Source organism: Malaclemys terrapin, chromosome 8 (assembly GCF_027887155.1).
Source record: "Malaclemys terrapin pileata isolate rMalTer1 chromosome 8, rMalTer1.hap1, whole genome shotgun sequence".
NCBI classification, from domain to species: Eukaryota; Metazoa; Chordata; order Testudines; family Emydidae; genus Malaclemys; species Malaclemys terrapin.
Genome location: NC_071512.1, coordinates 43,902,516 through 44,176,590, shown reverse-complemented (window position 1 = coordinate 44,176,590; position 274,075 = coordinate 43,902,516). Strand labels below are relative to the sequence as shown.

General features: G+C 46.1%; 1 protein-coding gene across 2 annotated transcripts; it reads left to right on the top strand.

Annotated features, from left to right (window-relative positions):
- The first annotated feature begins 47,497 nt into the window (after positions 1-47,497).
- Positions 47,498-253,125, top strand: TEDC1 (tubulin epsilon and delta complex 1). Of its 2 annotated transcripts, XM_054038538.1 has the most exons (8): positions 47,498-47,661; positions 49,800-49,878; positions 60,743-60,945; positions 94,668-94,838; positions 100,816-100,914; positions 174,199-174,285; positions 187,278-187,490; positions 251,704-253,125. In XM_054038538.1, exons 1-8 carry the CDS (start codon positions 47,539-47,541, stop codon positions 252,073-252,075), a joined length of 1,347 nt encoding a protein of 448 aa, XP_053894513.1. In that variant the 5' UTR covers positions 47,498-47,538; the 3' UTR covers positions 252,076-253,125. The 2 variants fall into 2 exon arrangements, with proteins under 2 accessions (XP_053894513.1, XP_053894514.1); XM_054038539.1 differs by lacking the exon at positions 187,278-187,490.
- Positions 253,126-274,075: the final 20,950 nt, after the last annotated feature.

The following is a 274,075-nucleotide window of genomic DNA, read 5'->3' as shown; positions in this document are numbered from 1 at the left end:
GTAGATGACCCTTGAGGTCCCTTCTAATCCAATGGCTCTATAAGGAGGCAGTGCTTTGCACACACTTGGTCTCTGAGTGCACGGTTTGTAGCTAATACTTGTCCCATTACAATACTTGTTTCTGAAGCAAAATTGTTGCTCATCTTGAAAACACCAGCAAGCTCGTGAGGAAGCTTTTTACTCATCTCCTAACACCATCAGCTCACACAGCTCCAGGCACAGCCCCGGTGCTCAGTGTTATCTGAGTGAACATAAAACAGACATGGAGCAAAGCAGCGCTTGCCGGAAATTGCTCTGAGCTCATTCTGATAAGCAGGACTTCCTTACCGAATTCTGCAGAAGCAAGAAAACAGGGGAACCACCTGTTACACTTGTAGAGAAAATTCTGAAAGCAGCATCTTAACTAGCTGCAGGTTTTGAGTCAAGGATCTTTCTTTATTGTAGAGGAACAACCCCCCCCCCCAGCAGATATTCAAGCTGCTTGCAACTCCCTGTTTCCCTCTGCCCCTGCAAAGGACTGGGTTCTCCAGTCTATCGCTGCACCATGAGGGGTAGGATGGAGATGTTGGTAGATGGGGCATGGTCTGTGTAGGGGAGAATCTCCAGGACAATTCTAGTTCATGGTCCTGACAGAGTGACTGGGTTTTATGGCTCTCGGGGTGTTTCCCAGTGCTGCTCCAGGAATTAAGGCTAAAATGGACAGGGTTTTTTTCTGAATCTCTACTTCTGTCACCTCACTCTGTCACTAAATGACATTAGGGGCTGCAGGTTCTCCAGCTGGGGATCAGCTGAGAAGCAAACCGTTCTGGTGATTGCTTCATAAAACCCAGTTGTCTTACTTCTAGCTGAGCCTGGGAAACAAATGCATTTTTCAGGGGTTAGGAAAGTTTTCAGATCCTTTTTGCACTCATGTAAGATCTACAGAGTGATCTGGGTCACTTGGTGAAATGTATATTAATCCAGCTAAATGCAAGCGCACACCCCTGGGAAACAATGTAGGTCACAGTTACAGGCCCCCATCCTATATCCTGGAAAATGGTGACTCTGAAAAGGACTTAGGGGTCATGGAGGAAACCACTGAACATGAGATCGCTATGCGATCCTGTGGCTAAGAGAGCACATGTGATTCTTAAATGCATAATCAGGGATATATGGAGCAGAAGTAGGGAGGTGGTGTTATCTCTGCATATAGTATTGTTGAAGCCGTTACTGGAATACTGTGTCCAGTTCTGGTATCAACATTTTAAAATGGAGGTTGGCAAACTGGAAAGGGTTCAGAAAAGAGCCCCGAGAATGAAGTGAAGCCTAGAAAACCGGCTTTCCACGTGAGACTAAAGATTGTTCTGCTTAGCGTAGAAAAGTGAAAGTTAGGAGGTGACGTGATCATGATCTGTAAGTACCCATGGAGAGAAGTTTTCTGTTAATAGAGGGCTCTTTAATCTAGCAGATGAAAGCATAACAAGTTCCAATTTTTGGAGACTGAATTTAGCCAAACTTAGACTCGAAACAAGGTGCACATTTGTAACAGTGCCTATTGGAATGCCTTACCTAGGGATGTGCTGGATTCTCCACCACTTGAAGTATGTAATAAATTTGTTAGTCTCTAAGGTGCCACAAGTACTCCTGTTCTTCTTTTTTCAGGGAAGTTGGGTGTCTTTTAGGGGGAAAAAATGCTCAAGTTCACCCAGAAGTTATGGACTAAATGCAGGAATCAGTGGATACAAATAGATAAAAATGTCATTGAAAGAGTGGGGGCAGTTTGCACTACAGGGGGCAGGTCCTCGGTGTAAATTGTCACAGCTCCACCTGCGTCTCTTTCCAATCAGGAGTTTCCCATCTGCACAGTTCCCTGCCTACACTGTGTTAATCCAGCAAACCAGGCTGTCTAAACAGGCCCATGTCTGCACTTTGCTTTCCCTTCAGAGGTTATGAACAGTGTAATGACCTACCGTTATAAATTACCACACAGCTCTTTAAACAAGAACATTTATTCTTATGGTGAAAGCCTGATAGAGAAAACACCATGCTAAAAAGCTTACCAGAGGTCACGCCAATTCCAGCTTTGGACAGTCCTTCAAAACTCACAACCCACAAGTTTATAACCGTCTCAGATTCAGAACCAGAACAACCCTGAATGGCTCAATCTTTCCTTCATGCAGTTTGGGCCTTTGATCTTGGCCTCATGTAACTGATCAGCAGACAAAGGATTTCCTTGCTGCAGTATGCTACATACCTCAGGCTCTGCTGAGACTGCTTCACTCCAGCAATCCTCGATCAATTTCTAAAGGCCTTTCACATCTTCTCATGGTGTGCATACGTGTACGCTGGGCCTGATCAGCTTGTGTGTTGTGAAAGTGGCTTTCCCCACCTCCGCTCACGGAGGACCGTGAAGAAGGCCTGTTATGGGTAGTCACTCTGGTTCTTGTTTCTATATCTGACTTCAAGGGGAAACAGGTGGGGTGACATGGACATAGCTGTATGTTCATTAGTGCAGCTACTTTTCTACAAACCATGCCGGCCTGCATGCCAAGGGCAGTTCATAACTCCCTGAGATAAAATGCCTGTTTCTTTTCTCACGTATACTGGTGTAATTCTAGAGTGCCCCATTCACTTCAAAGAAGCATCTCTGGATTGCTACTGCTGTAGTCCCAAACTCCCCATGGTCTCCTTCTCTGGGGAAACTGAATGCACTAGCAATTGTATAATCAGATGTCTTGGAGCTAAAGAAAAGATCTGTTTCCACTGTATCAGCATAAACAGTGATTGCAAAATCATTGCTCAATTGCAAAATATTCCTGTTATATTCAGGGTAAAAATATTCCGGATGTTATTCAGGGGGCAGTAATGTATGAGAAATCCCTTTATTGCGAGCTTATCTGCTCCTTCCTGCAAATCTGTAAATAATTAGTGCCTGTCTTAAGCACCAAGGATTATGCCCAGGAAACATTCTGATCATACATAATGCTGCATATGACCTGTCCAACATTATTGTATTAAAGACAAAATTGTGGCTTTCAAACTACTGGACGAATATTGGCTAATTCAAGAGCACGAAATGAAATCACTGTGGGTTATAAATGTGAGGAGGAATCTGAAAAGTAACTTGTTTGTGTTGCTTCCTGAGGATAGTACAGGAAGCAGCTATCTTCAAAGAGCCTGTAAAACACAATGGGTAAATTCCTGGCTGTGTTGAAGTTAATGGCAAAACTCACATGGTTCCTTGGATTTTTTTTTTTTTTTTTTTTTTTTTTTTTTTAAAAGGCCAAGAGGGACCATTGTATCATTTAGGTTGACTTGCAGTATAACACAAGCCAGAGAATTTCATCCAGTTACTCCTGTATTGAGCCCAATAACTTGTGTCTGACTAAAGCTTATCTTCCATGGACTCATCCTGTCTGGATTTATTCTTTATTGTATTACCAAAGCACCTTGAAGCCCTAGGCATAGATCAGGACCCCACTGTGCTAGGTGCTGTACAGACACAGGGGAAAAAAAGATGGCCTTTGCCCCAAAAATCTTATGATCCAAGTACAGGCTAAAAGATGGATATAGACAGGCAGAGGGAGTACAAGGAAACAAAGTTGAAGACTTCAAGAGATGGCGACTCCACCACTCTTCTTGATAGTTTGTTCCAGTGATTCATTGCCCTTAAACAAAAAATTGTGCCTAATTTTCTAATTGGAATTTGTCTGGAATTAACTTCCAGCCACTGGTTCTTGTTGTGATGAAAGGCATAACCAGATAAAAGAGCTCTTTAATACTGGTACCTTCTCCCCATGAAGGTACTTGCACACTATAATCAAATCACCTCTTGATCTTCTTTTTAATAAGCTAACCAGACTGGGATCTTTCAAACTCTCTCTGTAAGGTATTTTTTTCCTAGCCCTCAAAGATATTTTCCCTCCAGCCATTGACTTCAATGTGGCCAGGATTTCTTCTAACATCATACATAGGGCCCTACCAAATTCACAGCCGTGAAAAACCCGTCACGGACCATGAAATCTGGTCTTTTGTGTGCTTTTATCCTATACTACACAGATTTCATGGGGAGACCAGCGTTTCTCAAATTGGGGGTCCTGACCCAAAAGGGAGTTGCAAGAGGGTCACGAGGTTATTTTAGGGGGGGGTCATGGTATCGTCTCCTTTACTTCTGCGCTGCCTTCAGAGTTGGGCACTCGGCCAATAGCCACCACTCTCCAGCTGCCCAGCTCTGAAGCAGTGCCCCGCCAGCAGCAGTACAGAAGTAAGGGTAGCAGTACCACAATCCCCACCAACAATACCCTTGTGACACCCACCCAAAAAAACCTTCCTTTTTGGGTCAGGACCTGTACAATTGCAACACTGTGAAATTTTAGATTTAAATAGCTGAAATCATGAAATTTACTATTTTAAAAATCTTATGAAAGTGACTAAAATGGACCATGAATTTGGTAGGGCCCTAGTCATACAGAACAGTCACCAGACCCACAACCTACTCCCTGCATCTGCTCCTCTAGTCCTCCAACCTTCTGGAAAAGAATTGACACTGAGCCAAACTCTTTTTTCATGCCATGAACAAATGCAAACAAAATTCTAACAGCCACAGGATAAGCAGTAGCGTAGCTAGCGCGATTCAGGGGAAGCAGCCACTTCCCCTGACCCCACATTCCCCAAAAGTGGCACTCCGGCCGGCTGGCGGAACGGGGCCGCGGGCTGGCCGGCCGGTGGAACGAGGCCGTGGGCTGGCCGGCTCCCGGCGTGCTGGCCGGGACTTCGGCCCTGAGAGCATTGCCGGGGCTCTCGGTGCCCCGGACAGCACTCTGGATGGGGAAGTGGGGCAGCCCTGCGCATGTGCCACTCCATCTTTCGGCGGCATTTTGGCACATGTGCAGGGCCGCCGAAATGCCACCGAAGGAGTGGCGCCTTTTTTTGCCGCCGCTCCTCCTCGGCTGCAACCTTGGCTACGCCACTGAGGATAAGTCAGAAATGTTCATGACGCCCTGTGGATTTCCAGGGTTGATGGATTTTCCAGATCCATCCCATGGAGTGCAGGCTTTTAGCATCTCTACTCCCTGAAGCCAGGAGATGAACATTTGTTTCACAGCCATTTTCATGGCCACCCCATAGCCGGTGAAGGAGAGAGACCATGACAGGGAAGGGTAAGGTGCTGAATGATGGAGAATCCTTAGGTACTCATCTAATAGCTGTAGTGCTTCTCAAAACCTCCTTAGTCTGTGAATGGCCTTGGTTTCTGAATTCAGAAAACCCGAATCTGCCACAGAAGCTATTCTCATCAATCTGGGGTATTTCCACTTGTAGCTGAAAACAGGAAGTGAGGGAGGGTGTATAACTGGAGTGAATATCCTACAGCCTCAGGCAAGGTTTGGGTCTGGAGTGAACCTGCGCTGATTCTGATTTTTATTCAAGCCCCTGTGCCTTTTGCTAAGAGTGACTCTGAACTGGGTTTCTTTCTGCGTCACTGATGCAGTTGCTTACAGAAGTGGGGGGAGGAGGGAAAATCCACAGAATCTCATCTGGGTTTGAACATTTAAAAACATTTCCTACCAGCTCTAGAGTTGTGTGTGTTTCATAGATTCCAAGGCCCAAAGGGACCAGTTTGATCATAGAGTCTGATGTCCTGCGTAACACAGGCCAGAGAAGTTCCCTAATGAATTCCTGTTTGAACTAGAGCAGATTTTTTTTAAAACAGAATAAAATAAAATCCCATTTTGATTGAAAAATTGCCAGTGATGGAGAATGCACCATGACCCTTGGTAAGCTGTTGTAATGTTTTATTACGCTCACTGATTAAAATGTATGCCGTATTTCCAGTCTGAATTTGTCTGGCTTCAACTTCCAACCATTGGATCTTAGTAGACGTTTGTCTGCTAAATCGAGCACTCTATCAACTTCCTGTTACCCATACAGGTATTTTGTAGACTGTGATCAAGTCCTTCTCTTCAACCTCATTTGTAAGATCCAAAAGAGCTCAATCTATTTAGCTTATCTCTACAAAGCAGGTTTTCTAATCCTTCAGTCAGTCTTATGGCTCTTCTCTGAACTCTCTCCAATTTATCAACATCCTTCCCGAACTGTGGACACCATAACCGGTTACACTATTCCAGCAGCAGTCACATCAGCAGGGCCGACTCCAGTTTTTTTGCCGCCCCAAACGGCGAAGGGGAAAAAAAAGAAAGCCACGATCGGCGGCACTACGGTGGCTGCTCTACCGCGCTGCTTCATTTTTCGGCTGTAATTCGGTGGCCGGTCCTTCCCTCCGAGAGGGACTGAGGGACCCGCCGCCAAATTGCCGCTGAAGACCTGGACGTGCCGCCCCTTTCCATTGGCCGCCCCAAGCACCTGCTTCCTGCACTGGTGCCTGGAGCTGGCCCTGCACATCAGTGCCAAATACGGAGGTAAAACAACTCCAGAATAGAACCTTGGTCTCCTGCCTCTGTCTAGTGCCCTGTCTCTGTCAGCATCTGATGTATCTGTTGGGGAAGAGCAGTAGAGCGTCTCTGACTAGGGGTCCTGTAAAGGTAGAGAGCCAGTCGGGCAGCAGCATAGACAGCTGCAGCGGCATAGGAGCCAGCAAACAGAGCTGTAAACAGGAGTTTGAGTGGGAGTTTTTACAGGGGGAGTTTGGGGGAAGACTAAGAGAGGCAGGCAGAGGAACACACAGGCTACTGAAGGGAGTGTGCGGTGTTCTAGCAGTGATTTGGTGCTTGTTGGGGGTTCGTTTTGCTGTGGGTGGCGGTGGTTTGGGTTTGTTTGTGTTTGCCAGATTGACAGGATTTAGGTGGGAAGCCTATGACAGATACAGAGGCAGCAGTTGTAGTGACCCAAGCAGTGGAAGACACAACGAAGATGACTGGATGTGGAAGCTGCGGCATGTACATGATCCTGGAGAGGGTACCTGAAAAGAGTTTTGTCTGCATGAAGTGCCGCCTGATAGAGCTGATGGAAGAAAAGATCCGAGGATTGGAGATGCAGGTGGAAACTCTGGTCAAGTTTAGAAGGGGGTTTGAGCGGATGATGGAGCAAAGACATGAGGAGGCCTGTACAAGGGTTAGCCGGGGCTTGACCCTCTCCGGGTGGCGGGGAGCCACACTGGCTCACTACATACAGTTGTCGTTTGGGGGCATTAGTCTGTCCTCGGGGGGTCTCCCTCGGCAGCTCTTGTGGTAACTGAAAGACACACCGTAAGCCCAGGCCCTCAGGCAGGGTTGAGTAGTGACAGTACAAACAGTTGGGAGCCCAGGCCCTGGGTCCAGGCGGGGCAACAATGAGTCGTGGGCTCAGGCCCTCAGGCAGGGCTAAGCAGTAGCCATACAAACAGTTGGGAGCCCAGGTCGTAGGTCAAGGTGGGGCAATACAGGGCCAGGAGCTCAGGCCCTCAGGCAGGGCTGAGCAATAACAATAGGCCCAAGCCTCCTCAGGTCTGGGGGAGGGGGAGACTGCCACCCATGAATTGGGTGGCAGGGTGAACGCAGGCCCTCCCACTACATTGGGTCCCAGCCCGGGGCCCTAGCAGTGGCAGAAGACCTGCTGCTTAATCAGTGGGGATCCTGACCACAACATACTGACATGGGCTCTGGCAGTGCTGCAGCCAGACTAGGGTCGGCTGCCCCTGGGCTACTTCCAAACTCCCCCTTGGGTCGTACCTGGGTCCAGGTGTTGTTCTCGGGGGGATCCAGCACCTAGGTTCCTCGGCGAGCGGCAGGCCCGGCAACTCCTCTGAGTAGCGGGCGCAGGGCAGAGCCGGCCAGTCCTGGCGGCCTCCTTGGGCTGCAGTGTTTTCCCAGTTGCAGGCTAGGCTGGAGGCGTCTGGCCTCTTCGGTGGCTGGGGCCTTACTGAGCTCTGAGGGCGAGCCTTTATACTTCCAGGTTGCTGCCTGACCCTCTGAGGGGCGGGCTCAGCGCTCCCTAGCTCCGCCCACTCCAGCCTCCGGACGGGCTCTTCCCTCTCCAGGCGGCAGGGAGCCACACCACCTCACCACAAGGCTGAAGGGAAAAGCTCAAACTTGCAGATGGAAGCAGGACCGAAGAAGTCTGAGGGGAGACTGCTGGGTGAGGAAAGTGGATGGTGGAAGCATGTGACTAAGAGAACCAGGCAGAGGAAAAGACGGGCTAGTGAAGGAGCAATAGAGCTCAGGAACAGGTTTGTGGAGTTGGAAAATGAAGAAGGGGCACAGCAGGTGGTCGCTGAAGGTGAGAGGACAAGGAAGAAGAGAAGACCAGCTAGCCCTATAAGAAGAAGGGAAAAGTCAATGGAGATAACACCAAACATGAGCCCCAGGAAGATACAGGATGGGTTGCAGAGGATTGCAAGGGTGAACAGGAATTGAGAGGACTTGCAACCAGAGGGAACAGGGGATAGACCAGAGAATCGCACCATCACCAGGAAAAGGCAGGTCTATGTGATTGGGGACTCCTTACTGAGAAGAATAGAGAGGCCTGTAACTAGAGCTGATCCAGAGAACAGAAGGGTGTGCTGTCTGCTGGGTGCTAAGATAAGTAAGGCTAAGATGTGGACCTGAGGCTGAAGAGGATCCTAACGGGAGCAGGAAAGAATCCGCTGATTGTCCTTCATGTGGGAATGAATGATACGGCTAGATTCTCGCTGGAACGTATCAAGGGAAACTATGCCAGGCTGGGGAAGACACTTAAGGAAATCGAGGCTCAGGTGATCTTCAGTGGGATTCTGCCTGTTCCTAGAGAAGGGCAACAAAGGTGTGACAAGATTATGGCAATCAACAGATGGCTCAGGCAGTGGTGCTATAAGGAGGGTTTTGGGATGTATGGTCACTGGGAGGAATTCATGGACAGAGGACTGTTCTCTTGGGATGGACTTCACCTGAGTAGGGAAGAAAATAGACTTCTAGGATGGAGGCTGGCACAATTGATTAAGAGAGCTTTAAACTAGGAATTGTGGGGAGATGGTTGGGAGATGTGCAGGTAATCTCCATGCTGGATTTTAACATTGAGAGTGAAGAAAACAAAGCAAGAAAGGATACTGTCGCGGCTCGGAGAATGGACATACGGAGGAAGGGTACTGTAGATACAATTCTAATAGGTGATACTGGCAATAGAATGTCTGGGCCTAATCGGGTAAAGAATGTGAGTGAAGCCAAACAGCAAGAATTAAGATGTTTGTACACCAATGCGAGGAGCCTAGGTAGTAAAATGGAAGAACTAGAGTTACTGGTGCAGGAAGTGAAACTGGATATTATAGGTGTAAAAAGGTTGGGACTCACCACCGCACTGCCTCCTACTGGTTACTCCGGGAATTAGCTCAGTCCAGTGGAGCGTCCCCTCTCGGTGGTATCCCGCCCGTTGTCTTGCCCTCAGTTGGCTTCTGAGCCCATGTTGCTCACCAACTCGCGGCATCCTCTTCAGGACCACTGCCCTCCGGCAGTGCCCCTTAGTCCTTCCACACCCTCTTCTGGGGGGGGGGTGTCAATCAGCAGTCTCTATGTTCAGTCACTGTGGTCAACCACATACCCCAAAGTCTAATCCCTCCTGTCAGGGATCTGGCGTGGTCTATAATGGCCACTCCCTACGGCCAATGGCTGGGTGTACTGCAAGGGGTGACCCAGGCCCACCCTCTACTCTGGGTCCCGACCCAGGGACCCTCTGGCAGCAGCCTTGCTGTCCTCCTTCTCTCCCCTTGTCTGTCCACTCCCCTGGGCCGCTTCCCCTACAGCCCTTTGCACCCGCTAGGCCCTTCTCCTCAGGGCCTGCAGCCTGGCAGACACCGGGCTGGAGTTACCTTCTGCTCCCCCAGGCCTGCCCAGCACTGCACTGTCCCAGGTGCTAGTCTTCCCCTGTCAAAGGCCTGGGACAGACTGACTGCTCTCTCCCTAAGCAGCCTTTTTATAGGGCTGAGCCTGGCCCTGATTGGCTGCTCCAATCTGGGCCCTGATTGGCTCCCAGTAAGCCCTTCTCCCATTGGCTCCCTGTCTGCGCAGGCCCACTGGCCTGCCGCAGCCCATACTCTCAGGGAGTGGGGCAGCCTCCCCACTACATAGGGATAACAGCAACATGGTGGAATAGCAGTCATGACTGGAGTACAGGTATTGAAGGGTATGTGCTGTTTAGGAAAGACAGAAATAAAGGCAAAGGTGGTGGAGAAGCATTGTATATCCATGATGAGGTAGACTGTAAAGAAATAAGAAGGGATGGAATGGATAAGACAGAGTCTGTCTGGGCAAAAATCACATTGGGGAAGAAAGCTACTAGAGCCCCCCCTAAGATAGTGCTTGAGATGTGTTATAGACCGCCGGGATCTGATTTGGATATGGATAGAGACCTTTTTAATGTTTTTAATGAAGTAAATACTAATGGGAATTGTATGATCATGGGAGACTTTAACTTCCCAGATATAGACTGGAGGACAAGTGCTAGTAATAATAGAGCTCAGATTTTCCTAGATGCGATAGCTGATGGATTCCTTCACCAACTAGTTGCTGAACCAACAAGAGGGGATGCCATTTTAGATTTGGTTTTGGTGAGTAGTGAGGACCTCATAGAAGAAATGGTTGTAGGGGACAACCTTGGTTCGAGCGATCATGAGCTAATTCAGTTTCAACTAAATGGAAGGATAAACAAAAATAGATCTGTGACTAGGGCTTTTGATTTTAAAAGGGCTAACTTTAAAGAATTAAGGAAATTAGTTAGGGAAGTGGATTGGACTGAAGAACTTGGGGATCTAAAGGTGGAGGAAGCCTGGAATTACTTCAAGTCAAAGTTGCAGAAACTATCAGAAGCCTGCATCCCAAGAAAGGGGAAAAAATTCATAGGCGGGAGTTGTAGACCAAGCTGGATGAGCAAGCATCTCAGAGAGGTGATTAAGAAAAAGCAGAAAGCCTACAAGGAGTGGAAGATGGGAGTGATCAGCAAGGAAAGCTACCTTATTGAGGTCCGAACATGTAGGGATAAAGTTAGAAAGGCCAAAAGCCATGTAGAGTTGGACCTTGCAAAAGGAATTAAAACCAATAGTAAAAAGTTCTATAGCCATATAAATAAGAAGAAAACAAAGAAAGAAGAAGTGGGACCTCTAAACACTGAGGATGGAGTGGAGGTTAAGGATAATCTAGGCATGGCCCAATAGCTAAACAAATACTTTGCCTCAGTTTTTAATGAGGCTAATGAAGAGCTAATGGTAGGATGACAAATGGGAATGAGGATATGGAGGTAGATATTACCACATCCGAGGTAAAAGCCAAACTCAAACAGCTTAATGGGACTAAATCGGGTGGGCCCAGATAATCTTCATCCAAGAATATTAAAGGGACTGGCACATGAAATTGCAAGCCCATTAGCAAGAATTTTTAATGAATCTGTAAACTCAGGGGTTGTACTGTATGACTGGAAAATTGCTAACATAGTTCCTATCTTTAAGAAAGGGGAAAAAGGTGATCCTGGCAACTACAGGCCTGTCAATTTGACATCTGTAGTATGCAATGTCTTGGAAAAAAATTTGAAGGAAAAAGTAGTCAAGAACATTGAGGTCAATGGTAATTGGGACAAAATACAACATGGTTTTACAAAAGGTAGATCGTGCCAAACCAATCCGATCTCCTTCTTTGAGAAGGTAACAGATTTTTTAGACAAAGGAAATGCAGTGGATCTAATTTACTTCAATTTCAGTAAGGCATTTGATACGGTTCCACATGGTGAATTATTAGCTAAACTGGAAAAGATGGGGATCAATATGAAAACTGAAAGGTGGACAAGGAACTAGTTAAAGGGGAGACTACAACGGGTCGTACTGAAAGGTGAATTGTCAGGCTGGAGGGAAGTTACTAGTGGAATTCCTCAGGGATCGGTTTTGGGACCAATCTTATTTAATCTTTTTATTACTGACCTTGGCACAAAAAATGGAAGTGTGCTAATAAAGTTTGCAGATGATACAAAGCTGGGAGGTATTGCCAATACAGAGAAGGACTGGGATATCATACAGAAAGATCTGGATGACCTTGTAAACTGGAGTAATAGTAATAGGATGAAATTTAATAGTGAAAAGTGCAAGGTCATGCATTTAGGGATTAATAACAAGAACTATTGTTATAAGCTGGGGACGCATCAGTTGGAAGTAACAGAGGAGGAGAAGGACCTCGGAGTATTGGTTGATCACAGGATGACTATGAGCCGCCAATGTGATATGGCCGTTAAAAAAGCTAATGTGGTCTTGGGATGCATCAGATGAGGTATTTCCAGTAGAGATAAGGAGGTGTTAGTACCGTTATACAAGACACGGGTGAGACCTCACCCGGAATACTGTGTGCAGTTCTGGTCTCCCCTGTTTAAGAAGGATGAATTCAAACTGGAACAGGTTCAGAGAAGGGCTACTAGGATGATCCGAGGAATAGAAAACCTGTCTTATGAAAGGAGACTCAAAGAGCTTGGCTTGTTTAGCCTAACCAAAAGAAAGCTGAGGGGAGATATGATTGCTCTCTATAAATATATCAGAGGAATAAATACTAGGGAGGGAGAGGAATTATTTAAGCTCAGTACCAATGTGGACACAAGAACAAATGGATATAAACTGGCTATCAGGAAGTTTAGACTTGAAATTAGACGAAGGTTTCTAACCATCAGAGGAGTGAAGTTCTGGAACAGCCTTCCAAGGGGAGTAGTGGGGGCAAAAGACATATCTGGCTTCAAGACTAAGCTTGATAAGTTTATGGAGGGGATGGTATGATGGGATAGCCTAATTTTGGCAATTAATTAGTCTTTGACTACTAGTGGTAAATATGCCCAATGGCTTGTGATGGGATGTTAGAGGGGTGGGATCTGAGTTACTACAGAGAATTCTTTCCTGAGTGTCTGGCTGGTGAGTCTTGCCCACATGTTCAGGGTTTAGCTGATTGCCATATTTGGGGTTGGGAAGGAATTTTCCTCCAGGGCAGATTGGCAGAAGCCCTGGGGGGTTTTCGCCTTCCTCTGCAGCGTGGGGCACGGGTCACTTGCTGGAAGATTCTCTGCACCTTGAAGTCTTTAAACCATGATTTGAGGACTTTGATGGCTCATGTTTGATACAGGAGTGGGTGGGTGAGATTCTGTGGCCTGCATTGTGCAGGAGGTCAGACTAGATGATCATAATGGTCCCTTCTGACCTTAAAGTCTATGATTCTAAAGCAGTCTGGTTCAAACACTCCTCCTGTTGAGGGGCTAAGGAAAGAAGAGTGGAATTATAGCTACGAGACAGAAGGAAAAACCACTTGAAAATACATATATCCAAAGCAGGCCTGTCCTTTTCTCTCTAAGGGTTGCCAGAGGGTTCTCTGGGTTAACTATTCTTCTGCTCCCAGGCATGGGATTTTGCAGGATTCCATTCTGATCCTCCTCCTGATCCACAGGCCCATGTGGCTAGGGAGATAGAAAGGCAGCAGGGGCTGCGGTGCCAACATGTTGATGACATTCAACTTCACACTTCTTTCATTGTGCATTCTTTGTTTCCCCTCTGTGCAGAGGGCTGGGTGAGGATTAGCTCGGTGGAATGTGTCCCGAGAAGGCAGAGATGGTGCTTCGCGGGGAAGGGGGAAAATCCAGAGCAAATGGTGAGGGATAAAATGTCCGTCTGCCTTTTTGTAACTCAAGTGAAGGATCAAGATACCTTATTGGACCCTTGACTGATCAAGCAGCACCTGTGTCTGGCTGGGTGGCTGGGACTTCTTAGCAGATGTGGCTCTCGCTGTCATTCTCAATTGATCTGTCGCCTCCAGCCTGCAATACGCTCTGCAGGGGCTGTAACTGAAGATCATCCAGAAATGTCACCTTGTGCCGAACGCGTCTCTCTGCTGACTCTGCAGTGCTTGTGGCAGGAAGCATATGGTACCCTGTGCTCCAGGGTCCGCGCTGGCTTCCACCTGGATTGGAGGCAAAGTAAGGGGTGTGTTTGTTCTGTCGAGACTTCTCTGGTTGGGGCACTTACTTCGGTAGAGATCACTTCCAACTCCTGCATTTCTCTAACAGCTGAGCTCAGCTGGGCCATGTGAGCTGGCAACCCCCAGATTAAAACAGCATGGGGCAGCCAGTGTGGAGCTCTCACAGGAGAGATTTTGGCTCCAGAAGTACATTCTTCCCTCCATCAGTCTATCAGAACTTGCTAAGGCTTCAAAATACTAAGGCTATTCAGGCTGTTCTAGCTTTGCCATAACACTCCTCCACCGCCACCTAGCAAGCCAGAACCCACCTTCTCTCAAGCACCACTGCTGGTCTTGTCCAGGACGTTGGTGACACTGAATCAATTAACCCAGATACAGCACACCTCCCTGTGTGGCAAATGCTGTGAGGTTGTCACACAGATACTATGGTGATGGGCTCTATGGAAAGATCTAGGTATTTCCAGATTCTGCAGCTCCTAGCTTCTGTGCCTTCTGACACATTATGTCTCCAGTAAAGCAACAATGCCCCAAGCACTAGCTGCACTGCCTCTGGAAGGAGGAAAGAAATCCTGCCTGGTGGTTGCAGGGTGGCTAATGAAGCATTTCCTCTCAAGCAGATTCATAAAGAAAGGAAACAAATTAAAAGCTCCAGTCTGCGAAGAGCAAGGCAAGAAGATTCCACAGAGCTCCTGGAGGTGGAGGCAGAGAAATGGAAAACTGGGGCCTGGCCCCATGATTCCTTGCTGAAGTTGGAGGGAAGGGCCAGCAGACTTATGCAGATACATTGGTAGAGCTGAGCTGGAACTAATTAGATCCTTGTTTAATGGATTGCTTTTGGCCTGTGCCTGGGAAGCAGCAACCTGGGATGGTCAGTGACACAGCGTGGAAATGATGGGAAAGAGCCAATAAGAGCAGGCTGAGTGAGCTTGACAAAGGGGAGTGAGTTGTGTTGCATTTGGGGCTATTCACTAAACCTGTTTTCTTTTTCACATCCTTCCTCACTTCCTGTTTTGAGCCAGGAGTGGAAATGCCCCTAGAGCGCTTAGATGGAGCCAGGCAGCAGGGGAAGGCCCAGAAGCAAACTCAAAATGGCAGCTGGCCTCAAAAAAAGTCCCAGTTTGCTGAGCTGGCCAGCTGGAGTCCTCTATACATTAGCCAGGTGCAAAGGCTAATCAGCTCTTCTGCTGAGGCTGAAGCAGTTGTTGAGCAAGCTAGAGGTCAGCATCCGGGCACGTGTGTGCATGTGGGGGCGATGCAGCATGAATGAAGGAATTGAGTGACCAAGTGTTTGAGAGACCTAGAACAGGAACCGGAAAAGCCTGCAGTCTGAGGGCTCAGTGTATGTGTAACTCCAGCATTGGCCCGGTAGAGAATCAAATCTCCTCAAGGAGTGGCATCCTACTGCCACCTATGTTCATGGCTTACCAAACAGGAAGCCACAGCCACATCCTGGGGTGTATTTTGCCTGTGTTGGGGGCAGCGGACTGGCAGGAGAGAGGCTGGCTCTTGGGGAAGGTGCTAGTTCATACTTGACTTGCAAAGATGGAAACTTGGAGTGTGCACTAGGCTAGCTGGGCTGGGGAAGGCAGAGAGGGCAATTTAGGAAACCTCCTTGACTGGGAAGCTAGGTTGGCCCAGCAGAGGGGCCTTTGACAGGGTAATAAATCTGGGATGCTCTCCCCGAATGAAAGGCTAATGCTGTTCCGTGGGTGTGGGCTCAATCCTGGGTCAGGATGATGAGACATCAGGGAGTCCCGTCACTACTGCTGGTGTGTTCACAGGGCAATTATTATCACATACAATCAGCATGAGACCATGGGCTACATCCGTCATCCCTGGAAACAGACAGCAAACAGTGCGGTGAGGGGTGTAACGAATGTGGTTGGCTACCATGGCACCGGTGTAAACAAACAACTTGTCATCAGATGAGTCACACTTTGAGGAAATGGTTGTTAGTTTAAAATTAAGAGGAGAACCACACCGCAACAACCATATTCTTTAAAATCTAGCCTACTGTTACCTGGGTGGGTGACTCACCTCTTGCCTCGAGAGAGATGGGTTCAGTTCTTCCCACTGTTCCAAGTAGAAATGAGTTAAACACACCTCAACACTGCCCCTCTCTATGTGATGACTGGTCTCTCAGGGTATGTCCACACAGCAACTAGCTCCCATGGCTGGCCCTTGCCAGCTGACTCGGGCTCAGGCTGTGGGGCTGTTTCATTGCTATATAGACTTCTGGGCTTGGGCTGGTGCCTTGGCTCTAGGACCCTGTGAAGTAGGATGGTCCCAGAGCTCTGGCTTGAGCTCGCAAATCTATACAGCAATAAAAAAGCCCTGCAGCCTGAGTCAGCTGGCACAGGCCATTTGCGGGGGCTAGTTGTCTGAATGGGCCTCTGCTCAGTAGGGGCTGGAATAGCAGTGGATGTTGTAGGTAGGGTGGCCACTGCACCCCCGAATACTGGCCATCCAGGTACTTCTGGAACAGCATGGGCCTGACTCCATCCTGGCTGCCATGACCTGTGTGCACGGTCATGCTGGCGGGGGCAGGGTGGCATGCTCTGATACCAGACAGAGCCATAGCTGGAACAGGACAGGGGCAAACGTTACCAAAGCCAGGAGTGCAGAATGGCCTGTCTAGCTGCTGGGACAAAGGCCACGGGTCCCAGACTGTTAGCATGTTGGTCCCAGAGAAGAAAGAAAAAAGTGTGTTTTGAACTTCAGGGAAGTGGCAGTGATGGGTCTAGGACCCCAGGGGGAGAGCCTACTACCAGGAATCTATCATGAAGGAATAGGGCACTAGGGCCAAAGCAGTGAGAAAGCCCAGGCAGCAGAGAGACAGGGCTCAGAGCCGTGGGAGCCAGAGAGAGTGAATGGTCCCAGTGGCAAGGGAGAGAGTCACAGTGAGTTCAACACAGTGTAGGTCCTATGCCCAGTGAAAGAGCAGAGGGAGGGGCTCAGCCCCAGGGAGGAGTAAGGATTTTCATGGATTCTTAGATTCCAAGGCCAGAAGGGACCATTGTGATCATCTAGGCTGACCTCCCACATAGAACAGGCCAGAGACCCTCACCCTTTGATTCCTGCATCAGTTGCAATAACTTCTGGTTGAGCTAGCGAAGATTTCTGGGAAGGAGACTTGCAATCTGGATTTAAAGACTCAGAGTGATGGCAAATCCACCACATCCCCATGTTCCAATGGTTAATTATCCTCCCTGTTAACAATATGCACTTTATTTCTAGTCTGAGTTTGTCTGGCTTTGGCTTCCGCCCATTGAATCCTCTCATGTCTTTGTCTGCTCCATCAGAGAGTCCTCCACTATCAGAAATCTCTTCCCCTTGTTGGTACACATGAACTATGATCAAGTCACCTCTTCACCATCTCTTGGATATACTAAATAGATTGAGCTTCCTCAGTCTTCTTGGTCTTACGAATGCTATGTCCAGAAGGTTAAGGTATAAGAGCTGAGGCAAAGAGGTAGGGCCTGCTTTGAGGAATCATAAAACCAGACATTTCCCTCCTAGTTAAACTACCCCAAACCTGTCCCTGGGGTTCTGTCTTCCATTGGAAAACCACATTTTCAATGAGGACAATGATACATCACCTGCAGCATCGTTGGTGAACCCAAACAGCTGGCAGACTCTAGAAGTGTCCCCTCTCGGCATGGGCCATCACTCTGTCTGATTATTGAAGGTGCTTACCTGGCACCCATCACTGTACTGTCTGAGCACCTCAAACTCTTTGTATTTTATTCTCACAACCCCGCAGTGGGGTGGGGCAGTGCGATTAGCTCTGTAGGCCCTGTGGCCTGAAGCCCATGGGAGAAGAAAGATAACTGAGTGAGTTCTATAATGGCATCTACTGGAGAGCAAGGGAGTCGACTGAGCAAGGCAGGGCCTCGTTTACGTAGTAACTGCAGTTGAGTTTACCCTGTTGGGAACCTACCTGGGCAAAGTCCGGACAATGACTGGGTATGGTGTCACCCTAATGGAAGCTGATATTTGCCAAGGTGCAGTAAGAGACCCTGGCTAGAGCCGTAAAACAAAGAGAGAAATTGCATGTTTCTGGTTTGATGCTGTGAATACTTTTCTGTGTGCTAAAGACTCTGAGGTGCTCTTAAAACTACTGATTCTCACTTATCTACAAAAGCTGAGTTAAGAGCTGGAATTGTTTTATGTGAGCAGAGCTAACCAGAGGCTCCTGTTGTTTAGCTAGTGGCAAGCAGAGGTCAGAACCCAGCAGTAGGTAACTCAAAGCAGCAGCTGGATTCACCCAGAAACCACAGCTCCCAGCAGGAGAGCAGCAGCCAGAGCAGCTGAGTGAGAGCAGTTGCATGCATTACAGCGGGAACAGAAGGATTCACAGCAACCGTCTGCATCAGTCTGGTGATTCTGGGGAGGCCTCCTTGTCCTAGTTGCTGAAATCAGTATTGCAGGACAGGCGGGAGAGCCCCAGAGCTGCCTACCAACCAGAGACCCTAGTTTTCCTGGACTCTTGGGACCACAGGCTGTGAGTGAGGAAGCTGGGAACCTACAAACTGAGAGTGAGAGGCGGGGGGGCAGAACAAACTGCATCAGCCATTCAGGGTCCAATTGTTTGGGACTGTGACTTGTGCTCCCTGAGGTCACTAGGGGTGGAAGGTGTTAAATTGTAACACCTTGTCCCACTCAAGCTGGCCTTTCCCTTTTCTCTCCCGCCCACCATAAAGTTAGTTGGTTTAAACCTCTGTGCTTGTGAGTGGGCACAGATTTGCTAGCAAAGGTGCCCAGAGTGGTTATAGGTTCTCAGATTATTCAGTGGGGGCTCAAGCCCAAAATTAACAAATTGTAGAAAATCCCCTAAAATAAGGACCTAGCCCTTGTTGCTGCCGATGCTATTGGCAGTAGGGTTACAGCCCCACTGTACAGAGGGAACTTGAGGCACAGAGACTAAGTGATTTGCCTAGAGTCACATAGGAACTCTGTGGCAGAGCAAGAAACTCAACTGGGTCTCCCAACTTGGAGTTGCAGCTAGCAAGGGAAGTTAAGATTAACAAGAAGGGTTTCTTCAGGTATGTTAGCAACAAGAAGAAAGTCAAGGAAAGTGTGGGTCCCTTTTACTGAATGAGGGAGGCAACCTAGTGACAGAGGATGTGGAAAAAGCTAATGTACTCAATGCTTTTTTTTGCCTCTGTCTTCATGAACAAGGTCAGCTCCCAGACTGCTGCACTGGGCAGCACAGTATGGAGAGGAGGTGACCAGCCCTCTGTGGAGAAAGAAGTGGTTCGGGACTATTTAGAAAAACTGGACGAGCACAAGTCCATGGGGCTGGATGCACTGCATCTGAGGGTGCTAAAGGAGTTGGCGGATGTGATTGCAGAGCCATTGGCCATTATCTTTGAAAACTCATGGCGATCGGGGGAGGTCCCGGATGACTGGAAAAAGGCTAATGTAGTGCCCATCTTTAAAAAAGGGAAGAAGGAGGATCCGGGGAACTACAGGCCAGTCAGCCTCAACTCCGTCCCTGGAAAAATCATGGAGCAGGTTCTTAAGGAATCAATTCTGAAGCACTTAGAGGAGGAGAAAGTGATCAGGAATAGTCAGCATGGATTCACCAAGGGCAAGTCATGCCTGACTAACCTAATTGCCTTCTATGAGGAGATAACTAGGTCTGTGGATGAGGGGAAAACAGTGGATGTATTATTCCTTGACTTTAGCAAAGCTTTTGATACTGTCTGTCAAGGCTGCTTCCCCACTTTGAACTTTAGGGTACAAATGTGGGGGCCTGCATGAAGACTTCTAAGCTTAACTACCAGCTTAGATCTGGTCTGCTGCCACCATTCCCAAATGAATTCCCTTCCTGGGAAGCCTTGAGAAACCTTTCACCAATTCCCTGGTGAATACAGATCCAAACCCCTTGGATCTTAAACCAAGGAGAAATTAACCATCCCCCCTCCTTCCTTTCACCAACTCCTGGTGAATACAGATCCAACCCTCTTGGATCTAAAAACAAGGAAAAATCAATCAGGTTCTTAAAAAGAAGGCTTTTAATTAAAGAAAAAGGTAAAAATCATCTTTGTAAAATCAGTATGGAAAATAACTTTACAGGATAATCAAACTTAAAGAGCTCAGAGGACCCCCCTCTAGTCTCGGGTTTAAAGTACAGCAAACAGAGATAAACACTCTAGTAAAAGGTACATTTACAAGTTGAGAAAACAAAGGAAAACTAACACGCCTTGCCTGGCTATTTACTTACAAGTTTGAAATAGGAGAGACTTGTTTAGAAAGATGTGGAGAACCTGGATTGATGTTTGGTTCCTCTCAGTCCCAAGAGTGAACGAACTCCCAAACAAAGAGCACAAACAAAAGCCTCCCTCCTCCCCCCCCAAGATTTGAAAGTATCTTGCCCCCTTATTGGTCCTTTGGGTCAGATGCCAGCCAGATTACCTGAGCTTCTTAACCCTTTACAGGGAAAAGGATTTTGGAGTCTCTGGCCAGGAGGGATTTTATAGTACTGTACACAGGACAGCTGTTACCCTTCCCTTTATAGTTATGACACTGTCTCTCACAGTATTCTTGCCAGCAAGTTAAAGAAGTATGGGCTGGATGAATGGACTATAAGGTGGATAGAAAGCTGGCTAGATTGTCGGGCTCAACGGATTGTGATCAATGGCTCCATGTCTAGTTGGCAGCCGGTTTCAAGCGGAGTGCCCCAAGGGTTGGTCCTGGGGCTGGTTTTGTTCAATATCTTCATTAATGATCTGGAGGATGGTGTGGATTGCACCCTCAGCAAGTTTTCAGATGACACTAAACTGGGAGGAGTGGTAGATACGCTGGAGGGTAAGGATAGGATACAGAGGGACCTAGACAAATTAGAGGATTGGGCCAAAAGAAATCTGATGAGGTTCAACAGGGACAAGTGCAGAGTCCTGCACTTAAGACGGAAGAATCCCATTCACTGTTACAGACTAGGGAACAGGACCTAGGGATTACAGTGGACGAAAAGCTGGATATGCGTCAACAGTGTGCCCTTGTTGCCAAGAAGGCTAACGGCATTTTGGGCTGTATAAGTAGGGGCATTGCCAGCAGATCGAGGGACATGATTGTTCCCCTCTATTCGACATTGGTGAGGCCTCATCTGGAGTACTGTGTCCAGTTTTGGGCCCCACACTACAAGAAGGATGTGGAAAAATTGGAAAGAGTCCAGCGGAGAGCAACAAAAATGATTAGGGGGCTGGAGCACATGAGTTATGAGGAGAGGCTGAGGGAACTGGGATTGTTTAGTCTCCAGAAGAGAAGAATAAGGGGGGATTTGATAGCTGCTTTTAACTACCTGAAAGGGGGTTCCAAAGAGGATGGATCTAGACTGTTCTCAGTGGTACCAGATGACAGAACAAGGAGTAATGGTCTCAAGTTGCAGTGGGGGCGGTTTAGGTTGGATATTAGGAAAAATTTGTTCACTAGGAGGGTGGTGAAGCACTGGAATGGGTTTCCTAGGGAGGTGGTGGAATCTCCTTCCTTAGAGGTTTTTAAGGTCTGGCTTGACAAAACCCTGGCTGGGATGATTTAGTTGGGAATTGGTCCTGCTTTGAGCAGGGGGTTGGATTAGATGACCTCCTGAGGTCCCTTCCAACCCTGATATTCTATGATTCTATGCTTCTATGAGGGCTCTTACCACAAGGCTAGCATTTCCTGCCCCCATCCTGTTCTGTTCCATAGCCCTCTCACTGCTGTGGAACCCTGGCACTCCTCCTACAAAAGCACTGCAGTTCCTTGAGAAGCCCTAAGGACTGGAGATCCTGAGGTTAGGCAGGTGTAGGTAGAGCCCAGGGAGGACGGCCAGAGACAGAGATGGGGTAGGTCTGAGCTGGCAGGTGAGATCACTGTTGATTATAATTAGGTCCCTAATGTCCCATCTCTGACATGTGGTGTTTGGCAGCTTAAGTGGCAAGACTGGACTGAACTGGGGCTCTCAAAGCCTTAGCTCCAATTTGCACAATGTTTGCATTGTATTATTATCTGTCTGTATTACCATGGCACCTCAGTGCCTTGGCCATGGATGAGGACTTACTGACTTGCAAAATCTGACCTACTCCCAGGGCGCTGGCAACGGAAGCATCTCTTAATGTCCAGGCAGATGGCATCTTGCCCTGCTGCGTGGCAGCACTAGGGGCCACTCCACTTTATTTCTCTGCGGGGGACGGGGGAATGAGCCATCCCTTCTCTCTTTTTCAGCACTTCCCATCAGCCTTGCTACACTGTGGGGAATCCTCCGCATATTTTCTCTGATCTTGCACCCCAGAACTCTTCTCTCCTGCCCAGCCTTGGCCCCCCTATGGGATCTTGGAACTCCTCAGGGCTCTCCCCCATTCCTGACCAGCCCATAGGTCACTCATTCTCTGCAGAGGGGCTGGTCCATGGAAGGGAGTGAATGACTCTTACAGCTGCCTCCAGCATTTGGGATAGAGAGTGCGTCTCGTGGTAGCTGGGAGGAAAACTTGCCCCCCACCCTCCAAATATCTGATGGCCAACAAAAAAGCCAGAGGCTGCAGTGGGCAGGCTGGGGAGCAGCGCATAAAGCCTCTGGTTCCAGCTAAGCTTGTTTCCTAGTGCTCCACATGTGTGGGTTGGGTGGTAGCCAGACTCCTTCAGGGTGTGTTAACCTGACACTGACAGGTTGGGTTACACGGCTATGTAGTCAGCCTGCAAATATGTGGGGACAATACTGCCACTTTCAGCCCATATCTGTTGCAAAACACACCTCTATTACTGCAGTGTGAAGGTCACAATGTTAAGCCTTTTTATTTTTTGTGTACATCTAGTGTGGGTTTTGTGACAATTGGAAAACTGAGCACTGGAAAACTGGATTTCCACACTGCCCAAGTGGTGCTGCCTGGAGGTGAGCATTGTGACTTCAGAGGTAAATCAGCCTATCATCACTCCCTCCCGCTAGTTCATTTGCATACTTCAATCTCATTGGCTTAATCAATTCAGCCAATGAAACAGCAAGTCAGGAGTTTTGCCAGAGGTGTGTGTCTGTGTGTGTGGGGGGGTGCGTAGGGTCAGTACTGGGACAAACAGAGTACTGGTCAGTACTGGAATAGCTGCTGGTCAGGAGATGTATAGGCTGAGTAGGAGGCGAGATGGAGGTCTGGTCTAAACTAGAAAATTAAGTTGGCTTAGCTATGTCACTCAGGGCTGTGAAAAATCCACACCCCTGAGTGGCATAGTTAAGCCAGCCTAACATCCAATGGAAGAATACTTTCATCAACCTAGCTACCACCTCTCATGGAGATAGATTACCTATGTTGATGGGAGAATCCCTCCTGTAGATAGTACCTGCCTTTGCTGAAGCGCTACAGTGGCACCAATTTCATGTGTAGACTAGCCCTGAGAGAAAGCTGCCCCAGAAGACACCTGTGGTTGGGGGGCCTCTCTTAGGAGGTGGGAAACCCAAATTCAGTCATGTTTCTACATCAGGCAGAGGGGGGAATTGAACCTGAATCTGCTATATGGTGGAGGAGAGGCCTAACCACAGGGCTAAAGGCAGACACTATCTCATCTGACTACTAGGCCTGCAAAGATGCTCAGAAATAAGATGTTTCAGGTTGAACAAAATGTTTCATTTGACCTGAAATGGACATTGTTTACACAGTGAAAATTTCAGAATTTTTCACTTCCAGTTTTGACCTGAACAGACTGTTTTTCCAGAATTGCCAGTGCACCAAAATAGTTATTTTCCCATCTCTAAACAGCCACACTCCCATGTAATGAATTGCTCCTTCTGTTGTTTCCAGTGGGCTGAGAATGAAGGCGAATGTACGATAAAGAGTTCAGACAAAACCCTTTTGATTGCAATGTGCCAAGTAAGCGAGTGCATTGTTCTGAGAACAGCTCCCCTGAACGTGCTGTGCCCATACATGTGCAGCCCTGCGCTGCAGACTGCCAGTTGGCACTGGACCCTGGGGCAGAGCAGACACATCACATGTATTGACTCTTATGCAGCTCTGTTTGCCTCCATCCCAATGTTTTGAGAGGCAAGTGCCTCCTTTATGCTGCATTTGTGGAGGAGTGTCTGTTGCTCTGGAGCCGTGCAGAGCTGTTTGTCCCAGCTGGCCCTCGGTCCCTGGCAGCTTCCCAGAGGGGTCAGCATGGGGAGGAGTGTGGGAGGTGCGACTGTAGGAGAGAACATGCCCAGGGATCACACAGCAGCACTAGCCCCAGCTGTGCCCTGTAATCTGTGTTGGGGAGGGTGTGACTAGTGCCAACTTGGCCCTACGGACTGAAGTCCTCTCTCTACCCCAAGCGCTGGTATAGCACAGGGAGTGGCAGTACAAGCTACCCCTCCCTCCCTGTGAGTGTCAGAGCACAGCGTGCAAAGGGCTCAGAACACTGCACAGGGGCACATGCTCAGCACCAAGGGTGGGGAGTGACAACTCAGTGAACCCTCTGTTTCCACAAGCACTTTTCCTTCCCAAGTACAGTGGGGGAATTATGGGGAGAAGGGAGTAGGGGGAAGCATTTCTCTCTGAGCATTAGGGCTGGGATTTGCCGTACAGTGTTAATCTCAGGGTATGAGCACCTTCTTACTTGCAGTTCCTACAACACTGTTTTGCTTTGCAGTATCAGCTTGCCCTAGCTTTTCAAAGCCCAGCTGAAAGAATCTTTTTCTGCTGCTTCGGCCTCTAAATCTCACTCTCCTACTGCTGATGTGTATTATTCAGGTGCTTTGGTGCAGGTGCTGATATCTCCAGGCAGGCCTGTCCCTCTGCTCTGGATCACCAATTCCTGTGGCCACCATATAGTGAGAAGACTTCTCTTGGGAGAATTGGCCCTTGGTGGGTGACATGGGTAGGAACAGAGGAGGGGCAGGACTCCCAGGAGAAGCCACTCAAATCACTGGGTGGGATTGCTGTAACATGGCCAGACCCAAGCACTGAAAAGCATGAGATTGATTGTCTTAAAAATCATGAGTGGTTTTTTGTTTTTTTTAAAATGTGGTGGTCTTGTTCTCTGGCTTCTGACAAAGTCTTTTGTGTGCATTACGTCACATTTTCAGTCTTTTCTCCCCAATCAGGCCTGGTTTAAACTGTATTGTGTTTGTACACAAAAGCCAAGATTCTCATTCACAGGAGCTGTGACTTTAAGAAAATCTCTAAATAGGGTGAGAGCCGGCAACACTGAAGTTGCACAAGGCAGTGAGGGGAGGGAGAGGGATTAGAAACAGGCAAAGAGAGTTACTATAAATACATGGAACCGTCCAGGGCAATTATTAAAATATATTTTAAAAAATAAGAAAGCCGTTGAAAGTAACACTAAGACATAGGAGACCATAGCCATGAGAGAGCTCCAGTTTCTCTTTGTATTTTTCTCTTTCTTTTATTTGCTCACACACCAGGTTTATGTCAGTGCCCCACTCATTCTGCTTAGATGGTAAAAAGAGCCATTTCTCCCCAGCCTTTGTTCTTGTCTATTTAGCCTGTAAGCTCTTGAAGACAAGGACCCTCTCTTATAAGGGCCTATTCTACACTAGAAAAAGTTTGCCAGTGTAGCTATCCCAGCAAACCCTCCTAGTGTTGCTGCAGTTGGTCCAGCTGATGTTGGTTTGGTGAGTGATAGAAGCTAGATCAGCAAAAGGACTTTTATGCCAGCATAACTGGGCGGGTGCCAGGATAGAAATGTCACAAAAAAAATACACCCCTGACCTGACACTGCTATATTGACCAAAGTTCTCATTGTAGACCTGTCTTAGGTGTATGTACAGCATCTAGTGCTCTGGGACCCTGATCCTGGCTGGGACCTGGGGGTACTTTGAAAATACTACTCGTAATTCACAGCAGTTGTTGGAGGAGCTTCAGCTATCAGATGACATAACACAGCTGGTCTTTTAGCACCTGATCGTGCAACAAACTCCGTAGGAGCAGCCTCTTGGCTCTCAGGAAAAGCCTGCCTGAATTCAGGATGCCCCCCTGTGAGCATGGAGTCCTACCCATGTAGATTCTTGTAGAATCGGGACTGTATTTTGGTATAATTCCTCGATGGAAATGCAAGGTTTTCTTTTAAAAAGACCAGTCGTAATTTCACTCCTCTTTCATGTGCTGTTACCTGTGAATTGATATTAGTTACATTCATTAGCTGTTTGATAAATGAGTAGGAGTGGATCCCATTCAAAACTAAAGTAAGGCCTGATCCTGCATACTATACCCCGCACCCCCAGAGACAGTCAGTTTGAACCCAGGATTTTTAAATACATACACACACAAAATCCTCTGCCCCTTGAGCTAAAGGAGTAAATGGCAGCAGAGATGGACAGTTAGTCTCTGTGTGGACAAACCACTGGAGGAGGACACCACACACAATGCACAACTGTTTGCTAGACAGCAGAAGAATGCTGACTATCAGGATTCCTCATCTTCTGTGTGTGGCTCTGGGTAGATACTAGTCTCCTGGGTAGAGCAGTAGTTAGGTAGGGTTACCATACGTCCGGATTTTCCCGGACATGTCCGGCTTTTGGGGGCTCAAATCCCCGTCCGGGGGGAAATCCCCCAAAAGCCGGGCATGTCCGGGAAAATCGGGAGGGAGGGCTGGGCCGGGGTCGCGGGGCCGGGCGCGCGGTGCCGGGCCGGGAGCCGGGCCGGGGCCGCGGGGTCGGGCCGCCGAGGGGGTGCGCGGGGCCGGGGGGTCGGGCCGGGAGCCGGGCCGCCGGGGGGGTGCGCTGGGCCGCGGGGCCGGGAGCCAGGGGGTCGGGCCGGGAGCCGGGCCGCCGGGGGGGTGCGCGGGGCCGGGAGCCGGGCCGCCGGGGGGGTGCGCTGGGCAGCGGGGCCGGGAGGTCGGGCCGGGAGCCGGGCCGCCGGGGGGGTGCGTTGAGCCGGGGAGTCGGGCCGGGAGCCGGGCCGCCGGGGGGGTGCGTTGGGCTGCGGGGCCGGGAGCCGGGGGGTCGGGCCGGGAGCCGGGCCGCCGGGGGGGGGGGTGCGTTGGGCCGCGGGGCCGGGAGCCGGGGGGTCGGGCCGGGAGCCGGGCCGCCGGGGGGGTGCGCTGGGCCGCGGGGCCGGGAGCCGGGGGGTCGGGCCGGGAGCCGGGCCGCCGGGGGGGTGCGCTGGGCCGCGGGGCCGGGATCCGGGGGGTGCGCTGGGCCGCCGGGGCCGGGAGCCGGGGGGTGCGCTGGGCCGCCGGGGCCGGGAGCCGGGGGGGTGCGCTGGGCCGCCGGGGCCGGGAGCCGGGGGGTGCGCTGGGCCGCCGGGGCCGGGAGCCGGGGGGGTGCGCTGGGCCGCCGGGGCCGGGAGCCGGGGGGGTGTGCTGGGCCGCCAGGGGCCGGCTGGCAGTGCTGGGTGGGCCGGGGGTGGTCGGCCGGGGGCCGGGGCCGGCACCCCAGGGCCGCAGCCGACCCAGGCTGGAGCCGCTGGGGGGCCAGCCTGGGCCGCCCCTCCTCCCCCCACACCGCCCCTTACCTGCCCAGGCTTCCCGCGAATTAAATGTTCGCGGGAAGCAGGGGAGGGGGCGGAGACTTTGGGGAGGGGGCGGAGTTGGGGCGGGGGAGGGGGCGGGGCTGGGGGGCGGGGCCAGGGCCCCGTGGAGTGTCCTCCTTTTGGAGGCACAAAATATGGTAACCCTAAGTTAGGGACATAGATTTGGCAGATTCTTTCCAAAAGGCAGTGTGCCCGAAACTTGGATTTCAGGGTATGAGCACCTTCTTACTTGCAGTTCCTACAACACTGTTTTGCTTTGCAGTATCAGCTTGCCCTAGCTTTTCAAAGCTCAGCTGAAAGAATCTTTTTCTGCTGCTTTGGCCTCTAAATCTCACTCTCCTACTGCTGATGTGTATTATTCATAGCTGCAATTGCCTTATTTAAGAATATAAAATGTCTTGGGACATGAAAGGCACTATATCAGATAAACGTATTGTGTCTCTTTAGGTACACATGTACTTGGAAAGACAAGGATCTGCGATTGTCCCATTAAACTCTCCAGAAACAATTGCCCAGGGTCCCCTCAGCCTAACATTTCCCCCATCTCCAGTCAGCATCAGGATGCAATTCCCTTTCCTGATTGCAGAATAAAGTCACTAAAGAAACAGATCCCTGGCTTACAACAATTATTTCAGGTGACTTTCCATTGGGTAGCTGTCTTTTTTGGAGCTATTGCAGTTTTTAATGTTGTCAGCCCTGTAGATGGCAGCTCTCTAATGATCCACAGAGCTGGTCCAACACAGGCAGCAGAAGTGTGAGCCCCTGAAACTGTGGCTCAACTCTGCCCAGGAGGGTCTACGGCCTATTTGGCTCTTGTCTCCTCTAGTGACACTGCCAACAATGGGCCAGTAAGTGCCAGTTGTCATGATGGCACCTGTCCACTTAGCTGGAAAGAGCTTCATTGGTTAGTGAGATGAATGTGAATGACACCATGCCCCAGTTCCATACCCCAAGCCACTGTCGTGTTTTAATGGACTGAGTTATGAGAGTGAAAAGTAAAAATATTACTCCTCCCCCATCCCTGGCCCCAGTAAGCTATTAAAAGCTAGAGAAAAAAGGTGACTGTCAGGGTTGGGAGTATTGGAGTCAGCCCAGATTCCACTGATAGTTGGGATTTCCTACTTGAGAAGCAGGGAACATTAACAACTTACATTTTTGTCCTGACACTCAGGGGCCTGGGAAATGCACTGAGTTGTTATTAACATGACACAAAGCTTTGGAGAATGCTGGGGTTTGGGGTCAGAGGCATTCGAGGCTGGACTAAATTAGAAACTGAGTTCCCAAGATTACAGACAGTTTTATGATTCTGGAATAAAAAAATATCATGGACTCAATCCAGGCCAGGCACAAAATATACCCCAAGAGCTGAGGAATGAGAGAAATTCTAGCTGTCCTCTTGGGTTCTGGGGCCCACTAATTCTTATTGCAATCCACAACAAACACTGCCTAGTGGACATCTGGAAGTGTTCATGGCTAAGCACAGTTCTAAATCTGATTGGCTGGAGGTAGAGTCTTTGTCGCTCATTGAACAAAACTATGGAGGAGCAGTGGGAGATAATGTGAAAAACTGGGTGGGATAAGGTTGGGAGGGGCAGGTGCAGGAGGAGGCAGGATAGTGATGGGGTGAGGGATAGAAAGAACACAAAAGCAGTTCCTCCACTCCAGGGACTAGGAGAGGACATGTGGAATTGCCCCGCTGAGCAGCCAAAATGGGGGGTTACATGTTTGTGCATCGAAGCTAGTGGTTTGAACAGGCAGTGATCCCACAAAGGGCAGCCTCCCCCAGCTCCAAAATCAGAATTCAGACACACGTGTGGGGAAGGGGGAGTTAAAAATCTCATGATTTTCATGCCAGTCTCACAGGGAGAAAGCTTGGACCATAGGACACAATCTCTCTCCTTATAACTAATTGTATTTTTGCATCTTACATTTATCAAAAAATTAATACCCAGAACAGTTTGGTTATGAAAGAGCTACAGCTGCACATGCACAGCAAACCTGGCAGACATCCAGTAACGACAAGCCCGCAACAGTACAAATCCTCTACTCCTCCCCCCATCACTGACACACTCCTTACCACTGCCACAAGTATGTTCACTACAGGCTCAACCTTAGCTCTGCCTCATATGGAAGCCAGCCTTCCAGCAGTACCTTCCCCAGACTGACCCATGCACACCACGCCCCTCCATTAAACTCCATAAGCAATAGCACTGGGAGGGGCAGAGATGAAAGGTGGTTCCAGAAAAGAAGGTTGAGGGAATTCCGGTGCTGGAAAACAACAATGGGAACAAATGGACCAGTGATCTTCGTCCTCTGGACATTATGCACCTGCTCCAGGGAGCTGGAGTGAGCTGTGTGGAACGTACTGACTCTGCACTGCTGGATAGAGCTGGGCAGTTGCACTGGGAATGCCTGGAACAGGACGCATACCGTGTATGCCCTGGTTCTCATGGGAGACTTCAATCACCCTGATATCTGCTGGGAGAGCAATAAAGCGGAGCACACACAATCCAGGAAGTTTTTGGAAAGTGTAGGGGACAATTTGGAAAGTGTAGGGGACAATTTCCATGTATGCCCTGGTTCTCCTGGGAGACTTCAATCACCCTGATATCTGCTGGGAGAGCAATGAAGCGGAGCACACAATCCAGCAAGTGCTGGAGGAACCAACTAGGGGCAGAGCTCTTCTTGACCTGCTGCTCACAAACAGGGAAGAATTAGTAGGGGAAGCAAAAGTGGATGGGAACCTGGGAGGCAGTGACCATGAGATGGTCGAGTTCAGAATCCTGACACAAGGAAGAAAGTAGAGCAGGAGAATACGGACCCTGGACTTTAGAAAAGCAGACTTTGACTCCCTCAGGGAACTGATGGGCAGGATCCCTTGGGAAAATAACATGAGGGGGAAAGGAGTCCAGGAGAGCTGGCTGTATTTTATAGAATCCTTATTGAGGTTGCAGGAACAAACCATCCCGATGTGTAGAAAGAATAGTAAATATGGCAGGCAACCAGCTTGGCTTAACAGTGGAATCCTTGCTGATCTTAACCACAAAAAAGAAGCTTACAAGAAGTGGAAGATTGGACAAATGACCAGGGAGGAGTATAAAAATATTGCTCAGGCATGCAGGAGTGAAATCAGGGAGGCCAAATCACACTTGGAGTTGCAGCTAGCAAGAGATGTTAAGAGGAACAAGAATATCTTCATTAATGATCTGGAGGATGGCGTGGACTACACCCTCAGCAAGTTTGCAGATGACACTAAACTGGGAGGAGTGGTAGATACGCTGGAGGGTAGGGATAGCATATGGATGGACCTAGACAAATTAGAGGATTGGGCCAAAAGAAATCCGATGAGGTTCAACAAGGACAAGTGCAGAGTCCTGCACTTAGGATGGAAGAATCCCATGTACTGCTACAGACTAGGGACCGAATGGCTAGGCAGCAGTTCTGCAGAAAAGGACGTAGGGGTTATAGTGGATGAGAAGCTGGATATGAGTCGACAGTGTACCCTTGTTGCCAAGAAGGCTAACGGCATTTTGGGCTGTATAAGTAGGGGCATTGCCAGCAGATTGAGGGACGTGATAATTCCCCTGTATTCGACATTGGTGAGGCCTCATCTGGAGTACTGTGTCCAGTTTTGGGCCCCACACTACAAGAAGGATGTGGAAAAATTGGAAAGAGTCCAGTGGAGGGCAACAAAAATGATTAGGGGGCTGGAGCACATGAATTATGAGGAAAGGCTGAGGAAACTGAGATTGTTTAGTCTGCAGAAGAGAGGAACAAGGGGGGATTTGATAGCTGCTTTCAACTACCTGAAAGGGGGCTCCAAAGAGGATGGATCTAGACCAGGAGTCGGCAACCTACGGCACGCGTGCCAGAGGTAGCATGCGAGCCGATTTTTGATGGCATGCGGTGGCAGGCTAAGCGGCTCAGCCCACCACCGCTCTGGGGTTCCGGCTGCTGCCCCATTGCCAGACGGGGTCCTGGCCACTGGCCCCACTCAGTGCCCGCTGCTGGCCTGGGGACCCCCAAGGAACCCCAGGCCGGCAGCGGCTGAGCAGGCCGGCCGCTGAGACTCTGGCTGGCAGGAACCGGTGGCCGGAACCCCAGAGTGGCGGCAGGCTGAGCCACTTAGCCCGCTACCAGTCTGGAGTCCTGGCCGCCGGCCGTGCTCAGCCTGGGGTTCCATTCACTCATCCGGCAGTGGGCTGAGTGGCTCAGTCTGCTGCCAGTCTGGGGTACTGGCAGCACTCAGCCTGCTGCTGGTCTGGGGTTCCGGCTGCGGCCCCTTCCCAGTCGGGATCCCAGCCGCTGGCCCCGCTCAGCCTCCTGCCAGCCTGGGTGAGCAGAACCCCAGGCTGGTAGTGGGCTGAGGGGGGCCGGCAACCAGGATCCCGGCTGGCAGGAGCTGCCAGCCCACTGCCGGTCTGGGGTCCCGGCCGCCAGCCCCACTCAGTACGCAGCCGGTCTGGGTGAATGGAACCCCAGACTGGCAGCGGGCTGAGCAGGGCCTGGGATCCTTGTCTGGGGTTCCAGCTACCAGCCCCTCTCAGCCCGCTGCCGTTCTGGGGTTCCATTCCCTCAGCTGGCAGCGGGCTGGGCAGGGCCGGTGGCCGGAACCCCAGACCTGCAGCAGCTGGGACCCTCAGCTGGCAAGGGGCCAGCAGCCAGAACCTCAGACCGGCAGCAGGCTGAGTGCTGCCGGCACCCCAGACCGGCAGTGGGCTGAGCAGGCCTAGTGGTTGGAACCCCAGACAAGGATTCCAGGCAAGGATCACACTAAATTGATAAGATTTGCATTTTTATTTTATTTTAAATGAAGCTTCTTAAATATTTTAAAAACCTTATTTACTTTAAATACAACAATAGTTTATTTATATAATATAGACATAGAAAGAGACCTTCTACAAAACGTTAAAATGTATTACCGGCACGCGAAACCTTAAATTACAGTGAACTTGGCATACCACTTCTGAAAGGTTGCCGACCCCTGATCTAGACTGTTCTCAGTGGTAGCAGATGACAGAACAAGGAGTAATGGTCTCAAGTTGCAGTGGGGGAGGTTTAGGTTGGATATTAGGAAAAACTTTTTCACTAGGAGGGTGATGAAGCACTGGAATGGGTTACCTAGGGAGGTGGTGGAATCTCCTTCCCAGGGCTGGCTTCAGGCACCAGCCTGGCAAGCAGGTACTTGGGGCAGCCGCTCCGGAGAGGGGCGGCACGTCCAGCTATTCGGCGGCAATTCGGCGGACGGTCCCTCACTCCCACTCGGAGTGAAGGACCTCCCGCCGCAGATCGCGATCGTGGCTTTTTTTTTTTTGGCTGCTTGGGGCGGCCAAAACCCTGAAGCTGGCCCTGCTCCTTCCTTATAGGTTTTTACGGTCAGGCTTGACAAAGACCTGGCTGGGATGATTTAGTTGGTGTTGGTCCTGCTTTGAGCAGGGGGTTGGCCTAGATGACCTCCTGAGGTCCCTTCCAACCCTGATATTCTATGATTCTGTGATTCTTTGTTGCAGCTTGCATGGCTCCTCAGACCAGTGCAAGTTTCAGTGGCCCAGTTCTTTAGCATGACTCCAGCACAGTGCCTCAGCAGACAGGCAGTGGCAGGAGGATGTGGTGTGGGCAGGAAGAGGAACGTAATTTCATTCTTTTCTCAGTCATTTCTTCTGTACTGTTTTTTTGCATTAAATTTCATATCCTTTGTTGCTTTTCTTGCAGTTTGTGCTGAAATAGATGGCTTCCCTTTAAGTGTCCATCTAGGAGCTCAGGACAGAAGTAGTCTGTGCCAGAGTTCAGGCAAAAAGGACATCTCTTCAGGTTGTTCAGTGCAGAACTAGCAAGTTCCCTCTGCCCCCTACCTACTGCAATGGAGTCAGAAGGGTCTGATTTGCTCCGCAGGTGAATGGCAATGGGAACCAGTGAGCACCACGAAGTACGTGGTAAGGGCTGTACTTGGGGGTGTGGAGTAGGGGTCCCTTTGCTGTGTTGACTCCCTGTTCTATTTTCAGATCTCAGGAGGGACCCAGGAATCCTAAAACAATTTCTTCAAATGCAGCTAGTGTGAGAGATTCTAGTGAGTTTCAGCTACCTGGGAAGTTTGAAGAGTCTGTTGTGTCCCCTTACTGAGATCATTTGGGACCAAAGGCTGGCAGCTATCGTCCCCAAAGGATCCATTTATAAATTAATTTTAAACTAAATTACTAACCTGAAACTAATTATAAACCAATTAATGGATTGACACAGAAATTCCCAGGAAATTCATTCTGTGTTCAGAGAGCAGGAGCTGTGACGTGCAGGCAGACACAGCACAATCCTCAAATAGAACACAGAGGGTGAATCCCTGCTTCAAAACTTAGCCTTAACTCTACAGGTGTGACTGGTGCCACCATAATAATGATGTTATCTGGCAGCTTGGACAGACAGCTGCAGAGACTTGGCTTGCCACCTATCTGCAGTAACAGGAGGGGCTGCAGGTCAGGATTGAGGGGTACGAGTAGAGTTGACTTGGGAAACTAGAAGCAGGAGCAGAGAATGAGACTCAGGTTGGAATGATGCAGCTAATGGCATAGGGGCCAAGAACATCTGAGAAAACAGCTGTTTGGGGAGAAGATTAAAAAATTGGTAGGAAAAGTCTGTGAGGGTTATGGTGAAATTAATGCTGGAGTCATAGTGGGCAGCACATCTGAGAGGCATTTGCTGCAAGGAAGGGCTGGTGGTAATAATCCCTTTCAGTAAAGCTGTGGTCAGATCACACCTGGAATTTAGGATCTGCTCCTGCAGTCTGGCAAAGCTCCCATTGACTTCAGAAGTGCAGGTTCTAGCTGTCCGATCTGGGCATCACCTCACCATACCTTAACTTATACCCATGACTAACAGGGCAAGTAATGCAAGGAAATTAAGAAAGGGAAAATTGAGACTGATGAGCAGGAGGTACGTTCCAGCAGGGAGATGACTGAGGATGCAGAATAGTCTGCAATTAAGTGACAAAATTTCCTTACTTGGAACCTTTTTGACCTGACTGTGCAAAGCACCAAAATAATATTTCTGTAGGGTAGGGTTACCATATTTCAACAAGCAAATAAGAGGACGGGAGGAGCCCCTCCCACTTCCCGCCCCCCCAGAACCCCCAACCCTCCCCCCGTTCCTTGTCCCCTGACTGCCCCCTCCTGGGACCCCTGCCCCTAACTGCCCCCCGGGACTCCACTCCCTATCTAAGCCTCCTTGCCTCTTGTCCCCTGACTGCCCCAACCCTTATCCACACCCCCACCCCCAGACAGACCCCTGGGACTCCCACGCCCCATCCAACCACTCCCCACCCCCTGACAGCCCCCCCCCAGAACTCCCAACCCATCTAAACCCCTCTGCTCCCTGTCCCCTGACTGCTCCGATCCCTCTCCACACTCCTGCCCCCGGACAGCCCCCCCAGAACTCCCAACCCATCTAAACCCCTCTGCTCCCTGTCCCCTGACTGCTCCGATCCCTCTCCCCACTCCTGCCCCCTGACAGCTCCCCCCCAGAACTCCCAGCCCCCTATCCCCTGCTCCTTGTCCCCTGACTGCCCCCTCCTGGGACCCCTGCTCCTAACTGCCCTCCAGAACCCCACCCCCTACCTAAGACTCCCTGTTCCTTGTCCCCTAACTGCCCCCTCCTAAGACCCCCCCCAACTGCCCCCCAGGACCCTACCCCCTACCTGTACCCTGACTGCCCAAAACTTTCTCCACTCCCCTCCAAAAGCCCCCACCCGTTTCTTGACTGCCCCATCCAGAACCTCCCTGTCCCTTCTCCTGCCCCCCCTTACCCTGCTGCTCAGAACAGGGTGTTGGGCTCTGTGCCAGCCGGACACATGGCTGAGCTCCCCAGCACAACACAAAACCCGGTCCCTGGCCCTGCACAGGGCTGCCGGAGCGGGCTGCAGGAGGAGGAGCTGCCGGCCGGCTCAGAATGCAGGGAGGGGGGGGTGGGAGGAGGAAGCTGCTCCGGAGTCCAGCCCGGGACTTTCCTGCAGCCCTCCCAGCCGCTCGCTCTGCTCTGCCAGGGGAGGGGGAAATCCCGGACATTATGAGTGCTTTACAAATTCCCCCCGACGCTATTTTTAGCACACAAAAGGAGGACATGTCCGGGTAAATCCGGACGAATGGTAACCCTACTGTAGGGCAAAGGTTACATTTTTACTGGCAGGTAAGACTGAGTTAGAGTTTAAACAGACATTAAACAAACATGCAGAAGGGGGATGCAACACCAGCCTATTTTCTATGTCATCCTTTTCCTGTTGTCAGCCCTGCCCTCCCCTGGCTTTTTCTGGTTGGACCCAATCTAAATATCGCATTTCCTGGTTACTTCTGTTAGCTTTTCTAACAACCAACTCCCCCCATCCCTTCCTCATGTCTTGCCTTCACCTTTGTGATCCACCTGCTTTTACACAGGATGAGATTAGCTAATCACAGAGTCCATGGAAAAGCTGACAGTAAGGTGGCAGCAGCTGTGAGGCACAGGAAGGATGGCCTAGTGCCTTGGGCACTGGACTAGGCTACGGGAGACCAATTCCCAGCCCGTCATTAGGCAAGTCACTTACTCCATCCGTGCCTCAGTTTCCCCATTTGAAAACAGTAATATTTGAAAGGGATATTTCCCCTCCTTGAGCAGTGTGTGGGTTACTGATGGTGACCTGTTCAGCTAGTACAACAATCAGGGGTGGGGGAGATGGCCTCTGTAAGTGTTGCTGTGCGGTCTGGGGGAGGGATAGCTCAGTGGTTTGAGCATTGGCCTGCTGAACCCAGGGTTGTGAGCTCAATCCTTGAGGGAGCCATTTAGGGACATGGGGTAAAAATCTGTCTGGGGATTGGCCCTGAGGGAGATTGGACTAGATGACCTCCTGAGGTCCCTTCCAACCCTGATATTCTATGACATTACACTCTATATGATTTTATGAAAATATGCTATAAGTGTGAATATAATGTAACTGGAATATGCTTCATGCAAAAGGTCTCTTGTAAGGTATCATTACAAAGCTTATAATCTTCTGAGTATGTTCATCCTATTTGTATGAATGTACCTTTCTTGTATCTGAAACTAGAAATATGAAATATAACTCTGAGGTCCTGTTGTAATGATGCAAAGTGTGGGTCATTATGGCGGTTTGGAATCTTGATGGCTCCCATTAACCAGGACAATTGACTATAGATGGCTCTGTTTACTTGCAAGCCTTCCTGTGAGTCAGGCTGGGAAGAATTAAGGCTTGGGGGTCTCACAATACATGTGACCATGTCACCTGGTACTGGAATCCATCTTAAACCTGGTGCTTTTCCATTTAGAAGGAGGGGTGGGGACCCAGAGATACAAAAGATTCCCGCCTTGTGCCAAAGCTATAAAAAGGGGTGGAACAGAACAAAGGGGGCTGCAGTCATGAGAAATTCCCTAGCTACCACCTGAGCTGGAACAAGGACTGTACTAGGGGAAAGGATTGGGCCCAGATTAGAAAGGAGTCTAGTCTTTGAAAGAAGCTAACTGGAACATCTCTGAGGGTGAGATTTCATCTGTTTTCAGTTTCCTACTGTATTAGGCTTAGACTTGCATGTTTTATTTTATTTTGCTTGGTAACTTACTTTGTTCTGTCCATTATTACTTTGAACAACTTAAATCCTACTTTTTATATTTAATAAAATCACCTTTTGCTTATAAATTAACCCAGAATAAGTAATTAATTACTGGGGGAGCAAACAGCTGTGCATATCTCTCTATCGGTGTTATAGAGAGCAGGCAATTTATGAGTTTACCCTGTATAAGCTTTATACAGAGTAAAACAGATTTATTTGGGGTTGGATCCCAGTGGGATCCGGGTATCTGGGTACTAGAGACAGGTGCACTTTCGAAGCTGTTTTCAGTTAAGGCTGCAGTTTTGGGGGGACGTGGTTCAGACTCTGGGTCTGTGTTGGAGCAAACTGGCATGGCTGGCTCAACAAGGCAGGGTTCTGCAATTCCAAGCTGCCAGGGAAAACAGTCTCAGAGGTAGTCTCAGCACATCAGGTGGCAGTCCCAAGGGGGTTTCTGTGACCCAACCCGTCACAGGGTCCTTTCCAGGGCTGCCTGTTTTGAGGCAGAGAGAGGGAAGCGTGTACAGTGCTTGCCTGCTGTGTACCACAGCTGCCTCTCACCTCCTTGGTTATTAGATCTTACCAAAGCCAGTGCCACTTAACGAACAGGTTCTAAGCAGTCACTACAGCTGCCAGCCTCTGCTGTACCACACCGGGAGGAAAAGGGAGCTGAGAACAGAAGCGGTCCTGAACCCCAGTTGCCTAGCAACTTCAGCACTTCCAATTAAGCACCTAGGGTGTTTCTACAGTGTGCACATGGCTTCAACATTCTCAAACACATCCTGCCTCCTCCAGGGGCTAGACCTGAATTATTGACTGACCCACTGGTGTCTGCAATCGGCATTTATAAGCAGCTCTATATCTCTCCCCGAGGCTGCCTTGCCCTACAGTGCTGCAGGAAATGACTGCCAGAGCTGTGTGCTTCCTTCCTTTGTCTTCTTATAGAGCAAATCCATACATTGCTAGGAGTTGTTAAGGCTGATTCCCCACTCTGGCACTTTGAGTGCAGAAGGTGGGAGCCTGCAAGGATTCTAAAAATTAATACTGGCCACTGCAGGCTTGTATTAAACTCCCAAGGTTACAGCTTTACTCTGACCTTGGATGAGTAGATGCTGCCACCACCCAAGTGCAGAACCCCTTTGAGAACCCAGAAAGGCGCCCTTGGGAATTCCTTCCTGTGGGGTACCCTCAAGCCCTTCGCCTTCCCCCATCCTCCCGGGGGAAGAGCTGAGAAAGAAAAAAACAAAGGAAATCAGCTGTTGCCACCATCTAATTAAACAATATGTGCACAAACCTCTTAGGACACAAAAATCCAATCCTGTTCTTAAAAAAGGTAAATGTTATTAAAAACAAAAAGAAAGAAAATACATGTGGGAACTCAGGCTATTGCTAGATTAAAAAACAACAACAAGGATTAAGCATCAAGAATACGTTCTTGAGGTCCAGCTTAAAGGTTACAAGCAAAACAAAAGCATTTGGGGTTAGCACAGAGGAGTCCACAAGCCATAAAGAAATAAATGGAGATAAACCTGATAGCGTCTTCCTAGACATTTCCTGATCTACTTACATATCTGGGGTTTCAAATGAGTAGTTTCTAGGTATGATACAGATGATTTTTCATACCTGGTTCCAATTTTCTTACAGCATAGTTACAGCCCTGTCTGCCTCTCTCTGAGAACAACAACAGACAGACAAAAGGGGAGTCTTGTTTCAATTTTAAAAAATTCTAGCCTTTCCATTGGCTCTTTTGGCTAGGTGCCCATTCACTTCCTTTTACCATGGCTACCACATGGAAACCTATGGATCATGGTGACTTTTAACCCTTTACAGGTAAAGCAAGTAGAGAACAGCTACCAAGAGGGATTTTATAGCTAACTGGCTGGCTGCGTCCATAAAAGGGAGCTACCCCTCCCCTTCATTTATCACAGGAGTAAACAGCGGGATGGAGAGTCCTTCTCTAGTATCCACAGAGCAGTGGCAATGTCTGAAGCACCAAAACCCCTTCTCTGAGGCGGCTCAAGGGCATGACAAGATCATGGTTGTGATGAGGTGTGTGTGGCACCCACCCTTGTTCTCCTGCTGTAATAATATCCCTACTGTTTACATGATATTCCTAATCCAGACAGATTCAGCAAGTGCATCCGGCTTCTGCCTAGGGGAACCCTTTCCATGTGCTATCCAAACTCCTGCAGGGGGTGGATCCTCACATCAGTGATTTTGACTTTGATGGTGATGCGGTGCTTGGCTTTTCACAAAATCCCTCTTTCCAGCCCGCTTGGGTGGTGTGCTGACACAGCTCTGGGAGCAATGTGCTCCAGTGTCAGGCCTCAACTGGCCACAATCTCCAGATCTGTGACTGGGGGCAGCACATAGAGTGAGGTCAGAGAGCAACATTCTGTTTAACAATCACAACAGAGCTCCCAGTAACTGGAAAACTGGAGCAGGAGGACATGATGCATGTTGATTTCATTATGGGTGTGAGAAGCATTTATCCCTGTAATAATCCAGTGCGCTTTCGGTGCCAAACAGCTTCTTCAGAACTGGAGCATGTGCCATGGCCTCCTGCAGCAGCTGATGTGGCTTTCCCGAGAGCAGCCTCAAGACCAAATGTACTTAGAGGAAAGCCTGATTGAGAAAACATATCTTGCATTTTATTCCAACCATAACCAGGCTCTCATATTTCTGCTGGGATTGCCCCCTGCTTCTCTGATGGTCTCATCACACAGCTATCAACACTTGGTTTGAGGTCTCCAGTGGCAGATAGTTCCAAAGCTCCCTGACTATTAGAATTTCTACCCTTGTGAAGCACTGGTGGTTGGTTCTGGTCCAACAGCCCCTGCCCCTGCTCCCTCAGTCACTTCTTTCTGATTGTGTTCAGCTAAGGAGCATCTGACCCCCCCAATCAGTGCTGCAACCTCTCAGGCTGGCTCCAGCTCCCTGCTGTCCCTGCAAACTTGGGTTTTGATTTAGAGCGTGATTCTGTGGCTCTTGCTTGGCTTGCACTGCAGTTCCCTGGTGTGCCTCCTCTCAGCGCCAGTTTCCTTTTATCGATGGCTCTGAGATGTCAGTGCCTGCAAGGAGAGGAGGGTTTTCGGCCACTGTAGTTCACACGCATCTGCGATTTTGCTGAGCTGCAGGTTGTTGGCCTGGTCATTGCCCTCGAAGGTCGATATTTCTTTGGCTCTTGGTGCACTGTTTGTTTCAGTGCTTTGTTGACAGTTTTCCCTTCCCACTGTCCATGTTCTTAATGTTTACTGGAAGTGTCGAGTTCCCTGTCCCTTTGGTGCCTTCTTGGTGTGTGGAGACCATAGTCTTTTGAGACTGGACCTGTCTAGAAGAAGAGAAACGAGACACACTGATGTTCAGAGGTCAAGAGTGGTAGGGGTAGTATAGTGATCTCTCCCTGTCCTGGAGACTTTCCCCCAAGCTCTCTGGAGAAAACAGAGTTCCTTGGGATTTCCGGAGGCTTCCAACTGAGACCAGTCTGTGTGATGATGCTAGCCTGCAGTACTTCGAAGGCTCTTTCTCAATGTGGTGTCTGACCCAGTGTGTGTGTCTTGCCCTGGTAAGCAGAGGCTTCAACAAAGAAAGGTGCCGAGGTTCAGGATATTGGCCCAGGACCATCCTTCAAATCTTGAATCTCTGTTTATGTATGCATATAGCTCTCTTTGCCGTAGTATCTGAGAACCTCACAATCATTCATGGATTGTATCCTCACAGCACACCTGTGAAAGAGGGGAATGTTAGGCCCATTACACAGATGGAGAAGTGAGACTCAGTGATTACAGGACTTGCCCAAGGTTACACAAGAAATCTGTGGCTTAGCCAGGTCTTCTGAGTCCCAATCCAGTGCCTTATGTTCCAGACCACCCTTCCCACTCATGCAGCCCTTGGATTAAGGACACACTGAGGACAGGAGAGTGGTATGGCCTCCTGATGAGACTTTTGTGACCTGAGAAGAAAAAATGATGAAACAACTAATTTCTATTTAAAAATCAGTTTCTTCGAGTCAGTGACCAGAAATGTTAAAATGGAACCATGATAAACCTGTGGTTACTGCAGGGACTTTAGCCATACTTACAGCCTGATAAAGTCCACTGAATAATACAGATACTTTTCACATCTTGATTGGACAAACAGATGATAATGAAGATACCATTCACCAATCTTCCTAAAGATTCTGTGACCCGCCACTTATAGAAGTATTAGTAAATGCAGATTCATTATGTTTGGGGGTTTGGCCACACAACTCCCATTGAAATGATTGCCCATCTTCAGTCCCTTACTCAGTTTTGAAATTTTCAAAACTATCTCTATAAACAACCTCCGAGGTCCAGAACATCATTGTTAAGCTCAGACATGAAGAAAAGCTCCGTGAAGCTCAAAAGCTTGTCTCTCTAGCCAACAGATGTTGTTCCAAGAAAAGATATTATCTCCCCCAAAGATATTGCCTCTTGTTGTATAGTGCTGACATGAAGAATAACAATTAGTGTTGTGACAAGTCATCATGCATACAACTGATATAATTTTTTTTTATTAAAGCTAATGTTAACATTATATAATACACAGGTTTGAGAAAAGTGTCTCAACATATGGGTATAGTGCTAGATTATCAGGGTTGGAAGGGCCCTCAGGAGGTCATCTAGTCTAACCCCCTGCTCAAAGCAGGACCAATCCCCAGACAGATTTTTACCCTAGAAAAATCCCTAAATGGCTCCCTCAAGGATTAAACTCACAACCCTGGGTTTAGCAGCCCAATGCTCAAACCACTGAGCTATCCCTCCAGCTACAAAATTTGTTTTTAAAAGTCATATGATACAAATAGTACATAATCAGCAATAACCCAGATTTAGGTGAATACTTTTAAGAATACAGTTTAGATACTAGCATCCAAGTATTCAGGTACATCACTCATGAAAAGTTGTACAGAGATTTGGTTGTGGAAAGCAAAATATATCAATGAGTGAAGATTGTCCCTTAGTAACTGAGAATTAGGGTAGGTTGTCCATTTAGAAAATACATTCTATCAGGGAAGTATTTCAGTTACTTTCCCCACTGCAATTCTCATCAGCAGTCCAGCTCATCCCTTCTGGTATTGCCAATATCTGGTGATGTGTTCTATGTAGATGTCTTTTGACCATCTGATGGTGTCCGACACCATGAGTTGCCACATCAGCCGAGCGTTGACCGATTTCTACATGCAAGTCTGTACAAATTCTTCAGCTGTTGAATGCAAACTTCTACAGGACCTTACAAAGAGCAGATGACAAAGGGAAGATGAGGATGGGAGTGATACGGACAATCGACAGTGATATACTGGCTTTTCAAACTTTAGAACTGCCTGGGCCTGACAACTTCTGCTAGCCCTAAGAAAACATTCTTGATCTTAAATATCACATTAGAATATCGGAGGGACCTTCTGCAAACCAGCTGCATGACTAAAGGGATGAAGGATACGCAAAAGGAAAGAAGACTGGAAACTGGTGTCACTGAAGGGCAGAGCTAAAGTTCTTTCTGCTGACAGAAGCATAGCTCTCCAGCAACAATGCAGGCTAACTCCTGTGTTAAGTCTATGGAAGGCTGGTGCAACTCAGTTGTGTACCCAGATGGGAACTGTTCTAATTTCAGAAGGGAGTTCATAGAAATCATAGAAGATTCAACCCCCTGCTCAAAGCAGGACCAACCCCAACTAAATCGTGCCAGCCAGGGCTTTGTCAAGCTGGGCCTTATAAACCTCTAAGGATGGAGATTCCACCACCTCCCTAGGTAACCCATTCCAGTTATTCTGTCTGAACCAGTCCACTGCCATGCAGCTCACACAGAGTGCAACGTCAACCTCTGGCTCTCACAGTGTTGGCACCTCTGACCCATGCTCACCCAGCCAAGGCTCTGTCAGATCCCCTGTCTGACACCCACACTGTGTATCTTCGTGTCATGCTGACTCCAGCACAGCATCAGGGCACTGCTTGGCCATTATTTAGGGATCTCTGACTCCATTCAATGCAGAACTGGTGTTTGGCTGGGCTGGGTCGGGCTGCTCTGGAGCTTGTTTTGCCTGGAACAATCATGACCCCCAGTGGACAGACAGCTCCATTGCAGGCAGAAGTATTCCTGCAAGACACTGATCTCCAGAAAAATAGAGCCAACAGCCTCAATCAGATTCAAAGATATTCAGAACAGAGAAACACACCCTTGCTAAAGTGTGTTAAGTGCTCAGCCTTATGAAGAAGAGTCCGGTGGCTCTCTCAAGCTCAGTGCCTGCCCTTTGGGACTAGTGTCAGTTTATTTTAAAATCTGTCTTTAGAATAAGCAAACATTTGCACTGTGCACATTACAGAAGGAACCACAATGACTACACAGCTCTGTGCTAATCTGAGTGGCTTTCAGCTGCACTATAGCCACACACCTATACTCATCATGACACAAGTGATAACAGACAGGGCCAAGCAAGTTAAGATGAGCTCTCTCTCTGTAGGGTGATTCAAACCAGTGCAAACTTGTCTGCACAGTCATCTCTGGTTTGTTTTGAAGTTGCATTGCTGGCTTCCCACCAAGCTTCAGTTTTGGGTGATGTCTGCTAGACAATGAGATCATCATCATGGAGCTGACCTGCAGAACCTACTCCCTTCTTTCTTTCTCAACAGGGATCAACTACCCTCTATGTTCAAATCACTGATGTAGATGGGGGAGGAAACTCAAAAGTGGGAGCAAGTTGCAGTTTAATTCTAGGCTTGGAAGTGTGTTCTTCCAGTAGAGCTAGTTCTCTGAAATGTTGCTGTAGTAAAGTATTTAAGTTTTCACTCTTGCTAAGTCCATGCCACTGCAGTTTCTGCTTTGTCCAAAGTATTTTCCCACCCCTGCTCCTCACTGTTCCATTGTGTCTTACTGACTTGGTAAACCCCTTTGATGTAAAATGCCCCCCTCTGCCTCGTCTTCCCATTTTATCTCCCCTTTGGGGATTGTGCCGGCCATATGGACAAGCATTCCCCCCACTCAATTTTCAGTTGTGCCTCAGCTAGGTCAAACTCTGCTCATTTCCGAGTGGCCCATCTAGTTCTTCCCGCTTATTGCACGAGCTCATGGAACTGGGCATCTGTCGAGCAGCCCTGGGTCTCCTGTGAGCAAAGTGTGCCAGTCCCTTCTCCCCTGGGCTTTTGCAGGAAGGGGGATAGGACTCTGATTCTGTCCCAGGAGCTGCTGCTTTTCGGGACCCCACCTCATAACATTTTCTGGAGCAGCTTCCTGTCTCATCTCAGCACCATGATGTCATCCTGCCTGCACAGAGCCCAGCACTGTGATGTCAGGGTGGGGTCAGCATAGTGCCGGAGTGAGAGCAGGGCAGCTTGATGCTCAGTGTCTCGGCCATTGGGACACAACAGGGAAAGGGAGGGAAAGACAAAATGCAAATATAAAGAAGTGGCAAGAACAGAGAGAGAGGAGCTCAGACAAGTCCCTGCGAGGAGGTAAGGGGCCTTCTGATGTGACAAGTGACCAGAGTGTTCAGTGAGGTGTTCGTGTGAGCGGGTGGGGGAACAAGCTCATAAATCCCCAGATCAATCTGGCTGGTTCAAAGGGAAACGTTTCCAGAGTTCTGCTGTTTTTGGCAGAAGGGGAGTTGGACAGTTACACTCATTATCTCACAGATATCGGCATTGTGCCTTTATTTGCAAGGTCCAGCCCCCTGTTTTATGTGGCCAAACATAAACTATGTTTTCCCCAAGGTATCCACCAGGGTTAGAATGTGGGGGCTAACATAGAGCATGTTTTTTAGGCCCAATCTTGCAAACGTCTGCAGGGGAGTACAGCTGAAATTTTTTGACCAAAAAGCTTTTTAATTGGACATTTTTATTTTTCCTTTTTAAAAATTAAAATTTGTATTTTAATTTTGTGAAGTATGTTGACTTTTTCCAATTTTTTCCCAGTAATATTTTTGTCAAAATTTCGAAGGGAATTTTTGATCCTAAACATTATCAAAACTGACATTTTTTACTCAAAAAGAAGCAGGATTTTGACAAACAAAAATTCCCATAATGGTCCAAAAATATTCTTGATAAAAGTATTTAATACAATTTTGAAAAATTAGATGCGTGTCCCTTTGGAGCCCAACAAAATGGAAACAATTTAAAAAAAAAATCTCTGACTTTCTTTTTAAATTTTCCCAACAGCTCTACATGTAAGTAACATACTTGGTCAAGTAGTTTCAGTGAAATCAACGGAACTACCTTGCCTAAGTAAAGCTATTCACATGCCATTTCAGCCAACTTTACTCCCATGCATAAATGTTTTCAGGATCAGGCACAATAAAAGTAATCCTGTAATAATTCAACTTTTGTTTGTGCCTCAAATGTTATTTATAGTGTATCTTTTCCTTGCTTATGGGGCTAGCTAAGTAGCCATGTTCTAATCCTGGTAGATTCCTATTAGTATTCTAACACATGTTTTATGTCTGTGTGGCCATTGGGTAGATAAGAAGGAGCACTGGAGAGGAAGAATTGTCCAGGGAGTTAAGATGCTAGCCTGAGACTGCGTTATCTGCTATGTGAATGTTTAAATGACTGATTCTGGTTACTTATTGTCCCCTCAAAGCTGATTGAAAATTAGAATTCCTGTCCAACATGCAATTCTGGTATTTCAACATTTGACTATGTCCTAAACTGAGATGAAATGTCAAAATAGCTACATTTTTCACAAGACAGATGAGTGAAACACATCAGCATCTTTGGTCATGTCTACACTACAGACTTTACAGTGGCACAGCTGTACCGATGCAGCTGCGCTGCTGTAAGATCTCCTGTGTAGTCGCCCTGTGCTGATGGGAGAGAGCTCTCCCGTCAGCACAATTAAACCACTCCCAATGAGCAGCGGTAGCTGTCAGAGGGAGACATGGTGCTTTCCACACTATCATTTCTGTTGGTGAAACATATGTCGCTTCAGGGTGTTTTTTCACATACCTGAACGACATAAGTTATACCAACATACGTGCTAGTGTAGGAAGAAGAAACCCTGGACAGACTTGTATGCAGGAGCCCACCCCCAGCTCTGGAGTCCCAGCAACAAGGTGCTGCACAGCTGTGTCTGCTCCTGGTGGGAACCTGCCCAGTCACACAGCAATAAATGTTTAGAGCGTGGTGGGGCCCAGAGACCTTGGGCGAGTGCCCACTCTGGTGATTTTAGTGCCAGTCTCCTGCCATTTTATGCCCTACATCGGGGTCGGCAACCTTTCAGAAGTGGTGTGATGAGTCTTCATTTATTCACTCTTAATTTAAGGTTTTGCATGCCAGTAATACATTTTAACGTTTTTAGAAGGTCCCTTTCTATAAGTCTATAATATATAACTAAACTATTGTTGTATGTAAAGTAAATAAGGTTTTTAAAATGTTTAAGAAGCTTCATTTAAAATTAAATTAAATTGCAGAGCCTAGGGTTACCATATTTCGTGCCTCCAAATGGAGGACACTCCCCGGGGCCCCGGCCCCGCCCACGCCCCAACTCCGCCCCCTCCCAAAGTCTCCGCCCCCTCACCTGCTTCCCGCGAACATTTGATTCGCGGGAAGCCTGAAGCAGGTAAGGGGGAACGGGGGGGGGAGCAGGCGCGGCCCAGGCTGGTCCCCCGGCGGCTCCAGCCTGGGTCGGCTCGGGCCCTGGGGTGCTGGCCCCGACCGACCACCCCCCGCGGGCCCGGCTCCCAGCCCCACGGGCCCGGCTCCCGGCCCGGCGCACCCCCCGGCTCACTCCCCGACCCCGGCCCGGCGCACCCCCCGACCCCGGCTCCCGGCCCGGCGCACCCCCCGGCTCACTCCCCGACCCCGGCTCCCGACCCCGGCCCGGCTCACTCCCCGACCCCGGCGCACCCCCCGGCTCACCCCCCGACCCCGGCTCCCGACCCCGGCGCACCCCCCGACCCCGGCGCACCCCCCGACCCCGGCGCACCCCCCGACCCCGGCTCCCGGCCCGGCTCACTCCCCGACCCCGGCTCCCGGCCCGGCTCACCCCCTGGCTCACTCCCCGACCCCGGCCCCGCGCCCGGCCCGGCACCATGCCCCTGGCCCCGGACAAAGAGGCCCCGGCCGAGCCTCCCGATTTTCCCGGACATGCCCGGCTTTTGGGGATTTCCCCCCGGACGGGGATTTGAGCCCCCAAAAGCCGGACATGTCCGGGAAAATCCGGACGTATGGTAACCCTAGCAGAGCCCCCTGGACCGGTGGCCAGGATCCGGGCAGTGTGAGTGCCATAGGTTGCCTACCCCGCCCTACACAAAGTCCCAGCTGCTGGGGTAACCTGAGCTCAGACTCTGGGTCAGCCCTCTGCACATGTCTAGCCTCCAGGGCGGCAGCAGAGGCCAGCCTGGCAACGAGCGCTGGGCTGGACCCGCTAGAGCCCTGCTGCGGGATTTCCAAGTTGCTTGGCTCTGCCAGTCCCAACCAGGCGGCTCTAGCGCGCAGCAGCCTGGCCACGTGCTCCCGGAGAGGGCATTACTGAGGATACAGGCGAGAGCGACGGCTTCCGCGCGGCTTCACTTGTCCATTGCGCACGCACGCCCACCTTGCGCATGCGCCCTGGGAAGCGGGCCGTGTGCACCTGCGTAGTAGTGTGGAGGCGCCGTTTGAGCGGAGGCGCGCGGCGAGTGTCGGAGTTTGAAGCGGGATGTGGCGGGGCCGGGCTGGGACGCTGCCAGCGGCCATCGGGGCGCTGTGCCGGGCGCTGCCGCCGGTGAGCCGGCCCGCCCCGGAGACCTTCCGCCTCGCCAAGTTCGACCGGCCCGAGGCGGTGAGAGCGGGGGAAGCCGGGACCGATCCTCCCTGGACCCATAGTAACAGCACTGTCTCCTCTGCCCCATAGCATCACCACTGTCCCCTGACAGTGCCCCCTCACTGCACCCCAGCAGCACCCCATCGCCTCTCGGTGGCCCCTGCCCCATAGCAATACCCCTCTACCCTTACTGACCCATAGAATCCCTCTACTTCCTGGGTTTGCCCCCGCTACCCCACAGCATCCACCCTGCCCCATAACATTAATGCCTACTTTTCCTTTTACCCTTGTAATGTCATCTCTTCTCCCATACCATCACTCCCTTGGTGGGACCCTAGGCAACTTTCCTATGCTCTCAGGCTTTCTTCATGCTGGGTATTCCTGCCTTTGGCATAGGTGCCCAGTTGCAAGCTCCTGGTGAGACAGTAGCTGATATAAGCACAGTTTGCCACTCAGCCCAGTGTGCAACCAGGTCACACTGCTGTGGTGCAAATTGTGGCTTGTAACAGCTTTGCTTGTAATAGGGTCTGCACTGGGCAGCTACACCAGTGAGTGGGGTTCGAACAAATCCCCAGTGGCAACAAGGTCTGTGCATCAGTTTTGCCTGCTGTAAAGGAGGAATAATAACACTCAGTGAACAGTATAAAACACTTTAAGGTGTGTGGATGGGACGGTGCTGTATGAATATTCAATGTTACTCACTAGTTCTCATTAAAATAATGCCTCCATACTGTTCGTATAGCTGTTCTGTACAACTCTGTGTATCTGTGCCCTCCAGCACTCCATGGTGTTCTTCACTAGCTTGTCACCACCTGGTAGCGTTGGCACCCCTCTGCTGTGATCCCTGTAATGTCAACTCCTAAGGGTTTGTCTACATATGGAGTTATTCTGGAATAACTGCTGAATAACTCAATGTGTGGACGCCCTTATTCTGTACTAAGAATCGCCACATACAGAGTTATTCAGGAATAGTTCTGGTGCTCCAAATTCACACTCTACCTTAATTTGAATTACCTTTCAAATCTAGGGAAGCATACCCTTTCCCTCTCCCGTGCCTGACAGTCACATTCCCTCTGAAGCCTTGATTCTGTAGGTATGAAGGTACCCCTCATAACCCACCTGAGGCCCTTTAGTCATGGTACGTCAGCCATCCCTGTAATGACTCCAGCTTCCTCCTCCCTCCATGTTGGGAAATAAAAAGCCCAGACAGCCAGATATGCACGATCAACTTCCATTTACATTAGAGGGAAATAATCTAAATCGAAGAGCAAAATAGTCTCCCTTGTCTCCATGCTGCCCTTCCTTTCTTTTCGGTGGGATGATCTCTTTCCATGTCTTCTCTTGCTTAGAATCTTGTTCAGAAGCTCTGAAAAATTCCTGCTCTTGGAGAATTTCCTGGAAACTTCTATTTTCTACTCCTCCCTCCTCCCCTCCCCCGAATTGAAGCTTGACACTTCCCTCTGGCGTGCAGCACATTCTGCTGGTCACTCAGAGTATACTTCCCTCCCCTTATCCTGAACAATCTTAGGCCCCCTCTGTGCTAGGGCTTTGGAAACTCTATTGGCGGAAAGGCCTTGACCTATCTCTGCATATAGGCTGTTTTGTATTTGTCTAGGCATTTTACAAATGTTGGCTGCAATTCCTTGTAGGTGGGCTTGCCTTAAACTGTCATAGTCTGTAACTGTGCTATCCTAGCTTCTAACTACATTGGTTGAGCTAGTTCTCATAATAATAGCCCACAATGCAATGCCTGGTGTTTACAAATTACCCTATAGCTCCTGCTCTTGCAGCATTATAGGACATTTCTTTCAGGCATCCCAGAACGAACTGGTACAAGTGTAAGTATAAAGTGTGCTGTATGTGGCTGTGCCTTTTTAGAAACAGTGCTGTTGTGTGATTGTGGGAGAGAGGTGCCCAATTGTTCCAGGCAGTCAACAACCCTGTAACACTTTCCTTTGCTGAATGCACAATCTTCATGTTATTACCATTAATCTGAGGAAGCACAGGGCAATACAAGTACCTGCCTATCCTTTCCCCTCTTTTCTTGCTGAGTGGACACCTTGTGTTGTTCCAGGCAATGGCCAGTGCTGAGTAATTAAAGACAAATACATGGCGACTCTTCCGAATGCTGATGTTTCCTTTCTGATCTTTCATAGAGTTTGCAGATTTGGAGGCTGCTGTATTCTCTTCTAAAGCAAATCCATGACGGAGGATGGACTGAGCCTGATACCATAGGTAATAAAGTATTTTCTCACCTGGTGCTTGTAAGGTTTGACTCAGTTTCTGGGAGTGACCTGAGTTGGACTTAGAGCTCCCCTTCCTCAGCAGCCCAGCATTGCGGGCTTCAGACGCCATTCTGAACATCTTAGTTTATCCTATTGACCCTAATTCTTGCATCAAAGATGTGAAGATGGATTTGTTCATCAGAGCCTGTTGATTCATACTGAGCTTGTTTTATCCATGTTAATGAGGTTTCAGTCAGGCAAGCTGGATGTTCTCTCTCAGCTGTAGGCTCTTGCTTGTTTGGTGCATTTTACCTAACAGGTTACTGCAGTTGCATTTACAGTCTGCATTGGCTTTACAAGTCCCCAGAATACTCAGAGATAATTACAGAAAACAGGTTTACTTCCTCTCTAATCTCTTATTTTCTCCTTCTAAACATGACACTTGACTCCACAGTAAAGTGGCATTAAATCCTACCTTAGGGCTGTGGATTATAATGGATGAACTGTGCCTCAGAGCTATATAGCCTGTGTTGTGGAGCCAAGTCTCGGAGTAAAGAAGGAATCCACTATGTGTATGTACTTTAGAGAGGATGTAAAATACAGCTATAATCAGGAACCATGTCGCAGAGAGAGCCTGCGTACAGGTTGGCTTTTTTACCATCTTGTCAAAGGGAAGAGCTTAATCACTGTTGGCTATTTAAATATACATTACTCCAAACACAGTGCTAGTCCTCAGGTCTATGCCTTCCCCAGATATCCCCTAGTGACCTCCTACAGTGTGCCCCTTCACTGGAGCAGGGATGATGTGAATGTGGAATCCTTCCACAGCCTTAGAAGTTTTCTCAGCCCCAAACCAGCCAAAATTGGCTCCTTAAATCTCCATGAGTCAAACTATGCTTGTCAGGCTTCTGAAGATCCAAAGTAGCCTACAGTTGTGGAAACTGAAGCAGAGAGATTAAATGACCTGGCCAAGATCTCTCAGGAAGTCCATGGCTGAGCCAAGAATTGAATACTGGTTCCCCTCGTTCGGTTCCCAGTCCACTGCCTTAATCACAGGATCATCATTTTTTTTTCCTAATGCTTCAGTTGCTATGCACAGACATTACACTGAAGTTCCATCATGTGCACCTATGTGCTAAGGCAATTCAGCTGTGTCTCTTGCACACTTGATAGGGATAGACATGCAGAAAGCATAGCTGAGCACATAATTTGGCCTCTAATCTATTAATTTACAGGCTGATTGGCCTTTTAAAATATTAAATTGGGAAAAAAGAAATGCCATCATATGGAACAGTGATTGCTCCCGCATTGGTTGTTGGCAGAGTCTGAACTTGAGATCTTCATATGCACATGATGGACCTCTAACCAGAAAGTTGACACACACTTTCGTAGTGAATTGCACAGTTTTTGGTAGACAATAGTATGATTTTGGAAATTAGGATTCCTGGAGTGTCTTTCTGGTTTGATTTCAAGCAGTCTGGTTTAGTGGTTAAAGCAGTGGTACAGGCAGGATAGCGAAGCATACAGATTTAACACATTTATCGAATGGCTAAGTGAATGAAGGTTGCGTCTGCCATATTCAAGACCAGTGTTCTATTATGTTAAGCCTCCATTTTTTGCAGTATCTCAGTGCCTCCTAATCTTTAATGTATTTTATTTTCACAACATTCCATGTTACAGATGGCAATCTGAGACTTAGAAAGACTAAGTGACTTGCCCAATGTTACACAGGAAGTTTGTAGCACAATTAAACTCGGGTCTCTGAGACCTAGACTAGTACCCTAACAACTGGGCCTTCCTCCCTTCTTTGTGTAACTTCTCAGTTACCTTATCTGTAAAATTGAGGGAAAATAATAATTCCCTGGCCCTAGAGCAGGAGTATCTGGGCTTGGTCAGTATAAGTTATGAAGAGCACACAAATATTAAAAGCAGTCAGTGGAGGAGGAGACTTGATTTCATGGTCTCCTGGCGCCCAGGCCAGTGCACCTTTTAGACTAAAAGTATTTTCTGGGAGATCACTCTCTCTGAGTTTTGACCTGGAGTCTGCACATTGCCAGAGATCTCAGCAATCCTCATCACTTGTAGGACCAAAACAAACTCTAATTACTTTTTGTTGTTCGGTTTTGGAACTGGTTATTGTTCCAGACACTAGCTCTTGCAGGGTATCAGAGGGGTAGCTGTGTTAGTCTGAATCTGTAAAAAGCAACAGAGGGTCCTGTGGCACCTTTGAGACTAACAGAAGTACTGGGAGCATAAACTTTCGTGGGTAAGAACCTCACTTCTTCAGATGCTCTTGCAGGGTATCCCAAGGATACAAGTATCCTGTGGCTTCTGCCCATGTTTTTTTATTCAGTATGTGTTCCAAAAACGCGATAGACTTTCCAAATTTCAAAAACGGGTCACTTTGGAGAGAGATTGGCTTGGGAATCCTTTTGCATTGGCCTTGTTAGCGCTACAAAAGTAATTTTCCCTCTCTTGATATTCACCCCTTCTTGTCAACTGTTGAGAATAGACCACTTCCACCTTAATTGAATTGGCCTCCTTAGCAATGACCCCCCCCACTTGGTAAGGCAACTCCCATCTTTTCATGTGCTGTAATATTTATACTGCTTGTATTTTTCACTCCATGCGTCTGATGAAGTGGGTTTTAGCCCACGAAAGCCTATGCCCAAATAAATTTGTTAGTCTCTAAGGTGCCACAAGGACTTCTCATTGTTTTTGCTGATACAGACTAACATGGCTACCACTCTGAAATCTTTTGATTAAATGACCCTCAAATTTATACTATAAACTATACCCCAATTCGTGAGCTAGCATATGGGGTTTCAAGTCACTTTCACTATGTATGTTCATTTTAGGGAGGACTCAAACTCCTGCTTTAGACAATCATAATTATGGAGTGACCAATGGTCACTTTGTACTTCATATAGAAAAAGATTGTCATATTTTTAATGAGTGATGGTGCATAACTTCAGATTTGGGAAATCATCTAGAAAGTATTATGTACTACAGACAGTGTTTTTAAAATGAATGAACTTGTGCAAAACCCCCCCAAACTAAAACCAAATCACACACCAACGAATCCCCCCTAGTGTTCAGTGGATGGAAAATCTTGGAAGTCATCCTGTTTTAGAAGAGAATATTTTTCCTCTTTCTCTATATAACTATTTCTTATCCTAAACTTCTGTGGGGAAAAGTTCACACACACCAAAAATTCAGAATCATAGTTCCTTCATCAAGAAAGTTAGAGAATGAGTCAAAGTCAGCCTTGTACTGGAACTCTGGCATTAACTTTAATGAAGAGGTCACGGCCAGTACCGTCATACTGCTCTTTCCATTAGCTTTCAGTCTGCATGAATGCTCTTAAAATGCCAGTAGAATCTGCCTTTTGACATGTCAGTTATCTTTTGGTGTAGCAGTTTTGATACTGCCATAAAGAGTTCTGTATCTATTGTATCTCTTTCATTCTTGCCTATCAAACCAGAACTGTTTTCTGCAGCAATAATTTTCCTTAATAACTCTGATTTGTGGCATCTCTACAGGTGGTTTTTGCCTGAGAGCATGAAGTAATGCATGCATTTTCATTCCTTGTCTTGACTCACATTTCTTTCTTCCTAGCATGCATAAACTCAGAATAATGTGTAGTTCTCTGTTGAATACAAAGCTGTAATTCATTGGAAGGGTTCTGCAGGCGTCGTAAATCAGAAGGGCACAACGTGAGTGCTGTATCACAGCTTGGGCCGTATTCACTAAACTTTCTTTTTCAAGAAGTGTACATGCTGAGAGGGGTTTATTATAAAGATCAACAGAACCGATCTGTGTAAATTCCCTCACCTTAATGAGGTACCTAAGTAAAGCATTGGCCAAAAAACAGGCACTGTACTGCAGTAATTAGCGTTATCTGCTATCTAAGGAGCATTTTTCTCTCTATTCTGCACTGAGTATCATGCTCTTCTTTTGTCAGAGTGCATCTATCTATCTTAGTTATTTATCTAGCCATCACTGCCATGGTATATGAACATCTCACACTATTTTAATCAGGGTGATTGATTTAAATCATGGATTTCTACATAAAAGTGCATTCTTGTTGGTTGTTATAACCTTAATACATATTCTTCACAACTCAGAGATAGATGTAGGTTTCATTTTTAGAAGGTACACACTCTACATTTTTAAAGTGATTTATTTTGAAAACTTTTCAGATTAGTTTTACAGCTATATTAGAAAATAAATGATTGTTTGGTTATTTCATTTACCAAAGGTAATTGAAGCAGATATTTATGAAGTCACTGGGAGGTGAACTATCTCCAATTCAACAGGTTAATCATTAATACTTGGAGGATTTTCTTGCCATGCTGTATTAGGACGAGAACATCACCAGACAGACATTTAAATTGTTTTATTTAACTAAAACAACAACGCTATGTATTCTGGATGTTTTTCTTCAACAGGAAACATATAATATTTTAACAAAACAAGCATATGAATTTTTGAATTTAGTTAAACATTAAAGTTTTTTAAAATCAGGTATGTTTTTGTTAAAATTGTTTTTAATGAAAATAGTTAAATGAAATATTAAAAAATAAATAAATAGACTGTCAGCTAGGTTAACATGAAAAACTTAAAATATTGGCTTCTGCAGCTAACTCAGTCGTCTTCACCTTCATTTTCCTGTTTGTTCATAATCTGGAAAAGAAAAACAAGCTTTCCTGCTTTTTCAGGTCCGAAACTATTTCTCAATTTGGAAAGGAGAGTTTGTTGCATAAACAGACTGGGCAATTTTTTAATCAATTACCTCTTTTTGTAATCTGTTGGTTCTTATCACAAATTTATCTATGGTTGTTTCTGGATGATGGAGTATTTCCCTGCTCGCCAACGGATTCCCCCATGAAATCTTGGGCAAGTCATTTCGGCCTAGATCCTCAAAAGTATTTAGGCTCCTATGTTCCATGCCTTAGTCTTCCCCATTGGTATAATGGGTATAATAGCATTTCCCCCAACCTCACAAGGGTGTTTGCAAAGTTAAATACATTTAAAAGCAGGGTGGATAAAAATCAATTATTTAAAAAAAATAAAATAAAATCAGATTTTTTTATTTAAATCAGATTTTTTTGATAAAATGCCTTTTGAGGAAAAAACCTATCTAAAGATCGTTTTAATTGAGATACATTATTGCTCAAAGATATCTCATCATGGTATAGGGATTATAAGTTCTAACTCTATAGTATTAGACAATATATTCATGTAATGTTTAAGGAAAGTTTTGTAAATGAGTTCCAGTAGTTCATGGAGGTCCATCTTATGGGGGTCCAGGGGCTTCTGTATAGATTATTTTGGTTAATCTTTCTATCTACCCAGTGGGACTCAGTACTCAGTCTAGAAGATATCAGCAGAGATGCTTAGTTTTGCAGTTCTCAAACTGTGGATTTGTGTCTCCAGAGATAACATGCTTGTTAACAGCAAACATGTTTTTAAATAAATCAATAAATAATATATAGAGGTGAGAAATAAGAGACCTCAACCCTATTGTCCCTCTGCAAATTTGTGTACACAGAGTCAATCCCTTACCTCTCTCTAAAAGTGCAAAAAGTTTCAAAAAGTTCAATGAATAGAAGATTGTTGGGGACGGAATAGATCTGGATAAGGAGAAGAAGTCTGGAGATAAATGTGAGAAGGGAGGAATAGGCAGTAGAAACAAAAGTGAAACTGTTTGAGCAGCATTTTCCAGAAGTCTTGAGTTCTTTCTGAGTGTAGCCTTCATTGTTTTGAGATCTACCATCCTATTCTCTCTCTAGAAGGGAAAACCTATAATGGCAGCAGGCTGTAAAAGAGACCCAGTTGGGGAATATTTTAATGACGTTCCTCTACCTGTGGGTAGGACAGGCATGCATGTAAAATGCAAACTGCAAAAAGGAATGCAAGGCCTGGTTGCCCGAATGAAACAATATCATGAGAAATGTTCCTTCTCAGGAGGTAGCTGCGTTGAAGATGATGAAAGGATCATGTCTGAACATGCAGGATCTTCAGGTTGGTAATTTTTTTTATTTCATACTTCTTTCTTAAGGACTGCCTGTCTTCCTTCTGGACTATTCTTGAATTCTCATGTTTGAGCAAAAAATATAGTTGTTACTCTATGGTACTATCATTTTAGATGCAGTTGTGATTAAAATATATAGCAGAAATAGGCAGATCTTCCTTTTACAATTTCACCTTTAAAGTAGTACTGAGTGTCAGTGAATGCAATGAGTAATACTAAATGAGCAGTATGGTAATAATAATTAAATAACTGCACTGATTTATTTTGTTTAGGAAATCCATCCTCAACATACAGGATTCTGAAGACTATCTACCTTTAAGATCACCATCATTTTCTATAGTTTCAGAGTTACCTGCCAATGACAGTTTTCACATCATGTATGTCACATAGCCACAGTATATCACCTGTAGCAAAAAGAAAAAAAAAATCTCCGTCATCCAGAAACAAGCATCGATAAGTTTGTGATAAGAACAAACAGATTACAAAAAGAGGTAATTGATTAAAAAATTGCCCAGTTTGTTTATGCAAAAAACTCTTCTTTCCGTATGATTGAGAACCCACACTTCATTAACATGGTTCAGTCATTAAGACCAGTCCACCCAACAGAGCAGATGACGCAGGCAAATTCCTGGATAAAGTGTATGAAAGAGAAATCGAGCAGTGTGCAAAAGGTCTAGAGGGTGAAATTCTAAACCTGAGTCTTGATGGGTGGAGCAATGTCCACAATGATCCTGTTGTATGTGCTTGTGTGACAACAGAAGAAGGGAATGTCATCATTACAGAAACAATTGGTACATCAGGAAATGCACACACAGCAGAATTACTTACAAGAAGTAGCAGTAAAAGTTATAACAAACTGAAAAAAAAATTCAGAGGTCTGGTATGTAGCTTGGTCACAGACAATGCTGCAAATGTATCAAAGATGAAAAGAAATTTAGAAGAGGGAGTGAAGAGAGTCCCAAGCGAATTACATACGGTTGCAGTGCTCATTTGATGCACCTCCTAGCCAAAGACTTCAGTGTTCCAGAAATAAAGGCTAATGTTGTTGAAATTGCAAAATACTTCCGTAACAACCACTATGCAGCAGCTGCTTTGTAAAAAGTTGGAGGTACCAAGCTAATTCTCCCACAAGATGTGTGATGGAACTCAATAGTGGACTGTTTTGAGCACTATATCAAGAACTGGCCTAATTTGATGACAGTCTGAACAAAATCGTGAAAAAATAGATGGCACTGTCACAGCCAAAGTTCTCAACATTGGGCTTAAGACAAATGTTGAACACATGCTGAGTACCCTGTAGCCTTGAACAAAATTCAGGGAAATAGCTGTTTTATTGCTGACGCTGTTGAAATTTGAAAGGAACTGTTGAAATTTGAAAGGAACTGAGTGAGATCTTAAAAAGAGAAATATGCAATGACAGAGTTAAATTACAAGCATTAAAAAAACAAATGGGACAAGCACTATCTCCAGCTCATTTTCTTGCAAATATTCTCAATACTCGGTACCAGGGTCAAACCTTAATTGCTGAAGAAGAGTTGACTATGACATGGACATCCAGCAATCATCCCTCCATAATGCCCACTATAATAAACTTCAGAGCTAAGGGTTAACCATTCAAGAAATATATGTTTGCTGATGATGTTTTAAGTCACACCAGTGAACTGGTGGAAGTCACTTAAGCACTTGGATTCAGAGACTGTTGAAGTGACAATCTCAATTTTAACAGCAGTAGCTTCTTCTGCCGGTGTAGAAAGAATATTTTCTTCCTTTGGACTAATTCATTCCAAATTGAGAAATCGTTATGGACCTGAAAAAGCAGGAAAGCTTGTTTTTCTTTTCCAGATTATGAACAAACAGGAAAATGACTGTGAAGACGACCGAGTTAGCTGCTGAAGCCAATATTTTAAGTTTCTCATGTTGACCTAGCTGACATAGTCTATTTTTTTTTTTTAATTATTTCACTTAACTATTTTACTTAAAAACAATTTTAACAAAACAAACCTGATTTAAAAAAAACTTGAATGTTTAACTAAATTCAAAAATTCATATGCTTGTTTTGTTAAAATATTATATGTTTGCTGTTGAAGAAAAAATCCAGAATACATAACATTGTTGTTTTAGTTAAATAAAACAATTTAAATGTCTGTCGGGTGACAGCATGGCAAGAAAATCCTCCAAATGTTAACGATTAACCTGTTGAATTGGAGATAGTTCACCTCCCAATGACTTCATAAATATCTGCTTCAATTACCTTTGGTAAATGAAATAACCAAACAATCATTCATTTTCTGATATAGCTGTAAAACTAATCTGAAAAGTTTTCAAAATAAATCACTTTAAATATGTATAGTGTGTGCTTTCTAAAAATGAAACCTACATCTGTCTGAGTTGTGAAGAATATGTATTAAGGTTATAACAACCAACAAGCATGCACTTTTATGTAGAAATCCATGATTTAAATTGAGTCTTCCTGACTAGTGATTTAAATCAAATCCACCCTGTCACTGGATCTCTTACATTGGAGAAGCTGTCTTTACTTATTCTAGCCTGATAGAGGAAAATGGAGGACTGGCTGTCCCCACCACTAGCTTTACTGCTTTGTGTTCTCTCCCTTTTCCAGCATGTAAATTCTTAGGTGGTCTCCAACCTCCAGATAATGACCATTATGTGCTGTTCTATTTTAGGGAGATAGGAAGCAAATGCTAACCTTTCCCCAATTTGGTGTCATTTTCTCTTTATGAAAACCCTTTACCACAGTTACAGCAATTAATTTTTTGTGAGAGACAAAAGTATAAAGAAAATGAGAAGACAACACAGAAAACGGTAGAATAATTAGCTAAAACCTTTCTCTGGTTAGGCAAACTCCTTCCCTTTCAATCTATCTAGACAGCAGTCATGTGGTATTGGAAGGGCTGTCAGTGTTAGCTGATGCCCATTTTTTTCATCAACAGGGCTAGGCAGTTATAAACAACTGCCACATAGCTCTAAAATGTTCCAGGAGTATTGTCTTCAATATGGTATTTCAGCTAAAGTCTCTTGTCTACATCTGATGGCTCCTTTATTGATGAAGAGCTTGACTTGGCTATATATCTGCTGTAGCCTAACAAGGCTCATCCAGGTAACATCCACTACATGTTTCTTTCACCTTGGACCAGTCACCAAAAGCTGGCTGCTTCAATTGGTGAATCGCTGTACCCAGGATTGTAGCATCCCAAAAGCCTAATGCAGGGTGAAGGTCGTAACTGTTCCCAAGCCAGAGAAACCATTGACAGATCCAAAGAGCTACTAACAGATTTCTTTGCTGAATGTTACCTACAAATTGATGGAGAGACTAATCCTGATGTGGATTAATGAGATATTTGATCTGTAGCTGCCTCATGTTCAGGAGAGGATGATGCACTCGAGATTAGGTACTTTGTCTGACTCAAGATACAGAAGATGCATTTGTGTAAGGAAAGAAGTTTGGTGTAGTACTTATTGATCTGAGAGTAACCTATGACAGCGTGTGTGGCATGGGATGGGCTTACTGCCTGTGTAGATTTACCAGTTCCTGCCAGTGACTACTGCTAAGTGATGTGCTGCTGTTGAAGTGTAACGAATGCTATTCCAGTGTAATGAGTACGTTCAAGCTTAGGACTTCCAGTGGCTGTGTCTTAGCTTTGTGTGGTTGCCTCTAGCATGCAAAACTCCCTTAACACTTCACAGCTCAAGTGATGTGGTTAGACACTTTTTCTCAAGGAATTATTTTTTAAGATTAACAAATAACCTTTCTAGAGTCACAGGTTTCTCTTTCCATTTGTGCTTTTTCTTTGGAAGTCAGGCATTGTTATTTTGAGCTTCATTAGTCAACAGCATACAGGGGAAAAAGCTCACAGTGCATGTGACCAGACAAGAAGTTTATCATGCTAGTGACAAGGAATAGGCAAATGAGGAATATACAGATGTGATAGAGGACACGAAGTTAAGCACTGACTACGTGGGGCCCTGGGTTTGGGTTTACTTATGCTTTGTGGTGAAACAACCTGGAGATATTGAAACACTTCACTTGGGAAGGGAAGAAACTTTATTCGCTGGTTTAACCTTTTCTCTTTCTCCCCTACTGAAGTGACACTTGCTTTACAATCCATAGTATTTGCACTGTAATTGAGAGAGACAAGGTGAGTGAGGTAATATCTTTCATTGAACCAACTTCTATTGGTGAAAGAGGCAAGCTTTCAAGCTAAGCAAACCTCTTCTTCAGGTCACATTGCAATTGTCAAATAAAATCCATTTTCCTTCACCACGGAAAAGAATATAGCTGAGCACAAAATGCAGTCTCTGCAGCCTGGTGTGCCTGTTGTATCTATGATGCTATTGCCTTATTTGCTCACTGGTGCTCAGAGATTTGTAGTAGGCTGTGGAACCTTTCATTTCTAGGTTTTGATCCACCTCAGTTCAACAGTGACCTAAAACAGTTGTAATTTTGTAGCGTGTTTGGTGGCCCATATGAAAGCAGGGGTGGGTCTGAGCCCAGTGGCTAGTAGTAAAGGCACCCACCACAAGCCAGTTGCAAATTGGCCTTGTAGTCTCTGAGAGGCCAAGGGCTGAATGGGTCTGGAGTCTGAATTTCTATTCCCCTCTATAGAGGTGGTTCCTGCGGGTCAGGGTGGGGCAGCATAGGGGAAGCTTGCATTCTTGCTGCCTGTACTGTATCTGTTCATGCCTAACCAGAGAACATCAGTCTCCCTTACCCTTAGTATGACACGAAATTTGATTAATTTTCTCCAGGAAGCAGCTATTCCTGGAAAAGGGTGGGCAGTGCAAATGTGACACATTTTCCTGCTTTTCTACTTTCCAGGCACCCAAATTAGGTTTGTAAAGTCAGTGTTACGGTACCATGGCTATGGCAGGCCAGAATTCTATCAGCTCCCTTCCGATGGCTCACAGGGTAGCAGAGAGTTGCTGCTGGCATTTTCCTGGCTCCTAAACAGAATCAGCCTGCTGGAGCGGTTACTGACTGTGAATAGAGTGAAAATCGGGGATGAAGCCTCTGTGTGCACGGTGAGTAGGTTTTTTGTTTGTCCTCTCCACCCCATCAATTGCTAATCTGCTACAATAGTAGGATTTAAAATGGCAAGTGTGTGTGTATTATGAGTTTCTGGATTTTCCCTTTCTAGATCATACCTGTAGGTTCTCCTACAATTTAGGCAAAGGGGTGGGCTGTATGAGGTCTCTCTCAGTGTGTGGAATATGCCAGGAAGTGGCAAACAGCATTTTAAGAAATATTTGAGTGCCTAATAGTAGCTATCCCTATTCATTGAGTAACTAATGAGCTTTCAGCCTTCCTGAGGGAGTAGTGAGATTTACTGTTATGCTTCCACCAATAAAAAGATGTCATTGTGCAGAAAGCATGCCCTGGAGCGAGCTAAGGCTAGCTGGGAATCTGCTGTATCTGGTGAAACTGGGAAATCTGTAACGGTGGCCAAGCAAATTGCACAGACCAATAACATTTGATAACTTTCCATTTAAAATTCTCTACTTCACATACAAGGTCTAGCACATGATACTCTCTAAACTCTGCCTGAGTGTTATGAAATAAGTTGGGGAATGAAGAAATGAAGGTAAGGGAAGATGGAAAAAAATGGGTTTGCTTAGTCTGGAAAAGAGAAGACTGAGGGGGGACATAACAGTTTTCAAGTATGTACAAGGTTGTTACAAGGAGGAGGGAGAAAAATTGTTTTTCTTAACCTCTGTGGATAGGACAAGAAGCAATAGGCTTAAATTACAGCAAGGAAGGTTTAGATTGGACATTAGGAAAAACTTCCTAACTGTCAGGGTGATTAAGCATTGGAATAAATTGCCTAGGGAGGTTGTGGAATCTCCATCACTGGAGATTTTTAAGAGCAGGTTAGACAAACACCTGTCAGGGATGGTCTAGAGATAATACTTAGTTTGGACTAGATGACCTCGCAAGGTCCCTTCCAGTCCTATGATTCTATAAAAGGTGATTTCTCCCTCCATGCTTACACACCTACTCCAAATAAACTCCCTGCTCTTAGCACCAAAGGACACGGAGGCTGAATTTAAAATGACCAGTGCTAAGTGTTACAACCTGGCCTAGTACTCTTTTGCATGGTCACCAGTGAGATGTGAGTGGACCCAGTCTCTGGATCCTATGCATTTCCAAGCCAACTAGGTCAGGGTAGAGTCTTGTCACTGTTTTTAGCCATAGAGCACACTCCTGGGCTCAGACTTCTTGCCCAATGTCCTTCCTTGGGACATGGGGCACTGCTCCCCAAAGATCTCCTGAACACCCCCTCCAGTCTCCATCTAGGCTGCGGGTACTTTGGACTTCTAATTTCGTCCCTTTGGGGACAATGTGGTAGGAAAGCAAGGAACACAGACTTGATAAGGGAATTTCTTGGCCACAGAGACTTTACTCTGAGAGTTATAGATTTTTGAGGACAACAAAAGTCCTGAGACACCCCTCTCTTTGTCTGATCTTCTCCTTCCTTTGTGTCCGAGGTTCATCAGCATTTCTAGATGGGCAAAGTTCTTCCTACAAGTCCTGCTCACTTGAGCAACTGTGTGGAGTGAATCCATGTGGGCTTGCTCTTCTGATTTTATTTATAATTTTAAGAATTAAAATTCCATCTATTAGGCATGTAGAGAATGGTCTGACATTAAACAAAATAACATCATGAGCAATAAAAAAGGAACACGTGACTTCAGTGGGTACTGTGAACAAGAACTGTCTTGATAAATCAGTGCATATAACTATTCCAGCTCTAAAAATGTACAGCTAATATTCAACGAGAGAGGGAGAGAAACTTCAAAATTATTCTCTTCAGGGGGATGTTATGGTTTGGGGTGAACTTCATCTGTAATCTCTCTTTTTGAGTACTTCTTTCAACTGGCAGACTTATATGTGCACCTCTCTGAGTGGAACTCTGATTCACCTCACTTTTAGACTGGATCACCAGTCTACAGTACCCCATGTTGACCAACCATATCTGTTTTTGACACCTGCTATGGAATCTTCTCCAGAAGTTGTGACAGAAATCAGCTTGTTCAAAACAGTCTGCTTTATTTATCATAGGAGCAGCACAAACAGAGAAAAGGTTAAAAATAACAAAAACTTTAAGGCTTAAAGCATATTGCCTTATGTAAACTTAGCCTCCTTTGAGAACTGGTCCCTCTGTGCATTCCACTATGGGTACACATGTGCTCCATGCATCTGAGACTTGAGAACTTTTGAAAGCAGTGTCCGTTGATCCGTATCTGTGCCCCTGCTCTGCTTGTGTTCTGCATCAAGGATCCATGGAGTAGTGCTGGGTGGACCGACCACTTCTTCAGTTCCTTCTTACTGCTGCATGGCCTGAATTGGAAACTTTAGTGTACAGAACTTCTCTTTTGTTTTCAAACCTGTAAATATTTCAAAGTTTATCAGTTTTATCTTTAGTGTAATTAGTGTTAATGGTTCTATTAGTATAGCTAGTGGATAGTTAGAATCCCCACCCTGGGGATCCCTCTGGCTCATAACTCCTCGCTTAACGTTGTAGTTATGTTCCTGAAAAATGCAACTTTAAGCAAAACGATGTTAAGCTAATCCAATTTCCCCATAAGAATTAATGTAAATGGGTCACCAGACAAAAGACTATATACACACACACACTCTCTCTCTATAAGTTTTAAACAATTTAATACTGTACACGGCAACGATAATTGTGAAGCTTGGTTGAGGTGGTAAAGTCAGAGGGTGGAAGAGGATGGGATATTTCCCAGGGAATGCCTTACTTGCTAAATGATGAACTAGCACTCAGCTGAGCCCTCAAGGGTTAACACTTTGTTAATGTAGCCTCACACTCTACAAGGCAGCACAAATGGAGGGAGGGGAGATAGCATAGCAGACAGAGACACATACTCTGTGTGTGAGAGAGAGAGAGAGAGAGAGAGAGAGATGCGCATTGCCCCTTTAAGTATGCTGACCCCACTCTAAGTACATTGCCTTTTTAAGTAGATCAGCAAGTTGAGACAGCTGCTGCTGCCAGAAGGCTCCCTCCCACGTCCCCCCCCCCCCCCCCCCCGCACTATGGAAATGTAAGCTGGGGGCAAGGGGGAGGGGGACACCCTGACATTAGCACCCCTTTTCCCCCCTTCCTGCTCAGCAAGCAGGAGGCTCCTGGGAGCAGCTCCAAGGCAGAGGGCAGGAGAAGCACATGGCAATGGGGGAGGGACAGTTGAACTGCCGGCAATTGATAGCCTGCTGGGCAGCTGCTGCACAGGGATCTTAGGGGAGCGGGGAGCTAATAGGGGGGCTACCGCTCCACCCTGGTTCCAAGCCCCCACCAGCTTGCTCCAATGTGCCGTTCTTTCTGCAAGCAGTGGACAAAGCAGGCGGCTGCCAAACAAAGTTATAAGGGAGCATTGCACAACTTTAAATTAGCACGTTCTCTAATTGATCAGCAACGTAACAACGAAACAACGTTAACTGGGACGACTTTAAGTGAGGAGTTACTGTATGGGAATTAGATTATGCACAGTATACCAAGCTTGAAAAGCTGCATCTGCTGTCTCTGTACCTTCCTGATCAGTGATGACCACGAGCACTGCCTATACTGCCTGGGGGAAGTGCATATCTTCGCCAGGTGCAGCATCTGTTGCTCCTTTCTTAGGTGGACCTGATAAGTGCAAGCATTTTGTCTTAAAAAGCACCTCATGGAGAAAGCTATGAGGCCTCAATCAGACCCAGGCTGGATGAACCCTGCTGTACATTATCCAGAGTAATCAAAGAGCACATTTCCTACCATGAAGCCTGATGCAGGAATGTGGGAGATTACACCTGTGGACCCTCTGTCAGGATTTCTGCAGGAGAGTAGGTCACAGTCTCATAAGCACAAGAGCAGATCCCCCTCTCAGTCCACTCCAAAGAGGACAGATCCCTCCCTCACCCCTTCCAGGTCGGTCAAGTCTTCATGCCCAGCTTCCAAAGACTTAGGATGTCGATGATAGAAAGGTGCATAGGAGCAAGGCTCCACGGCTACCGGACTTTGCACTGGCAGTGCCATTGCTAGCAGTGTTGTCCAGATCTGCTGGTACAAACAAAGAGCATCCGTCAGGAACCTTAGCCACTGGGGGTACCGTCCCAGTCCCTTATGGATCTGCCAACTCAGAACCTTCCTACTTCAGCTCTGTCTGTATGGGCTGACAAAACTGTGGGTGACCCAAGGAGAATGGAAAGATACACCACTTCAGTGAATGTCTTTGTTCTCCTGGATCTGCATTGGTTGTCAGGACTGACCCTCACCAGGGAGATTTTGACTCCCCCAAGAGACACTGGCTCTGGGAGAAGTCTACCCCCTTCCCGTCTACTAGCCATGACTTTACTTTGATAGAACCATTGGCACTACCAATTGAGAGAGATTTGAACTTCGTATAATTGGAAAATCAGATATTCTGGAGGAACCATCCTTGCTTCCATCAAGCGAGATCTGTCCAGACAGGAGGTCAAGAGTTTCCTGGAACCAGCATCTCCTACCCAAATCAGGACACTCTCCTTGGGACTGAAGGTGCCCCGGCCCTTGGGGACCTCCACAACCCAGCTTTGACCTTCTTGTTGGTGCCCATGAAATGCCTGTGCATGATATCCGGGCACTGTGATATCTAATAGGGTGTCACATCACCTCTCTTGTCCAAGAGAGCAACTAGAACTTCCTCCTGACCCTATAGATGAGGAAGACTACAAGCTGTATCCGCCAGTTCCATTGGTACTGATGGTTATCTTTTTCATCAAGTATTGGAGATTGGGGTTAATTCACCTTCATTATCTGCCTTCCTGTGGTCTTACAGAGCCCCATAGAACTGAGTTACCCTTAGGCTTCTTTTTAGAAGTCACACACTCATAACGCTGCTCTACAGCCAAAATGCTTCTGAAATAAATGTAGTCAAACTTTACTAATTCTGGGTCAGTGAGAATGAAAATGATGCTTAAAATTGTTGATTGGCTCTAGTTTTCAAGATATGCTATTGGGTCAGTATATACGACCCTTGACTTGGGAATGGCGGAGGATAAGTGAGTTCTAAAGGGAAGGGATCTCAATTTAAACCAGTAATGACTAAAATACATCTTTGACTGGATCTATGAATATATCTATGACTGGGTTTGGACAGTACTTGCTTTTTAGGCAAAACAATGAATGATGCAATCTGAAGCTGGTATTGCGTCATACATGATCTGAATTGCATCATGTTATTCCTAGAAGTCATGGATGATGCAATCATAAGGAAGCTTACATCACTCTGCTGAACAAATTGCCCTATATCAGCTCTAGAAATCATACAGTGTCGTGCTGTCTTATTTGTCAGTGTTTGATTTTGCAAAGGGACACATTTCTGTTTAGCCAAAGTGAGCAGAGATGCCTCGTACTTGTGTGAACAGTGCAGATAACTTCTGCTATGTTTGTGGTGAAGTGACTTTTGCATCACAAAAGCGCAGTATAACCACTATGGTTAAGAAAGCCTATCACCTTTATTTTGGCTGCAAAATTGGAGATCAGGACAAGAGGTGGGCCCCACACATATGCTGCAACACTTGTGCAACAAATCTTCGCCAGTGGTTGAACAGGAAAAGGAAATCTATGCCTTTTGCAGTGCCAATGATTTGGAGAGAGCCAACAGATCATACCAGCAATTGTTACTTCTGCATGGTGCCTCCAGTTGGGAAAGGTGTGTCAAAGAAGAAAAAGTGGACTGTGCATAATCCAAACATTCCATCAGCTATACGCCCAGTATCCCATGAAGAAGGACTGCCGGTTCCTGATGCACCAGAATTCTCACTTGAGTCAGACGAGGAAGAGGAAGAGGATGAAACTTCTGGTCCTGAACCATCAATGTCACAGGACCCACATTTTCTCCCATCCTCCTCCTCTGAACCACATTTCATAACACAAGGTGAACTGAATGACCTTGTCGGGGATTTGGAACTACCCAAGAGTAAGGCAGAGCTGTTGAGCTCCAGATTACGGCAGTGGAATCTCCTGGCAGGTGATGTTAGGGTTTCCATGTTCTGTGACCGTCAAAAGGATCTTGTCCCATTCTTCTTCATGGAAGGTGATCTTATAGCCTGCAACAACATCGATGGTGTGATGGCAGCCCTCAACATCGTTCATGATCCGGATGAGTGGAGACTAGACTGTTCATTGATTCATCGAAGATGAGTCTTAAAGCTGTTTTACTGCATAATGGCAATGTTTTGCCATCAATTCCAGTTGGTCATGCAGTCCATATGAAGGAAACCTATGACAACATGAAACAACTTTTGAGATGCATAAACTATGACCAACATCAGTGGCAGTTTTGTGGCGATTTGAAGTTTGCTCTCTTGCTTGGTCTGCAGACTGGATACACAAAGTACTGCTGTTTTCTCTGCGAATGGGATAGTCGTGCAAGAGATTCCCACTACATCAAGAAAGATTGGCCACTCCGACAGTCATTGGAGCCTGGGAGGAAAAGTGTTCAGCATCCACCACTTGTTGAATCAAGGAAGATTTTGTTACCACCCTTACACATCAAGCTGGGTCTGATGAAAAACTTTGTCAAGGCCATTGACAAAACACAAGCAGCTTTCAAGTACCTCCGTGGAAAATTTCCAAGGTTAAGTGAAGCTAAGATAAAGGAAGGTGTCTTTGTTGGTCCTCAGATTCGTGAACTTCTTCGAGATGATGCATTTGACCATGCACTGCGTGGCAAGGAAAAGACGGCATGGAAAGCCATCCAGTTAGCGGCAATAAATTTTCTTGGAAACAACAAGGCAGACAACTACAGGTTGTTGGTGGAAAACCTCCTCAAGGCATACAAAAGCCTTGGTTGCAACATGTCACTAAAGATGCATTTTTTGCACTCTCATCTAGATTTTTTTCCACCGAACTGCGGAGCAGTGAGCGATGAGCACGGCGAGCGATTTCACCAGGACATTGCAACAATGGAGAAACGCTATCAGGGCAAATGGAGCCCATCAATGCTTGCAGACTATTGCTGGACAGTGACAAGAGATGCTCCATTTAATGAATACAAGAGACAAGCCAAGAAGCGCCGAGTAGACACTGAATAGGACTAAACTATGTACATGATAGTTTTTTGCCTTTTGTTTCATAATAAATTTTATTTATATAATCCTTTTGCTGATTTTTAAAGTGTTACATAAACAGGACAGGTGAAATATTATCATGTAAAGCAACCATAAACACATGAAAAGACCTAGGTTTACAATTTATGATTAAAACTCTACTATCTACACAATATACATAGACATAAAATGTAAAAACTTAAATATCTTAGAAACAGTAGCCAATCAGTTGTTTTCATTGTCATATTTGAATTCAGCACATCAAAATACATAATAAATAGCACATTTTATCTCTGAAGCAGACGACTTCTCAAAAATTGTAGACCAGTGTAATCAAATAGAGGTTCCCACAATATTCATAAAAATACAGGCTGTGTCTACATTACAGGCTTCTACTAGCATAGCTGTATTGGTCAGGAGTATGAAGAGCTTTGAGCCCAGATTGATGTAGCTATGCTGATAGAAATCCCTAGTGTGGACCTAATTATAAAAGCAAAACTGCACTTTAATTGGGATATGTAGATTTGTTTGACGGTGATGGGGTAAGCTATTCCTGTAAAAGGGCAGCTTTGGCTATATAAGCTGTGTCCATACCAGGAGTGCTTTGCCAGCATAATATAATATATGGGTATAGCTATATTGGTAAAGTGCTTCTAGTGTTGACATGTCCACAGATAGCTCCTGTGCTCTTCACAGAGGAGTTTTCAGTTGCATCAAAAGCATTGAAATCATTGATAATTCTGATCCTCTAGTTCCCAGACGCTTCCCATTTGTGAGGCAGAGCAGTTGGGCAAAGGGGACACAACTTGCTCTTTATTGTGTATAAAGGAGGTTTGAAAAGTTCTTTTTGCTTGTCTTTATGATAGAAATATCTCAAATATCAAGTCTTGTCTTTCCAGTTTCTGCTTGATTACTCCTCGGAGGTCTAGAGAATCGGGGAGGCAAGCTTTCTGAGCCCTCAGATGTAGAGAGTAGGGGTAGATTGTAAACCCATGGGGGCAGGCACCATCTTTTTATTGTGTGTGTATACAGTGTCTAGCTTAAATGGGATTGTGATCCAGGACTGGGCCTCCTAGGCTGAGGTAATGCAAATAAATAATAATAACGATGAAGGCTGAATCTTTCACAAGGTGAATGGGTTTAATAAAAACAAGTCATGGATTTTAAACAGTCTCCTGGAAAATCCCCTCCCTTCTCAGTTTGGGGTTTCACTCTCATGTTGTGATATCATAGTCGCTGGTTTTGCAAGAGTTCTCTGGCAAATTCTTCTAGGTTTAAAAATAAAAACAAAAATCCCAAAGCCCCTAGAAAAGCCATGTGGCTTTCAGGGCAGAGAACAATGGAATTATAAATGAAAGTGTGCTAAGGCTGCTTCCCTCCAGGGATTCGGAGGGGAACCTGGGGTTTCTGGTACTACATCCCAGTAGCAACCACTGGATAGCTAATCAGAGAATGGCATGCACTGTGATTCATTTTGGTTCCATGTTAGCTGGTGCTGTGGAAAATCCCACATATACAAAGATGGTGAATTAAAAAGTGATAACAGAAACCAAAAATCCAGAACATGAAATAATAAACAGAAATGAACTGGCTCTTTTTTTCCTCTGTCACTTACTGGTTTTATTTTGTAGCAGTTAAACATCAGCTTTGTTGCGTTTTTGGTTGCTAGCCGTCCTGATCATTACTGGCCACTGCCTCAAATTTTAATGTAATTTATAAAAGATTATATATATGACAGCACACACAATAAGCAGACCTCATAATATCTTACTGGCTATAACCCTCCCTGAGCCCCTCTCCACTGCTTAGCTTATTGTGTTAGAAATCATTTAGGTCCTGATCCTGAAAAAACAAAAATGTGTTTAAAGTTAAACATGTGCATAAGTCTTTGCTGGATTAGGGCCTTAGTTTATAAACTCCTTGTGGAGGTTTTGTTGTTTGTCTGGAAAGTGTCATGCACACCAGTGTCTCAGTTTAAATAAATAATTGGTCTGATGTTCCTTGGAGTCTGTGGAAATATTTAGCCATTTTCATCCACTGCAAATGAGAGCGAAATTGTGTTGCTAAGAAACCGCAAAGAAGGAAGAGTCATACAGCAATAGCTTGAGACCAAATGAACGGAATTAATATAATTGGCTCTTGATATGTATGGTGTTTGGCATATCATGAGCTATTTACTGGGCTTCAGATCTTATTTGTGAGACAGACATAGCTTGTTCTGGTAGAGTAGTCAGAATTTAATTCTAAAATCTAGAAGATTTGTCATTGCAAATTAATTAGGGATTAACTGCTTTTTTCCCTTGACAGGATGGGCTCTTAATGTCTGCCTCCCTAGATGGGCTTGTCACTATGTGCAAAATGTTTAAACTTACATTTATTTCTGTTTGAACAAGCAGTAGTAACTGCTGTTCTTGGCTTTCTGTTATGTCTTTAAGATAAACATAGTACGGCTGGATTCTTCTCTTGGTTACTGTGGTGTAACTCCATTGATTTCACTGGGACTACACACGTACTTCTAGCTATATACATGTTAAAGTGTGTAGCTGGTTTTGGCCGGAGTTCTCAGCAGCTTGCCGACTTAAATGCACAGTACTGTTCTTGCTGAGGAAGCACTTCCATTTCAAGATCCTATTTTCAGGTGTTCTTAAATGTCTGAAAAAATTCCATTTGGTCTGAGACTACTTTACACTTGTTTTCTCACCCCAGAAGTGAATTTTTGGGCATTAAAATGTTTTCTTCTTGCAGAACTTTTCAGGTACTTTGTCTTCATTTTTTCTTGTGTGGTGCTTTTTTTTTTTTTTTTTAAGACTTCAAGGTTTTCTTTGAGAAATCAAATTTGCCATAGACTTAGACTTTTGACATATTTAAAATTTTTTTAGAAATTGGTAAAAACTTTCAGAAATCTTTATGCTTGTTTCCACTAAGGTAACTTTTACTAGTGCACATGCAGAGCATCACCAGAGCATCACATGCTGTGAGTTCTAGCTTTTTAGTGGTTTAAAACATATTGCTAGCCTTAATAGTTCATAAAATCACAATATTCTGATTACCATCTCTCTTCTCTCCCTCCTCTTCCCCTCCCACCCCCCGGGGTGTCACTACAGCGGATGAGTTAGTGTTAATTTGATACCTTAACTGAGCATTTGCAGATCTTAACTTGTTTGGATTTCTTTTAAGTTTAACCTGATCTCTGAATTTCCTGGCTTTGTAATGCTTGTTTCTTGTAATTTTTTTGCCTTGATATATTCTCAGCTTTAGCTCCATCCTAATGTAATTTTTATCTGAGAATTACCTTTTTTATTAAATTATTAAACATTTCCTCCATGAACATTAAAAAAGAAGCATTACCATTAATACTAAACATTTGTTTTCAAAAACTACCAGCTTTTAACAAGGTCTGGAAATGCTTTGGTGGGACCATTACCAAATTTTGGGGGATTTGTAAACCTTTCCAAGCATAATTCTGCACAGCGATATGAGAGGAAATGCGTGTCCCTGGAGTAGTATAAAATACATATTACATATGAGCAATGTGGCTGAGTTGCAGTGAGGAACATAACAATGAATTGCCTGATGTGTGTGTTGGAGATGATGTATTATCCTTCATCTAATATTTTAAACTGCAAAACAGAAACCTAATCATTCAGAGAAAACCATTAACTTAGGCTTGGTCTACACTACAGAGATAGGTCGACAAAAGGCAGCTTATGTCGACCTAACTATTTCAGTGTCTCTGCTACAGCCTTGCTCCCACCGATGTAAGTGCCCTACTACACCGACATAATAACTCCAACTCCTCAAGAGGCATATGCCTTATGTTGTTGTAGTTCAGGCAATGCAGTGTCCCTGTAGACATTGGGTTCCTCACATTGGCTGTTGGCTGTCAATTTCATGGCTCTGCTGTAGCTGTGAAATTGACAAGAAAGCAGCACCAGGCTCCCCAGCCCAGCTGCTGCCAGGTCTCCGCTTCAAGTTGGGCTACCACCCAGGCTCCTGGCTTGGGCTGCAGCTTGGGCTCCCCGCTCCCCACGGGGTCTCTGCTCCCTGCCAGGAGCACGGAAGCCGACTGGACTCCAGGTGAGGATTTACTAGCTAGAGGTGAGAAGCCCCCAGGTGGCTTCCCCCCGGCTGGGAGTGGCGAGGCGAGAAGCCCCCGGGGGACAGCTGGGCTCCCAGTGGGGGGGCTGTGCAGAGCTGAGAGCTCTGCCTCTTAGCCCCACCACACTGCCCCTCTTCAGTCAGTGGAAGCACTCCTGGTAACTGAGTGGAGGAGGGTATTGTGGACATCAGCCATTGCAGTAATTACCTAACATAGGTCGACTTAAGATTGTAGTGTAGACATGCCCTTAGTCTTGTCTCGTTCCCTTCATTCATGTTGCTGATTCACTTTACGTCATTACTGTATTGTAGTAAGTGCTTACTAATGGAACACTATTAAGTGCTTTACCACTACATGAGAACAATGAAAGGGTGGGTCAGATTTATTGTAAAAGTTCTCAAAAGGCAGGTGTCTACTTTAGACCTTCAGGGCATCCATCTGTCCATGACAGTCACCTTGAAAGATCAAGAATTTTCTGGGACCCTTATGCTGCCACTTCTGTGCAGCAGCCAATATTCAAATTTATCAGGTTTTAAAAAAAATTGTATTGTTTACAATCTCTCTAAATAAAAATATTTGCCTTTAAAAATGTGGAAAATTTAACATGGTTTTTTTTGTTTAATTATTTGTGAATTTGCACCATAGTTTCTCACTTTGGAATGCATATCTTAGCATCACTGCTGCTGCAGGCTCAGCTGAGGATGTACAGCACTGGGAAAAGCTATTTGCTGCCTATTCAGTCACTGTGTGCAAGCAGAATGGGTTTTTTCTATGTCCAATGTAAAGAATAGGGGCTTGATTTGTAGAAGTGCTGAGTAGCTATAATTTCCTATAACTTCATTTGAAGTCGTGTGTGCTTAGGCCTTGTGCAAATCAGGCCTGGGATGTTTTAAGTTTCTTGGGTGTAGTGAGTTTAATAAAAACCAAAGATATTTAGAATCCCGATTACAGTCTCTGCCAGATCATAACAGTTTTAAAGTATACTGCAGGATAAATATATAATGGTAATAGGATTATAGCTTTCAGTTTTATGTAATCATTGCCAGGGCCGGCTCTAGCATTTCTGCCGCCCCAAGCAGCAAAAAAAAAAAAGCCGCAATCGCGACCGGCGGCGGTAATTGGGGGGGGGGGGGGGGGGGAAGGGGAAGCCGCGATCAGCGGCGGCGGCAGTTCAGCGGCAGGTCCTTCGCTCCTAGAGGGAGTGAGGGATCTGCCGCCCCTGAATTGCCGCACGTGCCCCCCCTCTCCCTTGGCCGCCCCAAGCACCTGCTTGTTAAGCTGGTGCCTGGAGCCGGCCCTGATCATTGCACATAAATCTCACTTTCACAGCAACCTAATTACTAGTGCTGTGTTTTAGGAAGGGACAAACGCAACTTTCTCCCATTCTGTAAATAAATGATGACTTGTGTAAATAATAGCTGTACTCTGTGTGATTATGTATTTGCTATGCTTACAATGAGGAATACTGCTGACACCGTATTATCTCTAAAATGGAAACTAATTTAAGTGTGTGTAGCTGCTGCTGGTTTTTAGGGGGTGATAGTGGTGTTTATTCTCTTGTTTGTTACTAGGAAAATTTGCATGGACATTGGATCTTAGTTTTGTCAATTAAATCAGCTCCTGCTTCTTACTGTACATCTTAAATCAGATCCCTCTTTGTGATCTCATAATAAGAAATTATTAGTGATACCACTGAATTTATGCCTCCTGCAGCTATAGTTGTTTCTCCCCAGCAAGACCAAATAAACTCAGGCCTGGTTTACAGTACAAAGTTAGATCGAAGTAAGCTACATTGTATCGACCCAGTTGTGCATGTGTCTACACTTAAATTTGTCTTCCACCAATGCAGTAACATCCCCTCCCAGAGCAGAATTGAACCATGGTCAATGCACCTAAGTCAACTCAGTCTGAGTGTAGATACTATTTTACTTGTATCAACCCTAACAGTCTTCCAGCAGTTGTACCACAATGCCTGGCTCTGACTGCTCTTGTCAAAATTGTGGATTCCACTGCCCAGGTTCATGGAGGCCAGAAGGCTCTCCCCTACCCTTTAAAAATGCCTTTTCCTGATTGTCCGGCTTGGCGAGCATATCTAGCATCTCTCCATTGTTTTGTGCAACTGGCCAGCTGACCATGCTGGCTCCAGGTTCCAGACGGGCTCCTTCTTGAAATAGGCAGGAGATATTGGCTCTCCTGGGCCTGTCGGGAGAAGAGGCTGTGCAAGCACAGCTGCGGACCGGCCCCAGAAATGTGGACATCTACGAGCAGATTGTATGGGGGATGCAGGAGAAGAGGTATGACAGGTATCAGCACCATTGTTATGTGACAGCGATGGAAGTGCTGCAGCATATCAGAAGGCCAAGGAGGCCTACGGTCAATTCCGTGCTAAGTTGTAGACATGCTGCTTTTACAAAGAGCTGCACTCCATACTTGGCACAGACCCCACATCAGCCCACAGAACACTGTGGATACCTCTGAGGAACCTGAGTCACAGGCCCCTGGACTGTGGAGGAAGAGGATGGGGAATCTGCTAGCCAGGGGGTTAAGCTATGTCGCGAGCCAGGACCTGTTTGAGACGGCATCACAGTCCAGTCAGTCCCAGCAGATCAGCATGGACGAGCCCAAAGCAGGGGAAGGAAGCTCGGGTAAGCGTGGATTTGTATTTCCCATTACAATGATGTAGTGATGGTGCTTCCAGTTTAACAGACACAGCTATTGACTTTTCATTAATTTACTAGTACTAGAAGAGGTAGCGATATAGTAAAGATAGATAACATTGTTATCTGCTTTACATTCCTCTGTAGGATTAGGCAGGGGGAACCATGCAGAGCAGCTTGTTTATACAGGATTGTCCCTTGTATCCTCCAGAGAGATCTCAATGAAACTTTCATGGAGGTTACACTGCAGTACTCTCCCGAAGGTTTCTAGGAATTGCAACCTTTATTTCTTCCTCTGTAGTAGGACACTTTCCTACACTAGTCAGAGATAACATCGGCAAACACCGTTGCAATACATAGGCATAGCAGCATACGGGCCTGAGCAGCTTTGGGATGCCAGAAGCAGCTGCACTCTCTGTGCCTTGGTGGTTCTCAGTAGTGAGATATCTGCTAAAATCACTACGGCCTGTGGAAAATAGTGCCTGTTTTCAATGCCATTGCCCTATACTCATAGTTTCATGCAACTGAGCAACTCCTTCCTCATTTCCGTCATGCCAGCAGGCCATGCTCACCATGGCTGGAGCTGCGAGTGGTGCCATGCACAAGCTCTCTGAATCAGAAGTGTCAGTAAGCATGTCTGGTTTAAAACGTGAGCAAGGAAAGGGAGATCTGAATAATAACTTTCACTTTCCATTGTGACTGTACTGACAATGGTATCTGTATGTGTTTTATCTGCAACTGCTGCCATTGTGGCACTGAGGGGTTCCTGCTCCACACCGGTGGAATGCTGGAGCCTGATGAGGAGAAAAGGGAGGCCTCAGGATGACTTGTTCAGTGAGATCCTGCAAGTCAGGGCTGCATCAGACAGTGAGCAAAGGGCCTGGAGGGTGAATGTTGCAGACAGAATTGGGAAGGAAAGAGCAGACAGGAAAACGGCCCAGGAGACACAGCAGGAGAAGGAGAGGGAGATGCACCAGGACATAATGGGGTTTCTCCAGCAGCAAACAAATGCTGCAGACTCTTGTGGACCTATAGGTTCAACAATTCATGGAAAACTCCATTGCAGCACCTGCCCCCGCACCTCTTCCAGCATTCCACATGGCATCAGGGGCCACATCCCTACCTTTATCACTCCATCCCGGAGGACATTAAGGACAACCACAGCTTCACATACACTTGTGACAGCCCCAGTTGCTATATGTGCAGGTAAAATAGACATGAATGTTCTTTCTCCTTGTTAAGTTCTGTTCCACTAATTTATTGTTTTAATGTATTTGTTTTAAATTGCTCAGATTTTTTTTGCACTGATTTTGTTACTGAATTCTATTTGAAAAATAATTCATCTCAACTCATCTAGATATTTGCCTAGTTTTACAACAGGCTACATAAAAAGCCCTAGCGAAGTCAGTACAAACTAAAATTTCATACAAACAATGACTTTTTTATATTGCTCTATATACCATACACTGAAATGTAAGGACAATATTTATATTCCAATTGATTTATTTTAGAATTATATAGTAAAAATGAGAAAGTAAGCAAATTTTCAGTAATAGTGTTCTGTGACAGTTTTATATTTTTATGTCTGATTTTGTAAGCAAGTAGTCTTTAAGTGAGGTGAAACTTGGGGGTACACAAAACAAATCAGACTCCTGAAAGGGATACAGTAGTCTGGAAAGGTTGAGAGCCACTGCCCCAGAGCTTGAGCTGCAGCCGGAGCCTGAACATTTACAATGTAATTAGACAGACCCTTAGCCTGAGCCCAGTGAGCTTGAGTGAGCTGGCACGGGCCAGCTGAGGTTGTCTGATTGCATTGTAGACATACCTTCAGGTTCTTGCTACAAGGCTAAAAATAGCAGCATAGACATTCCCACTCTGGCTGGAGCCTGGGCTCTGAAACCCACCAAAGCAGATTGGTCTGAGCCCAGTCTCCAGCCCAAGTGTGAACATCTACAGCACTACATTTAGTCCCATAGTGCATGTCCGAGTCAATTGACCCAAGCTCTGACAGTTGTTGCCGTGAAGTTTTTAGTTTTGTTATTTTAGTGTTGATGTACCCTCAGCTGAGATCAGGCCCCAGTGTGGTAGGCGTATGTTTCTAGAGACACACCTCACAGATCTGAGGAAGAGCTCTTGTCTTCATCACCAACAGAAGTTGGTCCTAAAAGATATTCCCTTACTCATCTTGTTTGTGTCTCTCTCACGGACACACACAGTTATTACTAATTGACATTTTTTCATTCAGAATTTCAGACTCTTTATCCAGTGAATACAAGGGCCTTTGGCAAATTGAATGAAATGTGGTTAATAAATAGCATTACTTTTGTCTGATGTACTGAATACACTCTTACAATTTTTAACAAATGCTTCAAGGCATAGTCGTCTTGATATGTCTGTTGAAATGATGAGAAGGGCTTATATTTTAGGCATTACACATTCACCATTCATTTGAATTTGCAAGTTTATTTGATAATCCAGGAATTTCAAATATGCACAATATTGCTTGAATCTGAAGTTACACGTGATATGTTCTGCATGGGGTTGCATCATCATACTACCCAGGAATTGCAGAGGGCTGAGTGCAGAAGCCTGCTTATTAAGCAGTGTTTTTTGCAGAGAGCCTGTTTCACTGACACCTTGTGTACTGCACTGTCCAGCAGTTGATTGTCTATAAAGCCCTAAACAAGCCTTGTCATTTAGAGAGATTACCTTTCTTCCTTTGTGATACCATGGAAGATGCATTTGTCAGAGGCTGTCAAGGTAGCTCCCTACTTCAACTGTGAGGGTGTTGGTGATAGCACAGTCTCAATGAGATGTCATTGATTCAGTGGTTCTGAAAGTTGCTCACTATCTTTGTTTGTCCAAACCCAGATCTGATGACCTTCAGCACATGCTGCAGGATTTGCACTCTCTCCTCGGCTTTTCTTGCTGGGAGAGGAGCATATGGGGAATGTGGAGGGTGGGAGGGAGGGACTTTAAAGGTGGCAGTATCCTTTATCTTGGTGAAATCTGAGAGTATAATCCTAAACTCAGCATGTGTAAGGGTGAGGCAAACATAGTCCTAAACCAACTTTACTATTCCTCCAGTCCTTTGATTGCTTGGGATTGAACCAGCTCCCAGTGCAAGTGAGAGCAGCTATAGGGCACCACTGGCCTTCTTTCTTGGTAGCTTCTAGGGGCGCTGATTATATAAGGGCTTGGCTACACTTAAAATGTTACAGCAGCACAGCTGCGCCACAGTAGTGCTTCAGTGTAGACACTGTATCTTCTGATGGGAGGGGTTCTCCAATCGGTGTAGGTAATCCATCTCCCCAAGAGGTGGTAGCTAGGTTGAAGAATTTTTCTGTTGACCTAATGCTGTCTACACAGGCGTTTAGATGGGCATAACAACCGCACTCAGGGATGTTGGTTTTTCACACCCCTGACCAACATAGTTTAACCACCCTAATTTTCTAGAATAGACCAGGCTTAACTCCCTGTTTGAATTAACTTTCCTTATTTTATTATGAAATAAGAGTGTTCACACATGGAGATAATCAGGAATAGTTAATCTGCTTTAAATTCACACTTTACCTTATTCCAGATTGACTTTCACATGTAAATAAGCCCTAATATACGCTGTATGAAGACTCGATTTAATTATGGATTTCTACATAAAAGTGCATACTTGTTGGTTGTTGTAACCTTAATACATATTATTCAGACCTCAGAGATAGATGTAGGTTTCATTTTTAGAAAGTACACACTATACATTTTTAAAGTGATTTATTTTGAAAACTTTTCAGATTAGTTCTACAGCTATATCAGAAAATAAATGATTATTTGGTTATTTCATTTACCAAAGGTAATTGAAGCAGATATTTATGAAGTCATTGGGAGGTGAACTATCTCCAATTCAACAGGTTAATCATTAATACTTGGAGGATTTTCTTGCCATGCTGTATTAGGAGGAGAACATCACCAGACAAACATTTAAATTGTTTTATTTAACTAAAACAACAATGCTATGTATTCTGGATGTTTTTCTTCAACAGGAAACATATAATATTTTAACAAAACAAGCATATGAATTTTTGAATTTAGTTAAACATTAAAGTTTTTTAAAATCAGGTTTGTTTTTGTTAAAATTGTTTTAAAGTAAAATAGTTAAATGAAATATTAAAAAAAAAAAAAAACCCCCAAAATTAAATCGACTATATTAGCCAGGTCAATGTGAGGAACTTAAAATATTGGCTTCTGCAGCTAACTCAGTGGTCTTCACCTTCATTTTCCGATATGTTCATAATCTGGAAAAGAAAAACAAGCTTTCCTGCATTTTCAGGTCCATAACGATTTCTCAATTTGGAATGAGTTAGTCCAAAGGAAGAAAATATTCTTTCTACGCCAGCAGAAGAAGCTACTGCTGTTAAAAGTGAGATTATAACTTCACCAGTCTCTGAATCCAAGAGCTTAAGTGACTTCCACCAGTTCACTGGTGTGACTTTTTCTTTAAAACATCATCAGCAAACATATATTTCTTGAATGGTTAACCCTTAGCTCTGAAGTTTATTATAGTGGGCATTATGGAGGGATGATTGCTGGATGTCCATGTCATAGCCAACTCTTCTTCTTCTTCAGCAGTTAAGTTTGACCCTGGTACCAAGTATTGAGAATATTTGCAAGAAAATGAGCTGGAGATAGTGCTTGTCCCATTTGTTTTTTTAATGCTTGTAATTTAACTCTGTCATTGCATATTTCTCTTTTTAAGATCTTAATCAATACCTTCCAAATTTCAACAGTATTAGCAATAAAACAGCTATTTCCCTGAATTTTGTTCAAGGCTACAGAAATGGGCTTCAGGGTACTCCGCATGTGTTCAACATTTGTCTTAAGCCCAATGTTGAGAACTTTGGCTGTGACAATGTCATCTATTTTTTCACGATTTTGTTCAAAGACTGCCATCAGATTAGGCCAGTTCTTGATATAGTGCTCTGCCACTGGAAATTTTATTTGTATTGAGATGGTCCCAGTAATTAATAACCTAACCTGTACCATATTACAATATACCCCTCCTATGCTATTAATGTTAATGCCTCTTGAAAGTACCTGAGAACAGTTAAATAACAGATGTGGTAGGGTACTGTACCAAAGAGAGATGTACTAGGATATCTAATAATAATAAATGCCCCATTAGGGACTTGGAAATTTACCCTGCCCCTATCCAGCTTTCAAATCACTTTCATGTATCCAAATTGCTCAAAGGGGGCTGCTATTTGGCTAGCACAGCAAAGAGCACAGGTCTCTAGGAAGAAAAGAGGCTTATGGGATGGTACAAATAGTGCAGCAACAATTTTGAATATTCTTAAGGGCCAACAACATGATGAGAAATTAGGGCAACTAGAAAAGGCCACTGGTCTTATTACTGGAGCACAGCTGACCCAGGTGCAAGCTGGAGTTGGTGAATTACATGTTGTTTCTGCCCTTAGTTCAGTGACTCAGGAGCTGTTGGCAGAGATGGTATTGAAGATCACTGAGGCAGGAAAGGAATTGCAGTGGGATCGGTCATGTTCAAAGATTCAGGATTTCCTGAATGACCGGCTGATGGCCATTCAGAGTGATCTTGAGCATGAGGTGTGGCCTAGTGCCCTTACAGATACCTCAGGAATGCCATCTGATTTGTGGCCCTGGAGACATACTTGAAGATTTTCAGGATGGAATTGTATATACTCTCAATGCTCCTCCCAAGCATATGGGCCGGTAGGAGGGGTGTGGGTTCCCACATACTGAATCCTGTCGGGTACATGGGGAGATGCCTGTGGGACTGGATTATTCACCGTGACATCTGGGAGATTAGACCACCTAGTATGCCTAGCCAAATTGTTGTTAGTGCTCCTGGAATAACACCCGATATTTGGATTGGAATAGGGACTCAGTGGACATTATGGCCCTTAGAACCCCTCCAGCTTCAGTGCGTAAGGAAATTGAAGCAAGGGGAAGTTGTCATAGTGTTTGACAAAGTTTGTTGGGAAGGTATGGAACAAGGAATTACCCTGACAGGACATTTGCTGTTCCAAGCTAATGGTAGCTGTGTATATGTTAAAGCCACCACTTTGCTAGACATGTATTTTAATCTCACCACGGCCGCAAGAAATCACATTATTTATTGGCCAGCAGACAAAGCCCTACAATTAGATCTCAGGTATCAGATTTCTTTTAATTAGACCACTTTGATACCCGATCGGTTTCAAAATTTACGCTCACTCCTACCAGAGGTTCGGAAAATTTCTGACTTACAGGGTCAAATCCATGTGCTTCAGAATATATATCAAATTGAAAAACATGCTTTTCATACAGCCTATAGAGTGTCTACTTTGTGTACTAATTATGATGTAATGTGCTATGTAATTAAGGCAATGAAACAAACCCAGCATATTATTACAATGGGGACATTAATGCTTGTATTGCTTTTGTTTAGTCTAGGAATATGTTGTTGTTGTTGTAAGGGATGTACTAACAAAAATACCTTTTATGTTCACACTAATCATGCATTATCATTATATCCAGTTAAGATTTATAGGCTGATTCTGATCCTCCTGAGCTAGAAACAGAAATACAAGGCTTGATGCAATTGGAGGTATAAGAATGTTAGTTGTGCTAAAGGAAGCACAAAAGCTGGGAGTGTGGAAGCAGGGAAAGAAAGAGAGGGTTTAAGTGCAGCCATTTAAGTGTCCGAGACAGAGCAACTGTTCTGTCAAGTCTTAGCCTAATATCGCGAGACCTGTAGAAGCAGGGCTCACGTCAGAAGCGAGTGGAAAACAGCAGAATAGTCAGTGTGACCTAGCCTTGAGATAACGATGTTTGAGAAGAGAGAGAGAAAATACTGGAATAGTTAGGAAATAGCCTAAATAAAATGCAGATGTTTTTAATTAATGCACGTCACAAAGAGGTATAAATGCTTGTGTGATTTTGCTTGTACTTTGGAGAAACTGAGGCAGAGATGCTCTCTGTAAGCTGTGTTCTTCCCTTGCAATTGCATGTCTGGAATAAAGCTGTCTCTGATTTTGTTGCTTCCAACCTGAGAGTGGAGTTCGTTTCTTCCACACAGTCCACTACTGAGTTTCATCACACGTCTTGTGGGAGAGTTAGCTTGGTTCCTCCCACTTTTTACAGAGCAGCTGCTGCAGAAATATTTTGCAATTTAAACAACATTAGTCTTTATTTCTGGAACACTGAAGACTTTGGCTAGAAGGTGCATCAGATGATCACTGCAACTGTATGTTATTAGTTTGGGACTCTCTTCACTCTCTCCTAAATTTCTTCTCGTCTTTGATACATTTGCAGCATTGTCTGTGACCAAGCTGCGTATTAGACCTTCGAATTTTTTTGCACAGTTTGTTATAGCTTTTACTGCTACTTCTTGTAAGTATTCTGCTGTGTGTGTATTTCCTGATGTATCAATTGTTTCTGTAATGAAGACATTCCCTTCTTCTGTTGTCACACAAGCACATACAACAGGATCATTGTGGACATTGCTCCACCCATCAAGACTCAGGTTAACAATTTCACCCTCTAGACTAGGGATCGGCAACCTTTGGCCCGCGGCCCGCCAGGGGGCTTACCCTGGCGGGCCGGGCCGGTTTGTTTACTTGCCGTGTCCGCAGGTTCGGCTGATCGTGGCTCCCACTGGCCGTGGTTCACCGCTCCAGGCCAATGGGGGCTGTGAGAAGCCACGGCCAGCACATCCCTTGGCCTGCGCCGCTTCCCGCAGCCCTCATTGGCCTGGGATGGTGAACCGCGGCCACTGGGAGCCATGATTGGCCGAACCTGCGGATGAAGCAGGTAAACAAACCGTTCCGGCCCACCAGGGTGCTTACCCTGATGAACCGCATGCCAAAGGTTGCCGATCCCTGCTCTAGACCTGTTGCACACTGCTCAATTTCTCTTTCATACACTGTATCCAACAATTTGCCTCCGATATCTGCTCTGTTGGGTGGACTGTATCCTGGTCTCAATGACTGAACCATGTAAATAAAGTGTGGGTTTTCAATCATATGGAAAGGAGAGTTTGTTGCATAAACAAACCGGGCAATTTTTTAATCAATTACCTCTTTATTGCTGGTTCTGATCACAAACTTAACTATGGTTAAAAGAACGAGGAGTACTTGTGGCACCTTAGAGACTAACAAATTTATTTGGGCATACGCTTCCATGGGCTAAAACCCAATTCATCGGATACATGCAGTGGAAAATACAATAGGAAGATATATTTACAAAGGAAACATGAAAAAATGGGTGTTGCCATACCAACTCTAACAAGACTAATCAATTAAGGTGGGCTATTGTCAGCAGGAGAAAAAAAAAACGTTTGTAGTGATAATCAGGATGGCCCATTTCAAACAGTTGACAAGAAGGTGTGAGTAACAGTAGGGGAAAAATTAGCATGGGAAAATAGTTTTTACTTTGTGTAATGACCCATCCACTCCCACTCTTTATTCAAGCCTAATTTAATGGTGTTCAGTTTGCAAATTAATTCCAGTTCTGCAATTTCTTGTTGGAGTCTGTTTTTGAAGTTTTTTTGTTGGAGAATTGCAACTTTTAGGTCTGTAATTGAGTGACGAGGGAGGTTTTAGAGGGTGGGTTTTAGCCCATGAAAACTTATGCCCAAATACATTTGTTAGTCTCTAAGGTGCCACAAGCACTGCTCATTCTTTTTGCTGATACAGACTAACACGGCTACCACTCTGTTACCTATGGTTGTTTTCTTTTTGCTACAGGTGATATACTGTGGCTATGTGACATACATGATGTAACTCTGAAACTATAGAAAATGATGGTGATCTTGAAGGTCTTCAGAATCCTGTATGTTGCAGATGGATTCTCCTAGACAAAATAAGTCAATGCAGTTATTTAATTATTATTACCATACTGCTCATTTAGTATTACTCATTGCATTCACTGACACTCAGTACTACTTTACTGAAATTGTAAAAGGAAGATTTGCCTATTTCAGCTATTTATTTTTTATCACAACTGCATCTAAAATAATAGTACCATAGAGTAACAACTATATTTTTTGCTCAAACATGAGAATTCAAGAATAGTCCAGAAGGAAGACAGGCAGTCCTTAAGAAAGAAGTATGAAATAAAAAAGTTTACCATCCTGAAGATCCTGCATGTTCAGATATGTTCCTTTCATCATCTTCAACGCAGCTTCCTCCTGAGAAGGAACATTTCTCATGATGTTGTTTCATTTGGGCAACCAGGCCTTGCATTTCTTTTTGCACTGTTTGCATTATGCACACATGCTTGTCTTATCCACAGGTAGAGGAACTTCATTAAAATATTCCCCAACTGGGTCTCTTTTATGGTCTGCTGCCATTATAGGTTTTCCCTTCTAGAGAGAGAATAGGATGGTAGATCTCAAAACAATGAAGGCTACACTCAGAAAGACCTCAAGACTTCTCGAATATGCTGCTCATACAGTTTCACTTTTGTTTCTACTGCCTGTCCCTCCTTTCTCACATTTATCTCCAGACTTTTTCTCCTTGTCCAGATCTATTCCACCCCCAACAATCTTCTATTCACTGAACTTTTTGACACTTTTTGCACTTTTAGAGAGAGGTAAGGGATTGACTCTGTGTACACAAATTTGCAGAGGGACAATAGGGTTGAGGTCTCTTATTTCTCATCTCTTTATATTATTTATTAATTTATTTAAAAACATGTTTGCTGTTAACAAGCATGTTATCTCTGGAGACACAAATCCACAGTTTGAGAACTGCAAAACTAAGCATCTCTGCTGGTATCTTCTGGACTGAGTACTGAGTCCCACTGGGTAGATAGAAAGATTAACCTAAATAATCTATACAGAAGCCCCGTGACCCCCATAAGATTGGGTCCCTAATCCATGAACTATTGGAGATATCTTTGAGCTATAATGTATCTTAATTAAAACTATGTTTAGATAGGTTTTTTCCTCAAAAAGGATTTTATCAAAAAAAATCTGATTGTTTTGATGTTTTTTAAAAAATTGATTTTTATCCACCCTGGTGGTATCTGAAGGAAGTAGCTAGTTGTTTGTGTATGAATATGGGAGCAGAGAGTTCACCTTTGGATGAATTCTGCACCTTTACTGTGTAAAGCCAGTAGCAAAAGCACGAGGCAGCTATCCCAGGGGGGTGGGATAGCTCAGTGGTTTGAGCATTGGCCTGCTAAACCCAGGGTTGTGTTCAATCCTTGAGGGGGCCACTTAGGGATCTGGGGTAAAATCAGTACTTGGTCCCACTAGTGAAGGCAGGGGGCTGGACTCAATGACCTTTCGGGGTCCCTTTCAGTTCTATGAGATAGGTATAGGTATATCCTTGGATTCCTTAACTCACCAACAGATGGCAGCTCACAGTCACAAAAGAGCATCTCAGCCTGTTTTTTACAGCAATGTGGAGAGCAGAGGTCTTTGAACTTCCCATTGCTTATAGAGGATGGGGTTATAGAATATGCCATTTTACCAGCACATAGGTTTATTGATGGAAAAGCTGTGGAAACATGAAGAGGTGGTATCTGTGAATTAAAAAGGTAAGGAAAACTACAGGAAAATGTGGTGCTGCCACACAATGCAGAGGTTTCTGTGAAGTGCTGCAGACAACAGTGTATTGTAAAACAGATTACCTCGAGTCCCTTGGGATCTCCCTGAATCTGTTGTATTTTGCAACAATTTCCAGTGTGAAAAGTAAAGGTAATGCAGAGTTGGATATTGGGCAGCATTTGATTAGGGGGCCCAATGGGACAAGGTATAATAACGGGCATGACAATCCCAGAGTCCTACACCTCAGGGCCAGGGCACCAATCTCTTAGCAGCCCAACTTGAATAATTAGCACTAAGAAACACTTCCCATATCGTGTATTATTGCCTGACTGCAAATATATTTGCCCACGTTGAAATGTACAGACCGCCAGTAACCCACTTCCTTCCTTTCCTGACCAAGCAAGGGACGCACCCCACCCATGTACTTATTCACTATACCAATACTGACTTGGACTCTAAATAAATTCTATGGGTGGCGTACCCGAGATCATTTATCCACTGACATCTTAAAAACTCCCGCACCCCAATCTGAATCTGTCCTGGTTATGTACTATGTATATATCTTATGAATCTTGTAACTGACACTTGTAATCCCTCATAACCCAAGCCTGACCCCATATGTACTATACCTTCCCTCTTAACTTGTGTAAACATTAACTTTAATAACATTTTTAAATCTGTTCTGTGATGAACAATTTATATAATTTAAGGCCTTGTTTTATTTCTCTTCTAGCCTACTCCAGTAACACCATTGTTCTTTGATTTTCTATAGAGCAAAGAGGACTGCTTTGTCTGTTCCCAATGGTGTGGTGAGGGTTTTTTGGTGGGGAAGGGAGGTAACAGAGCAAAATTAATTTTTGAGCAGGGGGAGAATGGAGGGAAAAATGTTTCCTTTTTAAAATAATTGTCACACACGTTCCTGTGAAACTTGAATGGTTGAACTTTAAAATATTGGCATGTAAATCATTCTGATTGAGAAGAATTTCCATGGCAAAATATGAAAACAGTTCAGTTGGATATCAGCTAGGCCAATTAATAATTGGTTACTGTGCATGGGCACAGAAAAGTCATTAAGTGTGAGTGTTCATTAGTACTAAGTACATGCATGAGCAATAATCTAAATATGCATCTATTAAGTGGTCACCTTTCAACTCATCAGTAGTCACCAGTCATCTTTTAAGGACTAAAGACAGCTGAAGTTGTTTCATAAGTGACACTACTTTGTTGCCAGTTTAAATGCTCATGCTGCTGTAATCATTTACGATGGTTTAAAGCATTAGGGCCTGTCCAGCTTTTGAGGTGGCTTTTGTTTTTATCATTGTAAAGATTTTTTTAACTACAAAGAAAATCATGGTCCTGATCCAAAGCATGTCTAGACTTCTGCCTGGGGTGACATGCTGTTATCTGCCTGTGGTTACTGACAGAGGTTTAATAATGTGTTGTGCAGGCACAAAATATATTTAGATCCAGCCAAGTCAGTAGTTTATAAATGGTCCTTGGCATCCAGAGAGCCTTAAAAGGGGCATGGTTCCTTTCATATGGGAAGTGTCTCTGGTGCAGAAAGTAATCCTGAGAGGGCCTGCGTTGTATCTCTCTCAGTGTGAATAGAATAGCCCTTCCAGTAACAGGAGGTGAGCCGCTTACAGCAGGACACAGATGGGGATCTTTTGTTTAATGGACAAGTGCCGGTTGTCATTTTTCCAGGGTTGTGTGTGTTTATGTGAACCCACCAATAAATAGACTACGAAGCCTGTAACAACACCTTCCGTTTTGAGACAGAAGATGCTCCAGAAGTGCAGTATTAAATGAGGGTGAGACTAAGGGCCTCATTTGAGATTCTGTTGGACAGTTGCCCTCATCACAGGCATCCCAGTTATTTCTAGATAGTCTAGTATACAAGGATTGGACAAATGCTGTATTGGTCAATCAGAGAAGACTTAAAAACTCTGGTGAGGGGATTGACGTGCTTTGATGCAACTTAGGTGCTGTACACAAGCGGCATCATTCCATAGTTTGGGTGAATGAGTCTTTTTTTCCCTGAGCATCCATCAGAGTAAATAAAGACAAATGTTCATTATATCAAACATTTCATTTTATAGGAAAAGAGCTTTTCTGATATGTGATTGAAGGGAAGTTTCCCACTGCTGTTTTGTTGCAGTTCAGCTTGGGGAAGGATAGTTTGAGTCCTGAGTGGCTGCTCTTGCTATGTTTTCTGTGTTGCTGACAGAATGCTCTGCCCGTTCAGCATACAGCACTGAATTTGCATGAATGTCTATTGCTAGATAGATAACTACATAGTGATATTAGAAGCAAAGGCTTTAGCTGGGGTCAGCATTTTAGTGATTTCTCTCTGTGGGAGAGCAGTAAATAACCCTAGATTGTAGAGATGGGCCTGAAATTGAGGTCACAGTCTAATATCCAAGGGCTCTCTTCCTTTTGGTGTTTACTTATGTCAGGCTACATATTCCATAGCAGGCCTAGACATTTCGTAAAGGAGGTGTGAAATAAATACTAGGAATAGAAAGCTTCTGTTGAAAAATGCAGTGGCTTCCTTATTTTAATATTATTAAAACAGGTTGCTACAATAACATTTAGCTCCATGTAGTGTTTCTGTCACTGAACTTGCAAGGCAATTAAATCTAATACCATTCTTTCCTTAGGTAAACCTCCTGGGAGCATCATGAGTGGTGTTCTGAAATCTCTAATACAGGTCCTTTGTAAAGACTTGAACAGGGACGGACTTCACCTGAGGAGGGAAGGAAATAGACTTCTGGGAGGAAGGCTGGCTCATCTCATCAAAAGAGCTTTAAACTAGGAATTTGGGGGAGACGGTTGGGAGATGTCCAGTTAATCTCCACACCAGATTATAACATTGAGAGGGAAGACAATGTGATAAGAATGGATATAGCCAGGGGGAAGAGATTGGACATAAGGAGGAGGGGGAGGATGGATACTAGACTAATAGGTCATACTAGCAGTACAGTGTCCATAGCAAATGGGATAACAAATGTGAGAGAGGCCAAACGGCATAAATTTATACACCAATGCGAGATGCCTAGGTAACAAAATGGAGGAATTGGAGCTCCTGGTCCGAGAAATGAAACCGGATATCGTAGGAATAACTGAAACGTGGTGGAACGGTAGTCATGACTGGAGTACAAGTATGGAAGGGTATATGCTGTTTAGGAAAGACCTAATCAAAGGTAAAGGAGGGGGGAGTAGCATTGTATGTCAATAATGAGGTAAACTGTAAAGAAATAATAAGTGATGGAATGGATAAGACGGAGTCTGGGCAATATTCACATTGGGTAAAAGAACTACTAGAGCCTCCCCTGGGATAGTGCTTGGGGTGTGCTATAGACCGCCGGGATCTAGCCTGGATATGGACAGAGAACTCTTTAACGTTTTTAGGGAAGTAAATACTAATAGGAACTGTGTAATCATGGGAGACTTTAACTTCCCGGATATAGATTGGGGAACAAATGCTAGTGACAATAATAGGGCTCAGATTTTCCTAGACATGATAGCTGATGAATTCCTTCATCAAGTAGTTACTGAACCGATGAGGGGGGATGCCATTTTAGATTTGGTTTTGGTGAGTAGTGAGGACCTCGTTGAGGAAATGGTTATAGGGGACAACCTTGGCTCGAGTGATCATGAGCTAATTCGATTTAAACTAAATGGAAAGATTAACAATTAAATCGGAGACTAAGGTTTACGATTTCAAAAGGGCTAACTTTAATAAATTAAGAGGACTAGTTAGGGAAGTGGATTGGACTAACATATTTAGGGATCTAAAGGCGGAAGGCGCCTGGGATTATTTCAAGTTGAAGTTGCAGGAACTGTCGGAGGCCTGTATCCCGAGAAAGGGAAAACGGTTCGTAGGCAGTAGATTTAGACCGAGCTGGATGAGCAAGCGCCTCAGAGGGGTCATTAAGAAAAAACAAAGTGTACAGGGAGTGGAAGATGGGAGGAATCAGCAAAGGTCAGAGCATGTAGAGATGGAGTGAGAAAAGCCAAAAGCCGTGTAGAGTTGGACCTTGCAAGGGGAATTAAAACCAATAGCAAGAGCTTTTATAGCCATATAAATAGGAAGAAAACAAAGAAGGAAGAAGTGGGACCGCTTAAGACTGTAGATGGAGTGGTGATTAAGGATAATCTAGGCATGGCACAATATCTAAATGAATATTTTGCATCGGTATTTAATGAGGCTAATGAAAGGCTGAGGAATAGTAGAAGCGAGACTGATGGGAATAAAGGAGTGGGGATTGACATTACCGTATCCGAGGTAGAAGCCAAACTCAAACAGTTTAACGGGACTAAATTGGGCGGACCGGATGATCTTCATCCGAGAATATTAAAGGAACTGGCACGAGAAATTGCAAGCCCGTTAGCGATAATTTTTAATGAATCTGTAAACTCGGGGGTGGTACCGTTTGACTGGAGAATAGCTAATGTGGTTCCTATTTTCAAGAAGGGAAAAAAAAGTGACCCAGGTAACTACAGGCCTGTTAGTTTAACATCTGTAATATGCAAGGTCTTGGAAAAAATTTTGAAGGAGAAAGTAGTTAAGGACCTTGAGGACAATGCCAATTGGGACAAATTACAACACGGTTTTACGAAAGGTAGATTGTGCCAAACCAACCTGATCTCCTTTGAGAAAGTAACAGATTATTTAGATAAAGGAAATGCGGTGGATCTAATATACCTCGACTTCAGTAAAGCATTTGATACGGTACCTCATGAGGAATTATTGGTTAAATTGGAAAAGATGGGGATTGATATGAAAATCCAGAGATGGATAAAGAACTGGTTAAAGGGGAGACTGCAGCGGGTCGTACTAAAAGGTGAACTGTCAGGTTGGAGGGAGGTTACCAGTGGAGTTCCTCAAGGTTCGGTTTTGGGTCCGATTTTATTTAATCTATTCATTACTGACCTCGGAACCAAATGTAGGAGTGGGCTGGTAAAGTTTGCGGATGACACAAAGTTGGGAGGTATTGTCAATTCGGAGAAGGATCGGGATGTCCTGCAGGGAGATTTGGATGACCTTGTAAACTGGAGTAATAGTAATAGGATGAAATTTAATAGTGAAAAGTGTAAGGTTATGCATTTAGGGATAAATAACAAGAATTTTAGTTATAAGCTACGGACGCATCAGTTGAAAGTAACGGAAGAGGAGAAGGACCTCGGAGTCCTGGTTGATAGCAGGATGACTATGAGTCGGCAAGGTGACGTGGCCGTGAAAAAAGCGAATGTGGTCTTGGGATGCATTAGGCGAGGTATTTCTAGTAGGGATAAGGAGGTGCTGGTTCCGTTATACAAGGCACTGGTGAGACCTCATTTGGAGTACTGTGTGCAGTTCTGGTCTCCCATGTTTAAAAAGGATGAAATCAAACTGGAACAGGTACAAAGAAGGGCCACTAGGATGATCCGAGGAATGGAAAATCTGTCGTATGAAAGGAGACTCGAGGAGCTCGGTTTGTTTACCTTAACCAAAAGAAGGCTGAGGGGGGATATGATTGCTCTCTTTAAATATATCAGAGGGATAAATACCAGGGAAGGAGAGGAATTATTTCAGCTCAGTACTAATGTGGACACGAGAACGAATGGATATAAACTGGCCGTGGGGAAGTTTAGGCTTGAAATTAGACGAAGGTTTCTAACCATCAGAGGGGTGAAATTTTGGAACAGCCTTCCGAGGGAAACAGTGGGGGCGAAAGACCTCTCTGGCTTTAAGATTAAGCTTGATAGGTTTATGGAGGGGATGGTTTGATGGGATAAAGTGATTTTAGTCATTAGGTCAATAACGTGCCATTGCTGGTAATTAGCAACAATGGTCAATGATGGGATATTAAAAGTTACTACAGAGAACTTTTTCCAGAGGGTCTGGCTAGAGAATCTTGCCCGCATGCTCAGGGTTCAGCTGATCGCCATATTTGGGGTTGGGAAGGAATTTTCCTCCATGGTAGATTGGCAGAGGCCCTGGAGGTTTTTCGCCTTCCTCCGCAGCATGGGGCAGGGGTCGCTTGCTGGAGGATTCTCAGGGATTTGAAGTCTTTAAATCATGATTTGGGGACTTCAACAGCTGAGTCAAGGGAGAGAATTCTTCCAGGAGTGGGTGGGTCAGCTTTTGTGGCCCGCATCATGCGGGAGGTCAGTCTAGATGATCATAATGGTCCCTTCTGACCTTAGAGTCTATGAGTCTATAAAAAACAGGGAATGCAGAATCTAGTATAATGTTTGTAACCTAGTGAGTTTGAGGATATAGCTCCTTGGCAGCATATACATTTGATGCTTTAATATGTTATATACAGCTATGGGTGTTCCCCAAGCTAATTGTTTGTGTTGTCAAGTTTATGAACTGCACTGCTGTTTTTATACAATTTCATAGTTCAGTAGCCTCTGCTAACATTAGCAAAACCATGTGAGCCATAGGCTGCTGTTCTGTTTAGATGTGTTTGCCAAAGTTATTTAGTAAAGAGGCAACAGCCTTGAACTTCTGGACAAGGGGGATCCAGGGAAGGTGACCTCATTTCCCTGTTGGCAAAATGGGGACGTTGTCTGTCTGTTTCCATAGTAAGCACTTATAATTGAACCACAGAACAAGGGAAAGACCCACAGTACTAGTAGGTCACCATGCAGTCAGACTAGCTTTTTTCCATGTTTATTAATAAATATACACCTGTACAGTATTACGGGGGCATCTTAGCAGATGAGGTTAAGTTAGGCTTGCACTGTGGTTAATTCACCTCTTAAGATTGTGTTGAAATTTACGTTTAAGACAGGACTAAAATCTTTTTTTTTTTTTTTTTTTTTTTTTTTACGATTTGCAGTTTTAGTTTAGGCCTGAAATTGAAAATACATTCACCCTTCATGGACCAGTTGAATTTTTTTACAAGATGTTACTTGTTAACATTGAAGACTCTGATTCAGGAAAGCACATGTGCTTAAATTCCATTGGAGTCAGTGGGATATAAGCACCTGCTTAAGTGCTTTTTGGAAATGGGGTCTTAACTTCAGCAGGAGACACTTTAAAATGGCCCCCTTTAAAGAAATTTATCTTGGGGTGACATCATTTGCGGGGGTAGGGGGGCTCTCTTCAGGTACAGAACCACAGTTTCTGAAGGCGCAAATATTCTCATATGCACACATCTTCATTACTGCTTTGAATAATCTACATTTGAAGAATTTATGTTGTAATTAAGAAAAATTATTAATGATTATTGTATCTAATTATAATATTAGTCCAGGCCATGTCAAAAGCTCAAGTCTTTCTTAATCATTGTAATTGTGACATCAGAGATAATCAATCATCGTTCCTCCCTAGTTAATTTGCATGCTGCAGTTGTGTTGGTTGAAATGAGTCAGAAAGATCTCATGGACATGTGGCACAGTCCTCATCTGTATGAGGGGGGCACCAGAATTTGCCCACACAATAGAGTAATCACAGGCACACAGAGACCCCTGCAGCAAGGGGTAGGTGCCAGAATTATCACACCCACATGGAGCACATGTGGCAGCAGAACTTTTGATCGAAGTGGGATGGGAGGGGAAATAATGGGGCTAAAGAAACCCCTGCAGCTCCTCCTCCTCCCTCCCTCCCCCAAACACACACACACCAAGGAGGCTATGCAAAGCGGGAGCATGGAGAGACAGCCAACTGCTTCTGGAAAATGGCCTGTGGTGCTCTAATTTCTCACATTCCTGTCAGTTATAGTCAAGGTCACCTTGTTTTCTCCTCCTGTTGCACCTTTCCAGGCCCAGGCTGGAGTGGTGAGGAAATCAGGGTGGTGTCTCATCATTTTCCCCTCTTCTTTTTCAGCCTTTTTCAGGTTGTGGACTCTGTTCCTTTAAGAGGGGTTACCTGGAGAGGAAAGGGCTGGGCAAACACAGCCATCAGATTCTTTCTGCTTGTAGCTTTGTTTTTTAAATAAACCCTGATGGTCTGTTAGTGGTTCTGATCCTTGCTAATTTACAAAGCAAGGATGAGGGAAATATTGAGTGCAGCCAACCTCCCTTGCAGAAAGAAACTGTAGGAAGTGAATCATCATAGATTCGAAATTTGACCTACCTCTCCATGTGCAGGAAGCATTCAGAATCCCAGGGTCACCAGCTAATGCTCCCCCAGTAAAGCTGAGACTTCAACTTTTCTTTCAACGTATGTAGAGGTGGAACAGTGCGGAATGTACAGGATCCAGAACACAGAGGTTGATGGATTGAAATAATTTTCTGTTAGCTGCTGCCTTCTTTTCTTTTGGTAGAAGGCAAAACAGAGCTTGGAGAAAATGCTGAGCTTGCCTGCAAGGGCTGAGAAGGGCAAGACACAAGTCCCTTTGTGAGGTCACTGACTCAGCTCCTGTAGCTGACTGGGCTGACATCAGGGTGCAATACTTAGTCAGGTGGTTGCCACACTGACCATAAGACAGAAGATAATTGATTTCTTTCTGGTTTTCCTGTTGCTCAAGATACTCAACAACTACACTGCATACAAATTTTGGATGGAAAAAGCTTTATCTTCCAAAGAATTTTTCTCATAGAAATGCACTGTGCTATCCTGGAGAATTGGGTGTTTCCTGGCATGCAGTTAAATGTGGTTTCTTTGGTTTTCACGTGAAAGCTTCTGCCTTAGAGACAGGGAGGAAGGGACAATCAGCCCGTCAGGTAGGAACCATGCAACGTTTTTGCCCGATAGTATTTTTGGCCGAGCGAAGTTGAGGCTTTACACACAACTTGATGGTGTTTCTCTTTTTGTCTCTATGTAATGTGATAACTTTTGAAAACTACATTTGATCAGTTTCAGGACATGTTCTAGGTATCAGTGGGCAGAACCCTGTTGATTTTGGTGAAAGTTGGAAAATGATAAAAATCTCATTTCCACTAAAATCACACCTTGGTCATTCAGGATACAAGCACGAGGCAGTGGCCTCACAGAAGTCTATGTCAGAGGAGTAGAGTCACTCTGGATAAAAGGATGAGACAGTGACTTATGGGTTAGGGTTTGTGGGCCCCTAATTCCACTTCAGCCAACCTCACCATAGCTGGACCTCTAAGGCTGTAACCTAGTAGAATCACTATGGGTTCTGTGGGTAGCGTGTCTTTAGTGACCTTCAAAATTCTTTTTACTTTCCTCCAAAATACTATTATTTTAGGACATACCCACCATAGGTGCACCTACCTCTCCAACATTTATGACTTGTTTTCAGGGGATTCTTTTCTTTTCTGGTGCTGATTATTTTTTTTGGCTGGTGTTTGTCCTATTCATCCTGTCTGCTATCTACTGCTTAATGACTTGAAAATGTAGACAAAGATTAAAACCATTTTGTTGCTATCTTCTGCTTTTAGTGTGAAGATAATCTCTCTAACAGCTGGAAGGACAGGACCGAAATAGCACTCGAACCTTGTTTGAAAAGAGAAGTAGATGTCCGATATCTCCAGTGGTTAACTGGCAGGCTGCGGTTCCAGTGGCGGAGTTTGCACGTTGACCATCAGGAGCAATGTAAACTCTTGCATAAGGTAAAAATTCTTCTGACTCACAGTGGAATTGTTTCTTAATGCCCTACCAGTAAATCCCAGGTCTGTAATTAACACTGGTTCATTAGTTTTGTACAGTGTTTTATCTACTCCTGTAAATACAAATATATCCCTCTTCAATCCTCTATGCAAAATCCTGAAAAAAACGATGGACTATGTATCATGGCCACAAGGTTATAATCTTTGAGTGGCTCTCCCTTACAGCTTGGCATATTCACCATCCTTCCCACCAAGGTAGGTTCCCTCTGTATTTATCAGAACATGTCTGAGCTTGTTCTTCATGTCCTCCTAATTGGGAGCTGCTTGGCCAGGACAGAAGTGCAGGTTACTCATACAGACACGCAGAAATGTAATGCAAGATGTCCACCTCTCAATTTTTTATTCAAAGTGTTGGACACAACTTTAGCATCAAAAGTAGCAACAATTGGAAAATTAAATACAATTCTCCTCTTCTTAAAATAGTAGTGAAAATCTGATTTAAACCAGGAAAGCTAAAGCCATTCCAAATCACAGAGTGGCAGTAGCCTCTGCACAGTCAAGGTTGCAGGTTATTTTCCATTTTAAGCTTGATTTTTGCATGCTCACCTGAAATTTGCAAACAGCTTTGAGCATCATTGCCTGTATGGGTAGAAAGGAAGTCTTAGAGCCACAACTCCCAGTTGGGAGCATTGATGGCCATGGACGGAAAAATAAATATCTAAAAATACTTTCACTAGTGAAAGACCTTTTTTATATGCTTGGATAACTGAAATAGAGCCACTGGGAACCTCCATAAAGTCTCTGAGGCTATAAATGAGCTTGAGAAATTGCAGCCCAAAGGGAAGCTTTTATCAGAAAGTTCTGAAAGTGAGAACAAGAGGGTTTGAATGAAGATGCCTTCTCAGCTTTAATGACTATATATGGCACTACAATCTTAAGACTTTAATGAGTTTTTATTTTGTTTTTTAAATGAATTTATCACTAGTGGAAGGTGCCTGACTGAAAACCTGGAGACTGAAGTCCTTCATGTAGCATTGATTAGGTACTGCGTGTGCAGCAGTGAAGAACTTTTACTACACACTGCCCATTATAAATGTGGCTCAATCCTGACCTGGAACGAAAGAGGGCAGTTTGTGCTTCATGGCTGATTCAAGTCCTTGACCTCTGTACTGAGGTCCACAACAATAACCATAATTCACCACCAGATGTCAGGGCAGAGCTCATCCTGACTCTGCTTACATAAGGATGGATTTGAGCTGTAGTATTCAGTGCTCCGTTAAAAGAACAGGAGTACTTGTGGCACCTTAGAGACTAACAAATTTATTAGAGCATAAGCTTTCGTGGACTACAGCCCACTAACCATTAACAATATTACATGTGCTCTGATACCTAGGCACTACAGTATGAGTTAAGTGCAGAGTAGCAATAACAGTGCGCTGTGTTCTGGATAATTGAAAGATAAAGTTCTAAATGCCTTGTAACAGTGCTCTATTACATATATATATATTAATGCTTAGTAGTTAAACATGGTCACAGAAAACACTATATATGCACAAAAGGGTCAAGTTGCAGCTGCTGTGTGCACCATGATTGTTTATTTCCTGGCCCCCCTGGATGCGGAAATATGCCATACCATTGCATTAATATAGTTTTTATCATCTAAAATAAGCTGCCATCTATCAAAAGTTTGAGGTTTTTGAGGAATTCCATTTGAAAATCCAGCTGACCTAATATGATTTGTATATGAGATCTTACTGTTGTGGTATGGTATGAAACCACAGACACCACATGCAAAGGGGGGGTGTAATGTTTTTTGTTGTACTGGCAGATTTTCAGAATGATGGCTCTACTAAGTTATAATTATTGCTTTACTCATTGTGTTTAATAACTTATGAGGATATGTATCTTGAATATTGAACAGAATTTATTATCGCTGATGATAATCTATAGTTTTAGCACACTGGTGGCAACTTTCTACAGATTTCAGTATGTTAATTCAAACTGGTTCTGACAGGCTAGTCTCTGTGTTTGGAGTGTCATTCAACAGACTCTGGGTATGCACTTTAAGTTCATTCTGGTTTTAGAGATACTAGTAATTCTGGCAGTGTTCTGCATGTTAGGAATAGGAAATATTGCTGGAAACCATAATATGGCTAAAGCAGGAAAGGACTTTTTAAGTGTGTCCATTGTAAATTTATATGGAATTGTTTTTAAAACTGATTTTTTTTTGTTTTTGTGCCAGAATAAGTATGTGAAAAGAAATATCAGAATTTTCCTGAATTTCAGGAAAACATGATGATTCTCTGTTTGGTATTGTGAGGTATCTCTGTATCTGGTAAAAGGCTCAGACAGAAATTGCTATTGAACTGGAAGAGGGGCAAGTTGTGATCACAGAGGTAAATTCTATTAATTCAATAAGGTGTCAGATCATGGATTTACAAAATTGGGTACCTGCTCAGAATATAACCATGTCTATTTATACACCAGTGTGAGAAAGTTAAGATATAAACTTGGTAAATTAGAATGCCAGGCACTCAACCCTATGCTGCTGCAACTTCCTTCTGTTTTTATCCATGCTAGATAGATTAAAGCTAGCATGCATTTGTCTACCTGAGCTGCAGTCACACACTTTGGATTTCAGTATAGACAGACCTTTAGAGAGGAAATGTGATATCTCATAATTAGGGCCCTACCAAATTCAGGGTTCATTTTGGTCAGTTTCACAACCAGGTGCTTTTAAAATTAGTCAGTTTCATGTTTTCAGATGTTTATATCTGAAATTTCATGGTGGTGTAACTGTGGAAGTCCCGACCCAAAAGGTAAGGGTGGGAAGGTCACAAGGGGGATCATGGGATGCCACTCTTACTTCTGCCCTGCTGCTGGCAGTGGCACTGCCTTCAGAGCTGGGCAGCTAGAGAGGATGGCTGCTGGCTGGGTGCCCAGCTGTAAAGCCAGTGCAACTGCCAGCAGAAGCAGAGAAGTGAGGGCACAGGGTATGAGGGGTGGGTTGCCATAGGTCCCATTTTCCTGGCAGTCTCCTGCCCCACTGGGGGGATGACAGCTGGAGCCCCCTGCCTTCCCGTGTGGGGGGAGGCGACTGCTTGAGCTGTGGAGCTTCCTGCAGCTGGAGGAGATCCCAGAGGTGGGTGTGACCTGCCCCAAGGGCAACCCCTGCAGGGAAAGAGGAAGTTATCTCCCTCCCCATCCCCAGAGGACTAGCAGCTGGAGCCCTGTGCAGGGTTATAGATTAGATTTCACGGTCCGTGACACGTTTTTCATGGCTGTGAATTTGTTAGGGCCCTACTCATAATACAGGGACAAAGGGAAGTGAGCAAAACTGAAAGGAGCAATGTTGCACATTATTAAGGACAGAAGGGTTATGATCATCTAGTCTGACATCCTGTATAATACAGGCTATGGAATTACATCTGACCATTCCTGCATCAATCCCAATAACTGGATGAGCTAGAGCATCTTTTATAAGGATACATCCAATCTAGATTTAAAGACTTCAGGTGATGTAGAATCCACCATATCCATGGTAAATATTCCAATGGTTAGTTACCCTCACTGTTTTTAAAAAAAGTGTCTTATTTTTAGTCTGAGTTTTTCTGGGTTCAGCTTCTGGCCACTGGATCTTGTTCTGCCTTTGTCTGTTAGATTAAAGATCCCTCTATTGTCAGATATTTTCTCTCCAAGTAGGTTCTTCTTGATAATGATTAAGTCCCCTCGTCCACTTCTTTTGGATAAACGAAATAGATTGAGCTTCTTTACTCTATTACTGTAAGGCAGATTTTTCTAGACCTTCAATCGTTCCTAAACCTGATGAAAGGAAATACTTTTTCACATATGCTGCACAATTAGCCTCTGGAAATTCTTACCACAAATTATTGAGGTCAAAAGCTTAGCAGGATTCACGAAAGGTTTGGACATCTATACAGACTAGACCACAAGACTATTTAGTTATAGTAGTAAATATTTAAAAGAAGTGTACTGAAAGGGTTCAGAGCATAAACCAGCTTCAAGCAAAGGAACTTTCCCTTGTGGACAAGTTATCACATAACTGCATTTGCAGAATTTCTTGTATCTTCTGCTGAAAGATGTGGTGCTAGCTACTGTCAGAGGATGCTGGGCTGGGTGGACCTGGCCTCATTTGGTCTGGCAGTTCCTGTGGCAGCACATGTTCCCCACATGCTTTCAGCAGAGAGCTTGGAACCTTCTGAAACGCAGCGCTCATTAGAGCAAGGTTATATGAAGAGCTACTTTCTTGCCACTCCAACCTATTTTTTTCACTAGCAGCTTAAAAATAACTCTGAGTCCCCCAAGATGAATTTATTTTTCTTGCAATTGTTTCCCTCTTTCAGCCTGATGTTGGGCTTTAGTAGTAATGGCAGGCATTATATATAAAATACACTACCATAAGCCTCCTTTATAGTGTGTTTAAAAAAAGGAGGCGTATGGTAGTGTATTTTATATGTAATGCCTGCCATTGTGCCATCTTATGGGATTCAACTTGTTCTGTGGCCCTGTGTGTTGTGGGTCTGTTACCTCCCCAAGAAGGTGTTAGCCCAGAAGGCAGAGTTTAAATACCAGGTCTTCTATGGCAGAAAAATGTCTATTTTGGGCAAATGTGTGCCCTGTTCCTGATGCCTGTTGGAGGGGCTCTTCTAAGTCCTGTTTAATCTGTGTACCCTTCTGCCCAAGAGCCCAGGAAAACTGTCTTTAGGCTTTCACGATGAAGGAATTGCTTTGACCCTTTACAATGGTACCAATGTTAGGTCCATTCCAATCAAGTACTCCGACTTGGTTGAAGACCCTGATGTCCTTCACGTCGCTATGTCCTAAGATCTCTTTGACGTGACTTTTGACTGATGAGAGGTCAGATCTGAATCCTAGTTCCAGAAAGCCTAAGGATTTGGTGCCATAATACATCAGGATGGAGGAGAGTCCAGAACTGAATAAAGGGAAGGAAGCAGCAGTGACATGATTTAGAGTGAGAGAAATGCATTTGGAGCTGTTTCTTTTTTAAAAACTTCCGCACAGACCTGTGTGTTGTGCCAGAGGATTGCCACCAGAAGTGAGTTTTGAAAAAGGAATACCAGAATCATGTTAAGTTTCAAGGAGACAGGATAATTAATCATCAATTTAAAATATTTGTCAATCCCTAAGTGCATGATAATAGTAATATTAGAACAAGGGAAGAAAAGCAACTAACATTCTCATGTCATGCGGACAGTAATATTAATGAAATGTGAAAGATTGTATGACAAATGTGCACTAGTATCTTGTCTGACAGCTGCAGTTATTACAGTAACAAAGGGATCAGCATTGAATAGAGGGAATCGCTTTTTATTGTTCCCCTGACTAACTTGGGAAGATTCTTCCCCATATAATTGATGATGATATCATCAAAACAGCTGGGGCAAGTTTCTGGCAGCATCAGTAAAGAGCTAGTTATGATTTACAGCAAAGATTTAATATACCTAATGGCATTTTCTGCATTAAGGGAAGAGATCAGAAGCTATACATTGTGTATAGCTCTAACAGGTATGTGTGTAAATGTGTTAATAACTTTTTAATGCTTTACAAATATTTTAGGTGAATTCTGTTATGGGATAAAAGTATTAGACCCTGAAACACCTTGGGAAGTGAAGCCCTCTGACTTTAAACCAGGCAGCAACAGTGGAAACTTTAGCATGCCACCTGGCTAACACTGCTGACATAATGAGACCATTTTATGAGTAAGAAGGTTTACTCCGCAGGGTCATTCAGCCTTGGTTTCTAGGACACTGTCACAAACAGGGCCAATTCAGCAAGTGGCAGTTGTGTGTGCACCTGTCTGTTGGGAATTGGGTCATGACCACCAATTCACTTCATGCAAGCCGCCAAGGAGCCTTCAGATAGTACCATCTTTCAGTCATTAACGACCTGGTCTGTTTATATTTATTTGTATCTGTTTATCTAATTTTGTCTGTTTCAGATTCATTCTTACACTAGTGGCTGTCATATGGATCAGACCATTGGTCATTTCTCTGTCACAGAAACCGATCTCATTAGACAACCAGATAGCTACAAACAGGTAATGCTGTGGTACTCGATCATGTTTTGTACTCTGATGCTCAACAGTCCTTATACGCATACTGGTCTACATTCCACAGAAAATGGCAGTTTCTAACATATTTTCATCTTTAACTGCCATGCTGGATTGCCCATTTTTAGATGCTGAGCTTCCAGCATCAGACACTTCTGGGAATTCCTCTTGTTCTAAGTTTTATAGTCATTCTGAGATAGTGGAAATTAAGCATGGAAGTCTTTCCCGACGCAACTGATCAGCTTCCTGTACCCGAACAAATGAGGACAAGGCAGGACAAAAATTATAATGAAAATCTCCAGATCACTTTATTAACAAATATGGGAGTAGGTGACTACAGGTGTTTTCTGTTTGTGACTTCTGTGTTTCTAGGACATTTGTGGGCCCGGGGGAGTCCCGTCTATAATAAATGGGGGCTTTGGTTTTGTTACTCATTGCTGTAACTGGTTCAGAACGACAATAAGTATGTTCTAAGGATAATCTGATATGAAGCTTTTAACACCTTGAATGTCCCTTTCATTATCCTATCACAAACTTGCATATGTAGGAAGTCCTGGTGAAGGCTGATGCTCTGTACTTTCAAGGGACCTAAAATTTGTCCTGTCTCTGCGAAGTCTTTGTAATTCTTTGTGTCTCTCCTTCCTCCTCAAAACAAAGGTTTCAGTGCAAAAAGCTAGCTGCCTAGTATTTTTGAGCAGCTCTTCAGTAACAAACTAGTGTGCAGTTGCCAGGGCAGAACCATTTCAAATATCAAGTTTCCAACTGGCTGTTATAAGCAGTGAGCAAAATAATGCTCTATGAAAATTAACAGAAATACCTTTTGTCACACTGTCTGGAGTGGCTCACGCCCGTGAGTGCCTACCTCAGGACAGACTGTCCAAAGAAGGGCAGACATCCCAAACTGGTGACATGTTCTATAATTAGATTTCACCAAGCCAGTATCAAATGTGAACTACTGGGTCACTGTAACAGTCTTACCATGGAATCATAGACAGTCCCCTTTCACAATCTAGTCTGTCTTGCCACCCAGGCAAGCTGAACTATGTGATAAATGGTCACTTACACCAACAAACACAAATATTCCAGGCTACACCCAGTCCCAAGAGACCAGTCACTCACCCAGGTCGATTTACATCCTAGATCTCACACCAAAGACAATGCTTGTAGCCAATTCTGTAGTAAACTAACTAAAGGCTTATTATCTAGGAAAAAGAAATGAGAGTTTTTAGAGGTTAAAGCAGGTAAAATATATGTACATGTGAGTAACAGTTTTTAATTGCAAATGGTGGCAGAGATGTAGTAATCTGCTAGTTCTTCTTCGAGTGCTTGCTCATATCCATTCCATTAGGTGTGCGTGCGCCGCGTGCACGATCGTCGGAAGATTTTTACCCTAGCAACACCGGCGGGTCGGCTGTGGAGCCCCCTAGAGTGGCGCCTTCATGGCGCTGAATATATACCCCAGCCGACCCGGCGCCCCCTCAGTTCCTTCTTACCGCCCCTGACGGTCGTTGGAACTGTGGAGCGCGGCATAGCTGTCCTCCACTCTCCCTAGCTTACTTAGTCATTCAAAGTTATAGTTATAGTTGTAGTTCTAGTGTTTATAGTTAAATAGTTTTAAAGTTGTTATAGTTGTTATTGTAGTTCAGGGGGTTAAGGGGGTCGTCTCCCCCTTTCTCCCCCGGCCGCGGGCCCGGGCTCATGCCCAACGCTCCCGGCTTCAAGCAGTGCGCCTCCTGCGCTAAGCCTATGCCAACGAGCGACCCGCACGACTCCTGTTTGAAGTGCCTGGGAGAGTCCCACCAAACAGACAAATGCAAGATCTGTAAGGCCTTCAAACCAAGAACCAAGAAGGAGCGGGACTTTCGGCTCAGGCAACTCCTAATGGAGGCGGCACTTAGCCCGGACACTCCTTCCACGGGCCAGACTCCGACGCCTAGCACTTCGGTGCGCAGTGCCCCGGCGGCACCGGCTATGACGACCACGCGAGTGGCGTCAGACAAGCCTCCCCGGCACCGGACCTCGTCGGCACCGCAAACACAGCAAGTGCCGCGGCGCCGGTCATTATCCCCAGGGCATAAAAAAGCCCATAAGACGGGGACGTCCGTGCCGAAGACGCCGGCTCCCCCAGTGCCGGGGGTAGAGCCGCGTCCGCCGGTGGAGCAACGGAAACAGGCGCCTCCAGCACCGTCGACTCCGGCGCCGAGGCCGTCGAGTCCGGTACAAATAGCGTCTCCACCGAGGCCGGCGGTGATACAGTGTCTCCCGTCGACTCCAGAGACCTTCGCGGCGGCGAGAGACTTGATAGCTCTCACGGAGCCGGCACCGCCTCAACCACCGGCACCGACTGTACCGTTGACTCGCCCGGTACAGTCAAGAGGGAAACCTGCCTTGATGCGCCCTCCATCACAAGGGCTGGAACCTCGGCGCCGATCCAGGTCCCGAAGCAGGTCCCCACGCCGCTCGCAGTCCCGGCACCGAATATCGTCTCGGCACCGGTCGTACTCGCGGCCAAGATCTTCGTCGCGGCACCGGTCTACGTCTCGGCACCGCTATGATCGTCGGCACCGATCAACGTCGAGACGTAGTTCTCGGCACCGCCACGCTCGACGCTCGACGTCGAGAGGCCGCTCCCGGCACCGGGCATACTCTAGGTCCTCGTCGAGGTCCAGATCTGACTCCCGGCACCGACGAGGTCATCGGCACCGGTCGCGGTCCCGGCACCGATCGCCGGCACCGCACAGAGATAGATCATCTCCGGACCGGCACCGTGCGGCACCGCAGACCACGGGGATCGTTTCATCTTTCGCGGCACCGCCATGGCCGTCAAGATCGGCGTCTCGCTCCTCGGAGGACCTGTCGAGATCGGCATACCCCCCTCAGGGGCAGGCCGAGGAACGAGACTTGGGCCATTGGCAGGAGAGGGCAGAGGACCACTCTCATGGACCATCTCACTGGTCGTTTTGGACCCCGTGGGCGTATCACCAGGAGCAAGGGGCTTCATTACCATCGACCTCTCGCTCGGGTCACTCGGTCAGAAGGGCCCCAGAATCCACCATCTCTCGGCCTCCGCCTGGAGGCATGGAGGCTTCTGTGTCCACACCACCCGACACCGTGGACCCAAGTGCAGGTGACGCTCCGACCCAAGACCAGGGGGACCGGGACCCCCCCTTGGATCCACTACCACCGGAGGCATCCTCCTCCTCCTCTCCGGATGAGGCAGTGGCGGGCACTTCATGCACGGGTCCCCCTCCGATAGATCTTCGGGCTCACCAGGATCTCCTGCGCAGGATGGCCCGTAATATGGACCTGCAGACGGAGGAGATAGTGGAGGTGCACGACCCGATCGTGAATATCCTTGGATCGGATGCCCCATCGAGGGTGGCGTTACCCTTGATCCGCACGATCCAAACGAACGCGGATACGATATGGCAGACTCCTGCCTCCATTCCACCTACAGCGAGAGGGGTGGAAAGGAAATACTTTGTCCCATCTAAGGACTATGGGTACTTGTACACACACCCCCAACCGTGTTCACTGGTGGTGGAATCAGTGAATGCACGAGAGCGCCACGGCCAGCAGGCTGCAGCGCCAAAATCAAAAGAGGCTAAGCGGCTTGATCTGTTTGGCCGTAAGGTTTACTCAGCCGGAGGGCTACAACTTAGAGCGGCGAATCAACAGGCGCTACTGAGCCGCTACAATTTCAACTCCTGGAACTCTATGGGGAAGTTTAAGGAGTTGATTCCCCAAGAGTCCAGGGAAGAGTTTGGAGCCATGGTTGAGGAGGGTAAGAAGGTGGCTCGGACCTCCTTACAGGCCTCCCTGGACATAGCGGACTCGGCCGCAAGGACCCTGGCCGCAGGTATCGCTATGCGCAGGACCTCCTGGCTCCAAGTTTCGGGTTTGCCCCCTGAATTACAGCAGACCCTACAGGATTTGCCCTTTGAAGGACAGGGGCTGTTCTCGGAGAAGACGGACTCTCGATTGCAGAGCCTCAAAGACTCCAGGACAATCATGCGCTCCTTGGGGATGCATGTTGCGGGTCCCCAGCGCAGACCATTTAGGCCGCAGCCTCAACGTTTTTACCCCCCTCCACCTCGTCAGAGACAGGACCCTGCCAGAAGGCGAGGGCGAGGTGGTAGGAGAAGATGGGCTGGCCCTCAACCCGGTCAGAACCAAGGGCCACCAAGACCACCTTCAGGTCCTAGACAGAACTTTTGAAGGTGCGGTCGAGGACGGCGCCCCAGTCATCCCCCAGGATCCAGCTCCCTCCTTTCGGGATCGCCTCTCCCACTTCCACCGTGCTTGGTCCCTTATAACTTCGGACCGTTGGGTCCTCCGCACGGTGGAGAGGGGATACGCTATCCAGTTTTCTTCTATCCCCCCCTCCCACCCCCCTTCCCCGTCCCTCTTCAGGGACCCTTCTCACGAGCAACTTCTTACACAGGAGGTTTCTACGCTCCTTGCCATGGGGGCCATCGAGGAGGTTCCGATAGAGTTAAGGGGCAGGGGATTTTATTCCCGTTACTTCCTGATCCCCAAGTCCAAGGGAGGTCTGCGGCCCATCTTGGACTTGCGCGGACTCAACAAATTCGTAGTAAAGTTGAAGTTCCGCATGGTCTCTTTGGGGGCCATTATCCCTTCCCTCGATCCTGGAGACTGGTTCGCCGCCCTCGACATGAACGACGCATACTTTCATATTGCAATTTACCCACCTCACAGACGCTTCCTGCGATTCGTGGTAAACACGGTGCACTACCAATTTACAGTCCTTCCCTTCGGCCTATCCTCGGCCCCAAGGGTGTTCACGAAATGTATGGCTGTCGTGGCAGCGTACCTTCGTCGGCAAGGAATACAGGTGTTCCCGTACCTAGACGACTGGCTGGTGCGCGGTCGCACCAAGGAGCAAGTTCAAGCTCACGTCCACAGAATAGTGCACATATTCAACGAGTTGGGCATCCTACTCAACAAGGACAAATCCACTCTAGAACCTACCCAGAGAATAGAATTCATCGGCGCAGTTCTAGACTCCGGGCGTGCACAAGCCATCCTGCCAGACAACCGCTTTGGCACCATCACGAACCTCATTCAAGGGCTCAAGGCCTTCCCAACTACCACGGTGAGGTCGTGCCTTACCCTGCTGGGTCACATGGCTTCCTGCACGTACGTAACCAGGCATGCCAGACTTCGGCTTCGCCCACTTCAAACCTGGGTGTCATCAATATACCGTCCACATCGAGACAGCCTGAACATGGTGGTCACGGTCCCGAACTCGGTCCTGGCCTCCCTCACCTGGTGGCTAGATCGCAATGTGGTCTGCGAGGGGATGCCATTTCACGCCCCACAACCCTCTGTGCACCTGGTCACAGACGCGTCATCTCTGGGTTGGGGCGCCCATCTCAACGAACACCATACCCAGGGCCTGTGGACTGCACCCCAGTTAGCCCTGCACATCAATGTTCGGGAGCTGATGGCGGTGCGCCTGGCGTGCCAGGCATTCCTCAATCTCCTACGTGGCCGCTGTGTGTTAGTTCTCATCGACAACACCACGGCCATGTTCTACATCAACAAGCAAGGAGGAGCACGTTCGTCAATTCTATGCCAAGAGGCCATTCGCCTGTGGGACTTCTGCATCGCCCACTCAATCCATCTCACGGCATCGTTCCTCCCTGGAGTCCAGAACACTCTAGCGGACCGACTCAGCAGGTCCTTCCAAACGCACGAGTGGTCTATCCGTCCGGACATTATACATTCCATCTTCCAGAGGTGGGGGTTTCCCCAGATAGACCTGTTTGCATCTCGAGACAACAGGAAGTGCCACGTGTTCTGCTCCCTACAAGGTCGAGCTCCGGGCTCCCTCTCGGACGCCTTTCTGCTTCCCTGGAAAGACCACCTGTTTTATGCCTTCCCTCCGTTTCCTCTGGTCCACAAGGTACTGCTCAAACTGCGCAGAGACCAGGCACAGGTAATTCTGATCGCTCCTGCATGGCCAAGACAACATTGGTACACCACACTGTTGGAGCTCTCGGTTCAGACACCGATCCCGCTTCCGTTGGATCCGGATCTCATCTCTCAGGACCACGGCCGGTTGCGTCACCCCGACCTCCAATCACTCCACCTCACGGCGTGGCTGCTCCATGGTTCACCCAGGCAGAGCAGCAATGCTCGCACTCTGTCCAACAGATTCTGCTGAGCAGTAGGAAGCCCTCAACACGCACCACGTACCTGGCCAAGTGGAAGCGGTTCTCCTGTTGGTGCGAACAACGAGCCATGTCCCCGTTGCAGGCACCCATTCCTCTCATTTTGGAATATCTCCTCTCCCTAAAACAGCAGGGGTTGGCGATATCTTCAATTAGAGTTCACCTGGCCACTATATCGGCCTTTCACCCAGGGGAACTCGCGTCCTCGGTATTCTCTAACCCGATGGTCGTTAGATTCCTCAAGGGCTTAGACCGGATGTACCCACAACAACGTCAGCCCGTTCAGACGTGGGACCTCAACCTGGTTCTCTCCAAGCTCACAGGTCCTCCATTCGAGCCACTGGCCACCTGTTCTCTTTTGTACCTATCCTGGAAGACAGCCTTCCTTGTAGCCATCACCTCAGCAAGGCGCGTTTCTGAACTCAGGGCGCTTACATCCGAGCCCCCTTATACAGTTTTCCATAAGGATAAAGTGCAGCTTCGTCCACATCCTGCCTTTCTCCCTAAGGTGGTTTCTCCTTTTCATATCAACCAGGACATCTTTCTCCCGGTCTTTCATCCCAAACCACATGCCACTCGCCAGGATCAACGTTTGCATTCCCTGGACGTACGAAGGGCCCTGGCCTTCTATATTGACCGCACAAAGCACTTTAGAAAGACGACGCAACTCTTCGTTGCAGTGGCCGACCGAATGAAAGGCTCACCGGTCTCCTCACAACGCCTATCCTCCTGGATTACGTCTTGCATCCGGACTTGCTATGACCTGGCAGGTGTCTCAGCACCGCACCTCACCGCTCACTCCACGAGGGCCCAGGCTTCCTCGACGGCTTTCCTGGCACAAGTTCCGATTCAGGACATTTGTAGAGCAGCGGTTTGGTCATCAGTCCACACATTTACAGCTCACTATGCACTAGTGCAGCAGTCCAGAGACGATGCTGCTTTCGGATCAGCGGTTTTGCACACAGCAATGTCTCACTCCGACCCCACCACCTAAGTTGGGCTTGGGAGTCACCTAATGGAATGGATATGAGCAAGCACTCGAAGAAGAAAAGACGGTTACTCACCGTTGTAACTGTTGTTCTTCGAGATGTGTTGCTCATATCCATTCCAAACCCGCCCCCCGTCCCCACTGTCGGAGTAGCCGGCAAGAAGGAACTGAGGGGGCGCCGGGTCGGCTGGGGTATATATTCAGCGCCATGAAGGCGCCACTCTAGGGGGCTCCACAGCCGACCCGCCGGTGTTGCTAGGGTAAAAATCTTCCGACGATCGTGCACACGGCGCGCGCACACCTAATGGAATGGATATGAGCAACACATCTCGAAGAACAACAGTTACAACGGTGAGTAACCGTCTTTTTCCCAAAAGTGTCTCAGGGCTACCCAGAATAACTCTCTTGATCTCCATCTTCTTGTTCAGTTATTCTCCCCTGTTAGAATCCAAACAGTCCAGAGATGATGGACTTTTCTTTGTGTCAACAAATTGACAGTTTGGCTACCCATATGAGCTCTTTCTTTGATGGCAGAGAGAGCAGAATGCATTTAGAGTCTTTGATCTCTGATCATCACATATAATGACCGCTTGCTTTGAAATGCGCAAGATGTGGTATTTTTGTGTTAAAGTTTTTCATTTACATTACACAAGGCTTCTTTCTCTTAGGAAGGATTATTTAGTTACAGGGGTATATACAATGTAGATGTTTTTTATTACATTCTAACAGGATACAGATAAATGAAAACAATGCATGCAACATCCTATGAAGTTTAAATATCAAATATATTCTTATATATATAACAATCACTTTGATCAGTACTAATACACAAGTGCATTGGCATGAGCATGAGCTGGAACCTGGTTGGTTAGCATCAAGCCTTTGATTTGAAATATTATTGTTTTTTTTAAAGATTTATTACTTGAGTTCTGTGTCCTTAAAGCATCTGAGTTTCAAATACCAGTGCAGACAGCAAGCAGCACAAGTTAGCCTGTGCATTGCCAAATAGTTTTGGTATAAAGTTTGTGAAATTTGTTTTTCTCTCAAAGTAATGTGACATTTTTATTAATGTCACCTTAAATAACTAGCTTTACGGATCACCAAAAAGAGGCAGCATATCAGTTTGTCGTATTGTAATGTACCTCATTGGTAGATGGTATTATAAATAAATTCCTGTTTTGGGTATCATTCAACGGACAGAAATGTAGAGTGGATCAAAGTGTCAGAAATTAGCTACTATAGAAAGAACATTGGGCTGGTTTTTACTGATGCCAATAATTCATTTTCATCGGAGATTTCCTGTGAGAGAACTTGTTCTGACCGATAATAAAACAAGAGATTTCATTCTGAGAGACAAAATGTGATAGAATACAGATAGCTATGATGTTAAAAAGTGGAAAAGTCATGTAACCCCCTTCATGTTCACTTGTTTAAAATTACCATCTCTTGGGTTTTTGGCTATAAAAGTCTTTTTGTCATAGTTTTATACATGGACTTTACCAACCATTATTCTTATGTCGTCTTGAATTTCTGTGCAGGCTTCATAGGAGGAGAATTTTCCATTTGTAATAGAATCTTTGCCACTTTCTCACTAGTCAGGGATTGAGCCATATTGCAATTTGGTTAATTGTGTTCTGTTTACACAAATGTCTCCTGCAATTTAAACTGCATGTGATATTGTTTTTCACTTCCCATGTCAGTGGTTGGGTAGAGTTTGTGTGATCTGTTAGATTATGTGTTCAGTCCTGAGATGGCAGTACTTCACTGGTTGGTGAAGTTATTCCTGTGTTTTTGGGATTGGAAAGTACTTTATAAATGTCAAATGCTTGGATTTTAGGGGATAACAGTGTGTCCTCACCATTTACCAGGGGATTTACACACCCAATTTCTGTTGGCAGCTGGAAGAGAGTGTAAATACCCTCTGCATCAAGAGACTGCTTTGACTTTCTCTGGCATGTAAATTATTGGGTTAGTTGATTGTGGATATGCCTTGGCAGCAGGGCTGGTGTAACCTATTAGGCGACCTAGGCGGTCGCCTAGGGCACTAGCATTTGGGAGGCGGCATTTTCTTCGGCGGCGACCGCGGCGGCCATATCTTCGGCCGCCCCGGTCGTCGTCGGCATTTAGGCGGAGGGAGCTGGGGCAGAGGGGCACTGGGAGGGCCACCTGCAGCAAGTAAGGGGTGGGGGGCAGGCATGCAGGGGAACTCCCCGCCCCAGCTCACATCTGCTCCGCCTCCTCCCCTGAGCACACCGCCCTGCTCTGCTTCTCTCCCTCCCAGGCTTGTGACGCCAAACAGCTGATTGGTGCCGCAAGCCTGAGAGGTGGTGAAATGGAGCAGCGAGGGCATGGTCGGGGAGGAGGCGGAGCAGAGGTGAGCTGGGGTGGGGAGCTGCCACACAGCTCTCTGGGCGGGGGGGGGAGCTGCCACGGGAAGGAGGCGCCTCAGGGCGGGGGTGGGGTGGGGAGCTGCCATGGGGGAGGTGCTGCAGGGCTCGGGGAGGAGGCGGAGCAGAGGTGAGCTGGGGTGGGGAGCTGCCGCGGGGGGGGGGTGTGCCTCAGGGTGGGGGGGGGGGGCGGGGAGGGGAGAGGGCGCAAAGTGGAAGTTTCGCCTAGGATGTGAAACATCCTTGCACTGGCCCTGCTTGGCAGCCATTGCTGAGAGCAGCAGATGGGGTCAAGAGTACCTCTGTATGCCCTCTCCCCCTTGCTGTGTGGTGCATAAGCAGAGATTCCAGCACTCAGCCCTGCTCCTCTCCTTCCTCATAAAGGGCGAGGGCCCTGCGAGCTGATTGCTGTTGCCAGCCTGTGGTGACAGGTGCCAAGCATTTCACCAAAGAAATGCCAGAGCTTTGCCTAGTGATGAAGACAGCGTGTGTCTTCCCTTGCCCGTGTGTCATCTGTTGAACTCAGCAGCTGATTGGATCAGGGAGTTTATCTTGTTGTCTGTAAAGCTCCTGGCATGCTTCTGGCATAATCTAAGGCTCTAAGTGATAAATAGCAATAAGAGTCTTGGGTGTCTTTTTAGGTTTTTGGGCTAGTGGTTGCTGTTCACTGTCTTGTGACGTCCCAGGTTTGATTCAGGGTTCTGGCCTCTGTCACTGTGGGCGATGATAGTCTTGGAGTGCTGTGGGTCTTCCAAGTACCATGTGCCCAAGAACCATAGCCTATGTAGCATGAGGCAGAGGGGTGCCTCTCATTTTCCAGTAGCAGCATTGTCTCTGAAGGAGTGGTTGTGTTCATTTCCTGCCTATAAGGACACTGGCCGTGATGTGGGATAAACATGATAATCCTTCATACCTGGAAAGACAATGTAAGCCCATTCTTATAACATGTCTAAAAGAAATTTGTCTTAGTTCTACATTACATTGTCACTATCTCTGGTGATTTACTTTGCGCTAATAAAATATATGTTGTCCTTCAGACCGGTTCAATTAACATTCTCATCACAAGTGTGACCACACAGAGATCAATGAACTTTAAGGAAAAGCAGCCCATTTACTGCCACCCACTCACCCACCCACACCTTTTCTCTCTCTCTCACTGTTTTATGTGTAGAACTCAATCTTGTTTTGTTCTGCTTTGAAAGATTAAAGGCTGCAAGCAGAACTGAGGTCACTGGTAAAATGCTGGTGGCACTAGAGAGATCAGTGTAATTGTTAAAGTAATAAGTAAAGCAGTCACCTTTAAATGCCAGTAAATCAATCTACTGTGTGCAAGATCAAATACAGCAAATAAATAATGGCTAGGAACTGCCAAATGAACTTAACAGAAACTCATTAACACTTAGATGTGAATAGCTTGTCATTTGGTTTCAGAATTTTGTTATGAAAATATTGATACTCATCACATGTTCTCTCATAGACTTCAAGGTCAGAAGGGACCATTATGATCATCTGGTCTGACCCCCCGCATGCCGCAGGCCATAAAACCGTCCCCACCCCTTCCCTGGACTCTGCCGTTGAAGTCCCCAATCCTGTTTTTAGTGACTTCAATCGGCAGAGACCCTCCTGCTAGAGATCCCTGCCCCATGCTGCGGAGGAAGGCGAAAAACCTCCAGAGGCTCAGCCAATCTGCCCTGGAGGAAAATTCCTTCCCGACCCCAAATGTGGCGATCAGTAAGACCCCGAGCATATAGGCAAGAGTCTCCAGCCCGACCCCGTTAGCCATTATACTATTTACCCGCCATTGCTTGGCTTTCCTTGACTACTATGTTTTACCATTAAACCATTCCCTCCATAAACTTATCTAACTTAATCTTAAAACCAGACAGGTCCGTCGCCCCCACCGTTTCCCTCGGTAGGCCGTTCCAATATTTCACCCCTCTGACGGTCAGAAACCTTCGTCTAATTTCAAGTCTGAACTTCCCCACGGCCAGTTTGTATCCATTCGTTCTGGTATCCACGTTAGTACTAAGCTGGAATAATTCTTCTCCCTCCCTTGTATTAATCCCTCTAATATATTTAAAGATAGCAATCATATCCCCTCTCAGCCTTCGCTTTGTCAGACTAAACAACCCAAGCTCCTCTAGTCTCCTTTCGTACGACAGCTTTTCCATTCCTCTGATCATCCTAGTGGCCCTTCTCTGCACCCGTTCCAGTTTGAGTTCATCTTTTTTAAACATGGGAGACCAGAACTGCACACAGTACTCCAAATGAGGTCTCACCAGCGCCTTGTACAACGGAAGCAGGACCTCCTTATCCCTACTAGATATACCTCGCCTAATGCATCCCAAGACCGCATTGGCTTTTTTCACCGCCACGTCACATTGTCGACTCATAGTCATCCTGCGGTCTACAAGAACCCCTAGGTCCTTCTCCTCTTCCGTAACTTCTAACCAATGCGTCCCCATCTTGTAACTAAAATTGTTATTAGTCATCCCCAAATGCATCACCTTACACTTTTCACTATTAAATTTCATCCTATTTCTGATACTCCAATTCACAAGCTCATTCAAGTCTCCCTGCAGGATATCCCTGTCCTCCTCCGAATTTACAACGCCTCCCACCTTCGTATCATCCGCAAATTTTATCAGCCCACTCCTGCAATCGGTTCCGAGGTCAGTTATAAATAGATTAAATAAAATGGGTCCCAAAACCGAACCTTGAGGCACTCCACTAGTAACCTCCCTCCAACCTGACAGTTCACCCTTTAATACAACCCGCTGCATTCTCCCCAGTAACCAATTCCTTATCCACTTCTGGATTTTCATATCGATCCCCATGTTTTTCAGTTTAACCAATAATTCCTCATGGGGTACAGTATCAAACGCTTTACTGAAATCCAGGTATATTAGGTCCACCGCATTTCCCTTATCTAATAAATCCGTTACTTTCTCAAAGAAGGAGATCAGATTCGTTTGGCACGATCTGCCCTTCGTAAAACCATGTTGTAATTTATCGCAATTGCCACTACCCTCCAGGTCCTCCACTAGTTTCTCTTTCAGAATTTTCTCTAACACCTTGCACACTACAGATGTTAGACTAACAGGCCTGTAGTTACCCGGATCACTTTTTTTCCCTTTCTTGAAAATAGGAACCACATTAGCTATTCTCCAGTCTAACGGGACCACCCCCGAGTTTACAGATTCATTAAATATTATCGCTAACGGGCCTGCTATTTCCCGCGCCAATTCCTTCAATATTCTCGGATGTAGATCGTCCGGTCCTCCCGACTTAGCCCCATTAAGGCGTTCAAGTTTTGTTTCTACCTCGGATACGGTAATCCCCCATCCCGAGTGCCCCTCTATAGTGGTGCTAGTATCCCTAATACCTTCATTGGCCTCATTAAACACCGATGCAAAATATTCATTAAGATATTGCGCCATGCCTAGATTGTCTTTAATCTCCTCTCCGGCAATAGACTTCAGCGGTCCCACTTCTTCTTTCTTTGCTTTCTTCCTATTTATGTGGCTGTAAAACCTCTTACTATTGCTTTTAATTCCCCTCGCTAGGTCCAACTCTACACGGCCTTTGGCCTTTCTCACTCTATCTCTACATTCTCTGACTTCACTTAGGTACATTTCCTTACTGATCCCTCCCCTCTTCCACTCTTTAAACGCTTTCTGTTTTTTCCTAATCGCCCCTTTGAGTCGGTCGCTCATCCAGCTCGGTCTAAATCTCTTGCTTAGTAATCTTTTTCCCTTTTTTGGAATACAGGCCTCCGACAGCTCATGCATCTTTAACTTAAAGTAATCCCAGGCTTCTTCTGCTTTTAAATCCATTAATACGTTTGCCCAATCCACTTCCCTTACCAGTCCCCTTAGTTTGTTAAAATTGGCCTTTTTAAAATTATAAACCCTAGTCTTTGATTCAATTCTGTTACTCCTTCCATGTATTTTAAACCGAATTAGCTCATGATCACTGGAGCCCAAATTGTCCCCTACTACCACTTCCTCAACAAGGTCCTCACTACTTGCTAGAATCAAATCTAAAATGGCCTCCCCCCTCGTCGGTTCAGTTACCACTTGATGGAGGAATTGATCAGCAAGCACTTCTAGGAACATCTGAGCCCTGTTATTGCTACTAGCGTTTGTTCCCCAATCTATATCCGGGAAGTTAAAGTCCCCCATAATTACACAGTTTCTGTTAGTAATTACTTCTCTAAACACATTAAATAGTTCCTTATCCATATCCTGGGTCGATCCCGGCGGTCTATAGCACACTCCAAGCACTATCCCCGGAGAGGCTCTAGTAGTCCTATTACCCAGTGTGAGTATTGCCCAGACAGACTCTGTGTTATCTAATCCATCTACTATTATTTCTTTACAGTTTATTTCACTATTGACATACAAGGCCACCCCCCACCTTTACCCTTGTTCCGGTCTTTCCTAAACAGCGCATACCCCTCCATACCTGTGTTCCAGTCGTGACTGCCATTCCACCACGTTTCCGTTATTCCTACGATATCCGGTTTCAGTTCCTGGACCAAGAGCTCCAATTCCTCCATTTTGTTACCTAGGCTTCTGGCATTGGTGTATAAACACCCTAATGTATGTCGTTTAGCCCGTCTCCCATTAGCAGCACTATATGTTGCGGGCCTCCTTGTGTCCGTCCCCCCTGTCCTTCCTATGTCCAATCTCATCTCCCCGGCTATGTCTCCTCTCCTTTTACTCACCTTTTCCATACTGGAATCTGGCGTGGAGATTAACTGTGCATCTCCCAACCGTCTCCCCAAACATGTTGACCAAAACATTTCTCTATTTTAAATGTATTTTCCCTAAAGCTTTTTTGCGTGTGAAGTTAGTACAGAATAAGCTTGGGTGTGGATTTAAAGAGCAGTGGCTGTTTAACATTGACTCCTTGGGTGGATGCTCATTCTGCACTGAGGGCTTGTCTACACTGGCACGCTAAATCAGTGCCACTGAAGTCAATAGCAGCATGTTCTCCTGTTGACTTCAGTACTCCAGCCTCTCAGGGAGGTGAAGATGCTCTCCCACCGACATAGTGCAGTGTAGATACCAAGTTAGGTTAATATAAGCTATGTCGCTGGGGGGATGGGGGTGATTTTTCACACCCCTGAATGACATAACTTACATTGTCTAGAGCGGCAGTGTAGACCAGGCCTAAGAGTGCCATTGTGAGGTTTAGCTTAGTCCACTTTAAAGTCCAGTTTTGTGATGGGGTCTACAGGCCCCACACTAAACCAGGGCATGGCATAGAGCAATACTGGGCTAGGGAGGCTCTGCCCCTCAACAGGTGCAAGGCATGCTCTCAGTGGAGGAACAGTTTCAAAGGACACTCATAGTGCAGGAAAGTGGGGAATGAGCTGCATGTGGCAACAGGAAGCAAGGCTAATGCTGAGAGCTGTGCCAGGAATGGTAACAGCTTTGTGAAGACTGCTCTAACGGCAGGAACTTGCATTTCCTCCCCTTCTTTGGGAATTGAAAGCCCTAAAATAGATTGACTGAACAGGACACTAAGGGGATGTCTGCACAGCAATTAAATACCCGTGGCTGGTATTTGGGGGTTGGACTAGATGACCTCCTGAGGTCCCTTCCAACCCTGATATTCTATGATTCATGTCAGCTGACTTGGATTTGTTGGGCTTGGGTTGCAGGACTGTATAACTGAGTAAGTGATTGACTTCAGACTGAAGCATGAGCCCTGGGACCCCACAAAAGGGGAGGGTCCCAGAGCCCAGGCTCCAGTCTGAGCCTGAATGTGTACACTGCAATTTCACAGTCCTGCAGCCCAAGTCCTGCAAGCCTGAGTCAGCTGATATGGGCCAGCTGCAGATGTTTAATTGCGGTGTAGACATACCCCAAAAGACTGAGGAGAGTCTGCTAAATCAGCGACCATGCCCCAAACTAAGGAGCTCCAGACTGGTAGGAAGTGACTCGGGGGAAACATAATTTGGGGTAGTTCAGTAACTGGGTTGGACACTTTGATAAACTCGTAAGGCACTGGGTTAGGACCTGGTAGAGTGGTGGGTCCAGGTCCCCCTATCTTGTCCCACCTCTCTCTCTCTCTCTTGCCCTCCCCCCCACTCCTTTGCAGTCACCGAACTCTGGGGAAGCAATGACAGCATGAGGGGGTGATTGAGGCTCCAACTGGGGCCCCCCCTCTGGAATGACTAGGCCAGCATAAACCATAAGAATCATAGAAGATTAGGATTGGAAGAGACCTCAGGAGATCCTCTAGTCCAGCCCCCTGCTCAAAGCAGGACCAACCCCAGCTAAATCATTCCAGCCAGGGCTTTGTCAAGCCAGGCCTTAAAAACCTCTAAGGATAGAGATTCCATCACCTCCCTAGGTAACCCATTCCAGTGCTTCACCACCCTGCTAGTGAAATAGTGTTTCCTAATTTCCAACCTAGACTTCCCCCACTGCAATTTGAGACCATTGCTTCTTGTTCTATCATCTGCCACCACTGAGAACAGCCTAGCTCCATCCTCCTTGGAACCCCCCTTCGGGAGTTGAAGGCTGCTATCAAATCCCCCCCTCACTCTTCTCTTCTGCAGACTAAATAAGCCCAGTAGTTCCCTCAGCCTCTCCTCGTAAGTCATGTGCCCCAACCCCCTGATCATTTTTGTTGCCCTCGGCTGAACTCTCTCCAATTTATCCACATCCTTTCTGTAGTGGGTGCCCCAAAACTGGATGCAATACTCCAGATGTGGCCTCACCAGTGCCGACTAGAGGGGAATAATCACTTGCCTCGATCTGCTGGCAGTGTTCCTATTAATGCAGCCCAGTGTGCCATTAGCCTTCTCATGTCCAGCTCTCATCCACTGTAATCCCCAGGTCCTTTTCTGCAGAACTGCCACTTAGCCAGTCGGTCCCCAGTCTGTAGCAGTTCATGGGATTCTTCTGTCCTAAGTGCAGGACTGCACTTGTCCTTGTTGAAGCTCATCAGATTTCTTTTGGCCCAATCCTCCAATTTGTCTAGGTCACTCTGGACTTTATCCCTACCCTCCAGCATGTCTACCTCTTCCCCAATCTTAGTGTCATCCACGAGCTTGCTGAGGGTGCAGTCCATCCCATCATCCGGATCATTAATGAAGATGTTGAACAAAACCGGCCCCAGGACCAACCCCTGGGGCAGTCCGTTTGACATCGAACAGTTGATTGCTACCCGTTGAGCCCAACGATCTAGCCAGCTTTCTATCCAGCTTATAGTCCATTAATCCAATCCATACTTTTTTAAGGTTTCAGAGTAGCAGCCGTGTTAGTCTGTATCCGCAAAAAGAACAGGAGTACTTGTGGCACCTTAGAGACTAACAAATTTATTAGAGCATAAGCTTTCGTGGACTACAGCCCGCTTCTTCGGATGCATATAGAGTGAAACATATATTGAGGAGATATATATACACACATACAGAAAGCATGAACAGGTGGGAGTTGTCTTACCAACTCTGAGAGGCCAATTAAGTAAGAGGGAAAAAAAAAAACCTATTGAAGTGATAATCAAGCTAGCCCAGTACAGACAGTTTGATAAGAAGTGTGAGAATACTTACAAGGGGAGATAGATTCAATGTTTGTAATGGCTCAGCCATTCCCAGTCCTTATTCAACCCTGAGTTGATTGTATCTAGTTTGCATATCAATTCCAGATCAGCAGTCTCTCGTTGGAGTCTGTTTTTGAAGTTTTTCTGTTGTAAAATAGCCACCCGCAGATCTGTCATAGAATGACCAGACAGGTTAAAGTGTTCTCCCACTGGTTTTTGAGTATTATGGTTCCTGATGTCAGATTTGTGTCCATTAATTCTTTTGTGGAGAGACTGTCCGGTTTGGCCAATGTACATGGCAGAGGGGCATTGCTGGCACATGATGGCATATATCACATTGGTAGATGTGCAGGTGAATGAGCCCCTGATGGTATGGCTGATGTGATTAGGTCCTATGATGATGTCACTTGAATAGATATGTGGACAGTGTTGGCATCTGGCTTTGTTACAAGGATAGGTTCCTGGGTCAGTGTTTTTGTTCAGTGATGTGTGGTTGCTGGTGAGTATTTGCTTTAGGTTGGGGGGTTGTCTGTAAGCGAGGACAGGTCTGTCTCCCAAAATCTGTGAGAGTAAAGGATCATCTTTGAGGATAGGTTGTAGATCTCTGATGATGTGCTGGAGAGGTTTTAGTTGGGGGCAACTTACTCTGATGTAAGTATTTAACTTCCAGATCTTGATGGCAAATGAATGAACCTATCTGATTTCATGTAGGTTCTACACATAAACAAATCTGTGCCCATGAACAATCCAATGTGATGGCATGAGTGCACATCTTTCTTTGTAGGAAGAACTCTAAGAAGTTGAGATTTTTGTTTTTAATAGTGCAGTGGAGTACGTACAAATATCTAATCTCATAGGGTGAGATTTTTGGGAGGGCTCAGCTCTCCCAATTCTTGTTAAGTCAGTCTTTACAGATCACTCACATGTTATAGTAAGCACCATATGTGCATTGTGCATAGGGTCTACGTAAATCAGGTGGGATTTTGTAATTCTCATCAAAACTGGGAAGTTAAAAGGGATTTTTTTTTTTTTTTTGCCTCTGTCTTCACGAACAAGGTCAGCTCCCAGATTGCTGCACTGGGCAGTACAGTATGGGGAGAAGGTGACCAGCCCTCTGTGGAGAAAGAAGTGGTTCGTGACTATTTAGAAAAACAGGACATGCACAAGTCCATGAGGCCGGATGCGCTGCATCCGAGGGTGCTAAAGGAGTTGGCGGGTGAGATTGCAGAGCCATTAGCCATTATTTTTGAAAACTCATGGCGATCGGGGGAGGTTCCAGATGACTGGAAAAAGGCTAATGTAGTGCCCATCTTTAAAAAAGGGAAGAAGGAGGATCCGGGGAACTACAGGCCAGTCAGCCTCACCTCAGTCCCTGGAAAAATCATGGAGCAGGTCCTCAAGGAATCAATTATGAAACATTTAGAGGAGAGGAAAGTGATCAGGAACAGTCATTATGGATTCACGAAGGGGAAGTCATGCCTGACTAACCTAATTGCCTTCTATGATGAGATGACTGGCTCTGTGGATGAGGGGAAAGCAGTGGATGTGTTATTCCTTGACTTTAGCAAAGCTTTTGATACGGTCTCCCACAGTATTCTTGCCGCCAAGTTAAAGAAGTATGGGCGGGATGAATGGACTGTAAGGTGGATAGAAAGCTGGCTAGATCGTCTGGCTCAACGGGTAGTGATCAATGGCTCCATGTCTAGTTGGCAGCCGGTTTCAAGCGGAGTGCCCCAAGGGTTGGTCCTGGGCCGGTTTTGTTTAATATCTTTATTAATGATCTGGAGGATGGTGTGGACTGCACTCTCAGCAAGTTTGCAGATGACACTAAACTAGGAGGCGTGGTAGATACACTAGAGGGTAGGGATCGGATTCAGAGGGACCTAGACAAATTAGAGGATTGGGCCAAAAGAAACCTGATGAGGTTCAACAAGGACAAGTGCAGAGTCCTGCACTTAGGACGGAAGAATCCCATGCACTGCTACAGAGTAGGGACCGAATGGCTAGGTAGCAGTTCTGCAGAAAAGGACCTAGGGGTCACAGTGGAGGAGAAGCTGGATATGAGTGAACAGTGTGCTCTTGTTGCCAAGAAGGCATACGGCATTTTGGGCTGTATAAGTAGGGGCATTGCCAGCAGATCGAGGAACGTGATCGTTCCCCTTTATTTGACATTGGTGAGGCCTCAGCTGGAATACTGTGTCCAGTTTTGGGCCCCACACTACAAGAAGGATGTGGAAAAATTGGAAAGAGTCCAACGGAGGGCAACAAAAATGATTAGGAGTCTGGAGCACATGACTTATGAGGAGAGGTCGAGGGAACTGGGATTGTTTAGTCTCCAGAAGAGGAGAATGAGGGGGGATTTGATAGCAGCCTTCAACTACCTGAAGAGGGGCTCCAAAGAGGATGGAGCTCGGCTGTTTTCAGTAGTGGCAGATGACAGAACAAGGAGCAATGGTCTCAAGTTGCAGTGGGGGAGGTCCAGGTTGGATATTAGGAAAAACTATTTCACTAGGAGGGTGTTGAAACACTGGAATGCGTTACCTAGGGAGGTGGTGGAGTCTCCTTCCTTGGAGGTTTTTAAGGCCCGGCTTGACAAAGCCCTGGCTGGGATGATTTAGTTGGGAATTGGTCCTGCTTTGAGCAGGGGGTTGGACTAGATGACCTCCTGAGGTCCCTTCCAACCCTGATATTCTATGATTCTATGATTGAATAATAAGCAAGTTTTAGTATAAGTCTATTGTGGTTCCTAGATCTCCTGACCACTTCCACTGAAAAAAGCAGGTGTCCCAGGTAGCTGATACAGATTGGTTGTTTACAGTGGTTTTTTCTTTTTCTTTCTGTGAATGAGTTACCTGTGGATTGATTTTTTGCAATTGAGTAAAGAGCTTCTGTTTCAGCTGGACAGCATACCTTCAGATGCTTTTGTTTTTCTTGTAACCTTTAAGCTGAACCTCAAGAGAGTTATCTTGATGCTTAATTTTTTTAATTGTTCTTTTAAGATCTAGCAATAAGCCTAAGTTCCTAATGTATTTCCTTTTTTGGGGGGTTTAATAAAATTTGCCTTTTTTAAGAACATGATTGGATTTTTGTGTCCCTAAGAGGTTTGTGCATATCTTGTTTAATTAGCTGGTGGCAATAGCTGATTTCCTTTGTTTCTTTCTCAGCTCTTCCCTGGAGTGGGGGATGAAAGGGCTTGAGGGTACCCTACAGGAAGGATTTCCCAAGTGAGCCTTCCTGGGTCCCAAGGGTTTTTTTTTTTTTTTTTTTGCACTTGAGTGGTGGCAGCATCTACCCATCCACGGTCAGAGAGAAACTGTGACCTTGGGAGTTTAATACCAGCCTTGCGGGCCCCCACCTTCTGCACTCGAAGGGGTGGGGAATCAGCCTTGACACCCTCGGCACCAGCACTCCCCGGCATTGAAGACAGCACCACGCACCGAGTCTCGGCACCCCTCCCAGTCACCTGTGCCTCATAAGAGGCACAGGAAGACTGACAGGGGGTGCTCCCCCTCTCGAGCGCCGGAGCGTGATACAGCTAAGGGAATGCGACCCATGCTGGGCCACTCCTCTCCCACGGTGCAGGAAATGGCACCGTCGACTCTGGGTCCACAAGCGGACTTGTCGAGTCCGGCGCCAGAGGAAGAGGGACAGGAGGATCCTCTGGACCTTCCCTCTACCCCAGAGACTTTCGAGGCAGTCCGGGACCTTATAGCCCTGATGGACCCACATTCGCCAGTGCCCGAGAGACCATCGGCCCTGAAGCCCCCAGCACCACACAGGTAAACCCTTGATGTCATGGCACCACTCACCATCTCCACTGGCCCCAGCACTGACTGGCACCGTGCCGCCTTGGTTGTCGCTGTCCAATTCCTCGGTGTGCGACTCTGACGCGGACTTACATGTATCGAGGAGGAGTGGGCGCAGAGGACGGGGCACACCCAGAGGCCAGACATGACCCAGACCTTCCCTCCAGTACCATGGCTGCAGTGGCAGATGCCACTACAAGCGCCAACACAATGGTCCTTCTGGACCCCGTGGGCATACCACCCGTCCGAGGAGTCAGTCTCTGGCCAATCCTTCTTCGTTGCATCTGAGGGCCAAGCGAGGGTTCCTTCCTGTGCCTCGGCAACCATTGTCAGCTCTGGCACTGCGGACAGCACCGCAGCTCACGGCACCGCGGATGGCACCTACTCGGGTGTGGCAGCCCATGAATAATATGAGGAGCCGGACTTACAGGAGGGGACACCACTGGCTGGGCATCCTTGTCATCCTGGCCTGATGAGGCAGTGGCAGGAACCTATTCAGGACCTCCTCCACAGGACAGCAGGGCCCATCTTGAGCTGCTAAGATGGGTGGCACAGAATCTGGGTATCCAGATGGAGGAGGTCACTGAGATTTCAGACCTAATGGTGGACATTCTGTCACCGGCGGGTCCCTCTAGGGTGGCTCTTCCTTTAATTAAGACCATCCAGGAAAACATGAAGACCCTCTGGCGAACTCCGGCTTCCCTGACCCCTACAGCAAAAGGGGTTGAGAGGAAGTATTTTGTCCCCTCTAAGGAGTATGAATACCTCTTCACTCTTTGGTAGTGGCAGTCATCCATGAGTGGGAGAGGCAGGGGAGCAAGAGCCCACCCCATGGGCTAAGGACTCAAAGAAACTGGACCTCTTCGGGAGGAAGATTTACTCCATCGGAGGGCTCCAACTTCGCATCGCTAACCAGCAGGCTATCCTTAGTTGATACAGTTTTAAGTCATGGGACATGGTATCCAAGTTTACTGAGCTGGTTCCTCCAGATTTGAAATTGGAGGTCTCTACCCTTGTAGATGAGGGCAAGGCTGTGGCCAGGACATCATTACAAGTGGCGCTGGACTCTGCAGATGCAGCAACTCGTGCCATGTCATCAGGCAAAGTAATGCATTGTTGTTCCTGGCTACAGGCCTTGGACCTGCCTTGGGAGGTGCAACAGACAATAAAAGACCCCCCTTTTGAGGGGGCCATGTTATTTTTAGAGAAGACGGACTCCAAGCTACATAGCTTGAAAGACTCCCATGCTACTCTGAGATTGTTGGGCCTGCACACGCCGGCCCCCTAACACAGGCATTTTAGGCCTCACCTGCACCTCACCCATACCAAAGCCAGCCAAGACAGGACCACAATAGAAGTGGTGGCTCAACCCTCGCATGGTATGTATAGGGGTCGCATTCTCCAAACCACGCCTCTCGTTCTGTCTGCTCATCAACACAATTGCAGTGGGGTGGGGGGCTCACCTCGGAGGCCGCGCCAGCATTGGTACACCATGTTGATGGAACTCTTGGTGGAGTTCAGACACCTTGCTGTTAGTTCCAGATCTCATCACTCAATATCATGGACGGCTCCAGCACCCCAATCTCAAATCTCTCCACCTCATAGCTTGAAAGCTTCATGGCTGAATCTCTGACTGAATCACATGTTCAGACCATAATAGAGAAGTTCTTCTTGGTAGTAGAAAACCTTCAACCAGGGATACCTACTCAGCCAAGTGGAAGCGATTCTCAGAGCTGTATCCCTCTGACTCAGTCTTCAGTTCCCTTTATCTTGGACTACCTGCTTAAGCTGAAACAGCAGGGTCTGTCACACTCGTTTATAAAGGCTCACCTGGCTGCCATCTTGGCGTTTCACCCAGGAAAGGCTGACCTCTCCATCTTTGCTAACCCGATGGTGCAGCATTTTCTTAAAGGACTAGACGGATTATACCCTCAGATCCGGTGACCATCCCCGGCCTCGGACCGTAAGCTGGTGCTCTCGAGGCTGATGGGGTCTCCATTTGAGCCCTTGGCGATGTGCTCACTGCTCTGTCTATCATATAAAGTGGCTTTCCTGGTTGCAGTAACTTCAGCCAGAAGGGTGTTTGAGCTAAAAGCCCTCACATCTGACCCTTCCTTATACCATCTTTTACAAGGACAAGGCAGCTCTGACCACACCCAGCATTCCTCCTGAGGTGGTCTCCAACTTCCACGCCAACCAAGACACATTTCTCCCAGTCTTTTTCCCAAAGCCTCATGCCAACAGCCATGAGCAGAGGTTCTGCTCCCTGGACGTTCAGCGGGCTTTGGCTTTTTATATTGAATGAACAAAACCATTCTGCAAGTTGAACTAGCTGTTTGTCGCGGTGCCGGACAGGATGAAGGGTCTCCCAGTGTCCTCCCAGAGAATCCTCTTGAATCACATCCTGTATCCAGGTATGCTACGATGTAGACAAGGTTCCTGCCCCTGCTCTGACAGTGCATTTCACCAGAGCTCAGGCATCTTCAGCGGCCTTTCTGGCCCAGGTCCTGAACCAGGAAATCCTCAGTGCACACAGGCCAGTCAGCCTCACCTCAGTCCCTGGAAAAATCATGGAGCAGGTCCTCAAGGAATCAATTCTGAAGCATTTAGAGGAGAAGTAAGTGATCAGGAACAGTCAGCATGGATTCACCAAGGGCAAGTCATGCCCGACTAACCTGATTGCCTTCTATGAGGAGATAACTGGGTCTGTGGATGAGGGGAAAGTAGTGGATGTATTATTCCTTGATTTTAGCAGAGCTTTTGGTACGGTCTCCCACAGTATTCTTGCCGGCAAGTTAAAGAAGAATGGGCTGGATGAATGGACTATAAGGTGGATAGAAAGCAGGGTAGATCGTCGGGCTCAACGGGTAGTGATCAATGACTCCATGTCTAGTTGGCAGCCGGTTTCAAGCGGAGTGCCCCAAGGGTCGGTCCTGGAGCTGGTTTTGTTCAATATCTTCATTAATGATCTGGAGGATGGCCTGGACTGCCCTCTCAGCAAGTTTGCAGATGACACTAAAGTGGGAGGAGTGGTAGATACGCTGGAGGGTAGGGATAGGATACAGAGGGACCTAGACAAATTAGAGGATTGGGCCAAAAGAAACCTGATGAGGTTCAACAAGGACAAGTGCAGAGTCCTGCACTTAGGATGGAAGAATCCCATTCACTGTTACAGACTAGGGATTGAATGGCTAGGCAGCAGTTCTGCAGAAAAGGACCTAGGGGTTACAGTGGAAGAGAAGCTGGATATGAGTCGACAGTGTGCCTTTGTTGCCAAGAAGGCTAATGGCATTTTGGGCTGTATAAGTAGGGGTATTGCCAGCAGATTGAGGGATGTGATAATTTCCCTCTATTCGACACTGGTGAGGCCTCATCTGGAGTACTGTGTCCAGTTTTGGGCCCCACAGTAGAAGAAGGATGTGGAAATATTGGAAAGAGTCCAACGGAGGGCAACAAAAATGATTAGGGGGCTGGAGCACATGAGTTATGAGGAGAGGCTGAGGGAACTGTGCTTGTTTAGTCTACAGAAGAGAAGAATGAGGGGGGATTTGATAGCTGCTTTCAACTACCTGAAAGGGGGTTCCAAAGAGGATGGATCTAGACTGTTCTCAGTGGTACCAGATGACAGAACAAGGAGTAAGGGTCTTAAGTTGTAGTAGGGGAGGTTTAGGTTGGATATTAGGAAAACCTTTTTCACTAGGAGGGTGGTGAAGCACTGGAATGGGTTACCTAGGGAGGTGGTGGAATCTCCTTCCTTAGAGGTTTTTAAGTCCCGGCTTGACAAAGCCCTGGCTGGGATGATTTGGTTGGGAATTGGTCCTGCTTTGAGCGGGGGGTTGGACTAGATGACCTCCTGAGGTCCCTTCCAACCCTGGTATTCTATGATTCTGTCAACGTATCTCGAAGAACAACAGTTACGAGAAGATAGGTAACTGTTTCTTCACTCCTCCACTGCCACTATTAATTTCACAGTTTTATCACTTCATGTATTATAGAGTTATCATAACTGATCCATAGTTTATATTGTAACTTGCCTTCTACTTTAAGACCCCTTTGATAACTCCCCCCCTTCCCACCTCAAATTCTTTAAACATTACCTCAAATTCTCTTGTGGATGGCCTTCTGCCAAAAAGAAAATTGTGGGGACAGTTTCAGATTAATTGGGTAAGGTGTTTCAGAGATATGAAAGTTTGAAAAACATGATTTCCCCACCATTTTTGTTAGAATGTTTCAATTTTTTGGAACATCATATTTTCACAAATGGCTTGGCTTGTGTCTCCACTTTGTTTCATTCCTTTGCTCTCAATAAGATCAGTTGTCTTTCAATGTTTTTTAGAAATTTTGTTGATAATTTATTTTTAGTTATTTGCTACAGTTTTTTTCTGTGAGGATGGAGGTGCTAGTCTGGTTTCTGCTGAAATCAGTGGGGGCGTTACCATTTGACTTTATTAGGCAGTGGATCCGACACTGTGTGAGCTCTTCGTGGACTTGGTAAGCTCAGCACTTTGACTGAGGGACTTGAGCAAATCAGCACCCTCTCACTGTGATGTTGTTAAAGTTTGCAGCCAAAGCAGCTAAGTTTCAGAGCTGATAGACTCCTTTCTGCAGAGTTATTCTCCTACTTTTTACCAAACTTTTTCTAGTCGCAGCTTTTCTGACTTAATGTTTCTAAGAGAGAGTAACTGTTTTGCTTAACTTTGTTTCCCACTGTTAAATAAGTTCTTTAAAGATTTAATTAGAAAAATCCTATAGTTATTGACCTTTAATGAATTTCAGGGCTCACTAGTAAAGTATATATTGCACCATGGACACATGGTTTCAAAAGGTCAGCATGAAAGCTCTTTAGAATTTGTATAATTATGTATATTACAGCTTTTTGAACAAAAATAGCAAATGCTTGCCCTTTTGAAATATTCTGCTTCTGCTCTCTTGATTACTTTAACTCTGACTAGCTTCTATTAAATAGTTGCTCCATTAAGGTAGCTCTTCAGTGATTATTCCCCTCTATTCGGCACTGGTGAGGCCACATCTGGAGTATTATGTCCAATTTTGGGCCCCCCACTACAGAAAGGATGTGGACAAATTGGAGAGAGTCTAGCGGAGGGCAATGAAAATGATTTGGGTCTGGGGCACATGACTTATGAGGAGAGGCTGAGGGAATTGGGCTTGTTTAGTCTGCAAAAGAGAAGAGTGAGGGGGGATTTGATAGCATCCTTCAACTACCTGAAGTGGGGTTCCAAAGAGGATTGAGCTAGGCTGTTCTCAGTGTTGGCAGATGACAGAACAAGGAGTAATGGTCTCAAGTTGCAGTGGGGGAGATCTAGGTTGGATATTAGGAAACACTATTTCACTAGGAGGGTGGTGAAGTACTGGAATGGGTTACGTAGGGAGGTGATGGAATCGCCATCTTTAGAGATTTTTAAGGCCCAACTTGACAAAGCCCTGGCTGGGATGATTTAGTTGGTGTTGGTCCTGCTTTGAGCAGGGGGTTGGACTAGATGACCTCCTGATGTCTCTTCCAATACTAATCTTCTATGATTCGAAGTACATTGGGAAATGATACTGGCTGAATAAGGAGACTGGGGACTAGCATCTGTAGTGGAGGGAAACTGGGACTGGCAGTGGGTTAGGGCAGTAGGAATGGGGAAACTGAGAGCCAGTTAGCTGGGAGTTGGGGACATTTAGATCAGGTGAAGAGCTTGGCAGAGGTGTGAAGGGTCTTGGACTGGCTGGACAAGGAGACTGGGAACCAATATGGAGGAGGTCTAGGGAGAGGGAAGACAGACCTGACAAAAATTTGGAGTTTGAGAGAAGAACTTGGACTAGCTGGGTAAAGAGGCAGGGGCAAGGAGACAAGGATGGGGCTGGGGGACTGAGATTGGATGAGGAGCCAGCAGGGGGGAACTGGGACTGTCTGTGCAAAGAGAGAGTGTGTGTGTGTGTGTGTGTGTGTGTGTGTGTGTGTGTGTGGTTAGAGATGGGGAGTATGGCAGGAGATTAGGAGTTAGTGAGCCTAGAGGGAGGAGGGGGAGGGACGGGGACTGGGATGAGAAGTCTGAGAGGTAGAGACGGGGACTGGATAATCTAAGATAATGGGTCTGGGATAAGGAGCCAGGAATGGGGAAGTGATAGAACTGGGACAGGGATACGTTGGAGCAGACCACAAGGCAAAAGGAGTCAAGCTTCGTGAGAAATGGGCAGAAGCCTACAGCCTGGAATGGAACCCAGGATTCCTTAGTCTCACCATTCCTCTGCTGTCAGCAAATATCCATGAAACCTACTAGCAAAATGTCTCATTTGCCTTTAGGGCTGGTCTGCCTAGAGGATAACTGTTGGGGTATGTAAGGGTTAAATAAAGACCTGGGGAACTGTTAGCATGGTAATAGGGAGTGAGTCACAGACAGGCACTGTTTCTTCACTTGATAGATAAAGTGCCATCCCTCTCCCTTTCCTTCTGCTTGTTAAAGATAGATAAGCAGTGCAGCTGCATGAGAAATATGGTTGTCTAAAGGATACCCTTTGTGTAAAGAAGTGTTATCTCCCCCCCTTCCCTTCCCAAATACATAAACGAGCTCGGGGTCATGGCCCCTTCCTCCTTCCCTGTAAACTGCTGATTAAGGGAATTTGTGCTGCAGTTACTGCCAAGAAATGTATCTACAGGGTAAAAATGTCTGTAGAATATGCTTAATGTTGTAAACAGTAAATGGGCGGGGAAAATTATATTCAGTATATAGCTATTAATATTCATTGTATGGGTGTTCATATTACTCAAGGGTTTTGGGGGTGTTTTAGGTATTTACATACAAACTTAAATAAAAGGAGTGTGCTGTAACTAATTCACTGCTTACTCGACAATTGGGTCAAGCGGAACAAGTACCGCTATAAAGAAGCCCGTTTACTCAATCCGCCTCTGGGTCAGTCTGCTCATTCTCTAACATACGGCGTCTCGAACAGGATCCCAGGGGAGAGTTGTGCCTGATCACCACGTCTCGCCATGGATTCAATGAGTAAGTTGAACGGGCCCTTTACTGCAAATCTGGTTAAGGAGTTTATTAATAAACTGGTGGGGAAATGGGGGGGTACTTATTGCGCCCACCCCCCCAGGGGGATTGTTAGGATTGGCCAGCCATCCAGGGGCGGGTGGAAGCTTCCCTGGCATCCAAGTGCTCCCAGGATAAGAAAAACGCTGTTTTGTTGTAGGCTCTGTGTTAAGGTCTGTCAGGTTTATGGGACTAGGTTACTGGTCATAAAAGCAAAGTGGAAACTTTGCAGCAAATTGCTGAGGAACAGCGCACGGTAAATCGTCACAGTGTGCTGGCAATCAGAATGGCTGAAATTGTATGGACTATTTTAATGGTCTTAAGTCAGAGAACCTGACCCAAGAAGCAAAATTCTTGTTCCTCATTTATCCCCCCCCTTCAACCCCTCCTGCTTTTAAAGACCTCAATTTACCCCCCGCCCCCCTTCACATTTTTGGTTTTCTGAAGTTTTAATGGATGGTACTTTGCATACTTAGTGAAAAGTTTGTTTGGACAAAGCGTGACAGAAGTCTGCTGCATTCCATTGAAATTTTTAAAGTAAAACGTCCATGGGTGACCATGGAAACAAAGTTTTACTGCCTTTTAAAATAATTTCAAGGTAAAGGAAGCACAGGTTGAGGCAGCTGTGTGTTGCAGGGTGGCTGTGTCATTACAGGCAAAATGTACCACCTTAAAAAATTAAATGCAAAAGTAAGCAATTTAAAGTAAGTGAAGAGTTACAAGTAGCTGTTGTAAAATTAATACTACACAGTTTGGAGGGAAGTAAACAGTTGGGAGTTGTGGAAATGTTAAATGGTAACAGTTGTAAAAATGGTAGAGTAACAGCTTAATGTCATAAAAAAGTATGTGGTTTAAGAATAAAACCCAATTATGTAAATGTACATATATGTGCAACTCGTTACAGTCACATTGGGTGGAATCCTGGTAGTTAAATTATACAAGGGGGTCAAGTGGCTACTACCACCACTGTGTTTTTGTCCCCAGGAGCCTTTACAGCTATTCTGAAGGAAAATATGCCCTTTTCCCACAGACATGGTTTGTAAATATAATTTAATCAAAATCACTAAAGAAATATAAGGGGTTTCCATTGAAACTTGACTGCCTCTAATTGTACAAGATGGGTCAGCCTGCTCATTCTCTAACAATAACAAATTACTACTGCTATCAGTTACTCCATTAGCTCAAGTGGCAGAGGTCTGTGCATTGGATCTAAAGATTCTAATCCTGCTGCTGAACAGTGTGTGTCAATACGATGCCCCATGATGAAATTGCCTCTGCAACTTTAATTCAGCTGCCTTATGTATATGTATTATGCTAGTCTTTAACTACCTGCTATTTTTTCGCCAAAGAGCTCCTGTCTTTCTTTAAGTATGAAAGGGGGAGCCAATTCTATGAATTTGCTGAGGTGCCGGTTAGATTTTAAAACTGAAATCTCACAAACTAGATTTCCCAATTTGAAATGTGTTGTAACCAAAACAGGGATAGAATTTAATTAGGATAACCCCTTTTTATTGATTGCAGTGAGCATTAGTTTACGAATTATAATATAAGGGAGTGGAAGCAGGGAGGTAGCTCTCCCCTCCCTCCTGCCTGCAGACAGTGAAGGGCTACTTGTACATGTTGAAACGGTGGTGGAAACAAGCCTGAGAATATTGTGCACCAGTGGTTACTAAACCCAGGGTCTCCAAGTGATTTTGTGAACCTAGCAGAGGCAGAAACCAAGGGGGCCCTGCCACACTCTGCTACATAGGTCAATGTATTAGGACTTATAAACATGCATATAGTATTAGTAAAAATCCAAAATACCATTCCCTCAGGTCTTGCCAGAAAAAGTATAGACTCACCAAGGAACTTTCAGTTAGTTATTTTAAAGAACAAAAAGAGAAATACATTTTCTGAAATGAAACCTCACCACTTCTTCTCAGGCCAGGGATAGGGGAGCGTCTGTCCATAGAACTTCCGGCTTTGCTGCTTCTTCAATGGGTTCAGCAACTCCACTTAGTCCTGTAACCCTGAAGGAGGAAAGAGGCCTCCCAGGGGTCAACAAACTCTGGGGTCCCACACAGTGGCCTCAGGTTTTATACTATTTTTCAGGGTTAGCGGCTTATTGGTCACTGGTTCACAGCTCTTAGATTTCAGCTCTCTGTTTCTCTGCTGCCTCTGTTGATATAAGTAGATGGTGTCGGCATTTAGAAAATTTCTTTGATGTTTCTGTCAGTTGAAAGGTTTTTATGTTTCTTTCATTTTAGAGATTGTAATTCTGTATTTTCTTATATTGCCCAGGCTATTAATTGGAGTCCCTCATCTTTAAGCAATTTCTTTTAACAATTCAAAATTGTACCCTGGTTAAGTGCTTATATCTTTCAACATCCCCCTTTCCTTGTGCTATGCTGTTCATGTCACTTCTGTAGTGCAACAATAATTTAGAAAGTAAAATAAAAATCCCTTATAGTAGTGCCTCTAAATTTAGTAGACACCTAGTCCATACATTCCTTGACTATACCTTTCATTTCACATCCTTAGGGTTTATAATGGAACAAGAGACAATATCCACACATAGAGAGATGGTTTATCTGATTCATAAGGCAGATAAATGTACAGCTTCTAATTTTGGGTGAATGACATTGAAGGAACAATATGGTATTTGATTAATACGATGGACAAATGCACACTTTATAAATTGGGGTGAAAACATGTGACTTGGATTTATTTGGGGAATCAAAGAAATTGGTCCCAGTGACACAGCAAGCTTTTCATAACCGCTTTAAACTCAGTTTCCTCGCCTATCTCTTGATCTTGGTTCACTCACAGTATGTAATCGTCCACTTTGCATAGGTCAGCAGCATGGTTCTCTGCTTGGCAACATTTGAGATTCTTTTTTGCTAGACTGGGAGAGAGAAAATTTTCATCTATATATAAATTATGAGAGATTCTTGCCTGGGCACTTAACAGTAGTCTTATTTTTAGGCATCTGAATTTCTGTTCTTGGAGGAGTAGAACCTCAAACCTTAGCTTATTTGTGGTCCCTTAGACAACTTGTCTCACATTACATTTTTTTTATTGACTTTATTTCTAGATGGAGGTCAGAGCTAGAAGGACCCTACTTTGGGATAAACAAAGGTGTTGTGTAGCTTTTCTGATTTTTGAGGGCCGGGAGGAAGTGATAGTTGTTATCCATATATTCCAGGATATTTGTCTTCTATACCTCCCACATCATTTAGTGCACAGAGATGGACATGCCCTGGGAATGAATCAGGGTTGTGTAGTAAATCAGACTGTTGTCTATAGGACTTCTGCCTCAGGACTTCTGCCTTGTTGTGGAAGTTGGAAGGTGTGAGGGTTAACTGGGTTGAGGGGAGCTTACAGAAGTTTAATAACCATTATGTGTAAAAACAACAAGGAGTCTGGTGGCACCTTAAAGACTAACAGATTTATTTGGGCATAAGCTTTCGTGAGTAAAAACCTTACTTCATGCACCCTTGCATCCGAAGAAGTGAGGTTTTTACTCACGAAAGCTTATGCCCAAATAAATCTGTTAGTCTTTAAGGTGCCACCAGACTCCTTGTTGTTTTTGTAGATACAGACTAACACGGCTACCCCCTGATACTTGACATTATGTGTAGTCTTTCTGCTGTTGTTAGTTACGTTTTGCTCTAAACGCTTTCCACCTTTCAGGAATAAATAAATGATGCTTTATACTAAAGAAGCTGCTTCTGTATCACTGCAAACATCTACAGTCACAGAGAAAAAGGGCTTGCAGGAGCTAATGTAACTGGACCTGCTGGAGTAGTCATGGTTGATCCCTGCAGGAGTAAAGGACTGAGACCTGACGCCTGTCGGGTGAGAGGGAGGTATGCGATGAGATGCTGAGAAAGGACAGCAATGCAGTTAGCCTGGTAACAATGACAATCACTAATTGTGTGTTCCTCATTTTTTGGGTGCCCAATTTGAGGAGGTCATAGAATCATAGAAGATGAGGGTTGGAAGAGACCTCAGGAGGTCAACTAGTCCAACCCATTGCTCAAAGCAGGACCAACACTAATTAAATTATCCCAGCCAAGGCTTTGTCAAGCTGGGCCTTAAAAACCTCTAGGGATGGAGATTCCACCACCTCCCTAGGTAACGCATTCCAATGCTTCACCACCCTCCTAGTGAAATAGTATTTCCTAATATCCAACCTAGACCTCCCTCACTGCAACTTGAAACCATTGCTTCTTGTTCTGTCATCTACCACCACTGAGAACAGCCTAGCTCCATCCTTTTTGGAACCCCTCTTCAGGTAGTTGAAGGCTTCTATGAAATCCCCTCTCACTCTTCTCTTCTGCAGACTAAATAACCCCTGTTCCATCAGCCTGTCCTCGTAAGTCATGTGCCCCAGACCCCTAATCATTTTTGTTGCCCTGTGCTGGACTCTCTCTAATTTGTCCACATCACTTCTGTAGTGGGGGGACCAAAACTGGATGCAATACTCCAGATGTGGCCTCACCAGTGTCGAATAGAGGGGAATAATCACTTCCCTCGATCTGCTGGCAGTGCTCCTACTAATACAGCCCAATATGCCGTTGGCCTTTTTGGCAACAAGGGTACACTGACTCATATCCAGCTTTTCGTCCACTATACTCCCCAAGTCCTTTTCTGCAGAACTGCTGCTTAGCCAGTCAGTCCCCAGCCTGTAGCGGTGCATGGGATTCTTTCTTCCTAAGCGAAGGACTCTGCACTTGTCCTTGTTGAAGCTCATCAGATTTCTTTTGACCCAATCCTTCAATTTGTCTAGGTCACTCTGGACTCTATCCCTACCCTCCAGGGTATCTACCTCTCCCCCCCAGTTTAGTGTATCTGCAGACTTGCTGAGGGTGCAATTAATCCCATCATCTAGATCATTAATAAAGATGTTGAACAAAACCGGCCCCAGGACCGAACCCTGGGGCACTCAGCTTGATACCGGCTGCCAACTAGACATCGAGCCGTTGATCACTACCCGTTGAGCCCGACAATCTAGTCATCTTTCTATCCACCTTATAATCCATTCATCCAATCCATACTTGTTTAACTTGCTGGCATTAATACTGTGGGAGACCATATCAAAAAGCTTTGATAAAGTCAAGATATATCACATCCACCCCTTTCTCCATATTCACACAGCCAGTTATCTCATCATAGAAGGTAATCAGGTTGGTCAGGCATGACTTGCCCTTGGTGAATCCATGTTGACTGTTCCTGATCACCTTCCTCTCCTTCAAGTGCTTTAAAATGGTTTCCTTGAGGACCTGCTCCATGATTTTTCCAGGGACTGAGGTGAGGCTGACTGGTCTGTAGTTCCCCGGGTTCTCCTTCTTCTCTTTTTTAAATATGGGCACTATATTTGCCTTTTTCCAATTGTCTGGGACCTCCCCCGATCGCCACGAGTTTTCAGAGATAATGGCCAATGGCTTTGCAATCACATCAGCCAATTTCCTCAGCACCCTCGGACGCATTAGATCTGGACCTATGGACTTGTGCATGTCCAGCTTTTCTAAATAGTCCTTAACCTGTTCTTTCACCACTGAGGGTTGCTCGCCTCCTCCCCATACTGTGTTGTGCAGGACAGCAGTGTGGGAGCTGACCTTGTCTGTGAAGACTGAGGCAAAAAAAGCATTGAGTACTTCAGCTTCTTCCACATCATCTGTCACTAGGTTGCCTCCTTCATTCATTAAGTGTCCCACACTCTCCCTGACATTTTTCTTGTTGCTAACATACCTGTAGAAACCCTTCTTGTTACCCTTCACATCTCTTTCTAGCTGCAACTTCAGTTGTGTTTTGGGCTTCCTCATTACACCCCTGCATGCTCGAGCAATATTTTTATACTCCTCCCTAGTCATCTGACCAAGTTTCCACTTCTTGTAAGCTTCCTTTTTGTGTTTAGGCTCACTGAAGATTTCATTGTTAAGCCAAGCTGGCCACCTGCCATATTTGCTATTGTTTCTGCACATCGGGATGGTTTGTTCCTGCACCCCCAATAAGGCTTATTTAAAATACAGCCAGCTTTCCTGGGCTCCTTTCCCCCTCATATTAGCCTCCCCGGGGATCCTGTCCATCAATTCCTTAAGGGGGTCAAAGTCTGCTTTTCTGAAGTCCAGGATCCATATTTTGCTACTCTCCTTTCTTCCTTTTGTCAGGATCCTGAACTCAACCATCTCGTGGTCACTGCTGCCCAGGTTGCCACCCACTTCTACTTCCCCTACCAATTCTTCGCTGTTTGTATGCAGCAGGTCAAGAGGAGAATGGCCCCTGTTGGTTCCTCCAGTAGTTGCACCAGGAAGTTGTCCCCAACACTCTCTAAAAGCTTCTTGGATTGTCTGTGCACTGCTGTATTGCTCTCCCAGCAGATGTCAGGGTGATTGACATCTCCCATTAAAACCAGGGCCTGTGTTCTGGAAACTTCAGTTAATTGTCCGAAGAAAGCTTTGTCTACCTCATGCTCCTGGTCTGGTGGTCTATGACACGCCCACCACGACATCACCCTTATTGCTCTCACTTCTCAACTTAATCCAAAAACTGTCAATAGGCTTTTTTCCAGTATCATACTGGAGCGCTGAGCAATCATACTGCTCTCTTACATACAGTGCAACTCCTCCAGCTTTCCTCCCCTGCCTGTCCTTCCTGAACACTTTATACCCATCCATGACAGTGCTTCAGTCATGTGAGCCACCCCCGCAAGTCTCTGTTATTCACAGCTGCAACTGAAGTTGATGGGAAGCAATGCTAAGTATTCTGAAAAATGAGTTCCTAGGTGTCCCAAGTTTAGTGGAATTTTTTATCTTAATTTCTCAATGTCTTAAATCCCCATCTGTAAAATAGGGATAATACCTCACCTCACAAGGGTGTTGTGAAGATATGAACTAACTTGTTTGTGAAGCACTCAGATGCTATATTGAGCCCCATAGAAAAGCCTGTGAGGAAATCAATGATCCTGTCTTCTGATCAGGGGTTGAATAGTGTGCAGTAAATAAGGCCTGAGGGCGCACACCGAACAATGAGGAGAAAACAAAATTTTGAATACCTGCTCATTAAGTGAGCCCCATGCAGCCTGTGCACTTGTGGCGACGACAGAGGAAAGGAAACAGAACGCCAGGTCTGTGGTAGCCAGAAAGCTTTCTGAGCTTCAAGCCGAAAAACCTCCCAGGAAAACTTTCCTGGGGTTTTTATTCTTTCTACCTCTTTGCTTACAACACTTCTAACTGGTTACATTCTTGCGCATAGGGAAAGCATACAGTGTACAACAACATGAGATAGCAAACCCATATCTTGTGCACGTGAAAGCCAGCTGTGAGGGAGACAAACAGGCCAGCCAAGAAGTTTCCCAAAACACAGACGCTGGGGTGAAGGCCACTCCTGCCTTGTAGCTATGGAAACAGTGTGCCGTAACCATGGGCTGGCAATTTGGGAGCTATGCATTCCTACATGCACTTAATGAAGCAGGGATCCTATGTAAAAAACAATATGTGATCATACAATTAAAGACACTATCATGATGCATATGCATGAGCAACCTTAACTGTGGCATTTCCTAACTTTTGAGTGCTTGTTGTGGCCACCTTTATAATGTTCTTTTACCATATTTATTTGTGTAATAAAAAATTCATTACCATCACTTCTGGAAAATGTCAGTCGATGCCAGTTTTCTCTTGTTAAATTGCTTTTAACTTGTTGAGCTATCAGTAGATAATGTACGCATTTACATTGGATGGAGCCATGCAGTTATGGAGGGTGGGAACAGAGCATGCAGTAGGTCTAAATGAGGTAATCTATCACTGTTATACATGAGAGTAGATTTTATAACTAGTCACAAACTTAGGCACCGATAGTTGTCTCTCTCTTGAGGGGGTAGAGCAGGCCTGCACAACTTGTAAAGCGGCGAGGGCCATATTACTCCAAACAAAACAGCTGAGGGCCGAACCCCCCCCCGCCTTGCCGAACCCCCCCCCTACAGCGCTACCCAGCCCCCCCCCCCCCCGAAACACAACACCCCCCAGAGTGCCGCCCGCCCCGCGGAAACAACCCCCAGCGCTGCCCAGCTCCCCCAAAACTCCCCCCCTCAGTGCCGCCCGCCCCGCGGAAACAAATCCTCCTTCCCCAGCACCACTGGGGAAGGGGGGGAGGGTTAGCTCAATGGTTTGAGCATTGGCCTGCTAAACCCAGGGTTGTGAGCTCAATCCTTGAGGGGGCCACTTAGGTATCTGGGACAAAAATCAGTCCTTGGTCCTGCTAGTGAAGACAGGGGCTGGACTCAATGACCTTTCAAGGTCCCTTCCAGTTCTAGGAGATAGGATATCTCCATTAATTTAAAAAACAGCAGTATTGAACCTTTGTAATATGTTATAGTGGACTCCTAAGGTAGTATAATTAAGGTAAAAGAAAAATGTCTTTTTCCTAGAAGTAGTATAAGATCTTCCCCCCATTTTGTAATCAGTTGCCCTGTTGAATGAATGAGGTAGGCATGGAAGGCAGCACCTACAGACAGTTGCAACCCTTGGAGAGGGGATGGGAGCCAGACCAGATCAGTAGACCAGGTCAGCCATCAAGTCACTGCTTGCCTCCTCAATCCCCCTCCCGCACCGCCGGCACACCTACACCCCCGCCACTGCCTACCCGCTCGCCTCCTCAGTCCCCACCCCCTTGGCTCGCCTACTCACCCCCCACCACTGCCCACTCGCCTCCTTGGCCCCCCTCCCTCACCCGCCGCTTGCCTACTCACCCCCCACGGGCCGCACAGTGAGCCCACCTACTCACCCCACGCGGGCCGCACAGTGAGCCCACACGGGCCGCATGTTGTGCAGGCCTGGGGTAGAGTGTTATAAGGAGAAGGGTAAAATACCATGGTATATACACATCACAAATTATTTTAGTTGGTGTGAGAGTAACACAGTCACAGTTTCAGGATTAACTGCAATTTTGAATCCCCCCCCGTCTTTCTAGGGGGCACCCACTTAAGATTTCAGGCTCCCAAGCCATTGTCCCTCCACACTAGACGTTTAGGCTTGCAGTCCTGCTGCCCCTCACTGCGATTTCCCAGCAGGCCTGACCAGGGACCAGCACCTGTGGGTAACCTTTCTCTATATCCGCGTACACAAGTTTTACCAGCCAGCCTTCACAAAGCAACCTGCATTTATTCGTAGGGCAAAATCATGATAGAGAAAATATATAAAGAACAATAAACAAACCTACACACATACTAAAAGCCTACCAGAGTTCACCCCAACTCCAACCTAGGGCTCTGGTAGGTGTCAGTCTTTCGAACTCCTGAACTGGGTTTGCTCTCTTGGTTATGAGTTCATGTTGGGTTTCAGATCAAGAACCAGAATCTCTTTGGGACAGTCCAGCCATTTCTTTATACAGTTTGGGTGTTTGATCTTTGGCCTTTTGTAATGGGTAAACACCGATCAATAGCTCTCTTCTCAGGGCAGAGCTTCAAAAGATTGGGTTTTTGCGTAACCAGTGTTGTGGAACTTGAATTAACCACCCAGGAAACCCACCTAATACTTACTGTCACAAAAGTCCATGTCTGTCTGGGATGTTTCAATATAGACGTTTGAACACCTTACACATCCCAGGTCTCCCATCTGTCACAAACACCAGCAATAAGCTGTGAAATATGAAGGTTCATTTCAAAATTTTCAATACGGAGTATCAGAACTACATTTTGATTTGACTTCTTATGTGTTTTTATGTGTGATGCAAATCAATGGCCTTTTCTATGCAGGAGGTTGGACAAGATGACAAAAATGATCCTTTCTGGCCTTAAAATCTATGAAGGATTCAATTAAAATGTAGGAAGATAGGAAAAAATCTAAGAGACATGCAGAGGATCTCATGATATCAATGTAATATGTGTACCATAAGCAGGGGAAAAAACTGTGCCTGAATGTGATAAATTAAACATTGTGATTATAAAGAAAAGGTGAAATATAAGCACAGTGTATTAAGTTACCTATTGGACCTTAAAACCTAAACATTGTTTGTGGCCTGGAGGCTGAAATAGGAAAAACTCAAGGAAATGGAATGACCCATTCCATTAGGGTTTGATGTTGGCTGTTTTAATAAAAAAAAAAAAAAAAAAAAAAAACCTGGAAGCTTTAGGTCAGATTGAATTTGAAGGTGTTATATAATGTTCTGAATGTCTCAAATCACCTGGGTCAGAAAGACATTCTCAGTTCATCAAGCAGACACAGCTATCCTATGTTCATTGCTTCTCTAGGTCCTGACGTCCAGCCTTGCCACAGAGTGCTGCCCTCTAGTGGTTTCAGTGCCCTTTGCTGCTGATGGTGCCCTGCTGCAGCCAACCTGTAGGGCAGTAGTCCCCAAACTTTTTACTTCTTGCCCCCCCTTTACTCCTGTCCGCTGTCCCTGGAGCCAGGGCCGGGAGCTGGGCTGTGACTTCAGGAGGGGGGGACGTGGATGGGGTAAGGGGGCTGAGACCACAGCTGGGTGTGGGTGCGGAGCCGGCAGTGCGGGGCCAGGAGTGGAGCAGATGGAATGCTGGGACATTGCACTCTGTGAGAGTTGGTGACCTGAGAGGGGTCAGGGCTGTAGGACTTGCAGAATGGATGAGCTGCGTTGAGAAGGCCACTGTTCCCATGGTTATTTGGGACATTCAGCTCATCATACTAAAACGTTTTGCTCTTCCTGGTTTGCCTGGGTCACCTTTAAAAAGTGACTCTAAAAACAAGAACATTCTTCTTCGAGTGATTGCTCATGTTTATTCCACTATAGGTGTGCGTGCTCGCCATGTACATCGGTACCGGAGGTTTTTCCCTTAGCAGTATCTGTAGTGGGGGAGCACCGCTGTGACCCCTGGAGTGGCGCCTACATATTGCGCCATGAAGGGGCCTGCGTGCTCCCCCTCACCCTCAGTTCATTCTTGCCGCCAGTGAAGGTAGTTGGAACTTGCTCCAGCCTTGGCTGCAGCGTTATAGCCTTAGTGGTATCTAGTTCACTGAACTGTTTCTTTGCTGAACTTTTCTTCTATTAGTGCCTGGCTCGGGGCATGCCCTGTGGCCCAGGCTTCAAGTCGTTAGACTCTTGTCGCAATTCTATGCCCAGAAGCAATCCACACTCTCAGTGTCTTCGCTGTCTGGGCGAGTCTCACATTAGTGAGAAGTGTAAGATCTGCCGCTCCTTCAAGTCCCAACGAAGAAGGAGTGTGAGATCCGACTCCGAGCGCTTCTAATGGCGTCGGCATTGGCCCCGGCACCGGCGCGTCGAGCCGGCACCGCGCCCAGATCTGCGTCATCGGCACGCGGCAAAGTGCCTCCCGAGGGCCACTCTGAATCTGCTCCCGGTAGCGCGGCCTCGGTGCGCAGTGAGGCACCTTCGGCGTCCCGCCACCATTCCCCAGCGAAGAGGATGGGGAAGTCACAGAGGCACCGGGAGAAGACGGGGTGAGGCTAGACCCGAGTTGGGCAGCCCACGATCCCCATCGGGACAGAGATCTCCGACTCGCGCTGAACGGAGTAGTCCAGTCCCGTCCTCGCAAGCCTCTCCGGAGGTGTGCATGCCCTCGACGCCAGAGGCAGCTCAGGCCGCGCGTGATATATTGACGCTTCCGGTGCCGGCGGCGCTGCAGCACTCGGGCTCCCGGTCCTGCGGGAAGCCGTCTTTGATTGCCTGCCAGCCTTCCCCGGAGGAGTTGGAGATTGAAGCACCTTCCTGGGTTGAGGCACCTAGCAGGGCTTCACAACGCATATCGACCCCGCGTCATGATTCCGCCATGAGCGTTTCCCACTCTTCTGGTCCTGAGCGCCGTCGTGCAGGAAGAAAGAAGCGACACCATCCCTCTTCTTCCAGCGACTCCGAGAGGAACAGGTCGCGACGCCGTCGGCACCGACGCTCCCATTCCAGGACCCGGCACCGTAGCGGTAAGGCTCGCAGCGCATCCCCACATTCCCCAGCACCGAGGCAGCGGGCCCAAAGGCGCCGCGAACAGTCCAGATGCAGTTCCTTGGATGTTTACATCTCGTCCTCCTCCAGGTCGAAGTCCCGGGGCAGGAGCCATCACTACCGTGACCGTTCCAGCCGTTCTTACGGCACCGTTCACTCTTCCCAAACCTCTGTGTCAATGCGCAGTTGTCTATCCCGGGGCCGAGCTGTGCCACCAGACCAACCTGCACCTCCAGCGGCTGACGTGCCTCTACTCCAGGCTGTGCCATGGCAGGGTCAGTGGTGCCAGCTAGCGCCATGGCCTCAGGCTCCGGCGCACCTTGGTCCTCTCTCCGTGGCGGTAGCTTCCCAGGGCCGCCCCGTGTCGCCGCGGTACCGGGATTGAGCTGTGGGTGCTGATCCCCCAATGCCGGCTCCTGCACCGGACCCCAAAGTAGAGCCCACGGTGCCGCTTGCCGTTGAAGGTGCTGTACCTTCCACCTCGACGGCGCAGTGCGATTCGGTTGCGGTACCGCCTCCCTCTTCGCAAGAGGACTTTAAGGCCCATCAAGAGCTGCTTCGGAGGGTGGAAGCCAACCTCGAGCTCTGGGCCGAGGAGATGGAGGAGCCCTCCAACAAACTTTTTAATGTCCTCGCCTCTTCGTTCCCGGGGCGTGGTGGCGCTCCCCTTTCATCAAGGAGTTGCCAATATCACCGCTGGCCTTTGGCAAACGCCGGCCTCTCTTGCCCCTATTTCCAAAAAGGCTGAGAGGAAGTACTTCGTCCCTACCAAAGGTCTTGAGTACCTCTACACTCACCCAGCCCCTAACTCCCTGGTGGTAGAGTCGGTCCACCACCGCGAGAGGAACGGTCAGCCTGTGCCCATGCCCAAGGACAGGGACGCTCGTAGACTTGACTCTTTCGGATGAAAGTCTTACTCATAGACGAGTTTCCAACTCCGCATGGCCAACCATCAGGCATTTCTGGGCCGCTACGAGTTTAACCTTTGGGGATCTCTCCCCAAGTTTGAGCGCTTCCTCCCTGCTACCAAGGTGAAGGAGTTTCGGGCGCTCGTCCAAGAAGGGGCGACCGCGGCCAAGGCGGCTCTCCAGGCTGCTTCAGACGCGGCGGACATGGCCGCTCGCTCCTTGGCTACAGCTATCTCCATGCGGCGAGCATCGTGGCTTTCCCTCTCGGGGCTCTCCTCTGAATTGCAATCGATAATGCAGGACCTGCCATTTGATGGCAAGGCCCTGTTTGCTGATCAGACTGATACCCATCTGCATGGGATGAAGGATTCCCGTACCACCCTGCAGACGCTGGGCCTGTGCGTCCCACCTGCAAAGGACAAGCCCAGACCTCAACCCCCCGCTCCACAAGCCTAAGTGGCAGAGGGATCAGAGGCGCAGGTCACAACGTCAGTTCCTCTCGGCCCAGCGACCTGGTGCCTCGAAGGGCAAGCGCCCCGGGAAACGGCGTTTTTGCCTTATTGAGGGGGGGTCACCGGGCCTGTTGCCAGTGCTCCCCCCACCCAGTTAATAAAGTTGCCTTTTTTCAACCGTTTATTGGTTTTTCGACGCCAGTGGTCCAGTCGATGGGTCCTCAGCACCATCTCCCAAGGGTACAGGCTCCAGTTTGTGGCAACCCCTCCCAGCTGCCCCCCGTCAGGGTGCCAGACCGGGGTTCCGGAGCATGCCCTTCTCCTCCGTCAGGAGGTACAACTCCTCCTTTCCTTGGGAGCGGTGGAAAGGGTGCCTCGAGAGGACCAGGGCAAGGGATTTTACTCCAGGTATTTCCTCGTCCCCAAGGCAAAGGGCGGGCTTTGGCCCATTCTCGACCTGCGGAATCTCAACCAGTTCCTGGTATGTTACAAATTCCGCATGGTGTCCCTGGCCTCCATTATTCCATCCCTAGACCAGGGGGATTCGTTTACGTCACTGGACCTCCAGGATGCGTATTTCCACATCCACATTTTCAAGGGTCACAGGCGCTACCTCTGTTTCCTGGTGGGCTAGGACCACTTCCAGTTTATGGTCCTCCCTTTTGGCCTCTCTACGGCCCCCAGGGTATTTACGAAGTGTATGGCGGTGGTTGCAGCCCACCTCAGGAGGAAAGGGCTGCAGATCTTCCCCTACTCAGATGACTGGCTGCTCAAGGGCCGGTCTTGATCCCTGTGCAGCAGCAGATGAGCTACCTGCTAGACGCCTGCGGCACCCTAGGCCTGCTGGTAAACGAGGAGAAATCCACGTCAATCCCAGTTCAGTGCATAACCTTTATAGACGCACTGCTAGATTCCCGGGTAGCCTTGGCCTCCCTCCCAAGGGACAGGTTCAAGACGCTCAAAGCTCTCATCGCCCGGATCACAGCCTTTCCAGTAACCACGGCACGGCTGTGCCTTCAGGCCCTAGGCCACATGGCAGCATGCACCTATGTAGTGCGACATGCCAGGCTTCGAATGAGGCCCCTCCAGTTATGGCTGGCCTCCAGGTATTCCCAGGCCAAGGACAGCCTGGACACGGTGGTCACAGTGCCGCCCAGGGTGGTGGCAGGCCTCCAATGGTGGTCCCTCCCGAGCCAAATGCTCCAGGGTATCCCCTTCAGGGATCCTCCTCCCTCACTAGACCTAGTGTCGGATGCCTCGGACCTGGGCTGGGGAACGCATGTGGGACCCTTCAGGACCCAGGAGTTGTGGTCTCCAGGGGAATTAGCCCTCCACATCAATGTCAGGGAGCTCAGGGCCATTCGCCTCACCTGTGTGGTGTTCCGTCAGCACATCCAAGGGAGGGTACTCAGAATCCTTATGGACAACATGACCGCCATGTACTATGTCAACAAGCAGGGCGGTATGCATTCCAGGGCCTTATGCGAGGAAGCCAAGCTCCTGTGGGAGTTTTGTATGGCCCACAATGTACTCCTGCGGGCTTTTTACCTGCCAGGCAAGAGCAATTCTCTTGCGGACCGCCTGAGCAGGGTATTCTCCCAGCAGCACGAGTGGTCCCTTTACAGGGACCTGTTCGCCACTGCCAAGAATCGACAGTGTCCTCGATTCTGCTCCAGGGTGGGGCAGGGCGACGGGGCGATATCAGATGCGTTCTTGCTCCCATGGTCGGGGCCCTGTTGTACGCCTTCCCTCCCTTCCCCTTAATAGACAAGGTGTTGCAGAAGGTGAAGTCAGACGGAGCGAGGATGATCCTCATAGCCCCGGATTGGGCCCGTCAGCATTGGTACGGGTCCCTCCTGCAACTTTTAGCGGCCCCCCCTTGCAGGCTGCCGCTACGCTCAGACCTCCTCTCCCAGGAGGCAGGACGTCTCCTCCATCCCAACCTAGCCACGCTCCATCTGATGGCAAGGCTGCTTCATGGTTGAATGTGGAGGAGGGCACGTGTTCTGAGGACGTCAGGAGGATCCTGCTGGAAAGTCGGAAACCTTCCACGCGGCGGACCTACCTGTCTAAGTGGTATAGGTTCTCTAGGTGGGCAAGAGATAGAGGTTCCTCTCCCTCCTCTGCACCTATCCAACAGGTCCTCAATTACCTCCTGTCCCTTAGGACTCAAGGTCTCGCGCCGTCCTCCATTAGGGTGCACCTCGTGGCCATTTCGGCCTTCCATCCCCCGGTGCAGGGCATGTCCATTTTTTCACATCACATGACGGGCAGGTTTCTGAAAGGCTTAGATCGGGCGTTCCCTTAAGCCAGACCCCCAATCCCGCTCTGGGACTTGAACTTGGTGCTCTCCCACCTCATGGGGCTCCCCTTTGAGCCCTTAGCCATGTGTTCGTGGTCCCACCTTTCCTGGAAGGTGGCATTCCTAGTGGCTATCACCTCAGCCCGCCGGGTCTCCAAGCTCAGGGCCCTTACCTCTGAACCGCCCTACATGGTCTTCCATAAGGACAAGGTTCAGCTCCGCCCTCACCCTTCCTTTTTGCCGAAGGTAGTCTCCGCTTTTCACCTGGACCAGGATATTTTCCGCCCTATCCTCTGTCCTAAGCCCAACAAGAACGCCGCCTGCACATGTTAGACGTGCGCAGAGCACTGGCTTTTTACCTGGACAGAACCAGGCCATTTAGGAAGTCCCCCCAGCTTTTTATTGCTTCAGCCGAGTGCATGAGGGGGCGACCGGTCTCCACCCAGCGGATCTCCCGCTGGATCACCTCGTGCATTCGCACCTGTTACGACCTGGCAGGGCTTCCTCCGCCTCCTATCGTGAAGGTGCATTCGACAAGAGCCCAGGCCTCATCTGCGGCCTATGTGGCTCATATCCCTATCCAGGACATTTGTAGGGCTGCTACGTGGTCCTCTGTCCACACTTTCTCATCACACTATGCGATCGTCTCCCAATCACAGGATGATGCTGGGTTTGGTAGAGCAGTGCTCCGTCTGGGTAACCCTTGACATTTCATACTTACACTCCTATCTGCCTCCATCAGGGATAGCTTGGAGTCACCTATAGTGGAATACACATGAGCAATCACTTGAAGAAGAAAGGACAGTTACCTGTTCCGTAACTGGTGTTCTTCAAAATGTGTTGCTCAGGTGTATTCCATGTCCCACCCTCCTTCCCCACTGTCGGAGTTGTCTGGCAAGAAGGAACTGAGGGTGTGGGGAGCACGCAATCCCCTTTATGGCGCGATATGTCAGCGCCACTCCAGGGGTCGCAGCGGTGCTCCCTCACTACGGATACTGCTAAGGGAAAAACTTCCGGTACCAATGCACATGGCGAGCACGCACACCTATAGTGGAATACACCTGAGCAACACATCTCGAAGAACGCCAGTTACGGAACAGGTAACTGTCCTTTTTCTCTCATTTTATTTCAGATAGGCTTTCTGAGATAAAGCACCAGCCGCCTCACACATGGTGAGTTGAAGGTTATGGAGCTAGGAGAAAACTGTTCCCTATTTGTTTGTTCTGTCAGTTTACATGCAAAATCCTCCTTACGGATTTTACTGAAGCAATGATAGATACGTATGGCATGGGATAACTGAATTGTCACAATTTATCTCCCAAAGAGAAAGAGAGTGATTCTTCATTGAGGAAACAATTAAAAATAAAAACAAATAACCTTTCATAATTCGTGTTGTTTCTCCTCCTCACACTTCAGCACAAGAAGGAGAAACACTTCCTCTGCAGTTGATGTCAGAAAGCAATGACCGTGTCTGATACTGACTGCTCCCGCCCCACTCTGAGAGTGTGGTGAGAACAATAGATTTTGTCTCTGGGTATGAGTTTTTAAACAATTCCCTATTCAGAAGGTGGCAGGCAGATTGCTATGCTATTTTCTTCCAAATTCCATACACTATTATTTTCAGCATTTCCAGAGATTTATTACATAATGCATGGATTGCCATGGTAATTACTGAAACCTGTGGGAAACAGTGTCAAACATTCATTAAAGAAGAGGAGACACAAGGAGGTATGATTGATATATGTAAAATTATGAAGGGTTGCAGTGAGTAACTGGCATCAGAACCAGAATATGCAAACTCCTAGTGTCTCTAGCAGTGGCCAGTCTCTGATGCTTCTGAGGGAGGTGATACTCCTGGCCAGCTGGGCAATACTGATCCCATGGCGATTATCCCTTGAAATATGAGTCAGTTCTTCAAGTAGTGCCCCTATTGGTGCTCTGCATCAGGATATACATGTGGCTGTGCGTGCTTGATCGGAGGTTTTTGTCAGCAGGGTCTGCGCTTGTGTCCGAGACACCCTTGTGCCCTGATACAAGGGTATACAGGGAGGGGTGGACTTGCCATCACTCCTGTTTCTTCTCAGTTGCCTGCAATTTGAGATGGAGCATCACATTGTCCCTTAGCAGAGCCATGCGGCTCTCTACACCTTGCTTTCTTATACCTTTTTCATTTTAGATTTTCTTAGTTATGTGTTTTTTTTTTGTTGCTATTATTAGCACAAGTTCATGCTTTCAGGGAGTTCCCCTGCCCTTTTTCCTTGTTTGCCCATTTTGGGCTCTCGGGGTTTTTTTCCTGGCCCTCGTCATGGAAGCACTTCCAATTACCGTGGCAAGGATGACCTTGGGGTCCTGCACCAATCCCTTGTGCCCCACCACAAGAGCCTAGTGGAGCCTGTGGGTTCCTTATGGCGACTCGTGCTACAGGGTTGCATCAAAAAAGGTTGTATCAGGAACATCAGCTGATGCCCCAAGTTTTGCCACTTAGACACCTTACAAGTCCTGTTAGAGGAAATTCAGGAAACCTAGCACTCCTTATTGAGTATCCTTCATTCAACTCCTCAGACCAAGATCCCTTTGCCCATCAATGAAGTTTTGCTCACTCCAGCATGTGTGGTATGGCAAATTCCAGTCACTGTCCCACCTACATGTAAATGATCCAATAAAAAGTATTACAACCCCTTTCCCTCCCCTGGCTCAGAATATTTTGTCTTCCATTTGACTCCTAATTCTCTGGTGGTAGAGACTGCTAATGAATGGAACACGCAACATGGATGCCGTTCAACACCATCTGATAAAGAGCTAAAATGATTGGAACGGGGCCGCAAGAGTTACTTCTCTGCCTCCTTGCAGTTCAGAGTGGCCAATTCAGTCCTGATGGCTAAATATGACTTCACAGACTATTCAGAAAATTTCATCGTCCATTGAATACTTGCCTCAAGATCAAAGAGAACTATTTTAAGCCCTGATTACAGATGGTTTGGTAGTTGCCGAGGCATCTCTCCAGGCTTGCTGGATGCTGCTGCCACAGCTGCATGTTCCATAGCTATGGCAGTAGTCATACGCCAAGTTTCCTGCCTGCAGTTTTCCAGTCTCCCCAGGGAAGTATAAAATACTGGAGAGGACCTTCCTTTTGAAGGCCCCAAGTTGTTGAGAGACACCACAGATGGGTCCCCCCCATTCTCTTAAGGACTCCAGAGCAACACTACAATCTCTGGGCATCTATACAGTTGTGACAAAAAGAAAATCTAGCAGGTCACAGATTGCCTCACCCAGTCCATCATCAGTCCATGAGAGCAGCTGAACCCTCAGTAAGAAGTCTAGATTTCCTAAAAAAAGGGGCCACCTCTTCAGCAGCCTTCCAGCCAGCGACATATTCAGAACATCTGTTTTGACCCATTGATTGAGGTTCATGATCTACCTCTCACTCAGGAGCACATGACCTTGGATCCTAGATAAATGTCTATCAGGGATGGTCTAGACAGTATTTGGTCCTGCCATGCGGGCAGGGGACTGGACTCGATGACCTCTCGAGGTCCCTTCCAGTCCTAGAATCTATGAATCTAAGTAATTTCCACAGGTTATTCCATCCAATTTAGTTTCTTACCGCCTCCCCTTCTCCATCCCTCTTCAGAGACCCTCTCATGAAGACCTCTTAAAACAGGAGGTACAACTCTCTTGGCTCTGGGGTTGTCAAACCTGTCCCACCACAGTTCATTGGGAAAGGGTTCTATTCTTGGTACTTCCTTGTACAGATGAAAGGGATAGTGTGAAGACCAATCCTGAACCTCAGGACTTTAAGCACCTTTGTCCACTCCCAATGGTTCAGAATGGTGACCCTAGCAACAATAATTCCCTCTCTCTCAATGTGGGAGATTAGTTTGTTTTCTTCCACCTTCAGGATGCATATTTTCATGTTGCCATTCATCCCTTACACAAGTGCTTCCTACATTTCATAGTAGGCAAGGACCACTACCAGTATGACATCCTACTCTTTGGCCTCTCCACCCTCCAAGGGTCTTTATCAAAATTCTGTTGGCCTCAGCAATCTATTTTTGCCAGATAGGGAAAGACGTTGATAACTATCTGGACAACTGGCTCCTGAAAGGCTGCTCACTTCTTGAAGCGCAGTCAGCAGCCAGCAAGGTCCTGTCTCTGTTTCATTTTCTGGGTCTCTGTCTCAATGTGGAGAAGTTTCCCTAACACCCACACAATGTATAGACGTCATTAGGGCTAGTCTGGACTTCTCTTCTGCCAAAGCATACTTACCCAGGGTCAGATTCAGCTGAATGTCCAACCTCATTTCTACAATCCAACAGAGTCCACAAACCAGTGCAAGGGCTTTTCTGCAACTTCTGGGCCATATGGTAGCCTGTATGTTTGTGACTCCCTTAGCAAGACTTCATTCTCAGTGTCTTCAAGCATAGTTGAAAACCATCGACACCCCCAAGAGATAGCCTGTCCAAATGAGTGTCTGTACCTTGAAAGGTCCTCGATTCTCTGAACTGGCAGACACACCCACCGGTTCTGTGGGAGTTCTGTTTGTTATGCCACCTCCCACAAGGATCATCACCACAGATGCCTTTCTCATAGGTTGAGGCGCACACTTCCAAATGTCACAGCTCGAGGCAAATGGACCCGTCAGGAGGTGATCCTCCATATCAATGTATTGGAGCTCAGAGCCAACCTGTTACTCTTGCAATCAGTTCCTACCACAATCAAGTATCACCCAATCAGATTAATGCTTAACAGAGCAGTGATGTATTACATCAATTGGCAAGGAGGCGCAAGATCCCGGTCCCTAGGCACCAAATCCATAGAACTATGAAACTGGTGCGTATCACCCCACATATAGATTTCAGCTATTTATTTATTGGGACTACAGAACGCAATGATGGATTCCCTCAGCAGACATTTCAGCATCAGCCGCAAGTGAGAACTGGACAAAGTGTCTGGAGAAACATATCTTACCTGGGGCCATTCACAGGTAGATCTCTTTGCAACTCCCTCCAGTGAAAAGTGCAGGTGATTCTGCTTGAGGAAAGGGCGTGTCCACAACTCAGTGGGAGACTCCCATGTCATTATATGGTCTCAAGTCCTGCTCTACTGCTCAAACTCCTAAACAAATTAAGACAAGAGAAAGCAGTAGCCAACCTCACAGCACCATTGTGGCTGAGGCAGGTGTGGCTCTGGAGCTGATTTGCATGTCCCTACAGCCTCCTTTCTTTCTTCCTCTGATCCCATCTCTGCTCACCCAGGTATTGGGATTGGTGTCCTATCCCAGTCTTGCAGCACTTCACCTGAAAGCATGGCTTCTTGATGGCTCTCTGGTATAGAACAAGTCTGCTCTCCAGAAGTTCAAAGTTTATAAGTCAAAGGCAGAAAGTCCACAACTAGAAAAACTTATCTGCAGAAGTGGAAACGCTTCCAGGTTTGGTGCAACTGCCAAGCTATAGTTCTTGTCTAATCCTCTTTGGATCACTGCCTCGATTGCCTGCTGAATTGAAAGACCATAGGCTTATCACTGAGCTCCATCAAAGTTCATGTAGCTGCCCTCACAGCTTTTCATCCTCCCTTAAAAGGGTTCTCAGTCTTTGCCATTCACCACTGCAGGATATATCAAAAGCCCATTCAACCTCTTCCCTCCTATCAAGGAACCAACTCTGCCATGGGACTTCACCTTAATTCTCAATGCTCTGAGGAAGTCCCCATTCAAATCTATGGGGAGTTGTTTCCTCCTTCATAGGTCCCTTAAGACCTCTTTCCTCATAGCCATTACTTTGGCCAGGGTTAGGGGAGCTTGGAGCCTTGAGGGTGGACCCACCATATGTGGTGTTCTATCAAAATAAGATGACTGTACATCTATAGCTCCCTTCCTTCCTAAAGTCTCTTCTGAATTCCACATTAATCAGTAGATTCACCCAACAGTATTTCCCGCCAAGCTTCACTGTTCTAGAGAAGAAGTGAGCTGCCTTTTACCTCAACAGGACTAGGCCCCTTTGGGTATCCTCTAAACTCTTTGTTTCTATTGCAGAACAAATGAAGGGACAACTGATTTCCTCCCAGAAACTGTCCAAATGGGTTGCAGGTTGTGTCCTGTTATAGTAGAAAGCCTTGGGAGTTCCTGCCCCTCCAAGACTTACTGCTCATTCCACCAGAGTTCACTCTATCTTGGTAGCCCTTCTCAAAAATGTACCAATCCCAGACATCTGCAGGGCAGCCACCTGCTCTTTGCCACATGCATTTTACCAGCATTATGCTCTCATGCCTGTCTCCAGCACTGATGTGGCCTTGGGTGAAGCTGTCTTACGATCCGTACTGAATCCACTTCCTTGGCACCCTTTTCCACGATGCAGGTTCTGCTTGGGAATCTCCTGATATGGAGCACCTATAGGGATGCTACTCAAAGAAGAAAAGGCTATGTATTTTGTACAATTGGAGTTCTTTGTGTGTCCCTATGGGTGCTCCACTACCCCCACTTACTTCCCTTCTGCCAAGGAGTCTCTTCCTTGGGTCTTTTGTGGTTGAGAAGGAACTGGAGTGGTGGTGGGTCCCCCCCGCCTATATCCACTTTTTTCCTTTCCCTTTCATCTACTCTTTTTCACTCTCAGACCATCTTTTTTTCTGCTTCTGGGAGGGTTGGGCCCTGGAGGGAAGGGATCAGTGACCGAGGGGATGAAGCAAAATTGTCCCAGAGCCACAAAGCAGTTGAAGGCCAGGCTAAAGAGGATGTGACACTCACTGTGTACCTGGGCAGTGCTGGGCACTTTTGATGATTTGGGAAGGAAGGAAAGGGTCTAGGGGAGCAGGGAATGGCTCTGACCTGCAGTGGAGAGGGGCGAGGAAGCAGAGGAGGTGATCAGTGCAGGGGAGCTAATAAAATGGATATTAGAATCCTAAGGATAAGGTGTGTGCTTGTCCGTCTGGATCAAGAGTTAAGCATTTAAAACTACCAACAACTTATTTCCACTTTCTGGCTCCCACTCGGTGCTTGCTGCCAGTACTCTCCTCCTTCTCCTCTGCTACTACTCCCTCTCTCATTCCATTATCGGACACTAGTCCACTTCTACTTCTGCCACATCACCCATCCGCTCCCAACCACCAAAACTCCCCCAGATCTCCTGACAACCCACTTCCAAAGTGATGCAAGGCAACTCACACTCCAAAGAAGCATAGATGTGCAAAAAAGTAACACAGGAGGGCAGCTGAGAGCAGAAGGGGTGTGCGTGCATATTTATATATCATTAAAGGAAAAATATCTGCAGCAGCCCTGAGTGCTGCAGGTCAGTTAGTTGGTAGCATTATCGTAATACTTGAGGTCTTCAGCCTATAGACAGAGTATTTGTTTGCTACACTGAGTTTCCAAGCATTTGCATAATGAACTCTGCACTCAAGTTTCACTTTCCGAGTGCCACATCTTGGGACGGATGCTTTATTTTTTATGACTTCTGACAGTTTTAGTGTTAAAATATTTCTTCAGATATTTTTTAAGCAAGGTGGCCTTTGGCTGCAATTAGTGTCCCATTGGAAGAACTGGCAGCATTATATTACAACACTAAAGCAAATCATTCTACCTTGATCTGAAAATTTCCCCAGGCTGCAATTTGTCACTAATATTGCCTCCAGCTAAACATCCACAGACAAGAAAAGAGTTAATAGAGCTGCAGTTCTCCAGTCGCCATCAATTTTTTAAGGTAAGCTTCTGTGATGAATTATTACTTAGCACATTTTATTGACCAAGTGTGTAGAGTTCCTGGTCCCTGAAAAATGATGCAGTGGTTCATCACTGACTCCATAAATTGCTGAACTGTATAGTGATAGTTTCTTAGATTCATTTCTTACACTATATGAATCTATCAGTGAAATACAAGAGTCAGGTTTTGCATCTAAGCAGAATCTCTGTATCAAACGTCTGGTCTGATGTGAACCGCTGATTATCCAAGCATGCTTTACTGGCATAATGGCTGAAAATATTTTCCTGTTTATACAGTCTGCAGAGATTGCATCTCCTGTTGGTGTTGTTATAGTCAAGGATTTGTCATTGTTTCTTGTTGTTAACATGTGTTTCTCTCCACCTTACAGTAATATTCTGGGCTGAAAGTTGGCATATGAAATAAAAAAGAAAATCTTGACCATTTGTGCTCTTGATTTAACATGATTGCCAAAGACAGACATATGGGCAGAGGTATATTGCAATCCAATATGCTTCTTTGTCCTTATTCTTTTTATGTAACACCCAGCATGATAGAATCTGGGCGTTGTGTCAAAAATTAATACCAGCATATTATAAAAGTCTCCCTCTGAGACAAATTAGTTAGAATCAGTTAACTGTAGAAGACCTGCTGAGATGGTTACTCAAATACCAATGGCAACAAACATAAGATCTCCGAACCTGGACTCTGGCAGACCATTGGTCTGAGCAAGTTCTGTAAGTGGGGGCTTACAAATGAGAAGTACTTGCTTACTGCCAGTGTTGGGCAATGGAATTCTAAGAACTCTGCTAGTCCAACCCAGTACATCTTAACCAAAATGTTGGGTAAGTGATCTCTTGGTAACATGGTTCTAGAACGTTAAGGCCTTTAAAGATCCTGATCACATCTTTAACTGCCTTTGGAAGCAAGTACTACCCATTGCAGAGCACTTACGTAATGTGTTTATACTATGGTTAATTAGGAGACCTAGGAGGCCAATCTTTGCCTTTAGCACCTGACTTCTACCTATAGGAAGCAATTACCAGATATGTGATCTATATACCGTTAATTTCCAGTCCTGTTGCAATGGTAAGTGCCAAAGTGTGGCCACTGGTATGAGCCGAGCCTGAAACCAAATGGGGTTATGAAAGTCATGTGGTGTCTAGATGGTGAACTGGGATAACCGTTAGCTTGGACATTGAAGTCCCTCAGGACTAATATTCTTGTTGACTATAAAGTCAAGGCTGATAGGAACTCAGCCTACTTGCATAGGAATCTTAGGGAGCAGTGGTGCAATCTGAATACCATCCAGTTCTCTAAATTATATCCTGGGACTTTGGGACTAAATGGACAACTCAGAGTAGTAGCTCTGTTATGGCTTTTTACAATTTAAATTTTGCATGTAATTGGCCCATAGCATTGACTTAGCTCTTTTGGCAGGTATCTTTGATTGTTTATTAAGTAGCCAAGGAATTAAAGTTAGAAAATCAGCCATTACTCATGTTCTGTAAATGATTTTGGATTTTTTCAAAATACATTTATCATTTAATTTAAGGGAACTGTACTAAGAGCTCCATAATAGATGACTTGACATAAAGGAGGCTGTAGCAGATTTTAAAGGATTAGTCTGTCAAGTTAATAATGCACATTTTAAAAAGGTGTGAAAATAACTACATGCATGATAGTTACTCTGTTATTTTGAAGGTATTGTGGGGGAGGTGGAGGGATGGCTAGGTTTCTATTAAATTGGCAACATGACACCAGTTTTTATCCAAGGATAATTCTTTTACTATTTGTCATCTAACATCAGTGTCCAGTGGTAGCTCTGGAGGAGAATGCATGCCTTATTGTTCGGGTTTTTTTGTTACAGTTAACATGGTTATTATTGTTTAATATTTATATTACAGATGTACCCAAAAGCCTTAGCCCATTATTATGCTAGATGCTATATGACAGCCCATGTCCCGATTCTGCTGTGCCCAGGTGGAGCGCTGTTGAAGTCAGTGGGATTCTGTCTCAGAGTGGCTGCCCGTTAAGGGAGTTGACCCAGCCCCTCCTGTGACTAATCAGCGGCCTCCCCAGATGATGCTGTGGGCGAGGGATCCAATGATAGCTTGAAGGTTATCTGACCTGCTCCTCATTAAAGGCCAACAAGAGCTCAGTTGCTGGGGAAGGAAGCAGGGAATCGGAGGACTTCTTTGCAGGATTCCCCAGTTTATATACGACTCCCAGACAGCCAGCCTGTGGAGTGTAATCTTGTAGGGAGTAGGCTGGATCTTGCAGAAGACACCAGGTCAGGGGGAAATGACATGATTGATATGGTGGACTTGAGTTAACTAGCTTTTATTTTGAAGAAAGAAAACGGAAGGTTGGAGGAACAGCGACTGAAATCTTGTGGCTGGAGAGTATTCTCTGGTGCAGGGGCCTGATGAGTTAGCCCTCTGGCTTACAGGCTCTGTGCCGGTGCAGCCATCAGCCAAGTGTTGTAAATTGCAGGATCAGACCTCAAAGACAAGGCACAACACTTGGATGAGACAAACAAGCAGGTCTTGGGTGAGGAGGAGGTAACTAATGAAAGGGGACTGTAATGAAATCCCCTCTGCTAAGCTTTGTGATTGCCCCACACACCAAGGAAATATCCCTTTTGTGGCTAGCACCACCCCACAAACCAAGCAAGTGTACAAGTCAAGCTAGGGAACTTGTAAATGGAAATAATTTAAAAGGCACCATTAATTTCAAATCCAGTCAAGTCCATAAAATGAGCTAGAAGTTGTTTCTGCCCTTAAGCACCCTGCCAATTTTTATAAATGTTTTTCTTTTGTGAAAGACCCACAGAAACAGGGAAAACTGACTTTACCAGGAAAATGGTAAAACTGACTGTGGATGAAGTGCTGTTAAAAGCACAGAGGCAATAAACTGAGGAAAAGCAGAGAAATTATTTGTTTTTAGCTGATCTCTGCTATGTAGGTGCTGTTTGTAGCAACAGAATGTGAACAAATTTCCAGACTGAGCTGTGATTTAAGTTGATAATATCCTTTTAAACTATATGGCAAAAACTTTCTAAAATGAATAGTGATTTTGGGTGCCCAATTAGATGCATCTTTGAAAGGGCCTGATATTCAGAAGGTGGGTGCTTAGTACTGTCTGAAAATCATGCTGCTAAAGTGTCATAGATTCTTATATTATAAGGTCAAAAGGGACCATTGTGATCATCTAATCTGACATCCTGAAGAACACAAGCCATGTGACATCCCTGAATTAATTCCTGTTTGAACTAGAGCAGATTGTTTAGAAAAACATCCCATTTTAATTTAAAAATTGCCAGTGATGGAGTCTCTCTCACAACCCTTGGTAAATTGTTCCAATCGTTGTTAACCCTCTCTGTTGAAATTTTGCAATTTAGTTCTAGTATGAATTTGTCTAGCTTCAACTTCCAACCATTGGATCTTGTTATATCTTTGTCTACTGGATTAAAGAGCTATGTAGTGTAGTTGTAGCCATGTCGGTCCCAGGATATTAGAGAGACAAGGTGGGTCAGATAATATCTTTTATTGAACCAGCTTCTGTGGGTGGAAGCTTGTCTCTCTCATCAACAGAAGTTAGTCCAATAAAAGATATTCCCTCACCCACCAGATTAAAGAGCTGTCTGTTACACTGCTCTACAGCCAAAATGCTTCTGAAATAAATGTAGTCAAACTTTACTAATTCTGGGTCACTGAGAACGAAATTGATGCTTAAAATTTTTGATTAGCTCTAGTTTTCAAGATATGCTATTGGGTCAATATATACGACCCTTGACTTGGGAATGGCGGAGGATAAGTGAGTTCTAAAGGGAAGGGATCTCAATTTAAACCAGAAATGACTAAAATACATTTTTGACTGGATCTATGAATAAATCTATGACTGGGTTTGGACAGTACTTGCTTTTTAGGCAAAACAATGAATGATGCAATCTGAAGCTGGTATTGCGTCATACATGATCTGAATTGCATCGTGTTATTCCTAGAAGTCATGGATGATGCAATCATAAGGAAGCTTACATCACTCTGCTGAACAAATTGCCCTATATCAGCTCTAGAAATCATACAGTGTCGTGCTGTCTTATTTGTCAGTATTTGATTTTGCAAAGGGACACATTTCTGTTTAGCCAAAGTGAGCAGAGATGCCTCATACTTGTGTGAACAGTGCAGATAACTTCTGCTATGTTTGTGGTGAAGTGACTTTTGCATCACAAAAGCGCAGTATAACCACTATGGTTAATTTGGTTAATATGGTTAAAGGACTAAAGGTAAAAAATCCATTACAATCTACATATCACACAGACTATGCTGAGAGACTGTGTCACACACTCTCAAAGAAACTGCGAAACCACCTGATCAGCATCCTATACAGCAAACAGGGAAAGATTAAGAATGAGCTCTCAGAACTGGATACTCTCATAAGAAACCAACCTTCCACACAAACTTCCTCATGGATAGACTTTACAAAAACTAGACAAGCCATTTACAAGACAAACTTTGCCTCTCTACAAAGGAAAAAGGAAACTAAACTATCTAAACTGCTACATGCCACAAGCAGCCACAACAGTAGTTCCCTTAACCCACCCAGCAATATTGTTAATCTTTCCAGCTATACTCTTAGCCCAGCAGAAGAGTCTGTCCTATCTCGGGGCCTCTCCTTTTGTCCCTCCAGACCCATGAATATGATACAGTTCTGCGGTGACCTAGAATCCTACTTTCGACGTCTCCGACTCAAAGAATATTTCCAACATACCTCTGAACAGCATACTAACCCACAGAATCCTCCCTACCAGCACTACAAAAAAAAGGATTCTGTGTGGACTCCTCCGGACGGTCGAAACAACAGACTGGATTTCTACATAGATTGCTTCCGTCGACGTGCAAAGGCTGAAATTGTGGAAAAGCAACATCACTTGCCACATAACCTCAGCCATGCAGAACACAACGCCATCTACAGCCTCAGAAACAACCCTGACATCATAATCAAAAAGGCTGACAAAGGAGGTGCTGTCGTCATCATGAATAAATTGGAATATGACCAGGAGGCTGCTAGACAACTCTTTAACACCACATTCTACAGGCCATTATCCTCTGATCCCACTGAGGATTACCTAAAGAAACTACACCATCTGCTAAAAAAACTCCCTGACAAAGCACAGGAACAAATCTGTACAGACACATGCCTAGAACCCCGACCAGGGGTATTCTATTTGCTACCCAAGATCCATAAACCTGGATATCCTGGACGCCCCATCATCTCAGGCATTGGCACCCTAACATCAGGCTTGTCTGGTTATGTAGACTCTCTCCTCAGACCCTACGCTACCAGCACTCCCAGCTATCTTCGAGACACCACTGACTTCCTGAGGAAACTACAATCCATCGGTGATCTTCCAGAAAACACCATCCTGGCCACTATGGACGTAGAAGCCCTCTACACCAATATTCCACACAAAGATGGACTACAAGCTATCAGGAACAGTATCCCTGATAATGTCACAGCTAACCTGGTGGCTGAACTTTGTGATTTTGTCCTCACCCACAACTATTTCACATTTGGGGACAATATATACCTTCACGTCAGCGGCACTGCTATGGGTACCCGCATGGCCCCACAATATGCCAACATTTTTATGGCTGACTTAGAACAACACTTCCTTAGCTCTCGTCCCCTAACTCCCCTACTCTACTTGCGCTACATTGATGACATCTTCATCATCTGGACCCATGGAAAAGAAGCCCTTGAGGAATTTCACCATGATTTCAATAATTTCCATCCCACCATCAACCTCAGCCTAGATCAATCCACACAAGCGGTCCATTTCCTGGACACTACTGTGCTAATAAGCGATGGTCATATCAATACCACCCTATACCGGAAACCTACTGACCGCTACACTTACCTACATGCCTCCAGCTTCCATCCAGGACACACCACACGATCCATTGTCTACAGCCAAGCTCTAAGATATAACCGCATTTGCTCCAATCCCTCGGATAGAGACAAGCACCTACAAGATCTCTATCAAGCATTCTTAAAACTACAATACCCACCTGCTGAAGTGAAAAAACAGATTGACAGAGCCAGACGAGTACCCAGAAGTCACCTCCTACAAGACAGGCCCAACAAAGAAAATAACAGAACACCACTAGCTGTCACCTTCAGCCCCCAACTAAAACCTCTCCAGCGCATCATCAGAGATCTACAACCTATCCTGAAAGATGATCCTTTACTCTCACAGATCTTGGGAGACAGACCTGTCCTTGCTTACAGACAACCCCGCAACCTAAAGCAAATACTCACCAGCAACCACACATCATTGAACAAAACCACTAACCCAGGAACCTATCCTTGTAACAAACCCCGATGCCAACTCTGTCCACATATTTATTCAAGTGACATCATCATAGGACCTAATCACATCAGCCATACCATCAGGGGCTCGTTCACCTGCACATCTACCAATGTGATATATGCCATCATGTGCCAGCAATGCCCCTCTGCCATGTACATTGGCCAAACCGGACAGTCTCTACGCAAAAGAATTAATGGACACAAATCTGACATCAGGAATCAAAATACTCAAAAACCAGTGGGAGAACACTTTAACCTGTCTGGTCATTCAGTGACAGACCTGCGGGTGGCTATATTACAACAGAAAAACTTCAAAAACAGACTCCAACGAGAGACTGCTGAGCTAGAATTGATATGCAAACTAGACACAATCAACTCCGGTTTGAATAAGGACTGGGAATGGCTGAGCCATTACAAACATTGAATCTATCTCCCCTTGTAAGTATTCTCACACTTCTTAACTGTCTGTACTGGGCTAGCTTGATTATCACTTCAAAAGTTTTTTTTCTCTTAATTAATTGGCCTCTCAGAGTTGGTAAGACAACTCCCACCTGTTTATGCTCTCTGTATGTGTGTATATATATCTCCTCAATATATGTTCCATTCTATATGCATCCGAAGAAGTGGGCTGTAGTCCACGAAAGCTTATGCTCTAATAAATTTGTTAGTCTCTAAGGTGCCACAAGTACTCCTGTTCTTCACTATGGTTAAGAAAGCCAATCACCTTTATTTTGGCTGCAAAATTGGAGATCAGGACAAGAGGTGGGCCCCACACATATGCTGCAACACTTGTGCAACAAATCTTCGCCAGTGGTTGAACAGGAAAAGGAAATCTATGCCTTTTGCAGTGCCAATATTTTGGAGAGAGCCAACAGATCATACCAGCTATTGTTACTTCTGCATGGTGCCTCCAGTTGGGAAAGGTGTGTCAAAGAAGAAAAAGTGGACTGTGCATTATCCAAACATTCCATCAGCTATACGCCCAGTACCCCACGGAGAAGGACTGCCGGTTCCTGATGCACCAGAATCATTCTCACTTGAGTCAGACAAGGAAGAGGATGAAACTTCTGGTCCTGAACCATCAGTGTCACAGGACCCACATTTTCTCCCATCCTCCTCCTCTGAACCACACTTCATAACACGAGGTGAACTGAATGACCTTGTCAGGGATTTGGAACTACCCAAGAGTAAGGCAGAGCTGTTGAGCTCCAGATTACGGCAGTGGAATCTCCTGGCAGGTGATGTTAGGGTTTCCATGTTCCGTTACGGTCAAAAGGATCTTGTCCCATTCTTCTTCATGGAAGGTGATCTTGTAGCCTGCAACAACATCGATGGTGTGATGGCAGCCCTCAACATCGTTCACGATCCAGATGAGTGGAGACTGTTCATTGATTCATCGAAGACGAGTCTTAAAGCTGTTTTACTGCAGAATGGCAATGTTTTGCCATCAATTCCAGTTGGTCATGCAGTCCATATGAAGGAAACCTATGACAACATGAAACAACTTTTGAGGTGCATAAACTATGACCAGCATCAGTGGCAGCTTTGTGGCGATTTGAAGGTTGTTGCTCTCTTGTTTGGTCTGGAGACTGGATACACAAAGTACTGCTGTTTTCTCTGCGAATGGGATGGTCGTGCAAGAGATTCCCACTACATCAAGAAAGATTGGCCACTCCGACAGTCATTGGAGCCTGGGAGGAAAAGTGTTCAGCATCCACCACTTGTTGAATCAAGGAAGATTTTGTTACCACCCTTACACATCAAGCTGGGTCTGATGAAGAGCTTTGTCAAGGCCATTGACAAAACACAAGCAGCTTTCAAGTACCTCCGTGGAAAATTTCCAAGGTTAAGTGAAGCTAAGATAAAGGAAGGTGTCTTTGTTGGTCCTCAGATTGGTGAACTTCTTCGAGATGATGCATTTGACCATGCACTGCGTGGCAAGGAAAAAGAAGGCATGGAAAGCCTTCCAGTAAGTGGCAATAAATATTCTCAGAAACAACAAGGCAGACAACTACAGGTTGTTGGTAGAAAACCTCCTCAAGGCATACAAAAGCCTTGGTTGCAACATGTCACTAAAGATACATTTTTTGCACTCTCATCTAGATTTTTTTCCACTGATCTGCGGAGCAGTGAGCGATGAGCATGGCGAGCGATTTCACCAGGACATTGCAACAATGGAGAAACACTATCAGGGCAAATGGAGCCCATCAATGCTTGCAGACTATTGCTGGACAGTGACAAGAGATGCTCCATTTAATGAATACGAGAGACAAGCCAAGAAGTGCCAAGTAGACACTGAATAAGACTAAACTATGTACCTAATAGTTTTTTGCCTTTTGTTTCATAATACATTTTATTTATATAACCCTTTTGCTGATTTTTAAAGTGTTACATAAACAGGACAGGTGAAATATTATCATGTAAAGCAACCATAAACACATGAAAAGACCTAGGTTTACAATTTATGATTAAGACTCTATTATCTACACAATATACATAGACATAAAATGTAAAAACGTAACTATCTTAGAAACAGTAGCCAATCAGTTGTTTTAATTGTCATATTTGAATTCAGCACATCAAAATACATAATAAATAGCACATTTTATCTCTGAAGCAGACGACGTCTCAAAAATTGTAGACCAGTGTTATCAGTTTTCTGTTCCCCATGTAGGTGCTTATGGACTGTGATCAAGACACCTTTAAACCTTCTCTTCGTTAAGCTAAATAAATTGAGCTTCTTGAGTCTATCACTATAGGCTTTCTAATCCTTTATTTATTCTTGTGGCTCTTCTCTGAACCCTCTCCAATTTATCAACATCTTTCTTGAAATGTGGACACCAGAACTGAACGCGATATTCCAGTAGCTGTCATACCAGTGCCAAATACAGAGATAATATCTTTCTGCTTGATATTCTCCTGTTCATACATCCAAGCATCATATTAGCCCATTAGGCTTCAACATCGTACTGGTAGCTCATGTTAAATTGATTATCCGCCATGACCTCCAAATCATTTTCAGGGTCAACACTTCCCAAGACAGAGTTCCTTATCCTGTAAGTATGGCCTGCATTCTTTGTTCCCAAATGTGTAACTTCACATTTGGCCATATTAAAACCCAGATTTTTTGATTGCACCAATCTGCCAAGCAATGCAGATTGCTCTGTATCAGTGATCTATATTGTTTGCCATTCCCCCAAGCTGTGTGTCCTCTGCAAACCTTTATCAGTGATGTTTCTTCCAGGTCACTGATAAAAATGTTATAGTGTAGGCCCAAGAACTGATTCCTGCAGTAGTTCCTAGAAATACACCCGTTTGATGATTGCCTGTTTACAGTTACATTCTGAGGTCTATCAATTAGCCAATTTATAATCCATGTTAATTTGTATCTTTCTAGTTTCTTAATCAAGTTGGGTGCCAAGTTAAGGCACCCCAAAATCACTAGTTCCTTTGGAAAATTTTGGCCTATGTTCTTTCTTTCCCATGTACTTTGTGCTACGTATTCGACTTGATCATGTCTATTAAAATTCAAATCCCAGCTCCATACATTTCTGTTCCTTACCTCGTATGTTTAATATGCACCACAGTATTTAAATTTTACTATAACTATTGAGAAGGTAATTGATGGCACTGGAGCAAACTTAAGTCAAAATGAGAGAAAATGATCTCTTCATTAATCTCTGTTAGTTCCTGTACTAGTCAGTACATTGCAGCTCATTGCGTATCACTGTGGAGGCTGCATTACAGTTTTTATACCCCAAATGCTTCATTTTGTACTTGCTCACTTTAAATTGCAGTTTCTTTCAGTTTAATTTTAAACAGCTGTTTTCTGGACGCTTCCACATATATAAAATTATGTTTTATCAGGATCATTTTTGTCACTTAAGTTCTTAACTGTGGTTTTGCTTCTCTTAGCATGACGAGATGTCACGATTTTATAGGGACATTTCCAATATTCGGGACTTTGTCTTATATAGGCACCTATTATCCCCCACCTCTTGTCCTGATTTTTCACACTTGCTTCTGGTCATCCTAGATTCTCTGCTCATGAAAATGTAAGAAAGGAATAACTCTGAAGTCAACAGCATAAAACTGGTAGATGAGAGGAGAAATGGACCCTTTGCTTCCAGTTGGTGTCCTCTTGAATTTAGTCTGCACCTAGAATTAGACTGTCCATTAAACAAAGCTTTTGTTAGTCTAGAAGTAGAACAGTTCCATCTTTATTTAGGGACAGAGAAGACAGAGAGGGCCAGCTGAGGATATTTCAAATGGGGCCTTCTCAGAATTTGAAAACCCTTCTTAAGGGAAACTAAGATTGGAGGAAAAAAAAAAAAAGAAAGAAAAATTAACACTTCCTGTAAAGCACAGACTGCCCAGTCTTCATAGCCTGGATATGTCTGTCTTCATCTGAGGTCTCTGAATGTAAGAATGAGACAAGCAGCTACTAATCAAATTAGTCTATAATTCTTCCATTTTCCAAGTCGTTATGATTTTCTTTCAAGTTTTATGTACCTGCATAGAGCTCACAAAGGAACTTTCTCCTAAAAGAATAGATTCAGCAATCAATCCATAACATGTGGGTTGTTCCTCCGCCTGCCCCTTTCTCAAAAGTAGTATACCACTGTTGTTCTTGGAATAGAACCACTCTTCCCCGTGGATCTGTGTCCAGAGAGAGAGAGAGAATCACTTTCACTGACTTCTTGAAAAATGTGCTGTTGTTTTTGGTTCATAAAAGGTCCAAAATGGCTTAGCCTGCTAATTCTAATTTTTTTTTTTTTTTGGCCTTGCTGAAGACAGGTGCCTTTTATTTTGTGTCTTTATTGTACATATCTGCAATTCAAGTTGAATAAAGCTAAATTTCTCATCAAACAAATAGGAGATCTATTATGCTTTTATCTGCTTACCAATTTCTTAACACTTCTTTAACTTGAACTTTTATGTTGAATTTCTTGGCTTTCAGGACCTTATACTCACATCTTAACTAGAAAAGGGCCAGAACCACAAAGTTCAAGAGTGCTTGAGTCTCAGAGTAAGGTTTGAGATCATCTGTAATCTCATTTGACTTTTCTGTCTGCAATTATAGGTCTGTTCTACACTACAGACCTAGATCAGTATAACTATATCGCTCAAGGGTTTGAAAAATCCACACCCCTGAGCAATATAGTTATATTGACCTAACCCTCCGCATAGACAGCGCTATGTTGGTGGGAGAGCTTCTCAGGGAGGTGGATGAACTACACCGATGAGAGATCTCTCTCCTGTCAGCGTAGGGCATCTTCATTAAAGCGTTACAGTGGCGAAGCACCGATGCAGCATTTTAAGGGTAAACTTGCCCATATCTAAATACATAATGAATCAGTAGAACAGTCAGTGATGCTATTCTGATGAGCAGAGAAACACCACTTACTTCTGAAAGAGTCTTGTGCTCACATTGAAAATACAAATGTGATTTTAAAAAATATTTAGGTAGACGAGTATCTGGGAAAACCTTTTTGCCAGGAGTATAGTAGATGAATTATTATGATCTATTTGCACCAGAAATTAAATACTTATTGCAGTAGAGCTCTCTGGAACCCAGCCTACCAAGAGGAGGCATTATCCTACAAATTATTAACTATTGATTTATATAATACCTTTTGCATGCATTGGAATGCTTTGCAGTGTAACAATAACTATCACAAAAAAGATTAATAGGCAGCACAACCAAAAACAAGTACAAGTAGGTTTCAAATAACCAGACTAAAATAACTACTTACATAAGAACCTAGGAAACTGAGTCCCTACTGTTGGAGTTTCTACCTCAGTGGCAGCTGATGTACATTCTCCTTTCTTCATAATGAACAGTGGTTTCAGTCTTGGAAAGCTATGGCTCTCTCTGCAATGCTTCTTAACTATTTGTTTCCATACTGGAAGAGCTATGCTGCTGTGTGATTCCACCATCTATACTGCCCCCAAGGATCAGCATGTGGCAGAGAAACCAGCACAAGTTAATTCTAACCCAGACAGCACAGATTGTGCCAGAATGCTCCAAGTATCTGAAGCTTATTGAGCAACTGATCCAGCCCCTCCTGTGCTCTTCCAGCCTGGAAAACCTGATCCCTGCAAGAATGTCGTCTGTGTCTGTGTGTGGGGTGGAGGGATGTCTGGAGCTGGCACTTCTGCCTTCTGTGCCCTCAGCTGCCAGGTACACTGCTTTTTACTCCCCCTCATTAGTGGAAGTGTGTGGCGAGGAGCATGTAGCCCTAATTCTGGGTGTGAGGGAACCAACTGATTTAGCTCCATGTGATCCATGCAAGAGTGTTTCCACCACACAGGCAAAAACTATCCTCTATGGATGTTCTGCAGGGCAGGGAAGACAAAACAACAGCAGCTCATATTCTGTATGGTGGTGTGGCCTAACCAAATTCTGCAAATACACAGAAACTGAGTCATTCAGGGACTAATCCATTGAGCTTTATTAGCAGGAACTGAGGGTGTTTGCCTCTCAGAATCGGGTCCCAAGAATGGTCAGATGATTGTAACTGAGGCACCCGGCTGTATAAGTGGAGGAATACAGAGTCCTGTTAATATTTTCAAAAATTTGAACTCATTTGTAAAGTAGGTGGCATATACAGAATGCGTGGTAATGTGGGGTAGTATACAAGTTTTATTACCGTGTTTGAGATGACCTATTTAATGTGGCTGTAGCTTTGGCTTTACAAACATGATAGATGTGCTATCTGCATAGTAATCTGACTGATATGAGATGATATCTGCATGTTTTCCTAGTGGATAAAAGGGTGATTTTGACATAACTACCAGTCTCCATGTCACCTTTCTTTTCTGGCCCGAGTGTATACTGGGATGCAAATAGGCATCTCTTCCAATTGCAGAGATCTCTCTCATAGTCAAGGTCAAATAAGGAAACTACCAGATGAATTCTCTCTGTGGGCTAGCTTCTGAGTGGATATACCTGAAGTTGCCTTCAACTTTAATTCAGGTGGGCAACTTGCAGAAGCTGGCTGAACTATAGGGTTGGGGAACATGACTTATGGGGAGAGGCTGAAGGAACAGGTCTTGTTTAGTCTGCAGAAGAGAAGAGTTAATTAACTCAGAGTATGTGTTAATACCTGGGGGAGCAAACAACTGTGCATATCTCTCTATCAGTGTTATAGAGGGCGAACAATTTGAGTTTACCCTGCATAAGCTTTATACAGGGTAAAACGGATTTATTTGGGTTTAGACCCCATTGGGAATTGGGCATCTGAGTGCTAAAGACAAGCACACTTCTGTGAGCTGTTTTCAGGTAAACCTGCAGTTTTGGGGCAAGAAATGCAGACCCTGGGTCTTTGTTGGAGCAGACAGGAGAGTCTGGCTCAGCAAGAAAGGGTGCTGGAGTCCTGAGCTGGCAGGGAAAACAGGAGCAGAGGTAGTCTCGGCACATCAGGTGGCAGCTCCCAAGGGGGTTTCTGTGATCCAACCTGTCACACCCATAACTTCTATGATTCTATTGCATGACAAGTCATTTGTACAAGTGATAGATTTTTTTTTTAAACAAGGGCTTAGAGAAGAAGTTATTGATAAGCATTTGCTTTCAACATCCATTATAGAATTATTTTGCAACAGATCTTGGTAACTGGAATTTGGCATTACTTTGTCTTTCAGTGTAAGTAGTTTGAAGCAGTTACTTTCTGCAGAAAGCTGGGGAAAATAGCAATTTTCTTATGAGACTCGCATTATCCCAGTTTTGCACAAAGAGAAAGACAATCTTCTAAATTGTTCCTAAGCTTCACTCCCAATTTCCATTCAAAGCAAAAATTTGCTTTACTTAATGTTTCCCTTTGATCATGAGAGACAGTGAATGCTCCTCCTCCTGTAGACGTTGGAGCCTTTATGTTTTATTAGAAAGGATAAACACATCGGTCCTTAGCTCAAATGGAGGACTTTGATCTTCTAGAGTTATTTCTAAGGCCTGGTCTACACTACGACTTTAATTCGGATTTAGCAGCGTTAATTCGAATTAACCCTGCACCCGTCCACACAACGATGCCATTTAATTCGAAATAAAGGGCTCTTTAAATCGATTTCTGTACTCCACCCCGACGAGCAGAGTAGCGCCAAAATCGATTTTAGCATTTTGAATTAGGGTTAGTGTGGCCGCAATGCGATGGTATTGGCCTCCGGGAGCTATCCCACAGTGCATCATTGTGACCACTCTGGACAGCAATCTGAACTTGGATGCACTGGCCAGGTAGACAGGAAAAGCCCTGGGAACATTTGAATTTCATTTCCTGTTTGCCCAGCGTGGAGAGCATAGGTGACCACAGATAGCTCATCAGCACAGGTAACCATGCAGGCCGATAATCGAAAAAGAGCACCAGCATGGACTGTACGGGAGGTACTGGATCTGATCGCTATATGGGGAGAGGATTCAGTGCTAGCAGAACTTCGTTCTAAAAGACGAAATGCAAAAACTTTTGAAAAAATCTCCAAGGGCATGATGGAGAGAGGCCACAATAGGGACTCAGATCAGTGCCGCGTGAAAGTCAAGGAGCCCAGACAAGCCTATCAAAAAGCAAAGGAGGCAAACGGTCGCTCCGGGTCAGAGCTGTGGACATGCCGCTTCTATGCCGAGCTGCATGCAATTCTAGGGGGGGCCGCCACCACTACCCCACCTCTGACCGTGGATTCCGGGTCGGGGATAGTCTCATCAGCTACACCTGAGGATTCTGCGGATGGGGAAGAGGAGGAGGAGGAGGACAAGCTTGCAGAGAGCACCCAGCACTCCATTCTCCCCAACAGCCAGGATCTTTTTCTCAGCCTGACTGAAGTACCCTCCAAACCCTCACAAGCCAGTATCCAAGACCATGACCCCATGGAAGGGACCTCAGGTGAATTTACCTTTTAAAATATAAAACTTGTTTTAAAAGCAAGCGTTTTTTAATGATTACTTTGCCCTGAGGACTTGGGATGCATTCGTGGCCAGTACAGCTATTGGAAAAGTCTGTTAACGTGTCTGGGGATGGAGCGGAAATCCTCCAGGGACATCTCCATGAAGCTCTCCTGGAGGTACTCCAAAAGCCTTGCCAGAAGGTTTCTGGGCAGTGCAGCCTTATTCCGTCCTCCATGGTAGGACACTTGACCACGCCATGCTTGCAGCAAGTAATCTGGTATCATTGCCTGACAAAGCCTGGCAGCGTATGGTCCCGGTGTTTGCTGGCATTCAAGCAACATCCGTTCTTTATCTTGCTGTGTAATTCTCAGGAGAGTGATATCGCTCATGGTAACCTGGTTGAAATACGGGAACTTAATTAAGGGGACAGAGGTGGCCGTTCCTACTGGGCTGTTTGCCTGTGGCTGAAAAGAAATCCTTCCCTGCAGTTAGCCAAGCACAAGGGGGGGAATTGGCCCTGAGCTTTTCGCCTTTGGCTAGCAGGGATCTTCCCTGATACCTGCCACACGGTGGAGGGGAGGGATAAAGCGATCATCCCAGAGAATTGGATGGGGGGGTAGTTAGTTTGTTTTCTGCTGCTGAAGGTTAACAGGAAAACCGCAGCAGTCAACGGGCTTTGCTTGGTATGTGGGAAAGGAGGGCACAGAAGCTGAAGACAATGGCTTACTATGGCTGCATGCAAGCTGAATTCTATTGCCCGGACCTGCGTCTGCGATCTCTAACACCAAAGCCCAGGCACTCAATATTAAGATGGAAATTGCGACCTTGTACTGATATCACATGTGCTATGTAATGTGAATAGTGTTTTTCACCGTGAAAGAGTATAAGCATTGTTCTGTAAAATGTATCATTTTAAAAACTTCTCTCCTTTTTTTCAACCCTCCCTCAGCAGCCAGGCGATTTGCCTCAGCCTACCACCCTGCCATAAAGGTCTCCCCCTTACTTTCACATAGATTGTGGAGCACACAGCAAGCAGAAATAACAATGGGGAGATTTCTTTGGCTGAGGTCAGAGCGAGTCAATAGCGCTCTCCAGCGACCTTTTAAACGGCCAAATGCACATTCTACCACCATTCTGCACTTGCTCAGCCTGTAGTTAAACAGCTCCTGACTCCTGTCCAGGCTGCCTGTGTATGGCTTCATGAGCCATGGCATTAAGGGGTAGGCTGGGTCCCCAAGAATAACTATTAGCATTTCAACATCCCCAATGGTTATTTTCTGGTCCGGGAAGTAAGTCCCTTGCTGCAGCCCTTTAAACAGAGTAGTGTTCCTGAAGACGCGAGCATCATGAACCCTTCCCGGCCAGCCCACGTTGATGTTGGTGAAACGTCCCTTGTGATCCACAAGTGATTGCAACACCATTGAAAAGTACCCCTTGCGGTTTATGTACTGGGTACCCTGGTGCTCCGGTGCCAAAATAGGGATGTGGGTTCCATCTATCGCCCCACCACAGTTAGGGAATCCCATTGCAGCAAAGCCATCCACTATGACCTGCACATCTCCCAGAGTCACTAGCTTTCGTAGCAGCACCTCAGTGATTGCTTTGGCTACTTGCATCACAGCAGCCCCCACAGTAGATTTGCCCACTCCAAATTGATTCCCGACTGACTGGTAGCTGTCTGGCGTTGCAAGCTTCCACAGGGCTATTGCCACTCGCTTTTCAGCTGTGAGGGCTGCTCTCATCTTCGTATTCTGGCGCTTCAGGGCAGGGGAAAGCAATTCACAAAGTTCCAAGAAAGTGCCCTTACGCATGCGAAAGTTTCGCAGCCACTGGGAATCGTCCCACACCTGCAACACTATGCCTTCCCACCAGTCTGTGCTTGTTTCCCGGGCCAAGAATCGGCATTCCACGGCTATAACCTGCCCCATTAACAGCATGATCTCCAAAGCACCGGGTCCCGCGGTTTGATAGAATTCCATGTCCATATCCTCATCACTCTCCTCACCGCGCTGCCGTAGCCTGCTCCTCGCCGCCTGGTTTTCCAGGTTCTTGTTCAGCATAAACTGCATGATAAGGGGCAAGGTATTTACAATGTTCATGACTGCTGTCTTGAGCTGAGTGGGCTCCATGCTTGCCGTGGTTTGGCGTTTGCACTGTTCACCCAGGAAAAAGGCGCGAAACGGTTGTTTGCCATTGCTTCCTGGAGAGGGGGGAGGATATACCCAGAACCACCCGTGACAATGTTTTTAGCCCCATCAGGCATTGGGATCTCAACCCAGAATTCCAATGGGCGGAGGAGACTGCGGGAACTATGGGATAGCTACCCACAGTGCAACGCTCCGGAAATCAATGCTAGCCCTGGTACATGGACGCACACTGCCGAATTAATGTGCTTAGTGTGGTTGCATACAATCGAATTTATACAACCTGTTTTCCAAATTCGAGTTATATAAATTCGGATTAATCCCGTAGTGTAGACATACCCTAAATAGATCACTTGCTTTGGGGAGTAGAGGACTAGATTGCTCATCACACATTAAACCATAACCTAATCTGTGTTGGGGGCAGTAAGAAGAAAGTTGCATCTTCTTGAAAGATGCAAAGCAACAGCATATCTAGGCTTTAGTTTCCCCATCTGCAAAATGAGGATAAGAGATTCTTGAAAATCCCATCCTCAAATGGATGTGTTTAGCATTAATTACTTAATGGTGGCAAATGGCTTTGAAGATACAAAATGCTGTTTGGAGACAGATGGACATTAGAGCTGGGGGAGGGAGGCCTTGAAAATTTGGTTGATATGACAGGGTAACAGGGTTCCCACTCAACAGTAGTACATCGCCTCATGTCTAGATCTGGAAAGTAGATCTCGTGTTGTCGGGTGCCCCCTTCTACTCTCAGCTTGCTCTCCGACAATCTTCTGATAACTTGGCAGGAGCCGTGAAGTTGACAAGAAAGCTGGGCAGCTAGAGCTCACCTGCCCCCTGCTCCTCTGGAGAGCAGGGCGGCTGGATCCTGCTCCTAGCTGGGAGCCAGTCCCGTGGCTTTGGACTAAGCTGTGAAATTGAAAAGGCTGCCCAGCTCCCAATGGGGGTGGGTGGGTGGATGGCCAAGAAGCTGGGGCAGCTGGCCCCACTTTCCAGGGGTGAGAAGTGGCTTCCCCCAGCTCCCAGTGGGGAATGCGGGAGGGGGGAGTGGCAGCCTGCCAGATCCCAAGAGCCTGTGGGGCAGCCAGGCTCCCAGCAGACAGCTGCCAGCGGAGCTGAGACACTGGGCTCTCAGCTCCCCAGACTGCCCCTCTTAGGTCAGTGGAAGTGCTCCTGGTGAGGATGCGCACCACTGACAGAAGGAGGGTAGTGTGGACATGCACCTCCACAGTAATTACTGTGGTGGCTATAAGTTGACCTAATATAGGTTGACTTATGTTTGTAGTGTAGACATACCCTCAGGTAATGCCAGGTAACTTAATTGGCCTCTCAGGCCCTCATGAACACTATCAGGGCTGGTGTGGGTGCACATCCCATCACAGGGAGGTCTTTGCCTGCTGAGGGCAGGTATGTATGACTGAAAGCCTCTGCCTGTTAGGGCACCAGGAGAGAACCCATGAGTCTGGCTTAGTGGCACCCTGTATCCAGAAGACACCTTTTTGGAAACAGACTAGCTTTTGTTTGTTTATTTTTGCAGTAAGATGTGAACGATATCTGTAGAATATTAGCTTATCATAGAAGATTAGGGTTGGAAGAGACCTCAGGAGGTCATCTAGTCCAACCCCCTGCTCAAAGCAGGACCAACCCCAACTAAATCATCCCAGCCAGGGCTTTGTCAAGCCTGGCCTTGAAAACTTCTAAGGATGGAGATTCCACCTTAGAGATTCCATTTATATTATGCTTCCCTCTAGTCTCTGTGCTGCAATAACTTCATAAACCTGCAAGAGCTGTGAAAAGGATAACAGAATCCTGCCACCCAGAAATAGTAACAACCATCTCAAGGGATGGAAACTAACATCTTGGACGCTGCCAGTCGCCTGTCACTGAATGTCCCAGTGGGTTTGAATACCATCCCCCTAGGATTAGCTCTGTAATCATCCCATTACTGATTTATGGCATAAGCCGTCTAGCACAGAGTTGGTGGCTGTTACAGACATTTCAAATGTTGTAGCGCATCGGTGAAAAGTGAACAGTTGTCTCTGACCTGTGGTGAATTAAATGAATGCTTCCCATGTGTTAATTGAGTTGAATAAAACCAGTTAAAACAAGAGCATGAGAAAAGCAGTCGCTTTTGTAGTTTCTTACTTCACATGACTAATGGAATATTTTTTTAAAAAATATTGCTTGTTCTTTACATTACAATTTCAAGTCCTAACCAGACCTGAAGACTGTAGGGGAGAACTGGGGGAAATGAAAGCACACAAGCTAAGTGTGTGACAGCTGAGCAATGGGGAGGGGAAGAGGTTAGTAGCCAGACTGATTAAGTTGCTTTGTTTTTACTTAACCCATATTTAGTTCCACTGACTAACATGTTGGAGAAAGAAAGCTTTTGATGAAGGCTCAATGCTCTTGTTAAGGTGTGAGAGCTAATAACATACATCTTCTGAAATATCCATAGTTCCTTCAGCCAAACTAGGAAAGATCAAAGCTGTCGTGTGATATTTCTAAGGTTTTTTTAACAAAAAGAAAAACCCAAATGAACAAAGATCCCCGCCCCCCCCCCAACCTTCAGCCCCTCTTTAGTTGTCATACTGCAGCAAAAGGGGCAGAAGTCCAATTCTCCTCCCTCCCTCCCTCTTTGCAGGTCGCCTTTAACATCCCTGCTAATCCTGTAACTGGCAGTCACTGACAACAGTAAAGAAGTACACATCAGCCTGTGTTGTTTGCATGAACAGTGTGTAACGTGTTTTAGATCTAGCATTCAGTAATTTGTAGCAATTATTTTAACATAGTACCTTTCCTCCCCTGATTGCATCAGCTTCAGATTATTTCTTAGGGGTAAAATAGCAAAGCAAATAACTCCGGTTTTTGAGTTCTCGTAGCCGTTGCAGTGCAAAGTAAGTAAAAGCCACAAAGCTGGCTGAAAACACTTATGTCAGCAGTAAGTAGATTGAATTAGAGCTCCAGTCTTGATCTTCATCTTTGAAATCATGACAGAAAAATGCTTTTGGAGTTCTTCAAAAACTTGCCTGCGATGCCATAGTGGCATGGACTCATTCATTTTGAATAATGGCCTTTACCCCGATGCCTTTTTTTAATCACAAAGCTGGTGAGTGACTTTGGCACTTGCACATAATTTACTTATCTTCTGTTTATCTCCTGTTTTCCCATCAATCCTGTTCTGGCTAGAAGAGTTTTTAGAATCTCTTTATTGTACTGCTGTATAACTAGCCATTCTTGGGATCTCTGTCTCCAACTTTATATATTCATCTTAATTTTCCAAAGGGACTGTTAATTTTGTGTGCCCAGCTTGAGCTACCATAGTAGCCTGAGGGTAGGTGCACGGTAATTTCCACTCCTCTCTAAACTGACTCAGGTTAGGTTTCCCCTTTTGAAAATGGAGGCCATTATATACATATACAATCTGAAACGGGGGGAAGAATCTGGTGATATTTATTTTCTCCCCCTCTAGGTATACACAATTTAAAAATCATTTGTAAAAACCCTCATTTATTGCATTGCCTACAAATAGGAACTATGGTAGAGGAGCTCCTTGTGCAACAGGAGCAGTGAGGGAGATGATCTGGCTATACATAACATTTCAGAAAGAATTCCTCCTTGTCAGTTACTATTTGTGGACACTGCAGGATAAGTGAATGTTTCTAAATGATTTGGATAAGGAGCAGAGAGATGGGCTTGGCATCCTGAGATTCTAAGGTCATTCTGTGCATAGGAGCAGTGTGGAAAAAGGCACAGAGATGGGAGAAGTAGAAATAACTGGATGTCAGTGTTGACATGGTTTCTAGAATGGTGGAGTTGGAGGGGATGTAATAGGAGATCAGGTTCTAGATGTTGGCTGGGACACGGCTGTACATGACCTCAAAGAGAAGAGAAGGGATTGAAACTTGGTATGTTGGCCAGACTCAAAGAATAGTGGGGGACATGGTTTGATCCAAATGTGGGAGCGACCACTTTAGCAGCAGTGTGTGGAGTGTAGCTGAGCTGTGTTGTTAATTTTGGTATCTAAGAAGCACATGAGGTTTCAGGATCTACATGAGTAAAGACCTTTTTATATGAGTTGTATTGTCTTGATCCCTTCAAACTGACATGTGAAGCCACGAATGTGTATATGGGTATTATGGTTATTGTATGGCTGGGGACTGGAATGCATTATAGATGTGAGGAAAAGCTTTTCTTCAGTTCCACGCCATATTTGCATAGCTGGGATTTACATTGCTTTTCACTAAATAATGTATAGTGCAAGCCCCAGTCATAGCAGCATATAGTCAGAAGGAAGAAATTGCTGGAGTATTGGATACACAGGACTCTGTTCCTCACTGTGTACCCCATTGCCTTCTGGAAGAAGCATTCCTGTTTGCAGTTAGAGTAGGGTGGGATGTATACATCCAGACAAGTTTATATATATTCTAAATCCTTATATCTTTAGCAAACCAATGTTCTACCTGTAAATGTCAATCTATAAGGTGACTATGATGAATTCCACATAAGAAGTGGAACCTGGTATGTGATTGGGTAGCCTTCATTATTCAGACCAAACAGGCTTTAAAAATTGCACCTTATATATTGCACAGATGACTAAATGGGACTTGATTTTCTTTTCTTTTTCCCCCCCTCCCCAGTTGTTGCAGTCACTGGAGTCTGAAACCTCTCGATTAGAAGCCTTTCTGGAATGGAAACGACTGGAACCAGTTTATTGGCACTGGATGGTAATGAATCAAACTAAATATTAAGGGTGCAGTTTTCTTACATCTAACAAACAACTGGCTGCTCCTCAAACATCCTTACCATATATTTGGAAAAGTGAATGTCAACAACCTATACAACTTCCTTTTGAAGATGAGGCCAGTTAAATTAAAGGACATATTCTTAGATCTCCCTCATCATTCTAGCCTCTGTTGTATGACTTATTCAGCGGCGGCTCCAGGCACCAGCACTCCAAGCACGTGCCTGGGGCGGCAAGCCATGGGGGGCACCCTGCCGGTCCCTGCGAGGGTGGCAGTCGGGCAGCCTTCGGTGGCATGTCTGCGGGAAGTCCGCGGCTTCAGCGGCAATTTGGCGGCGGGTACGCCGAAGCCGCAGGACTGGCGGACCTCCCACAGGCAAGCCGCCGAAGGCAGCCTGACGGCCATGCTTGGGGCGGCAAAAAAGCTAGAGCTGCCCCTGGACTAACTCAGGCAAGTTAAGAAACTGGAGGGAAGAAAAGCTGAATTCAGGCATCTACAGTTATCACAAATGGAAATGCCTGATCTTTTATGTTTAAGAAAACATAGCAATCACACATTTTGTTATAAATTAAATGGCTAGTCAGAAGAGGAACTTTAAGTTTTATTACAGACTCAAAGACAACTAAATTTGTAAGCAGTTGAAATTTCAAACAACTTCATTTTTCCAGCCAGACAGTGTGTTGAAATTGCAGATTTCCCCTTGAACTGTGTTGAATGATCATAAGAAAATCAATAAGCCTTCCTCTATGCATCTTATGACTTCTATACATCTCACTTCTGTATTAAACTTTCACCAATTTACAGCTGCTGAAAGTAATTCTTAAAAAACAGCAATTTAACAAAATGAGTTTACAGAATTTGTAGAAGCAGGACCATTAATTGCCAGTGTACCTTGTTCTATACAGAGAGCAAAATAAAGGAGTAGAAAATCATATAACCTGTCTTGAAAAATATTTAAAAACCCACTAGCATGTGTGTGTTGTCAGCAAAGGTGATTGTTTCTATAATAGCTGGTGCTTTATTTATCTCTATTATTGTGCTGCTCTGAAAAGTATCAGCATTAGGGTGGGCACAGATCCAGAATCATACAAACAAGTGTTCAGATCAGGCAAATTGTAACTGCAGTTGCTATGGAGTTTTGATCTACTCACCAGGGGCCTGCTGCTGTGAGGCGCTGAGCTGGTTGTGGAGGGTACTGTGAACATCATAGGATGGGCTCTGCACCTCTCTGGATGAGGTCCTGAATAAATACTGGCCAATAGTACATCATTATTTGAGAATCTAACACACTATCATTCCTAATTGTAAATGTGTATTTTCTCTCAGTCTGTGGGATCAATATCTGTTTTCTTTCCTTTTTGTTGTTCTTGAATGCTGTAGAACATACTAAAGAACCCAGATAAGATGTATTTTGACCCATGTTGTAACTATCTAGCAGAATTCTCATAAGAACTTTTTGCATTAGAAAAAGGTTGTCTGGTTCAGAAAACAAGTGCTTCTGTGTTTCTTAATTCCACGCTACTGTGGTTTTCATTTGACCCCTCCATTTTCCCCTTAAGAAGCAAGCCAAAGTGTCTCTTTGCTTGCTTCAGCTACTTTTCCTGCTGAATTTTCCCCATATGTTTATCACCGCTTGCATGGGATACTTCTATCTGATTTCCTGTTTACTCTTGTGTATAGTTTTTTCAACTTTTAGATTACATCCTCTAGTTTTTTAAATCATCATCAGTATAAAAATATATTTCCATCAACTGTATCAATCCCTTTCATATTTTGGAGACCATCTTTTCCAGTGAGCATAAACTCAGATTCCTTAACTTTTCTTTATCATTGTTCCAACTAGTATAATCTGTGCTGTCAGCCCCTTTCTGTGAAGTGTGCAGAACTGCACTTGTTATCTCTATGGGGTCTACCTACCTTAGGGCTAGGCTAACAGTCTCACTGCCTTGATTTATATTCGGTCCTTCTGCTATTATAACTCTTTAGTTCTTTGAGATGATCTCTGGACATTCCCACTCTGGGGATGTACAGAGGTCATCTCCAAGAACTCCAGTTACAGGTGAGTAACCTTCCTTTTATGATTTCTCCTTTTTACTGTGGCTGTGTGCTGAGCTGATGGACTGAATGGTTCCCTCACAGTAACCTGCAGCTCTTTTGATCACTGTGGGGAATGGTAATTACATTTAGTTCAGATTCCCTGAACTGCTTCCTTACTCCCAGATTATTTAATATTTTTACAATGAATGCCTCTGCTCTCCAGTCATCTAGACCAGCCAAGTCTCTTGGATTCTGGCTGTCACATTCCTCTTTCCTTTCTTTGTCTCCAGGCTTTATCTCATCTGCCAACTTGAAGATCTTATTTTCAGAACCCTTGAGCTCCCAAGCATGGAGTCAGAAGCCCTGTGAGAAAGGTCTTGAGTACACTCCATTTCAACAAAAATATATTCTATTCTCTTTGTCTCTTGCTCTAGTACAGTTTTTTACCCAGCCCCTCACACCTTTCAACTTACCGTTTTAGGTTTATTTATCTTTCTAATGTAACCAGTCACTAGCAGATTTATATATTGAGCTCACCAGCATGCTCTAAGCATGTGGAGTCCAGAACATCACCGTGACTGTGGTCTCAGTTAATGACTGGAGTGCAGGAGGTAAGTTTTGTCTTGTCCCCATCAGTATCACCTCTGTCTTGCCAGTGTCCAGCTTTCAGCAACTGCTCTTAGTCCAGATGCTGTTTTTGGCCAGGCACTGAGAAAACTGGAGGGGGCAAATGCAAACAGCATGCCAGATAGAACCATCAGCCAGCATATAATGCTGTGTGATATTCCAGAGGGACATCTACAGAATCTTGGATGACAAGAGGAAGTCATCCATCAGAACAACCACCAAGTTGTCTTGGTTTTGTGCCCTGGCCTGAAATGTTGAGAAGGATCTAGGATGCTGGCAACTGGTAGATCAAGTTGAAGTCAGTTCTTTGCCAGCTTCTCAGACAGCTTTCTCAAAAACAGTGGGCAGTGTTTTGTGATATTGCTGGGGTTGCATGTTAGTATCTTAAGTGTTGGCTGGAGTGATAGATTCCCTTCTTCACAGGAGATGTTGACTATCCCTGTAATCAGGAATACTAGATGTTTTCAACCCTTTCATTGCCCAGGACTGGCCTGCATTAGGGTGGCAGGTGGTGGCCTGGACTGTGTTTTGACTTCAGGAACATCTTGTTGTCTGAGTGGGATGAATTCTTAGAAGTAGGGTGGTGTTGGTCCAGTGCTCATCTTGCTGAACTTGGTGTCCCCAGAGTCTGTCCTGATGCAAGGGATCTTTGAAAAATGGTTTGATAGTTCCTTGCAGCACAGTGAGCATGGCTGAGTTCTGTGACCAGATGGAAGCAGTTTGTGAGTTACAGGACTGTGACAGGAGAGAAGTTGGCCTCTTTCCATTTTTAATGGTAATGACAAAAGTTTGTAAGAATTCCTTGTGCTAAAGTCTCTCTGTGACAGCTAGCATTCTGTGTTTGCCTTCATCAATGTTTGAGCTTGCTTTCTTCCTGATTTTTCTGTGAGAACCATGCAAGTCCAAGGAGGAATGTCCTTCCTTTGCAGAGCATTGATAGCAGAAGTCCGAGCCTGGTTGTCATGCCTTACTAATTCTTATGTCCCTTGGCTTCTAAATTCAGTAGAGTTCTCTGAGGAAACATCTGGAATTTGGCAGGGTCCAGATTAGGACTTAGGCAGGATATCCTAAATTGTTGTACTGGGCCTAACAGAAATACGACGTGATGATTTTCACAAATGGAAATTTACATAAATTTGTGTGTAGTCTAAGCAAAGGTTGTACATGTATAAGACATCAAACACATTCTTGGGTGTCGTAAAATAATAATAGAAGGCTTAGAATGGGAAGAGGATTTGGAGGAGTAGTTCTAATGAAACAAGTGTATTTTCTAATCATTATAGAGCACAATTTTGAGAAGCGCAGTCAGGAAAGTAACTGAAATACTTTCCTCATGGATTGTATTTTCTAAAAGGACAACCTACCTAATTGTCAATTACTGAGGGACAATCCTCATTCATTAATATATTTTGCTTAATCAAATCTGTGTACAACTTTTCATGAGTGATGTACCGGAGTACTTGGATTCTAATATCTAAACTGTATTGTTATTCACCGAAATTTGAGTTATTGCTGATTATGTACTCTATGTATCATATGACTTTTAAAAACAAACTTTGTATTTGTGGATAATCTAAGCACTATACCCGGAGGTACAGACACTCGTTTCTCAACCTATGTATTATATAATTTTTTTAACATTCGTTTTAATACAAATTTTAAATAGAGACGCTAACTTGAAACACTTTGTTCTAGTAGAGAAGAACTGAAAGTGTGAGACTAATAAGAAATCTTAGTATCAGTGACACGTGGCGAGCAATAGGTTTACAGGACATAGCCCTCCAAAGGGATTAGGTTCAAAAAAGTATATTGTGAGGAATTAAACAAGTTAGTGAGCATGGAGCAATGGGAGGAGGAAGTGTTAGAACTCACAAGTGAGGAAGAAGATTGGAGCATTTTAAATAGCACTATGATCAAGGGGCAACAGACTAAACTTCCTCAGAAATGGACAATTCTTGGAATAAATGACCACTTAGGGTATGTCTACACTGCAATTAGACACCTGTGGCTGGCCTGTGCCAGCTGACTCTGGCTCATGGGGCTCAGCATTAAAGGGCTATTTAATTGCTGTGTAGACATTTGGGCTGGGGCTGCAGTCCAAGCTCTGACACTCTCCCACCTCATGGGGTCAAGCCCAAACGTCTACACCTCAGTTGAATAACCCCTCAGCCCAAGCCCGCTGGCATGGGCCAGCCATTGTTTTTTAATTGACATACCCTCTTGCAGGGCTGCTCAAAGTCGTGAACCTAGAAATGAAACTGTCCTAGAAATGAAGAAAGGGGGAGGGAATTAAATGAGACTATGCAGTGTCAGTTAAGGCGTGTAGGGGCAAGAAAAGGGCAGCAAAATGTGTTAATGCTGCCAAAGGGTTTAAGAATGGCTGTTACAAATCTATCAGTATAAAAATGCTAGAGAGGAACTAGGCTCATTCAGTAGTTAGGGAGATTAAATTAATTAGGTTTCTAAAATAGCTCTGCTACTGAACGCTTTCTAAAATTCTAGTATGAAAAATGAGGGATGGGGTGGACTATAGAATATGGATAATTAGCCATGAGAAATGAGGAGCTGTTGATAAAAAATGTTAAATTTGGGAAGGGGGGGCTGTAAAAAAAAGTAACTATATATAGATCAGCATGTCTAGATTACTTAAAATTTGACTAAATAAAGCCCTGGCTTAGAATTTTGCCATATTTAAATACTGAACTCCCAATCTTTGGGAAAAATAGTAGTGTGTGATTGTGTAATTAAAGACCATACCAAACAAATCGGTCTTATTATCACTAAATCAAAGATGGAAATTATTAAAATTAATTTACCTACTGATGATTTTATATACTTGGAAGGAGAAGCCTTGAAAACTGTTAATAAATTTAATTATATGGGTAGCATAATTCATGATACTGGTGACAGCATAGGTGAAGCAAATGCTGTATTTAAAAAACTTAACACAGGATGAAAGTCCAATATGATTAGCAAAAACACCAAACTTAAAATCTTTAGAAGCTATGTCCTAAACATCCTCCAACATGGAGTAGAGTCCTGGAAAAATAAGTCAAACCAGCACAAACTTAACAGCTTTCAATGTAAGTGTCTGCGTAGAATATTCAAAGTAAAAGGGACTGATAAAATAAGTAATGAAGAAGCACTAGAACGGGCATCATTACCTACAACAATACAGGAAGGGGTGTAATCAGGAAGGCCAAAACACAACTGGAGTTGCAGTAAGCAAGAGATGTGAAGGGTAACAAGAAGGGTTTCTACAGGTATGTTAGTAACAAGAATTGCGTCCAGCTTTGGGCCCCCCACTACAGAAAGGATGTGGACCAATTGGAGAGAGTCCAGCGGAGGGCAATGAAAATGATCGGGGGATTGGGGCACATGATTTACAAGGAGAGGCTGAGGGAACTGGGCTTGTTTAGTCTGCAGAAGAGAACAGTGAGGGGGGATTTGATAGTAGCCTTCAACTACCTGAAGGGGGGTTCCAAAGAGGATGGAGCTCAGCTGTTCTCAGTGGTGGCAGATGACAGAACAAGGAGCAGTGGTCTCAAGTTGCAGTGGGGGAGTTTTAGGTTGGATATTAGGAAACACTATTTCACTAGGAGCGTGGTGAAGCACTGGAATGGGTTACCTAGGGAGAGTATAGAATATCAGGGTTGGAAGGGACCTCAGGAGGTCATCTAGTCCAACCCCCTGCTCAAAGCAGGACCTAATCCCCAACTAAATCATCCCAGCCAGGGCTTTGTCAAGCCTGACCTTAAAAACCACTAAGGAAGGAGATTCCACCACCTCCCTAGGTAACCCATTCCAGTGCTTCAGCACCCTCCTAGTGAAAAAGTTTTTCCTAATATCCAATGTGGTGGAGGTGGTGGAATCTCCATTCTTAGAGGTTTTTAAGACCCGGCTTGGCAAAGCCCTGGCTGGGATGATTTAGTTGGGGTTGGTCCTGTTTTGAGCAGGGGGTTGCTAGATGATCTCCTGAGGTCTCGTCCACCCCTAATCTTCTGATTCTAAGTGGTCCAGAAGAAGAGCTGGACATATTTGGAACATCTTTTAAGAATGCCAGATTATAGGCTACCTAAAAAATCATTTCTTTGGTGACTCCAATGCAAGAGATGGATAGGCCAGCCTAGAGCACTGGTGTGCAAACTTTTCCAGTTTCACCCTCCCATATCCTTAACAGAGTCTGTCCATGCCCCGCCTCCATGACTGCACAGCCAAGGCTTCCTCAGCAGTCTTCTACCTTGCAGCCAGGCTGCATTGGTAGGGCAGGGACATACCTGGCCTCTGCCTCTCCTCCCTCAGGTTTTCGGGATGGGGGAAGGTATGTGCGATGGTCTCTGGGGGGTTCCCAGCAAAAGGGCTAACCAGTTCTCAGGTCAGGATCTCCCCCCAAAGTCAGAGGGCTGGTTCCTTTGTCTTCTAAGGTGCACGAGAGAGAGAGAGAGAGAGCTCTTTATGTTTTCTGCTCCTTTCTTTTATAGTTCAGTGAACTTTTGAAGTGGATTCTTCTGAGGGCTACCCCTCAAAACAAAGTTTATTCAAACAGTAAAGAAGGTGACATGGAGTCTAGTGGCGAAGAAGGCTCCGTGTTTTTTCTTTTCCCCTGTATTTGCTGAAATGCAGATTTGCCTGGTCTCCTGCCAACTGCTCTCCCTGCTGCCTTGAGGACCATGTTTACTACATATATGTAAATTGAGGTAAACAGACATGCCTTGGTTTATGATAGATCCAGGGCTGGCTTTACACCTTGCGAGCCCCTAAGCACCCCTGGGTGGCTGGGCAGCTGGAGGGCCCCCAACTCCGCACTCCCCTCTCCCCCCGCCCACAGGGGCTCAGAGCTCCGGGAGTTCCACTCCTGCTGCCTGGTGGCAGCCTGGAGTGCCGAGCCACCGCAGGCAATGGGGTTACCCCACCACTTCTAACTTTTAGACACCCCACCACTCAGTCCCACTACCACAACTGTCCAGTGCCCCGTCTAGACCCTCCACTACCCAGTACCCCAAAACACACAGACCTACCCCACTGACCAGAGGGCCCCCCCCAACCCTCCCTAGAGACCCACTCTCCTGCACTCTTCTGCCCCCCAGCCGGACTCACCGGCCCCATTGGGAGATGACTGTGTCTGCTGGGCTGAACCGGCAGTGTGGTCGGCGCTAGTCAGGGATCGCCATGGCCCTTCGGGAGTGGCACGATCAGCTAGGCTGGAGCAGGAGCAGGGCCTGCCCAGGCCAGGCTCCCTCAGGACTCACTTGCCCAGCAGGGCCCCCTGCGTTGGACTGCTCTGAGTTCTTCCCCTGCCACAGGAGGCTGCTTCGCCTTCCCTGCTGCCAGGAACGCTTCAGCTGGGCTGCATGGGGCCGTCTCCCCCTCAGCCAGCCCCTCCCCCCTGCTGGAGCCAAGAGAAACAAACTTTGAATTTTTAGGCATCCCTAAAACACCAGCGTCCCTAAGCATGAGTCTACTGTGAGTAATTGGAAATCTGGCCTGGATAGATCTGTTTAACAACTTTTGCTGAGTCAGGCCTGTGTGTATTTGAACATGTGCTAATTACATCATACAGGGGGATTTCATAACTTTACACGTAATGTTGCTACATACTTTTCACCATGCTGTTATTGACCAGTGAGTTATTAGTTTTCAAATGATACCTCACGACATATATTGTACAAAGATTATTACAATGGTGTGAAGGGTGTGAATACAGGGGTGCTTTTGGTCAGAGTTGCCTTTATATTATCAGAAAAAGCTTACAGCTTTTTGAAAAGCTGTAGGTTCATGTTTTCACACATAAGGAGTATTAAACTACTGGGGAAAGATGGTCCTGTGACTGTAAAACACCTGCAACATATGCAGGTGCAACGTATGCAGAAGACAGTGCCATAAACGAGTTTTACACTGAACTTCAAGCAGACATTTCATGAACCCCGTCTAGAGGTTTTCTTCATAATGGGGGACTTTAATGGCAAGATTGGGAGTGATAACACTGACTGGGAGAATGTCAAGGGAAAAGAAGGAATAGAATTAAGAAATGAGTAAAGTGATAGATTGCTTCAGTTCTGCGCTATCAATGATTTCTTTACAACAAACTAGGGCTGTCAATCGCAGTTAACTCACGTGATTAACTCAAAAAAATTAATTGTAATTAAAATAATCACGATTAATCACACTTATAACAATAGAATACCAATTGAAATGTATTCAGTATTTTGGATGTTTTTCTACATTTTCGATATTGATTTCAATTACAACACAGAATACAAAGTGCACAGTGCTCACTTTATATTATTATTTTTTATTACAAATATATGCGCATTAAAAATGATAAAAGAAATCCTATTTTTCAATTCACCTCATACAAGTACTGAAATGCAATCTCTTTATCGTGAAAGTGTAACTGACAAATGCAGATTTTTTTTTGGTTACATAACTGCACTCAAAAACAAAACAGTGTAAAACTTTGTCGCCTACAAGTCCACTGAGTCCTACGTCTTATTCTGCCAATCACTAAGACAAACAAGGTTGTTTACATTGATGGGATATACTGTTGCCTGCTTCTTATTTACAATGTCATCTGAAAGTGAGAACAGATGTTAGCATGGCACTTTTGTAGCTGGCGTTGCAAGGTATTTACATGCCAGATATGCTAACCATTCGTATGCCCCTCATGCTTTGGCCACCATTCCAGAGGACATGCTTCCATGCTGATTATGCTAGTTAAAAAAATAATGCGTCAATTAAATTTGTGACTGTACTCCTTAGGGGAGAATTGTATGTCTCCTGCTGTGTTTTACCCGCACTCTGCATATATTTCTTTGATAGCAGTCTCTGATGATGACCCAGCACATTTGTTTTAAGAACACTTTCACAGCAGATTTGACAAAACGCAAAAAAGGTACCGATGTGAGATTTCTAAAAATAGCTACCACACTCGACTCAAGGTTTAAGAATCTGAAGTGCCGTCCGAAATCTGGGGGGGACAAGGTGTGGAACATGCTTTTAGAAGTCTTAAAAGAGCAACACGCTGATGTGGAAACTACAGAACCCAAACCACCAAAAAAAAAAAAAAAAAAAAGAAAAAAGAAAATCAATCTTCTGCTGGTGGCATCTGACTCAGATGATGAAAATGAACATGCGTCAGTCCGCACTGCTTTGGAGCATTATCCAGTAGAACTCATCATCAGCATGGAAGCATGTTCTTTGGAATGGTGGTTGAAGCATGAAGGGACATATGAATCTTTAGCGCATCTGGCATGTAAATATCTTGCAATGCCAGCTATAACAGTGACATGTGAATGCCTGTTTTCGCTTTCAGGTGATATTGTAAAAAAGAAGCAGGCAGCATTATCTCCTGAAAATTGTAACCAAACTTGTTTGTCTGAGTGGCTGACCAAGAAGTAGGACTGAGTGGACTTGTAGGCTCTAAAGTTTTACAGTTTTATTTTTGAATGCAGGTTTTTTGTACATAATTTTACATTTGTAAATTCAACTTTCAAGATAGAGATTGTACTACTTTGGTGGCACCTTAAAGACTAACAGACTGAATAGGGACTGGGAGTGGCTGGCTCACTACAAAAGCAGCTTTGCCTCTCCTGGAATTGACACCTCCTTATCAATTACTGGGAGTGAACTACATCCACCCTGATTGTATTGGCCCTGTCAACCTTGGTTCTCCACTTGTGAGGTAACTCCCTTCTCTTCATGTGTCAGTATAATAATGCCTGCATCTGTAATTTTCATTCCATGCATCTGAAGAAGTGGGTTTTTTACCCATTGTCATAACTATAAAGGGAAGGGTAATAGCTGTCCTGTGTACAGTACTATAAATCCCTCCTGGCCAGAGACTCCAAAATCCTTTTCCCTGTAAAGGGTTAAGAAGCTCAGGTAACCTGGCTGGCATCTGACCTAAAGGACCAATAAGGGGACAAGATACTTTCAAATCTTGGGGGGGGAAGGTTTTTGTTTGTGTTCTTTGTTTGGGAGTGTGTTCGTTCTCCGGGAATGAGAGGGACCAGACATCAATCCAGGTTCTCCACATCTTTCTAAGCAAGTCTCTCCTATTTCAAACTTGTAAGTAAATAGCCAGGCAAGGCGTGTTAGTTTTCCTTTGTTTTCTCAACTTGTAAATGTACCTTTTACTAGAGTGTTTCTCTTTGTTTGCTGTACTTTGAACCTGAGACTAGAGGGGAGTCCTCTGAGCTCTTTAAGTTTGATTACCCTGTAAGGTTGATTTCCATACTGATTTTACAGAGATGATTTTTATCTTTTTCTTTAATTAAAAACCTTCTTTTTAAGAACCTGATTGATTTTTTTCCTTGTTTTAGATCCAAAGGGGTTTTGGATCTTGATTCACCAGGAGTTGGTGGGAGGAAGGAGGGGAATGGTTAATTTCCCCTTGTTTTAAATCCAAGGGGTTGGATTTGTTTTCACCAGGGATTTGGTGAAGGTTTTTCAAGGTTTCCCAGGGAGGGAATCAATTGAAAATGGTGGCAGCCGAACCAGAGCTAAGCTGGTAATTAAGCTTAGAAGTTTTTATGCAGGCCCCTACATTTGTACCCTAAAGTTCAAAGTGGGGATCTCAGTCCTGACACCCATTAAAGCTTATGCCCAAATAAATCTGTTAGTCTTTAAGGTGCCACCGGACTCCTTGTTGTTTTTGTGGATACAGACTAACACGGCTACCCCAATACACTACAGTACTTGTATCCCCGCATGCTCAAGCAATATTTTTATACTTCTCCCTAGTCGTCTGTCCAAGTTTTCACTTCTTGTAAGCTTTCTTTTTGTGTTCAAGCTCACCAAAGATTTCTCTGTAAAGCCAAGCTGGTCGCCTGCCATATTTGCTATTCTTTCTGCACATAAGGATGGTTGGTTCCTGCACCCTCAATAAGGATTCTTTAAAATACAGCCAGTTCTCCTGGACTCCTTTCCCCCTCATATTAGTCTCCCAGGGGATCCTGCCCATCAGTTCCCTGAGGGAGTCAAAGTTTGCTTTTCTGAAGTCCAGGGTCCATATTCTGCTGCTCTCCTTTCTTCCTTTTGTCAGGATCCTAAACTCGACCATCTCATGGTCAGTGCTACCCAGGTTGCTGCCCACTTCTACTTCCCCTACCAATTCTTCCCTGTTTATGAGCAGCAGGTGAAGAGTAGCATGGCCCCTAGTTAGTTCCTCCAGCACTTGCACCAGGAAGTTGTCCCCAACACTCTCCAAAAATTTCCTGGATTGTCTGTGCATTGCTGTATTGCTCTCCCAGCAGATGTCAGGGTGATTGAAGTCTACCATGAGAACCAGGGCCTGGGATCTGGGAACTTCTGTTAATTGTCCGAAGAAAGCCTCGTCTACCTCATACTCCTGGTTTGGTGGGCTATAGCACTTCACTCTTGCCTGTTACTTTATGTAGAAGGTGCTATTCTGCTGCTACTACTACGGACGAGCTGCAGGACAAATCCTCGGGCCTGGTCTACATTTAAATAGCTACAGCACTCAAGGGTGTGAAAAATCCTCCCATCCCCAAGTGCTGTAGCTATGCCAATCTAACTCCCAGTGTAGAGTCAGCTAGGTTGACAGAAGAATGCTTCCATTGACCTAACTACCAGTGCTTTGGGAGGTGGGGTTCATACAGCAGCAGACAAACCACTTCCATTGCTGTAGGCTGCATCTACGCTATGGAGTTATGCTGGCATAGCTATGACAGTGTAGCTATGTTATTACAGTCCCTGTAGCGTAGACATGGCCTAAGATAGCCAATGTGCACTGAATTCAAGACTGATACTTTCATGGGTAAGATTTAAGACAAAACAGGTTAACTGTTTTAGGCCAGAGTTTGAAATAATCACTACTCACTTTGAGTGCAGTAATTATATTAATAATCCTTAAATATATATATAAAAAATCTCACTCTCGTCCTGACATTTGAACTTAGAGGTCATAAAGAGAACACCCCTTCCTCAGATCTCTGGAGGCCATGTTCAGAGCTTCTGGAGCACTGAGCTGTGACCATCTTACATTCCATGGATTGTGTTTGGTTTCAATAACAGCAGTGCAGTATAGCTTACAGTAGGCAGTTTCCTCTCTCTTGGGTGTTTGCTAATTTAGAAATACATTAAAACATGTATTTATTAGGAAGCTGAGCAGATTCTGTTCAATAATAGTACTGTTTTTTTAAATATGTGGAGTAACTGTGTCTGAGATCACCACAGTCAGTTCACAGTAAGTTCTTAAAATTAAATATTGGAGAAACACATGGCAAGCAAATGATTTCCAGTTGGTGCTATAAAGTTAATGAACTTTTACCATGTATTTTTTCCTTTAGGAAACTGTATTAGATACCCTTGATGAAGATGCAAATACATTCAAGTCAGAAGATGTTTGTAAAGAGAAAAACACTTTGCCAAATGCTAACTTGTGTTGCCACAGTGTTAGCAATATTATTGGAGAAATTGACAAATTGACCAAAGATCTAGTGATTCTATGTGATGGACTGCATGAGCTAGTAAATTGCAAGAAGTCAGCATGGTATGAAAAGGTAAGGATTGTATTTATTTCTTGACTTAAGGAAAATACCTCACAAGATGACTACTACTGTGTATGAACCATGCACTGATTCTCACCCCAGAACTCCTATGACTCTTACTATGATTATTTATTACTTGTTTCAGATAATGCCCACAGAGTGTTAGGTGCTTTTCAAACAAAAAATAAGGTACAATCCCCACCCCATGAGGTTATGTTCAGAAACCAGGCAGATGTGGTGATCCCTACGCCAGTGACAATACATTCTGAAACCAGACAGATGTGCTTGCATTGTGAGGGGAGTAGTAAGAGGATAGTGACTATGGAGGAGAGGGAGGCAGGAGAGGATGGGATCACTGGGCCAAATGGAGGGGAAGAAGAGGACAGCAGATGGGAAACCATAGTGTTTGTGATGGTGGCAAAGGAGGAGAGGTTAATCAAAGAGAAAAGTTCGGGGAGATCATGGCAGGTGTCAAGGCTGAATCTCCACTCTGTCACTTCAAGTGCAGAAGGTTGGGGCCTTCTTAAACTCCCAAGGTTACAGCTTTTCTCTGACCTTGGCTTGGTAAACGCTGCCACCACCCACATGCAAAAAAACCCCTTGGACCCAGGAAGGAGCACTTGGGAATTCCTCCCTATGGGGTACCTTCAAGGCCTTCTCCCCCCCCCCCCCCCCGAGGGGAAAGAGCTGAGAAAGAAAACAAAGGAAATTAGCTGTTGCCACTAGCTAATCAAACAGCATATGCACAAACTCTTAAGACACCAAAAATCCAATCCTGTTCTTAAAAAAGGTAAATTTTATTAAAAACAAAAAGGAAGAAACTACATCTGGAACTTAGGCTTTTGCTAGATTTTAAAAGAGCAATTCCAAAAATTAAGCACCCAAAATAGCTTTCTTGGGGGTTAGCTTAAAGGTTACAAGCAAACAAAAGCATCTGGGGTTAGCATAGAAGAGTCCACAAGCCTTAAAAAGAAACAGAAATAAACCCAATCACATCTTCTAAACATTCCCTGCCTTCCAATGATTCCTTCTAGGTCTGGAAGATAATTTTTCATACCTGGTTCAAACCTTACACAGCATTCCTGCGTATAGCATTATTGCTCCATGTCCTTGTAGCCCAGAGAGAACAACAGACAAAGGGAAAGTTTCTTTCCCAATTTTAAAAAGTTCTACCCTTCCCATTGCCTCTTTTGGTCAGGTGCCTGCTTCCTTTTCTTTTACCTGTGGGCTTGTTAACTCTTTACAGGTAAAGCAAATAGAGGACAGCTACTAAAAGGAATTTTATAGCTAACTGGCTGGCTGGGAGTTCATAAAAGGGAGCTACTCCCACTTCATTTATCACAGCAGGTCTTGTCAGTTTTCACTGAGAGGGAGTTTCCTGGAGATGGCTGAGGAAGTTGAGAAGGAGGCGGGTTTCAGAAGGGAGTGGAAGGTTGCAAAGAGGTAACAGGAATTGAGTGGTAGTCAGTGAGAGAGGAATAGTGTTGCTTGCCAAGGAAGACAGTAGAACTGAAGGAGAAGAGAACACAGTTGAAGTGGAAGAAGTCTTTGTGGCCAGGGGACTTTCTCGAGGAGCATTCAGTGGCACAGGAACAGAAGGACATTGGGGTGAGCCAAGGTTGTGGGGTTAGTGAGATGGACTTGGTGGTGGGACAGGCAAAGGAATCAGGTTTAGTGGAAGGATTGGACTTCTGACTGCTGAGGAGAGGGATGAGAGAACTGGGGATGGGTGGGAGTGTGGAAGAGAAGTCCTAGAAGTTGATGGATTGGAGCTCATGACAAGGCTAGGTGGAGGTAGGTGAATCAGGGGATGTGTGTGTTAAGGATCTGGTGGTGGTTGTAGGGGGGAACTCGGGTATTCAGAAATGGTGAGGGGAGCAGGTGTAATGAAGACAAGGATGGATAAATGGCCCTTTTGAAAAGTGGGGTTGATCCAGGGTTGAAGGTCAAATGAGGGAGTGAGAGTGAGGAAGACAGGATGTTGAGGTGTCAGGCAGGAAGCTGAAGTCATAAGGATGACCCTCTTGAGAGGAAGAGACAGCAATCAAAATCCAAGAAGAAATTGTTTGGAAAAACTGCAGTGTGAAAGACAATAGGGCATGTGGAGAATAGAGGCTAATGGAGTGTTGCTCAAGGGAGTGAGGTAGAAATGGCTGATATATGGATAACAAGTACATGGACCATTTGGGATGATGGGTGTGAGAGGCGAGGTCACCACAGGAGAGAGCAGCTGTGGAGAGAGTGTCATGTGGGATCAAGAAGCAGGGGAGATGGTTGTAGTTTTGCATGGGGTAGACCTAGCTCTTTCCCTTTGTTTGGCTGCTTTGTATGGGCTGACCCACAGTTTCTGTGATTGCAATGGCCAACCAATAGCATTCTTTGGTTGAATGGGAAAACCTACATTAAAGCAATAGGAGATCTGAGATTTTGAACACTCAAAAAATAAAATTCCAGTGTATGGCTCCCAGAGCAAAGTCAATTCTGACTTCTGTGTATATTACCATAAATGCTATTAAATACTGCCTTCATATTAAATCATATTAATGCCTTAATAACTTTGCGTGTTTAAAATCTCATCTCTCCTATTGCTTTTATGTAACTTTTGGGGTTTCATTTCCTTGCTTTTATAAAAGAAAAAAGTAAGGAATCATTAATTGTACATTGAAATAAATGTCCTGAATTTGTGTACTTGATTGATGTGCTGGTCATACATTGCAGTATATCTGAGATTCAGTGAATGTAATGGAAGGTATAACCATTGAAACAAAGGCAGTGCAGCAGGATGTGGTGTTAAAAAGATGGTTTATCAGAAGTGCCTCCCCTTTCACATCCTACAAAGAACCATTCTGTAATACTAAATAACAGCACCTTTTGGGAAGAAGAAGGTCAGATGATTCTCCATCAGTCTTTCTTATAGCAATCCTCCCAGCTGTCAGGGGAGGAGGGATAGCTCAGTGGTTTGAGCATTGGCCTGCTAAAGCCAGAGTTGTGAGTGCAATCCTTGAGGGGGCCACTTAGGGATCTGGGGAAAAATCAGTACTTGGTCCTGCTAGTGAAAGCATGGGGCTGGACTCAATGACCCTTCAGAGTCCCTTTAGTTCTATGAGATAGGTCTCTCTCTCTCTCTCTCTCTATATATATATATATATATATGCATGCAAGATGGAACAGAATAAAGTCGAGAATCCTTATGCAAAATACTGTCTCCCCTCAGTCTGTCTTATTCCTGCAAGCATGCTGAATGCAGAGCCTTCTCTAGCCCCCACTCAAACAATCTTCTACCTCTTCCCCAGAAGAAATGAGATTCTTGTGAAAAAAGACTACAAAATGAAGAATTTGATGTGTCAGAAAAGAGATGATGTACAGTAGCCAGTGGAGTCAGTGGATACTGACTGATCTGTCTTGTATATGGGCCGGTCCTGTGTTAGAGAGGCCAGAAATAATCTTGGATCTCTTAAGAAGACTCCCATGGGTGGGTGTCACACCTTTATTACAGCCTTGTGCCCACTTGCTTAGATTGGATCGTATAACAAAAATGTGTGCATCCACAAGTATGCTATTTGAACCACTGTATCTCAGTCACGTGAAAATCAGTTTTCATCCAACCACTAAAGGCACATCTCCAACTTTCATAGCTTATTTCCTTTGTAAACTTCAAGTTCTTCTTCGAGTGATTGTTCACGTCCATTACACATTAGGTGTACGCGCTCCGCGTGCACGGACGTCGGAAACTTTTTCCCTTAGCGGCTCCCGGCGGGCTGGCAGGGCCCCCTCCTTCCCGCCAGAGCGGCACCCCGCTCCAGGATATATATATCCCTGCCGACCCGACCCCTCCAGTTCCTTCTTACCGTCCGTGGCGGCGTTGGAACAACTCTGTCTCTCGTCTGAGAGTGTCCTTTAGTAATAGTCATTAGTGTTATCTAGCAGTTATCAGTTAGTTTGTAGTAGTGTTGAGCCAGTAGTTAACAGCTCATTAGGGTACTTAAAGTTCCTGCTGTGGTTGTTTGTTCAACCCCGGCACCGGCCCTGGGCGGCGGGGCATGCCGCACGCCCAAGGCTTCAAGGCTTGTGCCACGTGCCGCAGGCCTATGCCATTGAGCGACCCCCACGCCTCGTGTCTCCGTTGCCTGGGGGAGGCTCACCAGAAAGAGCGCTGCAAGATCTGCAAGGCCTTTAAGCCCAGAACTAAGAAAGAAAGAGACTTTTGCCTTAAGCAGCTGCTCATGGAGACGGCATTACAGCCCTCCACTTCGGCGGCACCGTCTGCCTCCATGCGGAGCGCCCCGGCATCGGTGCGGGAACCGGCGCCGGCGGGTCACCCGAAGCCCACGGCACCGACCCAATGGGGACATATACGACGCCGGTCGTCTTCGCCGGCAAAAGCGAAGGGCCAACCTAAGGCCCGAGGACGCTCCCCGCACAAGAGGGCGGCACCGGTGAAGACCTCGAGTGCCCCTAAGGCCGGCACGGCCCCGGCACAGACCCCGGTAGTGGCTCCGGCGCCGAAAGGCCCGTCGAGCCCCGGGATGGGCGTGTCGAGTGAGGATGAAGGGCTGGAGGAGCTCTTGGAACAGCCCTCCACTCCGGACACGTTTGAGGCAGCTAAGGACCTCATCGCATTGTCCGTCGAGGCCCCGGCACGCGCTGAGGACGCTCCGCCGAAGCTGCCGCACAGAGGCAAGCCGGCGATGGTGCGCCCATCACGGTCGCCGTCTCGGCACCGTTCCGAGAACCGGTCCCGGTCGAGCTCCGCCTCGGTGGACTCCCGGTTGCCCTCGGCGCAGGAAGCACCGCCGCAGTCGGGCTTCAACAAGCGGTCGGCACCGACTCAGCAACCCAGCACGAGTCGGCACCGCGAAGTGTTGGCGGTACGTTACCCGATGCCGACCAGCCGTAGCCGTTCCCGGTCCCGCGATCACCGGTACTGTTCCAGGTCCAGGTCAGCGAGACGCTATTCCAGGTCCTGGTCGCGGAGGCGCTACTCCCCAAACCCGGACCGGCACCATCCTACGGCTCCGCCGTGGCCTTCCAGGTCACCGTCCGTGGTCTCGGGGACTGACTCAGACCGGTACGGCGGGTATGCCCATAGGTCACAGGCCAGCAGGGACTACGGCTGTTCTCAGTGGGGCCAACCGAACCAATGGCCATTCTGGACACCCTGGGCCTACCACCAGCAAGGGCCCCCATCGAGGGCCTCGAGATCCGGGCCATCGGGGTACCGATCCCGCTCCCCGCGGCACCGCCTGCCATCGTATAGGGAGGCAACGGTCTCTAGACCACCGGAGCGGGAAGGAGTGGACTCTGCACCGAGTACGGTGCCGTCCCAGTCCCACGCTGCGGGTCAGGCCCCAGAGGAACAACTGGCTGATGCCGGGTTGCAGGACAATGAGGATGGGCAGAAGGCCCCGACCTCTTCCTCCTCACCAGACGAGGCAGTAGCGGGCACACTGGTGTCCAGCCCTCCCCCGATTGACCATCGGGCACACCAAGACCTGCTTCGCCGGGTAGCCCTCAATCTGGGCTTGCAAGCGGAGGAGACTGTAGAACAGGACGACCCCATGGTCGACATCCTGAGCCCGGAGGGCCCCTCCAGAGTCGCTCTCCCGATTATACGGACAGTCCAGTCCAACTATAAGACGGTGTGGCAAACGCCGGCCTCCAGTGCACCGACTGCAAGAGGCGTGGAGAGGAAATACTTTGCCCCATCTAGAGGGTTTGACTTCCTCTTTTTACACCCGTCCCCCTGTTCGCTGGTGGTCTCGGCGGTCAACGAGAAAGAGCGTCATGGCCAGCAAGCTCCTGCCCCCAAGGGCAAGGAAGCTAAGCGATTGGACTTGTTCGGGAGGAAAGTCTATTCATCTGGGGGCCTTCAAATGAGGATCGCCAATCAGCAGGCGATTCTAAACAGGCACAATTTTAACTCTTGGGCATCAGTTGCCAAGTTTAAGGACTCCCTCCCACCTGACGCGCATCAGGAGTTCACGGCCCTGGTGGATGAGGGAATGGCAGTGGCCAAGACCTCATTGCAGGCCTCCCTCGACTCAGCCGACGCTGCGGCTAGAACAATTGCGTCAGGGGTCGTGATGAGGCGTTCGGTGTGGTTGCAGGCTTCAGGTCTCCCGCCAGAGGTGCAGACCACGCTGCAGGACCTCCCGTTTGAAGGTTCAGGCTTGTTTTCCGACCAAACGGACGCCAGGCTACATAGCCTTAAGGACTCGCGAGGAACCCTTAAGTCGTTGGGTATGCACACTCCGGTGACGCAGCGTAAGCCCTTTAAACCCCAGCCACCGCAAAGGCAATACCACCCTCGCCCCTGGCACGAGCCATACTGCTGTTGAGGCAGGGATAACAGGCGGAGACGTAACAATACGCCTAACCAGGGCCAGAGTCACGGCCAGGGCAAGCCGCAGCCAGGGAATAAACCAGGCTTTTGAAGCTACGCCCGAGGACAGCGTACCGCATTCTATACCGGATCCTCCTCTGATTTTCAAAGACCGCCTGTCCCATTTCTACCAGGCATGGTCGCGCATAACATCGGACCGCTGGGTCCTGCGCACAGTGAAGGCGGGCTATACCCTCCAGTTTTCCTCGCCCCCTCCCTGCCATCCCCCTTCCCCGTCCCTCTTCAGGGACCCCTCTCACGAGCAACTTCTCACGCAGGAGGTACAGACCCTTCTCGCTGCTGGAGCAGTAGAAGAGGTCCCACCAGACCTGAGGGGAAAAGGATTCTACTCCAGATACTTCCTGATCCCCAAGGCAAAAGGGGGCCTCCGTCCTATTTTGGACCTGCGCGATCTGAACAAGTTTCTGATCAAAACGCGCTTCCGTATGGTCTCCCTTGGAACTATTATCCCATCCCTGGATCCGGGGGATTGGTACGCTGCCCTCGATATGAAAGATGCCTATTTTCACATCGCAATCAATCCGGCCCACAGGCGGTTCCTGCGCTTCGTTGTCAACCAGCGCCATTTCCAATTTACGGTCCTGCCCTTCGGCCTGGCATCAGCACCACGAGTGTTCACGAAATGCATGTCCGTGGTAGCAGCCTTCCTTCGAAAGAGAAGGATGCGTGTGTTCCCGTACCTGGACGATTGGCTTCTCGCGGGCAGGTCGGAGGCCGAGGTCCGATCTCACGTGACGCTGGCCTTGCAGACGTTCGACAAGCTCGGCCTCCGGGTCAATGTGCCCAAGTCCACGTTAGTCCCCACACAGAGATTGGACTTCATAGGTGCGACCCTGGACTCGGTGGCTGCGCAGGCAAGCCTACCAGAGGCACGGTTCCTGACAATTCAGAGGGCCGTAAGCTCAGTCCAAAAATTCCCCATGACAACGGCAAGGTGTTGCATGCAGCTCCTGGGGCATATGGCAGCTTGCACACACGTGGTGTCAGACATGCTCGCCTAAGGCTCCGGCCTTTACAGTTGTGGTTCGCCCAAACGTACCGCCCCAACAGGGACCCGTTGGATCAAGTAGTAACGATCCCAAGCCAGGTGTTGGGCTCGCTCCGCTGGTGGCTCGATCAGTAACAGGTCTGCGAAGGGATCCCCTTCGCTGCCCCACAGCCCACTCTGACGTTGGTAACAGATGCATCGGACCTGGGTTGGGGAGCGCACCTGGGGGAACTACGGACCCAAGGGCTGTGGTCCAGAGAAGACAAGCAGCTGCACATCAATCTGAAGGAGCTAAGAGCGGTTCGCCTCGCCTGTCAGACCTTCCACGCCACCATAGAAGGTCACAGCGTGGCAGTCCTGACGGACAACACTACCGCCATGTTCTATATAAACAAGCAGGGCGGGTCCCGGTCTTCTCCCCTCTGTCGTGAGGCACTCCAATTATGGGACTTCTGTATAGCCCATGCGATCCACCTCATTGCGACGTATCTTCCGGGGATCCAAAACGGCTTAGCGGACCGCCTCAGCCGATCCTACTGAACGCACGAATGGACGTTGAGGCGAGACGTCCTGCATTCAATCTTCCGGAGGTGGGGCTTTCCCCGGGTGGATCTATTCGCCACCAGGGACAACAGTCAATGCCCTCAGTTCTGCTCATTCCAGAACCTCAGCCGGGGATCATTAGCAGATGCCTTCACGATCCCGTGGGGAGGGAGCCTGAGATATGCCTTCCCTCCGTTCCCACTCATACACAAGGTTCTCCTCAAGACCCGCAGGGACAGGGCGACGGTCATACTCATAGCCCCGGCCTGGCCACACCAGCATTGGTTCACGTCCCTGCTGGAATTGTCCATAGCCGACCTGATCACCCTCCCCCTCCATCGCGACCTAGTCACACAAGACAAAGGTCGCCTACTCCACCCGAACCTGTCTTCGCTACATCTCACGGCATGGTATCTCTCTGGCTGAACGATACAGAACACAGGTGCTCTCACCAAGTTCAACAAATCCTCCTTAATAGTAGGAAGCCCTCTACAAGAGCGACCTACCTGGCAAAATGGAAAAGGTTCTCCCACTGGTGTGAGCCTCAACGCATACAGCCTTTACAAGCCTCAGTTCCGTCGATCTTGGACTACCTACTGCACCTCAAGAATCAAGGGCTTGCACCCGCCTCGATTAGAGTGCACTTAGCCGCCATTTCGGCTTTCCATCTGGGAGAGTTGGGAGTGTCAGTGTTCTCCAACCCCACAGTGGCCCGATTCCTCAAGGGGCTGGAAAGGGTGTTTCCCTACTCGCGCCCGCCTGTCCCGGCGTGGAGTCTGAACCTAGTCCTAACAAGACTCATGAGTCCCCCCTTTGAGCCCCTAGCCACTTGCTCCCTCACGCACCTCTCGTGGAAGGTGGCGTTTCTCGTGGCCATCACGTCGGCCAGAAGGGTATCGGAATTGAGGGCCCTCACTTCGGAACCACCCTATACAGTGTTCCATAAGGATAAGGTGCAACTGAGGCCGCACCCCAAATTCCTTCCAAAAGTGGTATCGCAGTTTCACATGGGGCAGGACATTTGCCTACCGGTGTTCTTTCCTAAACCCCATACGGACCCTCACCACCGCAGCCTACATACCCTGGATGTCCGAAGGGCGTTGGCATTCTACCTGGAACGGACCAGGTCGTTCCGCAGAACACCTCAGCTGTTCATTGCTATTGCGGAACGTATGAAAGGCTTGCCTATCTCGACACAGCGCTTGTCGGCATGGATTGTGCATTGTATACGCACCTGTTATGAGCTCGCCAATGTTCCGGCCCCAGAGATCCGGGCCCACTCGACTAGGGCCCAAGCGTCCTCAACGGCCTTCTTGGCGCAGGTCCCTATCCAGGAGATCTGTAAGGCGGCCACCTGGTCATCCATTCATACGTTCACAGCCCACTACGCGATCCATCATCAGACCAGAGAGGACGCGATGGTCGGACGGGCTGTGCTACAGTCAGTTGTACCTTGACTCCTACCCACCTCCAATGGTAAGCTTGGGAATCACCTAATGTGTAATGGACGTGAACAATCACTCGAAGAAGAAAGAACGGTTACTTACCTTCTGTAACTGTTGTTCTTCGAGATGTGTTGTTCACGTCCATTACACTTCCCACCCTCCTTCCCCTCTGTCGGAGTCTCCGGCATGAAGGAACCGGAGGGGTCGGGTCGGCAGGGATATATATACCCTGGAGCGGGGCGCCGCTCTGGCGGGAAGGAGGGGGCCCTGCCGGCCCGACGGGAGCCGCTAAGGGGAAAAGTTTCCGACGTCCGTGCACGCGGCGTGCGTACACCTAATGTGTAATGGACGTGAACAACACATCTCGAAGAACAACAGTTACAGAAGGTAAGTAACTGTTCTTTCCTGTCACCTCCCATTGAACCTTTAGGTCTTTTTTTTTTTAAAGTTCCCAAGCTTTTTATTAATAAATGCAAAAGTATGTTTCCCCACTCTCTTCCTTCTTGAAAAGGATTAGAGATTTTTGCTGAAACTTTCAAAATAAAAAGAAAAATCTGAGAAGAAACTTCCCAAACTTCAGCCCCAAAGTAAAAAAAAAAAATAGCAAAGGAATAAGCATCTGAAAAAGGCCTTCTAGAACATAAAATTATTGGCAGCTGACTGTAGGCATTTCTCAGTGAATAGTAATGTCACTGCTATGATGTGATGTCTGCTTTTCATCAGAAAACCAGCTCTTTGTTGGCTGATTATAATTGTGACATAGAAAGTAATTCAGCTACTCATATGGTTGATTTTTTAGTTAGTTTGCACACAGCAGGTCTTTTAGTTAAAATGATTTGTCCTAAATCCCTTTTTAAAATTAAAGATATCTCTTGGGTGAGAAGTTTTTGTCATCCTGCAGCTCTTTCTTTGAACATGTGGTTGGAATGACATTTTAATCAATCCAAACTCTGAAAGAATTTCTCTGTGCATAAACACCAACTGGCATACTTCTGCCACCTCGACTGATGTGACAGTTTTACTGATACCTGTGTGTGAGGGAGTAATGGGTTCAGAAACTTGAAGGAGGGGAGAGAGAAAACATACCCGTGTATCCAGAAATGTGATATGAATTCTCGGCTTTATTCTGTTCCATCTAGAATCAGGCAAAAACTTTGTTCTTTGGAGACATTTTCAGGGTTTGCAAAGGATCAAAAACTTGCATGAAATGACTACGTTTTAAAAACGACTCTCAGCTCAGAAATAAATTAAACTGTAAAAGCAGAAATGTCCTTCTTCCAAAGGAGAAATTGTTGTTTTTTTTCTTTTCTGAGCATTTCATTTATTATTTACTCCCCAATTTGAGAGAGGATTTGGTTTCAAGCTGAGTTAAACATTCAGAAATGCATGTTGAAACATTGAAGGATATTTGGCTGTGGATGATAATTTCTTTAGTTTTATTCAGATAGACACTTACAGCCTGCTGAGTTTCTGTGAGGTGTGTGATGCTGCAACTTGGGAGTCTTCCGTGTTCCTCAGCAGTCCAAGTCAAGCCAGAATCCCTTGGGGTTATGGTTATAATTATGCTGTATTGCTACTAATGGGTCTCCTTTGAGGATGAGCTCGCATCGAGTAAATCTGCTCATGTGAAGTTGCATACACCCCTCCATATAACCCATTGTGGTTGCATGCTTGCCCAGTCATGGATCTAAATATTGAGGCTTATGAGTATACTAGAGATTATTGCTCCAGGCCCATGCCATAAGTTTTTTACCATGACTGTATGGAGCACTGGAACCCACTACTTTCTTTGTCTACATTGTGGTGCATATTCCCATTCTGTTCAGGTATCATCTAGGGCTACTGGTAGTTGTGCTTTTGTATTTTTCCTGTTTCTTCAGCTTGCTCATTAGGAATAGTATCTGCTGGGTCTCTCCTCTCTCGAGGTCTATCTCTCAATGTATATTTTCTTTTCTTTTGCCTCTTCTTTGTAATATTTTATGGAATGTAATGGCATGAGTCATGGCTCTAAGGTGCAAGTGGCAGCCCTAAGTTTCTCAACTGCTTCCAAAAGTCCAGTGAGTGAAACCTGTTGACGCTTGAGTGGTTGAGTTGGTAGTGGGCCTCCCTCTGCTATGGTTGATGGTGTTGCTTTCTGAGAGGTGTCTCATTACATAGCAGGGAGGAAGAATAGGGCCTTCTGGAATAGGGCCACTTGCAATAAACTAGTGTAAGTGCTGACTGGATCTCTTGAAGGTCAGCTCGTGTAGTGAGCCCCTGCATATCCCACAAGCCCAAGAGCTGTGCCTCATTTAATTTGTCTCAGAATGTGCTCCTTATTACGGATACACATGGACATTGCTTGGAACTGGACATCCCATGTAATTACCCCCTTCCTCCCGAGAACCGGATTGTTGCACATTGTGCTATGGAGTGTGCTCTAGGTAGGCCTCTCCATCTCTTGCCCTGGGGTCACCAAAGAAATGCTTGATTAGGTAGCCTATAATCAGGCATTCTTAAAAGATGCCCCAAATATGTCCATCTCTTCTTCTGGACTACTACTTGTATTGTTATAAGTAGTGGTGCCCATTCTGGAACCTCTTAATTACTTATTTTATCACTCCCTTTTACTTTGAATATTCTACACAGACACATGCAGCTGTGATGGAGGCAGAAGTCTTTAGTGTTGTCTGTTTCAGAAGTGAAATAGCAGAGAAGGCCAGCTGCCATGCCAAGGTCACTCCCAGGGCTGGGGAACAAACAAGAGAATACTGCCATCATACAAACCCAAGGAATATCCAACCCTCCTTGCCATACCTTCCTGTGAATTCCTAATCCTGTCGCTGAATACATTTACATCAGCTTCCCAGACTCACCTGCCCCTGCTGCCCCCGGGGCCAAAATTTTTTAAGGCCTGAGTTGGTGACATCACAACACTGCTGCATCATCTTCTCTGCTGAGGTCTGGGGCCCTCCTCATCACATTTGGCTCCAGGGAGCATCAGAAGCAGGTGAGTTTGGGAGAACTCATGTAAGTGCATCCAAGGACAGGATTAGGACTGTACAGGAAGGTGTGGTGGGAACTTGCCATTTTTGTTCTGAAACCAGTGATCTATGAAGTGACCTGGGATTGGAGAGGGGGCTGGCTGGACAGATCTTTTCAATATGTTTTGGAAAGTGATATTTCCAGGATCCTTGAGTGCAGAGCTGTGTCATGTCCCACTGCTCTGAATGTGCTAGTGGAAACCATTTTAAAATCAGTTGCTGAAAATAATTTCTGCACATGGTCAGTTTCCCCATGTTGATGGTGCCCATCGAGTGCAAAATATTTTTTTCCCATTAAAGCACCGTTCATTCCCCATGATGACCCCATTTCTAGCTAATCTAATCTATGTATATCACTGACTGAGTGCCACTCTGTCTTCTGCTAATGTGCAGTGTTATTGCTGCATTATTAAAAGGTAAAGCCTGTCTCCAACACACAGAACTCTTTACAACCCCCTTCCCTCCATGGGATTTCTGGGGAGAGGCTGGACCTGTACAGGATAACTGGGACAAGAGAGGCTGTTCCTGTTGAGAGGTTCAGTCACACAAGCACCATCTCTGTAATCTTTATTTTTCACCTCTTTCAAGGTGAAGTGGCAGCAATGGTGGTGGTGTATCTTTCTCTTTTGGGTGCACAGGGTTGAATAAGGATAGAACGTTTGATTAGCAATTGTAACACAGGATAGCTGGGCCACCGGGGCAGTGGGAGATGGGATTAAGGTGCCGTTTTTTGTTTTGTTGTGTTTGTTTTAATGTAGCTAATAAGATGTGCATCTTTGACATGTTTTGGCCTTGTGGTTTAACCACTGGACTAGGACTCTGGAGATCTGGGTTCATTTCCCAGCTCTGCTGCAGACAGACGTTAGGCATATCATTTTATCTCTGTGTGCCTCCTTTCTGTATCTGTAAAAGGGTGATGATAATCCATTCTTTCACTTGCCCTTTGTCTGTATTGGCTGTTGAGATTGCAAGCTCTTTGGGGTAGGACTGCCTCTCGCTCTGTGTATGTAGAGTGCTTAGCACAGTAGGACTCCAGTCCTATTTGGGGACCCACTTAATCAGGCACTACTCCAATACAAAGAATAAGGATGCTGTTCCAGTTGGCTTTGGGCTATTCCATTCTTGACCGGGCCTCATCACCATGCTCCAGATTGAAGCACTTGGTGTTCAAGAGGTGCTCCATTTGTGACAGCATAGTGTTTGTTTCTGCCTGGCTTGCTCAGTATTTGATCTTCCTTGTAAAGAAGTCATTTCCCAAGGGTCTTTATGGTTTTATTTCCTATAATAAATCACTGTCTTAGATCAGCTTCCAGCTGAGGCAAGTATCCAGACATGCCCCAAGGACAGCCTGTTATGTGTCTGATGCTGTGGCTTGATGTGCAGTCTCTGAGGTCGTCGTAGTACTGACGTCATGGTGGAACAGCTTGGGGTTTCTTTGACATACAGGCTAGATCCAGACTTTTGGGCTCCCGTTTTCTGGACCCTATTATGCCTTACCTCCAGTACCTTCGACTGAGTAATTGAAAGATCAAACAAGAAAATGCTCAAGTGATTTTAGAAACCCTGACGCAGGCTCACCAATATTGGTTCTCAGGTTTTTTGGCACTCTCATTGTCATATCCTCTTTACTTCCCTACTCCTTCAGATATCCTTTGAGTGACACCTTGGCTTGGAACGTGGATTAACTCTGATCTGCAGTAATAATACCTACCTCTTGTATAGTATTTTTCATACAGAGATCTCAAAGTGCTTTACAAAGGAGGTCAGTATCATTATCCCCATTCACATATCGGGGAAACTGAGGTACGGGGAGGTGATGTGACTTGCCCAAGGTATCTCCATGAGGAAATGTAGACCCTTATATGGAAGTTGGCTTTATTATGCTCCATTGGCATGGTCTAATAGTAATAGTCAGATTTATTGTGACTCAAACGATCTAAATAGTTTTTGCATTCCCTCAGGACTTCTTGTAGCAGCCATCTCAGCAGAGCACCCTGCTGTAGGATTGGCATAATCTGAAATAAAGAGATTTTGAAGAGCCTAATCTTCCATACAGAACTGATGGCTATGTGGTGCTCTCATGTCTGTGGGATGCAAAGTTGATCCTGTATCATTTATAAAGGGGGTAGGTGAGACTCAGGCTCCAGTGGCTGATGCTCCGGTGTTCCACAGGGATAAAATGGTTCTGCAGCCTCATCCTAAATGTCTTATTGAGGTGGAGTCTTGAATTTCACCTTAATTACCAGCTATCTGCATTATGGGGTAAGAAGAACAGCTTGCAAAGAGCCACCACTCCTATGCAGTTAGGTGGGGACTACTCTGCTCCCACATGTGCACTGGGCAGCCCAGACGTGCTTGCACACTGGGGGATATGCCCTGCGCCAGGTGTAGGGCTGGCCCAGGGTACGTCCCCTCCCCCTGGAGCAGTAGGGAGCTGGGGAGCAGACTGTGACTTTGCTTCCATGCTGCCCCATAAACAGGGCCCATGGCAAAGCCATGATTGAGCCTTCACCAGAGGACTCTAAAATAGAATGTTTATCTGGGGTTCTTTTCTATTTTGAAGTAAACATTCTTTCTTTGATTTTTGTGCCATTTAGTATAGTTCATCGGGACTTTGCAAATATGAAGATATAAAGTAAATTAGCAAAATGAATAGTTAATGACACAAGCCACTTGGGGTGCAGGAAGGAGCAAGAACACTGGGGGGAAGCCTGTTGCTGCACTTCATTTGAGGAAAAAAGCTAGTTAAAAACTTCAAAGCATGTCAGGATATTTCCTCAGTACTCCTTCCCCCCATTTCACCATAGCCCCAGAGCGCTTGTATATTCTACTTCGTAATTAAAAACCTCCATCTGGAGCACTAAGCAGTTGTCGGCTGAGTTTTTCATAGAAATGTAGGACTGGAAGGGACCTCGAGAGGTCATGAAGTCCAGTCTCTTATGCTGAGATAAGACCAAGTACACTCATAGACTCATAGACTTTAAGGTCAGAAGGGACCATTATGATCATCTGGTCTGACCCCCTGCATGCTGCAGGCCATAAAACCGTCCCTACCCCTTCCCTGGACTCTGCTGTTGAAGTCCCCAATCCTGTTTTAAGTCACTTCAATCGGCAGAGACCCTCCTGCTAGAGATCCCTGCCCCATGCTGCGGAGGAAGGCAAAAAACCTCCAGAGGCTCAGCCAATCTGCCCTGGAGGAAAATTCCTTCCCGACCCCAAATATGGCGATCAGTAAAACCCCGAGCATATAGGCAAGAGTCTCCAGCCTGACCCCTGTCAGCCATTATACTATTTACCTACCATTGCTTGGTTTTCCTTGACTACTATGTTTTACCATTAAACCATTCCCTCCATAAACTTATCTAACTTAATCTTAAAACCAGACAGGTCCGTCGCCCCCACCGTTTCCCTCGGAAGGCCGTTCCAATATTTCACCCCTCTGACGGTCAGAAACCTTCGTCTAATTTCAAGCCTGAACTTCCCCACGGCCAGTTTATATACATTCGTTCTTGTATCCACATTAGTACTAAGCTGGAATAATTCTTCTCCCTCCCTTGTATTAATCCCTCTAATATATTTAAAGATAGTAATCATATCCCCCCTCAACCTTCGCTTTGTCAGACTAAACAACCCAAGCTCCTCTAGTCTCTTTTCATACGACAGGGTTTCCATTCCTCTGATCATCCTAGTGGCCCTTCTCTGCACCCGTTCCAGTTTGAGTTCATCTTTTTTAAAGATGGGAGACCAGAACTGCACACAGTACTCCAAATGAGGTCTCACCAGTGCCTTGTACAACGGAAGCAGGACCTCCTTATCCCTACTAGATATACCTCGCCTAATGCATCCCAAGACAGCATTGGCTTTTTTCACCGCCACGTCGCATTGTCGACTCATAGTCATCCTGCGGTCTACAAGGACCCCTAGGTCCTTCTCCTCTTCTGTTACTTCTAACCAATGCGTCCCCATCTTGTAACTAAAATTGTTATTAGTCATCCCCAAATGCATCACCTTACACTTTTCACTATTAAATTTCATCCTATTTCTGATACTCCAATTCACAAGCTCATTCAAGTCTCCCTGCAGGATATCCCTATCCTCCTCCGAATTTACAACGCCTCCCACCTTCGTATCATCCGCAAACTTTATCAGCCCACTCCTGCAATCGGTTCCGAGGTCAGTTATAAATAGATTAAATAAAATGGGTCCCAAAACCGAACCTTGAGGCACTCCACTAGTAACCTCCCTCCAACCTGACAGTTCACCCTTTAATACTACCCGCTGCATTCTCCCCATTAACCAATTCCTTATCCACCTCTGGATTTTCATATCGATCCCCATGTTTTTCAGTTTAACCAATAATTCCTCATGGGGTACAGTATCAAACGCTTTACTGAAATCCAGGTATATTAGGTCCACCGCATTTCCCTTATCTAATAAATCCGTTACTTTCTCAAAGAAGGAGATCAGATTCGTTTGGCACGATCTGCCCTTCGTAAAACCATGTTGTAATTTATCGCAATTGCCACTAACCTCCAGGTCCTCAACTAGTTTCTCTTTCAGAATTTTCTCTAACACCTTGCACACTACAGATGTTAAACTAACAGGCCTGTAGTTACCCGGATCACTTTTTTTCCCTTTCTTGAAAATAGGAACCACATTAGCTATTCTCCAGTCTAACGGGACCACCCCCGAGTTTACAGATTCATTGAATATTATCGCTAATGGGCCTGCTATTTCCCGCGCCAATTCCTTCAATATTCTCGGATGAAGATCGTCCGGTCCTCCCGACTTAGCCCCATTAAGGCATTCAAGTTTTGTTTCTACCTCGGATACGGTAATCCCCCATCCTGAATGCCCCTCTGTAGTGGTGCTAGTATTCCTAATACCTTCATTGGCCTCATTAAACACTGATGCAAAATATTCATTGAGATATTGCGCCATGCCTAGATTGTCTTTAATCTCCTCTCCGGCAATAGTCTTCAGTGGTCCCACCTCTTCTTTCTTAGCTTTCTTCCTATTTATGTGGCTGTAAAACCTCTTACTATTGCTTTTAATTCCCCTCGCTAGGTCCAACTCTACACGGCCTTTGGCCTTTCTCACTCTATCTCTACATTCTCTGACTTCACTTAGGTACATTTCCTTACTGATCCCTCCCCTCTTCCACTCTTTGTACGCTTTCTGTTTTTTCCTAATCGCCCCTTTGAGTCGGTCGCTCATCCAGCTCGGTCTAAATCTCCTGCTTAGTAATCTTTTTCCCTTTTTTGGAATGCAGGCCTCCGACAGCTCCTGCATCTTTAACTTGAAGTAATCCCAGGCTTCTTCTGCCTTTAGATCCATTAATACGTTTGCCCAATCCACTTCCCTTACCAGTCCCCTTAATTTGTTAAAATTGGCCTTTTTAAAATTATAAACCCTAGTCTTTGACTTAATTCTGTTACTCCTTCCATGTATTTTAAACCGAATTAGCTCATGATCACTGGAGCCCAAATTGTCCCCTACTACCACTTCCTCAACGAGGTCCTCACTACTTACCAGAATCAAATCTAAAATGGCCTCCCCCCTCGTCGGTTCAACTACCACTTGATGAAGGAATTGATCAGCAAGCACATCTAGGAACATCTGAGCCCTGTTATTGCTACTAGCGTTTGTTCCCCAATCTATATCCGGAAAGTTAAAGTCCCCCATAATTACACAGTTTCTATTAGTAATTACTTCTCTAAACACATTAAATAGTTCCTTATCCATATCCTGGGTCGATCCCGGCGGTCTATAGCACACTCCAAGCACTATCCCCGGAGAGGCTCTAGTAGTCCTATTACCCAGTGTGAGTATTGCCCAGACGGACTCTGTGTTATCTAATCCATCAACTATTATTTCTTTACAGCTTATTTCACTATTGACATACAATGCCACCCCCCCACCTTTACCTTTGTTCCGGTCTTTCCTAAACAGCGCATACCCCTCCATACCTGTGTTCCAGTCGTGACTGCCATTCCACCATGTTTCTGTTATTCCTACGATATCTGGTTTCAACTCTTGGACCAAGAGCTCCAATTCCTCCATTTTATTACCTAGGCTTCTGGCATTGGTGTATAAACACCCTAATGTATGTCGTTTAGCCTGTTTCCCATTAGTAGCACTATATGTTGCGGGCCTCCTTGCGTCCGTCCCCCCTGTCCTTCCTATGTCCAATCTCATCTCCCCGGCTATTTCTCCTCTCATTTTACTCACCTTTTCCAGACTGGAATCTGGCGTGGAGATTAACTGTGCATCTCCCAACCATCTCCCCAAACTTCCTAGTTTAAAGCTCTTTTGATAAGATGAGCCAGCCTCCCTCCCAGAAGTCTATTTCCTTCCCTACTCAGGTGAAGCCCATCCCGCGAGAACAGGTGTCTGTCCCCGAAAGCCTCCCAGTGGCCATACATCCCAAAGCCCTCCTTATAGCACCACTCTCTTAGCCAACTATTTATTCTCACTATCCTATCAGCCCTTTTCTGCCCTTCCCTCGGAACGGGCAGAATCCCACTAAAGATAATCTGAGCCTCTATCTCCTTGAGCGTCTTCCCCAGCCTGGCATAATCTCCCTTGATTCTCTCTAACGAGAACCTAGCCGTATCATTCGTTCCTATATGAAGGATTATCAAGGGGTTCTTACCTGTTCCTTTTAGGATCCTTTTCAACCGCAGGTCCACATCGCGTATCTTTGTGCCCGGTAGACAGCACATCCTTCTGTTCTCCGGGTCTGCCCTGGTCACAGGCCTGTCCAATCTCCTCAGTAAAGAGTCTCCAATTACATACACCTGCCTTCGCCTGGCAACAGTGCGATCTAGTAATCTAGTCTCTAATCCCTCTAGTCCTGACCTGTGCCTGTTCCTGCAAAATGGAACTGAAGAACTAATGGTGCTACAGGAGGCACTCTGGAAAATGCTTGGCTGGCCGGGCCTCAGATATGGAGGTGTGGGAACAAAACCCAGAGGCAAAAGGAAAAAAAAAACACTCAGAGAGAGCAATGGAGGACATGGGCAGCAGCACAGCAAAGGAAACCAGGCTCATGCTTTATGTGCAATTTTAATATAAATTAAACTATGGGACAAATTCTCGGCTGACATAACTCCCTTGGTTTCATGGAGTTGTGTTAGCAGAGAGTTTGGCCCTTTATAAAGTAATGGATTTAGAAATTCCTTAATTGTTGTTCCAAAGCTCTTGTGTTTTGGTACATTGTCCCTGGTTTAATTGTTGTGACTCATTTCCCAATATTTCTAGGAAGGAAATTCCAACTTTGTGATATTGATAAACATGTACATAAAACATACAGCAGACTTAGCCAGTCATTTCTTAAGGATATCATGTGCTCCGCTGTGCTGGTAGGAGTGCAGAAGATGGGGAAAGAATGATGAATGGGACAACTTTCTCCTAACAGCAGGTTCTGCCATTCGTTTTCTTAGGGTTTGTCTACATTGCAGTAGAACACCTGCAGCGGGCCTGGGTCAGCTGATGTGGGTTCATGGGGTTCAGGCTGCAAGGCTATAAAATTGTAGTGTAGATGTTTGGGCTTGGGTCCAAACCCCATGAGGTGGGAGGGTCCCAGACCCTGTGAAGTGGGAGGGTAAGACCCCCTGTGGGAGGGTCCCAGAACTTGGGCTTCAGCCCGAGCCCAAACATCTACGCTGCATTTTTCTAGCCCTGCGAGCCTGAGTCAGCTGATATGGGCCAGCCATGGGTGTTTTATTGCAGTGCAGACATACCCTTAGTGGTTCTGATCAAACACACATACCTCCTCTTCAATCAAGGTTGATCACCTAGCTAACCTGGCTTAGGACCTAGCTTCTAAAATCACATGGAAAATTATTGTTGAGAAACATTCCTCAGAGGATCGCTGATCGAATCCTGCTCATTCTTCGAGTGCTTGCTCATATCTATTCCAGTTAGATGTATGCGCGTGTTGTGTGCATGGATGTTGGAAACTTTTCCCTAGCAGCTACCCATCGGGCCGGCTGTGGAGTCCTCTGGAGTGGTGCTGATATGGTGCTCTATATATGACCCTTCAGTTCCTTCTTACAGCCAGTGACGGTTGTTGGAACAGTGGTCTCTTGTTATCAAGTGCTCCACTACTCCCTAGCTATCTTTCCATTTCTGTATATAGTTACCATTGTTAGTTAATTGTTAGTCGTTATCTAGTGTTAAGTATAGTTTATAGCAGTTGGGGGGGGGGTCTTCCTCTTCAACGAGTGCCCTGCGGTGCTCCAGGGCATGCCGTCCCAGGGCTTCAAACCCTGTAGCTCCTGCGGTAAGCCTATGCCCACGGGCAATCCCCACGACTCCTGTCTTCGGTGTCTGGGAGAGGCCCACCAGGCTGACAAGTGTAAAATTTGCAAAGCGTTTAAACTCTGCACAAGAAAGGAAAGGGACATTCCTCATGGAGTCTGCTCTCTGCCCTTCACAAGATTTGGGCCCAAGCGCCTCGGTGCGGAGCGCTCCTCCAGCGGTGCTGTCTACAGCACCGCAAAAGGACTCGGCGTGCCCTCCTAGGTGTCGACGATGTCCCAGGGCCCATAAGCACTCCCCATGACACCGTTCCCACTCCCTGGCTGCCGGTAAAAAACAGGCCATGGGAGGACCTCCTCAGAGGCCTGAAGCGGACACCGAGGCCCCTCCAGGACAGGGTGCAGACCATGCCCCTAAGACTGACAGATTCTCCACTAGGTCTCAGCCCGCACAGGCCCTCAGGCCCCAGAGCAGCCCTGCACCACCGGAACCCCTGCAAGTGGAGGAGGTCACGCTGCCCTCCACCCCAGATACCTTTGAGGCCACTAGAGGGCTCATTGAAATGACTGCGCCTGTGTCCCCGGTCTCTAGGCCTCCACCATCCCGAGCCCTGGTACCATCGAGGGGAAAACCAACAAAGTTTGGACAGTCTGCCCCCAGGCCAGCTTCACTGCGCTGCTCTGAGTCCCGGCGGCGTGCCGAGTTCCGGCACTGCACGTATGCTAAGTGCCGGTCTGACTCATGGCGCCGGTCCGACTCGTGGCACTGGTCTCGTAGCCCCGATCCTCAGAGGCGTTCCCACTCGAGATGGTTGTCGGCTGACAGGTCGTGGTCCCACTCGAAGTCTAGGTCGGGCTCTGACACCTCACGGCACCGCTTGGACCGATGTCATTCAGCGCACCGCTCTCCATTGCGGCACCGTGCCTCTCCAAGTTGTCGACCGCAGCACTGCTCCCCTTCGCAGCGCCACTCTCCAGCATGGTGCAGATCTCCGGCTCGGCACCGCTCTCCTGCATGGCACCGGTCTCCATCGCGGCGCTGGTCTCCGTCACGGCACCGCTCGCCATGATGGCACCAGTCCCGGTCACTCTCTTAGTGCCACTCTCCTTCAAGGCAAGATCCAACTTCTCGGCACCCATCGAACTCACGGCACCGCTCTCCATATCAGCACCAATCACCGCACAAATCTCGCTATTCCCCGCGGCACCCATCCCGCTCGTCAGGGGACGCGGTGCCTTCCTTGGTGCACTCGCGCACTGCCCCTCCTTGGCCGTCATGCCCCCAGTCTCCCTCCCTTAGGACGGGTAGGGCATCAGGAGCTTTGGACGTACCCTGATCAGGCCCGGGAAGTCTTGGACACGACACCTCAGTGCCCCACTGGCAACCCCAGTGGCAATTCTGGACCCCCTGGGCATACCACCAGGCCCAGGGCGACCCCCCGCTTTGCCTCCCTGCCATCATGTTTAGGGCCCCGTCTTCCCGAGGCAACCCTCAGCCGCTCCTCTCCAGACCCACCACAAACTCTGGAACCAGTCCCACCCCAGGTGGAAGTTACCCCCGGTGCTCAGGAGGATCCGGACCCAACAGACGAATGGACTGTTTCGGACTCTGCCCTCCTGGTAGCATCTTCCTCGTCCTCCCCTGACAAGGCTGTGGTGGGCACGTCCACATCCTGCCCACCTCCTATGGACTTTAGGGCATTGCAGGAGCTTCTCCAGCAGGTGGTCCTGAACATGAACCTCCACATGGAGGAGGTTGTAGAGGATGAGGACCCTATGGTGGACATCCTGGCACCAGAAGGGCCTTCTAGAGTAGCTTTGCCGGTGATTAAAACCATTCAATCTAATGCCAAAACAATCTGGCAAACTCCGGCCTCCATTCCCCCCACGTCCAAGGGAGCTGAAAGGAAATTCTTTGTCCCCATGAAGAGGTATGAATACCTCTTTACCCATCCTGCCCCATGTTCCCTGGTGGTGGATGTGGTAAATGAGAAAGAAAGGCAGGGTCAGCAGGGGCCCGCCCCTAAATCAAAGGGTGCAAAAATGCCTGGATCTCTTTGGGAGAAAGGTTCATTCCACCGGTGGTCTTTCCCTTCGGATCGCTAATCAACTCGCGATCCTTAGCAGATACAATTACAACTCTTGGTCTGCTTTTCAAAAGTTCCAGGAGCTTCTTCCATCTGAGTAACGCATGCAGCTAGGGGTCATTGCTGAGGAGGGCAGACTAGTGACCCGCATCTCTCTTCAAGGCTCAGTCGATGCCTCGGCAGCACGCACACTGGCGTCTGGCATCGCTATGCGACGAAACGCCTGGCTCCAATCCTCGGGTCTCCCACCTGAAGTACAACAAATGATCCAGGACCTTCCATTTAACAGCCAAGGCCTGTTCGCCGAACAGACCAACTCAAGACTGCATACCCTGAAAGATTTGCGCAACACCATTAAATGTGGGGAGGGATAGCTTAGTGGTTTGAGCATTGGCCTGCCAAACCCAGGGTTGCAAGTTCAGTCCTTGAGGGGGCCATTTAGGGATCTGGGGCAAAAATTGGGGATTCGTCCTGCTTTGAGCAGGGAGTTGGACTAGATGACTTCCTGAGGTCCCTTCCAACCCTGATATTCTATGATTCTTTAGGCATGCATACCCAGGCAACTCAGAGAAAGCCATTCAAACCACAGCCCACTCAACAACATTCCTTCCCTGCTAGATCCAGGCAGGATTTCGCCCGTAGGAGGAGCAGATGCTCTCGGTGCAGGCCATCACACCCTCCCCCTGGTCAGGGGCAGGGTCAGTCCAGGCCCTAAGCACACCTTTTGAAGATGCGCATGAGGACGGATTACCAGTCCACAACCCAGTCAGCTCTCCTCCCTTTCTGAACCATCTATCCCGCTTCTACCAGGCATGGTCCCTTATTACATCGGACCGATGGGTCCTCCGCACGGTAGAGGCGGGATATTCTATCCACTTCTGTTCCACTCCGCCCTCCCACCCCCCTTGCCCGTCCCTCTTCAGGGACACCTCTCACGAGCAACTCCTTATTCAGGAGGTACAGTCCCTCCTCGCTCTAGGAGCCATGGAGGAGGTGCCTCAGGAGCTCAGAGGCAAGGGTTTCTGCTCACGTTACTTCCTCGTCCCCAAGGCAAAAGGAGGCCTACGGCCCATTCTGGACCTCAGGGAGCTCAACAGACATATCGTCAATCTGAAGTTCCACATTGTCTCCCTGAGCACGATGGTTCCCTCCCTGGATTCAGGAGACTGTTACGCTGCCCTCGATATGAAGGACACTTATTTTCACATTTCAATCACTTAGTCTCACTTTCTTTCGTGACGCTTTCTTCAGTTCGTGGTGAGCAAGATGCACTATTAGTTCACAGCTCTCCCGTTCGGCCTGCACACAGCCCCCCGCGTCTTCACCAAATGCATGGCAGTCATGGCAGCTTTTCTTTGCCGCCATCACATACATGTCTACCTGTACTTGGACGACTGGCTCATACGAGGCTGATCTGGCCAGCAGGTAGATTCTCAGGTGCGAATGGTCAGAGACACGTTCGACCGCTTGGGCATCATTTTGAACGTCAACAAGTTTTTTTCTCACCCCAACCCGAAGAACAGAGTTTATTGGGGCGGTCCTGGATGCAAATCAAGCGAGAGCATTTCTCCCAGAGGCCTGATCTCTAGCCCTTGCACACATAATTGCCGGTCTGTGCAGTTTTCCCACTACCACAGCGAGGCAGTGTCTCAAATTGCTGGGTCGCATGGCGTCCTGCACTTACATGGTACAACATGCTCGGTTGAGTCTCAGACCCCTACAGGCATGGTTGGCGTCCGTGTATCGCCTGGGCTGCGACAGTCTAGACATGGTGCTCACCATTCCGAGGCATACCCTCGATTCCCTGCATTGGTGGCTGGACCCCCCACATGGTGGGCACCGGAGTCCCGTTCCACCCTCCCCAGCCCACTCTGACCCTGGTAACCAGACACGTCTGCGTTGGGCTGGGGAGCACACCTCAGGAGCCTGACAACTCAGGGTTTATGGCAGGTAGAAGAACTGACCCTGCATATCAGTATCAAAGAACTCAGGGCTATCCACCTCGCGTGCCAAGTGTTCCTGCCCCACTTACAGAACAGTTGTGTAGCAGTGCTGATGGACAACACCACGGCCATGTTTTACTTGAACAAACAAGGCGGAGCCCGGTCATCTCCTCTTTGTCAGGAAGCCCTTCTACTGTGGGAATTCCGTTTAGCCCACTCCATCCTTCTCCAAACTTCATACCTGCCGGGCTGTTCAGAACGTACTGGCAGACAGCTTGAGCAGACGCTTCCTTACACACAAATGGTCGATTCATCTGGACATTATTCACACCGTTTTCCGCAGCTGGGGGTTTCCCCAAATCGATCTGTTCGCTTCGCGGACCAACAGGAAATGCCCAACCTTCTGCTCTTTTCGATCGCAGATGCTTTCCTGATTCCATGGTCCGACCCATTACTTTACTTCTTTCCGCCATTTCCCCTAGTCCACAAGGTGCTCCTCAAGGTCCGCAGGGACAAGGCGGACGTCATACTGGTGGCCCCAGCTTGGCCTTGCCAGTGCTGGTGCCCCACTCTCTTGGCCCTGCTGTGTCTACCTCTCGCCCCTAACCTCATCTCACAGAACCACAGTCGTCTCCTCCATCCGGACCTTCAGTCTCTCCATCTCATGGTTTGGAGGATCAGTGGTTGAACCAGGCTGAGCGCGCCTGTTTGGACTTGGTGAGACAGGTGCTCCTGGAAAGCCACAAACCTTGTACAAGGATTACGTACAAAGCAAAATGGAAAAGGGTCTCCATTTGATGCGCTCAATGGCAGGTACTCTACCTCCAAGCTTCATTTCCGTGCATCCTGGACTACCTAGTACACTTGAAGGACCAGAATCTAGCATTTGGCTCGCTTAAGGTACACCTTGCAACCATCTCGGCATTCCACCCGGGGGCTGATGGGCGTTCCGTGTTTGCACACCCCATCATGGGGCGTTTCCTGAAAAGCCTAGAAAAAGTCCATCCCCCAATGAAGCCCCCTGTACCGGCTTATGGGTACTTGTACTTATGGGTTCCCCTTTCGAGCCGCTAGCTTCCTGCTCTCTCCTCTACCTTTCCTGGAAGGTTGCCTTCCTAGTGGCCATTACCTCAGCACGATGTGTTTCTGAGCTACGGGCTCTCACATGTGAACCACCGTATACCATTTTCCATAAGGACAAAGTCCAGCTGCAGCCTCACCCAGCTTTCCTACCAAAAGTTGTATCCTGTTTCCACGGTAACCAGGACATTTTCCTGCCGGTTTTCTTCCCAAAACCATATGCTAACCTCTGAGAGCAGCAGCTGCATTCACTGAATGTTAGAAAAGTGCTTGCCTTCTACATAGATCAAACAAAACCTTTCCGCAAGACAACCCAGTTGTTCGTTGCCATAGCAGAGCAAATGAAAGGTGCACCGGTTTCTTCCCAGCGGATATCTTCATGGGTCACCGCATGTATTCGCGCTTGTTATAACTTGGCGAATGTTCCTCCACCTGGTGTTACGGCTCACTTCAAAAGAACAGAAGCCTCCTCTGCAGCCTTCTTGGCGCATGTACCTCTCCAGGAAATCTGCAGGGCTGCCACATGGGCTTCGGTGCACGCCTTCACGTCGCACTATGCCACCGTCTGTCAATCTTGTGATGATGCGGCCTTCGGCAGGGCGATTCTTCAGTCTGCAATACCTTGACTCTGACCCCACCTCCAAGGTATGGCTTGGGAGTCACCTAACTGGAATTGACATAAGCAAGCACTCAAAGAAGAAAAGATGGTTATTTACCTTTTTGTAACTGTTGTTCTTTGAGATGCGTTGCTCATATCTATTCCATTCCCCCCTCACCACCTTCCTCTTTGTCGGAGTAGCCGGCAAGAAGGAGCTGAAGCGGGGTCGGGCCGGCAGGGTCATGTATAGAGCACCTTATCGGCGCCGCTCCAGGGGGCTCCACAGCAGTCCCGGTGGGTAGCTGCTAGGGAAAAGTTTCCGACATCCTTGCACACGGCGTGCGCGCACACCTAACTGGAATAGATATGAGCAACACATCTCAAAGAACAACAGTTACAAAAGGTGAGTAACCGACTTTTCCCTGCATGCTGGGACAGAGAGTCAGTGTTAACCAGCTTGGGATGTTCAAGAAAGTAAAAAAAGGTTAAGGATTTGTTCTTTGTTTGCAGATATAATTTGATGTGCAGCTAACTGAAGTGAGACTGCTGAAGCACATGAGAGTGGGGCTATAAGCACTAGTAGTTAAATTGCAAACCAATTCTGAACACACTCAAAAGCTGTAAAACTGAAAATAAGTTACCCAGCCTGACATTTTCCATTGGGCTCACTCATACCCTTAACAGGCTTCTTGGGAGGAAAACGGAAACATTTAAAAACATAGTGCTGTCTTTTATTTCGTGAAGTCTCAAGTGAGTCTGTGGAAGTTTCTCTCCTGCTTACCAAATGGTGCTGCTCTCCTTTGGACATGCAGCATGCTGACTCAGGTGCCAAAGTCAGTTATAATGTAATCAATAACCAACATTAATATTTTATCCACGTTGTTTGCTAAGAAGTTGGATACTGACCACATCAATAAAACATGTGAACACAGCTGAAAAATTATGTTTCAATAAATCTTGGATGAGCTTTATTTAACAGTAAACTGTAAGAAATCCCATTCCAATGAGGGAACTTGTTTATTAGGCATTGTAAATATTTTAGTGCCTATTTAGGAAGTATGCAGAGTGTACTTGTGTTTTCACAGTTAAAATGTAATATCTAGAGATAAAGGTAGAGAGGTTCTGTGGGGTTCCAGAGTGTGAGGTATGCAAAATTCTAGCTCTACCTTTGTCATTTGAATCTAAAAGGCTTTAGGTGTGTATGGGGTGGAGGAGATCACCGCAAATATAAGTTTATAAATATCATTTCATGCCATATTGTTTGATTACTCAGGGAAGTTTGGAAAGTGATAGACTGTTTCACATGCTGTGATAGGAGAATTGAAAAAAGTGGTTAGGTGCTTGAAAAGGTGAAATTACCGGCTTTACATAGCAACTTGCCTATTTATTCTGGAGAAATCAAGTTTAGTTTAGGGTCAGTCATAACTGGGGCATGTAGTTTAGTGTATATTGGTTTTGATAAATGTATCTTTAATGAATGCACACAGAGCCAGACTTTGCTGCTAGTTACACAATGGGCTATCTCCCTTGAAGTGAGTGAGGTTACTTGCATTTGTCACACGATATTATGACTTGTACAGTAACCTGGAATAAATTTTGCCCAACTGAGGGTCTCACAAAATAGGCAAATTAATGTTGCCTTCATTTTATATGATCATGCGACCCATGAATGAGATAGAGCTCAAAATGGGATGCTCCATCTTCACCTGAGCCATCTGCACTCAGACTAATGTTTGGACCTGTAGAGCAAGGGTTTTCTCCCACTGCAGCCCCTTGGCACAAATTTGGGGTGCCAAGAGCCAGAAAGCTGCTAGATCATGCTAGACAGGGATCCCCTTTGCATGGAGGAGTCACCAGCTGGTGCAGAGCTAGCATAACTGGCTCCTGCGCCATCCCCCAGCATAGGTGGTTTGTCAGGGACATTTCCAAAGTATTGCTGTGCTACAGCAATCCCCAGTTGGTAAACAGCTTGTTCGATGCAATTGTACTTTAAAGTAGTCCCCAGGCTAAAATTTTGTTATAACATCCCAATAATCTCTTAATAGTGGCCTTTTAGAAGAATTACAGTCAAGGACAGACCATCAGAACATGTCCCTCATCCCAACGTGACAGGTGTTTGAAAAGTGCTGAGCACCCAGCAGTTCTTATTGTCTTCAGTGGGAGCTGGTGGGTTCTCTGCGCTTCTGGAAAACAGGCCACTTCTTTAGGTGCTCAAATAACACTGCTCTACAGCCAAAATGCTTCTGAAATAAATGTAGTCAAACTTTACTAATTCTGGGTCACTGAGAACGAAAATAATAGTTCTAGTTTTCAAGATATGCTATTGGGTCAGTATATACGACCCTTGACTTGGGAATGGCGGAGGATAAGTGAGTTATAAAGGGAAGGGATCTCAATTTAAACCAGAAATGACTAAAATACATCTTTGACTGGATCTATGAATAAATCTATGACTGGGTTTGGACAGTACTTGCTTTATAGGCAAAACAATGAATGATGCAAGCTGGTATTGCGTCATACATGATCTGAATTGCATCATGTTATTCCTAGAAGTCATGGATGATGCAATCATAAGGAAGCTTACATCACTCTGCTGAACAAATTGCCCTATATCAGCTCTAGAAATCATACAGTGTCGTGCTGTCTTATTTGTCAGTATTTGATTTTGCAACGGGACACATTTCTGTTTAGCCAAAGTGAGCAGAGATGCCTCGTCCTTGTGTGAACAGTGCAGATAACTTCTGCTATGTTTGTGGGGAAGTGACTTTTGCATCACAAAAGTGCAGTATAACCACTATGGTTAAGAAAGCGTATCACCTTTATTTTGGCTGCAAAATCGGAGATCAGGACAAGAGGTGGGCCTCACACATATGTTGCAACATTTGTGCAACAAATCTTCGCCAGTGGTTGAACAGGAAAAGGAAATCTATGCCTTTTGCAGTGCCAATGATTTGGAGAGAGCCAACAGATCATACCAGCAATTGTTACTTCTGCATGGTGCCTCCAGTTGGGAAAGGTGTGTCAAAGAAGAAAAAGTGGACTGTGCATTATCCAAACATTCCATCAGCTATACGCCCAGTACCCCACAGAGAAGGACTGCCGGTTCCTGATGCACCAGAATCATTCTCACTTGAGTCAGACGAGGAAGAGAAAGAGGATGAAACTTCTGGTCCTGAACCATCAATGTCACAGGACCCACATTTTCTCCCATCCTCCTCCTCTGAACCACACCTCATAACCCAAAGTGAACTGGATGACCATGTCAGGGATTTGGAACTACCCAAGAGTAAGGCAGAGCTGTTGGGCTCCAGACTACAGCAGTGGAATCTCCTGGCAGGTGATGTTAGGGTTTCCATGTTCCGTGACGGTCAAAAGGATCTTGTCCCATTCTTCTTCATGGAAGGTGATCTTGTAGCCTGCAACATCGATGGTGTGATGGCAGCCCTCAACATCGTTCACGATCCAGATGAGTGGAGACTGTTCATTGATTCATCGAAGACGAGTCTTAAAGCTGTTTTACTGCAGAATGGCAATGTTTTGCCATCAATTCCAGTTGGTCATGCAGTCCATATGAAGGAAACCTATGACAACATGAAACAACTTTTGAGGTGCATAAACTGTGACCAACATCAGTGGCAACTTTGTGGCAATTTGAAGGTTGTTGCTCTCTTGTTTGATCTGGAGACTGGATACACAAAGTACTGCTGTTTTCTCTGCGAATGGGATAGTCGTGCAAGAGATTCCCACTACATCAAGAAAGATTGGCCACTCCGACAGTCATTGGAGCCTGGGAGGAAAAGTGTTCAGCATCCACCACTTGTTGAATCAAGGAAGATTTTGTTACCACCCTTACACATCAAGCTGGGTCTGATGAAGAGCTTTGTCAAGGCTATTGACAAAACACAAGCAGCTTTCAAGTACCTCCGTGGAAAATTTCCCAGGTTAAGTGAAGCTAAGATAAAGGAAGGTGTCTTTGTTGGTCCTCAGATTCGTGAACTTCTTCGAGATGATGCATTTGACCATGCACTGCGTGGCAAGGAAAAAGATGGCATAGAAAGCCTTCCAGTTAGTGGCAATAAATTTTCTCGGAAACAACAAGGCAGACAACTACAGGTGGTTGTTGGAAAACCTCCTCAAGGCATACAAAAGCCTTGGTTGCAACATGTCACTAAAGATACATTTTTTGCACTCTCATCTAGATTTTTTTCCACTGATCTGCGGAGCAGTGAACGACGAGCACGGCGAGCGATTTCACCAGGACATTGCAACAATGGAGAAACGCTATCAGGGCAAATGGAGCCCATTAATGCTTGCAGACTATTGCTGGACAGTGACAAGAGATGCTCCATTTAATGAATACAAGAGACAAGCCAAGAAGCGCTGAGTAGACACTGAATAAGACTAAACTATGTACATAATAGTTTTTTGCCTTTTGTTTCATAATACATTTTATTTATATAACCCTGTTGCTGATTTTTAAAGTGTCACATAAACAGGACAGGTGAAATATTATCATGTAAAGTAACCATAAACACATGAAAAGACCTAGGTTTACAATTTATGATTAAAACTCTACTATCTACACAATATACATAGACATAAAATGTAAAAACTTAACTATCTTAGAAACAGTAGCCAATCAGTTGTTTTAATTGTCATATTTGAATTCAGCACATCAAAATACATAATAAATAGCACATTTTATCTCTGAAGCAGACGACTTCTCAAAAATTGTAGACCAGTGTAATTATTGTGAAGCCTAACTTTAGGACAGTTGTTAAAAGTCTTGGCCATGGTCTTTTACTGGCTTGTCTCCACATGGGTCAGGGAACCAGAACTACACTGATTCTCCTTCCTTCAACTGGACCTCCTTAGCAGCAGCACCCAGCAGTGTTTTTTAGCCTTATGGGACCCTGCTGCTGTAGTGGGATGCCAGAATGAAGACATCACGGCAGGCTACAAAAGTTTCTTACACAGCATGCTCACCCGCCCAGCCCAACACCGCCTAGTCACGCATACATATGGACATGCACACAATCAGCTCCTCGCCCCCATAATCCTCCAGCTTCTCACTCCCAGATCTCTCTTCCAAATGCTGCAGGGTCTCACACTGCTGTGAGATACTAAACCTCCCCACAGGTTTTCTCCCCAGCATAGGACAATTAGTCCCCACTCCAATGTGCTGGTTGTCCCCCGCAACCCTATCAGGAAAAACAATACTCAGCTCATCCAAGACCCCTGGCCACTGAGGCTGGCATAAGAGATGACATAAAGTGAAGCTGCTGGCAGATCCATAATTTAATATCATCAATCCTCCTTCACTCAGAGCCAGACCCAAACAAACCCTGAACACAGAGACACCTCAAAACTCACCCTTCTGAGCCCCAAACACAACCCTCTGCCTCCCTCCCCCAGAAAAGTAACAAAATATTTTCCTTCCCAGTCCAGATGTAAGCCCCAGTCCTGACTTCCTGCTAATGATCTTGGTGATGGAGAGGTCCCTCACCTCCAATTTGGCCCGTTGAAACATTTTTCCATCCAAACTGTTTTTCAATGGAAAATTGGTTTTTGACTAAACAAATTTTTTCTCAAAAAGTGTCGGCTTTCTAGCTTACATGGAGCTCTTTTGTACTCGGAGATTCCCTTTCTCATTGTCCGCTGCCGCTCAGATGGTGACTCTGCTTTAGCTAAAATAGGTACTTTGGAATGCTACAGCTTCCCTGACAGTTTGTTTTGGAATGACACCTGGGAGCTAGCTTTTGAATAGTGAATGTCTTGTTTAAAATGCATAAGATAGAGATGCATACATTCTACAATGTAAAAGTCCTGGCAAAATTTGGGATGCAGCTGCTTGTATATGTTCCATTAGTGGCTGTAGCTCAGCTTTACAACTCTTCTAAAATGTCTTCACAATTTACAGTGCAAATAATGCCCCCTATAAACATTAGCTTTGGAGCATCCCTTTCATTTATTCCCCATTAATTCCCAGGGCCTAAATTTATTGCTACTTCTGTACATTAATATTTGCTAGAAAGTAATAATTATATCAACATTCCCTCAGCGATCATCTTTATCATCAAGCCATGGAAGTTTTCTTCTGCATACACAACCTAAACAACCTTTTTGTTGTTCTGTGGCTTTGTTTTTTATTGAGAAACAAGTGCACACTTCACTCTCCTCTCCGAAATGAAAACCAGTTTGGATTTATAGTAGCATGTGTGTGTTTTTGTGAGTGTTTCTCGAGAGATTGGCTTTAAGCTGGGCAATAACTAAAAGTCATTATCCATTACCCATTCATAGCTTTTAAGTTCTCTGTGAGAAATACACGGTGGACTCAGAACAGGACTCAGTGGAATATTTACACATCACAAAAAACCCACCAAAATCAAGGAAGTTGTTGAAAAATTGGAAAAGACTCAGAGATGAGTGATAATAGTGATTCAGGATCTGGAAATCCTGCCCTAGAGTGAGGGGTTAAAGAAGCTGTTTAGTATATCCAAGAGAAGGTTAGGAGGTGTCTTGATCATCATCTACAAATACCTGGATGGGGAAGACATGTCTGATAGTGGAGGGCTTTTTAATCTAGTAGAAAAAGACATAGGGTATGTCTACACTACGAAATTAGGTCGAATTTATAGAAGCCGGTTTTATAGAAATCAGTTGTATACAGCCGATTTGTGTGTCCCCACATAAAATGCTCTAAGTGCATGAAGTTGGCGGACCGCGTCCACAGTACCGAGGCTAGCGTCGACTTCCGGAGTGTTGCACTGTGGGTAGCTATCCCACAGTTCCCGCAGTCTCCACCGCCCATTGGAATTCTGGGTTGAGATCCCAATGCCTGAATGATGCAAAACAGTGTCGCGGGGGGTTCTGGGTACATGTTGTCAGGCACCTCCCCCTCCGTCAGAGCAACGGCAGACAATCAATTTGCACCTTTTTACCTGGGTTACCTGTGCAGACAACATACCACGGCAAGCATGGAGCCCGCTCAGCTCAGCTCAGCTCACCATCACCATATATCCTCTGGGTGCTGGCAGACGTGGTACTGCATTGCTACACAGCAGCAGCTAATTGCCTTTTGGCAGTAGATGGTGCAGTATGACTGGTAGCCTTCATCGGCGATCTGGGTGCTGGCAGACGTGGGGCTGCATTGCACACAACAGCAGCCCCTTGCCTTTTGGTAGAAGATGGTATATTACGACTGGTATCCGTCGTCGTCGTACTGCAGTAGCTGTCAATCATGGGCACCTGGGCAGTCTCGATGATGATGGCTATCAGTCGTAGTATGCTATTTTCTGCCAAGCGCCCAGTATTTTCTGCCAAGCACCCAGAAGATGCCAAGGGCTATCAGTCATGCTGCACCGTCGTCTGCCAGCTTAAGATGTAAAAAATAGATTTGTTCTGTATTCATTTGCTTCCCCCTCCCTCCGTGAAATCAACGGCCTGCTAAACCCAGGGTTTTGAGTTTAATCTTTGGGGGGGGGAGGCATTCTGTGTGACAGTTGTTTGTGTTTCTCCCTGATGCACAGCCAGCTTTCTTGGTTTTAATTCCCTGTACCTGTACGCCATGTCGTCACTCGGCCCTCCCTCCCTCCCTGCCTCCTTCCCCTGGTCCATCAGATACTAGTTTCGCACCTTTTTTCAGACCAGTCGCCATAGCTAGCACTGGGATCATGGAGCCTGCTCAGATCACCGCGGCAATTATGAGCACTATGAACACCACGCACATTGTCCTGGAGTATATGCAGAGCCAGGATATGCCAAAGCGAAACCTGGACCAGCCGAGGAGGCGATTGCAGCGCAGCGACGAGAGTGATGAGGAAATTGACATGGACATAGACCTCTCACAAGGCACAGGCCCCAGCAATGTGGAAATCATAGTGTTACTGGGGCAGGTTCATGCCGTGGAACGCCGATTCTGGGCCCGGGAAACAAGCACAGACTGGTGGGACCTTATCATGCTGCAGGTGTGGGACGATTCCCAGTGGCTGCAAAACTTTCGCATGCGTAAGGGCACTTTCATGGAACTTTGTGACTTGCTTTCCCCTGCCCTGAAGCGCCAGAATACCAGGATGAGAGCAGCCCTCACAGTTGAGAAGCGAGTGGCGATAGCCCTGTGGAAGCTTGCAAAGCCAGACAGCTACCGGTCAGTTGGGAATCAATTTGGAGTGGGCAAATCTACTGTGGGGGCTGCTGTGATCCAAGTTGCCAGGGCAATGAAAGACCTGGTGATATCAACGGTAGTGACTCTGGGAAATGTGCAGGCCATAGTGGATGGCTTTGCTGCAATGGGATTCCCAAACTGTGGTGGGGCCATAGACGGAACCCATATCCCTATCTTGGCACCGGAGCACCAAGCCACCGAGTACATAAACCGTAAGGGGTACTTTTCAATGGTGCTGCAAGCCCTGGTGGATCACAAGGGACGTTTCACCAACATCAACCTGGGATGCCGGGAAAGGTACATGATGCTCGCGTCTTCAGGCACTCTGGTCTGTTTCAAAAGCTGGAGGAAGGGACTTTCTTCCCGGAGCAGAAAGTAACCGTTGGGGATGTTAAAATGCCTATCGTGATCCTTGGGGACCCAGCCTACCCCTTAATGCCATGGCTCATGAAGCCGTACACAGGCAGCCTGGACAGTAGTCAGGACCTGTTCAACTATAGGCTGAGCAAGTGCCGAATGGGGTGGAATGTGCATTTGGACGTTTAAAAGCGCGCTGGCGCAGCTTACTGACTCGCTTAGACCTCAGCGAAAATAATATCCCCATTGTTATTGCTGCTTGCTGTGCGCTCCACAATATCTGTGAGAGTAAGGGGGAGACATTTATGGCGGGGTGGGAGGTTGAGGCAAATCGCCTGCCCGCTGATTACGCGCAGCCAGACACCAGGGCGGTTAGAGGAGCACAGCAGGGCGTGGTGCGCATCAGAGAAGCTTTGAAAACGAGTTTTGTGACTGGCCAGGCTACGATGTGAAACTTCTGTTTGTTTCTCCTTGATGAACCCTCCCCCCCCCCCCCCCGGTTCACTCTACTTCCCTGTAAACCAACCACCCTACCCTCCCATCCCCACTTTGAGCACTGCTTGCAGAGGCAATAAAGTCATTGTTACTTCACATTCATGCATTCTTTATTAATTCATCACAGAACTAGGGGGATAATTGTCAAGGTAGCCCGGGATGGGTGGGGGAGGAGGGAAGGAAAAGGACACACTGCAGTTTAAAACTTTAACTCTTATTGAAGGCCAGCCTTCTGATGCTCGGGCAATCATCTGGGGTGGAGTGACTGGGTGGCCGGAGGCCCCCCCCCACCGTGTTCTTGGGTGTCTGGGTGAGGAGGCTATGGAACTTGGGGAGGACTGTTGGTTACACAGGGGCTGTAGCCGCGGTCTCTGCTCCTGCTGCCTTTCCTGCAGCTCAACCATACGCTGGAGCATATCAGTTTGATGCTCCAGCAGCTGGAGCATCGACTCTTGCCTTCTGTCTGCAAGCTGACGCCACCTATCATCTTCAGCCCACAACTTGCTCTGTTCATCCCGCGATTCAGCCCGCCACCTCTCCTCTCGTTCATATTGTGCTTTTCTGTAGTCTGACATTGACTGCCTCCACTCATTCTGCTGTGCTCTTTAAGCATGGGAGGACATCTGGAGCTCCGTGAACATATCGTCCTGCGTCCTCCGTTTTCTCTTTCTAATCTTCACTAGCCTCTGGGAAGGATAAACATTTGCAGCTGGTAGAGAAGGGAGAGGTGGTTAAAAAAGACACATTTTAGAGAACGATGGGTACACACTTTCACCTTAAATTTTGCTGTTCACATTACACAGCACATGTGTTTTCGTTACAAGGTCGTATTTTTCCTCTTATAGTGAGGGCCTGCCGGTTTCGTGTGAGAGATCACTCACTCAGTGCCAGGCAACAGATTTCGGCTTGCAGGCAGCCATGGTAAGCCACAGTCTTTTGGCTTTTTTAACCTTCTTAACATGTGGGAATGGTTTCAAACAGCAGCGCCCTCATTTCTCATATCAAGCATGAATTAGGTTTGCCATTTAAAATGGGTTTGCAATGTAAAAGGGGGGGCTGCGGTTTCCGGGTTAACATGCAGCACAAACCCAACTAATCTCCCTTCCCCCCACACCCAATTCTCTGGGATGATCACTTCACCCCTCCCCCCACCGTGTGGCTAACAGCGGGGAACATTTCTGTTCAGCAGAGCAGGAACGGGCACCTCTGAATGTCCCCTTAATAAAATTGCCCCATTTCAACATGGTGACCCGCTTCCCTGTGTGTTTCTCCAGTGAGGGAGTCATAGCACATGGTTGGGGTAGTGGTGGCTGCACCCCCTAGCATGGCATGCAGCTCCGCGTAGAAGCAGCAAGTTTGCGGCTCTGCCCCGGATCTTCCGTTTGCGTCTCTGCCTTTGTGGTAGGCTTGCCGTAGCTCCTTAATTTTCACGCGGCACTGCTGTGCGTGCCTGTTATGGCCTCTGTCCTTCATGGCCTTGGTGACCTTTTCTAATATTTTGCCATTTCGTTTACTGCTTCGTAGTTCAGCTAGAACTGATTCATCTCCCTATATGGCGAGCAGATTCCGGACCTCCCATTCGGTCCATGCTGGAGCTCTTTTGCGATCCTGGGACTCCATCACAGTTACCTGTGCTGATGAGCTCTGCGTGGTCACCTGTGCTCTCCACTCTGAGCAAACAGGAAATGAAATTCAAACATTCGCGGGCCTTTTTCTGTCTACCTGGTCAGTGCATCTGAGTTGAGAGTGCTCTCCAGAGCGGTTACAATGAAGCACTGTGGGATAGCTCCGGGAGGCCAATAACGTTGAATTCCGTCCACACTACCCCAATTCCGACCCGCTAAGGCCGATTTTATCGCTAATCCCCTCGTCGGAGGTGGAGTAAAGAAATCGGTTTAAAGGGCCCTTTAAGTCGAAAGAAGGGGCTTCGTCGTGTGAACGTGTCCAGGCTTAATTCGATTTAACGCTGCTAAAGTCTACCTACACTCGTAGTGTAGACCAGGCCATAATGAGATCCAGTGGTTGAAACTGAAATTAGATAAATTCAGACTATAAATAAGGTGCTCATTTTTAAACCATGAGTGTAATTAACTGCTGGAATAATTTACCTAGGTTTGTGGTAGGATTCTCCATCTCTTGTAGTCTGTAAATCAAGTTTGTATGCCTTTCTAAAAGATATGCTATAGTTCAACTGGAAGCTATCGGGTTGGTGCAGAAATTACTGGGTGTGTATGTTGTACTAATCTTGATGGAATAAATGGACCCAGAGAGTGAAAGTTGTTAGCATGACTTTGTCACCATACAGTAATAAACAGTTAATGTGGATCAGAGTTTTGTATACAGAGAATTGAGCCTATTTACACAGACCATGGCAAACACACCATTAAAAATCTTTACTCTTTTATGGAAGATGCAGAAAGAGAAGGAAAAACAGTAGGAATAGCAGTTGAAATATAAAGTATTAAGTGAGGCTTCCAGTTTAACAATATGCCTTAGTCCCTTTCTCTTAAGCAGTAGAAAGCTTTCAGGGGAAAAACAATCCCTGTCTGACAGTTTCTAAGGCTAGGTCTACACTACTGCCTGAATCGGTGGGTAGAAATCGACCTCTCGGGGATCGATTTATCTCGTCCCGGTGGGACGTGACAATCGATCCCCTAATCGACGCTCTTACTCCACCAGCGGAGGTGAGAGTAAGCGCCGTTGACAGGAAGCCGTGGAGGTCGATTTTGCCGCGGTCCTCACAGCGGGGTAAGTCGGCTGCGATACGTCGAATTCAGCTACGCTATTCACGTAGCTGAATTTGCGTATCTTAAATCGACTCCCCCCCTGTAGTGTAGATGTAGCCTTGGATGGTATTAAAGATGGGAATCACTGTCTTTTTCAGGGGGTGGGAGGGGAGAAGAGAAGTAGTTAGTTGAGATGGTCTGAAGCTGTTCTTGCTGCTGCTTTTAAAGTCCAGTCCTTCCTTCTTTAAAACAAAACAAGCCAAACGCACATCAAAGGGGAGAGAAAAGAACAGAAAATGCAGCTTTTGTCTCTGGTGCTGCTTGCAACCTCACTTCTAGAGAAAAACAGGCAAAGCATATGGTCTTGTGTCAGCCTCTCCAAAATCTCTCAAACTTATTCCAGTGTCAAGCTGTTTTGGGCATTGCTTTTAGTTGCTTCTTTGGTCACAGTCTCACAGCAATCTTGGCTGGCTAAGCCAGACTTCTATCAAACAAACAGCAACATGAGAGAGGGAAGAGAAGAAATAAAGTGATGAAAGAAAATGACAAACAAGGGAGGGGATGATAGCAGGAACCAAAGTTTCACATTCCAGGCATTCAGGATTTAGCAGGAGCCAATGAAGGTGACAATGTCATTTGTATGTCTCTTGCTGAGAGTTTCCAAGATGAGCTATATTGGGGACATTCTTTCATAGGCAAGCTGAAACAAGTGTGGATTATGCCCCAGATCAGTAATTATTCTTATCTGTTTCTCAACTAAATATATGTGACAAGTTATACGTGTCTCATAGACTCTAAGGTCGGAAGGGACCATTATGATCATCTAGTCTGACCTCCCGCATGATGCGGGCCACAAAAGCTGACCTACCCACTCCTGGAAGAATTCTCTCCCTTGACTCAGCTGCTGAAGTCCCAAAATCATGATTTAAAGACTTCAAATCGCTGAGAATCCTCCAGCAAGCGACCCCTGCCCCATGCTGCAGAGGAAGGCGAAAAACCTCCAGGGCCTCTGCCAATCTACCCTGGAGGAAAATTCCTTCCTGACCCCAAATATGGCCATCAGCTGAACCCCGAGCATGCGGGCAAGATTCTCTAGCCAGGCCCAGTCTGAAGGAAGTTAGATTCCTAATACAGGTAAATCCTGTTTGTCATGGATAATCCAAAGAGTTTATAACTGGAAAAGAGTGATTGATCTTGCTTAAGTTTTGTGCACATTGCATCACCCACTTTTCTTTGAGCAGTTCTGTAATGCACAGCTTTTATTTACTTCAATAAGCTAATTGTAGAGCACTCCTGTTCTCCAATTTTATTGAACCTACCAGTTAATTTAGGGCCACATTGTGGCTGGCTCTTATAATTATAATTAATGGAGATATCCTATCTCCTAGAACTGGAAGAGACCTTGAAAGGTCATTGAGTCCAGCACCCTGCTTTCACTAGCAGGACCAAGTACTGATTTTGCCCCAGATCCCTAAGTGGCCCCCTCAAGGATTGAACTCACAACCCTGGGTTTAGTAGGCCAATGCTCAAACCACTGAGCTATCCCTCCCTCTTATGTAGTGTAATGAGGTTCTCCCGTTCGCCCTCGCACTTTGGGACCCCTGCGTCCACAAATCAGCCAGAGACCTCTCCTGGGTGCAATCACCAGGGCCTTTTATTTACAGTGCCAGGTCCCACTGCCTTCTATTTACAGACTGCTCCAAACTAGCAACCTGGGGGACAGCTCACTTCTCCAGCAAGCAGGGACACACAGCCCTTGGCTCCTCCCTTTCCTTTCTCCCCCTTCACTTTCTTCCTGCCAGACATACTAGCCCTTGGCTAATAAGGCCCACAGGTGCTTCCCTTCTATCAATTAGGCGTGGCATACTCAGCCAGCCCCAATTAATGCTGCTTAATTGGAGCTGGGCTAACGGGGCTGGCTCAGGACCTCCTGGCCAGCACCCTATTACACACCTCCCCGTTATGCACCACCAGGTCCGTCCAACCTCGGCCCTTCCGCCCTCTGCCTGGGGGCTCCTCTGGGGAAGTTCCCCGCGCTTGGCCAGGTGATCCCCAGCATCCTCTCCAGGGTTTTTTTTCCTCCCACACCTGCAAAATGTACATTGCTTGGGGAATGGCTGCCCCCATAGTTCCGCCTCTGCCCACACGTCATCACACCAGTCGCACCCCTGCAGGCCTTCCATCCTCTGTATCGCCTTTACTTTTGGTGGGGGGGTCAGGATCTATCCCACCATCCTGTGGGACCCTCTGTGCCTCAGTTTTCCCCCACCACCCAGTGGGTTCTGGGTCCCCTCCCCGGGGAGCGGTGTTGTGGGGTGCTCCAATTGCCCCCTCTCCCCTTCCAAGGAACAGGAAGTGTCCTCTTTTCTGCTCAAGAGAGGGTCTCGGCCATCACTCCTTGGAAGATGCCTTTCTTCTATCTTGGAATAATGGTCTGTTCTATGTGTTTCCTCCAACAGTGCTGACACTAAGGGTGATGAACAAGGTCAGACACAACAGAGCCAGAGTTATCCATATATAGTACCAACCTGACTCCAACAAGCTTGGTATCCTTACTTGCTTCACCTGTGTGTCCAACTGTCATTCAAGCTCTTGACCATTTCTCATCTCCTGTCACAGGATGCATGTCATGTATTTCATCCCAACCTAATAGTTCTCTGACTCAAGGTGTGGCTCCTCGATGGTTCATGGGGTTAGAATCCTCCTGCTCTAGAGAAGTACAACAGATGTTACTGAATAGTAAAAAGAGATCAACCCACACTACTTACCTGCAGAAATGGAAGAGTTGTCACTGCCACCTGCCTATTTGGAGCTATTTTCAGTCATCCTGGATTATCTGTTGGATCTTAAGAAATCAGGGTTATCAGTTAGTTCGATTAAAGTTCATTTGGCTGCAATATCAGCCTTTCATTCTCTGCTAGAAGGATTCTCCATATTTGCTCTTCAGGTATTGTCTAATTTATTAAGGGTTTGGGGACTCTCTATCTGGAGATTAGAAACCTTACCCTGAATTGGGACCTCAACCTGGTATTCAGTTATCTTATGTGATCTCCATTCAAACCAATGGCAATTTGTACTCTGTTGCATTTATGTAGGAAAACGGTCTTTTTAGTAGCCACCATGTCGGTCTGTATGGTTGATGAGACTGGAACCTGGATGGTTGATCCCTCCTTTTCAGTGTTCTTCAAGGATAAGGTTTCTTTATGTCCACACCTGAAATGCTTACCTGAGGTTCTGTTAGAATTCCACCTTAATCCATTCATCTGCCACTGTTTTTGCCGACGCCACATAGTTCTCTACAGGAATTATGTTTACGTACCCTGATATTAAATATTAAAAGGGCATTAGCCTTCTTTTCATATAGGGACAAGCAATTTAGGAAGTCTCCTAGGCTCTTCATTTCCTTCGTGGATAGATCCATGGGGTCCTCAATCTCTACTCAGAGACTGAGATGAATTTCTGGGTGCATTATCATTTTCTATAGTGCATCCATCCCCCACACAGTGATAGCACATTCAACCAGATTGCAGGCAACATCTACGACATCACTGAAGAATGTACCCTGAAATAAGATGCGCTGCTACGTGGACTTCAGTACATTTGTTTTTGAAACATTATGCCCTGATCCATGCTGTCAGATCTGATGCTGGATTTGGTTCTGGTATTGTCTTCAGTTCTGGACTCTGTTGTGAAGCTCCCTCCTCCATCTGGGGATACTGCTCAGAAGTCACCTGAAGTATATCACCCAGAGGGTCGACACTCAAAGAAGAAGAGGTTACTCACTTTGTGCAGTAAGTGTGGTTCTTTGAGATGTATGACCCTATGGGTGCGCCCTCCTTTCCCTCTTCTTCAGACTGTTCCTTAGGGGACATTTGGGTGGAGAAGGAACTGAGGGTGGTTCACCTGTGCACCCCTGTATAGCCTCAGTATCCAACATCAGGAGTCATAGGACACCTGTGGGCTGGACACTAACAGAATATCTCCGATCAAGGGCTCAAGAAGTACATGTGCCTGAAGTGGAGCACACACAGGGAAATGCATCTTGAAGAACCAGTTACTGCACAAAGTGAGAAACCTGTTCTTCTTTTAATTCTTCAGGATTCTTCCTGAATCTGTCTGTGTTCGGAGAATAAATTGCACAAACACACCAATTAAATAGTTCATGAATTAGTGATATTTTTACATATTTGAGTAAATTCATAAGTGTTAATCATAGAAATATTAAAGCAATCATAACAAAGTGTTTGGTTCCATAGAAATCATGAGCAGTGCCTATGTTCAAAACGTATTTAAAAAAAAAACCCTTAAAGGAAAGGTTACATATATACTTCATAAACATTAATGAGTAAGAGCAGAAGGTTAAATAAAAACATGAATTTGGATAAAGTTTTACAAACACTTCCTAACTTAAGTCTAAGCATATTCTGGATTTCAAATAATTTTGATTCAGCTCTTGGAGTTTGTGTTAGTAAGATTACTGGTTAAACACTTATTCCAGAATTTGTGCAGTGCTGAAAATCTGCAAATAAGAGAGAGCGTTTGTTGTGGCTTTGAGTTAAGTCTCGTTAGGGGACGTGGGGAGGAAAGAAGGCCTAATTTTTATTATCTTGTTTTTATTGCTTAAACAGATAGCTTGGAGCTTTAATCAACCATTTTACTCCCTTGTTTAAATTAAAACCAGTTCTCTCTTAACAAGCAAATTGTGGATGATATTATTCCGCCCTTGAGAAAAGAATCACATCTCTCAGATGCCTTTGCTGACAGCACACGTTTGTCCTCGGATGATGCTTTTATTTTGCCTTTCAAATAAATGTTGGAAATGGTCAGTGGTCAAATCTCGGGTACAATGTAGTGAGATTTCCCCCCATCAATGAGCATTTAGGAAAATGCAGGCCACCATGTAGGGCTGCAGAGTCCAGTGCAGCAGAACCAGTGCAAACTCTGTTGTGCATGTGCACCAGGCAGGGCATAGGGAATGGAACTGGGTTAGACCGAGGGAGAGGAAATCTGCCGCTTTACAAGCCATCTCTTATCTTCCCACCTTGAATGGGCCATGGGCTGGAATAGTTTCTGCAGAGTAGCTCTGCACCCTGCACAGCTCCCCAGCTCCAGGCATGGCTAGTTGAGCAGGAGCTAGGCCCCTGAATGAGTAAAATCTGGTCAGCATTTTAGAAAGCAAAATACAAACTCTTATGGGTGACCAACAAAGTAATTATCAGCGGTGCCTGCAAAAGAGCCAGGAGAGAGAAGGTTTATGACCAGAGTTTCTTGCTTTTATTAGCTTGGCATCACCTTTTTTGGGAGAAAATACGTTGAGAGTTTTCCAAAGGGAACTTTCCTGCTTGTTTTATACTTCTCTGCTTCGTGAAATAAAACAATCAGCCATAAAATAATATGAGCTAATATAACCTAGAATCAAATGTATAAGCCTATATGATTTTGTGCATATCTTACAGCTCATTAATGTGAAGTTGTGACTTTACCGTATCACACTTCTCCCACAAAATGATTGCAGCAGAATAATTTTTGAGGCCTTCCTCCTCACATAGCTATCTGAGCTATCTGTGGTATTTCCAGGGAGACCATTTTTACAGCAAATACTATTTACACTGAGTTGTTTAGTGGACTCTACTCTCCCCCTTTCCTGGATTTGTGAGGTTTATTTCTGCCTCCATCTTCTTTCATGCTTGTTGCTGTAATTTCTTCAGTTATGGCTAGGATTACAATCCATCCGTATTTCCCTGGACATGTCCGGCTTTTGCATCTCTAAATAGCCGTCTGGGAGGAATTGGTAACAAGGTTAAAACATCCGGGATTTTTCCCCTCCCCTCCCTCCCTTCCATGCAGAGTGCGGCTGCTGGTTGGGTGGCTGGGCCTGATTGAGCCACTCCCATTGGCCTCCAGCAGACAGAGCCCTCCCCTGTTGCCTGCAGCGTGTTTTGCCTACACGTGGACATGGACATGGTAAGGGGAGTCCCGGGGGGCAGTCAGGGAGCAGGGGGAGGGTTGGATGGGTCCCCGGCCTCCACCTGTCACCCCCCCTCCGCGCATCCCCCTCCCCATGGGTCCCCCCCCCCGCCTGCCTCTCCCTTGCCTGCTTGTACTGCCAGAGCCAGCAGCAACAGCCCTGAGCCTCCTCCCGCATCATGAACCCCTCATCTCCAGCCCCAGTCAGAGCCCTCATCCTCCCACACCCTAATCCTCTGCCCCAGCCCCGAGCCCCCTCCTGTATCATGAACCCCTCAGCCCCAACCCTCATTCCCCCCACATCCTAATCCTCTGCCCCAGCCCCTAGCCCTCTCCTGCATCATGAACTCCTCATCTTCAGCCCCAACCCTCATCCCCCTGCACCCTAATCCTCTGCTCCATCCCTGAGCCCTCTCCTGCATCATGAACCCCTCATCTTCAGACCCAACCCTCATCCCCCACACCCTAATCCTCTGCCCCAGCCCTGAGCCCCCTCCTGCATCATGAAACCCCTCAGCCCCACAACCCTCACCCTTGCACCCCCTCCTATCCCCAAACTCCCTCCCCACACACCCCCTCCTGCCCTCAAACTCCCTCCCAAAGCCTGCACTGCCTCCCACCCCCAAACTCCATCCCAGAGTCTGCCCCCCTCACCCCCTCCTGCACACCCATCCCCAGCCCGGAGCCTGCACCCAGCACCCAAACTCTATCCCAGAGCCTGCACCTTGCACCCCTCCTGCACCCTAATCCCCAGCCCAGGACCTGCACCCCAGACCTCCTCCCCCCACTCAACCCCCCTCCCAGAGCCTTAGGCAGGTGGGGGGGAGGGTTTTGGGCACCACCATCATTTCTACAACCCTGCCACCCATGTGAGTGGATAAGGGAGGGGCAGTTAGGGTGGGGGGTTCTCAGCAGGGGGCAGTCAGGAGACAAGAAGCAGGGGGGAGTGGATGGAGCAGGGCTAGGGCAGGGCTCCCCCCCCCCCCCCATGTCCTCTTTTTTGATTGTGGAAATATGGTAACCCTGGTTATGGCAGGAAGGCTTTCTTACAGTTGGTTGGCAAATGCTTAGCTCCCAACTCTGTTGTTGGTCTGTAGATTATGCCAGAGGCAGGGACTTCTCAACTGACTCCCTGTATTTCTGACTTTGGCAAGCCTTGTCCTGAATTTGCTTTGGTCCTTTGTCTCAGAGGAATGGAGGTGTTATGGTTGGTTGTTGAAGCAGTTTCCTATGTAGCCAGGTTACAGCTTATTGAGGGCCTGTAGCGGAGCAGGACTCACTCCTGCGGCCCCTTCTACTGGTTGTCTTGAGAATTAGCTGGTTTCCAGCCCAGAGTGCCCTCTGCAGGCCAGTGTCCCACTGCCAATTGCACCCGTGTCCCTCCCTGGACTCCGGTGCCCTGTTAGCTGGGGTGCTGCCCCCTGGCCATACACCCCTCAGTCTCAGGGTGTCCCCTCCCTGGGGAACACCCACCCACTATCCCCACCTTGCCTCAGTCTGGGCTACTGCCAGTCATCATCTAGCCCCATGCCCTGGGGCAGACTGCAGTATCAGCCTACTCATCACTGGCAAGGTTGGGTTTGGACCTGCTGCCTTGGCCTTCCCCTGGGCTGCCCTCTGCAACCCCCAGTACCCCTTGGCCTTCTGCTAGGCCGCAGCCTGAGGCTTTCCAAGCTGGAGCTCCCCAGCTCCTCTGCCTTTCCCCAGCCCTGCTCCACTCAGGTACCCTGTCTCTAGCTTCCTGCAGCCAGGCCCTTCTCTCTCTGAATGCAGAGAGAGATTGTTGAGCTCCTGGCTCCCAGCCTCTTATACAGGCCAGCTGTGGCCTGATTGGGGCGTGGCCCAGCTGCAGCCGCTTCCCCAATCAGCCCAGCTTTTAGAGCTGCAGCCCTCTCCAGAGCCGTTTTCAAGCCATTTCAGGCAGGAGCGGGTGTCCACCCCGCTACAGGGCCTTAAAGATTAAGAGCAAGGCCGTGACTAGGGACTGGAAGATGAAAAGTGTGGCAGGATGAACGGTCTGCAGTCTGGAAGAGCTATTCAGAGCTTCTTAGATGAGCAGGAGTGGAATGTCTGCCAAAGTTTTTGTATGCACGCTGTTCATGGTGACTCATCTTGTTACTCACTCACCCCAGCTCAGCACTACTTTATGTACTTGCATATAAAAGGAGGGATCGGGCAGGATGGTTTAAACACACATGGGAAAGATTGGTTTAGAAGTGCATGCTGTCTATAAGGTGTAAGAACTTTCCTTTATTCTCTTCTAAAATTATTTTTGAGTAAATAATTAAAAATAATGTTAATCAGAAATAGAAATAACATTCCAGAAGCTTTTCTTTAAAGAAAAATAAATTCCTAGACACAAACTGAAGGCAGAATTCATGTTGAAAATACTTATCAGTTAATTTAAACCAATATGATTTGAACATTGCAGTTATTAAACACAAATGTTTGCAAATTAGTAAGTTAGCCTAAACGCTAACACCTTCCCCTCCCACATTCATCTAACTTTTTATAATGCACCCATCCCCAGTCCTTGAGCACCTCTTACTGTAGTATCTCAGTGCTATTCAATGTGGCAGAATTTGATTTTTATTTCTTTGTAATTTTTTACTGATAATATTGATGTTTATTTTTAAATATTTTTTTCCTATTTTTATCATTTTAAATTTTTAGTTATCGGACGCTCTGGGGAGGATCAGACAATTATTTAATGACAGTAGACGTGATTCAAAAAGTAAAGTTTTATAACATGAAAAAACAAATTGTCAACATCACATATCAAAATATACAAAGTAAACATCCTTAAATCAAACTCTAATGAGTTCTCAAGCAGCCTTTTTTCTTACCGTGCCTATGTGTACATTTTTATTATGGGATGGAAATATTTTCATTGTTTTTTGCGTATACAATGAAATTGACATTTACCAACATGTAGCAATAATGGTCAAATCCTTCCAAGCCTAACTTTGGGCTACAGGTTCCTGCTGTCCCAGGAAAAAAAAACAGAATACTGGCGTGTAACTGTGAACCTGTCAACTACATGTCATGAGAAGGCTCTGACAGTAGGATCCTGTACCTTATGGCATAGTATCCCAAAGGCAATGTCAGAAAGCCCATTGTTCAGGATGTTTAAATATGCTGTAGGAACAGTCCTACGACCTAGTAGATCTTTGCTGTTTCTGAATTCTGATTAAAGACTTGAGGCCATAGTCCACAACCTCTGATGTTGTTGCTGTCTGCATGTGGTCCATGGAAGTTCCTATCCTATCCACATGTGACTTTGTGCTGGGTGCCTCATTCTATCTAACCTCCTCAACTTCCCTAATGTTGACCAGGGAATAACTTTTTCCATGACCACCCTGGATACAATGGCTATGCACTCCCCAAATGTCATCAAACCTCAAAAGGTAGACCTGAAGGGTAGACGGTGGATTACATCATTGTTCACACAAAAGACAAATAGTACAATTGTAATGCATGTATTGAACAGGAAATCATACATTTTTTTCATGTCCTAGGCAGTGGGGTAAGAGGAGGATCAGTGACAATGAGGGAATGATTATCATTAGAGGTGGGACATTTACTATTTTTAGGCTTGCTGCAGTTTGTTTTCTGAACAATAACATTTTGATATTCTGAAATAATTTGCTGCAAAAGTCCTGGGAATGGCTCAGCTGATAAGAGAGAATGCACTTTCATTTTTAAAGGAGTGAGTCCTCTCCCAGAGCTCTCCAGCTATTCTTGCACGTGACACTAACTACAGTTTTACATATTCTTCCCTTAAACCGGCAATGATCCACTTGCAGAATAGAACCACTCCCAGCCACCCACACGCATGTCCTTTCCTGTGATGGGAACTCAAAGACCTGCATTGCTGCTCAGATTTAAACTTCATTCTTAGCTAGTAGCATCAGCATTCAAGTGCACAATTGTGAGATGCAAAGGGTGCTCTGCTACACACTGCAGTACTCAGGTTACCTTGTGAAATGCTATTGAACACGCTGAGATGTTAACTTGTCTTTCTGCAGCTGGAAGGTTTACACTTATTATTGAAAATGATTTAAATGATGTCATATGGTGGTGCCTAATCCCCAGCGCTTCTTCGGGATATCTCACATGTTGACCTAGTTCTGTGTAAGTAAAAGCAGGATGAATGTGAGCTTAGCTGAAAAGGAACCATTTTCTGCATGACTGTCAGTGTTGCATACTGAGCTGGTTAAATAAATGCTGATGAGGCAGCTCAGCTCCTCTCGGAAATCTCTCAGCACCCTCCAGGATCAGACACTATGTTCTGGGCACCACATTACCAGTAAGATGCAGACAAATGAGGGAGTTCAGAAAAGCACAGCAAAAACTAGTAAGGGGCTAGAAGAGCTGATTTCTGGGGAAAGATTAAAAGAGCTAAATGTATAGCTTGTCTAAGCAATTGCTAGGAGGACAGACTAAAAAGACTGTGACTGTTTATATTAGGAGAGGTGAAATGAGAAAATAATAAATGGTTTAGTAGAGGAAATCAGGTGCTCCTAGTTACCATCTCTAATGCAACAAGACCAAGGGAATGTTCAATGAATGGCAGCAAATTTTAAAAATGATAAAAGTATAACACAGTCCATGATGTGGCTGTAGACTCACTGCCACATGCTGACTTTGAGGAAAAGAACTTATCAGGATATTAAAAAAAGGGGGTATTTATATGGATAATGAGAACATCCAGGGTTATGTTAGATAGGATAAAAATATTTTTGGAAGGGCTATGTGGCCTTAATCCTGCAAACAAGCATGTGCTTCCCTTTACTAGCATGAGTAGTCTTGTTTGTGGTAGTAAAGTTAAGCACATGCACAAATGTTGACAGGATCAAAGCCTATAAATCCTCATGCTTCAAAGCATAAACTAGCCACCAACTGATGGGAGTAGGGAGAAACTTCCATTTTGGGAAAGGTATCCCATTAATTGTCTGCTACGGGGCTCCTCGCACATTCTGCTGAAGCATCTCCACCAGCCATTGTCAGAGAGAGATTGCTGGACTAGATGATCTGATTCGGTATGGCAATCCTTTTGTCCCTGTAATAAGCAACTATGAAAATTTGAAGGGTTCAAACACCAAAAGAGGAGAGGAATCGTTGTAGAGAGTGGTACAAGGGGTTATAGAGGAGTCATGGGATGAAGTTAAGAAGAGAAAGTTTAGGCTGTCAGGAACATTTCCTGACTAAACAATAGTAACCTTTGGAATAATATCCCAATGGAAGTGGTCAAATTTTAACATTAGTTTAATGATTATATTTATGTAAAAGATTTAATTAGCTGTGGATTTTTAAAAATCATTTAAAGCTAGACTAGAGGAAAGCAGTAAAATATAGATTCTAAGGCCAGAAGGGACCGTTGTGATCATCTAGTCTGACCTGCTGCATAGCACAGGCTAGAGAACTGATCAAAATAATTCTTGAGCAGGTCTTTTAGAAAAACATCCACTCTTGATGTAAAAATTGTCAGTGATGGAGAATCCACCATGATCCCCTGATAAGTTGTTCCAAAGGTTAATTACCCTTATTTTCTGTCTAAATTTGTCTAGCTTCAGCTTCCAGCCATTGGATTGTGTCAGACCTTTCTCTGCTAGTTTGAAGGGTCCCCATTTTTAAATATTTGTTCCCCATGTAGATACTTTCAGACTGATCAATTCACCCCTTAGCCTTCTCTTTGTAAAGCTAAACAGATTTAGCTCCTTGAATCTTTCACTATAAGGCATGTTTTCTAATCCTGTAATCATTCTCTTGGCTCTTCTCTGAATCCTCTCCAGTTTATCAACATTCTTCTTGAATTTGTGGGTACCAGAACTGGACACAGTATTGCACCTATTCTACTGTTGAATAGTACAGGACCCAAGACAGACCCCCTGTGGAACCTGGTAGATGTGCCTGCCCAGTTTGACAGCAAACTGTTGATAACTCTTCTGAGTATCTTTTTTCAACTCTTCTGAGTACCTTTTACAACTGTACACCCACTTTGTAGTAATTTCATTTAGACCTCATTTCTCTAGTTTGCTTATGGGAGTGTCATGTGGGACTGTGACAAAAGCCTTACTTAAAATCAAGGTATATCACATCCACTATTTCTGCCCATTCATTATGCCAGTAACCCTGTCAAAGAAGGAAATTAGGTTGGTTTGCATGAATTGTTCCAGACAAATCCATGTTGGCTATTCCTATCACCCTATTATCATCTAGGTTCTTACAAATTGCTTGTTTAATCATTTGTTCCGGTATCTTGCCAGGTATCGAAGTTAGGCTGACTGGTCTATAATTCCCAGGTCCTCTTTGTTCCCCTTTTTACAGATAGATACTATGTTTGCCCTCCTCTGGCCCTTTGGGACCTCAGCTGTCTGTCATGAGTTCTCAAAGATAATCACTAACCGTTCCAAGGTGGCTTCAGCTTAAATACCCTAGGGTGAATTTCATCAAGTCCTACCAACTTGAAAACATCTAACTTACCTAAATATTTTATAACCTGTTCTTTCCCTATTTTCCTATACTAATCTCTTGTAAAATATCACTGTGAGCTGTTCAACGCATGCTTTGCTCCATTCCAGAGGTGGCTGAGTGTCACTGTTAGGTGATGTATTCACTGTATGATTCTTTAAAACACTCTGGACTCCTTTGGGGTGAAGTGGGCTCTAGAAATGTAGAAACTATGATTATCACTTTATTTTATTCAGAGAGGATGCACAGCAGCTGTCGTACTGCACTGCATAGCACATTGTGGATTTCAGTTACAGCTGGTAGATCTAAATTGAAAGGCAGAGCTTTGGGATACAGAATTCTGGACTAGATGAGCTACTTATCTGATTCTGATGACTGAAAATGCTGAGGATCCTTATCTCTTCAAACATGTTTGTTTAATATAAAGTGGTCTGCTGAGATTGTTTTCACTCCAGAATAACAGGATTTGCTGACTAATGAGAGACACTGAGAGCCTAAGGAGCAGCAATTAACTAAGTATACAGGAGGAGGCTGATGAAATTTCCCTGAGCACATAAGGTGCAAAAAGGGAGAGAAACAAACAGGTAACTCACCTTCATGTCTGTTAACCAGTAAAATCTCTAGACAGCAACTAGTGCATTCTACAATTCCATGGCTATAGACTTTGCCACCCAGACTACTCATTATCAAAGACTTCAGCGCGCCCCCTCATTGCAAAAAAACCCAAAACTTCCTTCCTAATCCCTACCAGTCATAAATGACATGAGTAGTGCTGTGCTGGTTGCATTATCTGTTTTCATATTTAATTCTTTGAAAACCTCCCTTTTTGAATCCACTTAACACTGTCTGAGAAAGTAGGGGCCTGCTGCAGAATTTAGGCGCACTTTACTAATAAATATATAGGGCATTTCCCATGGTAGAATGGATAGAACTCTTGTTACAGCTTTGCTGTCCTGGGTGATTTGCAGATGGAATATAGTGTTGTCTGTGTCATTACAGCAGGCTCTTTATCATGGCAGTAAAATTAAACATTCCTCTAATCATTTGAAATTCATTGCTCTCTCTACTGGAATGAACAAGATATTCCAAGAAGTCATGTAAGGCTATCATGTGTCACCCATAACAGTTAATAAAAACTCTTTCCTTTTAGTTAGTAAAGAGCATGAAAAAACAAGTGTTCCATTTAGAAAATGTCCAAGCCAGCAAATGTCCTGCATGATTCTGTCATTCTAGAATAACATGATTTGCACTCCAGTTTCTGGGGACTTCACTTTATATAACTAATAGGAGCTTTTCTCCTTCAGTATTCCATATTATTAAGTTCCCTATGTACAGACTTCACATATTGTTTAATCACATACAGTGGGAGGTGACCAAATAGCACATGAATGCTTTATTTTTTCAGATCTGTTCTTAAATCTGCGTGAGAAAATTGGTCCTCAGACATTCTTTTAGCCAAGATATTTTCTGGGATTCATCAGTGTTTGTAATTAATGGAAATTTCCAGAGGCAGGTATAAATCAGTATGGAGATAACGAGGTTAGTTCAGTCAGGGAGGGTGAGGTGTGAACACCAAGGGAGGAGAAACTGCTTCTGTAGTTGGATAGCCATTCACAGTCTTTGTTTAATCCTGATCTGATGGTGTCAAATTTGCAAATGAACTGGAGCTCAGCAGTTTCTCTTTGGAGTCTGGTCCTGAAGTTTTTTTTGCTGTAAGATGGCTACCTTTACATCTGCTATTGTGTAGCCAGGAACAACAAGGAGTCTGATGGCACCTTAAAGACTAACAGATTTATTTGGGCATAAGCTTTCGTGAGTAAAAACCTCACTTCTTCGGATGCATAGAGTGAAAGTTACAGATGCAGGCATTATATACTGACACATGGAGAGCAGGGAGTTACTTCACAAGTGGAGAACCAGTGTTGACAGGGCCAATTCAATCAGGGTGGATGTAGTCCACTCCCAATAATAGATGAGGAGGTGTCAATTCCAGGAGAGGAAAAGCTGCTTCTGTAGTGAGCCAGCCACTCCCAGTCCCTATTCAAGCCCAGATTAATGGTGTTGAATTTGCAAATGAATTTTAGTTCTGCTGTTTCTCTTTGAAGTCTGTTTCTGAAGTTTTTTTGTTCAATGATAGTGACTTTTAAATCTGTAATAGAATGACCAGGGAGATTGAAGTGTTCACTTACTGGCTTATGTATGTTACCATTCCTGATGTCCGATTTGTGTCCATTTATTCTTTTGCGGAGGGACTGTCCCGTTTGGCCAATGTACATGGCAGAGGGGCATTGCTGGCACATGATGGCATATATGACATTAGAGGATGTGCAGGTGAATGAGCCCCTGATGGTGTGGCTGATGTGGTTGGGTCCTCTGATGCTGTTGCCAGAGTAGATATGGGGACAGAGTAGGCAACGAGGTTTGCTACAGGGATAGGTTCCTGGGTTGGTGTTTCTGTGGTGTGGTGTGTAGTTGCTGGTGAGTATTTGCTTCAGGTTGGGGGGTTGTCTGTAAGCGAGGACCGGCCCGCCTCCCAAGGTCTGTGAGAGTGAGGGATCATTTTCCAGGATAGGTTGTAGATCGTGGATAATGCGCTGGAGAGGTTTTAGCTGGGGGCTGTATGTGATGGCCAGTGGTGTTCTGTTATTGTCCTTGTTGGGCCTGTCCTGCAGTAAGTGATTTCTGGGTACCCGTCTTGCTCTGTCAATCTGTTTCCTCACTTCCCCAGGTGGGTATTGTAGTTTTACGAATGCATGATAAAGATCTTGTAGGTGTTTGTCTCTGTCTGAGGGGTTGGAGCAAATTCGGTTGTATCTTAGGGCTTGGCTGTAGACAATGGATCGTGTGATGTGTCTTGGATGGAAGCTGGAGGCATGTAGGTACGTATAGCGGTCAGTAGGTTTCCGGTATAGGGTGGTGTTTATGTGACCATCAATTATTTGTACTGTAGTGTCCAGGAAGTGGATCTCTTGTGTGGACTGGTCCAGGCTGAAGTTGATGGTGGGGTGGAAATTGTTGAAGTCCAGGTGGAATTCTTCAAGGGCCTCCTTTCCGTGGGTCCATATGATGAAGATGTCATCAATATAGCGCAAGTAGAGGAGGGGCATTAGGGGACGAGAGCTGAGGAAGCGTTGTTCTAAGTCAGCCATAAAAATGTTGGCATACTGTGGGGCCATGCGAGTACCCATAGCAGTGCCACTGACTTGAAGGTATAAGTTGTCCCCAAATCTGAAGTGGTTGTGGGTGAGGACAAAGTCACAAAGCTCAGCCACCAGGCTTGCTGTGGCCTCATCAGGGATACTGTTCCTGACAGCTTGTAGTCCATCCTCATGTGGAATATTGGTATAAAGTGCTTCTACATCCATGGTGGCCAGGATGGTGTTTTCAGGAAGAACATCAATGCATTGTAGTTTCCTTAGGAAGTCGGTGGTGTCTCGAAGATAGCTGGGAGTGCTGGTAGCATAGGGTCTGAGGAGAGAGTCCAAATAGCCAGATAATCCTGCTGTCAGAGTGCCAATGCCTGAGATGATGGGGCGTCCAGGGTTTCCGGGTTTATGGATCTTGGGTAGCAGATAGAATACCCCTGGTCGGGGTTCTGCAGGTGTGTCCATGTAGATTTGTTCCCGTACTGTAGCTGGGAGTTTCTTGAGCAGATGGTGTAGTTTCTTTTGGTATTCCTCAGTGGGATCAGAGGATAGTGGCCTGTAGAATGTGGTCTTGGAGAGTTGCCTGGCAGCCTCCTGTTCATAATCTGACCTGTTCATTATGACTACAGCACCTCCTTTGTCAGCCCCTTTGATGATAATGTCAGAGTTGTTTCTGAGGCTGTGGATGGCATTGCGTTCTGTACGGCTGAGGTTATGGGACAAGTGATGTTGTTTGTCCACAATTTCAGCCTGTGCACGTCTGCGGAAACACTCTATGTAGAGGTCCAGTCTGTCATTTCGACCGTCAGGAGGAGTCCACGCAGAGTTCTTCTTCTTGTAGTGTTGGTAGGAGGGTTCCTGTGGGTCAGTGCACTGTTCAGTGATGCGTTGAAAATATTCCTTGAGTCGGAGACGACGAAAGTAGGCTTCCAGATCACCGCAGAACTGTATCATGTTCGTGGGGATGGTGGGACAGAAAGAGAGTCCCCGAGATAGGACAGACTCTTCTGCTGGGCTAAGTGTGTGGTTGGAAAGATTGACAATGTTGTTAGATGAGTTGAGGGTACCATTGTTATAGCCCCCAGTGGCAGGTATTAGTCTTACAGTCCTTTTTCCTCTGTAGAGAAGTGAAGTGTGCATTGTAAATGGCTTGTCTCATTTTTGTAAAGTCCAGCCACGTGGAAGTTTGTGTAGAAGGCTGGTATTGTATGAGAGTCTCCAGTTCTGAGAGCTCATTCTTGATCTTCTTCTGTCTGCTGTACAGGATGCTGATCAGGTGGTTCCTCAGTTTCTTTGAGAGTGTGTGGCACAGTCTCTCACCATACTCAGTGTAGTATGTTGATTGCAATGGATTTTTTACCTTCAGTCCTTTTGGTATGATGTCCATCTGTTTGCATTTGGAGAGGAAGATGATGTCTGTCTGTATCTGTGCAAGTTTTTTGTTGAGGTTGATGGATTTCCAGGGAGGTTGAAGTGTTCTCCTACAGGTTTTTGTATATTGCCATTCCTGATATCTGACTTGGGTCCATTTATCCTCTTGTGTAGTGACTGTCCAGCTTGGCCAATGTACATAGCAGAGGGGCATTGCTGGCACATGATGGCATAGATAACATTGGTGGACATGCAGGTGAATGAGCCGGTGATGTTGTAGCTGATCTGGTTAGGTCCTGTGATGGTGTTGCTGGTGTAGATATGTGGGCAGAGTTGGCATCGAGGTTTGTTGCATGGGTTGGTTCCTGAGTTAGAGTTGTTATGGTGCGGTGTGTGATTGCTGGTGAGAATATGCTTAAGGTTGGTGGGTTGTCTGTGGGCGAGGACTGGCCTGCCTCTCAAGGTCTGTGAAAGTGAGGGATCATTGTCCAGGATGGGTTGTAGATCAGTCCTCAGCTTAAACCTCTCCAATGCATCATCAGTGATCTACAACCCATCCTGGACAATGATCCCTCACTTTCACAGACCCTCTGTTGCTGATTCCCACACACTTCACTCCAACTCACTGGTTTAGATAAAGCAAAACCAAGTTTATTAACCACAAAAGATAGATTATAAGTGATAGCAAACCGATCAATGCAGATTACCTAGCAAATAAACAAAAAACGCAAACTAAGCTTAATATACTAAATAGATTGGATATGAATAGCAGATTCTCATCCTAAGAGATGATACAAACAGGCTGCAGTTTCTTAAGGGGCCAGCTGCACTTGCTTTAAAGCTTGGAATCCCCAGGTGTTTCATTCACAGGCTAAAAATCCCTTTAGCCTGGGTCCAGCACTTCCCCCAGTTCAGTCTTTGTTCCTCAGGTATTTCCATAGAATCATAGAATCATAGAATATCAGGGTTAGAAGGGACCTCAGGAGGTCATCTAGTCCAACCCCCTGCTCAAAGCAGGACCAATCCCCAACTAAATCATCCCAGCCAGGGCTTTGTCAAGCCTGACCTTAAAAACTTCTAAGGAAGGAGACTCCACCACCTCCCTAGGTAACCCATTCCAGTGCTTCACCACCCTCCTTGTGAAAGTTTTTCCTAATATCCAACCTAAACCTCCCACACTGCAACTTGAGACCATGACTCCTTGTTCTGGTACCACTGAGAACAGTCTAGATCCATCCTCTTTGGAACCCCCCTTCAGGTAGTTGAAAACTGCTATCAAATTCCCCCTCATTCTTCTCTTCTGCAAACTAAATAATCCCAGTTCTCTCAGCCTTTCCTCATAAGTCATGTGCTCCAGCCCCCTAATCATTTTTGTTACCCTCCGCTGGACTCTTTCCAATTTTTCCACATCCTTCTTGTAGTGTGGGGCCCAAAACTGGACACAGTACTCCAGATGAAGTCTCACCAATGCTGAATAGAGGGGAATGATCACGTCTCTCGATCTGCTAGCAATGCTCCTACTTATACAGCCCAAAATGTCGTTAGCCTTTTTGGCAACAAGGACACATTGCTGAATCATATCCAGCTTCTCGTCCACTATAATCCCTAGGTCCTTTTCTGCAGAACTGATGCCTGGTCATTCGGTCCCTAGTCTGTAACAGTGCATGGGATTCTTCCATCCTAAGTGCAGGACTCTGCACTTGTCCTTGTTGAACCTCATCCGATTTTTTTTTGGCCCAATCCTCTAATTTGTCTAGGTCCCTCTGTATCCTATCCTTACCCTCCAGTGTATCCATCACTCCTCCAGGTTTAGTGTCATCTGCAAACTTGCTGAGGGTGCAATCCACACCATCCTCCAGATCATTAATGAAGATGTTGAACAAAACCGGCCCCAGGACTGACCCTTGGGGCACTCCGCTTGATACCGGCTGCCAACTAGACATGGAGCCATTGATCACTACCCATTGAGCCCGATGATCTAGCCAGCTTTCTATCCACCTTATAGTCCATTCATCCAGCTCATACCTCTTTAACTTGCTGGCAAAAATACTGTGGGAGACCGTATCGAAAGCTTTGCTAAAGTCAAGGAATAACACATCCACTGCTTTCCCCTCATCCCTAGAGCCAGTTATCTCATCATAGAAGGCAATTAGGCTAGTCAGGCATGACTTGCCCTTGGTGAATCCCTGCTGACTATTCCTGATCACTTTCCTCTCCTCAAAGTGCTTCAAAATTGATTTCTTGAGGACCTGCTCCATGATTTTTCCAGGGACAGAGGTGAGGCTGACTTGACTGTAGTTCCCCGGATCCTTCTTCTTCCCTTTTTTAAAGATGGGCACTACATTAGCCTTTTTCCAGTCATCCAGGACCTCGCCCGATCGCCATGAGTTTTCAAAGATAATGGCCAATGGCTCTGCAATCACATCTGCCAGTTCCTTTAGCACCCTCGTATGCAGTGCATCCGGCCCCATGGACTTGTGCTCGTCCAGCTTTTCTAAATAGTCCTGAACCACTTCTTTCTCCACAGAGGGCTGGTCACCGCCTCCCCATACTGTGCTGCCCAGTGCAGTAGTCTGGGAGCTGATCTTGTTCATGAAGACAGAGGCAAAAAAAGCATTGAGTACATTAGCTTTTTCCACATCTTCTGTTACTAGGCTGCCTCCCCCATTCAGTAAGGGGCACACACTTTCCCTGACCTTCTTCTTGTTGCTAACATACCTGAAGAAACCCTTCCTGTTACTCTTAACATCCCTTGCTAGTTGCAACTCCAAGTGTGATTTGGCCTTCCTGATTTCACTTCTGCATGCCTGAGCAATATTTTTATACTCCTCCCTGGTCATCTGTCCAATCTTCCACTTCTTGTAAGCTTCTTTTTTTGTGTTTAAGATCAGCAAGGATTTCACTGTTAAGCCAAGCTGGTCGCCTGCCATATTTACTATTCTTTCTACGCATCGGGATGATTTGTTCCTGCAACCTCAATAAGGATTCTTTAAAATATAGTCAGCTCTCCTGGACTCCTTTCCCCCTCATGTTATTCTTCCAGGGGATCCTGCCCATCAGTTCCCTGTGGGAGTCAAAGTCTGCTTTTCTGAAGTCCAGAGTCTGTATTCTGCTGCTCTCCTTTCTTCCTTGTGTCAGGATCCTGAACTCGACCATCTCATGGTCACTCCCTCCCAGGTTCCCAGCCACTTTTGCTTCCCCTACTAATTCGTCCCTGTTTGTGAGCAGCAGATCAAGAAGAGCTCTGCCCCTAGTTGGTTCCTCCAGCACTTGCACCAGGAAATTGTCCCCTACACGTTCCTAAAACTTACCTACTCAGTTACTCTGTTACCCCTGAGTCCCCCAAGCCTTTGCACTGCTTCTGAGGAAAGCAGAAAATATGTTTCTGGATTGTAGTTTAAATGAATTATTACTCAAAGTTTTGTGTTAATATGCCTAGTAATCAAGTATCAGGGGGTAGCCATGTTAATCTGTATCTACAAAAACAACAAGGAGTCTGGTGGCACCTTAAAGACTAACTAATCTGTTAGTCTTTAAGGTGCCGCCAGACTCCTTGTTTTTTATGCCTAGTAATGAATGTATTTCTCAAAAAACATTTCCTGAATCTATTTGGTTGTCTATATTGTTACAGACATACTTGCTGACAGGTATTTTGAAATAAATGACCAAAATAATTAAAACTGGTGTTATTATATTGTGTTATTTTGATAAATAAAATATGCAGAATTTTAAAATATTTGTGCGGAATCTTAAATATTTTGGCACAGAATTCCCCCAGGAGTAAAAGCTGACAAATGAATTACACAGAGCAAAATACTGAACATTACTTTGCAGATACTATCCAAGAGGTCCAATTACAAAGCTAAAAGAGCAGTAATTTGGATTCTTTACAACCAGGTTACCTTCTGATAACTATGTTAATAACTTGTGCTCACCATTGGAGCTGTTAACGCAAAAGAAAGAGGAATTATTCAATAGAGATTTTAATGTAGATTTTCTATAGATCATGACTATCAAGATGTTTTGTCCCATGGAAATTTGGACACCATATCTGTAGCAGTTTATTATCCAGGAGTCTTCTTCCGTGGGGAGGGAAGACCAGATGATGTCATTCCCTGTCTTATATAGCTTTTTCATATGGCGGGAACCCTTTGTTTCAAAGCCTGGTTCCCAGACCAGTCTCTGGAAAAATACTGACATCCCAAGATGGAGTCCAGAGACATATGGTCTCATCACATGTCCTTGTAGAGTCATAGCAGCCGTTACTTCGAGGCTGTCTGTAGTGTTTTCAGGAAGGCTCCCCAGGTGGGAGATAAGCTTTCCCTAATGGCCCATTGCCCTGAATAGGCCCTATCCTAACCATCATCTAGACTGAAAGCATCTTGCTTAGTGGGTATCACCCAGGTGTAATTTTCAAGGCTCCATTGCTTGGAATATTTAAAAGTAGGGTTGTCAAAAAAGTTAATCGCAATTAATCGCAGTTTTAATTGCACTGCTAAACAATAGAAAACCAATTGAAATTTATTAAATATTTTTGCATGTTTTTCTACATTTTCAAATATATTGATTTCAGTTACAACACAATACAAAGTGTACACTGCTCACTTTATATTATTTTTATTACAAATATTTGCACTGTAAAAATAATAAAAGAAATAGTATTTTTCAGTTCACCTCATACAGGTACTTTAATGCAATCTCTTTGTCATGAAAGTGCAACTTACAAATGTAGATTTATTTTTGTTACATAAATGCACTCAAAAACAAAACAATGTAAAACTTTAGAGCCTACAAGTCCACTCAGTCCTACTTCTTGTTCAGCCAATCACTCAAACAAGTTTGTTTACGTTTACAGGAGATAATACTGCCCCCCTTCTTATTTACAGTGTCACCAGAAAGTGAGAACAGGCATTTGCATGGCACTTTTGTAGCAGGCATTGCAAGAAATTTACATGACAGATAAATGCTAAGCATTCGTATGCCCCTTTGTGCTTTGGCCACCATGCCAAAGGAGATGCTTCCATGCTGATGATGTTCGTTAAAAAAATAATGTGTTAATTAAATTTGTGATTCAACTCCTTGGGGAAGAATTGTATGTCTCCTGCTCTGTGTTTTACCCGCATTCTGCCATATATTTCATGTTACAGACACTCCCCGATTTACACAAGCGTTCCACTCTGGAACGCCTTGCATAACTCAAATTTTGCGTAAGTCAGAAATGTATACCCGACCATTACGCGCAAACAAACCCCAACACTCATATTTCTAGCTTACGGAACTTTTTCTTTAAGTGCGGATTTGCCTAAGTCGGGTTTGCATAACCCAGGGGGCGTCTGTATAGCAGTTTCCGATGATGAATCAGCATGTGTTCATTTTAAGAACACTTTCACTGCAGATTTGACAAAATGCAAAGAAGGTACCAATGTGAGATTTTTCTAAAGATAGCTACAGCATTCAACCCAAGGTTTAAGAATCTGAAGTGCCTTCCAAAATCTGAGAGGGAGGAGGTGTGGAACATGCTTTCAGGAGTCTTAAAAGAGCAACACTCCGATGTGGAAACTACAGAACCTGAACCACCAAAAAAGAAAATCAACCTTCTGCTGGTGGCATCTACTCAGATGATGAAAATGAATATGCACTGATCCGCACTGCTTTGCATCATAATCGAGCAGAACCCATTAGCAGCATGGACACATGTCCTCTGGAATGTTGGTTGAAGCATGAAGGGACGTACGAATCTTTAGTGCATCTGGCACTTAAATATTTTGCAACACCGGCTACAACAATGCCATGCGAACACCAGTTCTCACTTTCAGGTGGCATTATAAAGGAGAAATGGGCAGCATTATTTCCTGCTAATGTAAACAAACTTGTTTGTCTGAGCGATTGGCTGAACAAGAAGTAGGACTTACTGAACTTGTAGGCTCTAAAGTTTTACATTGTTTTATTTTTGAATGCAGTTATTTTTTATACATAATTCTACATTTGTAAGTTCAACTTTCAAGATAAAGAAATTGCACTACAGTACTTGTATTAAGTGAACTGAAAAATACTATTTCTTTTGTTTTTTACAGCGCAAGTATTTGTAATAAAAATAAAGTGAGCACTGTACACTTTGTATTCTGTGTTGTAATTGAAATCAATATATTTGAAAATGTAGAAAACATCCCAAAATATTTAAATAAATGGTATTATATTATTGTTTAGCAGCGCGATTAATCATGATTAATTTTTTTGAATCACACGATTAATCGAGATTAATATTTTTAATCATTTGACAGACCTATTTAAAAGTAAATTAGATAAAATGCTAGAAAATGTGCTTCAGGGAGTAATCCTGTAGTGGCCACAGAACACAGTTAGCTGTTTCATCTTAAATATTTATACTTCTGTTCCCAAACTATGTTAGATGATAGTTAAGGTTGTTCAGTCTAATCCAAAGGACATGTAGCATTATGCACATCACTTTTTTATGAGAAAGATGGGAATCACTAATTACGGTTAATTAATAGTGCTGACACCAACACACCCCAATGGATGGGGAGTTTTAGCTTAACTCTTTCTCTGTAGTGATATCTTGATGGAAAACCTGCCAGAAACTCTTACAAGCTTATTGCTATAATACACATGATATAAGTGGAGGGGATTTCCACAAAGAAACCTAGAGCAATTTGATAAATGGATAAGAATTTAAGAACTGTAAGAACGGCCATACTGGGTCAGACCATGATCCATCTAGCCCTGTATCCTCTCTCTGACAGTGGCCAGTACCAGAGCTTCAGGGAAAGTGTACAGAACAGCGCAATTTTGGAGTACTCTACCCCTGTTTTCCCCTCCCAGCTTCTGTGAGTCAGAGGTTTAGGGTTTCTCTGAGCACAGGGCTACATTCCTGACCATCTTGGCAATTAGCCGTGGATGGACCTATTCTCCATCAACTCATCTAATTCTTTTTTGAACCCAGTTATAGTTTTGGCCTTCACAGCATCCCATGGCAATACGTTCCCCAGGCTAATTGTGCATTGTGTGAAAAAGTATTTCCTCTTGTTTGTATTAAACCTGCTGCATGCATTTTGAGTGTATCACATACCTCCCCTTACCCACTACTGCACTGGTACTTTTTTCTTAACTTGAAAATTGACTTGTTTTCAAATATTTTGCCTATGCTTGCAGCTACTTTTGTGGGGACACTGCATTTAGGAAGAGATCTGCTTTTAATTTTTGCTTGTGGCCTCTTCCAAATTTTATTACACCCTTACGGCCTATTGAGCTGAGGTATGGGCACCCTTTGGGAAAAATAGGACACTGTCACCTGCAGCAAGATAATTAGCAAATTGGTTAGGAATCTGTAACGAGAACTAATGAATCTGTAGGTAGCTGTTCGCATCCACACTTTTTAGCGGCACCAGGTACTCTGAGTTTGTATACCATACAGATGTATTTGCAAATTGAAGTAACATTGTTAAACAGAAGGTAATTAAATAATCTACTGAAAGAATTTGCTGATGTCTAGCCTAATGAAAATAAATGTCACTCTTCCAGAAACCCATCCCTGGTAGGTGTGGTTGGTCTATTAGGCCAGTGCACCTTAAATCGGAATCAGATATAGGTAATCCCAACTCCTGAAGGTGGGCTCTGTGGAATAACAAACCACAGTGAGCACAGAGTGTGTGTAACTGTATCCGAGACTTAGATTGAAACTCAACTGCTAGGCATTTGTTGTGGAGAAAAAAATCCTAGCTTTGAGGTGGGAGTGCTATAAAAAGGCTTTTTGCTTAAAGGGCAAAGATTTGATATTTGCATCAAATGAGTGCTGTGCTTTTCTTTGCCTGAAGAGTCTTCTCTTGTGAAGGCACAGAGTTCAACAGCAGAACCAAATGCATTATACTGAATGACTCACTGATGCAAGCATAGGAAGAGAATCAAGCACTTGGGTCGATCTCGCTCCAACTTTGAACAATTCTATTATTTCCCATTTTTTTGCAAGTTCTGCATAGCATGTCTAGGCCTTTTAATTTTATTCTTCTAGACATGAGCACTAATGTCTTCTCTTGAACCTTGGGGAGCAGTGGGCTATTGCCTGCTCTCCTTTCCCATCACAAAACACATACTCTAGAAATCAAGCCAAATGAAACATGGCAAAGATAAATTATGGTCATAAGAGGTGTAAGGTCCATTTGCGGTGGGTGCCAGGAGTCACCAGGTGACACTGTTGCATAGTCTTGTATGTTATTTTTCCTAGTGTGTGAGCAATTTCTGAAGACATGCTGTGATGTTAGTTTTGTGATGCATAGTCTATTTAGGGGATCTGTTGTAAACAGCAGGGGCATTTGCTCTCTGCCTGCATCTCCCTAAACGTCCTTATTTACCCCTTGGTGCCAGGAGGCCTGAAGCTGCAGTTGAAGGGCCCCTTGCTGCAAGCACATGCTTGAGTAACTTGATTAGTATACTTAATACTATTTACTTCAGTGGATCTGCTCATGTGAGTTAAGTTACTCATTTTTGTATCCATTTGAGGTTTGGGCCCATAGTCATTAATGTATCTTGTATTAGTCTGGCCACTGGCAAATCTGGAGTTATCACATCATTGTATCACCAGCCAGTTACAGCACAGTTAGTATCACACACAGCCCTGTCTCATACAATATTCTCAGTTGGCCTATATTAAAGCCTTATAGAGAATCCATCTTTGGCTCAGCTCTCTCACCACAGACATGGTTCCTCACTGTCCTGCCCCTTGTGCAATCACACCTGTGCAAAAGAGGTGTTACTCACTACACTGTCACAATAGTAGTGTTTTACACATCCTTTGTACAGGCGTGAATGGAGAAACAGGCCATGCGCATTTTTTCACACATCTCATCTGACTCCAGGCTCAAACTGCCCACACTTTGTAACTGCCCTAAGGAGTGGAGTGGAGAGGAAATTGCCATATGTCAGTCATCAGAGGAGCAAGGGCTTTGAAGATCTGTCAGTCTTTTATTCTTAAAAGCACAGAGGTTTACACGCTGAGTTCAGTCACTGCTTCTACTTGCTACATTTGATCGTGAAATAGAGAATTTCCAGTACAGCACACTCCACCCTTGACATTTTGCATTGGTGTCTGGAGTGAGGAATTCTGCACATAAGCCTGATCATGTTTTTCTCTCTACAGGTCAAATCAAGAGAGAGAACACTTCCAGATGAAAGGGAGTTTTGTGCTGCTGTCAGTACAATAACAGAAGCTGTCAAGCTAAAACTATCAGATCTTAAATACCATTGTTCCCATAAAAAAAATGGAATGCATGGTCTGTACAGGCTGGTATTTAAAGACAAGTGTTCTGCTAGCAAAACAGGTTTCCTCAGTTCGGTATCGAAGGAGCCCATTACAAATGTTAACGCCACAGAGGTGATCAGTGAACTGCAAATGGAAGAGGGCACTCTGAAGAGGGAGCTGAAGCAACTGCAGGAAGAGTGCAGACACAAGCTAGATGAGATTGCAGAAGGGCTAGTTGGAGTGATTTGTATCCCACCTATGAAGAGATAAGTTCTCATCAAGAAAGGACAAGGGAATAGAGCTGTTTGATCAGAAGACATATTATAAACCGTGCTCTGAGAGTGGGTGAAATGAAGATCTGAATGTGGTGCTAATTCTCAGCCATGAAAACACAATTTGTCACTTCTTTATAATATGCATTGGGGCCAGAACATTGCATCCTTAATGGTTCTGTCTGCTGCCCCTTATTACTTCCCTTACCAATTAAATTCTGCAGCAGGTGTTGGGGGGTGGGGTGTTTTTTAAATCTCTCCTTTATCTAGATTTCTGATGCTTCTGCCAGGCACAGGCTCACTTTCAGAACTCTCTGTTTCTAGACACACAGTATTTGCCAGGTCTGCAGACTGAAATACTAATTACATTCAGCATTTATCAGCAAGTGAGAGTATTTATGACTAATAAAAAAACAGGAACTGAGCAGAGATGAGTGCGGCCTTCGATGCTGAAAGGTATTGCAAAGCACCAAGAATGAAATGTGCAGGAAAGGCTGCTGTTTAGTTCAGCTAATTCCATATTGTGTGGCAAGGCACAAAATACATACAGTTATCACAAAACAGATACAAAATGCTTAGTAGCAAATAAAAGTGACATCTTCTATATTCACAGGCATAATGCACTTCAAATGATCAGATTCTCTAGGGAAACACCCATTTTTATTAAACTATGTATTCAGTTATGAAGCACAGTAATATAATTTATATATTCACTAGAGAATGCTTCTGTAAAATAGAAATAAGGCCTTAAATTCCAGACTTTAAGAAACCCCATGGTCTACCTTTGGAGACTTCCCTCCAGAATGTAAAGCCTTTCATTTGACAATAGCTTTTCATCTCTTTCTGCTTGCTTTCAGTAAGAAACTGCTTTTATTCTTGTGATTTTCCTTCAGAAATAAAAACACAATTTGCTTTTGATTTGTGAATTGCAATGAGCAGCAGGATTACCTTGGTTTGGATTTCTGTCCATTACTCCCAGCTCTTCTGTTTGGGTGATTAACAGTTGCCTGTGACTCAAGAACCAAAAATAAAAGTGCATTTAAGGACATCATCTTGTTCATGTATTTGTATTAGCATCATCACTTTTGTGAGATGAAGTAAGGTTGGGGGAGAGGAGCAAGGGCTGACTCTTCATTCCGCTGCCCTTTTGGGAGTCATTTACTACCATGCAAAGTTGGTATAAAATGCTGCCAGATTTGAATTCTCTGCTGAGTCGCACTATCATTGGCATTTCTCAGGCATTGTGCACAGGTGTCAATGACGATGCCAGGTGTAAGACAGCGGAGAACAAGAGGTGGGTGCCCAACCTTGGCCCAACTGAAAGCCATGTCATCAACCTACCAGGGACCGCAGGAGTGCACCTCATTTGCATAATGTGGGCCAGAGTGTAGCCACCAATGTCTTCAGTACGGAGGTCCCACCTCATTCCCCACAGACCAAAGCAGAGTGGGGTGCAGTGGCGTGTGAAGCCTTTGTGAGCCATGCTGGAGGCTGCCTGGGTTCCCATGTACTGGGGTACCTGAGTGCACTAATAGAGAAATCCAGCTACTGTGGCAAGGATAACATGGGCTCTGCCCATACTATGGCCACCGCTCACCATAGTGCAGCCTTGAAACTAGCCGATGCTGAGAGAGAGTTTAGTTCTGTGCGTGAGCCCCAGTGAAGTAGAGAGAATGACTGTATTAAACTAAACCCCCAAACTCTTCTCCTGGAGATACGCCCCACTGAACCATGTCCAAATGCCCTGCACAGAGCTGGTTCTGCACTCTGCAGCTCTAGCTCATCACTAGCCTGTTGCTCACCCATCTTGTCATATTGCTGTATGCCATGCTTCTGTCCACTTAAGCTAGCAATCATCACTCTAGTTTTAATACCAGGACATGAACTCATTTCATAAATGCAAATATTTGTCAGTACACAGTAGTTACAATGCAGTGTGTTTTTAATATTCACCTGACAATCCCATTTCAGTCTAGACTGGAACTGGCAGAGCATGGGTGCCCTGCTTGACCCTGATTATTTTCTCTCTGGAGAAATGTAAAAATTGTGTTGCTATAAAAACATCTACAGAGAGTCCTGGGCAGCTGTATTTACTGCATGACACAAGCAAATCATATTCACAAACAAACTGTGTTATTGAAGGGATGCTGTCAGAACAAACATTAAATCCACTATTACTGGTGCTGGCACTCACCTAGCAATGTTAAAACTGGAATCATCTGAAAAACTAATTGTCTTTGTGCCACTGATGCCATTTGGTTACTTTTTGCACCCGAGACCATCTGGGCAATGAAACTCATTGCTCATGTCTATTCCATAGTAGGTGTGTGTGCTCACCACATGCACCGGCACCGGAAGTTTTTCCCTCAGTGGTATCCATAGGGGACCAGCTCTGGTGCCATCTGGAGTGGCGCACTTATGCACCAGTATAAGGGGCACTGCCAGCTCCTCTCTCCCTCAGTTCCTTCTTACTGCCAGTGTCGGTGCTGGAATGTCTCCTTGCCACGGCTTGTCTCCTTGCCTCCTTACCTTCTCAACTGTGCCTAGTTGTGAATCTTTTGTGGATAGTTATTAGAAAGTTTGTAGAGTTTATTAGTTCCCTTAGTGCCAAAGTTAGAAATAGTTTCATACAAGACTTAACCTCGGGACAGGGCATGCCCCAATCCCTGGGCTTCAAACCTTGTGACCGCTGCAAATAAACTATGCCAGTCATTGATTCCCATCAAAGCTGCCTAAAGAGCTTAGGGGAAACCCATGTGAGCGTCAAGTGTCGCATTTGTAAGAGCGTCAGGTCACAAATCAAAAAGGAGCGGGACATTCGACTTAGAGCGCTCCTTATGGAGTCGGCCCTTGCACCAGCCTCAGAGCCAGCTAGATCAGCCTCTGCTCCAAGCACTGCAGCCTCGGGCAGAGCGCACTGCTGGCACCGATCTCTCACTGGCACCGATCCCTATCCCCAGTACCTTCTAAAAAGCAAAGAAAGGCCAGGAGAGAGCATTCACCTTCCCGTAAAGGGAAGGAGAAAATCGGATGAGAGCAAAGACCCATGCGGGGCAGTTCTTCCCCTGTGGACAGTGGCCAGGCTTCAGCATCCATTGAGTTGTCGAGCCCTCTTCGAGACCTGCCTGCAACCCTGGGAAGCGGCAGAAGCACTCGGCACCTGGCTGTGCCGTCCATGCTGGAGGCCTTTCAGGCCACTAAGGACATATTGTCCCTTCCGGTGCTGCCCACGTCGGCCATCGAAGTGCCCCATTCGAGGGGTATACCTGCCCTGGGACCCTTCCAGCAGTCTCCATCCATGCAGCACCGCTCTCTGCCCCAGGGGGTGCCCCGCCAGCACTTGCCTGAACAGTACCACCAGCCCCCGGATACAGGTCGGCTTACCTGTCAGAGTGCTTGGCGTCGTACCCCGGACTCTAGGCAGCGTTCCCCATAGTCCCAGTGTCGATCACCGGCTATCTGGCACAGACCTGTGGAGGCACGTTGCCAGTCCCCAGAGTCTTGGTGCCTGGAGCATCCAAGTTAGTCTCCAAACTCACAACACCACTCCAGATAGTCGAGACGCTGGTCCCTGGAGTCCTGTCACAGGTTTTTGGATCGCCAGTACGGATCTCCGTGGGCACGTTGACAGTCTCCAACATGCCAGTTTTCTCACTCCCGTTCTCACTCCCGACCCATGGAACAGCACTGCTCTCAAAGCGTGAGGTGTTGATCACCAGGGTACCATTACCAATCAGCCGAACGATGACAACGGTCACCAGAGTCATGGCACCAAGAGCCATCATCCCTGTGCAGGTCCCTGGCAGAGGTCCATGGAGAGGGCCAACAGGAACGGGGTAGACTGGTGGCATCGGGACTGTCCTGGTCCCGCAGACAAGTCTCCCCCTCTTCAGGCTCTGAAAGTGAGGAGGAAGATCTGCCTGCAGGCCAAGGCCACCCACCAGGGGCATTGGCATTTCCCTCTGGGACACCTGAGGCCGCATGGCAGCTATGGAACCCCTGGGAGTTTCTCCAACCAGCGCAGTGGCATCGGTTAGTCTCAGGGGCATGTGAAAGATGGTCAGCGACAGTCTCCCGCCTGCCCCCTAACTTGGAAGCGGAGTCAGAGCAAGGTCCCCAGGGACAGCCAGCTTCAGCTGAGGCTCCCTTGGCAGAGGCAGTGGAGTTGGCAGACCCGCCTATACCCGCCTCATCATCTTTGTCTTCGCCCAATTAGGCGATAGCGGGGCCTTCCCACATGGCTCTCCAGGATGACGCAAGGTCTCACTGGGAGGTTTTAAAGAGAGTGGTATTGAACCTGGGGCTGAAAGCCAAGGAGTTGGCTGAATCCTCTGACTCCCTGTTTGATGTGTTAAGTGCAGCAGCCTCCTGCAGGATGGCATTGCCCGTCCTCAAGGGGGTGATGAAACTGATCAAGGCCCTGCAGCAAACCCCCTTTCCTGCCCCCCATTTCCAAACAGGTGGAGAGAAAGTACTACATCCCTGCTAAGGGGTTTTAATACCTGTATACCCACCCCGCTCCAAGCTCACTGGTTGTTTTAGCAACCAGTGAGCGCAATAGACAAGACTAACCAGGATCAACGCCTAAGAATAAGAAGGGCAAAGAGGCTCGATCTCTTTGGCAGAAAAATGTATTCTACGGCCAACCTCCAGCTAAGAGTGGCCAACCATCAGGCCCTGCTTGGCCATTATGATTTTAGAATTTGGCAGTCCATGGCCAAGTTTGTGGACTCGCTGCCAGAGGAGCGCAGGAAGGAGTTCCTAGCAATCCTTGATGAGGGCAGGGCTGTGGTCAGGGCTGAGGCTTCCAAGTGGCCTCAGATGCGACAGACTCTGCGGCCCAGACCATGGTTTTTGGCTATTTCTATGAAGCCTGCATCCTGGCTACAGTTGTCGGCCCTATCAATGGAGGTTCAGCAGTCCATCCAGGACCTCCCATTCAATAGCATGGCACTGTTCTTGGAACAGACAGACAGCAAATTACATGGCCTGAAAGACTCTAGGGCTACCTTGCTTTCTCTGGGCCTTTACACACCGGCGCCTGTGAGAAAGTGGTTCAAGCTGCAACAGTTCCACAGGTTCGGGAGCCAATTCCAATTGGAGCTCTTCCGCAAGAAGGAAAAGGGTTACAAGCACCGGCAAGACTGTCAACCTGCCCCCTCAGCTCACTCGAGCACTACTCGCAGCAAATCGGGTAACAATCAGGCATTTTGAGGGTGCCTCAAGGGGCACCTTCCAACATGTATCCTGGATGCAACACCCCTGTTACTTTCCAGCCGTTTGTCCCCCTTCATCCCTGCCTGGTCCTCTATAACATCAGACCGATGGGTCCTCAGCACAGTAGCAGGGGGATATACACTCCAGTTTACTTCTATCCCTCCCTCCCATCCTCGTTCCCCATCCCTCTTCAGGGACCCTTTTCACAAGCATCTGCTCGCTCAGGAGGTACAAGGCCTCCTGCAGGTGGGAGCCATGGAGGAAGTCCCTTTACACCTGAGCAGAAAAGGGTTTTACTCCCGCTATTTTTTTTTATCCCAAAGGCCAATGGGGGGGGGGTTCTATGCCCCATTCTTGACCTGCAAAACCTCAAAAGGTATCTCAGAAAGTTGAAGTTCTGCATGTTCTCCCTGGCCTCCATCATTCCTTCCCTGGATCCGGAAGGTTTGTTCCTCTGGATTCAGCCATCCTCAATCTGAAAGACACTTACTTTCACATATTGATATTTCATGGACACAGAAAGTTCCTATGATTTGTGGTTGGGACTGCCTACTACCAATTCACAGTGCTCCTCTTTGGCCTAGCAATGGTGTTGACAAAGTGCATGTTGGTAGTGGCGGCCTACCTCAGACGTTGGAGTATCCAGATCTACCCATACCTCAATGACTGGCTCATCAGAGACCTCTCCAGAGTCCATGTCCAGCACAGTGTCGAGACGTTTCAAGCCACCTGTCAAGCTCTGGGCCTATTGGCACGCGAGGCTCAGACTACGTCCTCTCCAGATGTGGCTGGCATCGGTCTACTCCCCAGCTAGGCATCACCTGGACAAGCTCCTCATGATCCTGACGCGAATACTTATCTCCCTGCAGTTGTGGTCCAACCCGGTGCTAAGTGTTATAGGGTATGCCGTTTGCAAGCCTGCAACCCGCAGTCTCCCTGATATTAGATGCGTCCGATCTCAATAAGGGATCTCGGTCGCTATGGTCGCTAGAGGAGCTGGTGCTACATATAAACGTCAGGGAACTCAGAGCCATCCATCTGGCTTGCAGAGTGTTCCTTCCCAGGCATCTGGTTGGGTGGTGCAGATGTTGACGGACAACACAGCCTCCATGTTCTATGTCAACAGGCAAAGGGGAGCTCGTTCATTGGTTCTGTGCCAGGAAGCCCTTTGGCTGTGGGACTTCTGCATTCAGCATGTGAGCCACTTGGAAGCCTCACAACACCTCCCCAGTGTCTGGAACAAGCTAGTGGCTCGCCTCAGGAGGTCCTTCTTCTCTCACCATGAGTAGTCCCTTCACTCGGAGGTCATCAGGATGCTCTTCCAGAAGTGGGGAGCTCCCCAAGTGGACCTGTTCGCTATCAGACAGAACAGAAAATGTCATCAGCTCTGCTGTCTGCAAGGTCTCAGTAGGGGTTCGCTTTCCAATGCCTTTCTCCTGTCTTAGTCAGGAGAACTGATGTACCCCTTCCCACCAATTCTGCTCATCAGCAAGGTCTTCTGAAAAATCAAGAGGGACAAGGCACGGGTCATTATGATTGTCCCAGCTTGGCCTCACCAACATTGGTTCGGCATGCTCATGGACCTAGCCGTAACAGCCCCATGGGCACTTTCCAGCCACCCGGAACTACTCTCGCAGTATCACAGTCAATTGCTGCACCTGAACCTTGCCTCTCTCCACCCCACAGCTTGGATGCTATGTGGCTTAATCCAGAGAAACAAGCCTACTGTAGTCAGATGCAGCAAGTACTCTTGGAGAGTAGAAAGCCCTCCACCAGAGCAGCTTGCCTGGAAAAGTGGAAGCGAGTCTCCTGCTGGGCGTAAGAACAGAATATCTCCCTGACCCAGTTGTCTCTACAGTCCATTCTGGATTACCTGCTTCACTTGAAGCACCAGGGCCTTGCCTTCTCTTCGATCCAGGTACACCTGGCGGCAATATTGGCCTTCCACCCCCACATCCAGGGTAGATCGGTATTCTCGTATGAGATGATAATCAGGTTCCTGAAAGGCCTTGAAAGACTCTTTTCGGAGGTCCAGGACCCAGTCCCCCAATGGGAGCTCAGCCTGGTCCTCGCCAGGCTCACGGGCCCTCCCCTTGAGCCCTTAGTTTCTTGATCCCTTTCCCACTTGTGGAAGGTTGTATTCTGTCACGGAGTATGGGGGGACTCAGGGCCCTGCACCCCCGGCTTCCTGCAATTCACCATGACTCTCAGCCAGCCAGTAAAGCAGAAGGTTTATTTAGACGACAGGAATACAGTCCAAGACAGGTCTTGCAGGCACAGACAACAGGACCCCCCTCAGTTAGGTCCATCTTGGGGTCCCAGGGCACTCTAGCCCCCTTGGGAGGTCAGAGCCCTGTCTCCCTCCAAGCCACATCACCTGCCAGCTCCTGAAACTCTGCCTTCAGTGACCCCTCCCACAGCCTTTGTTCAGTTTCCCGGGCCAAGGTGTCACCTGGCCTCTAACCCCTTCCTGGGTTCTCATGTTACATGCTCAGGTATTCTCCGTCGGTCAGTCTCCCATCCCCCCATGCAGACTATCCTAGCCACACTCCCCTGTCAGCATTCACAGACCACAGTACGAACAGTCCCAGTTTGTCACATATTCCTTGTAGCTATTACCTCGGCGAGGCAAATTTCCGAGATTAAAGCCTTCACGTACATGGTATTCTACAAGGACAAGGCTGTTAGGTATTAAAAAAATATAAATATTGGTGTTGTTTAATATGTTCAATTAGGTATTTTAATAATGTATTTTTGAAATAAGGTTAAGTAAATAACTGGCTTCAATAGAATTTAATATGGAGTATATGAACTATGGCCCTTGGACTCCATCTTAGTAAGCAAACTTGTTTACAACTTAGAGACTGGAGTCCTCTGGCTGAAACCGGACTGAACCAGCTTTTCCCGCCTTAGAGATTATATAAGATCTTGCTCAGAGCCTGCACAGGACTGTCCATTCCAGCAGCAGCGTGTGCACGGTCAGGTCTTCCTAATGCGCCAGAGCTAGACAGAAGAGGACCATCTATCCCGCAGCGAGGTTGAGGAAGGAGAGGCATGTCATCACTATCCCCACCACAGTGAACTGAATCCATTTTACCTGTGGAGGGTCCTGCTTTCCTGGTGTCCATCATCCCAGAGGGTCTCCCCGCCTGTGACAAAATCCAACAGTTGTCGGGACTCCCCAGTAGTCCTCTTCGAAGGCTCTAAATCAGCCGGAGAGTAGAAGGTCCTGGGCTTTGCACCTGTATGGTGTGTCCACTGCGCCTAAATTGTAGGAAAGGTTTCTGTATTGGGGTTTCATTTATTGTTTTTCTGAATGCCAAAGGAGGTTTTGTGTGTCTGAGCTTCAAGCTCCTAAAGCCAGTCACTGAATCACTGTATGGTTAAGTTTGTGTTTCTGCCCCCCAGTTTCCCCAGTTTTCTGTACCTTTACCCTTAATACACTTACCTTTGTTTGCACTGTATTACCTTGTCTTTTCTTCATTTTTATTACATCACACAGGGAGGGGAGAGACACCCTTATTGTAAGTGAAATCCACCAGCGACAGACACGGAAGGGAGCCGAGTCTGCTCTTCTGAGAAAAGGGGCTTTCCTTTTCTATCTTCCCCCCTACCATTTCTCGAGTATTTTCTCTCTGAAGCATTACCTTAGTCCCTTTGGGTAACAAGGTCCAACTGTGTCCCCATCTGGCCTTCCTGCCAAAGGTGGTGTTGCACTTCCATGTCAACCAGGATATCTTCCTCCCGGTGTTTTGTGCAGAGCCTCACATGATCAAAAAGGAGACATGTCTGCACACTCTAGATGTCAGGCATGCCCTGGCTTTCTACTTGGAACGCACCAAGCCCTTCCGCAGATCAACTCAGCTCTTTATTGCAGTCACTGACAGGATGAAGGGCCTTCCAGTGTCTTCTCAGAGGATTTCAAATTGAATCAGCATTCGTACTTGTTACCAGTTGGCGCAGGCTGTGCCTCCACCAATAGGGAAGGCTCATTTGACAAGGGCTCAGGTGTCTTCAGCTGCTTTTCTGGCACAGGACATCTGCAGGGCCATGGCGTTGTCTTCAGTGCACACGTTCCCGATGCATTATGCCATCACCCAGCAGGCCAGAGATGACGCTGGCTTCAGCAGAGCTGTGTTGCAGTTGACACGTCCATGAACTCCTACCCACCTCTGATGGTACTGCTTGGGGGTCACCTACAATGGAATGGACATGAGCAAGCACTCAAAGAAAAAACGGTTAATAGCCTTTCATAACTGTTGTTCTTCGAGATGTGTTGCTCATGTCCATTCCATGACCCACCCTCCTACCCCTCTGTCAGAGATCCAGAAAGAAGGAACTGGGGGGGCGGGGGAGCCAGCAGCGCCCCTTATACTGGCGCATATGCGTGCCACTCCTGAGGGTGCCAGACCTGGTCTCCTACTGATAACACTGAGGGAAAAACTTCTGGTACTGGTGCATGTGACGAGCACACGCCCCAACAATGGAATGGACATGAGCAACACATCTCAAAGAACAACAGTTACGAAAGTTGAGTAGCCGTTTTTTCTGACTGGTAACATTTTATGCCCCTCTGCACAGGTGTGAATAACACAAAGGGCCAGGCAGGGGAGAATCAGGCCCTGTGTTTCTAGTGAAAGTGCCTGGATGTAAAGCATACCAGATTTTGCAGAGTATTCCTTTTGAAGGGGGCCTTTGCCGCTGCACTGCCAAATCTGGCAGCGTTCCACAGGAGAGCATCCAGGTACCCTGTGGCCTTGGGGAAGGTGCACTAAGATAGCAGTCACACGGTTCTGAGTTTTGGTCTCACCTTCACTGACCGTTCATATTTCTGTAGACTTCATAGTCCTCATTACTGGCTAAGGCCTCATACCCTCTGTTGACTGCTTTGCAAAATGAGAGGACAGAAGTTATACAAGGAGACCTTAGGCAGAGATGGCAATAGAACTCAGGCCTCTTATGGCAGACTCAAGGCTTATTCACTCTACCACACTGCTTTTCAGATTGAATACTCCAAATATATGTGCTTGGGTTATTCTAGGTAAAATTTTCAGACATGCCCAACCTCTGACTCTATTAGTTGACCATAGTCTCCTTTCAGCCTGAAATAGAACCTCGGATCTGTTATCCCCGGTATTAAACTTCTATCTAGCAAATAGCTGTGTAACCTACTGGCAAAGTGTGCATCAGATCTGTCTTTGGTGGCTGCACAAGATAGAAGATTACAGTTACTCCTCTGGCTCAAGTGGTCTGTGCTGGGGATCTGAAGGTCCAGGATTCAAGCCCTGCTGGCAGCTCATGTTACTCCTGAGGGCATTTTGCGCCAAAAAATTAAAAATTCTACACATAATATTTTAAAATTCTGCAAGTTTTATTTGTCAATAAATAAATGCAGAGGCTCCAGCATGGCAGTGGGGAGCACAGGCCACTGGTTACATGAAGGTGGGAGAGTACCCCCACCCATGGAAAACAGACTCAGTGGTGAGGCTGCACCCAACCCTGACACAGCACAAGGCCTGGCCCTGGCCCTGGCCCTGAAACACCCTGGGGCCCCGCGGCTCTGTGCCAAGTGCGGGGCAGGCAGGCTCAACCAGGCAGGATCCAAGTGTGAAGGGGCTCTCTGTGGGGGGATCCAGGTGTGGGGTGAGAGGGTTCTGTTTGGGACAATCTGGGTGCAGGCAGCTCAGTGTGGGGGTCTAGGTGGGAGGGGATCTGGATGCACAGAGGCTCGTTGGGGGGGGTTCCAGATGCAGGGGCAATGGGGCTCTGCAGGGGCTTCCAGGTGAAGGTGGTTGGGGCTCAGTGGAGAGGTTTGGGTGAGGGGGTATCAGCGGGGGAGTTTGGGTGCTGGGGGGTGTAACTAGTTGGGGGTCAATGATGTGGGGGCTCGGGGATGCAGGGGTGTCAAGGCTGGATCCCCCCTTTATAGTTATGACACGCCCCCCAAATCACAGATAGTGTTGGATGTTCGGTTCCACACTGGCTGTGATTTCTTCCTGGAGTTCTAGGAGAAAACAGAGTTAATAAGACACATGTACCTTTAGACATACTACTGATTATATAAAAACTAACAATATGTTTCATTCCAAGAACAATTGTTAACCAGTTAACTCTGGGAAACTTTCCCGGGAGAGTGCATCAGCCACTTTGTTAGAAGCTCCCGAAATGTGTTGTATTTCAAAATCAAAATCTTGGAGAGCTAAACTCCACCGAAGAAGTTTTTTGTTATTTCCCTTGGCGGTATGAAGCCACTGTAGCGCAGCATGGTCTGTTTGTAGTTGGAAACGTCGTCCCCAAACATATGGGCGTAGCTTTTCCAGCGCGTACACAATGGCATAGCATTCCTTTTCGCTGATTGACCAATGGCTTTCCCTCTCAGACAGTTTCTTACTGAGAAACACGACAGGATGGAATTCTTGATCCGGTCCTTCCTGCATTAAAACTGCTCCCACGCCTCGCTCGGACGCATCTGTGGTTACTAGGAACGGTTTGTCAAAGTCTGGGGCCCTTAGCACAGGGTCAGACATGAGTGTTGCCTTAAGCTGGTTAAAGGCCTTTTGACACTCATCAGTCCACTGAACTGCATTTGGCTGTTTCTTTCTGGTTAGGTCTGTCAGCGGGGCGGCGATTTGGCTGTAGTGGGGTACAAATCGCCTATAATATCCAGCCAAGCCTAAGAAGGATTGGACCTGTTTCTTAGACTTTGGAACCTGCCACTTTTGGATAGCATCCACTTTGGCCTGTAGGGGATTTATAGTTCCTTGACCCACCTGGTGCCTCAGGTAAGTCACTCTGTTTTGGCCTATTTGACACTTTTTAGCCTTAACAGTTAGTCCTGCCTGCTGGATGCGCTCGAAAACTTTTTCCAGGTGCTCCAGGTGCTCTGCCCATGAATCAGAAAAAATGGCCACATCATCGAGGTAGGCAACTGCAGATTCTCCCAATCCTGCTAGGAGACCATCTACAAGTCTTTGGAAGGTGGCGGGTGCATTTCGCAACCCAAAAGGGAGTACATTGAATTCATACACCCCTGCCTGGGTGACGAAGGCTGACCTTTCCTTAGCGGGTTCATCCAGTGGTACTTGCCAGTACCCCTTGGTTAAGTCTAAAGTAGAGATGAATTGGGCATGTCCCAATTTCTCCAATAGCTCATCTGTGCGTGGCATTGGATAGTTGTCAGGACGAGTTACAGCATTTAGCTTACGGTAATCCACGCAAAAGCGTATTTCCCCATCTGGTTTGGGAACTAGAACCACTGGAGATGCCCAGGCACTCTTAGAGGGGCGGATTATATCCATCTGTAGCATGTCCTGGATCTCCCTTTGTATAGCAGTTTTGGCATGAGGTGACTCCGGTAGGGTGGGGTTCTAATAGGGTGAGCATTACCTGTGTCAATGGAGTGGTATGCCCGTTCGGTCCATCCTGGAGTGGCTGAGAAAATGGGTGCAAAGCTTGTGCACAGCTCCTTGATCTGCTGTCGCTGCAGACGTCCAAGGGTCGCAGAGAGGTTCACCTCTTCCACGCCACCATCCTTTTTTCCTTCATAGTAGACACCTTCAGGCCACTCCGCATCATCTGTTTCCTGGGCTGTAAACTGGCAAACGTTTAATTCTCTGGAATAAAAGGGCTTAAGAGAATTAACATGGTATACCTTAGGCTTTATGTTGGAGGTGGGGGAGGCTATGAGATAGTTAACAGCTCCTAGGCGCTCCTGGACAGTGAATGGTCCTTCCCACGATGCTTCCATTTTATGGGCCTGGAGCACCTTTAAGACCATGACTTGGTCTCCTACTTTGAAGGACCGTTCTCTGGAATGTTTATCATACCAGGCCTTTTGCTCTTCCTGAGCATTCTTTAGGTTTTCTTTAGCAAGGGCTAAAGAGTGTCGGAGGGTGCTTTGTAGGTTGCTAACAAAGTCTAGAATGTTAGTTCCTGGAGAAGGCGTAAACCCCTCCCATTGCTGCTTCACCAACTGTAATGGCCCCTTAACCTCGCGGCCATACACAAGTTAAAATGGTGAAAACCCTAAACTGGGATGTGGTACAGCCCTGTAGGCAAAAAGCAACTGCTGCAACACTAGGTCCCAATCATTGGAGTGTTCATTTACAAATTTACGTATCATGGCCCCCAAAGTTCCATTAAACCTCTCCACCAGGCCATTGGTTTCATGGTGGTAAGGGGTGGCAACCAAGTGATTCACCCCATGAGCTTCCCACAGGTTTTCCATGGTCCCTGCCAGGAAATTAGTTCCCGAATCTGTAAGGATGTCGGAGGGCCAACCTACCCTGGCAAAAATGTCTGTTAATGCCTGGCACACACTTTTAGCCCTGGTGTTGCTTAAGGGTACTGCTTCCAGCCATCGGGTAGCAAAATCCATGAAAGTCAGTACGTACTGCTTTCCTCTGGGTGTCTTCTTTGGGAAAGGACCCAGAATATCCACAGCTACGCACTGAAATGGGACCTCAATTATGGGTAGTGGCTGGAGAGGGGCTTTAACCTGGTCTTGGGGCTTTCCCACTCGTTGGCACACCTCACAAGACCGGACATATTTAGCAACGTCCTTACCCATTCCCTCCCAGTGGAAGGACTTCCCCAACCGGTCCTTGGTTCTGTTCACCCCAGAATGGCCACTGGGATGATCATGGGCTAAGCTCAAGAGCTTTACCCGATACTTAGTGGGAACTACCAACTGTCTTTGAGGATGCCAGTCTTTCTGGTGCCCACCAGAAAGAGTCTCCTTGTATAAAAGTCCTTGTTCTACAACAAACCGGGATTGGTTCGAAGAGCTGAGAGGCGGTGGGGTGCTCCGCGCCGCCGCCCAAGCTTTCTGAAGGCTGTCATCTACTTCCTGCTCGGCCTGGAACTGTTCCCTTGATGCTGGAGACATCAGTTCCTCCTTGGACTGTGGACTGGGGCTTGGAAGCGATGCAGGTGCTGGGGCTGTTTCCATTGACTGTGATCCACTGTCCACTGGTGCACTATGTGGTATCTCAGGCTCTGGCTGAGCCTCTTGGGTAGGGTTATCTGCTGCTTCCGCCAGGTCAGGCTCGCTGGTGCCCTCTGGCATTGGAGTTGTAGACGGGTTTGCAAGCGCTGGACTCAGGGCTCACAATGGTTCTGGTGCTGGTTGCGTTGCCAGTTCCGGTTCTGGGACTGGCTTTGGCTGGGTCTCTGGGATTGGATCCACTACGGTTGTTGCAGTCGTTGGCAGGGGATCCTGTTCCACCACCTTTGTCTGGGTCTCTGATAACACAGACGGGGTCCTGGTGGACGGCTCAGGAACAGGGATGGGGGTGAAAGCTTGCTTAGCCTGGCTGCGGGTGACTATTCCCACCCTCTTGGCTAGCTTCACATGGTTGGCCAAATCTTCCCCCAGCAGCATGGGAATGGGATAATTGTCATAGACTGCAAAAGTCCACATTCCTGACCAGCCCTTGTACTGGACATGCAACGTGGCTGTAGGCAAGGTTACAGACTGTGACACGAAGGGTTGAATTGTCACTGTAGCCTCCGGGTTGATGAGTTTGGGGTCCACTAGGGATTGGTGGATAGTTGACACTTGAGCCCCAGTGTCCCTCCAAGCGGTAACCTTCTTTCCGCCCACTCTCAAGGTTTCCCTTCGCTCCGAGGGTATGAGAGAGGCATCTGGGTTTGGGGATCTTTGGTGTGATTGGGGTGTAATGAACTGTAATCGGTTGGGGTTCTTGGGGCAGTGAGCCTTTATATGTCCCAGTTCATTACATTTAAAACATCGCCCTGCTAAGGTATCACCGGGACGATGTTGGTTGGTGGAGACTGGTGTGGTGGGGTGAGAAGGCATCTGGGGTTTCCCTTGGGATGTGGGTGGGGCCTTGGGTTGTCCCCGGAGGTAAGGTTTTGTTTCGGCTTGCCCCTTCTGATATTCGCTCCAACTGCTACTAGTTTTTTTTCTTTTCTGCCACCTCCACCCATTGGGCTCCAATCTCCCCCGCCTCAGTTACAGTTTTGGGCTTCCTATCTAGGATGTACCTTTCTATTTCCTCAGGAACACCCTCTAAAAACTGCTCCATTTTTACTAGGGAAAGCAGATCTTCCAGAGATTTAACATTTGCTCCTGATACCCAGGCATCACAATTTTTGTCAATGTGGTAGGCATGACGGGTAAATGACACATCCGGTTTCCACTTTAGGGCTCTGAACCGCTGACGGGCATGCTCGGGTGTTAGCCCCATTCTGAGTCTGGCCTTGTTTTTAAAAAGTTCATAACTGTTCATGTGTTCCTTAGGCATTTCAGCCGCCACCTCTGCTAAGGGTCCACTGAGCTGCGGCCTCAGCTCTACCATGTACTGGTCTGCAGCGATGCTGTATCCAAGGCAGGCCCTTTCAAAATTTTCTAAGAAGGCCTCAGTATCATCGCCTGCCTTGTAGGTGGGGAATTTTCTGGGATGGGAAGTGGTACCTGGAGGGGGGTTGTTAGCATTGGCTGGTGCATCCTGCTTAGCCTTTGCTACTTCCAGTTCATGCTTCCTTTCTTTTTCTCTCTCCTCCATCTCTTTTTCTTTCAGCTCCATAGTTCTCTAGTGAGCCTCCTCTTTGGCTTTTTCCAGCTCCATCTCTCTTTCATGGGCCTCCTTTTTGGCCTTTTCTTCTCTTTCTCTCTGCTCTGTCTCGAGTTTTGTTAATTGAAGCAGTCTCTGATGTTTTCTTTCATTTTCTTCTGCTTCTAGTTTGGCCAGTTCTATTTTTTTAGCTACTTCTTTGGTAGTCATTTTCCTGTTTTCTTGTGCTGGGTCACCCCCTCTGCAGTTGGCTGAAACTGGGAAGCTCTCAGCTCTGGCTGCTGCTGAGTTAACAGAGACTTTCTAACTAGCTACTCCCGAGGATGTAAAAAGGAAAAAAAAAAACACAATTCAGCTTGTAAATTCCTTTTACCTTTGTTTGCCCATTTGAACACTTCTCTTAACAAAGGACCTGTTAAAAAAACTTAACACCTCTGCCTTCAGGCAAGGAGAGATAAGATATGCATCTATCTACCTCCAGCTCGGCTTTCCAAGCAGCTAGAAGGAAAAAAAATCTCACTGGCTTTTGGGTTTAAAATGATCCCACCGCTAATCCACCATGTCAAGGCTGGATCCCCACTTTGAACTTTAGGGTACAAATGTAGGGGCCTGCATGAAAACTTCTAAGCTTAACTACCAGCTTAGCTCTGGTTCTGCTGCCACCATTTCAATTGATTCCATTCCTGGGAAACCTTGAAAAACCTTCACCAATTTCCTGGTGAATACAGATCCAAACCCCTTGGATTTTAAAACAAGGAGAAATTAACCATTCCCCCTCCTTCCTCCCACCAACTCCTGGTGAATACAGTTCCAACCCCCCTGGGATCTACAACAGGGAGAAATTAACCATCCCCCCTCCGTCCTCCCACCAACTCCTGGTGAATCAAGATCCAAACCCCTTGGATCTTAAAACAAGGAAAAATCAATCAGGTTCTAAAAAGAAAGCTTTTAATTAAAGAAAAAAAAGGTAAAAATCATCTCTGTAAAATCAGTATGGAAATTAACCTTACAGGGTAATCAAACTTAAAGAGCTTAGAGGACTTCCCTCTAGTCTCAGGTTCAAAGTACAGCAAACAAAGATAAACCTCTAGTAAAAGGTACATTTACAAGTTGAGAAAACAAAGGAAAACTAACACGCCTTGCCTGGCTATTTACTTACAAGTTTGAAATAGGAGAGTCTTGTTTAGAAAGATGTGGAGAACCTGGATTGATGTCTGGTCCCTCTCAGTCCCGAGAACGAACACACTCCCAAACAAAGAACACAAACAAAAGCCTTCCCCCCCCCCAAGATTTGAAAGTATCTTGTCCCCTTATTGGTCCTTTAGGTCAGATGCCAGCCAGGTTACCTGAGCTTCTTAACCCTTTACAGGGAAAAGGATTTTGGAGTCTCTGGCCAGGAGGGATTTTATAGTACTGTACACAGGACAGCTATTACCCTTCCCTTTATAGTTATGACAAGGGAGGTGGGGCTCATCAGAAGGGTGGTCTGGATGCAGGGGTGGGGGGTCTGAAGGCAGGGGGTCTGGGTGCAGGGGGCTCCAGATACAGGAGTTGAGGTTCAGTGGGGTGCGGTTTGGATATGGATTGCTGGGTGGGGGGGTTGGGTGTATCGAGTGAGGCTTAGTGGGGGTGTCTGGTATGGGAGGTCCGGATGCCTGGGGGTTGGGCAGATGGGGGAACAGCTCCCCCTACAGCGACCCCTCCCCCTGCAGCTGATGCGTGATGGAGACAGGAAGCAGGGTAGGATGCTGAGCTTACTGCAGCTGGGGGAGGTTTCTAGGGGTGGGTCTGACACAACCCCAGCCACTCCTTGCAGGGGAAGAGGAAGTCCCATCCTCTCCTGCCTCCAGCGCAGCTGGGTCCAGCAGCTGATCCCAGCTCAGGGTAGGAGCCACTGGCTGGGGTTTCCCCAGCCCCGCGGTGATTTACCTCTTTGCCAGCTGCTCTGGGTGCTTGAAATGATGTACCTGTGCCACTAGAAAGTGGTGTGTGACTGCTCTTGCAGCTTCCCTGTCAGGAAGTCATTTTTCTGTCAGGAAACAAAGAAATCTGCGGGGGACATGAATTCTGCGCATGTTCAGTGGCACCAGAATTCCCCTAGGAGTATCATGTGATGGAAACTCATGGGTACAAGTGACATAATTTGTTCTTCTTGATTTCTTCTATTTAATTTGCACAGTAAGAAAATCTCCTTTAAAGTAGGTTTTATAGTTAAAGTATAGCCCGTCGATTATGGTGCAACATACAACAAAATCCAGGTGTTCTACATTTTAATGATTGGTCATATTCTTCAATTATTTGTAACACACACTGGCAGGTTTGAAAGTGGAGAGGTGTGTGTTCTGGTTCTCATGAATTGGTCAAAGTTGTTGCCTTTCCATTTACAGCACTGCTGAGAGATCACATATAAAAGTACTATTCACTGAACTGAATCAAATAATCACGGAACCATATCTAGTCAGACTAGATTTCTAAAAGTTTTTAAACAATATCAGGGTCTTAAGCACCTGATATGGTCCTTTTAAATTTGTTTCACTGGCAATTTAGAAATACAAGACCAGCCCACCAGAACAGGAACAAGCACAGATGCCTTTGTAAGTTTGTAGCCTGGAAAATCCTAGCTATTTGGGCCTCCTTAAGAGTCGTCCTTCCCTTGCTGAGGGTGACTTTATTCTGTTCTTTTCTCAACCACCAGTAATGTGTAATCCACTTGTTCCAAAACTGCAAAGCCTACTCAATCTCAGATGATTGTACTAAAGAAAGCAATATGGAAGAATCCACAGCAGAGGAGATCAGCCAGTTTGGAAGAAAAGTGAGTTTAATTATCTATTTTAGATACTTTCATAGAGCATCTTTCATAGAGTATTAAAAGCAAGAAAGGGACCATTACATCATCTAGTCTGATCTGTATATCAGAGGCCATTACATTTCACTCAGATATATGGGTATTGAGCCTAGTGATTTTAGTTAAACTAAAGCATTTCAGTCCTCAGGAGACTTATCAGTTGTGTCCCCCAGGCACAGAATGGGTGAAACTGAGATGCCACTTCTGTTATACCCGAGCACCTCACAATCACTAATGTGTTTATCCTCACAAGCAGGCCTCTGACAGGCTGCTGCTGTTATCCCTATTGTACAGATGTGGAACTGAGGCACAGAGACACCAAGTGACTTAGAATCATAGAAGTTTAGGGTTGGAAGAGACGTCAGGAGGTCATCTAGTCCAATCCCCTGCTCAAAGCTGGACCAACACCAACTAAATCATTCCAGCCAAGGCATTGTCAAGCCGGGCCTTAAAAACCTCTAAGGATGGAGATTCCACCACTTCCCTAGGTAACCCATTCCAGTGCTTCACCACCCTCCTAGTGAAATAGTGTTTCCTAATATCCAACCTAGACCTCCCTCACTGCAACTTGAGACCATTGCTTCTTGTTCTGTCATCTGCCACCACTGAGAATAGCCTAGCTCCATCCTCTTTGGAACCCCACTTCAGGTAGTTGAAGGCTGCTATCAAATCCCCCCCTTCTCTTCTGCAGATTAAATAACCCCAGTTCTATCAGCCTCTCCTCATAAATCACATGCCCCAGCCTCCTAATCATTTTCGTTGCCCTTCGCTGGACTCTCTCCAATTTGTCCACATCCCTTCTGTAGTGGGGGGACCAAAACTGGATGCAATACTCCAGATGTGGCCTCACCAGTGTCAAATAGAGGGGAATAATCACTTCCGTCGATCTGCTGGCAATGCTCCTACTAATGCAGCCCAATATGCCGTTGGCCTTCTTGGCAACTAGGGCACACTGCTGACTCCTATCCAGCTTCTCGTCCACTGTAATCCCCAGGTCCCTTTCTGCAGAACTGCTGCTTAGCCAGTCGGTTCCTAGCCTGTAGCGGTGCATGGGATTCTTCCTTCCTAAGTGTAGGACTCTGCACTTGTCCTTGTTGAAGCTCATGAGATTGCTTTTGACCCAATCCTCCAATTTGTCTAGGTCATTCTGGACTCTATCCCTACCCTCCAGTGTATCTACCTCTCCCCCCACCTTAGTGTCATCTACAAACTTGCTGAGGGTGCAATTAATCCCATCATCCAGATCATTAATAAAAATCTTGAACAAAACTGGCCCCAGGACCGACCCCTGGGGCACTCCACTTGATACCAGCTGCCAACTAGACAACCTGTTGATCATTACCCATTGAGCCTGACAATCTAGCTAGCTTTCTATCCATCTTATAGTCCATTTATCCAATCCATACTTTTTTAACTTGCTGGCAAGAATACTGTGGGAGACCATATCAAAAGCTTTACTAAAGTCAAGATATATCATATCCACTGCTTTCCCCATATCCACAGAGCCAGTTATCTCATCATAGAAGGCAATCAGGTTGGTCAGCATGACTTTCCCTTGGTGAATCCATGTTGACTGTTCCTGATCACCTTCCTCTCCTTCAAGTCCTTCAAAATGGATTTCTTGAGGACCTGCTCCATGATTTTGCCGTGGACTGAAGTGAGGCTCACCGGTCTGTAGTTCCCTGGATTCTCTTTCTTCCCTTTTTTAAATATGGGCACTCTATTTGCCTTTTTCCAATCATCCGGGACCTTCCCTGATCACCACAAGTTTTCAAAGACTTCCTCGGGGTCACACCAGAAATTTGTAAAGGTTGGCCACTGAAAAGTGCTGCCACAGCAGAAAGAAGATTCAAGCAGCGCCGTTCATATGCTGATGTTATTGTGCTTTCCAAACGTTAGTTAAGCCTCACAGTATTCCTGTGAAGGAGGGAAGTGTTCTAATCCCCATTTTGCAGTCAGGCAGCAGGGATATACAGAGGTTAAAGTGATTTGTTCAAGGCCATATAAGTTTGTGTCACTACTAAGACCTTTGATGGCTTTGGGAGAAGCGGGATATGGACTGTCAGAGAGAATAGACTGGATGGGACTAAACAGAGTCTCTGGAGAAGACTCCAGATCTGAGATAAGTGGCAGATATTATGAACAGTTGTTTAGAAGGAGCCAAGCAAAAATCCCTTGAAGAGAAGAACAATGCCAAGATATTGCTGATGTGTTTGAGCATGGAATTAAACAGAACTGTTTGGGTTTGAGGCTGAGACCTCCTGTCTGTTCTCAGAAAGAGGATTAGGTATGGGGAGATCAGCTAATTTGGAAGTTGGTGCCTCTATCTAAAATGATGAACAACACAGAAGCTACAGGAGGACTTGGAAGGTGAGAAGTACCTGACCGGTCACTCATATCAAGATTCAGGACTTGAGATGGATCTCAGATGTTGGGCTGATAGCAGCCTGCAGCTAGTCCTGTTAACCGGAACTCCTCTGCAGCCAGCCCCACTGTTAGGAACTTGGAAACATGCAGTGTTTCTTTAAGTTCCTTCCATTACGCTTTTCCACTTGCAGTTTATGTTCTTTGTTTAAGAGCTCAAAAACACCACTACTGGATGAAGAGCTCTTTCCAAGCATATCCCAGGAGAAGGTTATTAATGGAATCTGTGCCGTCCAAGTGTAAATATTTCATGTGTATCTATTGAATGCAATACCATGGAGGTGTTTGTACATGGCTACTGTTTAACCCGCTTCTCTGTTGTAATTGGTGCCTGCTGACCAAATTATTTGCTTTTCAAACATCTTGCTAGGAAAATGAAATTGGCCCTGAATATTTAAGCAGCTGGTTACTCTGGGTTGCATTTCATATTCAGAAATACTCCTCCAAAAATAACAGAGCATCAACCTACTTGAAGCCAAAACAAGGGAAGCTTACTTTGCAAAAAGCGACTGAGTCATCTGCAATAACTGCTTCCCACAATATTGTGCCTGCTGGTAAAGAAGGGCAAATGGGAGTAGTTATTTCCAGCCAAGTATGTCTCTGGTTCCCTCTGGGTTTCCCGCGTCCGGCCCTTGCTGTACTGCACCCCTGAGCTGGGGGAGCTGGTGGTTAGTGGGTGCATTCACCTCTGCAGGCTTTATTCTGAGTGCTGCTGGTAGGGAGTTCTTTTACCAGGAGTGTCTCCAAAATAGAAACCGACACCCCCCATCCTCACACTTCCCCCCACTTCACGACTCAGCCTCCTGCCTTGAGAGCCGAGGCAGTGGTAAGGGTCACACAGTCCCAGGCGTCCCAGGGTCAAAACAGCTCCCAGCCCTGCTACACACAGCACTGCAGGAGGCTGCAGAGACATTGCAGACACTGACAGCACTGCTGTTGCCCTCCTGCTCTCTCCATGCCGGGACACATCTCTT

What these genes read in the sequence shown, in the direction of transcription:
- TEDC1 (XM_054038538.1), top strand. Translation starts at nt 47,539, where the DNA reads ATGTGGCGGGGCCGGGCTGGGACGCTGCCAGCGGCCATCGGGGCGCTG. An exon ending in AATGTAAACTCTTGCATAAG is followed by an intron (nt 94,839 to 100,815) that starts GTAAAAATTCTT and finishes TGTCTGTTTCAG; the next exon opens with ATTCATTCTTACACTAGTGG. An exon ending in CAGTTTATTGGCACTGGATG is followed by an intron (nt 174,286 to 187,277) that starts GTAATGAATCAA and finishes TTTTTCCTTTAG; the next exon opens with GAAACTGTATTAGATACCCT.